At 40.1% G+C, this 247,193-nt stretch overlaps 1 protein-coding gene and 1 non-coding gene across 3 annotated transcripts; both read right to left on the reverse strand.

Moving 5' to 3' along the window:
* Positions 1 to 4,147: 4,147 nt before the first annotated feature.
* Positions 4,148 to 132,106, reverse strand: EPC2 (enhancer of polycomb homolog 2). Of its 2 annotated transcripts, XM_019972999.2 has the most exons (14): positions 131,669 to 132,105; positions 78,377 to 78,536; positions 45,522 to 45,667; positions 37,948 to 38,154; positions 31,064 to 31,212; positions 30,273 to 30,405; positions 27,980 to 28,171; positions 24,682 to 24,771; positions 20,992 to 21,137; positions 20,539 to 20,882; positions 9,856 to 9,992; positions 8,301 to 8,460; positions 7,042 to 7,375; positions 4,148 to 6,043 (listed from the first exon to the last, which is right to left on the reverse strand). In XM_019972999.2, the coding sequence occupies exons 1-14, from the start codon at positions 131,819 to 131,821 to the stop codon at positions 5,971 to 5,973; spliced, it is 2,424 nt and encodes an 807-aa protein (XP_019828558.1). In that variant the 5' UTR covers positions 131,822 to 132,105; the 3' UTR covers positions 4,148 to 5,970. The 2 variants fall into 2 exon arrangements, with proteins under 2 accessions (XP_019828558.1, XP_019828569.1); XM_019973010.2 differs by lacking the exon at positions 27,980 to 28,171 and having other exon boundaries at positions 131,669 to 132,106.
* On the reverse strand, positions 125,638 to 125,744 carry LOC139179310 (U6 spliceosomal RNA). The gene has a single exon (XR_011563663.1). It is a non-coding gene; the product is annotated as a U6 spliceosomal RNA (small nuclear RNA).
* Positions 132,107 to 247,193: the final 115,087 nt, after the last annotated feature.

A 247,193-nucleotide genomic window follows, 5' to 3' on the forward strand; every position in this document is an offset into this window, starting at 1 on the left:
CAATTCAACCAATGACAGATGTGCACATACACACTTAGGGTGGCCCTGTAATTCCTATCCCCCAGTACTTAACTTATGCCTTTGTCCAATCCCCAATCACTGAGTATGGGCAAGGCATGTGACTTAATTCTAAGATATAGAGTATGGGATTTTATGGATGGGACTAAGGTCTTTAATCAGCTGACTAAGCTAATCAAAGCAGACCAGACAGCAAGAATTTGATTATAGACCAGTCTTTCACGAAAGCCTAGGTCTTCCCTGAAGCAAGACTTGGCATGCAGCAGAAGCTCTCTTCCATAGCTAGCTTTGAAGAAGCAAATCATTAGAACGCTATAGCCACAGGCAAGTGAATTCTGTCTACAACCTGAGGGACCTGACAAAGTAGATCCTCCCCTATTTAAGCCTCCAGAGAACACAAGAGCAGCTGCCACCTTGATTTCAGCTTTGTGGACTCCCACCCCACAATGTAACGTGTGTGATGTTCATATTACTTATCATTCAGCAGTAGACAATACAGACATCTCATGTGAAAAGCTGAAACCTTGTATCTTGGCTATTCCTAATGTGGGCTTACTTGTGAGACTCGGGAGCTGTGTGTGCCCATGAACACCAGCGGCCCTGGGACTGAGCAGAGGAAGAGCACAGTGTTCTTCTATATGCGAATGGTTAAAGGTCTTCAACAATGGCAAATGTCATTGGTTTAGAACGTGCTGTTCATCAGATCAACAGAGCTGCAGATACACTGCAGGTGAAATAATTTTTTCGTGATTGGAGTCAAGTTCTCTTGTTCTAGCAGTGGAAGGTAAGTTCAGAATTCTAGGCTCTCCTGAGGATAACAGGTGTCCACTCCACAGCAGAGTCAGTGTTCAGAGATATTTTATCATCTCGACCTGCAATGTTACTGTACTCAGTCAGCCAGGGAAGAAGCAGTTTTGCTCAAATATATGGTATCACCAGAGAAGTTTCATGAGAATAAAAACACATCTTTAATTACACACAGAACTCTTAATCTTGATACAAGATCCCATTTTGAGGCAGCCCATGCCTAGAATCCTGTGTCAAGTAAATTACTGCTAAAGATGTATGTGGCTCAGTGTTACCTTCCTCTTCCCTGTTAAAATGTCAAGCTTTGCAGTATTAGCTTCCTTAGTGGCTCAGTTGGTAAAGAATCCACCTGTAATGCAGGACACACAGGTTTGATCTCCAGGTTGGAAAGATCCCCTGCAGAAGGAAATGGCAACCCAACTCCAGTATTCTCTCCTGGGAAATCTCCTGGACAGAGGAGCTTGGTGGTCAAGAGTTTATGGGGTCACAAAGAGCTGGACACAACTTAGCAACTAAACCACCCACCACCACAGCATAAATAAGAAACAATTCCCCTTTCAGATTAACAGGAGACATGGTAGGAAGGCACATAGGGTCTGATCTGGTATTGACCCTTCTGAATGGTGCTGGTAAGCCTAAGGACACTGACAATGGAATGGAAAGCAAGGGAGCCATCCAGGGAGGGAAGAGGGGTGAGGGAAATTTGATTCCTATGGCATCAGAGCTGGCAGATTTCAGAGGTCATCTAATTCCACCCATGTGTCCTATGATAACAAGTTCAGAGACATGAAGATAAAGATGATAAAATCACAAGCCAATTAATGGTAGAGAAACGATTAAAGCCCAGCTCAACAAATTCTGATATTCTACTGCACTGTGTAGTCTGTCCTGTTTTCCTGAGTTTGCCTCCTCCAAAAATAAAATTCTTGTGCCCTTCTGAGACTTGTACTCAAAGAAGTTGATTAGAATTCTTAGTTCTGCACAAGCTAGGTTGCATTATATGATGTAATCCAACTGTCAATATTTTACAGTCATTGATGACAATAAGGACTTAAACTACTAACGGCATGCTGGGCCTTAGCTCCCACATCCTTGGTGAGAAGCCAATGACATGCTGGCCACATGCACACTTGCACCAAGCTTGTCAGTGTGGTCTCCTTTATAGAGTTTTAGGAAATTGCTCATCTTACAGATGGGGAAAGCAAGGTTCAGAAAAGGCTACTCTCAGCCAAGTCCTGGCCCAGACCCAGCTTCCAAAGCCTTGTGCTGGTTGAGAGCTTTCGCACTTACCGGCTAAGTCTGGCAGACAGAGGAGTATAAACCGAAAGGCTGGGTTTGCGCGATCGATGGCTAGAAGCCACAGGTGGATCTAATGGACTCAGTCTGGGAAGCAAAACACAAACATTAATTGCCAGGTGCTGTAAGAATGGAGGAGGTTGTTTTCTAGATGAAATTTAAAACTCTGCTATACAGATACTGCCAATAAGTGGACTAACAAGTCCAGTAAGTAGTCCTCTGAAGGGTACATCCTTCTTAAAGATAGGAGGCCAATGTTAAAAGTGTGGTGACTATACCGAAGTCTAATTCCTGGCTTAGTAACTTATCAGCTGTGTGACATAAGGCAAGTTAACTTCTCTAAATGTCATTTTCCTGATCTGTAAAATGGGTAAAATAATAATAGTACTTCACACAACTGTTAGGACTAAATGAAAGTCACTGAGAGAGAACTGTCATGCTCCATAATGTTTGCTGTTATTATGTTGTGGTTAATGACGAAAAACATCTGTTTAACAGAATAAAATATTCAGAATTATTACCCTTAACCTTTTGAAATGTATGTTTGCCAAGTTGATTAAGGGGCAACTCAGTCAAAGGTAATGGCACCCCACTCCCAGTACTCTTGCCTGGAAAAATCCCATGGACAGAGGAGCCTGGTAGGCTGCAGTCCATGGGGTCACTAAGAGTCGGACACGACTGGGCGACTTCACTTTCACGCACTGGAGAAGGAAATGGCAACCCACTCCAGTGTTCTTGCCTGGAGAATCCCAGGGACGGTGGAGCCTGATGGGCTGCCGTCTATGGGGTCGCACAGAGTTGGACACGACTGAAGCGACTTAGCAGCAGCAGCAGCAGTCAAAGGTGCATTACCAGCCAATAAAATTTGTTCTAAATATAGCATCATTCAACTCAAATACAGTAGTACATACAAGGGAGACATTTCTGAAATACTATTTCTCCTTATTACTCTTCCCCCTTTCCCCCAAGAAAACAATCCTGCAATTAAAAACAAAAACAAAAAAAACTACTAAGCACAGTTACAATTACTCTAGTCAACATTAAAAAAAAAAACAGAATGGTGTGTGTACTATACGTATTTTAAAGATGTGCCTTCTAGATATCTTAATTTTTCCCTTGGGCTTTTGCAAAAGAAATATATGCAACATATCTTCAAATATACTTAGAGCTATATCATAATAATTTATCTAATTAATCATAATGATGATTTTGAATTACCAGGGAAGGAAGGGTACTCTAGGAAAGCAGAAAAAGGCAGTTTGTAACTATTTTTACCTATACTTAATTACAAGATATCCCAGCACATGAGTTACCCACTTTGTTTAAAAAATCACCCAACAACCAACCGACCTATTACCCATCCCATCAGAAAACATATTCCAAGGACTTTATAAGCTTACTGAACTATTAGTTTAATCACAAAAACCAAGAAATGGTGGAACTGCCCAGTGGAGGGCCTGTGTAAAAATAAACTATTCTTGGGACTTCCCTGGTGGTTCAATGATTGAGAATCTGCCTTCCAATGCAGGGCACATAGGTCTGATCCCTTGTTGGGGAACTAAGATCCCGCATACCATGGGGCTAAGTCTGCATGCTGCAACGAAGACCTAGCGCAGTCAAAAAAATAAAAATAAACAAACTAAGCTTCAACTTGATAATGTAAAAACAAGTATCTGTCACTTAAGTTTTGAAAAGCATTGGAAAAATGTATGTGTAAGTAACGGAAATGATACCTGTGAAACAGCTACAACCCCATGAAAATAAGGCCTATTTTTCTATTTTACTTAAAAAACAAAACTTATCAGCTTTTGATGAATTCTGAATCCGCCACATCTCCAGAAACTGTACACAGTTTTTTGTTTTATATTATTTATAACATGTGTATCACAAGGCAACTTCGTTTCATGCTTTACTTTTGTGAAATGGAAATAAAACTTTTTTCTGAAATCAGCACTAAAGTTGTTTTGAGTTAATAGCAAGGAGATACATCCAACTAAAAGCAGAATGAATACAGTCAAACTACATATCAAATCAAAATTATTTTCTTTATATCATCAGCAATGAGTAACTCCAGAGGTAGTATGGCAGAAATGAGCATGGATCCTATCAGGTCACAACCAACGAAGAAATTAAATTTATTTTTTCCTATGGTTTTGACTATAAATTGCTTTACATATTTAGGACCTGAATAAAAACCACTCTCAGCAGAAATCTTGGCCATTAATTCAACTGACATATCAATTTACAACCTTTAGGACTGCAGATATAAAAAATGTAAAGTATAAAATTATGTAGTTTGAAATGGTTTTAATCATATTCATTAAAAATATTTCCCAGTACTTACTTGACAAAACCCCCTTGCAATATAATCTAAACTTTTATTTATAAAATGAGGCTCACTTATGAGATTTCATTGAATGTTACACTGCAAATTACTTACATTCTGTAAAATATTTTAAGAACTTTTCCCTATCAAAGGTAGTTTATATTGGATTATCTGAAACCCAATAGTGCCCACAGATGAGCTTCTTATAGTTCTTTTCATTAATGCTTGGAAAGCACTGTGAAAATGAAAAGTGCTATTAAGTGCTATCATCTCCCTTAAATTTTCACTTACACTGAGTGCACATTGTGAAATAAACACATATGCAGCATGTCCATGTTTGATATGTATTTTTATTTCCCTGCAGTTTTCACTTATCAAGAACAAGTAACAGGGAAAGTTGTCTGAACTAGTGCATAAACAAACATTCTGAAACACCACTACACGTATCTAATATACAAGAACCGTATAAAAAAAGTCACTAAAACACTACACTATGAAGGTGTCCAACGCTTACAGTCAGACTTTTTCCAACCCGTTACTTGCCTTGTAGCCACAGGAAATCTCTCCAAAATTGAAAAGACAATCTTGCCACAACCCTCCCCCCCTCCCAACACCTGGGATGGCTCGATATCTAGACTTCCAATAATTATTGCAATGATATAATGCAATACATACCTGGTAAAATATCCTTTATGTGGTGTGTTACAGTTTTAAAGCCAGTTAAAATATGCAGTCTTCGGATAAAATGTAATCCTTGAAAATTTTTCATACCTGCACAGTTTAAATGTACTAGATGCATAATTTTTCCTAGTCCTTTTTTTCTGTGTAATCATTTTTTATAAACTGGTATTATAAATAGAAATATACATTCAAAATATATGGAAAAGTGAGTCACTACATTAAATTTGCATGTATCGATCCATCCCTTTCCCCTGCACAGTAATAGAAAATACTATTTTGCCTTGAACTTCATATTTGACAGTGAAATGCCACTAAAGTATTTACCAAAAAGTCCATCTAGTCAAATTGTGAAACAAAATGAACCAAGTGAAAACTTTACAGTTCCTTTAGAAAAAAATTACAAGAATTTCATTTCCTAGCTATGAATCTTTAACTTTTTAGACACAAAGTTGGATTTATTTTTACAAGATACAAAATGTAAACATGGCAAAATAAATAGTTAAAACAAGTGATGCAGGATCCCATTTCATGCTCATGATCCCATTAAAGAATTATTTTTTAAAATCCATTCAGTTGCAAATTCAAGTGCAAAAGCATGATGATGAATATCTACTATTCAAGTAACAGAAATAATATTGATGATACAAATAAACTATTTTACAAGGTAGTGATTTTCCCAATTTTACAAAATATACATCATATATCGATTTAACATCCGATATACTATAGTCCATTTAGGTCCATTGTTATGCTCTGTGATCCACAGAGTTTCGCCTTTTGCATTCAGCTGGAATATGAATGACTGCACACCATCAGCACAGGTCAAAGCCACATGTTTTAGGTTATGTCACTTCCATAGCTACTGTTGTCTCTGCTATTCCATTTAAACCCAATCTTTCTGGTTCATGGTTCTCTCTATAATAAGGCAAAGAGTAAAATAAACATTAATACTCTCTAGAATATGATGTTTCTCATTTAGTAGTTACAGATGCGTTTTATATAATTACAACTAAACATACTGCACAAGAACATCTCCCATTTTTACAATTTCCATACAGAAATGAGGAAAAGTTTTCTTTAGTTAAGAAATCCTATGAACTTGATTATAATTATTTACTTAGGAAAAATAGCAACTTAACAGTATTTCAGTAGCAGTCAATGATAAATTACTTATGAAACATATAGCACAGGACAATTCAAGCTTTTTACAATAGACAAAGCATATGATGCTCATAAGTAATAATAATGAGGAACACAATATTACTTAAATTACTTTCCACTACAGTTTAATTTTACAGGTTTATGATCATGTAGTTATTAATCTATGCAGATCAATTTTTTTGATTCACTGTTTGCATGTATTAGTGTCATAGAAAGAAAAAAGCAATCTGAAATACATTATCATAGATTTAGTTAATTCCAGGATATTCTCAGTTCTAAAATATACACAGAATAATTTACTTTCCCTTTGGGTATAATGTTAAAAAAATACAAATTTGATTTGAAAACTAAAGCTCTGAAAACTAACAATAACTCTAGCCTGCCAGACTGCCTAAAGTACAAAGAAGAAATCTAAGAATAACTGAAGCTGATGTATTTTTTCAGTTTGATGGTTCCCAAGTTGATGTGGACTATCCTTCCCCTTTTTTTTAAATAGCAGTTCTGATTGGCATTTAAACATTCTACTAGGGACCTTAAACAAATGATCTAAGTCACACAGCTTTAGACTAAGCAGATATTCAATATCTGTTAAAAAGCAAGTCAATCAGTTGACAAGACATCTATGGCTTGAGCAGTAAAATAAAAAAAAGGAAAAGTCTTTTCCTCCCACAGGATCTGAGCCAGCAGAAAGAGACAGAATGACATCTGAAATACACACACACACACACACGCACACACGCACACACACACACCTGGCTATGCTGCTGATGGCACTGCTAGGAGTAACCTTTGGCACTCTGTCCATACTGGCAGCAACTGTGGCAAGTTTTAAGGCTGTTGGCGATGGTGCTGAAGTCCGTGTATTGATATGCACATTGACTGGAGAAACAACACTGACGTTATTGAGGTGCACTGCATTTGTCAGGCAGGAATTGTTCATGGGAAGTGTTTGAGGACTGCTTGTGCACAATGCTGGGATTAAGTGGTTTGTAGTGGTGTGGCCAACTGTCCTTACAAGTTGTACAGCTGAAATCCCTGGGCTGGATGATAAAGCCATATTGGTGGAGTATAATGTTTTAGAGGTTCCTGAAGGAGAAGAAGAAAAAAATTGTTCAACTCATGAGACATTAATTAAACTCTAAAAAATTAGGAGTTTAAAAATAAAAAGAAATGCAAACATTTGTAATCTAATTAAATCTCTGAAGAGAGTTTCTAATCGATAACTACAACATATTCATCTTTACAATCCCAAAGATACCCTCTTCCTACTAGCCTGCATAAAACGGTTTTGCAAAGTATTCTGCTGCCTTCATATATGGACACTGTGTAACAGGACAGAGAGGTCTTCTGGAGACTGAGGGCAGGTGGAGATGAAAACTGGACTTCCATTAGAATTTATACAAGGAAGAACACCAGTAAGGAAGGGGAATCACAATCACAGGTATATGGAACAGCAAGTGGAAAACCCTAGGGTCTGAGCAGAAGTTAAAGGCTGATAGGAAGAACAAATCTTTGAGGACTCAGGGTAGTATGAAGTGGAAATAGTGTCACAGCAATACTGTATTTCACAAGGAGGAGTCACAGAAAGCAGGCCTGTGAGTGTGTAAGACTGGGAAGGTAAATCCAATTTCCAACTTACTGACAGATCATCAGGACTATTAACATAATTCTCCTTTTTATAAATGCACGATTGATTCAACAATGATGGTTAGCAATTGGCTTGATGTGACTGCTAAGATGTGAGGCAAATGACAGTATGTAGATAAAACTAGGCAGGGTGGACTGTTACACAGGTAGGTATCAACTAGGCATGGGAGGACCCAGGGAGCAGGCTTGATGTGACTTTTAGAAACATCGAACTATTCCACCACACATAGCCATAGAAATTATGGAGTCCTAACTGATTTCTTGTACAATGTTTCCCCTCTGGATTTAAAAATCAAAAATCATATCTCAAATCACTGAGTTGCAACTCTGAGCTAGTAAGTATCACTTGAAACAACAGGCTTACCTGAAGGCTGGACAACACCGTTTATGTTGCTGTGGCCAGTGTTCTGTTCCTTGGCTACCTCACTGCGACTTGGAACAGGTGCACTGACCACTGCAGATGCAGCAAAATGGGCGCTGGCTGAGTCAAGTGTTTTAGACATACAGTCAGAGGTGCTTGAGCCCTATAAGAGAAACAGAGTTAAACTCTAACTTTTAGATGTGAGTGCACAAACACTTAAAGAAGTGAGAAAACCCAAGAGGCTGTTGCCTTTTTCATTCTGAACAGTTAACAAGTGTTTATGTTAAGAGATCTAGGACTTCACAGACTATTTTCATCTGTGAAATAAGAAAGTTACTTTTTTATTATTTCTTAAACTGGGAAGCAACTATTTGTAAGAAACAGCTAGGGTAATAAACAATCCAAATCTTTAAGCCCTATTCATTTTTCCAAGTGTTAACGCCTTTAAAAATACTTGACAATCTATGATTATGTATTTTTTCCCCTTATATCTCTTCTGATATTTGCTTCACATATCTTTGTTGCTAAAGTGTCTAATGGTTTATGATGTCTATCTTCTTTGTGAATTGTACCTTTCATCATTAAAAATATTCATCTTTGTTTCATTTAAAATAAATAAAATTTTTAAAAATACTTGACAATCTAGATACTGTGGGCAAAATGAAATGACAAAGATGACTGACAGCCATTTTTGTCCCAATGTAAAAATGTATCTTAGCCTAACTTTTCAGTAGGCTGAAATACCTGAGATTCATAAAGGGCAAACAAAGGCAAGTTTAATGGTCATGTTCTTTTTGATTCTGTATAAAACTTGTTCAGGGTTAGTAACAGCTTTTTAGAGGGTTAAACAACAGAAATTTATTCTCATACAGTTCTGGAGGCCAGAAGTCCAAAATGAGTCTCACTGCCTCATCTCAAGGTGCTGGCAGGGCTTCTTTCTTCTAGCAATTACGCTGTTATTAGGTATTTATTTATACAGTCTTGGCTCTACTGTCAATCATTTAATGGTGCCTAAGGAAAACTTGGAAGGAATGATGCTAAAGCTGAAACTCCAGTACTTTGGCCACCGCATGCAAAGAGTTGACTCACTGGAAAAGACTCTGATGCTGGGAGGGATTGGGGGCAGGAGGAGAAGGGGACGACAGAGGATGAGATGGCTGGATGGCATTACCAACTCGATGGACGTGAGTCTGAGTGAACTCTGGGAGTTGGTGATGGACAGGGAGGCCTGGCGTGCTGTGATTCATGGGGTCGCAAAGAGTCGGACACAACTGAGTGAACTGAACTGAACTGAACTGATGAATTCTTAGTGAACTTTCCAAAAATATGTAGCAATTTCTTTCCTAAATTAAAAATACTATATTTGGCTCTAGTGCTCCTCTCATGAAACAAAAACTAGTTACTTAAAATTAGTTAAATTAACTGAAAAAGACACAGGTTTTATCTTCAAAATCAAGAGTAGCAATAACAAGGTTATCTGCTTGACTTGACTAAAATTTTTTTAAAATGACATAATTATGAAAGAACAGACATAACCATGATTCAAAGACAGCTTTACCTGTGCTTTTGGATGTGTCTGTTGCGAGGAATGCTGAGATTGCTGTTTCTGCTGAAGCTGAGCAAGCTGCTGCCTTTGCATTTGAACTAACTGCTGTTGATGAGTCTGAAACTGCTCTTCCGTGATGCCCCCTGACACTGGCAAAGGACATTAATTTTAGAAATATGCATGTTTTAAAGTACTTTTAACAAGTAGAATACAATCTGAAGTTGCTCCACAATTAAGATGAAAAGTAATTTCAAATCACAGTATATATTATACATCACCAGCAAAGAACAGGGTAAAAATGATACACCCTTCAGCCAAAGCAGCTTATACCTTCTAATATTACATGCTTAAGAAGTTACCATTTGTAGTTTTTACTGTATAACACAGCTCTAATTTGAGGATTCCTCCATTTATTCAGACTTAAACCACATGTTAAGCCAATAGATGCCTAAAGTACTACCAACAAAAACATGGGCTAGAAATGAGATATGTTAGAAAATTAAAGATACAGTGCATCCTCAGATGTAATCAATTATGCTGTTACCAACTGTGTTAAGTTACTAAATGCCAAATAAAAATAAGACATTTAAAACTTTTATTTAAAAAATTACTTTAAAAAAAGTTATCAAGTTATAATAAGAAACACTTTTCTCGAAAGCAATGTAAACAAACTTTCACTCACTGATATTTAAGTACATCACTGATAAACTTATTTAGAGGACACAAAGCTATCTCCATAGAAGTCAGTATATTATTAGAGCCACAAAACATTAAATCATATCAGAATGCAGGTACTACCAGAGCCATTTTACTCTATTTTTCTTTATTGTTTTCTTTCCTTTCTCCCAGCTATTTCACTCCATCAGCAAGTATTTACTATCTACAATGAAAAGTGCTGAACAGAGAAAAAAAAAAAATTTAAAAGAAGGTCCCTGCTATAAAGTCTTATAATGTAGTTGGGAAGAAAAGATACATATAAAGAATTCTCAACTAATTTAAGTCAACCTTTAAATGTAAATTAGCTAACTTAATCAATATGACCTAAAGGAGTTTAGATACGACCTTCAACTAATGTTACTTAACTAGAAATCCCCACCAAAGTTTTCCATTTAGCATAATCACAAATGAGAAATTATATATATGATAGTAAATTAGACATAACAAGTTGTGCAAAGTACAGCTTATTTTCTATGAAGGAATTAAGCCCCAGAGATGGACAAAACTTTAGATAGGCCTTCATTTCTGTTACACAACGTTATCATTAAAATTAGGATTGGACTGTTATGGAGAAACAGTTCTTAGACAGACAGCAATTTTATTTTTCGAAGATGGGCCTATGATAGTGCTCATTCTAAAATTTCACTATTACCTGTATTTTTGAAGAACATATTAGTTATCTTACTGAATTACCAACAAAATCAAATGTCTTTCTTTGCACATGTTGAATTCATTGCAAGTATTCTATTTTTAAATAAAAAATAATAACAAATTCTAAGTTTAAAATCTTCAAAATCAAATGAAAATGTGAAGTGTTCATTAATTTCCAGCTGTATGAGAACCTTGGGAGAGATTAAAAATAGTTTATTACATACAAAGGCAGGAAGGAAAACCTTAAGCCCAAATACATCTATTTAAGTCTTCTGTATATAAACCAGTGTACCAATTCAGAAGTAGACTTGTAATCTGGTGTTAGTATAATCTACTCTCAAATGCAGCATGATGTTTGTCCAGAGCTTAGGTTTATGTTGTGATGAAAAGGTGAGAAATCCATAGCACTGAATTTTAAGTGAGGAATAAAACCAAACAGGATACACTTTTAGCAGCTATTTAAAAATTCAGACAGAAATGAGGATAATGAGAATTTTTTCATTTTTCAAAATCTTTTAAGTCAGAAAATCATAAAATCTTACTTCAGAAAAAAAATATATATAAATTACTTGAAAGAACAAATTGTATTCTTTTAGCAAAAAAATTAGTTTTGGTTAGTAGTTATTAACTAACAAAATGTTGCCAATTAGAGGTATTCTAGTTGTTCTTATGAAAAGATGATCATTTATGTAGATATCAAAAAGGGATGCTAATAAAATTTCCTGGTCTGGGGAGGGACATGTCTACTTACTGCCCTGACTTGTTGAAACCATTAATTTGTTCAAGAACTCCATCCTTTTCACCATAGAAAATGTATAAAATCTCAACCAAGACATCATTGAAATGACTCAAATTAATGGTCAAGTGTTGTCCAACTTCTTAAAAACTCATGCTGGCTTTGATACAAAAATTCTCATTCCTGATTCTGCTACTGGTTGAAAACCACTGGTGGTAAAACTTAATTCAAAAATATGGATATGCTTAAAATAGTAAATTCATTTTTTTCTTCTTCCCCTTTGCCTCAAACTCAGCATGTTAGATTCATTCTTAACATCTAGTTTGTTGTTGCTTTTAAACACTATAAGGTGTTTTGTGCTTGAAAATTGCTTATGTTTCTCATTTGGAATTTTCTAGAGCATTAAACATTCTTCAGACAAAAATAGCAATCATGACACAGAATTGGAACACATACAGAACACCCTCCCTAATTGACCTCTTTCATTTTGTTAAGATGAGTAAAAGTGGTCAGAAATGTAGTATGGTTTTAATGGCACAGTCATAGTACTGATCAAAAGGAAAGCACCTTCTCCACTAATTATTTTTCCTTTCATAAGTTACAGAAATACTTCCATAAGAAATTTATTTCTTACACTGACTTTAAGTTATCAAGAGGTAAGCATTAAAATACACCAGGAAAATGTCACACTTATAGTGTGAAGATACCTCTTTAGGAACGAGACATAGGATGGGGGCCCAGCTTTGGAAGGGTTCAGATCAGATCAGATCAGTAGTGTCCGACTCTTTGTGGGCCCATGAATCGCAGCACGCCAGGCCTCCCTGTCCATCACCAACTCCTGGAGTTCACTGAGACTCACGTCCATCGAGTCAGTGATGCATTGTAGTGACATAAAGAAGTGGGAATGTATGAAAAAAGAAACCATATCTGTTTCTCTTGCTTAGGGTCAAGTTCTTTCTACTAGTTGCTCTCAAAAGTTGCTAGCTTAAAAGTAAATTTCATGCTGGTCATAAATCTACCCTATCCAACACGTCCAAGTCCTGTCAGTTTAAAAGTAACTGACAATCTGCAAATTGACACAGTTACTATGCAGAACACAGAGATATCTTAAAAAACTAGGAGTAAAACCACCATATGACCCAGCAATCCCATTACAAGGCATATATCCTGAGGAAAGACACATGTAACCCAATGTTCATTGCAGCTCTATTTATAATAGCTAGAACATGGAAGCAACTTAGATGTCCATCAACAGATGAATGGATAAAAAAGCTGTGGTACATATATACAATGGAATATTATTCAGCCATAAAATGAGTCAGTCCTAATGAGGTGGATGAACCTAGAGCCTATTATACAGAGTGAAGTAAGTCAGAAAGAGAAAAACAATTATCGTATACTAACACACATATATGGAATCTACAAAGACGGTACTGATGAACCTATTTTCAGAGTAGCAGTGGAGAACACAGACACTGAGAACAGCCTCATGGACACAGCTGGCAGGGGAAGGAGAGGATGGGAGGTATGCAGAGAGTAACACGGAAACATATATTACCATATGTAAAACAGACAGCCAATGGGAATTTGTTGTATGACTCAGGGAACTCAAACCAGGGCTCAGTAACAACCTAGAAGGGTGAGATGGGGAGGCAGGTGGGAAGGAACATGGGTAAACCTATGACTGATTCATGCTGATGTTTGGCAGAAACCAATTCAATACTGTAAAGCAATTAGCCTTCAATTAAAAATAAATAATTTTTTAAAAAAAGTAACTACAATCTGATTGTTTTATGAAGGCAAAAGGCAGGAAATGTTCCTTTCCCTAAGTAAGAGGTTTTGCAAATCTCCCTGGGTAACACATTCTAATAGGTACACATATTATAGAATTTCCCCTTTTACACACGCAAATTGTCATTCTGTACATTAGTAACACACTTGCATTTCTAAATATTTTGAGCATATAACTGACAGTCTGTTTTTCACTAAAGCCTCTAACCTTTCTGGCTGTCTTTCTACCTGCCTTATCAGTCAGCTTCTATGCCTCAGATGGATCCATGTAGCTTTTCATAGAATATCTGTCACCACCCTTAGAATGTTGATTCTGTTCTCAAAAATCGCAGGCATTCCTCCTTTTGTTCTTTACCTTTCAGTCATGTGGTTCCTACAAGGTGCTCTGCTAGCCTGATCCCTTATCACCTTTCCCTCTCATAATCTGACAGCGATCCAACACAAACATACTCTAGGTACCTCCACTAGATTTTACACTGGTATATTGATAAAGCTTTACATCACTGTTTCTTAAACTTGGGCCCAGAGAAAACATTCTTGAGTATGTGTGAAATCTTTAAAAGTATCTGTCAACTTTTTCGGAGAACGCAATGGCAACCCACTCCAGTACTCTTGCCTAGAAACTCCCATGGATGGAGGAGCCTAGGCTACAGTCCATGGAATCACGGAGAGCCAGACACGACTGAGCGACTTCACTTTCACCCATTGGAGAAGGAAATGGCAACCCACTCCAGTGTTCTTGCCTGGAGAATCCCAAGGACAGAGGAGCCTGGTAGGCTGCCGTCTACGGGGTTGCACAGAGTCGGACATGACTGACGCAACTTAGCAGCAGCAGCAGTCAACTTTTTACTGTTGTTTCATTGATAAACTAATAAAAAGAAACACCGAATAGAAACACAATCTGGATTTTCTAGATGACCACCCTACAACCGAGTATAAACACATGATTTTTGTGCTTGTATCTGCTACCTTTGAAAAAATAATCTTCTAACTTTTAATTCAGTGTTTTTCTAAAAGTAGGCTAAAGTGATTCTTGGGAGGCCACGAATATTTTAAAATACTAGCCTAGACCAAGTTTTTGCAGCTTAATGAAGAACATCTAATGTGATAGTAAAAATCATCTAAAAGTCAAAATGATTATTTGGCACGTCATCATCTACCAGGTAGGTCTATTATAAAAGTTTTAATATATAACTTGTTGAAACAATGCTGATTATATGCAATGTCTGTTTGTTTTAAAAGCTGGATCTGGGGTTACATGGAGGAGGAGATCGTATTTTAATCCTTCTAGATAATAGCAAGCAACCAGGTAAGGTTCACAAAAAACCACTGGACCTACTCTGAGGACAAATCTTCCGATCCACAAAAGCCGACAGTATAATCCAGGACTATTCACATCCTCTAATGTAACTAATGAGTAAACTGCAAAACTGTGGGGATACTAACCGGGGTGAAGATGAGAGGTGAGACAGGAAGTGAGAGGGTAAAAGGGGTGGGGAATGAGGAACAAATGAAATTTGACGATAAAACAGAATAAAGATCCATTTAAACTTCTGAAACCCAAGCTAAATAGTTATAATTGAAATTTCAGTATGATTTCCTTTAGCAGTCAAACTAAAATCTTTTAAACTCCTGAAGTCTAAATCTATTTCTCACCTTTGGAAGTGACTCTAACTTAAAAAATAAGTCCTTGTGAGTACCTCAGCTGGTGTTAAAACATAGTTTTCCTTTTTAAAAAACTTTCATGCTTGCAAACATTTTATACCATTTTCAGAAAGAATGGGAAAAGACACTGCAACCATGCATTAGTCTAACCCAAGATTAAACATAAATTGCCCTTCGAGTCTGAACAAGCAATGCTACTTTTAGATGTGAAATATATTTTCTTAAGGTTGGGATTTAAGAATAGTATCTCAAAAGAACAAATACTGCAGTTTCAAATGACTGAAAACTTTATCATCTATTTATTTAAATAATATAATATTTGCTTGTTATAAGCTCCCTGAAGGTAAGGATTATTGTCTTCTAAAATTCTGCAACTTCCAAACACTTAACATAATGCTTTGCATATGTTAGATCTTAAATAATTATGTATTAAAAATAATTTTCCTTGGTTATGCACTTCCTTTATTTAGCACATCTGTCTTTCCTTTCTCTGTCCTACTTCTATTCTTTGAGAATAGGTTTTCAATTAAGACAACATACTTTTATTTAATAATTAACTAAATGAAGTCCTCAGTTTTAGTTCTTACTAGTACCTAGGACACACAATTCTATTTGTTTCCCTTTAAGTCCATTTAGTATGGTACCGAAAATAATAATTAGATTACATTCAGGACACAGCAACTATGACTTGAAAAACATTAATTGGGTTATTAACAACATAAAAGTAAGAAAATTTTCTGTCAGTGGCTCTCATGTTCAAGGTTGTTGTTTAAGAACTAAGGAACTTGTGACACAAGGGTCATGGGTATCAGGTTTCTATTTCTGATCAAACCCTTTATTTGCTGTGAATTTCCCAGCTGTGAAACAGATGATACTCTCTGCCAAGTAAAAACATGGTTCTGAATCAGTCCTGTTACTCTTAAAGACACGTATGTTCTCCTGACCAAGTCCACTAACAATTAAGCAGAAAGCACAAGTGTTACAGACACATAGATTAAAAGAAACCAAATGTACGAGGATTCAATTCTTTTGCATATGTCCATCAAATATAATGGAGAAGGAAATGGCAACCCACTCCAGTATTCTTGCCTGGAGAATCCCATGGACAGAGGAGCCTGGTGGGCTACTGTTCATGGAGTCACAAAGAGTCAGACACGACTGAGTGACTAAGCACATCAAATATAAAAATGTAACTTTTAAGAAATTCCTTAAATTCTCTTTAGGTAAAAAAGGAATTTCTATCCATATTTACTGAAGTGTAACTGAATCCACTTTAAATGATCTATCCAGAACTGAGAAACTATGTAATGAACATAACTGCTAAGGGGCGTACTTAAAACTGCCATGGGCAAATTCCCTGGTGGTCCAATAGCTAGGATTCTACACTTTTACTGCTGTGGGCCCAGGTCTGATTTCTGATTGAGAAACTAAGATCCCGCAGGCCCTGTAGGGTGGCCCAAACAAACAAATAACTGCTACAGCTTTTCAGTTGTTTACAAAACTGCTGTTAAAAACACGTCTCATTATGAATTTATATACCATGCCTAATATTTTGAAACAAAAGAAATTTGTTAAAAACAAACCACCCTGTGACTTCAATGACTACAGAGGGTTATAGTTAGCAGAGAGAAAACATGAACAAAATCCTTTAATAACAAATAATGGAATGGTACTAAATTGAGACACAGTACCATTACATAACAAACATAAACATAAGAAGGAAAAATGGCATAGACCAAAACCACTATTTTTTTCTGATGACAGGGGAAAGGTAAAAATAGAAAAAATCTTATTATCTATCACATATATGTGATTTAAATTCCCTGAGAAGTGTATGCAAGCCTAAAATAATATTTCAAATGCTTATTTTATGCTGATACATGGTAGTGTCATAAAATTCTAGAGCTGACTGTATGGACTTGTTATATTCTGAATCCATACATGCCAAGTACTGATGATACAATAAAGAGAAACATATATATTTTCTGGAAGAGTCAAGTCAAATAGTTCTGAAGTGTTTCAAGAAAGTACAGTAGAAAGCTGCAAATATTTGGCCATATTCAAGTTGAGAAGGAACATTTAAAACCAATCCTTTGTTATGACATTCATTGGTAGAGAAAAAATTCAATCTATGGTCAAATCTACTTATAAATGCTTATGGTTGATATGTTTTTAAACTCTCTTTTTGGCAAAATTATTGTAATTTTTGGTACAGGAATTTCAGTTAAATAATTTGAATAATGTCTTAGAGTTGGCTGAAAAAGGATGTGACCTAATATTTGACAGTTCAGTTCAGTCGCTCAGTCGTGTCTGACCCTTTGTGACCCCATGACTGCAGCATGCCAGGCCTCCATGTCCATCACCAAAATCTGGAGTTTATCCAAAAGCATTCCCATTAAGTCTGTGATGCCATCCAATCATCTCATCCTCTGTCATCCCCTTCTCCTCCCACCTTCAATCTTTCCCAGCATCAGGGTCTTTTCAGATGAGTCAGTTCTTTGCATCAGGTGGCCAAAGTACTGGAGTTTCAGCTTCAACATTAGTCCTTCCAATGAACACCCAGGACTGATCTCCTTTAGGATGGACTGGTTGGATCTCCTTCAGTCCAAGGGACTCTCAAGAGTCTTCTCCAACACCACAGTTCAAAAGCATCAATTCTTCGGTGCTCAGCTTTCTTTATAGTCCAACTCGCACATCCATACATGACTACTGGAAAAACCATAGCCTTGACTAGACAGACCTTCATTGGCAAAGTAATGTCTCTGCTTTTTAATATGTTGTCTAGGTTGGTCCTAACTTTCCTTCCAAGAAGTAAGCATCTTTTAATTTCATGGCTGCAGTCACCATCTGCAGTGATTTTGGAGCCCCCCAAAATAAAGCCTCTTACTTTTTCCACTGTTTCCCCTTCTATTTGCCATGAAGTGATGGGACCAGATGCCATGATCTTAGTTTTCTGAATGTTGAACTGTAAGCCAACTTTTTCACTCTCCTCTTTCACTTTCATCAAGAGGCTCTTTAGTTCTTCTTCGCTTCCTTCCATAAGGGTGGTGTCATCTGCATATCTGAGTTTATTGATATTTCTCCCAGCAATCTTGATTCCAGCTGTGCTTCTTCCAGCCCAGCGTTTCTCATGATGTACTCTGCATATAAGTTGAATAAGCAGGGTGACAATATACAGCCTGGACGTACTCCTTTTCCTATTTGGAACCAGTCTGTTGTTCCATGTCCAATTCTAACTGTTGCTTCCTGACCTGCATAAAGATTTCTCAAGAGGCAGGTCAGGTGGTCTGGTATGCCCATCTCTTTCAGAATTTTCCAGTTTACTGTGATCCACACAGTCAAAGGCTTTGGCTTAGTCAATAAAGCAGAAATAGATGTTTTTCTGGAACTCTCTTGCCTTTCCGATGATGTTCATGAATGGGCTCCAGCGGATGTTGACAATTTGATCTCTGGTTCCTCTGTCTTTTCTAAAACCAGCTTGAACATCTGAAGTTCACTGTTCACATATTGCTGAAGCCTGGCTTGGAGAATTTTGAGCATTACTTTATTAGCGTGTGAGATGAGTGCAATTGTGAGGTAGTTTGAGCATTCTTTGGCATTGCCTTTCTTTGGGATGGAATGAAAACTGACCTTCTCCAGTCCTGTGGCCACTGCTGAGTTTTTCAAATTTGCTGGCATATTGAGTGAAGCACTTTCACAGCATCATCTTTCAGGATTTGAAAGAGCTCAACTGGAATTCCATCACCTCCACTAGCTTTGTTCTTAGTGATACTTCCTAAAGGCCCACTTGACTTCACATTCCAGGATGTCTGGCTCCTACTATTTTTACACTTCTAAGAATCCTGCTGTCTAAAGTCATATTAGGTATTAATCCATTTCAGCTTCAAAAGGTCATTAAACTTCACACTCATGAACTTTATGTATAATCAGATACCATTTTCCTTACCTAAATTCGTTTGGAAGAAAATTAACCAACTAAGTTGGAGAAATGATATGCCAACTTCCAATCATTCAAACAAATCCAATTTTCCATAACAACCTTTAAATAGACAAACATCTAAGTAAAGTTTGAAAATAAACAGCTCAGTAATTAAAAAGGACTAAACACTACATAGACAAAATTTCAACCTAAAATGATTTAAAATCACTTTGAAGAAGCATAACATATCAATTTTATATACAAAAATACACTGTCCAGGAAATAATTTAGAAATAAATACATTTTACAGAAAGAAAGGATATCAACAGTTTAAGTCAAGCCACATCTAGCTCTGCCTTTGTATACCATGCATTTTTTTTGCAATTTATACATTATAAAGACACTCACAAATTATACACTTATATATATGTGATAAAGAGAAGACTATCCACAGAAGAAAACAAATCAAAATTACATCTTAGAGTCTCTAGATGTTACACATTATTTACAATGCTGAGGTATATTAATTTTAGTACAATGCCTCTTAAAATGAAAAATACTTCTTGATCTCAATTAGAGAGGTATATTATCAGACCAAAACTACATTTTTCAGAAAGAAAGCTTTAATGGAATTTCTGAGGGGCAAATGCTTAAATTTAAGCAAAGTTAATATAATAAGTGAAAGTGAAAGGAAAAGAGGCTTCTCTGGTGGCTTAGATGGTAAAGAATCTGCTTACAATGCAAGAGACCTGGGTTTGATCCCTGGGTCAGGAAGATCCCCCGGAGAAAGAAATGGTAACCCACTCCAGTATTCTTGCCTGGAGAATTCCATGGACAGAGGAGCCTGTCAGGTTAGTGTGTTAAGCTTTCTATAACAAAAACACTTTTGTGCTATGATGATCTGATAGTAGCTAATAATCACTCTGCCCAGAGAGAATTCTCTACACATTCTCCCTGCACACTCATTGTACCAGGTACGCACAGTCAAAGTGAGTGGTTTTACAGGTATTGGTTTGGAACTTTTGGTTAAAATGCAAACCACAATAATAGTTTAGTTTCCTACATTGGGGGAAAAAAAAACATAGGTTAAGCTAAAATTCCTTTCCTCAGTAGGATCATGAAAATAAACCGTCAAAATTCATCCTGAAAGGCTATTTAGTGGATAATGAAAAATTAAGAAGAGAAGAGGATATACTTTTAACAAGTAGCAACTTACCTGATATGCCATTCTTGCTGGTGTTCAATAAAGCTACAGATGCTGCAGAAACTCTTCTATTGTTCACAGTCTGCCCTGGTTTTCTTGAGGTACATTCTTCACTATCACTGTCCTGTAAATTTAGTAGCCTTGGCTGGAAACACTGTAGTCGACATGATCTGATATTGCTTAATATTTCAGAAAGGGAGAGTCTATTTTCACAATGTTTATTGGAAGCATTGGTCCGAGAGAAATTAGAAGAAAAGTCTATATTTTGGGAAGCGCTTGAAAAACCATTCAGCATTTCAGGGTCTATCTGTTTCAGGACTGGGTCATGTTCTGTGGCTATCCGGTCCATTATGACCCTGAAAAGCAATATAAAGCCAAATATTACCTACAAGAAGTTAATAACATTTTCTTGATACCATCCCTTCCATCTTGTAAACAAATACCATGTCAAAACGAACAGTTTACCTTCCACCTCTGCCAATTCGCCTTCTTGCAAATCCTATACATCGTCTTGGGACTGTGAGTGTTGTAAGACAATGCCTGTATCTTAACTTATCCAAATCTGCCAATTCTGAATTTCCAAATGAACGGTTAGTTTGGTCCAAACGAGGCTGCACAAAATGGAAAGAAAAACTGAAACTCATAGAATAATTCTGAAATGAAGAAAAGTTAAATCATGATAAAGTAACTACAGTATTAGAACAATTAAAATTTAGATATAAAAATTTAAAATCGGGATTTAAATGTTAACCAGGTAAAATTCTATAAAACTGATATAGAAGTTCACTCATCAAAATAACTTAAATTTTTATGACTATCAATATATTTAAGATATATTTTAAAAGAAATATATCTTTAAAGAACAATGTGGCTTTTAACATTTATGTAGAAGAGTTGCTGTTCAGTTGCTCAGTAGTGTCCAACTCTCAGCGACTCTAGAGATAATGAATTTAGTAATTTATAAACTTGCTACTGAGATATATTACAGAGACTTCAATAGGATTTTCAAAAATTGCACTTCAAGAAAGCAAGCATGACCTTATTCTAGGTACCTGAGTATGTTCTAGTGTCACCCAGTTTGTAGTCAATGAAAACCTGAATAGAATTTGTATCCCACAGTTGTGTGAAAACTGTATAAATTTCAATTATGTTGAATTGGTGCATGGTGCTTTTCAGGTCTACTATATGCTTCTACTTTTCTGTAAATTCATTCTATTAATTTTTAAGAGTTTGATATTGAAATTCAACTAAAAATCTTAATTTATCTACTTAAATAATTGTAATATATGGTGGAACTATATGCAACTTTGTTCTGTATTTTCCACGTCTTCTGTAAATGTGTTATCATACTTTCATAATTTGAAAAATAGAGGAAAAAAAAGCAAGCAAGCACAGATGAAATTCATACTTCCTCTATTTTTAACGACATACTGTGCGTTTCTTAGCCTTCCCATTTCCTCAGTTCAGTTCAGTTCAGTCCTCAGTTGTGTCTGACTCTTTGCAACTCCATGGACTGCAGCACGCCAGGCTTCCCTGTCCATCACCAACTCCCAGGGCCTGCTCAAACTCATGTCCATCAAGTCAGTGATGCCATCCAACCAGCTTGTCCTCTGACCTTCCCTTCTTCCACCTTCAATCTTGCCCAGCATCAGGGTCTTTTCCAATGAGTCAATTCTTCACATCAGGTGGCTAAAATATTGCAATTTCAGCCTCAGCATCAGTCCTTCCAGTGAATATTCAAGACTGATTTCCTTTAGCATGTACTGGTTGGATCTCCTTGCAGTGCAAGGGAATCTCAAGAGTTTTCTCCAACACCACAGTTCAAAAGCATCACTTCTTCAGCACTCAGCTTTCTTTATAGTCCAACTCTCACATCCATACATGACTACTAGAAAAACCATAGCTTTGACTAGATGGACCTTTGCTGGCAAAGTAGTAACCAGGAGCTGACCGTGGCTCAGATCATGAACTCCTTATTGCAAAATTCAGACTTAAATTGAAGAAAGTAGGGAAAACCACTAGACCATTCATGTATGATATAAATCAAATCCCTTACAATCATACAGTGGAAGTGAAAATAGATTCAAAGGATTAGATCTGATAGACAGAGTGCCTGAAGAACTACAGACAGAGGTTTGTGACACTGTACAGGAGGCAGTGATCAAGACCATCCCTAAGAAAAAGAAATGCAGACAGGCAAAATGGTTGTGTGAGGAGGCCTTACAAATAGCTGAGAAAAAAAGAAAGCTAAAGGCAAAGGAGAAAAGGAAAGACATACCCATCTGAATGCAGAGCTCCAAGAATAGTAAGGAGAGATAAGAAAGACTTCCTCAGTGATCAATGAAAAGAAATAGAGGAAAACAATAAAACAGAAAAGACTAGAGATCTCTTCAAGAAAGTTAGAGATACCAAGGGAACATTTCATGCAAAGATGAGCACAATAAAGGACAGAAATGGTATGGACCTGACAGAAGCAGAAGATATTAAGAAGAGGTGGCAAGAATACACAGAAGAACTATACAAAAAAGATCTTCATGACTCAGATAACCACCATGGTGTGATCCCTCACCTAGAGCCAGACATCCTGGAATGCAAAGTCAAGTGGGCCTTAGGAAGCATCACTACAAACAAAGCTAGTGGAGGTGATGAAATTCCAGCTGAGCTATTTCAAATCCTAAAAGATGATGCTGTGAAAGTGCTGCACTCAATATGCCAGCAAATTTGGAAAATTCAGCAGTGACCACAGGACTGGAAAAGGTGAGTTTTCATTCCAATCCTTAAAAAAAGGCAATGCCAAAGAATGTTCAAACTCCAGCACAATTGCACTTATTTCACATACTAGCAAAGTAATGCTCAAAATTCTCCAAGCCAGGCTTCAACAGTACATGAATCGTGAACATCCAGATGATCAACCTGGATTTAGAAAAGGCAGAGGAACCAGAGAAAAAATTGCCAACATCCATTGGGTCATCAAAAAAAGCAAGTAAGTTCCAGAAAAACATCTACTTTTGCTTTATTGACTAAGCCAAAACCTTTGACTGTGTGGAACACAACAAACTGTGGAAAATTCTTAAAAGAGATGGGAATACCAGGCTATCTGACCTTCCTCCTGAGAAATCTGTATGCAGGTCAAGAAACAACAGTTAAAACAGGACATGGAACAACAAACTGGTTCCACATTGGGAAAGCAGTATGTCAAGGCTGTATATTATCACTGCTTATTTAACCTATATGCAGAGTACATCGTGAGAAACTCTGGGCTGGATGAAGAACAAGCTGGAATTAAGACTGCTGGGAGAAATATCAATAACCTCAGATATGCAGATGACACCACTCTTATGGAGGAAAGTGGAAGAAGAACTAAAGAGTCTCTGGATGAAAGTGAAAGAGGAGAGTGAAGAAGTTGGCTTAAAACTCAACTTTCAGAAAACTAAGATCATGGCATCCGGTCCCATCACTTCATGGTAAATAGAAGGGGAAACAATGGAAAAAGTGAGAGGCTTTATTTTGGGGGGCTCCAAAATCACTGCAGATGGTGACTGCAGCCATGAAATTAAAAGACGCTTGCTCCTTGGAACAAAAGTTATGACCAACTTAGATAGCATATTACAAAGCAGAGACATTACTTTGCCAACAAAGGTCCATCTAGTCAAAGCTATAGGTTTTCCAGTAGTCACGTATAGATGTGAGAGTTGGACTATAAAGAAAGCTGAGCACCAAAGCATTGATACTTTTGAACTGTGGTGTGGAGAAGATTCTTGAGAGTCCCTTGGACTGCAGGGAGATCCAACCAGTCCATGCTAACGGAAATCAGTCCTTAATATTCACTGGAAGGTCTGATGATGAAGCTGAAACTCCAATACTTGGCCACCTGATGTGAAGGAGTGACTCATCTGAAAAGACCCTGATGCTGGGAAAGACTGAAGGCGGGAGGAGAAGGGGACAACAGAGAATGAGATGGTTCGATGGCATCAGTGACTCAATGGACAGGAGTTTGAGTAATCTCCGGGAACTGGTGATGGACTGTGTGCTGCAGTCCATGGGAGTCGCAAGGAATTGGACATGACTTAGCAACTGAATTGAACTGAAGTCATCTTGACATGAGTTATCTGTTAATTCCAGTTCCCAAAACACCACAAAAAATATAGTTCTTACAGCATAATACTGGCATCCTGCCCGCCTCCTGAAAGCACAGGGACCATCAGGATCATTTTCTTCTTCGGGTTCTGATGCTGGGGACGGTACCTAGGAAAGAAGCATGAAGTGTTCCATTTAGGAGTTACCAAAAGTCAACAGTCTTTGTAATGGTCTAAAATCAGAATCTGATCACAAACAGTGAATCACTCCACATTACATACAGTAGGTAGTGAATTCCCCAAAATATTTAAAGATTAGCACAAGTTTTGTACGGTTAATAATCATTTTTAATGGGTAAGTTCTTGCAGTTTACATGGTATTGCTTAACTGTTTCTGAACACGTAAATGCTTTAAGCTTGAAAATAATTCGTATGGTTTTTACATACCCCATTTATACATTTTATAAATATTGTATGTGGCCATAAATACTTTGTAATAATAATTATGCTTCATCTATAGGTAGGTATGCTTTTATACAATAACTTCATTTCTCTATAATAAAGCCTTAAACTAGGAAGATAAAAAAAGCTTATGAATAACCTCCCATCCCCCAAAGCTGAAAAGTTCATACACTGCACTGAAAGGGGAGTCCCTTATTTCCCTACTTGTTTTTAAAATCATTTTTAAAATTTAACAGATCAGAAGCTGAAAATCAAAAGAGGAAAGAGGACTTGCTAAAAGGTAAGCAGACTGGTTTAGAAGTACTAATCTCACCATTGGACAGCTAAAGAATAAAGACTTTCAAAAAGTTGTCACATATTAAAAGCACAAGACCAAGTGAGACTAGGACAAATCCCCCTCCATAATCTGAGCGGATCTCTAAGGCAGCACTGGTACATTATAGCAAACATTATGTTATCGAAAACAGATTAAGTGAAATACAAATATACTCTGATTTGGCAGGAAATAATATGGTTTAGATAAATTTCTACCCATAATGGTTAAAATAAAAAAAAAAAAAAAAAAGTTTTGGTACTTAAGTTTCAGTTGTCTCGCAATTTCACTTTGGAGTACATCTCTTTTTCTGACAACGCTGGCTCAACCACATTTACTTGCAAACTTTTGAACCTCACAAATCCCTCTCTTCCTATTTTGAGAGGAAAAATGCTTTCTCCACATTATTTCAAAACTGTGGTAATTACCACTGAGCAGGATCATCCAGGGGAGAAAGGCATTTGTTTGAGGTTCCAATATACCTCCACCAACCCTATGGGGGAGACACAGAAACAGTAAGCTGGGGCTGATTCTTCTTCCTAGGGAACCAAACTCAAACCTGAAACTTGAAAGGAAATCCCAAATGTGAATTTTACACTTTGGTTCCTTTATAAAGCAACTACCTCTTCTACAATGTACACAGAAAGTGTCACAAACAAAGTCTCAGAAATTTTTTGCATCCCTTCCTCCGGATTACCCAAGGAGGGGTTTCCAGGATTTAGTCTGAGATTTAAGAAGACAGGGCTGATGTTAGGAGAATCAGAAGCATGACTAAGAGACTGGTTTGTACTCTGCTCTTTTGCAAATCAGTTGGAGAAGTCTGGTTCTTTAAGTTCTTTAAGGCTCCTTATTCCTTTATTCTTGTTTATTGGACACAGAAGAAGCATATGATTATTTTAATTATCTTTTAAACAATAAAATCCTGACTTTGTAAGAGCCACATTCTAAATAGCTGCCTCACTGAATAATGTTCAACTATAGGTCCATGCTTACTTACTGTTTAGCAACCAGGGATACCATTATAAAAATTAATGTTGTCAAGGACCCAGTACAAGGATTCAGAGGAACCTAGTAGTTTCAAAATGTAATTTCATGTGGGAAGGGGACTATATGAATAAATGTAAGAATTTAGAACAGAGATGAAGATTCCTTAATAGATGAGGAATATATCTAGTATGCTGAGTGCATCTATCAGACTGGATAGACTGATTCTAGCAATATAGAAAAAGTTTCTACTAAACACAGTATCCCTTAGCATCATTCTTAAAAGGCTGGGAATGTATAGCAGAACTTTATTGGCTTTTATATATGTATTTATCTAACCATTTCACTCCTCACTTAAATTTACTGCTAGCAATTCCTTCTAATATGCTGTTTTCTCTGTCTTGGACCCTTCCCTACATTTTCTATCTGGAAAAGACCTACTATTTGTGCCCTCATTCCTTCAAAATGTCATCTAATTCATGTCCCATGACTATTCAAAGCCCTGCCTGAGTCTAACAACATAATCCTCTGTCAATTTTACTTATTTTTTAAATATTTTTTTAACTGCCCTCCCATCCAGACTGCCACATAACCTTGAGCAAGACCATCTGACAACTTTTAATAAATGACTTCATTTAAGTGCTTTTAAAGAGCATACTAAACACATTTTGTGCATTATTACAATGTGTGTGAATGCTGAAATATTATCTGGGCTAGAAAAACTAAATCATCTACAAAAAAGTGAAACTAATATAATCTAGCCAAAGAAGACAAATTTTATATAAACTCTAGATTTTAAATAGTTACTACAACAAGGAGTTTTATAAACTGTCTTGCTTCCAAATTTATCTGTCATGTTGATTTAAAAAAAATTTTTTTAAGCAAGTCAGTCAAAATGTTGAAATACAATAACACATTATAGTACTTTCTTTAGGTTTCCTATACTGTATGAAAAAGAAAAAAGGAGGCCACTGCTACACCAGGTGCTAAACAATGTATTTTTTAAAATCAATCCTTTAGAACATAAAATAAAAGTTTTGTTTTAAAAGACAGCACATACGAAACAAAAATTGAGATTTTTAAACTGTTAAAATTTGCTATAAAACTGCTATAATATAACCAAAGAATTATTTTCACAAGTTAAAATTTGAACCAATTCTAAATCTTCTTTGGAGTCAAATAGTTATTGTTAAATAAATTAGCACAATTTTCATTAAAAGTTGTAAAATACAATGCTGATGGAATATGGAAATTATTATTGGTGAATGTTTATAATTATGTGTTAAATGTCTTAAAATATTTATAATCTTTAGCTCAGGATTTCCGTTTCTAATCATCTATTTCAAATATGGAAGGATGAGGTAGAGATGCTCATTTTTATAAAAGGGAGAGCTTAAAACCACCTAAATGCTACACAAAAGAAATAAAATATATTCAACTGATAGAAAATAACAAAGCAAAAACCATTTCAGTAACTACATAAATAATGTGGAAAACGTTTATGTTATAACATTAAGTGAAGAAAGCAAGAATCAAAACTCTAATATATTATGTTTTAAAATAGAGCAATATAAAAGACTAGAAGAAAATGTCTGTAAAATAGTTTTAAAACAAGCACCTGTGGAAATTCATCTTCCTCTGAGCTGTGAAAGTCATATTGCTTAAGGTCACTCTTATTGATCACAGGCAAGGTCTCAGGAGTGGGCTGTTGAGATGTTAGCACAGCCTCTGCTTTAGGCTTCTTTGGGTACTTCTTCTTTTGACGAACCACATCAGAAGCCTCTTCTTTCAAAGACAAATGATGCGGGTGCTGTTTACATGATGATTTTTCCCCCAAAAGGAAGAAATGAAAATCATTTTAGAAATCATAAAAAACTATACTGCTCTTTGAAAAAACATACATTTTTACCCAGGAGGTGACTTTATTTTCTGGTTTTAATATGCAGAAACTATTATGTGATGATAAGCTAAAAAGTGCTTTGTGTTCACAGATTACAGTGAAAAATAACTGACATTTAAATTTACTTTTTTATATTGTTATCAATACTTTAAACTAAGATATTAGTGATTTTTAAAAATTATTCTTTATTATGCAATCCAGTATTTAAAACATATTTAAATTCTATTTTAATTTTATTTAAGTCTACTGATTAATGATGAAAATTAACTATTTTTATTTTTTAAATGACTTGAATTAGATTATAAATTCATTAATTCATTTCTATGTTTATTTCTAATTTTTAAAAATACCTACATGTAGAATAACTTTTCTGAGACAGAAGAGCTTATTAATTAGGGGAAAAACCTTCACTTTTTAGAATTAATTACCACCTTATCTGAACAATAATCAAACTGTCTTCAAGTACCCCAGAGTTCTTTGGTGGCACGCAAGAGGCTGTCTGGCAGAGACTTAACTGATGGGTGGAGTCTAGAACCCAGCAATCCTCAACAGAGCAGCTGTTTCTGTTTTAATATACTAGCATTCCTTTTAATAAATAAGAATCTACTTTAAAAAGTTTGAAAATGACTGTTCTAAGCATCAAATTACAAGCGCTAACAAAGTGTAAAAGTATTTAGGAAGTTTTACATTTTTTCAAGTAGCTCAGATTTTCATTAAAACTACTTTAGGGTCAAAAATGTTATACATGATGAAAACATTGCTGAAACACTGAGTTATTGAGCTATAAATGCTTTCATACAATGGGCATGGCTATGACATCAAAAAGAAATCCCCAACTTCTCAGAAATTACTTATATTTTAAAGTAGGATGTGTGACAAAGGAAACATAGTTAACTATGTGAAATGCAATCATATTTCTAAAATTAGTATTTAAATAGTGTGGGTGTTTAATCTTAGAGGTGATCTAAGATTAAGAATCAATATATAACAATGGCTGATTCTGCACTAATTTGGGGTTGAGATTTTCATATTCTATGCCTATCAGTAATATTCCTAGGAAAAGCATTGATTTAGAACTAGATTTAAAAAAATAATGTACAAAATGACATTTATTGTCTAGTTTATTGCAAAGTAAGTGTGATTTAAAGGGTAGGTGGGCTAGATGCCTGTGATTAATAAGAAAGAACTTTGGTGTTTGAATTGACACAGTTGAATAATGGAGGAGTCTCCCTACTCCATTCTTCCTTGACCTTTAAGAAAGAACCCATGAAAAATGAGGATTGTGCACATTTTTAAAAGATGAATTTTCCACAAACATCCTAAGCCATTTTAAAAATCCTGCTACATAGTAGAGCTCTACTGTCTAAAAACTCAGCCAATAACCTGTTTCTTTGTAAAAATCTAAGCTCTTCAAAGGTTTTATTAATTTTTGCATTTCTCAACTGAATGCGTTTATACACCAAGTGAATAATGAATAAATATAACTCTTCAGTCTAAGAAACTAATTACTAGTCTCTACAGAGTTCTAGAAGTTATAGGACTTTTTCAAGTCAAGATAAACAGCAACTGATAAATGCTGGTTATGGCAATAGTGAGGACAGTAACTTTGAATAGTCTCAATGAAGAAAGGTTTAATTTTGATGCCTGCCATCACAATGCAGGATTTGCTAAGGCAGTGATAATAACTAAGCTGTAATTACCATTATTCTGTAGGGATACAAGATAGCACAGTTGAAAACACATGGTTTTTGGTGTTAGACCTAGACTCAAAATCTTAAACCTGCCACTTAATAACTATATGATCTAAAAGTCACACAGAGGTAAAAATCTACCTCAAAGGGATGTTGTAAGATTAATCAACATGCATATAAAAAATCCTAGCAAAGTGCAAAAAGTAGGAACTCAAACATGTTAGTAATCTTCCTTCTTAACCAAACTATTATAAGACAATTTCAGAAACCAAATGTCCAGTCAATATTATCATACATGCTTCTCCCCAGAAGATACTCACTTTAGTTTTACATTCTTGGACTTTGTGATGATTTCCATTATGAAGAGTTGCTGGAGTGGTATATAATTCTTTTTCTGATCTATTGATCTTCACTTCATTAAGGATTTCACCACCATAGTCTCCTAAATGATATCTTGAAAAGGAAATAATATATAAGAAAATGTTACAGTTCAAAAATAAAAAAGAAATAAAAAACCAATGATACATCATTTACTTGGAACACAACTAATCAGACAGAGCCAACAATTAATCGGATTATTCTTAAGAGAGAAAACGCATGGGAATAAAGAAGCTCATATTTGGGATTTAGTAAAAAACAAAACTCTCCTAATCTCTAAGATACACAGAAGATGGACTCTTCCTACATTTCATATTTTCAGGAAAAGGATTATTACATTGGTGAATACATTTTCAAAATGCACCGAAACAAGTATTTCCTAACTAATCAAAAAAAAAATCAATTAAACATTTATTTCTCTCAAATTGTGTTTAATAGAAACTTTAATACGATCTCCAAGTTCTTTTCTAAATACACTTAAATAATTCTGCAACAACAAGAAATTAAGTGTAACAGAGGATCTATACTATTCACAAAAATATCTCCCAAATTTGCAACCCAAACTGGCAACTTAATGGTTTAAAAACAAAAAGCAAAAACTAGCAATCACAATTTTCAAAAAATGTAGATATTGTTAGATAATCAATTTCAATAGTTATAAAGCTGAAATTTGGTTACATTTTGCCTTTCATTTGACTGAAGCATTACTGGTATGTAAGAATAGCAATGTTACCTTTTTTCCACAACTTCTAAGGTTAAGTGCAATAATTCTCGTTTTGTTTTCTCTCTTCTCTTAATCATTTCCAAAATTGTTATGGCTCTACTAAATTCTCGTCTCAGTTTCAACATCTTTTCATAAGAGGCTTCATCATTCTTTCGATTCTATTTAAAATAATAAGTTTAAAAGAATAAATCCAACTGTCCAGATTTCCAGCCTCATTCATCAAAATCTTATCAGACCTAAATTCATTCTATAAAAGCAAAATGTTAAACACACACACACACACACATCTAAACAGCAATTACATTAAGACAAGCTATTTAACTAAAAACAAAAAAAAAGCAAATATCTCAATAAATATTCAGAAAAAAAAGTTGCCAGCTGTTGAAAAGATGGAATGACACAGATGGGATAATTCCAACATAAAATTTTTAAAGTCTGCCTGAAACAAAAACTACTATATCAAAAAATGTGATCTTTTCTTATTGTTATAAGGTCTTTTTCAATGACAGAGAGAAACAGTTCTGTCAAATCAAGGTTATCTAAAAATAGCCAAACTGAGTTGCTATCCTTTCAGCCTTCTAATCATGGCTGGACAGTTCAATACACTACAGTGTAAAGATTCACAATGACAAGCAAAGCTTCACTTTAAAAACTCAGATATAGTATGGGGAGGGAGGAGGGAGGAGGGTTCAGGATGGGGAACACGTGTATGCCTGTGGCGGATTCATTTCGATATATGGCAGAACCAATACAATATTGTAAAGTTTAAAAAAAAAAAAAAAACTCAGATATAAAACAGATTACAGAATATAAAGGATCTCAAGGAATGGAATTACCATGCTGAATATAGTATAACCTCATTGCAGAGTAGAAAAAGAGATCTACTAGTAAAGGTCTGAATTTCATTATAAATTCTTACTTTGAAGTGTCAAAAGTAACTTGAACTAACTCATAGGTAAAAGTTCTAACTAATAACTAGAGAAGGCTCAGTTATAATTACCCGCATCATCTGCATCTAAAAGTTACTGTTAATAAAAATATTTTGTTCAATCAAATAGCCACAGAATTCTTACTTTCTATTAGGTGTGGAACTATCTGTTTAAAAATAGACCACTGCCACTTCTCATTCTATATGTTCAGACTGTATTTAAGCAAGCTTTCCATACTTGACTTAATAAAGCAATGTGACATTAGAAATCTGAACCCAAAGAAAGCCAAGTTTCGTATTGGAGGATTATAAAAGATAAAATAAAACTTGAAGAAGATACAAAGTTTTACTGTTTTCTTTTGCGTAGTTTCTTGCATTTAAAAATTAATCATTACCTATAAAACATTACTTAAACTAAATCTCATTAAGGCAGTGCATACTGAATATTAAAAAATACTATGTTATTAATAATAAATCCTCTTTAATCTTATCCAAAGGAAATACATCACTTTCCCCCTTCAGTAATATATGTGACAAAAGACAAAAATCTAAAGCACAGTTTTAAGCAAAATATTTTGTAACCAGGCAGCAGCTGCACCTTATGATTGAAAAAAAATGAACATAACCAAGAGCAAATATTAAAGTACAAAATACTTGAATACTTTAGTATTGATCTCTGTAAAAAGTATTACACATGTCTTCTATCCTCAAAAGGCTTAAAGTCTAAGAATGAAAGAAATGTAAGTCCCAAAGATAAATAACAGCAGCTGAAGAAAAAGTGCACCAGCACCTTTTCCAGCTGTCCTCCTCCTCACTCCATGTTCCACTTGGACTCTGCACTTCTGCCCCTTCCTACTCATTCATCTCCTGCTCTCTCGAGGCCCAAATAAGTAGCTTCCCTAAGTTTTCTTTACCCCACTCCTGCCCTTTCTTCTACTTTTACCTTTTACTGTGAAATAATTTGATTTACAAAAAAGCTACAAAAATAGTATAAAAAATTCCCATATTATCTTCATCCACATTCCCCAAAGGTTAATATGTTGTATTTGCTTTATGTATCTCTATGATGTATATACACATTGTTACAGACTGAACATTTGCATCTCCTGAAAATTCGTATGTTGAAATCCTAACCATCCAATGTGATTTTTATTTGGAGGTGAGGGCTTTGTGAGTCCTCATGAATGGATCAGTGCCCTTATAAAAGAGACCCCAGAGAACTCTCTTGCCCCTTCTGCCATGTGAGGACACAGCAAAAGGACCATCCGTGAAACAAGAAGCGGGCCCTCAATAGACACCGAGTCTGATAATACCTGGATCTTGGACTTCCCAACTTCCAGAACTGAGAAATAAATATTCATTGTTTAAGCCACCCAGTCTATGTATTTTTGTTACAATAGCACAAATGGACTATGACACACATACATGTATGTATATAAACACATACATACATAACTTATTAGCAACAGTATTTTTAAATATTTTTCAAGTTGAAGATATAATGCCTTCATCCCCTAAACACTTTAATGTATATTTTCTAAGAATAATGACAGTCTCTTATACAATCTCAGTAACATTATCAAAATCAGGAAATTAACTGATATAAAAACTATTATCTAATTTATAGACTCTCCTCATATTTCACCAATTGACCCACTAATGTCCTTCACAACTAGAAATACAACAGTTAGTATATAGATTTCCTATATTTATATAATGTTGCTATAAAGGTCATTGGTGGGAAATAATAATTTTTATTATTAAAATTTATTATTAATAAAAAATTCTTTCCCAGTCTAGGATCTGATTCAGGATTAAAATTGAATTTAGCTGTCATGTCTCTTTGGCTGTTGTGCAGTTGCTCAGTTGTGTCCGACTGCGACTCCATGGACTGTAGCACACCAGGTTCCCCTGTCCTTCACTATCTCATAGAGTTTGCTCAAACTCATGTCCATTGAGTCAGTGATGCCATCTAACTATCTCATCTCTGTCACCTCCTTCTTATCCTGCCTTCAATCTCTCCCAGCGTTAGGGTCTTTTCTAATGAGTTGGCTCTTCAAAACAGATGGCCAAAGTACTGGAGCTTCAGTTTCATCATCAGTCCTTTCAATGAATATTCAGGGTTGAATTCCTTTAGGATTGACTGGTTTGACCTCCTTGCTAGCCAAGAGTCTCTCAAGAGTCTTCTCCAACACCACAGTTAAAAAGCATCAATTCTTTGGCGCTCAGCTTTCTTTATGGTCCATGTCTCTTTAATCTTCTATAAGTTGGAATACTTACTCTGACTTTCTATCGTGATCATGACCTTGACAGTTTTGAAGTGTAGAAGCCATTTATTTTTTGTAGAATGTTCGTTAATTTGGGTTTCTTTGATGTTTTTCCACATTTAAATTGGGGTTGTGAACTTTTGGTATGACCATTACAGAAGTGAAACTGTGTCCCTTGCTCATCATGCCAGGAGCTAAATGATACCTATTTGTCGGATTACTGCTGATGTTAACTTTGATCACTCGATTAAGATGGTGCTTGCCAGGTTTCTCTAGTCAAATTACTATTTTTCTTTTCTTTTTTTAATTAAAAAGTACACTATGGGACTTTATATAATCAAATTTCCCCCATCAGTTTATCATCCGTTACTTCTAACTTTTGCCAGAGACAATGGTAGTTGCCAAATGAACACCATCATTTCACTGACATTTGTAAGTTGGAAATCTATGGTAAAGAAAAGCATTCTCTTTTATCTATCATCCATCCATACATTTATATCAGTATGGATGCATGGGTTACTTTATGAGTTATAATCCATTACTCTCCTTATTGTGACACACAAACTTCCCCAGATGTGATCAGCAGAGTCACTCTAATTTAAGCTGGCTCCTGAGGCTTTCTGACACAGCTCCAACATTCTTTCATCACATTTTTATATTCTGGCAAAGCAGAATGTTCCAAATTTACCTGTATGCTTTCCTAGTACCAGACCTGAAATCAACCATTTTTTTTTTAAGGAGCCCTGGTTTCCTTAAAACAGTATTTTTACATGCTACTCTAGTTGCTTCTATATGGGAAATCCTGGAGGAGTCTGGTGGGCTCCAGTCCATGGATCACAAAGAGTCAGACACAACTTAGCGACTAAACAACAACAAAATACCAGCTACATAGCTTCTTCCCTTTCAGATAACTTCTTCGTGAATTTTTGGAGTCTTATGTAATCTGGGCCTCGTTCACTATTCATCTCTGTCAAAACCAGATCTTGAGGTTTCCTCACGGTTTTAGAACAGTTACATTTCTGTCTCTTGGCTTGAAGACCATTTCTAACATTGTCTTCACAAGAAGGCTAAATGGTGGTGGGCCAGCAGCGGGGGAGGAGGAACTGTGGTTTATAACCTGACCAACTCAGGCAGTCATGATTTTAGCTTTATGTAAGGTACTAGGTTGATGGAGAAGGAAATGGCAAACCACTCCAGTACCCTTGCCTGGAAAACCCCATGGACAGAGGAGCCTCGTGGACTATAGTCCACTAATTGCTTCTAGACGCTCTAAGTGAACAGAGCTAGGAAATAAGCCTATAATACATTTATGTACATCAACAAGCACAGATTTATATCTATTTCTAGCTGCAGCAATATTAAAATCTGTAAGTTCATAGTGACATCTTTTCTGTGCTTTTAAGATTGTCTACTTCCTATATTCAAATTTACTCATTCCCTTTACCCTTCTCCACAACCAACTCTGTTTAGAGCAAATTCCTGTCTTCCTATTCCAGTTAAATATTACAGTTTTGATCAACTGCCAAATCTCTAGGGAAGCAGTTCTCAAACTGCTATAATTTATAGTTAACTATAGATCTTTGTAAACCAAGGCTAATTCACAAGTGATTGTTATGTGCAGCCAGACTGAGAAGCACCACCCTGGAAGTTTGTTCTCCTGCCTATCTTGCTTCACCTGGGCCACACAGGAGGACAGAACGAAGGCACACATGTTAACAGTTTTACCTGTGGGTTAAACACAGAAATGTATACGCTGATTCAAGCCTTCCCAGTCAGTGCATTCAGACACGCCGGCACCTTAACACCATCTCACTTAAGAATGTCCTAAAGCACTTAAGCACTCACAAACTAAACATTAGTTTAATGTTTAAAATTAAGTTCTAGACTTCTAAGCAAATATTTCAGAAGTCCTTTACTCTAGCCTTTGCAGCAGCTATTTATATAGCTACCCCCTCTGGAATGTTTTTAAAAAAGTTTGTGGGAATAGGAAAGGAAGCAGAGAACCTCTGTGAACTAGTATTCATTTTTTGCATATCCCAGTGCCCAACCACCTCTTGAACACCTAGGGTACTCATTCTCGACTGCTTTCCCAATTTTCTCATTTTAAAACTCAAGACATTTCCAAGAAACAATAGTATATGTGAAGGGGAATAGTCTCTGGTCCCACAACTAAAGACAGAGAAATAAAAAGACCATTGAAAAAGAAAATGTACCATGCTAGAGATGAATAAGAAAATAACAGATAAGAGGAAGGGTAGGAATCACAGCGTCAGGAAAATGCTGGCCTAGTTATTATACAATGGAGAAATGCCTAAACACAGGAACTTGTTTCTAGCAATTCGCAAAATGTGCTGGTTAGAAAACAGTGATTTAACTTATGTAAGAATAAAACACATTTAAGTATTAGGAATATTGTTTTTTTATGTCAATAATACTGCTATTTTAAGTATTCATGCTTATCCATTAAAAGAAACCCAACAGTACTTTTCCTTCAAAATATATTGCTGTTTTGCAATACATCTGAACCAATTATATTTCTCTTAAAAATTGGAAATTCAGATTTTTCAATAATTCAGATAAACCTCTCCTTCCTCATATCTAAATTTATAAAACCTTACTGTATTTACAAATTTATCTCATATAGTCTTTTCTAAACAAGGCATTAATCTTCATGAAATATCTAATATCTCCGTAGCCAAAAACCAAAACACCAAATTGAAAACTCAGTCTGGGTTAGGGAAGGTCATCTACATTTGGGAAATCCAAGAAATAGTTATAAAAACTAGTTGTTAAGCAGAAGAGTTTCCCCTAAAATATACTTTCCCTGGCAGCTGTTATGCTTCACAGCTGTTATATTAACAGCTGACAAGGACAAGCACTCCATGTTTGGAGAAACAGGAATCCAGAGAAAACGCTGGACCTCCAATTACAATTCCTTCCGTTTTTTACGTCTGCATGTTCCTAATATTCTACAACGTTACAGAATGTGTTACTGCGTCTGGTGTTTATTATTATGAGAAGTGGAAGACAGTGACTACCCCCTCTAAAATAACGTTTTCTTCTTTACCGTATCATTTCACAGCATGAGACCCAGTTTCTCTTAGAATTCTGGCTCATCTTGCTTGTGAAAGCTAGGTGAGGACAAGTTTGTCAATTTGAAATCTGACACAACTGACAGTTCAGAAAAGGGGAAAAAGATTTTGCCGTCTTACTGTCTTACTTGTGACTGTTAGCAGAACAGGCTTGAAAATGAACCTTTACCAACTTCCCATGACCCCACAGGAGTTAGAGGGAGTAAAGTCCTTTTTTACATTCATGATTTAGAATATGGTTTCAAAGGAACTCTTAAGCTTCCAAATAGAAGATACGTATAGAATGTACAGCTTACTGAAGAACTCAAAACTCCTGTTTCCTCATAACATGAATTTCCTCATATCACTTCAACTGCAAGCCTAAAATGATGTAATCAATAGATTTATAAAGCTCATCGGTATTAAATAAACATTAAACAAACATTGCAAACAACTGGAGGATAGAGGTTACTGAAGAGCAGGCTTTCTAATATAAAGTTCAACAATGTCATTAGCGTCACTTTATGTCCAAATTACTCAAAATTACTCAAGCTATAGGCAGAAAAAAAAAGTATTGGTCTTAAATACTATCTAGGTACATTCAGTTAAACCTAATTTGCATATTACCTTTCGAGTTTGCATTTTTTCTGTTCTCCTCCGAAAGGCAACATAAGGGTCATTGTTGGTAGAGCCATCTCTTTTCTCTTGTTTTATCTGAGGAATGAGGGATGGTCCCCTGCAGTTTTTACGTTTTCTCACCCAGTAGTCATATACAGCTTTAATAAGGTAATCATCTTCGTTTAGCAGCAGTTTTGCTTCTTGAAGTGTTACAAGCTAAATAAAAAATAAAAACTGTCATTAATTACAATCCTTGGGGAAAACATTTAAAGATTAAACTTTGTCTACAGGAAAAAAATGTGGTCAGTCTAACAGTTATGATCAGGTATCATGATGGCAAAAAGCACAATTCAATTCAATCTAACAAAGAATTTATTAGTAAGATTTACCAAAATTAGAAATTTGCCCTAAGAGGTAGTGAGTTCCACCACTTAAAATATTTAAGAAGCCTGAATTAATGAGAAGTCTACAGTAAGTCTTGAACTAGAGATATCCAGAGTCCTTCGAAATTCTGATACTCTGTGATTCCACACACTGGAGGACCTACTAGTCTTCGTCTACTAGCATCATTAAGCGTTTCTGTTTTTCAACAGAAAATAGAATTTACAGGTGGTTTCTTTTTACCTCCCTCCAAAATAAATGAATACTTTCTAATATATTGCTAACTGAATACACACATGACTTCTCTGAAATTGAAAAGGACAAACTAAGCATGTTTCCAGAATTTTCAACACTATACAATCTTGAATTTTTTGTACCAGTCACATACAAAACAATTTCTCTACAAAGCTGATTAAATACTAGAGAATCCTTATTCTCAATATTCATCTTTCTGATGACAATGTCATGTCTGGGACAGTGGCATCTCAGAGATCTCTCTCTCCTTTATCAATGCAGCCAACATATGTTGACATTATCTCAAAAGTAAAGTTTGTAAAAATTTGCTTGGTCACATCTGTTTCCCTGCTCTTTGCGAAGATCACAGAGGCTAACAAGATGGATTAGGGGTTACAAAGATCCATTTGTAGTGAAGCTTAGAAAAATATTATGGAGTTTTAGGGCTGTGAATGCCTACTGTAGTGGTACCCCAATCTTTTTACTTTTATTACTTTAGAGATGAAGATTCATTTTCAAAACAAACTGAAATATCTCCTAAAACTTGGAAATGGGGGGGAAATATCACTGAAATTTTAAGATCAGCATACTAATCAATTTGGTGGTTGTATTAATTCATTTGAAGAAAGTATGACTTACAAAACGTATTTTTAATATGATCTGATTTCTCATATTGGTATTACTTGATGCAATAAATGTAACAATCATTTGGACAATGATCATTTGGACTTTTAGTCCTATGATGGTGACTACTAGAGCTAATTAGTTGGTTTCTTATTATAATTTGGCTGCCAAGATGGTGTGACTACAGGAAGAGACTACACTGACAATATCAACTCAAGTATTCCAGTCCGTGTGACAGTTACTTTTAGTGCAATACAATTATAAATGGCCATTGTTTGGTTTATTCAGTCTCAGTGGAGTCAGCTTAAGTGCATCTGAGAGACTGAGTAACATGGTCTCTAAAGAGGACAGCCAGAGCCTGAAACATGAGACCAAACCAAAAGAACGAATATTTTCCAAACATCAGCCTGAAGTGAACAGTCTCCCACTGTTGAAGTTCTGTGGAATGATGATGCATACTTTCAAAGTCTATAAGGACGGTGGAAGAATAAGAACAGAGCTTTCTGGATCTAACAAAATTCCACCACATGCTTGGGGCTTCGTAGCATAACTGGTAGCTCTGGGGACCAAGGGGAACAGTGCTGTGACATTGCATGTGCTTCAACTCTGGTCATTCTGCTTCTGATAAAATTTTATAACCTTCACTGATTAAATCAAGAACTTAATCTAATCCTGGAGTGGGGAGGAACATAATCTCTTTCCATCAACCCGAAGAATCATGGTGAATTGCCGATACAGTGTTATCAAAATAACACTGCTTCCTATCTTTCTGCAAGAGATGTCAGGAGATTAAAACAATGCCTCAGATTTTCTTCTCTTGGTGCTTCTTGCTCCTGCTAGAAATGTCCTGCCTGGTGGTTAAGCGCCCTCTTTATAGCTGAGGTAACAAGAACCCAATACACAGTTTAAACATCCTGACATTACTTTTCTGGGTTAACTGTATTTTCTCAGTCAACTGCTGTTTTCATATTGTTATATCGACTGAGCGACTGAACTCGACTGATGACCAACTTTTATTTTATTGGATAATTTTGGTTTTACTCATTCTGTAAAAATTAGCTTTAGTTATTCTAGGGCAACCAGTATCAGTGCCTCTCTACTATCATGGTGACAACATTAAATTTAACTGGCAAGATCTATATACAGATAAAATAGCCACAAATTAAACCACATGATTGAAAATCCACAAAAACAGAATCCCACTACTTTTATATCCTAAGATAAAAGTTCTGCCATTTAGCACTTCACCCACTAGAAAGCAGTGGAAACTACTATTTAATTGGCAAAGGGATCTGTGATAAATTTATGATTTCCAAGACAGCTCTGACTTACTTGACTTACTTATTTTGAGGGTAAGGGATGGGAGATAAAAATTATTCTTCTTTTAGACTGAATACTCATTGGAAGGACTGATGCTGAAGCTCCAATACTCTGGCCACCTGATGCGAAGAGCCGACTCATTGGAAAAGAGCCTGATGCTGGGAAAGATTGAGGGCAGGAGGAGAAGGGGGCGACAGAGGATGAGATGGTTGGATGGCATCGTCAACTCAATGGACATAAGTGAGCAAACTCAGGGAGAGAGTGAAGGACAGGGAAGCCTGGCGTGCTGCAGTCCATGAGGTTGCAAAGAGTCAGACACAACCGAGTGACTGAAAAACAACAGACTGCAACTAGCTCCATGAGAACAAAGATCATTTACTTTGCTTACATACAAAACTCAGCCTTCCCTGGTAGCTCAATGGTAAAGAGTCCGCCTACAATAAAGGAGATGCAGGGGACACAGGTTCGAACCCTGGGTAGGGAAGATCCCCTGGAGGAGGAAATGGCAACCCAATCCATTATTCTTGCCTGGAAAATTCCAGGACAGAGGAACCTGGCAGGCTACAGTCCATGGGGTGGCAAACAGTCAGACATGACTGAGCATGCACACATATACAAAATTCATGGTTTAGAAATTTCAATAAATGCATAAATTTAATATTTAATACACAAATGAATAAAACACATGTAAAAATTAATGCTTTTACATATAAAATAGCCAGTTAAGCAGTAAGTCCAACATTACTATATCAACTACCCAACAGTCCAATAACAAGTCTCAGTCCATCATTTGTGCTATCGGTTGTGGGTAAGATAACAAAGTAAACTTTAAGACAAATCCAGTACCTAAAGAAACTGACAATATGGGAATTAAGGTAAGAGACACAAATTAATAAGAGAACAACGTAAGAACTTCAGAACTGAGTATTAGTGCATGCCAGGCTTCCCTTGCCTTCACTCTCATCCCTGAGTTTGCTCAAATTCATATCCATTGAGTCGGTGATGCCATCCAACCATTTCATCCTCGGTCATTCACTTCTCCTCCTGCCTTAAATCTTTCCCAGGAATCAGGGTCTTTTCCAGTGAGTCAGCTTTTCACATCAGGTGGCCAAAGTATTGGAGCGTCAGCTTCAACATCAGTCCTTCCAATGAATATTCAGGGTTGATTTCCTTTAGGACTGACTGGTTTAATCTCCTTGCTGTCCAAGGGACCCTCAAGAATCCTTTTCAACAACATAGTTTGAAAGCATCAGTTCTTTAGCACTCAGCCTTCTTTGTGGTCCAACTCTCACATCTGTACATGACTACTGGAAAAATCATAGCTTTGACTATATGGACCTTTGTCGGCAAAGTGATGTCTCTGCTTTTTAATATGCTGTCTAGGCTGTTCATAGCTTTTCTTCCAAGGAGCAAGCGTCTTTTAATTTCATGGCTGCAGTCACCATCTGCAGTGATTTTGGAGCCCAAGAAAATAAAGTCTGTCACTGTTTCATTGCTTTCCCATCTATTTGCCATGAAATGATGGGATGGGATGCCATGATCTTAGTTTCTTGAATGTTGAGTTTCAAGCCTGCTTTTCCACTCTCTTCTTTCACCCTCATCAACAGGCTCTTTAGTTTCTCTTCACTTTCTGCCATTAGAGTGGTATCATCTGCATAGCTGAGGTTGTTGTTACTTCTCCCAGCAATCTTGACTCTAGATTGTGCTTCATTCAGTCTGGCATTCCACATGATGTACTCTGCATAGAAGTTAAATAAGCAAGATGACGATATACAGCCTTGATGCACTCCCTTCCAAATTTTGAACCAGTCTGTTGTTCCATGTCCAGTTCTCACTATTGCTTCTTGACCTGCATACAGGTTTCTCAAGAGGCAGGTAAGGTGATCTGGTATTTCCGTCTCTTTAAGAATTTTCCACATTTTGTTGTGATCCAAACAGTCAAAGGCTTTAGCCTAGTCACTGAAGCAGAAGTAGATATTTTTCTGGAATTCCCTTGCTTTTTCTATGATCCAATGGACGTTGACAACTTACTACTGGTTCCTCTGTCTTTTCTAAATCTGTACATCTAGAAATTCTCAGTTCACATACTGTTGAAGCCTAGTTTGAAGGATTAGGAGCATTACCTTGTTAGCATGTGGAATGAGTGTAATTTGAAAATGTAACTGTGATTTAAAAAAAAGCCAAAAAACAGAAGGTGGTAGTTTATTGAGAAAGACAGGCTCAAGTGAAAGGGCTCTTTTGGAAATAGGGCCCCTTGGCACATTTTTGGGCAAAAAGAAAAAGACTGAAGAAATGAGAGAAGAAATCATTGAAGATTGAGTATTCAAGGAACACATAGGTGCACAACAAAGAGTCAGAAATTTAGCAACTAAAGATAAGGGGTTTTAAAAACCCACAAGATCCTAAATTTTGGGAGTCACTGAAGAGAGAATGAATATAGTATAAGATCATCTGAAGTTAAGAGATTAAGTTTTAGAAAGATTAAACTTAAGGGTCTGTGGGTCTAGATGGAGAATCCATAAGGCAGCACAAGATGAGAAAAAAGAATATCCTGGGGCTTAAGAAAGAGGTCAAGGCTAAAGGCATACGTATTTTATAATACACACAAAACTCCGCAATGAGGTGATTAACCCCCAAATAATCAGGATATGAATACCAAGAACAAAATTTTATGAAACCTTAATGTTCACAGCAGTTGAATGAAAAGGGAGCCAGTAAAATAAAGTTAGAAGAAATGGTCATAAAAAATCATTAAGGAAACCAAAAGGAAATGATCTATATTTGAAAGACCAAAGGTGATGACAGTTTTAAGAAATGAGAGCTCAAATAAGACAAAAGGATGGGGGCTGAAAATAATCACGGATGCTGGCAACAGTAGTTTTCAATAACTTCATTGCAACAGTATCCACAGAATAGTGGCAGCAGAAGCTTTTGCCTCAGTCCATCTTTTATGTCTTTCTCTACCAATCTAATACCAGTTTAACCATAAACTTGATTCCTTGCCCTGGACTCTGGTATTATACTGCCTTGCAAAATAAGCAAATAAAGAAACCCATGAATTCCCAGATCAGACACTTGGAATAAGGTCTGGCTTTTGCTTGGTTCTATTTAATCTCTGGTTCTATTAATAAGACCAACTTTTTATTCCTATGGCAAAACCTTCACCTTCATCTTCTTTGCAGAAAGTAGATACTATTATGCTCTGAGAACCTAGTCAATTGTTTTATGGCCTGGAAATTTGCATGTGAGCAAAGAGAATTGAAATAGGATGATGCTGATTATCGTTGTTGGTCAGTCGCTCAGGCATGTCCGACTCTTTGCAACCCCATGAACTGCAGCACGCCAGGCTTCCTTGTTCTTTACCATCTTCTGGAGTTTGTTCAAACTCATGTCCATTGAGTTGGTGATACTGATTATAGTGGATAGTTAATTGCATTGTTGACATGTTTTTTGTTTATCCTGTACTCACTTAGATGGTAAGTTCACAAAGGAAAAGCCTCTATCACTTGTCTTATTCACTTGAACATTAAATAAATATTACTAACTGAATGAAAGAAAGCAAACTACAGAAAAAACAGCTGCAAGCTTCTGATGACATAATTTCAGCCACCATGAGAATTTCTGAGCAATCATGGAAAACAGTAGAAATAACACAAGTCTGATCAAGCCTAGGATTGCTAGGAAAATTTACACATAAAGAAGAAAAACTGAAACTATATCTGATGCCAGTGATCAAAATCCTAGGAAAACTGTGAGGACTAATTATAATGACTTTCACCTTGATGATTAAAACAAATTTCCAATAAGAAAAGACAACCTCTCAAAAATACAAGTAGAATTATTTTTCATAGAGGAGATCTTTTACTATACAAAACCTATTAATAATTCAGTCAAAATAATCCATCTTTTCTTTTTCTTTTTTTTTAAATTTTTATACAATTAAGTTGAATTTTATAAAATTCAGTTTTAATGCATTTTTTGGGTTAGTATACTTCATATTACTTTCCATCAAAATGAGTTGTGGGGAGACTGATAGGCTAAATATGCAGTGAAGTCATTCTACAATGGATAAGTGTGGGAAATGTTCTGAAGAGCTGGTAATACCTCAGGGATTTAAAGGACTAACTTGGAAGTCGGGAGAAAATAATGAATTTGTATAGTTAAACAAGTGAAAAGTTTTAACAGTCTAGTGTAAAAAGCTTATTTATATTAGTAACTTCTTACTGCATTAATAAAAATTAGCATATTAATATACCACATAGGCACAGCAACTATTACTTTTATTTTTAAAATTTAACTGTAATATCAATACATGCTCATTATAATAAATTTGGAAAACAAAGAAAAAGAACATAAAAATCACCAATAATTCCAGTACCTAAATATAACCATTGCTGGCATTTTGTTGCACATTCTTATTTTCTATGCACATGTAGAAATGCTTTAAACAAACCTTAGAGTTTTCCACTTTAGCAATTCTCTGTTCTGTTTTTACAGTCCTTGTATCATGTATAGAATGTTCCACTAAAGAAAATTCCTTTTTTTGTAAATAATTCTTTCACTTAAAATTTTCTATGTTATATAAATAAGCAAAACTAAAATAATCTTAAATGGTAAAAGCACCTTAATACAAATCTGAGCAACTTTATTGATATGAGATGACTACCAATGCAACTCAACTGAGCAAATTTAGTTACTGAAGTGTCAAAAAGACAGTTCTATGAAAAGGATCAAGAAGATATTATAACAATGTAACTAGTATTATTTTTATATCCAAACAAGAAAAAAGTCAGAACTGTACTTTTCATACTCTTATTCAAAGACAGTATGCTTAAGTATTTCTTGAACTGTCAAGGAATATTGTAAATAGAAATTAAAGGATCTTAGGAAAAGAAATTCAAGAGACAGTAAAATAATATAAATGACAGTAAAATGTAATATACTTAGGTCTAAATAAAATGCAAAATAAAACTGCTAATTAGATGAAATGTTAAGACAAGAGACATTTTTACAAGGTACAGTACCTGATTCGAACTGGCTTTTTCAAGTCTGTCAATCATAATTTCAAATTGCAAAGGCTTAATTTCCATCTTTCTGTTAAGTCTATTTAATAAGGTCTCATCTTCTGAGTCCATATCATAATCTGGTTGTTCATTGTCTAGATTAAAGGCTAGAAAAGAAAAAAAAAATCTTCAAACTCAGGAGAAATCATGGAGTTATATAGTGTTTATATTTGACCACAGAATACTCCCAAAGTATATAAAGCACTGACCAGAGTTCATAAGCAGACATAAAAAAATTGGTTTTAGAGATTTAGCTGAAAATAAATTTTAATTCATATATGATTTAAAGTTTAACAGAACACTAAAATAGCAACTAGAATTTTTTATTTTAAAAACAAAGGGTCACAAATATATATTAAAACATAAAACTAACAAATATATTAAAAAAGATAATACTTATTCTCATGGTAGTTTGGCAGCATAATCAGAAGTTATGGAACAAAATTAACAATCCAGAAATAAATTCAAGTACAAAATATATGATGAGAATGGCATTTCAAATTATTGGAAATAAAACAGACTTAAAAAAAAAAAAGAGGCACTCACGTGACAGACTAATTTTCTTTAAAAAAAATTTTTTTAACATGTGCAACATTATAGATGGATCTGAGGCACTATGCTAAATGAAATAAGTATAAGAAAGACAAATAATGTATGATTTCACTTTTATGTGGAACCTAAAAAAACCCCAAACTCATAGAAAGAGATCAGACTTGTGGTTACCAGAGGCAGAGGGTGGGATGAGGAGGAAACAGAAGGTAGAGGAGCATGAAAGATAAGGAAAAATTGCTAGGAAATTAAAATTTTCAAAATTTCACTTTGGGGGTACAGTTTCTTCTCTTGGCTGTTAGGCTTTATCACCCATTAACAAAGAGAACAACCAATATGGCAGGTTATTAAGAGTTATTGCTTGAAATATTCTTAGTGATGTGTGCAATAAATTTGCTATTTCAAATGAAATCATCTTTAAGGATTGTCTAGCTCTGAGAAGCTGAATTCTAAATTTGGCCAGAAATTCATTTCTGGGCCCCTGAAGTCAACTGCTTCTTTTTATGAACTGACAACAATCAGGATGAGGTACTCACTAACATTTAGAACAGACCCCCACAATTTTGAATGGACCCCATGAACAGTATGATAAGGCAAAAAGATATGACATTGCAGATGAGAGCGCAGGTCTGTAGGTGTCCAATATGCTACTGGGGAAGAGGGAAGAAACAGCTCCATAAAGAATGAAGAAGCTTCCAGTATCGTGCATTGAACCTGGACTGGCGACTCGTTTCATACATGATATTATACATGTTACAATGGTACAGAGAGGGAGGAGGGAGGAGGGTTCAGGATGGGGAACACATGTATACCTGTGGCGGATTCATGTTGATATATGGCAAAACCAATATAATATTGTAAAGTTAAAAAATTAAATTAAATTAAAATGTCAAAAAAAAAAAAAAGCAAAAACAACGCCCAGTTGTGGATGTGTCTAGTGGTGAAAGTAAAGTCTGATGCTCTAAGGAACAATACTGCATAGGAACCTGGAATGTTAGGTCAATGAATCAAGGTAAACTGGACGTGGTTAAGCAGGAGAGGGAAAGAGTAAACACTGACGTTTTAGAAATCAGTGAAGTAAAGTGAGCTGGAATGGGTGAATTTAATTCAAATGACTATTATACCTACTACTGTGGGCAAGAATCCCTTAGAAGAAACGGAGTAGCCCTCACAGTCAACAAAAGAGTCCAAAATGCGGTACTTGGGCACAATCTCAGAAACGACAGAATGATCTCCTTTGATTCCAGCAAACCATTCAACATCACAGTAATCCAAGTCTATGCTCCCAACTACTAATGCCAAAGAAACAAAAGTAGAACATTTCTAGAACTAACACCAAAGACATTCTTTTCATCACAGAGGATTGGAATGCAAAAGTAGGAAGTCAAGAGATACCTGCAGTAACAGGCAAGTTTGGCCTTGGCGTACAAAATGAAGTACGGCAAAGGCTAACAGAGTTTTGCGAAGAGATGCACTGGTCATAGCAAACACCCTCTTCGAACCACAAAAGAGATGACTCTACACATGGACATCACTAGATGGTCAATACAGAAATCTGCTCTAATTCAGGCTCTTAATGAAGATAAAGTATAGAATAGGCAAGAACTTTATTAACAGTATAAATTTTGAACAGCCTTTGAGGTTTGAAAAATCTCTAGCACATCCTATATCCCTCCTCATAATGAAGTCTCAAAACCACATTTTCCCAAGCCAGTGAAATATTTTTGTATCTTTTATAAATCCACTCCATTAACTTAAGGTATGTAGACCATGAAATTATGACAACTGGTTGGACTGTTATCTTTAGATATGAAAGACTAGTTATATTATGTACATGGAATTAATAAAATTGCCTTAATAGTGTTTTTCCACTGATTTCTCTGCCTAACTTGAGATAGTTAGAAAAATAGGTATTTAGAATGAAACCAGGAGTCATCAAAGTAACTGTTAGCCAAATCTCAATCATCTGTGACTGCTTTCCCACTACAAGATCAGAATTTAAAGACTTCCCTGGTGGTCCAGTAAATTCTGACTCTGTGCTTCCAATACAAGGGGCACAGGTTCAATCCCTGGTTGGCAAACTATGATCCTGCCACAGGGTGCATCCAGAAAGAAACAAGAGCAGAATTTAGAATGTGTGACAGATCAGATGGCCTGAAAAGCCAGAAATGTGTATTATCTGTCCCTGTACACAAAGTTTACCAACGTTTGGGGTAAACTCTACATATGTTGGCACTGACCGACTAAAAAACTTTCCTGATTATTCAGGACACATGGTCAGACCCACTCCTTATCCAGAACTGAGAAACTAAAGTTCTTTCTGGCTCCATGCCATCTTTTCTCTCAAATTTTCAAAGCCATGGAATGTGAGAATCAGACGAAATATGTCGTTCAATCTACCTCATTTCAGAGATGAAAATTTATTCCTAGAGAAGTTCTCAGGTCACGTCTCTCAGTGGCAGAAGCCGTCCTCAACTTCTTGAACCTACACTCAATCCTGACCTCAGGAGTCCCGAAACATGAATGTTCTGTATGGTGAGGGAGTCATATTAGAAAGTGAGCTTTTTAGGGACTTCCCTGGTGGTCGGTCCAGTAGTTAAGAATCCACCTTCCAATGCAGGGGATGTGGGTTCAATCCCTGGCCAGGAAACTAAGATCCCACATGCCCCAGAACGGCTAACCCAGCACCACAACTACTGAAGCCCAAGAGCTCTGCAGCCTGTGCTCCACAAGAAGCCCGCACACTGCAACTAGAGAAAGCGCCCACACTACAGTGAAGACCCTGTGCACTGCAGTGAAGACACAGCACAGCTAAGATAAAAAAAGAACTTTTTTTTTTTTAAAGAAAGCTTTTTCAAAAGGTCTAAATTGTTGGGAATCTCCTCCTTGAATTGAACTGGCAACCACCTCCAGTTGAACTTTCTATTCTTTTAATTTATTCCAACTCTAATGCAAGTCAGAATGAAGAACGTGATAAAATGAAACATAAGCAGTGTACAGAATGAGACTCAGCAGGTAAGGAATCCCACCTGCAATGCAGGAGACCCGAGTTTGATCCCTGGGTAGGGAATATTCCCTGGAGGAGGAATTGGCAATCCACTCCAGTATTCTTGCCTGGAAAATCCCATGAACAGAGAGGAGCCTGGTGGGCTATAGTCCATGGGGGGTCACAAAGAGTCAGAAACGAGTCAGTTAGCACCTAAACAGACATCAGATTCATTATATTCTCTGCAGCCAAGATGGAGAAGCTCTATACAGTCAGCAAAAACGACCTGGAGCTGACTGTGGCCCAGATGATCAGCTCCTTACTACAAAATTCAGACTTAAGTTGCAGAAAGTAGAGAAAACCAATAGATCATTCAGATGTGACCTAAATCAAATCCTCTATGATTACACAGTAGAGGTGGCAAACAGATCCAAGGGATTAGATATGGTAGACAGAGTGAATGAAGAACTATGGATGGAGGTTTGTAACACTGCATAGGAGGCAGTGACCAAAATCATCCCAAACAAACAGAAATGCGAGAAGGTAAAATGGTTGTCAGAGGAAGCTTACAAATAGCCGAGAGAAGAAGAGACGTGAAAGGCACAGGAGAAAGGGAAAGATATCCAACTGAATGCAAAATTCCAGAGAACAGCAAGTAGAGATAAGAAAGCCTTAAGTAAACAATGCAAATAAATAGAGAAAAACAACGGAATGGGAAAGACTAGACTCTCAAAGAAAATTAGAGATACCAAGGGAACATTTCACGCAAAGACAGGCACAATGAAGGAAAGAAAGGGCAAGGACTTAACAAAAGCAGAAGAGATTAAGAAGTGGTGGCAAGAATACACGGAAGAACTACACAAAAAAGGTCTTCATGACCAGGATAACCACGATGGTATGGTAACTCACCTACAGCCAAACATCCTGGAGTATGAGGTCAAGTGGGCCTTAGGAAGCATCACTACAAGCAAAGCTAGTGGAAGTGATGGAATTCCAGCTGAGCTATTTCAAATCCTAAAAGATGATGCTGTGAAAGTGTGACACTCAATATGCCAGAAAATTTGGAAAACTCAGCAGTTGCCCCAGGACTCGAAAAGGTCAGTTTTCATTCCAATCCCAAAGAAAGGCAACGCCAAAGAATGTTCCAACTACCACACAATTGCACTCATCTCACATGCTAGTAAAGTAATGCTCAAAATTCTCCAAGCCAGGCTTCAACAGTATGAGAACTGTGAACTTCCAGATGTTCAAGCTGGATTTAGAAAAGGCAGAGGAACCAGAGATCAAATTGCCAACATCTGTTGGATCACCGAAAAAGCAAGGGAATTCCAGAAAAATATCTACTTCTGCTTCATTGACTAGGCTAAAAGCCTTTGACTGTGTGGATCACAACAAACTGGAAAATTCCTAAAGAGATGGGAATACCAGACCACCTTACTTACCTCCTGAGAAATCTGTATGTAGATCAACAGTGAGAACTGGACATGGAACAACTAACTGATTCAAAATGGAGAAAGGAGCATATCAAGGCTGGATACTGTCACTCTGCTTATTTAATGTCTATGCAGAGCACATCATGTGAAATGCCCAGGCTGGATGAAGCACAAGCTGGAATCAAAATTGCCAGAAGAAACATCAACAACCTCAGATATGCTGATGATATCACTCTAAAAGCAGAAAGCAAAGCGGAACTAGAGAGCCTCTTCATGAGGGTGAAAAAGCTGGCTTAAAACTCAACACTCAAGAAAACTAAGATCATGAAATCTGGTCCCATCATTTAATGGCAAATAGATGGGGAAAATGTACAAAGAGCGGCAGATTTTATTTTCTTGGGCTCCTAAATCACTGTGGACAATGACTGCTTGCTCCTTGGAAGAAAAGCTATAACAAAACTAGACAGGGTATGAAATAGCAGAGACAGCACTTTGCTGACAAAGGCCCATGTAGTCAAAGCTGTGTGTGTTAGTCGCTCAGTTGTGTCTGACTCTTTGCAACACCATGGACTGTAGCCCACCAGGCTCCTCTGTCCACGGAATTCTCCAGGCAAGAATACTGGAGTGGGTTGCTACTTCCTTCTCCAGGGGATCTTCCCGACCCACAGATTGAACCCTGGTCTCCTGCATTGCAAGTGGATGCTTTACAGTCTTCTGCATTCCAAGTGGATGCTTTACCGTCTGAGCTACTAGGGAAGCCCATAGTCAAAGCCGATTACTGGTTTTTCCAGTAGTCATGGAGAGTTGGACCATAAAGACAGCTGAGTGCCAAAAACTTGATGCTTTCAAACTATGGTGCTGGAGAAGACTCGAGAGTCCCCTGGACAGCAAGATCTTTTTACCAGTCAATCCTAAAGGAAAACAACACTGAATATTCATTGGAAGGACTGATGCTGAAGCTGAAGCACCAATACTTGGGTCACTTGATGTGAAGAGCTGACTCACTGGAAAAGACCCTGATGCTGGGAAAGACTGAGGACAGGAGAAGGGTCAGCAGAGGATGAGATGGTTGGATGGCATCACTGACTCAACAGACATGAGTTTGAGCAAACTCTGAAAGATATCTGAAAGATAGTGGAGGACAGAGGAACCTGGAGTGCTGCAGTCCATGGGGGTCACAAAAAGTTGGACACAACTGAGCGACTGAACAACAACCATAGTTTCACTTTCATTAACACTATGAAAACTATACACATCTCTGCTATAACATGATATGAGTTTCTAAAAAAAAAAATCCTCTATATGTACAACTGTACATCAACAATAACAGGCTTATGTAAAGTCCATATAACTTATCAGAATCCAAAGAAACCATAAACATTTTAACAGATGGTCATGTAAGTGACTTAGAATAGCTGGCTACTACCTCAGTTCAGTTCAGTTCAGTTCAGTCGCTCAGTCATGTCCGACTCTTTGCGACCCCATGAATTGCAGCATGCCAGGCCTCCCTGTCCGTCACCAACTCCCGGAATTCACCCAAACTCATGTCCATTGAGTCAGTGATGCCATCCAGCCGTCTCATCCTCTGTTGTCCCCTTCTCCTCCTGCCCCCAATCTCTCCCAGCATCAGAGTCTTTTCCAATGAGTCAACTCTTCGCATCAGGTGGCCAAAGTATTTGAGTTTCAGCTTTAGCATCACTCCTTCCAAAGAACACCCGGGACTGATTTCCTTTAGAATGGACTGGTTGGATCTCCTTGCAGTCCAAGGGACTCTCAAGAGTCTTCTCCAACACCACAGTTCAAAAGCATCAGTGCTTCAGCACTCAGCTCTCTTCACAGTCTAACTCTCACATCCATACATGACCACTGGAAAAACCATAGCCTTGACTGGATGGACCTTTGTTGGCAAAGTAATATCTCTGCTTTTTAATACGCTATCTAGGCTGGTTATAGCTTTTCTTCCAAGGAGCAAGTGTCTTTTAATTTCATGGCTGCAATCATCATCTGCCATGATTTTGGAGCCCAAGAAAATAAAGTCTGTCACTGTTTCCATTGTTTCCCCATCTACTGGCCATGAAGTGATGGGATTAGATGCATGACCGTCATTTTTAAATGTTGAGTTTTAAGCCAACTTTTTCACTTTCCTATTTCATTTTCAACCAGAGGCTCTTTAGTTCCTCTTCACTTTCTGCCATAAAGGTTGTGTCATCTGCATATCTGAGGTTATTGATATTTCTCCCAATAATCTTGACTCCAGCTTGTGCTTCATCCAGCCTGACATTTCACATGAAGTATTCTGAATAGAAGTTAAATAAGCAGGGTGACAATACACTGCCTTGACATACTCCTTTCCCAATTTGGAGCCAGTCCATTGTTCCATATCTGGTTCTAACTGTTGTTTCTTGACCTGCATAGAGATTTCTCAGAAGGCAGGTAAGGTGGTCTGGTGTTCCCATCTCTTGAAGAATTTTCCAGTTTGTTGTGATCCACACAGTCAAAGGCTTTGGCATAGTCAATAAAGCAGATGTTTTTCTGGAATTCTCTTGCTTTTTCTACGATCCTGGTAGCTTATGGACTTCCCTGGTGGCTCAGTTGGTAAAGCGCCTGTCTACAATGAAGGAGACCTGGGTTCGATCCCTGGGTCAGGAAGATTCCCTGGAGAAGGAAATGGCAACCCACTCTAGTACTCTTGCCTAGAAAATCCCATGGATGGAGGAGCCTGGTGTCCATGGGGTCACAAAGAGTTGGACACGACTGAGCAACCTGACTTTTTCACTTTCATTTTCTATGATCCAATGGATGTTGGCAATTTTTTCTCTTGTTCCTCTGCCTTTTCTAAATCCAGCTTGAATATCTGGAAGTTCTTGGTTCTCGTAATGTTGAAGCCTAGCTTGTAGAATTTTGAGAATTACTTTGCTAGTGTGTGAGATGAGTGCAATTGAGTGGTAGTTTGAATATTCTTTGGCATTGCTCTTCTTTGGGAGTGGAATGAAAACTGACCTTTTCGAGTCCTGTGGCAACTGCTGAGTTTTCCAAATTTTCTGGCATATTGAGTGCTGCACTTTCACAGCATCATCTTTTAGGATTTGAAATAGCTCAGCTGGAATTCCACCACTTTCACTAGCTTTGTTTGTAGTGATGCTTCCTAAGGCCCACTTGACTTCTAATTGGAGGATGTCTGGCTCTAGATGAGTGTGATCACACCATTGTGGTCATGTGGGTCATTAAGATCTTTTTTTGTATAATTCCCAGTTTTATATTATATAATTATAGAATTTTCACTTAAAGGGCTTTTTTTGGGGGATGGGCATGGCAAGATAAAGTACTTTCATTTTTTAATGTGGTAAAATACATGTAAGGGAGAATTTTTTATTTTCTTAACCAGTTTTAAGCATATAGCTTAGTGATATTAAGTACACTCACAATGCTATGCAACCATCACCATCATCCATCTCTAGAAGCACCGGAAGGGTTTCATAATTTCCTACTACTATTTCTTGCTCAAGCTGCCAAAAACATGAAGCAACTTAGAAAGGCAGAAAGCGAAGAGAAACTCAAGAGCCTCTTGAAAGTAAAAAAGGAGATGAAAGAGCCAGCTTAAAACCCCAAATTCAAAAAACTAAGATCATAGGATCCAGTCCCACTACTTTAAGGCAAACAGATGGGGTAAAAATGGAAAAAGTGACAATACTTGATTTTGGGGGGGCTCCAAAATTACTGCGGATGGTGACTACAGTCATGAAGTTAAAAGAGCTTCCTCCTTGGAAAAAAAGCTATGACAAACCTAGACAAAATATGAAAAAGCAGAGATCACTACGCTGACAAAGGTCCATATAGTCAAAGCTATGGTTTTTCCAGTAATCATGTATGGGTATTAGAGCTGGACCACAAAGAAGGCTGAGAGTTGAAGAACTGATGCTTTCGAATTATGGTGCTAGAGAAGACTCTTGAGCGTTCCTTGGACAGCAAGGAGATCAAATCGGTCAATCCTAAACGAAATCAGTCCTGAATATTCTTTGGAAGGACTGATGCTGCAGTTGAAACTCCAATACTTTGGTCACCTGATGTGAAGAGTTAACTCACTGGAAAAGATCCTGATGCTGGGAAAGATCGAGGGGAGGAGGAAAAGCAGGGGACAGAGGATGAAACAGTTGGATGGCATCACCAACTCAATGGATAGGAGTTTGAGTAAACTCTGGGAAATAGTGAAGGACAGGGAAGTGTGGCGTGCAGCAGCCCATAGGGTAGCAAAGAGTCCAACATGACTGAGCAACCAACCAAGTACTGTGTAGAAATAATACCTATTTCCTACACATACCAGAGAAATAGTTTACAGAGTGAATCAACAGATGTTTGTAAAACATATAAAATCCTGGTTTAGCATGAATTCAACTTATTAAGTGTTTATTTAATGGGTCAGGTAGAAAGCTAGGTATAATAACCAGAGATAAACAGAGGAATCTCTGTCCACAGTTCCTCATTTTGAGTATGAAAATATTACACTTGTAAACACTCCTGTATACAAAAAGAACTTCCTGTCTCTCAAGGTTTTCCTCCCAAACACACATATCTGGTGGTCAATGCTTAAACATTGTTTCTGTGGGTATGTTTTTTAAAAAGTCATTATTTTATTTCTCCTGCAGTATGTCCCAAGTCTCACCCACATCTGGTTAGTTCCAAAATTATTCAACCTCAAAACTGGTCCAGCAACACAGCTGCCTGAAGATGAGCCTGGGAACTGTCAGAGACCTGCTGAGGTGTTGTAGGGCATGGGCCATGTCCAGAGATGGAAATGTGGAAAGCAGTCCCTTCCAGTACCACTCAGCTCCATTTTTGCCAAGCACCTTGCTCAGACAGGACTCAGAACATTGTTTGCCTTAACAAAGTATTATGCTCCATCTTTGAATTACATGACCATTGCCCTGCTGCTGCTGCTAAGTCGCTTCAGTTGTGTCTGACTCTGTGCGACCCCATAGACGGCAGCCCACCAGGCTCCCCCGTCCCTGGGATTCTCCAGGCAAGAACACTGGAGTGGGTTGCCATTCCCTTCTCCAATGCATGAAAGGGAAAAGTGAAAGTGAAGTCACTCAGTCGTGTCCGATTCTTAGCGACCCCATGGACTGCAGCCTACCAGGCTCCTCCGTCCATGGGATTTTCCAGGCAAGAGTACTGGAGTGGGTTGCCATTGACCATTGCCCAGTGAATGTCTTTTCTGTCCTCTGATTTAGAAGAGGGGTATGGCTGTATGTCCTGCTTCTTTTGGATACTTATAGTAAAGAGGCTAACTTGTGTACATATTTCTGAATTTTAGTTCTTTGGAAGGGATTTACACCACTGATGGATAGCATGTGCTTATTTCCATTTCAAATGAGTAAACCCTTTTAAAACAAGCTTGGCCGTATCCCTCATGTTCTTCTTTTCCTACCAGAAATAATAATTACCGGGTTATATGGCTCTAGGAAATAAAGAGAAAAAAGGCCATACTGCTATTAAAAAAAAACAGTGACCAGAGAATACACTACCAATATTCACAAATACATCATATACTGAGAAATCTGAAAACGAATTGTGAAGGAGATGGAAACATCTCATATATTATCTGCTAACAGGCTCAATGACGCAGTCTGGACTAAAAGATTAGGACTGTACCCTACCATATTTGGGCATGCTTATTCAGAAAACATCATTAATATGAAGATTCCCTGAAGAAGCACTATACACTGGTCAACTAGGTACATATCCTCACTTTCAACAACTTGGAGAACACCCTACAGATATGAAGACTAGAAGGCTCTGCGTTTCTTCTTTCCACAGAGCACAGAGTACTGGGGATCTTGTAAAACAATGGGTAAACTAGGGTCATCTGTCTGGTCTACAGTACATCTGATAATAAGCTCGTATGCACCAAATCGTAATGAGAAACTGCACTGTGCTTATCAATAAGCACCAACATTTGGTAAACTCCCAAGTCTCACTCCACACAGTCCCTGAGCCCCAAGGGCAAAAGCTGACTCCTAAGAAGAAAATTTACAAAAGCAGTCAAAAAATTTACAAGAAAGGAATAGGGATACTCAGATTGTTTCCTGAGTCCCCCTCTCCCAATTTTAAAAATCTATGGCAACTTGTCAAGAGGAAAACTAGAATAAACAAACATATGCTCGGAGATCTAGATGCCAATTAGCTTTATGACTCAAGTCATATAGTAGTTACTCTTTGCTGGTAAAAATCTTAAAAAGTAATAGTTTCTAAGGGGAGACGTAGACCAGAACCCAGATGTTTAATCACATAATTACATAACTAAATGGTTACCCAAGCAATATTTCATAAAGTAAATATTTCAGCGTCATAAAATCTGGGTAATTTTCATTTTTACAGGTTTTTTTTTTTTTTAGTACATTTTGACCACCAGGGTTATATTTAAAAGCAAGACCAAAAAAATTTACAAATAACAAAAGCTACATGATATCTAGATCTAATACATCAGAAAAATGAGGTTAAAAATGGTGGTGAGTTGAGCACAGGTTTCAGGATCTCAACTCATAGAGTTCAGTGATTCTTCCACTATAACTATAATAAAAAGCTCCTTCATGGTCAAAAGGAGATAAATTAAAAGACTGTTTTCTGTTCAGCCATGGACTTAAATGCTTAAAATAATACATTACAAGCATTTAATAGCAAACAATAAAAAGATTTATTTACAAATAAATGCAAGTTGACTACCATGCATGTCAAACAAGTTATTGTGGGCCCAGTGCACCAGGCACTCAAGGATTTGTTAAAAACAAACATTAAAAATTAAAATAAAAACAAACTCTTATAAGACTTCCCCATTTAAAGTTATTTTACATTATGAAAAATTTCAACAGTTACTTATGAATTATTGATACTTTTTTAATGTTAAAAGAAGCAATATTATACAAAGCTCCTATTTTCATCCATGTTTCAAATTTTCTGAATGCTTATTTCTGGACTATTTGTCAATATCCAATCCCTCTGATGCAAGCAATAAAGTAAGACAGAAGGACCAGTACACCTTATTTTGTAAAGGTTCGTCTTTTAACAGTAACACTTGTAAGAGTGTCATTCACTTAAAAATTCTGATCTACCTCTTCCTCCAGCTCTGCATTTCCTTTCCTATACAATTTCCAAAATTATGTTTTTTAATCCACTGAATCCAGTAACAACAAACACTGACTGTACAACATGTGTAACAGGCTCCCTTCTAAATTAAGATAGATAACAATACCATAAAACACAGGATAAGTGATGAAAGGTAATTCCAGACTGAGAGAGTAGCAGGAAAAAAGCGAATATGCTTAACTACAAAATATATTGATTATCAATGATGAGTTTGGCTAGTAGGCTAGACGATTACAAAGCACTTTCAAACAGTAGGACAAAAATTCAAAACCATATGACCACTGAAGTTGTAAGCATATATATAAAATGAACATATGAAGGGAAAAACATAGGCACAACACTCTTCAACATAAATTGCAGGAATATCTTTTTTGATCCGTCTCCCAGAATAATGAAAATAACAAAAATAAACAAATGGGATCTACTTAAACTCAAAAGCTTTTACACAGCAAAGGAAACAAACAAAATGAGAAGCTGACCTACAGACTGGTAGAAAATATTTTATGGATGTCCTTAAAAAAACAAAAATAGAGCTACCATATGACCCTGCAATCCCCACTCCTGGGCATATACTCAAAAAGAAAACATGATCTGAAAGAATACATGCACCTCAAAGTTCACTGCAGAACTGTTTATAACAGCAAAGATGGAAGCAAGCAAAATGTCCATCAACAGAGGGATGGGTAAAGAAGATGTAGTGCGTATATACAACTGAATATTACTCAGGCATTAAAAAGAACGAAATAATGCAATTTGCAGCAACATGAATGGACCTAGAGATTGTCATAGTGAGTGAAACAAAGCAGACACAGAATGAGAAACATTGTATGACATCCCTTATATGTGGAATCTAAAAAGCAATGATACAAATGCACTTATTTACAAAGCTGAAACAGACTCACAGACTTAAGAAACTTCTGGTTGCCAGGGGAGAAGGATGCAGGGAAGGGATAGTTAGGAGTTTGGGATGGATATGTACACACTGCTATATTTAAAATGGGTAACCACAAAGACATGCTACATAGCATGTAGAACTCTGTTCAATGTTATGTTGAAGCCTGGGTGGGAGGGGAGTTTGGAGAATGGATTCATGTATATGTATGGCTAAGTCCCTTTGCTATCCACCCAAAACTATCACAAAATTGTTAATTGGCTATACTCCAATATAAAACAAAAATATTAAAAAGTATATATATATTTTTAACGTAGAGTTGATCAGTTTCACAAACCTAGCATCAGCAGTACTACTGCATATCTAAATGCCAGTGAAATGGAAGCCAGTGTATACTAACATAGGCTCTGACCAGGTAGATCTATGAACTAAGAAGTAGTTGGAATAAATCATCTTCCTAAGATCACACATACCTAACTCTAAGAAGCCCAGGAATCTGACAAAGGCTCACAAGCCTCTCTTTTACTTTATTATTATCAAAGACTTTAAAACAGTGCTTCTCAAACTTAAGCACTCACCAGAATCATTTGATTGAATCAAAGATTGCCGAGCTTGCATGACTGAATCAAACAATTTCGGACACAGCAGATCTGAAGTGGGGTCTGTGAACACGTTCCGAAGTGATGCTGAACGACATTCTGCAAACCTCTAGATTATAAAACTTTACTTATGCCTAATGTGAAATACGATGAACTTTTATTTCATCATAACTTTTATGAAATTCATGTATTGTTAAAATCCTCAGGCTTCAAATTACTTTCAAAGTAAGTTAATGACAAACTAGTACATTTCAAAGTTCAGAGGCAACCCAAGCACCAACCCAGTCCTTTGCTTGGAGCTCTCCAAGGTTCTGATAACTTGCAAACCTAGCAGTTCTAAATGTTGTACCAATAGATCATACAAATGTTAATTAAGTCAGAATTCTTGACTTTGCTTCTCTGAGATTTTCTACTGTTATAAGACTTGACCAGAGACCTCATTTACACTTTCTTCCCAATGTACAAAAAAATAAAATGAAGTGCAAAAGCATCCAAGGCTACTTTCTACAAGATAACATAGTGATCCAAATCCATCCACCAGCTGATTTATTCTAATAAGTGTTCTAGGTTTGTATCATACTTAAGATTATTTGGAGAAGGCAATGGCAACCCACTCCATGGAAAATCCCATGGATGGAGGAACCTGGTGGGCTGTAGTCCATGGGGTTGCGAAGAGTCAGACACGACTGAGCGACTTCATTTTCACTTTTCACTTTCATGCAATGGAGAAGGAAATGGCAACCCACTCCAGAGTTCTTGCCTGGAGAATCCCAGGGATGGGGAAGCCTGGTGGGCTGCCATCTATGGGGTCGCATAGAGTTGGACACGACTGAAGCAACTTAGCAGTAGCAGCAAGATTATTCATTCCTGTAGTCTTTTTGCTAATAGCCAACAAATTACATTCCTCTCCCACTCTGAAGAATTCACATTTCATATAAACGACAAGTATTACTGGTGAAAACTGGTAGCAATGAGCTACTTTCATGAAACTACAGACCATGAAAATGAGTAAGGGGGTACTTTGAAACTTTCAGGTAGAGATTTTCATCATTCGAGAGGGAAAAGAGCCTAATGATGTTAGAGAAGACCTAAGGGATGTGATCAGAGAAGGCAATGGCACCCCACTCCAGTACTCTTGCCTGGAAAATCCCATGGACGGAGGATCCTGGTGGGCTGCAGTCCATGGGGTAGCTAAGAGTCGGACACGACTGAGCGACTTCACTTTCACTTTTCACTTTCATGCACTGGAGGAGGAAATGGCAACCCATTCCAGTGTTCTTGCCTGGAGAATCCCAGGGACGGGGGAGCCTGGTGGGCTGCTGTCCGCGGGGTGGCAGAGTCAGACACGACTCAAGTGGCTTAGCAGCAGCAGCAGCAGCACGGCATGTGATAGTTGATTTTTTAAAAAAAGTCAGGTGTATCAAGATAATGATCCTTTTATTCTCTCAAATTATGCTTTTTCTTAGTCTTCCCTTATCTCTTCCTTCAGATTCTTCCTCCCTTGTTTTCTAATAACTCAAGAGACAACTGGATAAGCAACAGTTCAGGACATGAGAATGCTAATGAATCCTAAACATATGAAAAGAACCTCAACCTCATTTATAAGAAATCTAAATTAAAACTACACTGAGAAATCAGAATAAAGTCTGTGTGTTAGGTAATACTAGATGAGAGGTATATAGGAACACTTTGCCACAACCTTCCTGTAAAAACTAAAATTTTTCCAAAATCAGAAGTTTATTAAAAAAAAAATACTACATTGAGGTGTATTATCTAGTACCTACTGAACTGCTAAAATCAGAAAATTCAAAAGCAGTCTTTTGACAAGGATATGGGGAAATAAGCTCTTTCATACCTTGCTAGAAGACATCCAAAATAGTATTAACCCTTACAGAGGGCAATTTGACAACTTCTGTGAAGAAAAGATATAATTATACTTTTATGAAATTCTTTATATTCATCATCATTCACTAAGTCAATAACTGTAATAACAGAAGACTAGAAACAATCCAAGTTTCCTTCCATAAGAAACTGGATAATTAACTGGCACATCTCAAACACAAAGGACTATTTATGCAGCAGCAAAAAGGAGTGGGGACACACTCTCCATGCTAATATAGGATAATTCCCAGACCACACTCCTATACACACATACACACAACATATGCTATAGAGTACATACAGTGTGCTAAATTTTGTGAAAGAAGGGGTATAAAAATATAATTTCCTATGTATGTGAATCTGTATCACAAACTCCTAAAAATTAGATAGGCTAATAAAAGTGATTACTAATAAAGGGAAGGTGACTCAGAGTAGAGAGTAGATAGGGATGAGGTTGTTTTTGTATATCTTTTATTTTGGAAACTTCTAAATGCATTATCTATTTAAAAATAAAAATCATGTTACTCCATGACTCTAAAAATAATGTTGTGTTCTAAGAAAATATTCTGGGTCAGTGAACCCTATGTACTCATATTCTCCCCAAGATTCTTCAATTCAAACCTCTTATTTTTCTTATTCACTTTCAGTCAATCTTTCAACCAGTACAGTACATCAGCAAAAAACCTCACTCAAGACCTTTGGGTTCATACAGTATCTTGGCTTAATCAGTACAAACTAATCCTAAAATTAAATGTAATAAATGAGTAAGAACACACATTCTATTAATATCTAATAGTGTAAAATAATAAACAAGTCACAGAAAAAGAACATATGTCTCTAGCCCACTAAATGGATAGGAACTTGAGAAATTAAACAGCAGTATTCTTATAAACAGACTTGTTTTAATGTTAGCAAAATATTAACTGGACTAGGAAATAAACTCAATATACAGAAGATATTAGAAGGATTTAAAATAGAAATCTTAATAGACCTGAAGAAAAATCCAAATATATAAAACACGAGTTAGAAAGAAAGACATAATTTCCTTTACAAAAAGAGATTCTTTAAAGAAAATGTCACCAAATATTCTTTTCAAAAATCATCCCTATGGTAGATATAAAATACCATATTTTAAAATATAGATTTTAGATTTCAAAACATACCATAATAACGCAATAATCAAAACAATATGGTATTGACATAAAGACCAATGGAACAAGGAGCCAAGAAATAAACTGTCATGTAACATATGACCAGATGATCAAAAAGGGTGCCAAGACGGAATGGAGAAAGGATAGTCTCTTCAACAAACAGTGTTGGGAAAACTAGAAATCCACATGCAAAAGATGAAGATGGATCCTTATCTTACATCATATACAAATATCAACTTGAAACGCCTAGAAGAAACAGAGGGAGAAAACTTTGTCACAATGGATTTGTCTATGATTTCTTGAATATGATACCAAAAGCACAGGCTCCAAAAGCAAAAAGAGACAAATGTGACTGCATCAAACTTAAAAAGTTCTGCATAGCAAAGAAAACAAGCAAAGGAAGAGTGAAAACATGGAGAAAATATTTGCAAACCACATGTCTGATAAGGGGTTAACAACCAGAATATATAAACAACTCCAATAACTTAAACAAAAAACTACAATCAGACTTTAAAAATGGGCAAAGGATCTGAACAAACAATTCATCAAAAAAGATATACAAACAGCCAACAAGCATACTAAAAGATGCTCAATATCACTAAACATTAGGGAAATATACATCAAGACTATAAGGAGAGGTCATCTTACCCTCACTAGGATGGCCACTATTAAAATATAACAAAACACAAAAGAATTACACTTGGTGTGACAATGGAGAAATTGGAACCCTTGTGCACTGTTGATATGATAGTAAAACAGGTGTTCCCACTGTAAAAAAAAAAAAAAATGTTCCTCAAAAATTACAAGTAGAACTACCATGTGATCCAGCAATCATCAGTTCAGTTCAGTCGCTCAGTCATGTCCCAGTCTTTGCTACCCCATAAACTGCACCATGTCAGGCCTCCCTGTGCATCACCAACTCCCGGAGTTTACCCAAACTCATGTCCATTGAGTTGGTGATGCCATCCAACCATCTCATCCTCTGTCACCCACTTCTCCTCCTGCCCCCAATCCCTCCCAGCATCAAGGTTTTTCAAATGAGTCAGCTCTTTGCATGAGGTGGCCAAAGTATTGGAGTTTCAGCTTCAACATCAGTCCTTCCAATGAACACCCAGGACTGATCTGCTTTAGAATGGACTGGTTGGATCTCCTTGCAGTCCAAGGGACTCTCAAGAGTCTTCTCCAACACCACAGTTCAAAAGCATCAATTCTTCAGCGCTCAGCCTTCTTCACAGTCCAACTCTCACATCCATACATGACCACAGGAAAAACCATAGCCTTGACTAGACGAACCTTTGTTGGCAAAGTAATGCCTCTGCTTTTTAATATGCTGTCTAGGTTGGTCATAACTTTTCTTCCAAGGAGTAAGGGTCTTTTAATTTCATGGCTGCAATCACCATCTGCAGTGATTCTGGAGCCCCCCAAAATGAAGTCAGCCACTGTTTCCACTGTTTCCCCATGTACTTGCCATGAAATGATGGGACTGGATGCCATGATCTTTGTTTTCTGAATGTTGAGCTTTAAGCCAACTTTTCCACTCTTCTCTTTCACTTTCACCAAGAGGCTCTTTAGTTCTTCACTTTCTGCCATAAGAGTGGTGTCATCTGCATATCTGAGGTTATTGATATTTCTCCCGGCAATCTTGATTCTAGCTTGTGCTTCTCCCAGTTCAGCACTTCTCATGATGTACTCTGCATATAAGTTAAATAAGCAGGGTGACAATATACAGCCTTGACATACTCCTTTTCCTATTTGGAACCAGTCTGTTGTACCATGTCCAGTTCTAATGTTACTTCCTGACTTGCATATAGGTTTCTAAATAGGCAGGTCAGGTGGTCTGGTATTCCCATCTCTTTCAGAATTTTCCCCAGTTTACTGTGATCCACACAGTGAAAGGCTTTGGCATAGTCAATAAAGCAGAAATAGATGTTTTTCTGGAACTCTCTTGCTTTTTCAATGATCCAGCAGATGTTGGCGATTTGATCTCTGGTTCTTCTGCCTTTTCTAAAACCAGCTTGAAGATCTGGAAGTTCATGGCTGACCTATTGCTGAAGCCTGGCTTGGAGAATTTTGAGCAGTACTTTAATAGTGTGTGAGATGAGTGCAATTGTGCGGTAGTTTGAGCATTCTTTGGCATTGCCTTTCTTTGGGATTGGAATGACAACTGTCCTTTTCCAGTCCTGTGGTCATTGCTCAGTTTTCCAAATTTGCTGACATACTGAGTGCAGCACTTTCAGAGCATCATCTTTTAGATTTTGAAATAGCTCAACTGGAACTCTGTCACCTCCACTAGCTTTGTTCGTAGTGATGCTTCCTAAGGCCCACTTGACTTCACATTCCAGGATGTCTGGCTCTAGATGAGTGATCACACCATTGTGATTATCTGGGTCATGACGATCTTTTTTGTACAGTTCTTCTGTGTATTCTTGCCACCTCTTCTTATATCTTCTGCTTCTGTTAGGTCCATACTATTTCTCTCTTTTATTGAGCCCATCTTTTCATGAAATGTTCCCTTGGTATCTCTAATTTTCTTGAAGAGATCTCTAGTCTTTCCCATTCTGTTGTTTTCCTCTAGTTCTTTGCATTGATCTCTGAGGAAGGCTTTCTTATCTCTCTTTGCTATTCTTTGGAACTCTGCATTCAGATGGGTATATTTTTCCTTTTCTTCTTTGCTTTTTGCTTCTCTTCTTTTCACAGCTATTCGTAAGGCCTCCTCAGACAGCCATTTTGCTTTTTGCATTTCTGTTTCTTCGGGATGGTCTTGATCCCTGTCTCTTGTACAAGTCACGAACCTCCGTCCATAGTTCATGAGGCACCCTGTCTATGAGATCTAGTCCCTTAAATCTATTTATCACTTCCAGCAATCATAATTCTGTGCAAATATTCAAAAGAACTAAAAATAGGATCTAGAAGGGATATGTGAACACCCATGTTCTCTGCAATGTTATTTACAACAGTCAAGATACAGAAACAACCTAAATGTCCATCAACAGATGGATGGATAAACTAAATGCGATGCATACATACAATGCAATATTATTCAGCCTTTAAAAAGAAGGAAGTCTTGTCATATGGTACAACATGGATGAACCTTGTGAACATTATCCTAAGTGAAATAAGCCAGTCACAAAAAGACAAATACTACAGGATTCCACTTAAAGTAGACAAATTCACAGATAAAACGAGTAGAATGGTGACTGTCAGGTACTAGAGGTAGGGTGTAACAGAGAACTGTTTAGAATTTCAGTCATACAAAAAAAAAAGTCAGTAACAGACAGTTGGAAAATCCCCAAATACTTATGGATTAAACATTACTCTGCAGCCATGAAATTAAAAGACGCTTACTCCTTGAAAGGAAAGTTATGACCAACCTAGATAGCATATTCTAAAGCAGAGACATTACTTTGCCAACAAAGGTCCATCTAGTCAAGGCTATGGTTTTTCCAGTGGTCATGTATGGATGTGAGTTGGACTGTGAAGAAGGCTGAGCGCCGAAGAATTGATGCTTTTGAACTGTGGTGTTGGAGAAGACTCTTGAGAGTCCCTTGGACTGCAAGGAGATCTAACCAGTCCATTCTGAAGGAGATCAGCCCTGGGATTTCTTTGGAAGGAATGATGCTAAAGCTGAAACTCCAGTACTTTGGCCACCTCATGAGAAGAGTTGACTCACTGGAAAAGACTCTGATGCTGGGAGGGATTGGGGGCAGGAGGAGAAGGGGACAACAGAGGGTGAGATGGCTGAATGGCATCACTGACTCGATGGACATGAGTCTCAGTGAACTCCGGGAGTTGGTGATGGACAGGGAGGCCTGGCGTGCTGCGACTCATGGGGTCGCAAAGAGTTGGACACGACTGAGTGACTCAAATGAACTGAACTGAACTGAAACATTACTCTTAAAAATATGGTCAAAGATGAGGTATCAAGAAAAATTTTAAAATATTTTCAACTAAATGAAAATGTAACACCAAAATTTGTGGGACGTAAAAACAGTGATAGAGGAAAATTTGCAACACTGAAATATAACAAGAAAGATAGAAAATCAAGTCTTCTACCTGTGAGAGCTGGAAAGAAAGGAGCAAATTAAATCCAAAGTAAGCAGAAGATGTGGAATGAGAAATAGAGTAAAATCAATTAAAGTGAACACAATAATAGAGGAAAATCAATAAAACCGAGAGCTTTTTTTTTTTTAAAGATCAATAAAATCAATAAGCTTCTAGCCAAACTAAGAAAAAAGGAGAGCAAACATAATTACTAATGTCAGAAATTTAAAAACAAGGAACATCACTACTGAATCCACGGATATTAAAAAGATAGTCAAAGAACACTGAACAATTCTATGCCGACAAATCTGATAATCTTTATGAAATGGACTAGTTCCTTAGAGACACAATCTGCCTAAACTCACATAAGAAAAAAATATACACTATGAATAGGCCTGTATATATTAAAGAAACTGAATCAACAATTAATAATCTTCCAAAACTGAAAGCATCAAGCACAGGTGGGTTCACTAGTGAATTTTATTTAACATTTAAGTTAGAAATAGTATCAATTTGCTACAACATTTTTCAGAGGATAGAAGCCAAAGGAATTCTTCCTAATTCCTTCTATGAGGCTAGCATTACCCTAACACCAAACTCAGATAAAGAAATTACAAAACTACAAACCAGTAGCACTCATGAATGTAGAAGCAAAAATCCTCAATAAAGTTGAATCTAATGAACTGAATCTAACAATGTATGAAAAGAAATATACTCCAAGACCAAGTGGGATTTATCATAGGTATGAAAAGTTGGAAAAGATCAATGAATGTAATCTACCACATCAACAAAGAAAAAATAAAACTGTTTCAACAGATGCAGAAAAACCATTTAACAAAATCCAACACCCATTCATGATAAAAACTGACAGCAAACTAGGAATATAGGAAAATTTCCTCAACTTGATAAAGAACATCTACAAAAACCTTACAGCAAGCTTCATACTTAGTGGTATGAAACTAAGAGCTTTCCTACCAAGATCAGAAACAATGCAAGGATGATGTTCCCTCTCACCACTGCTTTTCAACACTGTACTGGAAACCCCAGCTAATACTTAAGACGAAAAAAATAACTTTGCCCCCAGATGACAAGGTTGTCTACAGGTGTTAATACAATCTATGAAGTGATGTGATGTCGCTCAGTCGTGTCCAGCTCTTTGCGATCCCATGGACTGTATTTGAAAGTCTATGAAAGAAGTGACCAAAAACTCCTGGAACTGAGTGATTATAGCATGGTTGCAGAACACACAATTAATATACAAAATCAATCACTTTCCTATATACTACAATGAGAAAGTGAAATTTGAAACTAAAAACACAAAACCATTATATTAGTACCCCCCAAAAATGATACATTAAGATACAAATCTAATAAAATAAATAAAGTTCTACATGTGGAGAACAAAACAACTCTGGTGAAACATTATCAAAGAATTAAATAAATGTAAAGAGAGTCATGGTTACTGGAAGGAAGACTCAATTTGGTTAACCTATCAGTTTTTCCCAACTTGATCTAAAGGTTCAATGAAATCTCAATCAAAATTACAGCAAGCCATTCTGTGTATCAGTCAGTACTGACAAAGTGATTCTTAAGTTTATATGAAGCAAATAAATTCAAAATAGTCAACATAATATTGAAGAATAAAGTCAGAGGACTGATTTCAAGATATACTGTGAAGCTACAGTAATACAGACAGTGTGCTACTGACCAAAAAATAGACAAAAAGATGAGTGAAAGAGACTAGAGGGCCCAGAAATAGATCCGTATAAATCCAGTCGATCAACCTTTAACAAAAGAAGCAAAGACAATTGAAAGGAAAAAGAATAATCTTTCCAACAAACAGTGCTGAGACAATTGGACATCCATATTAAAAATGATGAATCTAGGCACAGGTCTTACACCTTTCAAAAAACTTAACTCAAAATGAATCACAGACCTAAATGTAAAAACACTGACCTATAAAACTACTAGAAAGTAACATAGGAGAAAACCTACATGATATCATATTTGGTGATGAGATTTTAGAAATATCACCAAAAGCAAAATCCATGAAAGAAAAATAATTAAGCTGGACCTCCTGCTCTAGGAAAGATATATTAAAGGAATGAAAAGACAAGTCACAGACTGGGAGAAAATATTTTCAAAACTCAGATCTGATAAAGTACTCAAAAATATATACAGAACACTTAAAATTCAACAATAAGAAAACAAAGAATCCAACTTTAAAATGGGTAAAGATACAGACACTTAACCCAGGAAGATACACAAAATGCAATTAATCATATGAAAAGGTACTCAACATCCTAGGTTATTAGAGAATGAGATACCACTACATCTTATTAGAATGGCTAAAATTCTAAAACTGACCACACCAAAAGCTGACGAGGATACAGAGCAACAGGAACGCTCCTTCACTGCTAGTAAAAATGAAAAATGAGAAATGAAATAGCCACTTTGAAAGCAGTCAGTGTGGCAGCTTCTTACAAAGCTAACACTGCCTTACTGTATAATTCAACAGCTGTGCTCCCAGGTGTTTACCCAAAAGAGCCGAAAACTCAACGTCCACACAAAAAATGAAGACAGAGATTTTTCATAATTTTTTAAAATTGGAAGCAACCAACATGTCCTTCAATAGGTAAATGAATAAACAAACACTGAATTATCCATATGCTGCCGCTGCTAAGTCGCTTCCGTAGTGTCTGACTCTGTGCAGCCTCATAGACGGCAGTCCACCAGGCTCCCCCGTCCCTGGGATTCTCCAGGCAAGAACACTGGAGTGGGTTGCCATTTCCTTCTCCAATGCATGAAAGTGAAAAGTGAAAGTGAAGTCGCTCAGTCATGTCCGACTCTTCGCGACCCCATGGATTGCAGCCCACCAGGCTCCTCCGTCCATGGGATTTTCCAGGCAAGAGTACTGGACTGGGGTGCAATTGCCTTCTCTGGAATTATCCATATAATGGAATAATTAATAATTATTTTTAATTCAATAATTAAAAAGAGAACTACCAAGTCAAAGAAAAAAAACAGAGAACCTGAAATACATAATGGTAAGTGAAAGAAACCAGTCTGAAAAGCCCATGTCATGTGTAATTTCACTTAAATTACAATTTGGAAAGCAAAACTATAGAAAGAGCAGAAAGATGAGTGATTGCCAGGGATCTGGAGGAACGAATAGGTGAAAATACAGGGAGTTTTTATGGTAATTCAACTATTCTGTAGGATAATGTAATGATGAATCTATGATATGGATTTTTAAAAATTCATTAAAACTATACAAAACAAACAGCAAACAGTAACACAAACTACAGACTTTAGTTAATAAGGTACTGACTACGTTACTGTAACAAATGTACCATACTAATGCAAGGTAGTAATAGGGGAAATTGTGTGTGTGTGTGTGTGTGGGGGGGGGGGGGTGGAATTGCTGTATTATCTGCTCAATTTTCTGTAAATCTAAAAATTTAAAAAGATTATCAATCCAATAAAAAATGTGTAAAGGACCTGAATAGACATTTGTCCAACAAAGATACATGAATAGCTAACAGATACTCAGCCTCACTAATTATTAGGGAAATGCAAATCAAAACCACACAATATCATCTCATGCCTGTCAGAATGACTAGCATCAGAAAGACAAGAGACAACAAATGCTGGTGAGTATGTGGAGCCCTTGTGCACTGTGGGTGGGAATGCAAATTAATTCAACCACTTTGTGAAACAGTACGGAGTTTTCTCAAAAAAAGTAAAAATAGAACTACAATATGATTTAGCAACCCCACTTCTTGAAATATGGCCAAAGGAAATGAAAAAACTACGTTAAGAGATATATGATGCAACCCCCCGCTGACCTGCCCCCACCACCATGTTCACAGCAGCATTACTTACAATAGCCAAGACACAGAAACAACCTAAGTGCCTAACAGTAAGTGAACGAAGGAAGCTGTGGTACATGTATATAATGGAATACTATTCAGCCATTAAAAAACAAGAAGTCTTGCCCATTTACGGGCATTATGGATGGACTTTGAGGGCATTATGCTAAGTGAACTGAGTCAGACAGACAAAGGCAAATACTTTATGATCTCACAAGTGGATATAAAAAAAATTTCTACCCCCTACCATCCCAAACTCACAGAACGAGAGATTATATTGTGGTTACTGGAAATGGGGGATTGGGAGAGGGAGAAGGGGATGAAGGTAGTCAAAAGGTACAAATTCCCAGTTTTAAGTACTGGGGATGTAAGGTACAACATGATGACCATATAACACAGCTAATATGTTACATATGAAAGTTGTTAAGAGAGTAAGTCCTAAGTTCACATTACAGGAAAAAATATTTTTATTCCTTTTTCTGTATATGAAGTGATAAATGTTAACTAAATTCATTCTAGTAATCATTTCAAATCTGATGCTAGGAAAGACTGAAGGAAGGAGAAGGGGACAACAGAGGATGAGATGGTTGGATGGCATCACCGACTCTATGGACATGAGCTTGGGCAAACTCCAGGAGATGGTGAAGGACAGGGAAACCTGGCATGCTGCAGTCCACAGGGTCTCAAAGAGTCAAACGTAACTTAGCAACTGAACAACAACAAATCATTTCAAAACATGCATAGGGAAAATCATTAAGCTGCACACTTTTAACTTATACAGTGCTGTATGTCAGTTATATCTCAACAAAGCTGGGGAAAAAAAGCATGTATTCTGGAATCTGTCTGCCTGGTTCAAATTTTGGGTCCCCTACTTACAAGGTCTTTGAAGCCTGCTCTTAAAACATTCTTTATGGCTAAGTAGTATTTCATTGTGTATGTATATACCACATCTTTATTCATTCACCTGTTCATGCACACTTAGGTTGCTTTCATATCTTGGCAGTTGTAATACTGCTACAAACAATAGGGTACATGTATCTTTCCAAATTAGTGTTGCTTTTCTCAGATATACACCCAGAAGTGGAACTGTTGAAATAGTTCTATTTTTAGTTTTGTGAGAAACCTCCATATGGTTCTCCACAATGGCTGCACCAAGGTACATCCCCACTAACAATGTGCAAAGATTCCTTTTTCTCAATATCCTCAGCAATGTTTTTTTTTTTAAATTTTAAATGACAAGCATTCTGACATGTGCAAGGTGATGTCCCATTGTGGTTTTGATTCGCATTTCCCTGATGATTAGTTGAGCATCTTTTCACATGCCTGTTGGGTCATCTGCACGTCCTCCTTGGAAAAATGTCTATTCAGTCCTACCCATTTTTAAATCAGGTTGTTTTTTTGATGTTGAGTTACACGAGCTGTTTATATATGTTGGATATTAATTCCTTATCAGTCTTATCATTTGCAAACATTTTCTCCCATTCAGTAGGTTGTCTTTTCATTTTGACAATGGTTTCCTTTGCTGTGTAAAAGCTTTTACATTCAATTAGGTCCCATTTGTTTTTGTTTCTTTTAGGAGATACATCCAAGAAAATATGGTTGCAATTCATGTCAAAGAGTGTTCTATGTTTTCCTCTAGGAGTTTTATACTATCCAGTCTTACATTTAATCCATTCTTAGTTTTGTTTATGGTGTTAGAGAATGTTACAATTTCTTTCTTTTACAAGTAGCTGTCCAATTTTCCAAGCACCACTTACTGAAGAGACTGTTTTTTCTCCATTCGTTCCTTCTTTGTTGCAAATTAATTGACCATAAGCAAGTGGGTTTATTTCTGGGCTCTCTATCTTGCTCGCCATTGATCTACAGCTGTTTTGGGCCAGTATCACACTGTTTTGATTACTCTAGCTTTGCAGTATAGTCTGAAGCCAGGGAGCATGATTCCTATAATCTTCTGAAGACTGATTTGGCTATTTGGGGTTTTTTGTATTTCCACACAAATTTTAAAAGTATTTGTTCTAGTTCTGTGAAAAATGTCTCTGGTATTTTTCATAAGCAGACATAAGAAAAGGCACACAAGCCCAAGGCACATGCTCCTTATCCTCTAGACTTCTCTTTCACCTCTCTATCCCAGACTGTCAAATGATTATACTGCTTTCCCAAATATCTGTCATTACTCATTATTTAATATTTTCTAAGTTTTAGGGCTCTTCACCCTTTCCTGGGTTCGTACTCACCCAGATACTATTCTACCATTTCAGAACTAGTGCCCATACTCACATCTTTATCCAAAGATAAGAGGCTCAGCACAAGTATAGGCTTCCTCAGAGAAGATAGGAAGATCCTTAAAGACAGCTAGTCTGAATGTAGGTTGCCCTCATGGCCTGACCTTGCTCACTGCCCCCAGTATCTTTCTAACCACGTCAACCTGGAATCTAGCTTCACCTGGAACGTTTTTTCCACAAATCGGATATAATCCACTTCTGTACTTCCGGCATGGCTTTTCTGGTATTTAATTGTGTGATATCATTTCTGTTCAACCTGATTTCTTAACAGATATCCAGTTTTAAAAAAAGGAATTTTTAAATAAGAAATGATATTCCTAGAATGTATCTTTTTCACCAAAAAGTTTTATTGTAAAAACCAAACAATGTTCTTCATTTGGGATATTTTTCAACTCTTTCCAATCAAAACATATTTGTCCTATGAAGGCAAACAGTCAGTTATCATCATTTTTGTTTAATGAGGAGAACAGCAATAAACATTTCAAGGATAATGAGATTGACACTGGATGTTAGATCAGCATCTGTCTCACTCTTGCTGAAAACGTAGTAGAATAAACAATCCACGTGATACTAAACAAGTGTAATTTTTCTTCTTTTTTAAGTCAAGACTTGACAATGATCGGCTTCACTGAACTGAGGAGTCAGTTTCAAGAGTACGAACGTGTACAGTAGTGTACACACACAGACAGGTACCTTCCCAGGACTTCAGATGTGGGCTGCAGACATAGAGAGCAGAATTCAATTTCCTTTGAGTGGGTTCATCTCCCTGCCTGACAGATAACAAAGGGTGCTATCTCACCAATCCTTTCTCCTGGACTCTTTCAGCTAACAGGTGACGTTCTTTCTACTTACCTGTGTTTGTGGGAGCAATGCACTGAGAAGGCTAAGTAAACCTTCATTTGAAAACATGCAAAGGAGTCCTGATTCAAAGAAACATTGAATTGAGTTCAAAACAGGACATATTCAGAATACTTATGAAACAGTATCTCAAGTTCCTTCATATTCTAAAATTCTGAGATACTGTAAAATATTACATTAAATGAAAGGGATAATGGGAAGTCAAAATAAAGAATTTACTGCAATGTAAACAAAGTCATTTCCTTAAGACGAAAAATTTGGATTTTGAATTTAATAAGCTTTTAAACTCCATAACGAATGAAAGAATTTTAACATTGGGAACTGGACATGGAACAACAGATTGGTTCCAAATAGGAAAAGGAGTACGTCAAGTCTGTATATTGTCACCCTGCTTATTTAACTTATATGCAGAGTACGTCATGAGAAACGCTGGACTGAAAGAAGCACAAGCTGGAATCAAGATTGCCAGGAGAAATATCAATAACCTCAGATATGCAGATGACACCACCCTTATGGCAGAAAGTGAAGAGGAACTCAAAAGCCTCTTGATGAAAGTGAAAGAGAGTGAAAACTTTGGCTTAAAGCTCAACATTCAGAAAACGAAGATCATGGCATTTGGTCCCATCACTTCATGGGAAATAGATGGGGAAACAGTGGAAAGTGTCAGACTTTATTTTTTGGGGCTCCAAAATCACTGCAGATGGTGACTGCAGCCATGAAATTAGAAGACGCTTATTCTTTGGAAGAAAAGTTATGACCAACCTAGATAGCATACTGAAAAGCAGAGACATTACTTTGCTAACAAAGGTCCATCTAGTCAAGGCTATGGTTTTTCCTGTGGTCATGTATGCAGGTGAGAGTTGGACTGTGAAGAAAGCTGAGTGCTGAAGAATTGATGCTTTTGAACGGTGGTGTTGGAGAAGACTCTTGAGAGTCCCTTGGACTGCAAGGAGATCCAACCAGTCCATTTTGAAGGAGATCAGCCCTGGGATTTCTTTGGAAGGAATGATGCTAAAGCTGAAACTCCCATACTTTGGCCACCTCATGCGAAGAGTTGACTCATTGGAAAAGACTCTGATGCTGGGAGGGATTGGGGGCAGGAGGAGAAGGGGACAAGAGAGGATGAGATGGCTGGATGGCATCACTGACTCGATGGACACGAGTTTGAGTGAACTCTGGGAGTTGGTGACGGACAGTGAGGCCTGGCGTGCTGCAATTCATGCAGTCGCAAAGAATTGGACACGACTGAGCGACTGAACTGAACTGAAGGTACCCAAAGTAAATCCATTATAACAGTAAGTAAAATGGAGGTAGCATTTTCTACGTATGTCACACAACTGACCAATATGTAGAATTAGCTGAAATGAGGAACAGTTTGAGTATCTTGGGTCATCAAAGACTATATGCCACCAAAATGCTTTAAACCTGGGCAAAATACCACAACGTGTTGTGATTAAGTTCTCCAGAACACTAATACAGGTTACTAAGTAGAACTATTACCAAAAGGAACAGGAAAGAATATCAGGTTTATCTCACATCCACACCACACTGGAGTCATTCCACTCCTAACTCCTAGGCAAACACTTTTTGTTTTAAAATGACATAATGACATTGTTGGTGAGTAACTGAGCTCAATTCTTGACTTGGATTCACATAGCAGGTCTTCTCAATTTTACTGTACATGTCAATAATTGTATTCTTATATTATTAATTCTGTATACAATTTTGACTCCTACAAGATCAATGTCTCAAAAATGTCAAGATGTGTATGCTTTTATCTTCACCATTCATTCATGATTTATTTGGCAAAATATTTAACTTCATACCTAGTCATATGCTAGGTACTACAGTAGGCAGTAAAATTAAGAAGAAAAAAAAAAGTCCCTTCTCTCAATGAGCCTTATAACCTGTGAAGCAACAGAGGGCAAACAATTGCAACTACAGGTGGTTGATGCCACAGTGAGGGTGTACACACGACAAGAGGGCTTGAGGTAAACACTGTTAGGAACTCTGCTTAAAGGGGTTAGGAAAAGGCTCTTAAAGGTGGCCCTGGAGATGAGCCTTGGAGAATAAACTGTACTTTAACAATGGGAAAAGAGAAGTAAAGGGCTATGTAAAGGCCTGGATGAGAAAATAAGGGATGAATCATAGAGCTAAAAGGATCTATTATTGTAGCTGAAAGTGTGAAGAGTTAGAGGAATTGGTGTGGGGGGAGGTTGGGTGTGCAGTATATTGAGATTGTAGTGTGGGACTGTATGGTGAATGAGATGCAGCATCTGTTCCCAAAGAACTTACAGTTTAGAGGAGGAACAGACTGTCAACAGTTCATTTCAATGACAGGCTGATGTCACGGTGGAAGAACACATAGCAGACTGTGACGAGACAGGCACAAAGGAGAGCCTTAAACATCACACAGATGAGTTAAAATTTTATCCTATAGGCAACAGTAAGTCTTGGAAACATTCTAAATGGGTACCAATCACAAAAGTGGCAATGTGGATGACGGATTGGAAGGTACAAAGACTAAAGCAGAGCCACCAAGGAAGCCCAACAGTAGGCAAAAAGGCACGCAAATAACGGAATATACATTTGATGGAAAATTATATATACATTGAAAATGACAACAGAAGACTACATAAAAACCTGAGGAAACTAAAATATAAATAGAAAAGGCAGAAAAAAACTGTGCAGCACAATTTAGTATACAATAGTATATATAAAATATATATGCTAAGACTCAATGAGAAAAAAGGAAGTAGCTAAAATAATCTTCTATTATTTTTATTCCATTTATTACAGCAATAGAATAAAATGAAATGGAGAAAAAACAACACAAGATTAATATTTATTGTATCTATTGGGTCTGACCCAGATGGGTTACATCCAATTTCTGGTTCTTGGTTGCCAAGAATGGGTTTTACAAATGGTCCTACTGTCCAGCTATACTGTTATTAAAATACACAAAAAGGAAGAGTGGGAAAAAATAAAAATAAAAAAAAAAGGAAGAGTGGGGATATGTTGGCTTAAAAAATGCCTAAAATTTCTATTATGAACAGCTATCTCATTCCTGATACAAAGACAAGGAAAATTCAACAAGCTAAGGGATTTCAAAGTCAAAGACACAGAGAAAACAAATCACACAAATAATTTTTGCAACTGTGTTTCTCTTGAATGCTTAGGGGAACAGTCTCTGGAAAATGGTTCTGACACCTAAAGGCTTTTAAGCCATTTAAAAACAACTCAACCAGTCAACAAACATGCCATTTTATTGAGCATTTATAAGCCATGCACTTGACTCTAAAGATACAAAGGGAAAATAAAACATAGTCCCTGCCCTCAAGGGGCTCACAATCTAAAAGGAGAGACAGAATGGTTACAAATAATCACAATAAAGCATGGTGAGTCCTCTGACAGAGGCAAGCTACTGAGATAAAGCAAAGGAGAGGTAGAATGAGATATCAGGGTTAAGCAGCAAAAGGGAGTTCGAAGATCTTAAGCTATAGAAAAGGAAAGAAGACTTGAACAGCACATGCAAGGAAATGTGAAGTGTGAAACAAGGCAAATGTGGATAATTTTATTCCCTACAGGATAAAGTGGGAGGGAAAGAGCAACTGGAAATGAGGTTAAAGGGGGAAGCAGGTAACAAATCACAAATGGCCTTGCATTCAAATCAGAGACTTTGGCTATTATTGCATTCTATTAAATCTATAATGCCAGCAATTACAAGATGCACCATTACTTTATGAACTGCAAGAAAGAAAAAGAAAAAGCTTTATATTTAAATTTATATAATATCCCTACATAAAGCTTTATATCAAAGGGCAAGAACTTCAGCATAAGATAAATACAACAGCCATGCAGAAAGGAACAACATGAAACTATATTTCTCAAATTGCCCTTAGGTGGAAGGAGGGGGGAAGAAAATCTCTTCCTGAGAACTGAATTCCAAGCAGGTCCACAGCCTACTTGTGTGGTCTAAAAACAAACAAGTAAAACTAAAGCTACCAGTGTGGTCCAAAAGCAAACAAATAAAACAAAACAAGCAAAGACTTTAAGGTGGTCTCAGGTTGGTCCCCAGATGCCTGGCAAAAACAAGTAGAAATTCTCTTTAGACAAACCATACTTTAATTGAGAAGTAAAGCAATTTAAGATGCAATCTCATTTCAAATATGACAAATGTATATCTTGAGAACTAATGAAAAATACTAGATTTTACAGTCAGTATTAAATCTGGAGATGTTTTGAATTACCCTGACAACTTTTTAAAAATAACTATTACCAGGCTGCAAATCAAGAGACTCTCATACAGGTACACGTGAAGCAGAGCCCTCAACACTATTTTAACAAACGACTCAAAGTTTATTTCCCAAATACAACCAGACAAGAAACTAAGACACTAGCATCTGTCTGCAAAATTAGCTGAACACTGCTACTATAAAATAAAGAACACAGTACAATTTTAAGTCCAGGTCATAATCTGATCAGACAGACACTTCAGGAAGACCATTCTGGTGCCAGTGGACTTTGTGGAGAAGATTAGAAGAGGGTATGGATAACAGAACAGTTAGGAGATTAGTGAAACAGTTTTAAGATCAGAGATGGTGATCATTTAAAAAATAACAATGGGGAGAAAAATAAGAGGATCAAAGGAGGAAGAATTAGAATTCCATAAAAATTACAAGAAGGTAGAGGTGTAGGATCTAATTCTAAAAAAATTTCAGATTTGCCCCTAATCAGCATTATAGCCACTAGGCCTTGAAAAACATACCTTATTTGGGTACGGTAATCCATTATACTTTATAGCTGTATAGTAAGTGTATAAAAACAGTATAATATGCAAAAAAATATATAAAAAGGTAATATATTATATGTTCCAGCTGTATAAGTTTAAGTTCTGCAGAAAATCCTATACAACATAACCATCAACCGTTCCAAATGTAACTCACAATCAAAATGATCTTGAAGTTCAGATGTAAGCACAGAAGAATTTTATTCTTTCATGTTTTACATTTCTATAAATCAGTGGGTATGAATTTTAAAATTCAAATTTCTTTGTGTAAAAAGAGAGAAAGGATTTTTCACTGTTTGATACATTTAAATTACAAACAGAAAAAATGAATTAACAAACTTACGCTGAATGTGAATGAACTGTTTTGGCTGTTTAAACTCTCCTTTGTACAAGCGATTGTAATAGTTGACGTTGCTCTCTGCCTCAGGAACTGGAATGACCATGCTCTCTTTTTTTTCTCTAAACACTTGCTGTGCCGAAATAGCTCGCTGTAAGTGATGTTCCTGGAAAATGTAAAGCAGGCAATGTAAGTTGTTTCAATAATGTCAATTCAATACAAAATTATATTTAAAATTTATTTTATTTAATAATTGCAAAGTACTTTAAGAATCAATTAAAAAACAGTAGTTCCTACACTACAGACCTTCAGAAAACATTGCCATTATTCTCCCTTAATACTTGTATACATACTGATATCACTTTAAATGACTACAATTTTAATAAGCAGAATTAAGTATTCATAAAGCAGAATTTAACATCTCAATTACAAGAAAACTGATCCCTTGTTTGTTAAATTAATTGAGGTGCTTATCACCAATACCAGATAACACAAATAAAAGCAAATAACAGAAAAAGAATTTATATCAGATTCTAAGTATCTTCTGCGTTTATACACCTCAAACTTCAAAAGTACAAAATTCTCAATAACTCAAAGACAAGAGAAAATTATAATCAACAGACTATATTAGTATCATAGCAAGAAGCATTTTTTAACAAAGATGAAAAAATAGTTCTTATAATATACATCCAGATTCTAGTAACTTCTCATTACCTCACCACTTAACAGATACTTTCTCTCTGACCCACTATGAATAATTTCCAACAAAGCACCTTTACTGTTTGGAATGTAAACTAGGCCATGCAGGATCCCCTTCATATTCAAAGGTTAAAATCACTCAATGACTTACAAGACTTCTCATACTTCTCTCCTCCCAAACTTTATTCTAGCCGCACTGCCTCCTCTCTTTAAGGTTCCTAAATATTTAAATGGATTGCTTCAGAAATTCCTTAAATCTCATCTGGCTACCCTGCATTGCATAAATTAAGATTTATATATCAGAAGCCATCATTTCAACATTTTTCAGAGCACCTGGTAGACACCAGATACTATTCCTGTCACTGAGAATTATGAGTGAATGAGACAGAGACAGACTTCGCCATTAAAGAACCTAGCTAGTGGAAGATAGATTATCTAAGTATGCAATCATGTCTGAGCTTGACAACCATGTCTCTTCACAATTGGTCAAAACACTCATTCTGGGAAAACAGATAAAGATGTCCAGTTCAGTTCAGTTCAGTTGCTCAGTCATGTCCGACTCTTTGTGACCCCATGAATTGCAGCACGCCAGGCCTCTCTGTCCATCACCAACTCCCGGAGTCCACTCAAACTCACGTCCATTGAGTTGGTGATGCCATCTAGCCATCTCATCCTCTGTTGTCCCCTTCTCCGCCTGCCCCCAATCCCTCCCAGCATCAGTCTTTTCCAATGAGTCAACTCTTCACATGAGGTGGTCAAAGTACTGGAGTTTCAGCTTTAGCATCATTCCTTCCAAAGAACACCCAGGACTGACCTCCTTCACGATGGACTGGTTGGATCTCCTTGCAGTCCAAGGGACTCTCAAGAGTCTTCTCCAACACCACAGTTCAAAAGCATCAATTCTTCGGCACTCAGCATTCTTCACAGTCCAACTCTCACATGCATACATGACCAATGGAAAAACCATAGCCTTGACTAGATGGACCTTTGTTGGCAAAGTAATGTCTCTACTTTTGAATATGCTATCTAGGTTGGTCATAACTTTCCTTCCAAGGAGTAAGCGTCTTTTAATTTCATGGCTGCAATCACCATCTGTAGTGATTTTGGAGCCCCAAAAAATAAAGTCTGACACTGCTTCCACTGTTTCCCCATCTATTTCCCATGAAGTGATGGGACCAGATGCCATAATCTTCATTTTCTGAATGTTGAGCTTTAAACCAACGTTTTCACTCTCCTCTTTCACTTTCATCAAGAGGCTTTTGAGTTCCTCTTCACTTTCTGCCATAAGGGTGGTGTCATCTGCATATCTGAGGTTATTGATATTTCTCCCAGCAATCCTGATTCCAGCTTGTGCTTCTTCCAGCCCAGCGTTTCTCATGATGTACTCTGCAGAGAAGTTAAATAAACAGGGTGACAATATACAGACTTGACGTACTCCTTTTCCTATTTGGAACCAGTCTGTTGTTCCATGTCTAGTTCTAACTGTTGCTTTCTGACCTGCATACAGATTTCTCAAGAGGCAGGTCAGGTGGTCTGGTGTTCCCATCTCTTGAACAATTTTCCAGTTTCTTGTGATCCACACAGTTAAAGGCTTTGGCATAGTCAATAATGCAGAAATACATGCTTTTCTGGAACTCTCTTGGTTTTTCGGTGATCCAGCGGATGTTGGCAATTTGATCTCTGGTTCCTCTGCCTTTTCTAAAACCAGCTTGAACATCTGGAAGTTGACGGTTCACATATTGCTGAAGATGTCCAAAGGCAGTAAAATATAAACTAAGAGTTTTAGGATCAATAGCAATTTAGCAAGGCAAAAGAGGAAAAGAAGAAACAATCCAGGCACAGGGAACAGACTATCCAAAATGGACTAGAGCCCAGAGACATTCAGAAAAAGGCAACCAGCTGAACCAAGGGACAGGACAGCTTCTTCACCTTCAGAAAATGTTTTTTTTCATAGGACAGAATCCCAAGCTGAAGCACTAAGTATACTTTTCATACAAATATTACTATCAATTTAGTTATTTGGAGTAAATACTTTTGAGTTGACTAAGAACTTTTGAGGGGATCAAACACACAAACAACATCAAGAAACTAGAAAGCCAGGCCTTGAATGAGGCCAGCAATTTATAGCATTAATTAAGCCTGTATTTTCCTATTGAAGGTGAAAGTTGCTCAGTTGTGTCCAACTGTTTGTGACCCCATAAACTGTAGCCCACCAGGCTCCTCTTGGCTGGGATTCTCCAGGCAAGAAGACTGGAATGGGTAGCCCTTCCCTTCTCCAGAGGATCTTTCCAACCCAGGGATCAAACCTGGGTCTCTCACACTGCAGCAGATTCTTCACCGTCTGAGCCACCTGGGAAGCTCTATTTTCTATTACCTTGATGATATTTCACCTCTCCTGGTTAAAAAAAGTGATACAGTATGCAATGTCACCCTGCACTGATGTAATATTTTATAGTTCTCAAAGTACACCCACAATCACATGCCTATTAGCTCCTTACAATCTTGGGACACAAGGGTAGATATTATTTTCCATTTTTATAAATGGCATTCAAGAAACAAGTGACTTACTCTTAGCAAATAGTAATGATATATAAGAGAGAGAAATTTCAGGATTCTGATTCCAATGTTTCTTGACTATTCCACCCTTACTAGAAAAGTCTAATAAAGATTACAAAACAGGTTCTTATAATGCTAATAAATCTACAGACACAGGTAACAAAAACAGTATGCACTTTTTTTTTTTTTGAAGAGATTCTTTTGATGTATATTTGACTTTGTCCTAAATACATTTTTAGGTATAATCTAATTTTTGAAATACATCTTTAATAGATTAAGATTTAACATTAATTTTACAAATGAAAAATTTAAAAACAGATCATGGATGACTCCCTTCTTAATGCAGCAGACAGATGACAGATGCAGCCAGAAATTTAAGGAGCTAGACCATGACATACTCCCCCATTTACAGACTAAATTTAGTTCTATAAATAAATTTTCAGCTACCATTTCCTTCCCCAGATTATCAGTCTATCTGTAAAAAAAAAAAAAAAAAAAAAAATCAGAAAAAACAATGACAAGGCTTCTTGAGGACTGTGTTTCATATAATAGTTATAATCAGTGGCAAACACACACAAAAGCCTGAAAGTAGGTATCAGAGTTTTGATTTGTCATTGTATTGGCGGGGAAGAGGTTGACAGGAATAATGCTGTTCTTGTTACATGCTGCATTATACATGGGTGATGGTACCTAATTTTTAATAACAACTAAAAACCAAGTACTACTTAATTTCCTTTATGAAAGCATGCCTTTGACCTACCAACTCCACAAATGGAATTCTTCAAAAGGCAACCAACAAATGGGCAACACTGACTAAATGAAAATGCTCACCATGGCACTGTTTCTAACACCAAAAAAAAAAGTCTAAATAGCAATAAATACATAATTAGTATATAAATTGTTATATTATATCCATAAACTAGAACTCTTAGATAATAGTAGAAAACAACATAACACAGACCTCTAGTGACCTTAAAAAAAGCCTGGAAGAATACAGAATAGAACATTCCACAAAATGCTATTCCTTCTGTGTGCCTTTTGCGGTTTCAGAATTTTCTATACATTAATTTTCTATAAATCTATATTACTTTTGTAAACTAAAAAAAAAAAAAAAAGATATAAAAAGGTTTAACATCTTAAATGAAGGAACTCTCCACCAAAAACACAAAATCACTTCTCATGGTACTTTGACATTCTGAAATATCCTTTTACACCTATCTATTACATACCTAAACATTTTTTGGGTTTTCCTAGAAAAATTTTGTTGTTGTTGAGTCACTAAGTCATTTCCTACTCTTTGAGATCCCATGAATTACAACACACCAGACTCCTCTGTCTCCTACACTGTCTCCCAGGGTTTGCTCAAATTCAGGTCCATTGAGTCAGTGATCCTATCTAACATCTCATCCACTGCTGGCCCCTTCTCCTTTTGCCTTCAATCTTTCCCAGCATCAGGGTCTTTTCCCAATAAGTCAGCTCTTCATATCAGGTGGCCAAAGTATTGAAGCTTCAGCATCAGTCCTTCCAATGAATATTCAGGGCTGATTTCTTTTAGGATCAACTGGTTGGATCTTCTTGCAGTTCAAGGAACTCAAGAGTCTTCTCCAGCACAATATGAAAGCATCAATTATTAAGAAAAGTATAAAGCATATAATTTCTCTACACTTTATACTCTTCTTAGTAACACATGAGATTATATGGTAAGCCATTAAACACAAACTAAAAGATGCTATATAATTAATGATTTCTAGTCATGTGCAAGTACCAAGCACAATTCCACAAGGTACAAGGTAGAAATATTTTTCTTCTGGAGATGAGTAAACTAAGACTCTGTGATTTCTATGACAGAAATTAGCAGGACTGAAATTTGAATCATTGTATGTCTCTTTTCCATCTTGTCAAGCTCATACCCCAATATGCAGGCTAGGTTTCAGAATCCATCAAATTAGACTGCATACAAAGTTAAACATTCATTGATATTTTAAAAATTTGCATCCAAAATTTCCAACTAAATATAGCTGATTGAGTAACTACAATTATCTACTCTACCTCACTGTAATTATAAACTTACTAGTAAAGGACTAAAAAACTTAAGTCACAATGACAAACTGAATTACAGATGAACCACCAGCACAAAACAGAGTGTAGCAAGATTCCTGGAGATCAAAATCAAAAGAGCAAGTTTCAAATACTTACAGAGAAGAAAAAAAAAATTTAAACTGAGCCCATTTCACTTGTCCTGCAGAAAACAAAATTATGGGGAGCTAGAAAGAGCCAGAATGAGACCAGCTATTCTTTGCCTACTCCTCAAAAGCAGATCATTCCACACAGCCTACACTGACAGAAGAGGGCACTACTAAACTAAGAATGTTGTGAACTACCCCAAATACACAAAAAACTAACATGGGAGAAGGACGCAAAAGACTCAGGAAAAAAACGGAAAGAGTTGATTGAACGCAAAAAGAAAGAAAAAGACAATTACCTCAGAAATGAAAACTAAAATTATGAGAAGCCTAGTGTAAAATATACTCAAAGACTTAAGTGTGCTTTATATAGGATGTCAAATAACCAAGTGAATAGGAATAAAGTGAAGAAAGAAGTAAAATGAGTAAGAAAGATGACAGAATATAAAAATAGGCAAAGAAGAAACGACATTCATATAAGTGGAGTCCTTGAAGAAAAAACAAAACAAAAAAGAGAAAATGCAATAGAACTAGTAGTTAAGATAAAATATATGAATCTATTTATCAAAAAAAGCCCAAGAGGGAGCAAGATGGAACACAAAAACTAGCATCACCAGACAGGATCTGATACTGCTTCAGGCAATCAGGAGAAAACACTCAGCTCACAGCTCTTCCTTGGGAAGGAAACAGAAGAGTAGAACGTGGGTCTAAAATTTCAGCTTTTGGGGGAGTTGCCCCAGGGACTATCTTCCTTCTCACTTAACTCAGAAGGCTAACTGAGCCAACATTCTTTGGATGCCTAGGTGCTGTGGAGAACAAAAAAGAACTTAAGAGGCTTGTTTCAACATCAGAAAACTCGCAGTAACACTGACAAACACCAGAGGGAGCAAAACATTACAACAAGCTCCTAATAGAAAATCCAGGGAACCCCTCTAACTAGGAAATTATGTGAAGGTGCCCAGGGAAGATGCATCTCCAGAAAAGGTTTGAGGGCTTCCAGACTCCCTACCTGGGTTGATTGCTAAAGCTCTTACCCTGTATGAAGCCAGTTCATAAAGACTAGGAGTTACAGTTCAAACACACAAATTATAACAATAGAAAAAAACAAGGCGGTGTATGAAAACACGAGGCAGGGGGCAACTGGACAATCAAAAAAAAATAAATCTCCAGAAACTGATCCTAAAGAAATAAGAGATTGGTGAATTATCTGACAATAAAAGTTTAAAATAATCATATTAATAAAGTTCAATGCACTAAAAGAACACAGACGAACTAAATCAGGAAAAACAATGTATGAACATATCAAGAAAGAGATGGAAAACATTAAAAACACACACACACACACAGAAAACATTAAAAAAAAAAAAAAACCCAAATGGAAAATCTGGACCTGAAGGTTACAATAAATGAATTGGGGGGGGGGGGGGGGGAATCAACCTAGTAACAGCAGACTTGATTAAGCAGAAGAATTAATGGACTCAAAGGGAAAGAAATGAATGAATAAAACCTAAGAAACTGATGACACCACCAACATATCAAGACACACATATGGAAGCCCTAAAAGGAGGAAAAAGGAGCAGGAAGTTTATAGGAAGAAACAAATGGTCCCAAACTTACCAAATCCAAAACGAAGGACATCCAAATTCAAAACGGTCAAAAGAAGACAACTAGGATGAACTAAAAAAAAGCCTACACTAAGACATATAACCAAAGGGTCAAAAGTTAAAGACAGACAGAGTCCAAAAGGCAGCAAGAGAAAAAGCAAATCATCAGGTACAAGGGAGCATCCACAAGATGATCAGCAGTTACTCATCAAAAACATTACAGGCCTTGGACTTCCCTAGTGGTAGAGCGGTTAAGAATCTGCCTGCCAATGCAGAGACACAGGTTCCATCCCTGGCCTGGGAAGACTCCCCGTGCTGCGGGGCAGCTAAGTCCCTGGCCACAACTACTGAGCCCACACACACCGCAACTACTGAAGCCCGAATGCGCTTGAGCCTGTGAAGAACTACTGAGACTACTCACCACAACTGCTGAAGCCCGGTGCTCTCTAATAAGAGAAGCCACCGTAAAAAGCAGTCTGCACACTGCAACTAGATTGTAGCCCCACTCACCACAACCAGGGAAAGCCTGAGCACAGCAACAAAGATTCAGCGCACCCAAAACTAACGAATTTTTTAAAATTTAGAAGGAGAAACATTACAATCCAGAAAGTAGTGGATGATATATTCAAAGCACTGAAACAAACAAAAAACCTGCTGACCACAATACTATATCTGGAAAAACTGCCCTTCAAAACTCAAAGAAATAAAGACCTAACAAGATAAACAAAGGCTGAAAGAGTTAATCACCAGTGAATCTGTCTTTTATAAGAATTGCTAGAGAGAGTCATTCAAGTTGAAGCAAAAACACTAATTAGACAGTACATAGAACCACTGAAAAACAGAAAATTCTCCAGTAAAGGTAAATATATAGACAAATACAGAATCTTGTAATACTGTAATGGTGATGCATAAGTCACTTTTAATTCTGGTATAGAATTTAAAAGATAAAAAACACAAAAATAATTAAATATAAAACTATGTCAATGGACACACCATATCAAGTACCTTTTACAACCACCATCTTTTCCAATTAAACTAGAAATCAACAGCAAAAGAAAACTTGGAAAATTTTAATATGCAGAAACCAAACAACATATTTTTTGACAATCAATGGGTCAAAGGAAAAAATGACAAAGGAATTTAGAAAATAGACAAATGAAAATACAATATAACAAAAACTTAGGGATGCAGCAAAAGCAGTATTAAGAAAGAAGGTTATAGCAATAAATTCCTGCTGCTGCTGCTAAGTTGCTTCAGTCGTGTCCGACTCTGTGTGACCCCATAGCTGGCAGCCCACCAGGCTCCCCTGTCCCTGGGATTCTCCAGGCAAGAATACTGGAGTGGGTTGCCATTTCCTTCTCCAATGCATGAAAGTGGAAAGTGAAAGTGAAGTCGCTCAGTCCTGTTTGACTCTTAGCGACCCCATGGACTGCAGCCTACCAGGCTCCTCTGCCCGTGGGATTTTCCAGGCAAGAGTACTGGAGTGGGGTGCCATTGCCTTCTCCGAATAAATTCCTACCTACATTAAAAAAGAATAGATCTGGAGTCAACCTAACTTTACACCGCAAGGAACTAGGAACAGAACAAACAAAACCCAAAGTTAGCTTAAGGAAAGAAATAATAAATTAGATTGGAGTAGAAATAAATGAAAATGAGAACAGAGAAATTTTTTAAAAAACACCAACAAAACTAAAAGTTCTTTGAAGAGATCAACAAAATTGACAAACCCTTACTTAGCTACATGATGGAGGAGCAAATGACAACCCACTCTGGTACTCTTGCCTGGAAAATCCCATGGATGGAAAAGCCAGGTAGGCTACAGTTCATGGGGTCGCAAAGAGTCGGATAGGACTAAGCAACTTCATTTTTACTTTAGCTACATGAACTAAGAAAAAATCAAATACCAAAAATCAGAAACTCAGAGAAGATACATTAAAACTGATGCCCCTGAGGGAGGGGAGAGGGTGATCAAGAGACTACTATTAACAACTATATAACAAATTAACTAATCTAGAAGGAACATAAATTTCTAAAAATATACAATCTACAAAAGCTAAATCATGAAAAAATTAAACACATGAACTACAGAAATGATACTGAATCTACTGAATCATTAAACAAACAACTCTAAACAAAGAAAAGCTCATCACCAGATGGCTTCACTACTAGAGAATTCTACTAACATTTAAAGACTTCAATCCTTCTCAAAATCTAAAAATAACTGAAGAGAGGAGAAAACTTTCAAACTCATGAGTCCAGTATTAGCCTGAAACCAAAATCAGACAGATACTACTTGGGGGGTGGGGATGTGCAAATGGGTAAAGGTAGTCAATAGGTACAAAATTCCAGTTATAAGTTTAACAAGTCCTGAGAGTGTAATGTACAGCATAGTGACTACAGTTAATAACACAGTACTACATATATGAAAGCTGCTGGGACAGTACATCTTAAAGTCCTCTTCACAAGGGAAAAATAAATTAGTAACTATGTGAGGTGACAAATGTTAACTAAACCTACTGTGGTAATCATTTCACAACATACACATACATCAAGTCATTATGCTGTACACTTTAATACAATGTCATGTGTCAATCTTATCTCAATAAAACCAGAAGGGGGAAGGCAGAGGAACCCTACAAGTAAAACAAAACAAAACAAAACAAAAAAACAAAAAACCCTACACACCAATATCGCTGATGAATAACAATGCAGAAGTCCTCAACGAAACACTAGTAAACCAAATTCAACAACAGATGAAGATGATTATACATCATGATCAAGTGGGATTTATTTCTGGAATGCAAGAATGCTCAATGTATGAAAATTAGTCAATGTAATACACATAAGAGAATGAAGGACAAAAATCACATGATTATTTCAACTAACACACTGAAAAAAATCCAAACTCTTTCATGATACTAACACTCAAGAAACTAGGAACAGAAAGAAATCCTCGCAAGCCCACAGCTAACAATATACTCAATGGTGAAAAACTGAAAGCTGTTCCTTTAAATCAGGAAGAAAACAAGCAGGCCTGCTTTTGCCAGTTCTATTCAACACAGTACTGGAAGTCTTAGGAAGAGCAATTATCAAGAAAAAGAAATACCAAATTGGAAAGGAAGAAGTAAAAATATCTTTGCTCACAGATATGATCTTTTATGTGCTGTTCAGTCACTAAGTTGTGTCCAATTCTTTGCGAATCCGTGGACTGCAGCAGGTCAGGCTTCCCTGTCCTTCACCATCTCTCAGAGCTTGCTCAAACTCATGTCACTGAGTCAGCGATGCCATCTAACCATCTCATCCTCTGTTGCCTTCTTCTCCTTCTGCCCTCAGTCTTTCCCAGCATAACGGTCTTTTCCAATTAGCTGGCTCTTAACATCAGGTGGCCAGAGAACCGGAGCTTCAGCTTCAACATCAATCCATCCAATGAACATTCAGGATTGATTTCCTTTAGTATTGACTGGTTTGATCTCCTCGCAGTGTTATTTACAATAACCAAGTGGTAGAAGCAACCCAAGTGTTTACTGACAGATGAATGCATAAACAAAATGTGGTATATACATATGATGGAATATTAGTCAGTCTTAAAAAGGAGGACAATTCTGACACATGCTACAACATGCGTGAATCTTGAGGATATTATAAGTGGAATAAGCTAGTTACAAAAGCACAAACACTACACTGCTTATATGAGGTCTAAATAAAGTAGTCCAATTCTTAGAAAGAGTGGTTGTTGTCAGGGGCTGGGAGAGGAGAAAAAGGAAGCTGTTGTTCAATGGGTATAGTTTCAATTTTCCAAGAAAAGTGCTAGATATGTTACATAACACTATGCATGCAGCTAACACTACTCTACACCTAAATATGAGTAAGATATTACACTTTAAAACACTCACCAAATACCTGGCCAAAGTAATACAAAACAACAGACTCTGGCATATATTTGAATAAAACTATTTCAAAAATAATGAAAAAATCTTCAAAGCAAACAATAATAGTTAACAATAACATATAACTTAAACGGCCAAAAGAATCAGATGAATATCAGATTTTAAAATTAACATATAAAGCAAAGAATCAATAAGGCAGCATTTCCAGAAACCTCAATGAACATAAAGTATGAATCACAAATTTTATATCCAGCTAAGTTATCTTTCAAGTATCAAAGCTATACAAAGTACTCAGGGACTTTAATAGGGGACTTTTGAGAAATCTACTAGAATAGCACTGTTCAGAATATAATGGGAACTACATATGTGAGCCACACGTTTAAATCTTCCAGTAGTCACAGTAAAAAAGAGCACAAACAGGATGAAATTAATTTTAATATTTTATTTAAGTCAATATAAATCACCAAAAATTATCACTTCAACATGGAATCAATATAAAAAGGTATAGTGATATTTTACATTTTTTTCTTTCATACCAAGCCTATAAAACCTGTATGTAACACATGTGTTTTATATGTATAGAACATCTCAGTTCAGCATATTTCAAATGCTCAACAGCCACAAATGACTAGTATAGGCCATCTTCATCTTGGGTTCCATCTAACCAAGATATCAATGGAAAACTTCAGCAAAATTACACACACACACACACACACACACACACACACACACGCACTTTATTCATGTATCTCAAAGATGGGAAAAGGGCTAGAGGATTAATGTACAAACATTTGCACACTAAAGTGGAAATATGCAACTAAAAATGGGAGAAGGAAAAAAAGATTGGAGCAAAATTTTAACAACTAGCCAATATAACATAGGAGAAGGCAATGGCACCCCATTCCAGGTCTCTTGCCTGGAAAATCCCATTGACGGAGGAGCTTGGTGGGCTTCAGTCCATGGGGTCGCGAAGAGTCGGACACGACTGAGCAACTTCACTTTTACTTTTCACTTCCACGCACTGGAGAAGGAAATGGCAACCCACTCCAGTGTTCTTGCCTGGAGAATCCCAGGGACAGCAGAGCCTGGTGGGCTGCCGTCTATGGGGTCGCACAGAGTTGGACACGACTGAAGTGACTTAGCAGCAGCAATATAACATAATACAAAGAATTAAATGTTATGCAAGAGTTGGGATCAAACATATTCAGCCATATCAATAAATATGAATGGACTTATAACATTTATGAAAACAAAAAGATTTTCAATTTGTCTCATAACTCTAAACTCAATTATATGCTTATACAAGAAATATCCTACCCATCATCACCCCAAAAGGTGGTCAGAAAGAATAAAAGGAATGGATATAAAGTTTATAGGTGATAGAAGACAGTAAGAAAGACAAACCCATCCTAGTATCAGACAAGTAGAATTCAAGCCAAAGGGTATTAAGCATGACCCCAAATCCACAATTCATAACAAAGATTTTGATTCCTTTACACATGTATGAATATCGATATATCAATAATAATTTATGATCAAATAATCATTTTATGAAGCAAAAGCTACAAATAGGGAAGGACTGATAAAGATACACTAATAACTTTAAAAGACCACTCAGCACAAGGCAAATCAAGTGGTCAAAAAGCAAGCAAGGACCTAAGTAACCAAATAAGGTAAATCTTATTTGTCAAACTTTACACCCAATGCCCCTTAATATTAAGTCTTCATGGAAATTTCACAAAATTCATCATATATTAGCTAAGAATTACAAAGAACAGATTATTATGGATGGAGTAGAAGGGATAAGAAGAGAGAGACATTTCTCTGAGGATATAGTCTTTAACAGTTGTGAATTTTAGAACCCTGTTAATGTTTCACATACTCTAAAACTAAAATTAATGATGATGCAAAGAGAATCCAAATTAGAACTCAAAAAGAAACAACAAACAAACCTCATTTATTAGAAATGAATATTCATGTCTACAATAAAGGGGACTGGGAAAGAATGGAATTTAAGTTCCTTTCAAAAATAATGATTTAAAGCTCACTGGTAAAATTTAGACCATATATACTTCAAAGGATTGTTGTAATGATTACGTAAGTTAGTAAAGTGTTCAGAATACTCCACAGCACACTGTCAAGGCTAAAAGTTTCTGATTTTTATTACAATATACCTCTAGGGTGCAACACTCAAAATAGTGAAATTCTAAGAACAAAATTTTAAAAAATCGAAATTTTGACAATTCAAAACCTTTTCTCAACACCCAAGAAAAAGATGTCCTCAATCTGATAAAGGGCAGGCAGTACAGTGGAAAACCTAGAGATAGTGTCATACTTAATGGTCAAAGACTGAATTCTTTTCCTCTAACATCAAAAACAAGCCCCCAAAAGTCTGTTTTCCCTGAGTTTCTAGTCAGTGCAGTGAGGAAAGAAAAACAAATGGCATGTATATTGGGAGAAAAAAAAAAAAAGTAAAACTTTGTACATGATATGGGAGAGACAGAATCCAACGTACCTCAAGAGAGCTATGTTTTAACTAAAAAACGAATCGTGGACTTCAAGTCAATATTTGTAACTCAATTGTATTTCTATTATCCTAGCAACTGAAAATGAAAATAAAAAGCTATTACCGTTTAAAAGAGCATTTAACCACTAAATATTTAGGGACAGTAAATATGCCTATGCAAAACTTGCTTGTCAACATAAACAGAAACTTGCACTATGTTCATGAATTGGAAGGTTCAATACTGTTCAAAAAATTTACTAGTGTAAATTTCCCTCAAAACTGATTCACAGAGATATAATAATAGTCAACAAAAATCCCAATCAAAATCCCAACAGGCTTTTTTAACAGAAATGGACAAGCTGGTTCTAAAATTCATATGGAAAGGCAAAAGAAATGCAAAAATAATCTTGAAAAAAACCTGAAGATCTGATTACAAGCTACATTACAAAATATACAGCTAAATTATTCAAAATCGCATGTTATCAGCATAAGAATGAGCATATAAAGCAATGGAAAAGAAAGAAGTCTAAACACAGACCCCCCCACACTCATACACGTAATGAATTTTTAGACAAAGATGAACAATTAATGGGGGACCTGAATGGGGATAAGGAAAGTCTTGTTAACAAATTGTCTGGATGTCAGTTTGGGAAAAAATAACCCATACTGCTATCTCAACTTATGCACAAAAATTTATTCAAAGATAGGTCACAGACCGAAACACAAAGTCTAACTTGTAAAATACCTACGAGAACATATAAGAAAACCTTAGTAACCTTGGGTTTGGCAAAGATTTCTTAGGACATAAAACAGAACAAATTATATATGAAAGAACTGATAAACTGGACTTCCTCAAAATTAAAAAACTGTGCTATTCAAAATACATTCTTAAGAAAATGAAAAGACAAGCCAGACTGGAGGAAAAATTATTCACAGTAAGTATGTGAGAGGCCTTGTATGCAGAAGATATAAAGAACTCTTGTAACTCAATAATAAGAAAAAACTCTATTGTTTTGTGAGAGTTTGTTGTGAGGCATATGTGATCTTAGTTTCCCAACCAGGGAGAACCCATGGCCCCTGCATTAGGAGCACGGAGTCTTAACCACTCGACACCCAAGGAAGTCCTGAAAACAGCCCTATTTTTAAAGAAACTGAGCCGATAATTTAAAGAGATATTTCAAAAATAAGATGCAGGAATGACCAATAAGCACTTGAAAAGATGTTCAACATCCGTGTACCAGGAAAATGCAAAATAAAATCACAGTTTTGACTACGTACGCACAGAATGACTAAAATTAAGAAACTGGTAATAATATCAACTGCTGGTGGGAGCGTCAGATGATATCACCACGTTGTAATCTGTTGGGGAGTTTCTTATAAAAATACACTTAGCATGAGATCCAGCAATCTTACTTCTAAGTGTACACATGAAAAGTGAGATGCATGCCCACAATGAGAGAGTCAACTCCTAGGCAGGTTAATAAGAAGTCTGGGGTCCCCAAGAAGGAAAAAAGGGTCTGGGGCTCTTGAAGAGGAGATAGGGGTCTGGAATTCTCAAGGAGGAGCAAAGGACAAACAACTTTTTTTTTCCTCTACATTCCTTAGTCTTAGTAACAAAACGTTTTTTTCTTTAAGCCTGGAACTGATGATTACACAACAAACAACTCATTTTAAACTCAGTATTAAGGATTATGTGTGTGGCTTCCCTTGTAGCTCAGTTGGTAAAGAATCTGCCTGCAATGGGTCGGGAAGATCCCCTGGAGAAGGAAATGGCAACACACTCCAGAATTCTTGCCTGGAGAATCCCATGGACAGAGGAGCCTGGCAGGCTACAGTCCATGGGGTCGCAAGAGTTGGACACGACTTAGAGACTAAACCACCACCAAGGATTATATAACAATAATGTATGTATCCTGCTTGACTGCAAATGGTGACTGCAGCCATGAAATTAAAAGATGCTTGCTCCTTGGAAGAAAACTTATGATCAACCTAGACAGCATAATAAAAAGCAGAGACATTACTTTGCCAACAAAGGTCCGTCTAGCCAAAGCTATGGTTTTTCCAGTAGTCATGTGTGGATGTGAGAGTTGGACTATAAAAAAAGCTGAGCACCGAGGGATTGATGCTTTTGAACCGTGGTGTTGGAGAAGACTCTTGAGAGTCCCTTGGACTGCAAGGAGATCCAACCAGTCCATCCTAAAGGAAATCAGTCCTGAATATTCATTGGGAGGACTGATGCTGAAGCTGAAACTCCAACACTTTGGTCACCTGATGCAAAGAACTGACTCATTTCAAATGACCTGGATGCTGGGAAAGACTGGAAGGCGGGAGGAGAAGGGGACGACAGAGGATGAGATGGTTGGATGGCATCACTGACTCAATGGACAAGAGTTTGAGCAAGCTCCAGAGGTTGGTGACGGACAGGGAAGCCTGGCATGCTGGAGTCCACCAGGTCGCAAAGAGTCAGACATGACTGAGAAACTGAACTGAACTGATCCTGCTTGAGGACAGTTTCTCCTTCCTGAAAACCTTCTGGCTAATCCTGTTATCTTAAAATATAAATTACGGGAGTGGGTCTAGTAATATCTTTACAACCTTGAGACAGTCTTTCAGTTTATTGTAATAACTAAAAAAGTATATAGCTCCCTTGCTTAGAGAAGTGAGGGGGGCACTCTCCGTCCCCCTTCTGATGTCTGTGTCAGAAGCTTTCTCTGTCCCTTTTCTTACTTTAATAAAACTCTGCTACACAAAAGCTCTTGAGTGATCAAGCCAGGTCCCTGGTCCCAAGGCTAAATCATCTTCTTCAGAGATGATGAATCCAACATCGTTTGCTGTAAGCAATCATCTTGGGGGCTCGTCCAGGATCTTCAGGACAAGGTAAGAACATTTAGAGCTCCAGTCTCTGCTTTCTCAGTACAAACATTTTCCGCTTTACTTTACTAACTCTATGGTGTGCTTGTGTGAATGAATGACATGCCTTGCAAGAAGCAAGTCATGAGCCCTGCTCTATGGTCTTGCAGTGCCTTGTAATGACTGAAGGCAGCCCCCAAAAGAGGAGCCTTGTTGGGGGTTTATACCGACCTGCCAATGCCAAGAGACACCCAAGGTCCCTGCTAGCGGAGCGACCAGAGATGGGCAGAGCATGTGGACCGGACTTTCCTTTCTCAGTCACCTTTTCCTGGTTCCTTTGACCATTTCGTAATTGCATGTGGAATTAGAACTACTAACCTAATCTGTCAGATCATAGACTTTAAATTTAGGGAATTGTGATCCATGCTGTTACTATTTACTTTTACTTAGACCTCAAGCATGGAAGTGCCTAGCCTTGCTAGGAGCTGGAAGTTACAAGAGCACGTCTGGGAGACAGGCAGCGTTCTAGCTCCAGGAACGTCTCTCAGGCTAGAGGTCACTCTCTTGGCTGCCTGCCTCAGGGGCCACCAACCTGAAAGTGAATCTTTGTCATGGCTGTGCCTCCGATCTATGTGGACAGAAGCACTGTGTTTTTTGAGGACACAGATAGGGAACTGCAGGATCTGGTCAGATTGGAAGTGCAATGGGCTTCTTCACTTGGTAGTGCTGTTAATGGATCAGAAGAGGCTCTCTGGCAGCTTTTGTCTCAACTCCTTAGATATTCTTTTTGTGGAATCTTTGGAAATAAACTGGAGGATTGGTCCTAGTAGCTTGAGGACAAAAATCACTTTTTCCTCGCTGGCCAACCCTTTTGCTATCAATATATATTGGCGTGGTGACACTCAGAAGGGACATCTTGGTTGTCGTTTATCCCGTTATGATTCACCATTTCTACTGTGGTCAGGACTGTACTCAGGAATGTGCACAGGCACATGTAAGATGGATGCTTCCCCTAGTAGTCCTGGCTTGGGAAACATTCTGGGAAAACTACTCTGCTCCACCCCAGGTGGCATCAGAGGAAAAGGGCAAATCAAAGATGGGTCTTGGTGGTATGGAACTAAGTCAATTTGAGATGCCATCAGGTCTACCCCCAGCTTATCGCCACCCCGCCTTGGTGGTAGAACCAGGAGGGACAAGTTTGGTGCCTATGTCAGTAAGGGACAGACCAAGTCCGACCAGGGAAGGAAGGTGGAAAGTCTGTCTATACCCCCATCTAGAGCAGGGAGGAATGCCTCCGGTGCAAAGAAGCCACAGCTGTGGATCCTGCTTTTTTCTCTTACAGATAGGAGCTAACCAGTTCAGAACCACTCCTTTAAAATGTATTTTTAAAAAACTGGGACAAGTTTGATCACCAGAATTTAAAAAGACATGCCTGATCGTCTTCTGTGATACTGAATGGCCACAGTATCCTTTGGAACATGGGGAACACTGATTGGTTGAAGGGTCTCAATTATAATACTGTTTTACAATTAGACCAGTTCTGCAGAAAACAAGAAAAATGGGTAGAAGTACCATATATATTGCTCTTTATCTCTCTGCAAGACATGCCAGACTTATGTCCTAAGGGTACAGATCTGGATGTGTAACCTTCAGCTCCCTCCTGTCCTCTACTTTCCCCCTGTATGTAGGGCTCCCAACTGATCAGGCTGAGGATCAGGGCACCTTCCAGAAGGGGTTACCTCAGTCTCGGTAGAATTTCAAACAGTCCCAATTGTGGTCAAGACTATTTAGAGGATCCAAAAGGTACATAGAAGCCTTTATGGGACTAACTTTACTGTATCTATGATCCAACGGATATTGGCAATTTGATCTCTGGTTCCTCTGCCTTTTTCTCAATCCAGCTTGAACTGTATGAAACATACTGTATGGTTTCTTTTATATGAAGTTTGAAAACAGGAGAAATGAATCTATAGCGGTTGAAATCAGATCAGCAGCTGCCTGAAAATATGATGGAAGTTATGACTGCAAGTAGGTTAAATGGAACTTCCATGGGGAATAAAAATGTTCTATTCCTGTTTGGAGTGGTGGTTATACAGGTATCTTAATGCTTTATTCCCTGATAGTTAGGGGATTCTGCACTTCCACTGGGGGAGGGATACTGATCCCTCATGGGGGAACCAAAATCCCACATGGCCTGTGCTGTGGGCTTCCATGGTGGCTCAGACAGTAAAAAAATTCACCTGCAATGCTAGAGATCCAGGTTTGATCTCTGAGCCAGGAAGATCCCCTGAAGGAGGGAATGGCTACCCACTCCAGTATTCTTGCCTGGAGAATCACAAGGACTGAGGAGCCTGGTGGGCTACAACCCATGGGGTCCCAAAGAATTGGACACAACTGGGTGACTAATACTTTGACTTTCACTTGGCATGCACTGAAGCCAAATAAATAAATGAATGCTTTACACTGTATGCAAGTTATACTTCAATTAAAGTTGATTTTAAAAATCTAGAAAAAAATAACTTCTGATGTAAACAAAGAATTAATGTATACAAAACCTGCTGGTAAAGCAATTATTCACAATGATGCTAAAACTGTGACGAATAAAACAGACACTTTCAAGAATGAGTGCTAGTGAATGTGTTGAAGTGCAAGTTGGTATGTTCTGGAGAACAGTTTGGTAATATGTTTCTAAGCCTTCAAAAACTTTCTAACAATTAATCTATTATTTACACAATAATTATAGTAAGTAAAACTGGAAACAACCGTATTATCTCCAGTACTGTTATAATTACAATATATCCATGATAATCTTCAGTTCAGTCGCTCAGTCATGTCCGACTCTTTGCGACCCCATGAACCGCAGCACGCCAGGCCTCCCTGTCCATCACCAACTCCCAGAGTTCACTCAAACTCACGTCCATCAAGTCAGTGATGCCATCCAGCCATCTCATCCTCTGTCGTCCCCTTCTCCTCCTGCCCCCAATCCCTCCCAGCATCAGAGTCTTTTCCAATGAGTCAACTCTTCGCATCAGGTGGCCAAAGTACAGGAGTTTCGGCTTTAGCATCATTCCTTCCAAAGAACACCCAGGACTGATCTCCTTCAGAATGGACTGGTTGGATCTCCTTGCAGTCCAAGGGACTCTCAAGAGTCTTCTCCAACACCACAGTTCAAAAGCATCAATTCTTCGGCGCTCAGCCTTCTTCACAGTCCAACTCTCACATCCATACATGACCACAGAAAAAACCATAGCCTTGACTAGATGAACCTTTGTTGGCAAAGTAATGTCTCTGCTTTTGAATATGCTATCTAGGTTGGTCATAACTTTCCTTCCAAGGAGTAAGCGTCTTTTAATTCGTGGCTGCAGTCACCATCTTATAATCTTACATACTGCCAATTAAAACTTCTTGAAAAATAGTTTAATGACATGTGAAAATACAAATTATGTAGAAATGGCACACAACAAAATCATATATTGAAGATAATCCCAAGTATAGTGAGGTAAATAGAATGACAGGTAAAAGCATGCATAAACAGAGAATTGAAAAGTAAAAATCAAAGCTGGAAAAAAATGTGCCAAAGTATTGGTAGTGAGACTATGAAAGTGAAAGTGAAGTCGCCCAGTTGTGTCCGACTCTTTGCGACCCCATAGACTGTAGCCTACCAGGTCCTCTGTCCATGGGATTTTCCAGGCAAGAGTGCTGGAGTGGATTGCCATTTCCTTCTCCAGGGGATCTTCTCAACCCAGGGCTCAAACCAGGGTCTCCTGCGTTGTAGACAGACGCTTTACCGTCTGAGCCACAGTTGGTCTCTATTTTCTTCTCTACATTTTCTACAATTTACTCAAAGAATATGTACTACAAAAAAGCAATCAGTGCTGATCCTTAAAACCACTTAAACTGACTCCTTCCATGATAAAGAAAGGATGAGATGGAAGAAGACAGAGAAAAAAAGTCTATATAAATCCTTATCCTATTATAATTAAACCTCCTTCTCTTCTAGTACTTTCTAAATCTGATTCTCCATCCTGGCAACAAATTAAAATCACCTGCTATGGGAGATAAAAGCGGCAGCAGAAACCAGTTAAAAGGTTTCAGCCGCTAACTTAACTCCAACAAAGATGAAACATGTACAGTGGGTATTATTCAGCTATAACGATGAATAAAGTACTGATGTATGCCATAACATGGATGAACCTTTAAAACTGTATACTATGTAAAAGAAGTCAGATACAAAAAGCCATATATGATTCCATTTATAGGAAATGTTCAGAAATAGACAAATCCATAAAGAAAGTATCAGTTCACTTTAGTTGCTCAGTCATGTCCAACTCTTTGTGACTCCATGGACTGCAGCATGTCAGGCTTCCCTGTCCATCACAAACTCCCAGAGCTTGTTCAAACTCATGCCATTGAGTTGGTAATGTCATTCAACCACCTCATTCTCTGTCGTCCACTTCTCCTTCCACCTTCAATCTTGCCCACCATCAGGTCTTTTCCAATGAGTCAGTCCTTCGCATCAGGTGGCCAAAGTATTGGAGTTTCAGTTTCAACATCAGTCCTTCCAATGAACATTCAGGACTGATTTCCTTTAGGATTGAATGGTTGGATCTCCTTGGAGTCCAAGGGACTCCCAAGAGTCTTCTCCAACACCACAGTTTAAAAGCATCAATTCTTTGGCACTCAGCTTTCTTTATAGTCCAACTCTTACATCCATACATGACTATTGGAAAAACCACAGCTTTGACTAGACGGACCTTTGTTGGAAAAGTAATGTCTCTGCTTTTTATTATGCCATCTAGGTTGGTCAAGCTTTTCTTCCAAGGAGCAAGCATCTTTTAATATGCTGTCTAGGTTGGTCATAGCTTTTCTTCCAAGGAGCAAGCGTCTTTTAATTTCATGGCTGTAGTCACCATCTACAGTGATTTGGGAGCCCAAGAAAATAAAGTCTGACACTGTTTCCATTGTTTCCCCATCTATTTGCCATGAAGTGATAGACTGGATGCTATGATCTTAATTTTTTGAATGTTGAGTGTTAAGCCAACTTTTTCACTCTCCTTGTTCACTTTCATCAAGAGAGGCTCTTTAGTTCCTCTTCACTTCCTGCCATAAGGGTGGTGTCATCTGCATATATGAGGTTATTGATACTCCTCCTGGCAATCTTGATTCTACCTTGTGCTTCATCCAGCCCCACATTTTGCATGATGTACTCTGCATCTAAGTTAAGTAAGCAGGGTAACAATATACAGCCTTGACGTACTCCTTTCCCGATTTGGAACCAGTTACACAGTTAACTGGTTATTCAAATTTACAAATTTGTAAGAAGATATTTTGCTTTACCACATGCAAAAAAGGTGAAAAAAAGACATTTTTAGATGTACAAAATTTGAAAGTATTCATCACCAACAGACCTTCCCTACAAGATATGTTAATAGAAGTCTTTCAGGAAAAAGAAAAATGAATCAGATGAAAGTCTAAATTTAAGGGATATTAATAAAAAGCAAGAATAATGATAACCACAAGGGAAAATATACATCTTTTTCTAATGACTTAAAAGTATTTGAAAATAATTGGTTCTTTAAATACAAATAATAGCACATGGGCTGGACAAGGAGAAACAGAAGTACACTACTGTAAGGTTCTTACACTGTACATTAAGTAGTATATCAATCTGAAGGTGGCTGCTATTGTTCAGTGGCTCAGCTGTGTCCTACTTTTTGTGACCCCATGGACTGTAGCATGCCAGGCTTCCCCGTCCTTCACTATCTCCTTGAGTTTGCTCATGTGCATTGAGTCAATGATGCCATCCCACCATCTCATTCTCTGGAGCCCTCTTCTCCTCCTGCCCTTCCCAGCATCAGGGTCTTTTCCAATTAGTCAGCTCTTTGTATCAGGTGGCCAAAGTATGGAGTTCTTACACTGTATGTACATTAAGTGGTATAGCAGTCTGAAAGTAGACTGGAATAAAGATGTATACCCCCAAATCAGACTTCTCAACTTTGGCACTACTGACATTCTGGGAAAGGTATTTCTTTGTTGTGGGAATTCTCCCTTGTGCTTTGTAGGATATTTACCAGCATCCCTGACCCAGAAGATGTCAGTAGCACCTCCTTGTTGTGAAAAATAAAAAATGTTTCTAGGAATTATCTAGTGTCCTCTGGGAAATAAGTCAGACCTCACTGAGAACTAAGTCCCTAAAGTAACAAAGACCTATAGATAATAAGCCAAGAATAGAAATAAAATGGAATTATAAAAAGTAATCCAAAAGAAGGCAAAGTAAGTAAAAAGAACAAAGAACAGACGAAACACACAGAAAACATTAAGATGAGAGAGCAAAACCTAATGGTATCAAAAATCACATTAAATCTCAGTAAACTAGGAAGTGAGAACTTCCTGAACTTGATAGAGTATCTACAAAAAAATCTACATCTAAGAAACTTGAAGCTTTCCCACTAAGGTCAGCTATAAGGCAAGGATGTCCCCTCTCACTACTTTGTTTCACCATCACACTGGAAGTTCTAGTGAATGCAACAAGACTCCTCCTAAAAAAGGAAATAAAAGATATACACACTGGGGAAAACAACATAAAACTGTCTTTGTTCACAGAACAAGTTGCTTTCCTATATACTACCCAATGAACAAGTGAAATGAAAACCACAAAATCACTTATATGAATAACAACCTAAATGAAACAGTTAGGTGTAAATCTAACAAAATGCATATTCTATCTCTGAGGGAAAACCACAAAATTCCAATGTACAGTATCAAATGAAATGAAATGAAAGTCACTGAGTTGTGTGTCCAACTCTTGCGACCCCACGGACTGCAGTCCACCAGACTCCTCTGTTCATGGGATTCTCCAGGCAAGGATGTACAATATCAAAGAACTAAATAAATGGATAGTCCATGTTCATTCATCAGGAGACAATATTGTCAAGATGTCAATTCTTCCCAGCTTGATCTATAATAGGTTCAACGTAATTCTAATCAAAATCAGCAAGTTAATTTTGTGGGTATTGACAAACTGATTCTTAATTTTATATGGAGTTAAAAAATTAGCTGACACAATACTGAAGGAGATGAACAAAAATTAGAGGGCTGACACTACGTGACTTCAAGACTATAATCAAGACAAGAGTGGTACTGGAGAAAGATAAATAGATCAATGGAAGAAGACAGCCCAAAAATAGACCCACATAATTATAGTCAACAGATCTTTGACAGAAAAGGAAAGGCAATAAAATGGAGTCAAGACAGTTTTCACTAAATGGTACTTGAACAACTGGACATCTACATGCAAAATAATATAGACACATCCTTAAGAAAACTTAACACAAAATGGGTAACAGACCTAAATGTAAAATGCAAAACTCTAAAACCCCTATTAAGATAACACAGGAGAAAACCTATATTACTTTGAGTATGGCAATTCTGTTTTAAATACCAAAGACACCACCCATGAAGCAGTCATCTTCCCTCAGTATACAACAGGGATTGCTTCCAGGAGCCCTTGCATATATCAATATCCACAGATTTTCAAGCCCCACAGTCATCCTTCTGAAAACGATTTCAACAATATGACATTCTGGAACATGCAAAACAATGGAGACTGTGAAAAGATCAGTGGTTGAAGGGGGATGGAGAAGAGCAATAGACAGGTGGAGTACATAGTGAAAATACTCTTATGATACCATAATGATGGATACATGTAAAAGAACGTTCAGACTATTGTACATCTGTACTCATTTCACATGCTAGCAAGGTAATGTTCAAAATCCTTCAAGTTAGGCTTCAAAATACAGGAACCAAGAACTTCCAGATGTACAAGTTGGATTTAGAAACTGCAGAGGAATCAAACTGCCAACATCCACTGGATCATAGAAAAAGCAAGAGAATTCCAGAAAAACATCTACTTCTGCTTCACTGACTATGCTAAAGCCTTTGACTGTGGATCACAACAAACTGTGGAAAATTCTGAAAGAGATGGGAATACCAGACCACCTTACCTGCCTCCTGAGAAACCAGTATGCAGGTCAGGAAGTGAAAAGGCTGGCTTAAAACTCAACATTCAAAAAACCAAGATCATGGCATCTGGTCCCATCACTTTGTGGCAAACAGATGGAGGGAAAAATGGAAAGAGTGGCAGATTTTATTTTCTTGGGCTCCAAAATCACTGCAGACAGTGATTGAAATTAAAAGCCATGAAATTAAAAGATACTTGCTCCTTGGAAGAAAAGCTATGACAAACCCAGATACCATATTTAAAAGCAGAGATGTCACCTTGCCAACAAAGGTCCATATAATCACAGTTGTGGTTTGCCCAGTAGTCATGTATGGATATGAGAGCTGGACCATAAAGAAATCTGAATGCCAATGAATTGATGCTTTCAAATTATGGTGCTGGAGAAGACTCTGGAGAGTCCCTTGGACTGCAAAGAGATCAAACCAGTCAATCCTAAAGGAAATCAACCATGAATATTCATTGGAAGGACTGATGCTGAAATTGAAGCTCCAATACTTTGGCCACCTGATGTGAAAAGCTGACTCAATGGAAAAGATCCTGATGCTGGGAAGGACTGAGGGCAAGAGGAGAAGGGGATGACAGAAGAGATGGTTGGATGGCATCATCAACTCAAGGGACATGAGTTTGAGCAAACTTGAAGTACTGCAGTCCAAGGGGTCGCAAAGAGTCGGACACAGTTGAGCAACTGAATAACATTACAACCCTACTCATCTATGTACCTAATAACAGAGCTTCAAGATGCATGAAACTAAAACTAAAACAACTTCAAGAAAAGATTAATCCACAATTAGAGATTTTAATACCATACATTCAATAATAAATAACAGTAGATAGAAAGTCACCAAAGATACAGGAGACTTCCCTGACATTTTACAGAATACTCCATCCAAAGGCAGTTTTATCTTTTCACAATTACAGGGAACATTTACCAAGATAGGATATATTCTAAACTACATTACAAAAAAATTACAAAAATTCAAATCACACAAACTATGCTCTAACAATGAAATTAAGTTAGAAACTGGTAACAGAATGATCTCTGTGAAACCACTCAGTATTTGGAAACTAAGCAACACTGTTCTAACTAACTCAGGGAACAAAGAAGAAATCACATGGGAAATTAGAAAGCACCTTAAATAAATAAAAAATAAAATAAAACAGGTTGTGAGATGCTGCTGAAGTAGCACTCTGAAAGAAATTTATAGCTTCTAAACATTAAGAAGTGTCTCCTATCAATGATACTAGCTTCCAGCTTCAGTTCAGTTCAGTCGCTCAGTCGTGTCGGACTCTTTGCAACCCCATGAATTGCAGCACGCCAGGCCTCCCTGTCCATTACCAACTCCCAGAGTTCACTCAAACTCACGTCCATCGACTCTAAGGTTCCACCTTAAGAACCTAGAAAAAGAACAAATTAAGGCCAAAGTAAACTGAAGAACGGAAATAAAGTGGAAATCAATGAAAAAAAAAAGAGAAAAACTTAAAAAGCTGATTCTTCAACAAAATCACTTCTATATATAATAGAAGTGATTTTGATATACTTGATATACTTCTAGCCACATCAACGAAGGAAAAAGTGAGAAAACACAAATTACCAAAGTCACAAACTAGAGGGGAGATATCACTCTAGAGAATATTATTAACAAATTCATGCCAATAAACTAGTCAATCAGATAAAAAGGACAAATTGCTTAGAAGAAACAAACTACCGAAACTCATTCAGGAAGAAATACACAACCTGAATAGTCTTATAGCTATTAAAGAAATTGCATTGTAGTTAGAAACCTTCAAACATAGAAAGCCCCAGGGACAGGTGGCTTCACTGGTAAATTCTACCAAATATGTGAAGAGGAAATAATATCAAGCCTACAAAAAGATTTCTAAGATACTCAAGTGAAAGGAGTATTCATTTTAAGAAGCCAGCGTCACTCTGATACCAAAATCAGAAAAAGACATTATAAGAAAACTACAAGTATTCCTTGTGAAAATATATGTAGTCATTCTAAGCAAAAATTGGCAAACTGAATCCAATAGTTTATTAAAAGAACAATATACGACCAAATGGGGTTTATCCCAGGGATGTGTAGCACTGGTTTACACTGAAAAAATCAATGTAATCACCATAATAAAAAAAAAAAGTAAGAAAAGCTATATGAACATCTTTGTACATAGGAAAACCATTACAAAATTCAACATCCACTCCAAAAATTCTCAGAAAATTGAAAATAAAATAATTTCTTCTAATGGATCAAAGGCATCTACTGAAAAACCCCATTATTATTTAACTGAAATATGAATACTTCTTCCCTAAAAGTATGAAGACAGAGATCTCTGCTCTCAACACCTCTATTCAATATCATACTCGAGGTTTGACCAGTGTAACCACCAGACAGGAGGGAAGGACAGAGGCAGGCAGGCAGGCAGAAAGATGGAGTGAGCAAGTACCCAGACTAGGAAAAGAAGTAAAACTGCCTTTATTCCCAGATGCATCTGATCTTCTAAGTAGGAAATCCAAGGGAATTTATGAACAAACCTTCTAAAATTAGTGAGTTTTGCAATACTGCAGGATACAAAAATCAATTGTATTTCTATCTACTAGTTACAATGAGACAATGAAAATAAAACACAGATTAAGACAAAGACCCCATTTCAAACACTGAAATATAACAACATGCTAATAATTAATATGAATATATACTAAAAAGTCCTGCCAAACATCTAACTCAGAGCTGTTTGAATCAGTTGCTTTGCAACCCTGAGGTCTTACAATTAGGAAGTTTTGACTGATGAAATCTTTATCTAGGTGAGACCAATGCCAAACTTTTCAACTCTATCAAAATAGTTTTAATTACGTGGTCCATAATCCTGGTATCAATACACCAGAATCTTCTCTTTATTCACTTAGCACATCAAACCTTTCTATCTTTAATTTCATGTGTTATTTTTTAAGAATCCACGACCTATTTAATTTTGTAATCAACCTTATATTTCATTCTTTTACTTATAGCTGGCACTCAAACAGAGTTTTAAACTCTATCCAGTTCCTAAACTCTATCCAGTTCCTCCTAAGAAAGCCCAGATAATCAGCGTTTTAGGAAGAAGGCCACAGCTGCGGCTCTCAAACTTCAGTGTGCTGCAGAATCACCTGCTGGTTTTGTGTTAAAACAGACTGCTGAGCAAAAAACTACCAGATTTTTCTGATTCAGTAGGTCTGGGATAGAACCAGACAACTTACATTTCTAACAAGTTCTAATGTGATACTAAATCCATGGAAACCACCAGTCTATAGCAGTGCTTGGCACTGGCACCCCACTACAATACTCTTGCCTGGAAAATCCCATGGACGGAGGAGCCTGGTAGACTGCAGTCCATGGGGTTGCTAAGAGTCGGCACAACTGAGTGACTTCACTTTCACGCATTGGAGAAGGGAATGGCAACCCACTCCAGTGTTCTTGCCTGGAGAATCCCAGGGATGGGGGAGCCTGGTGGGCTGCTGTCTCTGGGGTCGCACAGAGTCGGACATGACTAAAGCGAGTTAGCAGCAGCAGCAGCAGGAGAAAGGAAATTTAGAATAAGCATTTATTTACAAAGTTCCAAAGCAATTTGACAGTAATTTTGTTAGTTAAAACTAATAATTAAAAAAAAAAGTCCTTGTTTTTTCCACATTTTTCTTTTATGTAACTTTTCTAATAACTCATTTTTCTTATACTTGAGAAAAGTATTAGCAAACAATGAATTTAAAACAATTTTTAAAACCCACATAACTGGCCTTTCATCACAGAAAACTTGAAAAACATAGGCCTAAAACATGCTAGCCATACACTCCTCTAGTATTCTAAATACTGCCTTTGTAAGTAAACTTGCAGGTACACTTCATTATCTTTGCCCCCCAAAGAAATACATCAGCTTTTGCTAAAAATCAATAAAAGTCACATTATTAGGGTTTCTGGGGGGTTCCCCCCCACTGTAAAACAGTATTTAAAGGCATTTATCAGCTAAACAGATAACAGCCTATTTGCAACAAATCCCTTTTAGAATTTAGTAACAGGGAAAAGATTTTTCTCTTCAGAAAAACAGCTGTGTTAAGTTTTAAATGAATAAGAATCAAATCACCCACTGCTTCTCTTTCTCCCATAACTGTTTGTAGGGATGTCAAGAAATGGGGATAAGGGGGGCTTTGATGGCCTGAATAACTGATATCTTAAACAGAAATGAAAGTGATAGCAATCTTACAGTGTAGAAACATCACAAGCATTATAATTCTACAATGTCTGACACATCATCTTTTGGAAAACTATAAGTTATATATCACTCACTTGTTCCACTTGACAAAGTAAATGTTTACTCTCTTGTTATCTAATTGTTGGGTTCTGAAACCTTGTTTTCTTTCTTTTTTGGCTGCATTGCATAGCACATAGGATCTTAGTTCCCTGACCAGGGACGGAACAGGCATGGAGTCTTAACCAATGAACCACCAGGGAAATCCAGAAATCTTGTTTCCAATTTGAGAATTTTCTAATGTCATTAAGACCATGACTTTCAACATCAACACTAACTTAGGAAGGTGACACATCAATGTGGCTTGGTCTTAAATATTCACACAATGATGAGAGAATGAGTAGTAACACAAAAAATTTGAAACAGCAAGCAAAATAAATGATGGATATCTGGCTTTAAAAAGCACACCTGATATTCAGTTATCTATTAACAGTCAACAGCTGATAATATTTTGCATTCCTTGAACACTGAGTAACCAATACAGAAAATTTAAAGATAACTATATATGAAAATACCCCAAAATTATATCACTGGTTATGAAAACAAGAATATTAGGGGGGTTAAATGCTAACAAATGGACCCATTTACCAGAAAAATTACACAAAAAGAAAATGAGTATCTCTCATCCACAAGAAATTGTGCCAAACCCAAGAGCTCTATGCTAGAAAAATGCTTGGAAAGCAATTCCTCCTGAAACTACCAAATCTGAAATTGCCAACAGGCACAACACTTCATTGCCTTAAGTATTAATAAGTCACCAGGAAGCAATCATGTGAAGGTAGCAGAACATGTCACATTTATCAATATTATGTGTCAAGACTTTTATAAACCTTCTATCTCCCAGCCACATTTGAGAATTTCATATAGGTGTCAAAGCCCTCAAGAGGTTATAGCAAAAAAAAAAAAAAAAAAAAGGGCGGGGGGGGGGGGGAGTTGGAGGGGGGGATGGAGTGCTTGAGAACTACTGCTCTAAACCAGAGTTCTCAAGTTCTAAATGTGCATCTGAATTACCTAAGGATCTACTCAAAATGCATATTTTGATTCAACAGGCTGTAGGATGAAACATGAAACATTAACAAGCTCTGAGATAAACATAACACCAAATCCACAGACCAAACTTTGAGTAACAAGGTCCCAAACTAAGTAGACATCTCATAAAAGGTACCTGTGTGGTATATAACCACTCTGGCAAAGATTTTTTTAAGTTATACTTTTTAAATTTACTGACTATAAAGCCATTTCACCCCTAGATATTAATTACCCAAAACGAAAGCAGATGTATACACACAAATGCTCATAGCAGCCTTATTTGTCAAGGCCAAAATTCAATCAACAGGTGAATGGATAAACCCATGGTATGTACATAAACTGAAACATTATTCCACAATAAAAAGGAATGAATAATTATACACGCTAAAATATGAACCTCAATACAACTATGCTGAATAAAAGAAGCCAGACCAAAAGAGAAAATACACTGTATGATCTCATTTATGTGAAAGTCTACAAAACACAACCACTAATCTATACTGATAGAAAACTATCAGTATTTGGGGAGAGAGGCTTATAAAGGGGTATGAGGAAACAACTACTGGAGGTGATAAATATGTTCGTTATCTTGACAGTAGTAATAGTTTCACAGAGTAAAACTATACATGTTAAGTATGTGCAGTTATGTGTCAATTATACCTCAACAGACCTATTTTTTAAAGACATCTGCCAAATACAAAATTATGGCTAAAATAATATCACTACATGTAACATCGACAAATTTTAATTTTTTGAAAATTACATGTAATACTGTAATACTCCAACTTAAAACAAAAAATATATATCTGCTCTTTGTCCCCATTCCTGGCAGAGTTCCTAAAACTCTTGGAACTTCCTTAGTGATGAGATTGATAAAAGTGTCTCAATATTCTTAACGAATCCCTCTCAACCATGTCTGGTTAATGTTAACTGACACGTGGAAAGCACCTAAGGATGGGAGCTGGTTGCCAGGAGGACCGGGATCACATGATTAGAGGACTGGAACTTTCAGTCCACCCCCACCACCTCTGGGAAGGGGAGAGCAGTTGCAGAATGCTGATCATCAATGGCCAATGATCTAATCAACTGTATCTATGTAACTGAAGCCTCCATTTAAAAAAATCCAAAAGGCCAGTGTTCAGAGAGCTTCCAGGCTGGCACACATGTGGAGGTGCTGGGAGAGTGGCACTCTCAGGGAACACAGGGATGCCATGCCCCTTTCCCAACACCCTGCCCTGTGCATCTCCTATCTGGCTTCTGGTGTCAGAATTGAGTTGAATTTTAACACATTCCACTGGTGTCAGACAATTACTTGGTATAGGGGGAAAAACCCACACTTCTCAATAAATGTTAGTATCACATATACACAACCATATGCCTATACTAAGAGTAAGAAACCTTGCCCTTTGGGAAGTGGGAGGTGGAAGGTGACTCAGAGGGCTCTTTAGGATCTTCTCAGTTCCAAATAACCACTGAAAATATGTACTAGAGAGTAGCTAAGAAATTCAGTGGTGATCCAGTGAGAGAATACAACCTACAAAAAGAAATCTTCGTCTGTACAATACACCTTCAATTTTGCTAACTGCATTAATAAATCTGGTCTTGCAGAACACAAAATTACAGTAGACACGGTTTGTGCGTCTCTCTCCCACCAAAGTCACTCAGCAGCCATCGTCTCCTAAGATGTGCGCTACCACCCACCAAGTTGGTCAATGGCCCCACCTTACTCCAACCACAGTAAACTGGATCAGGCTAGATCTCTGACTGGGAACTAGGCCAATATTTTATCTCCTTTAAAGTCAGAAATGAGAATGAATTACTACTCTTGACCAGAGATGGCTGCTTAAGTAGAAATAAATTTAGAAGCTATGGGATGGCCACCTTTGACCAGAAGGAGGCCAAATCTCTCTAATCCCCTTTACAGAAAAAAATAAATAAATAAAAACATTTTAAAAGAATAATATCCTATTACTAAATAATCGATAATTTTTAGATCTAAAGGGAAAATCACATTTTTTTCCTATTGGAAAATCCATGAAAAATCATTTGAAAATATTCAATCCTCATGACAGAAATGCTGGAGATTTTTATATATTTTTATGTATTAGGTATAATTTATATTCTATTATAAATACCTATTTTGTTTTCTACATCTGTAAGTCAATCCTGAATAATGTACATCTGATTTAATGAAAAAACACTGGAGACATTCACATTTGTTTTGTCAGAAACAAAATAAAGACGCCCATCATTTCCACAACTACTTAACATGGAAATGAAGGTTATTTTGGCATACAATTAGAGGTATACTATTTGGAAAAGCAGAGGTAAAACGATCTCTATAAGCAAGTGATGTGGTATCTATAGCTCAACAACCCAACACAATCTATTAAAAAACAAGCTGCTGCTGTTTAGTTGCTAATTTGTGTCTCACTCTTTTGCAACAAGTATCAACAATTAAATAACTTAATAAAGTCACAGGATAGAATATTAACATATAGAAGCCAATAACTCTTCAAAATAAAAATAACAAATTACAAGGTTTAATACAAAAGGAGATGACATTTACAAAAGCAATCAGAGAGATAAGATTCCTAGAAATAAGCTTAACCAAAATGCATAAAACCAATACAAGAAAAATGTTCCTGAATGATACAGTCAAATAGACTTCAACAAGTGAAACAAACCATGTTCGGGGATAAGAAGTCAATATCACAAAGATGTCAATTCTGTATAAGCTAATTTTAAAATGTATGGTGAAATTCCAATAAAAACATTTTTTTCCTGGAGCCAGAGAAAATAATTATAAATTCACATGGAAAAATAAATAAGCAACAATGGTAAGAAAAACTCTGAAAAAAAAGAGAGCAATAAGAATGGGAGAAGTAAACCAAAACTGAAAAAGACACATGCACCCCAATGTTCACTCTACCCCAATATTTACAATAGCTAGGACTAGGAAGCAGCCTAGATGTCCGTCAGCAAATAAATGGGTAAGTAAGTTGTGGTACACGGACACAATTACTCAGCTATAAAAAGGAATGCATTTGAGTCAGTTCTAATGAGGTGGATGAACCTAGAGCCTATTATACAGAGTGAATAAGTCAGAAAGAGAAAGACAAATACTGTATACTAATGCATGTATATGGAATCTAGAAAGATGGTACCGACAATCCCATGTACAGGGCAGCAAAGGAGACACAGACATAAAGAACAGACTTTTGGACTCAGTGGGAGAAGGAGAGGATGGGGTGATTTGAGAGAAAAGCACTGAAACACACACATTATCACATGTAAAACAGATAACCAGTTTAATGCACGCAGAGGGCACCATGGCCGGTGCTCTGTGACAGTCGAGAGGGGTGGGGGGATGGAGGTGGGAGGGGACACTGTACACTTACAGCTGAGTCATACTGATGTGTAGCAAAACCAAGACGATACTATAACTATCCTCCAATTAAAATAAATAATTTTTTTAAATGAGAAGTGACTAGCCCTATCAGATTATTTTTTAAATGTTAAAAATATAAAGATAAAATGCCTAAGAAAATTCAAATATGAGGAAAGTCAGAACTCAATCTAAGGAGAAAACATAATTTCTTAAAAGAAAAAAATGGTGTTTGGACAATTAGATATACCTTTTTTGATGGAAAAAAATGGATCTACAGAATGAGTACCATACTGTACTATATTAATGTCCTAACTGTAAAACAAGAACAACTTAGGCAACTCTTAACTATGCCATTGTTTCTAAACACAATTCCACTGCAACAGAGGCCAACAATACATTGTACTTTAGTGCTTAAAACACAGACCCTTCCTTAAATTCAATATTTATATTCTTCAATAACATGTTTCCATCTAAAAACTGTAAGAATCAATGAAGAAAATTCTGCATTTCACAACAGTATAAACTCAGTATCGGGCTTTTAAAATACCTCCTTAAACATCTCAGAATATTTAGAACTCTGTGATTCATATAAAATTAAGATTACCAATGGAAAAAAAAAACCTATTATCTACTAAAAACAGATTCTTAATCTTTTCTAAGTCATTTAATCCATTAATAATATAATGATTGGACAGAAAGAGGAGACATACATATAAAACTGTGGTTAAAAAAAATCAGTAAGTTCATGGACCCCATTAAGTCTATCTAGGTCCCAGATATATTAGTTAAGAAACCCTGATATAAAATTGAGACTTGACTGAAATCTCTCAATTCACAATGCATCGAAATTGTTTTTACTGTCACAAATCTGCTGAAAGCACACCATTAGAAATCACTTTTCCAGCGCACTGGCCTCATCACTATCTTTGTCTCTAGTCGACTGTCACTGCCACCACCACCCACATGCTGCCCTCCACAATCCATCTGACAACAATGATCTTTCACAAACATAAGCCTGATGATGTATCTCCAAAAGCCGAATGCCCTATCACCAAGATTAAACACTATGTCCTCTAAAATAAGACAGAGAGAAAAACAGTATGTGTGTGTACATGGAGAGAGTTTAACATAACTTACAACATCACTACATAAATAGTAAATAATATATAACCCCTGTTGCTAAATTACAGCAGTGTTTTTCAAACTGGGTTGAACCCCCAGTAATGAAATCAATATAACAAAACAGAAATGAAAAGGAGAAGAAATATATATGCATAGCCAATTCTCATTATTCACAAATTCCATGTCTGCAAATTCACCTACTTGTTAAAATTTATCTGTGACCCTAAAACCAACACTTCGAGTACTTCCCACTGATCCATAAGTTTCCAACTGAGGTCAAACAAGGCAATGTTCTGATTTCCTGTTTCAGATCTCATACTGTAAACAAGTGTCCTTTTAATGTTATATTTAGTGTCATACTTTTCACATTTTTGTGGTTTTTTTTAATCATATCATTGTTTATGCCCCTCCCCCAAAGTATAGTGAAATGCTGTCTAATGTTTCTGAGCAAAAGAAGGCTATGATGTGCCTTACAGAGAAAGTATACGTGTTAGACAAGTTTCACTCAGGCATGAGCTACAGTACTGCTGGCTGAATTCAATGTCAATGAAGCAACAACAGGTAAAAGTATCTTTAACAGAAACATATATAACAAGGTTATGGATTAATTGCTTTATGGTAGAGAGCGAAGAAGAACTAAAGAGCCTCTTGACAATGAAAGAGTGAAAAAGTTGGCTTAAAACTCAACATTCAGAAAACTAAGATCATGGCATCCAGTCCCACCACTTCATGGCAAATAGATGGGGAAACAATGGAAACAGTGACTGACTTTATTTTGGGGGGCTCCAAAATCACTGCAGATGATTGCAGCCATGAAATTAAGATGCTTGCTCCTTGGAAGAAAAATTAGACCAACCCAGACAGCATAATGAAAGAGCAGAGACATTACTTCGCCAACAAAGGTCCGTCTAGTCAAAGCTATGGTTTTTCCAGTTGTCACGTATGGATGTGAGAGTCGGGACTATAAAGAAAGCTGAGTGCCAAACAATTGATGCTTTTGAACTGTAGTACTGGAAAAGATACTCTTGAGAGTCCCTTGCTAGGAGATCCAACCAGTTCAACCTAAAGGAAATCAGTCCTGAATACTCATTGGAAGGACTGACGCTGAAGCTAAAATTCCAATACTTTGACTACCTGATGGGAAGAGCTGACTCATTTGAAAAGACCCTGATGCTGGGAAAGACTGGAGGTGAGAGAAGGGGATGACAGAGGATGAGATGGTTGGACGGCATCACCAACTCAATGGACATGAGTTTGAGTAAATTCCGGGAGTTGGGATGGACAGGGAAGCCTGGCATGTTGCAGTCTATGGGGTTGCGTAGAGTTGGACATGGCTGAGCAACTGAACTGAACTGAAATACTATGACCAGGGGCCCAAGTGAGCCTAATCCTGTGTTTCCTCTAAGAGCAATGGTTCGGTATTCACTACTAATTGTTCATGGCAACTTAATAGAACTACTGCAAAAAAAATGGAACCTAACTGCATATTAGTATGTATGTGTGTGTCAAGCTGCACTTTATTTTGGGTACAAACACATTGAGTTACAGCCTAAAAAGTTTGAAAGCCAATGAACAAGAACACAGGAGAAGAAACCGTGAAAGGAGTGGTACAATGGCACGGCAGACAGGCAGAGATCATGGGCACAAGTACTAACCCTTTTTTCCTATCTAGAATCAGAATCAGCCATGAATTGTGATTTGATTGGTAAACTCAGGGGAAAGCCTAGACATGTATTTTACAAAAGCATCCCAGATAATGGGACATGTGGCCAAGATGAGAGCCACTATTCTCCCTTCTAAACTGACGGTTCTCCCTGGACAAGCAGTATTAGGATCACCTAGGAATTGTTAATAATGTAAATTCCCTGAGCCCCATGGCACACTGACTGAATCCTATTACTCTGGGAATGGAGCCCAGTTGATTAGTGGCCCAGGTGATTCTGAAGCATGCCAAAGTTTGAGAATCACTGACCTAAATCTTTTTTTTTCTTTTGAGGTATTCTGAAAGCCCTGATGATGCTAAAGGATAACTGCTGCTGCTGCTGCTAAGTCGCTTCAGTCACGTCCGACTCTGTGTGACACCAGAGACGGCCTCCCACCAGGTTCCCCTGTCCCTGGGATTCTCCAGGCAAGAACACTGGAGTAGGTTGCCATTTCCTTCTCCGATGCATGAAAGTGAAAAGTGAAAGCAAAGTCGCTCAGTTGTGTCTGACTCCTAGAGACCCCATGGACTGCAGCCTACCAGGTTCCTCTGTCCACGGATTCTCCAGGCAAGAGTACTGGAGTGGGGTACCACTGCCTTCTCCATCACATATACTACTCCAATTCAAAGGATGTCCCCTTGTGACACAAATTTCTACAGTATCATTTTTATCTTCCACATAGCACACTAACCCTCATATGAAGTTATCTGTGTACTCTTTTCTGTGGGACAACAAGCTGAAGACAGGTAATAAACATATCTCATCCCTTTCTGTATGTCAAGTACAATGCAAACGTTTATTCTCTCAGCAAATATTTAGTGAGCAACAACCATATGCCATTCACTGTACCAGATGATCGACACAAAGGTAGCACAGACACTGTTCCTGTGTTCTTAGAGCTATTTTACTGAATGAATAAACATTACAGACATCTACAGTCCAAGTCTGACAGAAGACAGAGTGTATGGAAGGCCCATCTTACCAAAGCGCTATCTGAAATAAGACAGCTTTGTTAAAAGGGATACCGTACTGATGCTCTTCTGACCCAGGATGCTATTTAAAACTAAAAATAATTGTTACAGAAAATACACACTGACAAGTCACTTAATCAACAGTCAATCTGACTTTAATACATTTTACATATAGGAAAATAAAAGTCCTACTATGAACAATGCAATGCTTACTAACAAAGCAAATTCCCACATGGGATATGAAGTTAAGGTTTGATAACCAAACTTCAACAGAAAACTACAATATGCCAATTCTCAATTCTTCCAAGATTTTAAAGGGAAGAAACTTAAAATCAAAATTACCTGACTTTATGACTCTAGATTAAGAAATTAACACTAAAGTCACGTATTACTCACTTACAAAATGAATACAAGAGAAAAACTTGTCCACTTTACCAAGTAAAAAGCATTTGTTTATTTCTAAGTGTACACACATGATGCTACAAATAAGCTGCCTCAATGGAGTGTCTGGCGGAGAAGACAACCCACTCCAATGGCATCCCACTCCAGTACTCTTGCCTGGAAAATCCCATGGATGAGGGAGCCTGGAAGGCTGTAGTCCATGGGCTCGCGAAGAGTAGGACACGACTGAGCAACTTCACTTTCACTTTTCACTTTCATGCACTGGAGAAGGAAATAGCAACCCACTCCAGTGTTCTTGCCTGGAGAATCCCAGGGACAGGGGAGCCTGGTGGGCTGCCATCTGTGGGGTCGCACAGAATCGGACACAACTGAAGCGACTTAGCAGCAACAGCAGCAGCAGCAGCATGGAGTGTCTGGAGTTGCAGGAAAGGACATTTAATTTTTATGCATATTATATTTGGCTATTAGGTTTTTACTTTAAATCATGTGGGCCAATTACTTTTCAACTTAAAAAAGCTAGATGATGTCTTAAACATGAAAAAAACTCCGTTTATAGGAGCATTCCCTTTACAATAATGGGGATAAAATCTGTAGCCTGACTGTGTATTTGGGACAAGTATGATAGAGGAATGCAACTGCCATTCAGGCTACAGAAACTCCCGAGGGGTTCTGAACCTCAGGTCATTGATCCCCAAAACATCTAAAGAAAGAATTGAGGGGGTCCATGAACTTGGGTGAGAAAATAAATCATTTCTCTAATTCATTAACTAACAAATTTAACATTTTCTTCAATTATTAACAATAGGTAACAGATCACAGTAGTACTGGTAATACCTGTGACTTAGCAAAACCCAACAGACATGATAAATATTTTCATTGTCATATTACAGAGGTTACATTTACTAAAATACTTAGGATTATTTAAGATAATCCTAAGATAATCAGACTCAACTCTAGATCCCTATTATGTTAATAAGGAATGCAAATTAAAACTTTTTAATATTTTGATAACTTATTTCAATATAACTAGTTTATGCATTTAGAACATTATTCTGAAGAGTTTCAACAGACTGCCAAAGGAGTTCAAGTCACCAAATAAAAAAAGGAGCAGCCTTGATATAATGGTTCTCAATTCAATTGCAACAGTTCTCACTGAAAAAATTTGAGGGAGGGAACTATCCCAGTTTGGAATGCTACCAGAAATCAGTGGGCAGGAGATTGATGAAACAACTATCCTGGCGTGCATGGACAGTTCATATAACCAACTACGAACTGAAGATCAAAAATGTCACAGTTTATAGCAACATCTCAAAGATCAAATAAGTGGCAAGATTACCCTCTTCAGTTCAGTTGCTCAGTCATGTCCGACTTTTTGCGACCCCATGAATCGCAGCACACCAGGCCTCCCTGTCCATCACCAACTCCCGGAGTTCACCCCAACTCACGTCCATTGAGTCGGTGATGCCATCCAGCCATCTCATCCTCTCTCATCCCCTTCTCCTCCTGCCCCCAATCCCTCCCAGCATCAGAGTCTTTTCCAACGAGTCAACTCTTCGCATGAGGTGGCCAAAGTATTGGAGTTTCAGCTTTAGCATCAGTCCTTCCAAAGAATACCCAGGACTGATCTGCTTTAGAATGGACTGGTTGGATCTCCTTGCAGTCCAAGGGACTCTCGAGTCTTCTCCAACAGCACAGTTCAAAAGCATCAGTGCTTCAGAGCTCAGCTTTCTTCATAGTCCAACTCTCACATCCATACATGGCCACAGGAAAAACCATAGCCTTGACTAGAAGGACCTTTGTTGGCAAAGTAATGTCTCTGCTTTTGAATACGCTATCTAGGCTGGTCATAGCTTTCCTTCCAAGGAGCAAGCGTCTTTTAATTTCATGGCTGCAATCATCATCTGCAGTGATTTTGGAGCCCCAAAAAATAAAGTCTGACACTGTTTCCACTGTTTCCCCATCTATTTCCCATGAAGTGATGGGACCAAATGCCATATCTTCGTTTTCTGAGCGTTGAGCTTTAAGTCAACTTTTTCACTCTCCTCTTTCACTTTCATCAAGAGGCTTTTTAGTTCCTCTTCACTTTCTGCCATAAGGGTGGTGTCATCTGCATATCTGAGGTTATTGATATTTCTCCCAGCAATCTTGATTCCAGCTTGTGCTTCTTCCAGCCCAGCGTTTCTCATGATGTACTCTGCATAGAAGTTAAATAAACAGGGTGACAATACACAGCCTTGACATACTCCTTTTCCTATTTGGAACCAGTCTGTTGTTCCATGTCCAGTTCTAACTGTTGCTTCCTGACCTGCATACAGGTTTCTCAACAAGCAGGTCAGGTGGTCTGGTATTCCCATCTCTTGAACAATTTTCCACAGTTTATTGTGATCCACACAGTCAAAGGCTTTGGCACAGTCAATAAAGCAGAAATAGATGTTTTTCTGGAACTCTCTTGCTTTTTCCATGATCCAGCGGATGTTGGTAATTTGGTCTCTGGTTTCTCTGCCTTTTCTAAAACCAGCTTGAACATCTGGAAGTTCACAGTTCACATACTGCTGAAGCCTGGCTTGGAAATTTTTGAGCATTATTTTACTAGCATGTGAGATGAGTGCAGTTGTGCGGTAGTTTAAGCATTTTTTGGCATTGCCTTTCTTTGGGATTGGAATGAAAACTGACATTTTCCAGGCCTGTGGCCACTGCTGAGTTTTCCAAATTTGCTGGCATATTGAGTGCAGCACTTTCACAGCATCATCTTTCAGGATTTGAAAGAGCTCAACTGGAATTCCATCACCTCCACTAGCTTTGTTCGTGGTGATGCTTTCTAAGGCCCACTTGACTTCACATTCCGGGATGTTTGGCTCTAGGTGAGTGATCACACCATCGTGATTATCTGGGTTGTGGTAATCTTTTCTGTATAGTTCTTCTGTGTATTCTTGCCACCTCTTCTTAATATCTTTTGCTTCTGTTAAGTCCATACCATTTCTGTCCTTTATCGAGCCCATCTTTGCATGAAATGTTCCCTTGGTATCTCTAATTTTCTTGAAGAGATCTCTAGCCTTTCCCATACTGTTGTTTTCCTCGATTTCTTTGCATTGATCACTGAGGAAGGCTTTCTTATCTCTTCTTGCTGTTCTTTAGAACTCTGCATTCAGATGCTTATATCTTTCCTTTTCTCCTTTGCTTTTCACTTCTCTTCTTTTCACAGCTATTTGTAAGGCCTCCCCAGACAGCCATTTTGCTTTTTTGCATTTCTTTTCCATGGGGATGGTCTTGATCCCTGCCTCTGGTACAATGTCACAAACCTCCGTCCATAGTTCATCAGGCACTCGATCTATCAGATCTAGGCCCTTAAATCTATTTCTCACTTCCACTGTATAATCATAAGGGATTTGATTTAGGTCATACCTGAATGGTCTAGTGGTTTTCCCTACTTTCTTCCATTTAAGTCTGAATTTGGCAATAAGGAGTTCATGATCTGAGCCACAGTCAGTTCCCGGTCTTGTTTTTGCTGACCCTCTTCATTACCCTGCTTTCCAAAGTTTCAAAACAGGTGTTCACACCAGGGTTCACTGGTCTATTGTAACGTCTTTCTTCATTCATTTCTCCAGTGTACACCACCCACTGAACAATTTTCATCGCTAAACTCTCTTTTCCTCTATGACTAATATGTCTAAAATAAAAATCACTTCTAAAAACAAATACAGTATTTCACTATCAACTATTTACGATTCAATTATTACTGAGAATTAATTGAAGATTTAGTTTTCTTGGCTGCTAATCTTTAGTCTTTCATTTTTTAATTGGATTACTAATGCTCTGCCAGGAAACAAAGATAGAAGGAGCAAAATATATGTATCAACTTGCTAATGTTTCAAAGCTATAAAAATTTATTTAAATGGCAGGAGAAGAAAAGTGAAACTATGCCACACAGTAATTGCATGGAGATACTCTGAATATTTTACACTTCTATATTCCTTCACACTTACTATGTTGTATAACTGGAAATTGTTATTAATAATTAAAAATACAGTCACCTGTATGAGACACTGACTTTAAGTTTTTCCAAAAAGTTCATCTTTTAAATTACCTTTTGAGATACTTCTCATTAACATATGAAGAAAAGTGGCTTAAAGAGATAATTTATCTTGCCTAGAGGAAAGTGACAGAAGCCAAAACTGAAACCTATATCACTATTTCAAAGTTCCAATAACTTTATCAAATTAGCTGTACAATTTAGGGCTGGCTGCTTGCTGACTCCCCAGCTTACAACCTTATATCCTTCTGCCAACAACAACAAAAGAGGAGGTAAGAAAGCCAGAAGCCAAGATATGGATGTGAGTTAAGACAGTGAGCTTGGCTGACTCTTGGACTCTGCGTTCCTCAGACTGCACAGTAAAACTGACCAGAAAACAGAAACATAAAGTAATCCTAAAGGAAATCAACCCTGAATATTCACTGGAAGGACTGATGCTGAAGCTTCAATACTTTGGCCACCTGATTGGAAGAGCCAACTCACTAGAAAAGACCCTGATGCTAAGGAATGACCGAGGGCAGGAGAAGAAGGGACAGCAGAGGATGAGATGGTTGGATGGCACCAATGACTCAACGGACTTGAGTCTGAGCAAACTCCTGGAGATAGTGAAGGACACGGAAGCCTGGTGTGTTGCAGTCCATGAGGTTGCAAAGAGTCAGACCTGACTGAGCGACTGAACAACAACAAAACAAATATAAGGAAATGGTACTAGGGAGAATTTGGAAGTGACTGACCTCTTTCTCCAATATTAATCACACAAAGAACAGTACTGAATAATAAAGTAGTCTGAACTTCTGTTCCATTTTTGCCTGTAGACAATAATTAAGAGTCGGTTTTAAGATAATCAAATAAGTATACTGGACCTTCTGTTATCCAGTCTGTACCCTCTGCACTGGCCTGCTCCATGGCTCATTTCTACCTACCATCCTCTGCTCCTCAGGCTGTCTCCTATGCTTCCATTACCATTTCTCTACTTCAGCTCTACTTAAAATGAAATAAGATGCCAGCTGTTTATTCAGTAATACAATCAAACTCAATCCCAGAGGTCAAGATCACAGTCAATGTCTGTATTACAAACTTTCTATCACTTAAGTGTCTGAGAAGGCACTCAGCCTGTGCTGAATAAAACAAAGAAATGATAACATCCTTAGAGGATCTGGTCTACTTGAGAAAATAAATGTCCATTCTCTCACATGTACTCACTCTGTTTATACATACATCCATATCCATACATACAGACCAAGTGAAAAACATGGTACTGAGAAGTTAAAATAAACTTGTGTTATGTGGACGGAGGAGACTGGTGGGCTACAGTCCATGGGGTCACGAAGAGTCAGACACGACTGAGCAACTTCACTTTCACTTTTCACTTTCATGCATTGGGCAAGGAAATGGCAACCCACTCCAGTGTTCTTGCCTGGAGAATCCTAGGGATGGGGGAGCCTGGTGGGCTGCCATCTATGGGGTCGCACAGAGTCGGACACGACTGAAGCGACTTAGAAGCAGCAGCATGAAGCAAAAAGTATACTCATATTCAGAACATTTACAGCAATGAGTAAGAGAAGTAAATAGAGTGAAAGAAAATCTCATGAAAGCAAGGAAACACATCATACCGCAAACAGAGTAGATTGCTCTCTTGATCTCTAGGAAAAAAAACAGTACAAGACAGTGGATATGTAACCGATCCTCCTTAAAAAAAGAAAAAAAGAAAGAAATCTAAACCAAATCGACAGCATAGCATTAACGTTAAAGAATTAAATCTTACCCGTTAATATCTTCCTAATATTCAATCTCTCATCTGTTAGTTCTTTTCATATGATTTACCTTCTGTATGATATGCCCAGTAGGTAGATGTGTGAATTCACAGATGCAAGAAATTTTTATAGCTAAAGGAACTTTAAAGATCACTCAGTTCAATTCTATTTCACAAATGAGGAAACTAAGGGCTTAGGAAGGTTAAATAATTTATTCAAAGTCATAGAAAATTTCATCCCTTACTACACTGAAAATTAGTAATTGTAAAGGATTTGCTTTCTTTAAAAGGATTTTGGAGACTTCTTTTATAGTCCTTCATTCAACTTTCATTTAAAAAAGTGTAATGCAAAACATTTCCATCTCATTAAAACACCTTTGAAGTTTGCAAAAACACAACCAAGTATACACATTCATATATCCATCAGTAGCACATCTCTCAGGGCAGCTTCCTAGCTAAGCTTCATCCTCAGGGGGCGAGCCCCTGACTGCACTTGTATACTAACTTCCCCTGTTCCTTGACTTAGAGGACACCCGACTCATTTGAGAAGACCCTGATGCTGGGAAAGACTGAAGATGGAGGAGAAGGGGACGACAGAGAATGAGATGGTTGGATGGCATCACTGACTCAACGGACATGGGTTTGAGTAAACTCCGGGAGTTGGTGATGGACAGGGAGGCCTGGCGTCTGCAGTCCATGGGGTTGCAAAGAGTCGGACATGACTGAGCAACTGAACTGAACTGATCCAAGCTAAATCAATAATAATCCTCTATCTCAGGAATCTGGAGCATTTTGCTTTTGTTTGTTCCTTTTGCCTAACACTGTGAAACTTTACTACAATGTGGTTAAACACAATACTCGAGCACATTCAAGTCATCTTCTGACAGATGAACTGAGCATTTATTTCAACAATTTCTTTAGTGTAACTTTATAAAATTCTTGCCTTCAAAAGTGACACTAATCTTGATATTTGTTAAAAACTCTGACATAAGATAACCACATCTCAACAGAGAGAGATTTAGGAGATTATCCTAATGCCTATCCTCAGAACCCCTAATCAGAGAATTGTTCACTGTCTTCATCCCTTATTCCTGGTATTTCCCCCAAAGTCTATCCTCTGGATTACAGCTGTGCAAGGAACCTGGAGTTGAAAAGCTAAAAGAAATATAATACAGATGATAATAATAGATAATATTTATTGAACATTTGCTGCATGTCTCAAACTATCCCAAGCACACTACAATTCATCTTCCCAACAACTCCATGAAATTTTATAGATGAAATTATTCTGCCTGAGGACTCAAACCCATAGTCCGGCTCCAGAATACATGCACTTAACCACTACCCTTCGGTGGCGGTTGTGTAGTTGCTAAATCGTGTCCAAATCTTGCGAACCCATGGCTATAGTCCACCAGGTTCCCCTTTCCACGGGATTTCCCAGGCAAGAATACTGGAGTGGGTTGACATTTCCATCTCCAGAGGATGTTCCTGACCCAGGGATCAAACCCAGATCTGCACTGTAGGCAATCTCCTGTAACAGACACATATTCTTTTGAACCACCAGGGAAGCCCACACTACTTCTCAAAAATTTGATAATTACTAGAATTGAGTTATATTAATGTCACCCAGGATTCCCTGACAGCTCAGTTGATAAAGAATACGCCTCCAATGCAGGAGACCCGGGTTCAATTCCTAGGTTGGGAAGACCCGCTGGAGAAGGGAAAGGCTACCCACTCCAGTATTCTTGCCTGGAGAATTCCACGGACTATATAGTCCATGGGGGTTGCAAAGAGTTGGACACAACTAAGCGACGTCCACTTTCACTTTCTTTCACTTTCAATGTCACTTGCTGCTGAAGGGCACACAGCTGCCCTGGTTCCTGGTGGGCCAAGCGTTGACTGTTCAACCCTTCCGTGTTGTCTATGAAACAACCCCAGGAACCTTAAAGAAATAAAATTTGGCTTCCATTACTTGAAATCAACCTAATGGTCCTACCTGTCAAATATTTTTAGGCCTCTTTTCAAAAAAAGGAATGTGTTTACGAAAGGCATTCTCCACCAAGTTTCTTTCATAACATCATTCCCTGAGACAAAATGACTCCTCCATGCCCATGGGCTAATAAACGATAGAGAAGAACAGATGTAATGAACCTTAGATATGATCTAGTTTTCAACCCACTCATTTTACAGATGGAGCAATGGTAAAGATAAAAACCCTGGAGTCAATCACCCAAAGGGCACAAGTTTTAATACTGGCTCTCTCGTGTTCTGGTATAGGTGGGGGAAGCTGCTTAATTTATGAAGCTTCAGTCTCTTGTGGAAAAGAGATAATGGCACCGACACATCCTACCATTATAATGAGCTCTAAATAACCAACTGTTTAATAAAATGCCTGGCACATACTCAACACACTTGCTAACGTACACTCAATAAATGGTAGCTGTGATGATAGTGATGATTGATGTGAGGCTCAGAGAAGGTGGGCACGTTTTCCCAAATGATATGGCCACTTAATAACAGAACCAAAACTAGAGAAAGACTTCATACTCACATAATACTTTATTCTACATCTTCCTACAAACTCTTGGACTTAGCATTTAAAACTATCTAAAATCTGCTATAACTCTACGGTTTCAAAAATCTAATCTCCATCCCAACTATTTTTCATTCATTCACCAAATATATACATAGCACTGTCCATGTTCTAAACACTTTCTAGATAAAGGAGGGAACAAAGGAACGGAAAGAAAAGAAGTGAAAGCCATCCATATGTCCAAATGAAGGAGAAAGAGCTAAGAGAATAATGCACTCAGAAAAAAAACATACTGCTACCCTCCTGAAGCTTCTATCAGCAAGGGAAAAAGTATAAACAAGCATAGATTAAAAAAATATATATATATGGAAGAACCTTCCTTTAGTCTACTTAACCACAGAACTTGCTTTAGATATTCCTGTACTCAAGTATTTGCTTCAACTTACACTATACAACCAAACCTGACAGCCCAAATTGCTAAATTTCTCTCCAAGAAGCATTTTCTCTATATTCCAGCATTGGTTTACTCTTAATTCCTATTAACTATACTAACATTTCACTTTTTTTTTAACTCTTTTAAATGTCTCTTAGGGTGACTTTATGACTCATTCAAATTCCCTAAGGCAAGATCTGTATTGTATGTTTCTTTAAATCCTAACACTTTAGCACACAACAGTCCATACACTTCGAATATTCAGACCTGTTTAGTTATCCAATATCTTATTTAGATAAAACCTGGCACTTACACTATATCTGGCCAATATTTGCTTTTGCTGAAAAAATAAACATGTAATATTTTTACAATATCATCTACAAAATTGTATTTTATATTCGTGAACTCCCCTATTATGAAACATGAAATACATCAGTACCAAAAATGGTAGAAAAATGAATATACTCTGATCCTATCAATCAAAATATCACTTAAAATATTAAGATGACAAAAATTAGGCAACTAACATGTGGGTAGAAATGGCAATTCAAACCAGTCATGGTCTTGTTAAAAAAAATATAAGTGGATCACGTGCTTCATGTAGATTTTGGCTCACTCTGATGTGAGGAAGTATTTTACACAAAGCTACATACACCAATGAGAGGCATAATTAACACAATATAAACGCCAATACTGCAGCTACACTATGTGCAAAAAATTCTGTACTTAAAAGAATCCTTTGACTTAAGAGGAAATAAAAAGATTTCAGTTCAGTTCGGTCCCTCAGTCATGTCTGACTCTTTGCGACCCCATGAACCACAGCACGCCAGGCCTTCCTGTCCATCACCAACTCCCAGAGTTCACTCAAACTCATGTCCATCAAGTCAGTGATGCCATCCAACCATCTTATCCTGTCATCCTCTTCTCCTCCATAATCAGGGTCTTTTCCAATGAATCAGTTCTTCGCATCAAGGGGGTCAAAGTATTGGAGCTTCAGCATCAGTCCTTCCAGTGAGTATTCAGGACTAATTTCCTTTAGGATGAACTGGTTGGATCTCCTTGCAGTCCAAGGGACTCTCAAGAGTCTTCTCCAGCATGACAGTTCAAAAGCATCAATGCTTCAGCGCTCAGCTTTCTTTACAGTCCAACTCTCACATCCATACATGACTATTGGAAAGACCATAGCCTTGACTAAACGGACCTTTGTTGGCAAAGTAATGTCTCTGCTTTTTTTTTTTTTTTTTTTAATTTTATTTTATTTTTAAACTTTACATAATTGTATTAGTTTTGCCAAATATCAAAATGAATCTGACACAGGTAAAAAATATGGAACGCTTCACGAATTTGCGTGTCATCCTTGCGCAGGGGCCATGCTAATCTTCTCTGTATCGTTCCAATTTTAGTATATGTGCTGCCGAAGCGAGCACTGTCTCTGCTTTTTAATATGCTGTCTAGGTTGGTCGTAACTTTCCTTCCAAGGAGTAAGTGTCTTTTAATTTCATGGCTGCAATCACCATCTTCAGTGATTTTGGAGCCCCCAAAAATAAAGTCAGCACTGTTTCCACTGTTTCCCCATCTATTTCCCATGAAGTGATGGGACCAGATGCCATGATCTTAGTTTTCTGAATGTTGAGTTTTAAGCCAACTTTTTCACTCTCCACTTTCATTTTCATCAAGAGGCTCTCTAGTTCTTCTTCGCTTTCTGCCATAAGTGTAGTGTCATCTGCATATCTGAGGTTATTGATATTTCTCCCAGCAAACTTGATTCCAGCTTGTGTTTCTTCCAGCCTGGCATTTCTCATGATGTACTCTGCATAGAAATTAAATAAGCAGGGTGACAATATACAGTCTTGATATACTCCTTTCCCGATATGGAACCAGTCTGTTGTTCCATGTCCAGTTCTAACTGTTGCTTCTTGACCTACATATAGATTTCTCAAGAGGCAGGTCAGGTGGTCTGGTATTCCCATCTCTTGAACAATTTTCCAGTTTGTTGTAATCCACACAGTCAAAGGCTTTGGCATAGTCAATAAAGCAGAAATAGATGTTTTTCTGGAACTCTCTTGCTTTTTCGATGATCCATTGGATGTCGGCAATTTGATCTGTGGTTCCTCTGCCTTTTCTAACTCCAGCTTGAACATCTGGAAGTTCACGGTTCACGTACTGTTAAAGCTTGGCTTGGAGAATTTTGACCATTACTTTGCTAGCATGTGAGATGAGTACAATTGTGCGGTAGTTTGAGCATTTTTTGGCACTGCTTTTGTTTGGGATTAGAATAAAAACTGACTTTTTCCAGTCCTGTGGCCACTGCTGAGTTTTCCAAATTTGCTGGTATACTGAGTGCAGCACTCTCATAGCATTATCTTTCAGGATTTGAAATAGCTCAACTGGAATTCCATCACCTCTACTAGCTTTGTTCTCAGTGATGCTTCCTGAGGCCCACTTGACTTCTCATTCCAGGATGTCTAGCTCTAGGTGAGTGATTACGCCATTGTGATTATCTGGATCATGGAGATCTTTTTTGTACAGTTCTTCTGTGTATTCTTGCCACCTCTTCTTAATATCTTCTGCTTCTGTTAGGTCCATACCATCTCTGTCCTTTATTGAGCCCATCTTTGCATGAAATGTTACCTTGGTATCTCTAATTTTCTTGAAGAGATCTCTAGTCTTTTCCATTCTATTGTTTTCCTCTGTTTCTTTGCACTGATCCTGGAGGAAGGCTTTCTTATCTCTCCTTGTTATTCCTTGGAACTCTGAATTCAAATGGGTATATCTTTCCTTTTCTCCTTTGCCTTTCGCTTCTCTTCTTTTCACAGCTATTTGTAAGGCCTCCTCAGACAACCATTTTGCCTTTTTGCATTTCTTTTTCTTGGGGATGGTCTTGATCCCTGTCTCCTGTACAATGTCACGATCCTCCATCCATAGTTCTTCAGGCACTCTATCAGATCTATCCCTTGAATGATACACAGTTTCAAAGTAAGAAACCAAAAGGAGTATTTGGAAGAATAACAAATTCCGCTAATGAATTATACACACCCAGAGCTCCTGTTCAGCTCTTGCTATAGAAACAGAAGCTCATCCAACACTCAACAAGCATACATTTATCAAGTATATATTACATACTAAGGCGAAGTTTCGGGCAACTGGAGTATATTAATGAACAAAATATGCAAAGATCCTTGGCCTTACAAAGGTTGCAACTGCTTAGGAGAAAATCTAAATAATAGAATAGTTTGTGACAACTTTCTTACATGCTTAAGATACCACAAACACACAAACATAATGGTGCCAATACAGGGAGAAAAAAGTTAACAGATTTCTAAGAAAAAAAAAGTGGGGGGTGGGGTGGGGGTGGGGAATGGGAAAGGCCTACAGCAAAAGTTAAGTGATGAAAAACTGTGTTTCTTAATAATATTCCAATAAAATCAGTATCACCTTTTAAAGTTCCCTGTAATTACAAAAAGCAAAAATTATTCACAGAAACTGTAATGAACTTAATAACAGTTCAGAAGATAATTCAGGGTTCTATAAGAAGTCAATATGAAGCACCGTGGTTATGAGAATGGGCTTTTGTAACATTAAATAGTTTGAATTCTAGTCTTGCCAGTTATCAGCAGTGAGACCTTCAGGGCTGTTACAAGGATTAAATGAAAACCAAAAACTAGAAATAACTCAAATATACAGCAATAGATAAATGAATGAATATATTACACCATATCAATTCACTGAAATACTACTCCATATTCAGTAAGTGAGCTAATACACACAACAGGAATGAAGCTTTAATGCATCACACTGAGCAGAAGAAGCCAAACACAAGAAAACATATGACTGCATTTACATGAAATTCTCAAAAAGGCAAAACTAACCAGCAGTGAAAGAAAGCTCAGAACTACTAAAGGGACAGACTTCCACAGGAGCAAAAGGGTACTTTTAGGATAATTGATATATTCCTATATCTTGATTGTGATGATGCTTCCATGGGTGCACACACTTGTTGAAATTCAATTGAACCCTATGCCTTAAATGGGTATGTTTTACTTTATACAGATTATATCTCAAAAAGGTGATTTTAAAGAGGATTAAATGAACCAACATATATAAAGTTCTCAGCATAGTAACTGTGGCTTAAGTATTCAAAAAATGGCAGCTATTGTTAAAATCAACTATCACTGTACAACACTCCTGGAAAGGTAGCAGAATATGAATCACCTAATCTTTCCAGTTGTTTAGATTCCAGGTAAACCTAAATTTACAGTATCTGACCTAGGCAAATGCCATGAGAAACACTACAGAAACTGAATTATAAAAGGACACCAACTGGGAGACCTTAGGCAAAAACAATGAGAATAAAAAAAGGGAAGAAAGCAAGTATGCCTCTATGTCCAAAGGAGCCGAGCTAAAAGAATGAATACAGTCAGCTATGACCGAATGCTCCAGGACCGAAGAACACCTAGACCACCTCACCTAGGTATTATTAAATGTAACTCAAAACTGAGTTAATAACTACACAAAGTTTAATGACATTCAAACAGCTAAATAGAGACAGTCCTTAACTTTAAGGCTGGGGGGTGTTAGGGTGTGGGGATAGCAGATCCATGAAGTTTATAAAGTGAAGTCAAAGGATACTACCAACCAAGCAGAAGAGGTCATACTACAGATGATGTAGAAATGCCAAGAAACAATTATAAATCCGAAAGCTGAGGTTTTCCTTGGGTTTTTAAAAAGAAGTTATGTGATTAAAAAGAACATACTTCTTAAAGGAACTAGTTAGAGTATTTTGATAACAGAAGTTGAAACACAAGTGAAACATTCACGAAATTGTTATTTTATTGTTGCTTGTATGGGCTTCCCAGGTGGCGCAGTAGCAAAGAATCCACCTGCTAATGCAGGAGACTCAGGAGATGCAGGTTCCATCACTGGGTTGAGAAGATCCCCTTGAGGAGGAAATGTCAACCCACTCCCATATTTCTGCCTGGGGAATTTATGGACAGAGGAGCCTGGGGGGCTACAGTCCATGGAGTCACAAAGAGTCAGATATAAGCACACATACTGACCATGATACATATGTACATACATACACACACACACACACATACACATTTAATGAACAAATAATTATGCTTAATAACATAAGTCCTATAAATAAGACCAGAAGAACTGAATTGGCTATTATTCATGAAAATACAAGTCTTCTGACCTATATTTTAATTTAAAAAAGAAAAAGAATGAGACAAGGTTGCCAACTGGTTATGGCAATGGATTGCTAAAGAAGAAAAAGAAAAAACATCCCAACTGGACATTCTGGGAAGCAAAAGACCCTAGACTTAAAATCTTAACTGTTAGGATTTGCTCAGTTTTTATTTTTAGAACTTTTCACTTGTAACGTTAAAGAAGCAAAAAGGACAGGACAGAGTCAGAAGTCCTGAGTTTCAACTCTAGTTCTATCAGAAACTGGATTTCTTCTTCCCTAAAATCGGGCAGTTGAAGCAGATTACTGAAAATAATAAATATTAGCACCCATGCTCTAGATTGAAAATCACAAGCTTTATAGACAAGTTTAATAGTACAGGATCTTAAGGAGGTTTAGCATTTATTTTTAAGGCAGGAACTAAACTGCAAGTTTTCTTGTTAAATCAAGATAATACCAAGACCTATGCGACTAAGGGCCTAAAGCAATAATTAAGTATGTTGCTGATCACTATCTGCAAAAAGTAATATATCATCCAAGGGCTAACCATTCTAGAACAAGTTTCTTAACTCAAGTTCTTCCCAAACCAAAATAATAAGGTCCAAGTAAAAACATACAATACGGATACTCTAAGACTCATTAGCCACCAATTCTTTTCAGGAGATGACATTAATAGAAATGTAACTTAAAGTTCAATTAAATTAATTCTCATATATATTATAACTCCCTTAATTTTCTTTCCTATGGAAAATTGAGCTAAGCTAGAAACAAATTTTACGTAAAAACAGAAAGAATTTTCACATAAGACTTAGCTCTAAACCTTCAATATACATCTTGGGTTTTCATCTTATTTTTTTTTTTAAGTTGAATGTTCATCTGATATTGAGGACATACTCATTTTCTACAGAAAGCCCAGGCTTTCAAATAATCAAACACCGAGAAATGTGATTAAATCACAGCAGAAAGTAGTAACAGCAAGGTAATATAATGAGGTCACAACTCGAGCAGCCAATCAAAAGCATAAAAGCATTTCCTGCAATATTAATAGTCAAAAGAGAAAACCAATCACAGAAACCTTGGGCCTTCTTTTGACAGTCACAGAAGCAAGAGAACCAATCCACACACACTCGGAGTTGACAATAAGGCGGGACCACAGGTTCATTGAAGAAATTCTTGAGGGTGCAGTTACTATGAACTTCGCACTCAAGTAACACCACTCCAAGAGTCACCAACACTGTCAAGCCAGGTGAAATTCAACCGTATCCAAAATGTAGACCATCGGGGGGAAAGCATTTTTGCCCTAAACTGCTATTATTAAAAAAAAAAAAATGCAGCTGTCACCTTGGATGCAGTAGGTCCTCAACTTCTAAAAGACGCCCCCGCCCCGTCCGCCAAGCCACGACAATTGTCGGGGACGCGACCCGAGGACAGCACATCCCCGGTCCCTTTCTAACACAGCGCATGGAGCGGGCGCTGTCCCCCCTAGGCAGGCAGAAACGACTAGCTCCGGCCACAGAGTTAGCCGGTCAGCGGCTTTCTAACGCTACATCCTGCTACTAGTCGCGGCCCCCGCCCTCTCCCGCCGCAGTGCTGCACCATCACCTCCATCCCTCTGCACGAACGAGGGCCGAAAAACGAGATTACCTTGCTAGGAGGAAGATGATGTTTGTTTTCAAAGCGCTTTACTTTCCGTAACTCATTTCAAAGAGAACCCAATACGAAACTAAAGCTAAAAGTGTGTGTGTCTGGGGGGGGGGGGAGGGGGGGCAATGTTCCCTAGCCAAAGGGTCCCTTGCCTAATAATTAATCCCACACCCGGGTGCGGGGGGGGGGGGGGAGGTAAACAGAGGCCGTACGCCAAGTGCGGCCAGAACATCCCCTGCGCCATTCCCGGCCGCCGCTTACGGCAAGGCCCCCTTACGGCAGCGTAAGCGGCGCTGCGAGCTAATCACAACACTGGGACGCAACAACATGGCGGCCGCGGGCGGGCGCTGCGCCGGCCGAAAGGGTTTACGCTACTCCGCCGGCGTAGGGTCCCATGCGCTGGAGCGGCAGCGGCGCCCTCCAGCGAGCGTAAAGCGCTCTGTGAATGGCGAGGCCCGACTGACAAAGGGGAGGGGGGAGGAGAGAAGGGGGGGTAATAAACACTCGAGTCCCTACCGATTCCTCCTCCTTCTCCATCCCGGTGGGCATCTGGGGCACGGCCCGGTTGATGGAGACGCAGTCGTTGAGATCAGGCATGTCCTTGCCGCGGTAGATAGGCAGCGGTTTGGCGGCGTCCAGCGCCCGCGCTCGGAAGGAGAGTTTACTCATTGTCTCCCCGCCTCACAGGAACAGCCCGGGCGGCGGCGGCGGGGCGGGCGGGGAGGGGGGGAGGACTCCCGCCGCCTCCTCCACCTCCTTCCTCAGTGCAGCGCGGCCGGCCCGCTCCTCCTCCTCCTCCTCACTGCCCCCGGCCACAGCATGGGCGCCCACCCCGCCCGAAAACAGCCCCCCGCCGCCCGCGGCCGCTTCCACACACTAGATCCGCCGCTCGCCCGCCCGATCCGCTCCCTGCGCCATGGCCAACATGGCGGACATTACCACAGCGGCGGCGAGCGATCCCGGCAGCCCGCGCGAGAGCGCGCCCCCGCCGCGGGGACGCGCCTCGCCCTCTCCCTCCCTCCCTCCTTCCTCTCCCTTCCCCTCCCTCGCCTGCCCACCCACTCTCTCCGCTGCGCGGCCGGCCCGCGGGAGCGTGCTCAGGCTCCGGCCGCTCCGGAGAAAGGGGGTGGCGGCGACGGCCGCCCTCTGCTCGGCAGCCCGCGCTCTCGCCGTGTGGCAGGTGCCAGGTGCGCAAGTTAACCCGCGCCCCCTGAGCGTGCGCCTCTGCCTCCGCGGCCCCGACACCCCGCTCGCTGGGTACCCCGAGGAAGGCGCCGCGCAGAACAGCCGCACTGAGCAGCGGGATTATGCTGAAGCGGGAAGGGAAGATGTCAACAGGAGCCACAACTGCCCCACCGCGCCTGTACTTAGGAAGAGCTTATCTCTAAGGCGCCTCGAGCGCCGGCTCATTCGCATTCTCCGATTCGTACAGCCCTGAGAAGTGTGAAAGGTTCATTTCTTCTCCCCACTCCGAGGGGCACAGACCTGCCGGGTCTCGCCCACCCGGAAAACTCACACGGCCCCAGTCCTGTTCCCTGCATCCTCTCTTCGGTACCTGACCGAAAGAGCTCTCCAAGGTAAGGCATCCTCGCTTTCGCAGGGAGGATGCTAACGCCTGCAGTGAGGGTTAACGTTTGAGACTGCCAGATGCAACAAGTGCACTTGAACCTGTCTCCCAAACTTCAGAGAATTATGTAGTGACGATAGATATTTCTAATTTCAAAACTAGAGTTCTTAAAAATTAACCTTATAAAATTTAACCAAGGCAGCACACATTTCCCAAGTGACAGGTCTGTGCAAAATATTGGTGCTGTGGAAGGCGCAAAGAAGTTTGAGATATAAAGTTCTTCGTGCAACTTTGACATTGATGGGATGGCAGAAAGGTTGGAAAGATGAATAACAATAAGAGATGTAAATAATTGAAGAGCAGGGCAACCAGAAAGCAAAATGAAGAATGGCAGTAAAAAAGAAAAGAAAAATTGATCACTTGAAGAAAACTATATAGGTGATGACACACGGCAGTAGACATGATTAATTACCAAATGAGTCGCACAAACCCTGATTGCCAGGAGAGTTCAGAGAAAGGAGACTTTTTAAGCCTGAACAGTTAGAGAAAGTTCTAAAGAGGAGAGAAAATCCAGCTGGCTCAAATAAGCACCAGCTATTGTTGACATCAGTCTCATTTAACTGAGTTCCTTGGTTAGACTTTAAGCATTACAGTTTTCCTACAAAATTCCTAGGAAGAGTGTAACATTTTGCCATTTTTTAATAATTGATAAATATCTTTCCTAACTCAGAGAAAGTAGATAGTTTGCAGACATCTAGAAGAGAAAAAATGGAGAAGGCAATGGCACCCCACTCCAGTACTCTTGCCTGGAAAATCCCATGGATGGAGGAGGAGCCTGGTAGGCTGCAGTCCATGGGCGCGAAGAGTAGGACACGACTGAGCGATTTCACTTTCACTTTTCACTTTCACGCATTGGAGAAGGAAATGGCAACCCACTCCAGTGTTCTTGCCTGGAGAATCCCAGGGACAGAGGAGCCTGGTGGGCTGCCCTCTTTGGGGTCGCACAGAGTCGGACACGACTGAAGTGACTTAGCAGCAGCAGCAGAAGAGAAAAAAAAACTTACTCCTAGTCATTTGTATGTGACATCAAAGCTCCATCTCTTCCTCCACTTTCTCTCAGATCATCTACTTACTCTCCTCTCTTTTTCCTGCCTGAACTCCTCCCTTTTCTCTCCACCTCCCCCTGGGAAGGCAAAATGGTGGATACAGATTGCCTGGCATAGTCTAATCCCTTCACCCAGCAAGAATTCAGGCATGCTCAGTGGGGTTTGAGGTTTTCCATCCACTTTGTTGCTGAAAACAGTGGAGGTTCAGTGACTCACTTCTTGTAAGTGATACCTTCCTCATCTTATGGGCATGTCCTGATCCAAGTGTTACCCTCTGGAACAGGTCAGTTCTCTGCAAGGAAGAACAAGATGTTACTGGGAGGAGGTCAGCATTGGAGTCAAGCCTGAGAAGGGTGAGGGGAAGCAATGGTTGAAGATATTAGTCACCCAGTCTTTTATCTGGCACATCTAACTTTCTTCTATACCCTATATTTATTGCTACTCTCAAAAAAGGAAATACTGAGTATCTATTGTATACCAGCCACTCTTCAGTTCAGTTCAGTCACTCAGTCATGTCCGACTCTTTGTGACCCCCTGAATTGCAGCACGCCAGGCCTCCCTATCCATCACCAACTCCCGGAGTTCACTCAAACTCATATCCATCAAGTCGGTGATGCCATCCAGCCATCTCATTCTCTGGCATCCCCTTCTCTTGCCCCCCATCCCTCAGATCATGAACTCCTTATTGCCAAATTCAGACTTAAATTGAAGAAAGTAGGGAAAACAACTAGACCAGCCACTCTAGGGGTACTTTATTACCTCAAATAATTGCACTTTAATTGAATCCCAGTTAATTTTCAATATAGCTCTCTGAAGAACCATTACAGTTTTACTAATAAGGAAACTGAGCCTCAAAAAGTTTGGCAAATTTCAACACTAATAACTTGCAGAAGTGGGTTCAAATCCAGGTCTAGCCTGACTTCAAAACTCCTGTTTTCTTAGCAGTGCCACCCTGTTATCCCAGCTCTTTGATACTGACTGTTCAAACATTCTAAAGTCGCTGATCCAAATTACTGAGACTTTCCAACCAGTGGCTAATAGAGTGCATATCCTGGAGCCTAAGGATGCCACAACCTCAAGGAGGGTAGGAACAATATCTGCTTTGTTACTCACACATCCTCAGTTCTGTGCCTCATACATAGCCAGCACCTACCATATATATTTGTTGACCAGTACTTATATGCAGAGTACATCATGAGAAACGCTGGGCTGGAGGAAGCACAAGCTGGAATCAAGATTGCCGGGAGAAATATCAATAACCTCAGATATGTAGATGACACCACCCTTATGGCAGAAAGTGAAGAAGAACTAAAAAGCCTCTTGATGAAAGTTAAAGAGGAGAGTGAAAAAGTTGGCTTAGAACTCAACATTCAGAAAACGAAGATCATGGCATCTGGTCCCATCACTTCATGGGAAATAGATGGGGAAACAGTGGAAACAGTGTCAGACTTTATTTTTGGGGGCTCCAAAATCACTGCAGATGATGATTGCAGCCATGAAATTAAAAGACGCTCACTCCTTGGAAGGAAAGTTATGACCACCTAGGCAGCATATTCAAAAGCAGAGACGTTACTTTGCCAAAAAAGGTCCATCTAGTCAAGGCTATGATTTTTCCAGTGGTCATATATGGATGTGAGAGTTGGACTGTAAAGAAAGCTGAGCTCTGAAGCATTGATGCTTTTGAACTGTGGTGCTGAGAAGACTCTTGAGAGTCCCTTGGACTGCAAGGAGATCCAACCAGTCCATCCTAAAGGAGATCAGTCCTGGGTGTTCATTGGAAGGACTGATGTTGAAGCTGAAACTCCAATACTTTGGCCACCTGATGTGAAGAGCTGACTCATTTGAAAAGACTCTGATGCTAGGAAAGATTGAAGGCAGGAGGAGAAGGGGACGACAGAGGATGAGATGGTTGGATAGCATCACTGACTCGATGGACATGGGTTTGGGTAGACTCTGGAAGTTGGTGATGGACGGGGAGCCCTGGCATGCTGCGGTTCATGGGGTCACAAAGAGTCGGACACAACTGAGCCACTGAACTGAACTGAATTTCCTGAAGAAATTCAGTGACACAGGCCATTCCACTCTAGCTTGGAGTTCACATATCTTATTAGCCTGTCACCTGATTTAGCCCCAGGTGGCACTAGTGGTAAAGAACCCACCTGCCAGTACAGGAGACTTAAAAGACCGGGTTTAATCTTCCTGGGTTGAGAAGATCCTCTGGAAGAAGGCATGGCAACCCACTCCAATATTCTTGCCTGAAGAATCCCTTGGACTGAGAAGCTTGGTGGGCTACAGTCCCTAGGGTCACACAGAGTCAGACACGACTGAAGTGACTTGGCATGCACGCACACCAGTATCTGCTCTTATGGCCTAACTGGCTCTTCAGCTTCCACCCTTTGGGCCTAGGAATTTTAGAACCAATTAAAGAAATTTGAAGAAACTCTTTTGAAATCTGAAATTCTATTGCAGGAATGGGTTTTTGCTGTAGTACCTGTTTTGTTCTTTTTCTTTTACCATGTAGCAGATTTCCCCTCCTAATCTCCATTTTCTTCTTGCCCCACCATAGGTAATGATTACAGATCTGGGAATAAAACAGTTTGAGGTGAATAACACAATAGACTTTTCAAGTGAGATGCAGCCTGTGTTTTCTTGGCTTCAAATTCAGTTCCCAAACCAGAATGGCTCTGTTTCACATTTGGAAAGTAGCTTTTATTTGTATATTATTTGTATATTATTTTTCATAAAGTTTATTTCAAATCTATTTGTTGAATACCCATACACTTGTTAAACAGAAAATATTTTTCAACTTTTGAAGTACAGCCTGTTATAAAATGTCTTTCTCAAAACCTGTTTCAAATGATTGTGCAGCCTAATAGTCTATTTTAATTTCCATGCACAATGAACTGAATATAGTAATTCTAAAATCAGTCCATTTGAAATATGCACTGGACCAATTTCAAAAGACATGCATTTGGTCAAGCAAATGTAATATATAAACACCCAAGAATTAGTTATAGTTTTAAAGCCGTATCAAAATAAAACTACTTCTAAATGTAGTCAACTCAATAAAGGTCAAGTAACTGTAAGAATCGCGATTATATTCCAGTTTCCACTTCCCCATACTATGATCAGGGCAGGCAGCTTCGAAGTAATGAACAAATTACTTTTTGAAAGAAATCTTAAAACTAGCAAACACAGTTGCTATTCAACTACTCCAGAGTTTTGTAAATGTCATGTTCTTTCTAATTGGCCCCTTATTTCAGCAAACCCAATTGAAAGTTAATTGGATTGGTATGTGAACTGCATCCCCTCCCCTCCCCCTTATATTGCCAGGAATGAGCCCAGTACCCATAAAGCTTCCTTGTTTTCCATATGTAATCTGAATGTGGGGTTTGCATTCATCACAGTCAACTGGAATCAGCCCCCTGGTTCCAGAGCCCTTGACTGCTGCAACTCTGAATGTTGGAGATATAGAGACAGAGATTGCATTCGGAGGTGATACCCCCAAACATCTACTTCCACCTTTATATTCCCACAGTGGGAAATCCAGACACTAAATAAAAATATGCAGCTACGGTTCTGTCTCTTAGCAGCAACGTTCCTCTCAGACCTGGTTGGAATCACAGGGTGCCACCTTGTGTATAAGCTGACGATTTACTTCCCAAGTTCCACAAAGGATCCAGATAGACTCAAAAATAATCAGCCCATAGCTCTGTATTTTAGTAACCAAAGAAAAAATGAGACAGATGTAATGAAACAGATTTGGAAACACATAGCTCCACAGGGTCCACGACACTCAGTTTTCAATCACACTAACAGCCTGTCTCATTTGTTGCCCCACCCTGACCAGAAAACACACCCAGTGCCCCACACATGGAATAGATTGACGCTGCTCACTCAAACTTCTGGACAGACACCAGAAATAAGTAAATCTCCTGTGACAAAGCTAATGAATCTGACGAGGACAATTACTTGTGTCCAAACAGCAAGTAAGCGGTATAGATTTAACTTTAGGACTCTGGGTTCCTGAGAGCCACAAGGTTCCACAGAGGTGATGATTATGGTCTTACTTATTTTGATTAAGTGCTAAGTTTGAAACAGAGAAACAGTTGTTAGAGCAACGCCACAGGAGGTAAGATAGGATCCTTTCCAACCTAGCTACCTTGCCCTTGGGAAATTCCACACTTTAAACTCAGCACAGCTGCCATTCAGTCAAAGCCTCTGTTAGATCCATGGAACTGGCTGGACCTTTCATGTTAGGAGGTGGGGAGTTGGAATGAAGAATCTGGGGCTCTGGAGCTTCAGGTTCACATCTCCTGTTGGTTTAGGTCTCCTGTAACATCTCTTCTTTTCAGTTGTCTTCCCTCGCATCCTCCACCGGCGCATCCTTTTCTCCTCGAGCATCTCTGAAAGGAATTTGGAAGGTGGCTTCTCTCTCCTTGTAAGGGCAGTCCAGTTTCACTGATGTGCTGGCATATGTCAGCAAGTGAGGCATTGAGCTCTCTGGGGTCCAAAGTGTTAAACGAGAGGAGTCCATTGTTAGGAACCTTGGGTTGCTATTCTAAATGTGGCTTCCTTTACCTATTTTTTCTCTCTCCCACCACCAAAAGACTGATGTTTATAAACACAGATTTGTGAATGGAATATGCAGTTAGAATCCTGAATTAAAGAAAATGAGTGAATTGATTTAGTAACAGCCACACACTTCCCAGCTGGTTCTAGTGGTAAAGAGCCCACCTGCCAGTGCAGGAGACATAAAAGATGTGGGTTCAATCCCTGAGTCAGGAAGATCCCCTGGAAGAGGGCAAGGCAACCCACTCCAGTATTCTTGCCTGGAGAATCCCATGGATAGAGGAGCCTGGCAGGCTTCAGTCTATAGGGTTGCACAGAATTGGACACAACTGAAGTGACTTAGCATGCATGCACATGTTATTGACCTTATATTTTTGCTCCTAAGATCAAAGTGACTTATTTCCTAAGAAAAGTTCCTGGTATCAACATATTGAGAATCCCCTAAACTCCAGAGTGACTTCTTAGGAGGCAGAAAGGGAAACAGATTAGAAAGCAGCTCTGCTTGCCTTTCATCAGTTATTAATGGTGACTTTGGCAGAAAGAAAACAGAAAATATTGAAATAAAATAATTACCTAGATAGTTACTGACTCACCTACACCCCCTTACCTTGTTTTAGACAGAGTTTCAAATGAGTTTTGAGAGTAGCTAAAAATATGCTAAGATAACATTTGGGCTGTAAGTTTCCTAGTCATGTGAAAATAGAGAACCTTGGCAACTTCCAGGTCATAATGTCCATTAGATAAAATGATTACTCAGAAGATTTATAATTCTTCCTGGCCTGAGTTAAAATATCCAAGAGGTCACAAATAGTGCAACTAGGTGGTATGAAAGACACCTCAACAGCATCTTTACAACTGACACAAAAGGGGTATCCACCAGGCTGTTTCTTTTAGTAACTTTCCATATAAGCCAATGGCTTCATTTGCAATTCAGCATAAGCAATCCTGCAAGGGTTAGAGTGTATCTGCATGTCTGAGGCCATGAGCCACACCCCATGCAGATCTCAGAGGATGAAGGAACTCCTTGGCATCCAAGCAATTCTCCTTGAATAGTGTTTTTCTCTCAACTGTGTCCTGATATACTCTGTGACTGAGAGCTCAAAACTGTGGCTCTATTGCAATTGCCTGAAGCGTGGCTCTTCTGAGTGCCCAGTTAAGGGCACCGTTAAATGACTGTTGTGGAGGATAGAGTTAACATTCTTTTTTGGAAAGAAAAGAGTTTAACAAGGACCAGTGTACAAATCAGCATCTGTCCCCACTGCTCTTGCAGTGAGCTAAGGGTTGTTGTTCAGTTGCTAAGTTGTGTCCGACTCTTTGCCACCCCATGGACTGTAGCCCACCAGGCTCCTCTATCCATGGGATTTCCCAGGCGAGAATACTGGAGTGGGTTGCCAAGCTCTCCTCAGGGGATCTTCCTGACCCAGGAATCAAACCGCGTCTCTGTGTCTCCTGCATTGGGAGGTGGATTCTTTTACCGCTGTGCCACCTGGGAGACGCATTCACTGGATGGGCCTAGAGGTAATTCTGCCTTTGCATAACAAGACATGCGTGCTCTCTCAGGTTAGATGGTGTGGGGAGGTAGGGTGGAAGAAGGGTGTTGCTGCATCCTGCATCCACATAAAGGTTGTCCTCTAGTTGGTGGCAACAACTGTTTGGCAGCTTTGTTCTCTAGCTTTGTGTATAGATGCTTTTGTACCAAGTTGCACATCTTCCACACTCATCTACTCTGCAGTCCTTCGCAGCAGCGGGCATTCCCCTTAGGGCTGGCACACAAGCCATGCCTACAGATGACCTGGGCATTTTAGGATAACTTAACAGGACATTTTAGGATAACTTAAAGGGACTGTGGAAATGGACATCATTATTTTTTAAATTGGAGGAAAATTGCTTTACAGGGTTGTGTTGGTTTCTGCCATAGAACAACTTGAATCAGTCATAAGTATATATCCCCTTCCCTCTTAATCCTCCCGCCCCTCCCCTGGACAGCAGTTTGAAGGCCAATTTCCTCCACCTGGTGGATGCCCTCCACTAATTTGTGGGCAGTGATAGCTTGGTTTACTTTGCCAACAAATGTCTGTATAGTCAAAACTATGGTTTTTTCCAGTAGTCATGCATAGATGTGAGAGCTGGACCATACAGAAGGCTGAGTGCTGAAGAATTGATGCTTTCAAATTGTATTGTTGGAGAAGACTCTTGAGAGTCTCTTGGACTGAAAGAAGATCAATCCTAAAGGACATCAACCCTGAATATTCATTGGAAGGACTGACGCTAAAGCCATCAGGTGGCCAAAGTATTGGAGCTTTCTAATGAGAGCCAACTCATTAGAAAAGACCCTGATGCTGGGAAAGACTGAAGGCAAGAGGAGAAGGGAACGACAGAGGATAGATGGTTGGATGGCATCAGTGACTCAATGGACATGAGTTTAAGCAAGCTCCAGGAGATGGTGAAAGACAGGGATGCCCGGCGTGTTACAGTCCATCGGGTCACAAAGAGTTGGACATGACTGAGTGACTAAACAACAACAGCAGCAACATAACTTGGTCCTAGAGCTTGGCTTGAAGACTCTAATGACCTTCTTGATCCTTTCTCTTACTACTTCTCTATTTCTTGGGGGTGAAATGGCCTGTATGGTATGTTGCATCACATGTACGCAATATTACCAGCTGTTTAAAACATGCTGAGTGGTTAACCAAAGAAAACAACACTTGAAATCTATTTTAGGCATAGATAATCCTGGACTATTCTCTGGAAATATTCCCTCTAGTGAGGAAATGAGATTTCAGGGAAAGGGGTGGTGGTAGAGAGAAATCCTTACTTCCTAGTTCATCAGCCACTCTGTATTGGTTAAATCATAATAATAATTCTAGATAGATGGATTAAAAAACAACAAATGCGACCTAATTAAAGTTAAAAGCTTTTGCACAATGAAGGAAACTATAAGCAAGCTGAAAAGACAGCCTTCAGAATGGGAGAAAATAATAGCAAATGAAGCAACTGACAAAGAATTAATCTCAAAAATATACAAGCAGCTCATACAGCTCGATACCAGAAAAATAAATGACCCAATCAAAAAATGGGCCAGATAACTAAATAGACATTTCTCCAAAAAAGATATACTGACAAACACATGAAAAGATGCTCAACATCACCCATTATCAGAGAAATGAAAATCAAAACCACAATGAGGTACCATCTCATACCAGTCAGAATGGCTGCTATCAAAAAGTCTACAAACAATAAATGCTGGAGAGGGTGCAGAGAAAAGGGAACCCTCTTAAACTGTTGGTGGGAATGCAAACTAGTACAGCCACTATGGGGAACAGTGTGGAGATTGCTTAAAAACCTGGAAATAGAACTGCCATATGACCCAGCAATCCCACTGCTGGGCATACACACTGAGGAAACCAGAACTGAAAGAGACACGTGTACCCCCAATGTTCATCGCAGCACTGTTTATAATAGCCAGGACATGGAGGCAACCTAGATGTCCATCAGCAGATGAATGGATAAGAAAGCTGTGGTACATATATACAATGGAATATTACTCAGCTATTAAAAAGAATGCATTTGAATCAGTTCTAATGATGTGGATGACACTGGAGCCTATTATACAGAGTGAAGTAAGTCAGAAAGAAAAACACCAATACAGTAGTCAGTTCAATTCAGTTGCTCAGTTGTGTCTGAACGCATATATATGGAATTTAGAAATATGGTAATGATGACTCTATAAGCGAGACAGCAAGAGAGACACAGATATTAAGTACAGACTTTTAGACTCTGTGGGAGAAGGCAAGGGTGGGATGATTAGAGAGAATAGCATTGAAACATGTATATTACCATGTGTGAAATAGATCGCCAGTCCAGGTTCAGTGCACTGGGACGACTCTGAGGGATGGGATGGGGAGGCAGGTGGGAGGGAGGTTCAGGATGGGGGACACATGTACACCCATGCCTGATTCATGTCAATGTATGGCAAAAACCACTACAATATTGTAAAGTAATTCATTTCAGTTCAGTTCAGTCGGTCAGTCATGTTTGACTTTCTGCGACCCCATGGACTGCAGCACGCCAGGCCTCCCTGTCCATCACCGACTCTCAGAGTTTACTCAAACTCATGTCCACTGAGTCAATGATGCCATCCAACCATCCCATTCTCTGTCATCCCCTTCTCCTCCTGCCCTTAATCTTTCCCAGCATCAGGATCTTTTCTAATGAGTCAGTTCTTTGCATCAGGTGGCCAAAGTAATTAGCCTCTAATTAAATAAATTAAAAAAAAAAAAGCAAAAAGAAAACTTATAAAAAAATTAAAGTCAGATGAGGGAGCACTGGGGCGTGGGAGACAGAGCAAGCTTGGTTCCATGTATTGTACAGTTCTTGTTATATTGCTTAAGCTCTGGGAGTTTCTTTGTGAAATGGATCTACTGTGCCCATCTCATAGACTCCTCATGAGAACTAAATGAGATAATACCAGACAAACTGGCTAACACAGTGCCAATTTGCTAACACAGTGGCAAACAATAGAGGCCCATTCAACACTAAAACTACTATTTCTAGGGGCTTCCCTGATGGTCCAGTGGCTAAGACTCCACATGCCCAACACAGAGGGCCTGGGTTCAATCCCTGGTCAGGGAGGTAGATCCCAGATGCTGCAAGCAAAGATCCCACATGCTGAAACTAATACCCGGTACAGCCAAATAAATAATTTTTTCTAAGCAGACTACTGTTTCTTTTCTCTGCCCTCTGCCTTTTTATTTCCATGACTTGCATGCATGCTCAGTTGCATCTGACTCTTTGAGACACCATGGACTTTAGCCAGTCAGGCTTCTCTGTCCATGGGATTCTCCAGGCAAGAATACTGGAGTGGGTTGCCATTCCTTCTCCTGGGGATCTTCCCGACCCAGGGATTGGATTTGAGTCTCCTGGAATGCAGGTTCTTTACCACTGAGTCACCCAGGAAGCCCATGGCTTGAGGTGATTTAAATTAGATACAATTAAAACTGTAGTGCTTATAAGATGAGACCCTACATTTCTACTCTGGCTTATGGTTTACTTTAAACTCTTTAAAACTAAACTAGTGCTCACTTCAGCAGCACATATACTAAAACTAAACAACAGAACCTTCCTCCCACCCCCACCCCCCCATCTCATCTCATTTCTTGGCCCTGCGTGGGGTCCCAGGCATGTGGAACTATTATTAAAATCATCATGGCCACAGGGTCCTGCCAAAGAGAACTTTGAAGTGAAAAGATACTGTCTTTCTTAAGGATAGACATATTTATGCCTCAATACTTAAGCAAACCCTCTGAAAAGTTTGATTTATTTTTCATTTTCTGAAAGTTCTCATCAATAACTATGTATCATTTGACCTTAAGACCCAGATTTGAGAGGAAGAGTCTGCCTTTCCTTCCTTCTTTCCTCTTTCCCTCCTTCCCTCCATCTCTCCTTTGCTTCCATTCACTTCTTATTTTAGGAAAATTCTAAAGCTTATTTTAAAAGTTCAGGTATCTATCTAAATAGCAACAAGGTTACTTCCTGTTCAAAATCAGGCATAAATGGGCTCCTTATGCATGCAAAATCTCGTATCATAATCTGTGCACTCATTTGTTGTTGTTTTTTTTTTTAATTTTATTTTTTAACTTTACAATATTGTATTGGTTTTGCCATATATCAAAATGAATCTGCCACAGGTATACATATGTTCCTCATCCCAAACCCTCCTCCCTCCTCCTTCCCCATACCATCCCTCTGGGTCGTCCCAGTGCACCAGCCCCAAGCATCTGGTATCATATGCACTCATTTGTGTCTGAGTTTATGTTCATCTGTATTACAATGCTACCACCTTCACAAGTGAGGTTATAAATGATATCAGCAGAAGTTCTAACACACCGGGAGGCCTTCCAAAATAATTTACAAATGATGTTTGAATATAGTTTATCTGCTGATTTTCAACAAATCTGTTAGAACATATCCACCCTGAAGTATACCCTGGCTGGGTTTGTAAAGATCCAGACATTCTTCACAGTCAAACCTCGTGACTAAAATGAGCAAGCCATTGGAATAGTATGTTTTTGTTTTTGTTCTGGTCACAGAGGGAGGAGGTAATGATGCTGATTTGCTTGTAAGATTTATAAACTATCTCTGAAGGCCTTTTTGCAAAAGAAGAGTTCCATAAGCTCAGTCATGTCCAACTCTTTGTGACCCCATGGACTACAGCCTGCTAGGCTCCTCTGCCCATGGAATTTTCCAGGCAAGAATACTAGAGTGGGTTGCCATTTCCTACTCCAGAGGATCTTCCTAATCCAGAGATCAAACCTGCATCTCCAGCATTGGCAGGCGGATTCTATACCACTGAGCCACCTTGGAAGCTGGGGGTGTGGGGCAGGGAGTGAGGGGGTGGGTGGTATATATATACTGTTTACTAACTGTGCTTATGAAGCCAGTGCCATCACTTACTGACCTTTTTTCTCTTGATGATCCATTGATATAACTTAATTAAGAGGAAAATATTGGAACATAAGACATCTTTCCTTTGGAACATACTTACCTTTCCCGACTTCTAAGAGATGAGAAAATTCTTCAGACAAGCGTTTAGCCAAAAAGAACAATAAACATCCTTCTCGGCACTGTGTTCTCTGACAAGATATTTCTTCTTCATTATTTTTACAAATTTATTAATAGCTCTGAAGGCATTCTGTTTGAATAAGATGGAGAATATTCATGCTGCATTTTATTTGTTAATTTTAATATAGCCTGCAGACTGTACAGAATTCATCACTTTTACAGTCACCTTATCCTAATTAGAAATAATGTACCATTATCTGAAACAGTAAGAGGAGGAATAGCCCCCAAAATATTTAGAATTGAGAATGTCAACTTTGTTTCCATCTGCAAATGGAAGATTTGTTTCCCACCTGGGAAGTTGATGCTTGCTCTCAACAGTACAGCTAACAGCCCAGAGCAGGCACAAATATTGACTTCTCCTCTGCCCTGTTGCCTGATCTATAGCAATAAATTCCCAGGGTGGCCGAGCAATTACACACAACGTGATCACTATCACAGCAGGCCCAGCTAGATACGGATACACAACATGATCACTTACCCAGTAGGCACCGTTCAATATGATTAGACAACATGATCATGACACAGCAGGTCCTTTCAATATGGATTCCTAACATGGCCATGACTAATAGACCAGGCAACTTGCATGCTTCTGAACTGCAACCCCCACGCCTGCAGGAATAGCTTGATGGGTACATGTCATAAAATACCCAGCTCCACAAGTGCACTCAGGTGTAGACACCCTGTCCAGGGTCGTTTAGCACAGCAGGTTCTACCATACAGCAATTTGACCACTGACACAGTGGAAACAGATTTTACCCTGCAGACGACATGTGATGGGACTTTCCAATGGGACTGCGAACATGGCAGGCAGTATTCTGACTTTAGCCAAGTACAAATAAGCAAAAGCCTCATGATGAACAGAAGACCTGTAATTTAGAAAACATTGCAACAAACGGCCCCAAAGGAAAAGACAAGGAGCACACTGCTTTAGGTGGAGTGTGGGTTTTCCTGCACCCACACCTCCAGTGCTTCTGGCAGAAGAGGGTGACTCTGACACTATCCTGCTACTCTCTTTAGAGCACATCCTTTTGATGGAAGGTGCTGTGTCTCTGAGCTGCTTTGATGTATGTGAAAATACACCAACTTCTTTGTGTAAAGTAAGGTTATCAGCAATTGTGTAGAATAAAAAAAGAAAAGCTTTCTAAGCAAATAAGTGGAATACTTTTTGCCAGCTTTAAAGAAGCAAATGGATTTGCAAATTTGAAATCAAATTAACAAAAAGAAGAATAATTATTTTATCAAAAAGCTTTTCATTTACTTTTAAATGATGTTATTCCCATAGATCCCAATTTGGCTGATCTGGAATATGGCCCAGAAATTACATTTAAGAAATACACCAGGTGATTCTGCATCAGTGTATTTTATACAGCTTCATCCCATCAGTTCTCTTTTCTTTTCTCTAATTTTCATCTTCCTCTTGCTTTCCCTCTGTCTCCTCTCCCATTCTTTCATCCCTTTTTCCCTGGGCTCTAGCTTCCTCCTGTAATGTTTTCATTTTCTTATCTAGATGGTGCAGATGGTAGAGAGTCTGCCTGCAACACGGGAGACCCGGATTCAATCCCTGGGTTGGGAAGATCCCCTGGAAGAGGAAATGGCAACCCAACCCAGGCAAGTATTCTTGCCTGGAGAATTCCATGGTCAGAGGAGCCTGGCAGGCTATAGTCCATGGGGTGGCAGAGTCGGACATGACTGGGTGACTAACACTTTCATGGGCAGGAATGGGGAGATTGCATGGAGGGTCATAAGGAAAAGAGAAGAAAGAAAATCCTGTCAATTTCATAAGCCCCAAACCATGTTCCAAAACAATGTGAGGTCTTACCATATTCCCTGTGCCCTTTTAATTGTAGCACAAAGATCATGCCACCTAATTTTCTACAGTCATGGTTTCTAGAGGGAGGTCACAAGGAATGAAGAGAAGACAGGCAGAGATCTCGGCCTGACTGAGCCTGCAATTGTCCAGGGTTGTTTCTAGTCACTTAAAAATGCTGCATTTAAAATGCGTACAGCAAACCCAGGATTGGAACAACTATTGTCTTTGTAAATAATGAGGATCCAGGGTTTGTGGTTGTCCTTTTCGTTTGTTTGCTATACCGGTTCTCCATCCGTTTGCTGTTTGTCTGGTTTTGTTTGCTTCTTCCCTGGACTGTTTCATTGAATACAGTGAACTAATATAGTTCGAAGAACTCTCATTTAGCAATCAGGAGGCACGTATCCTCATCTGACCCTGGCATTAACTACCCTGTGAACTTGGAGAAGTCATGCAATGTCTCTAGACGCATTGTCCTTACTGGAAAGTGAGGAGGTTATCTACAGAGCTCATTTTAGTTCTAAAATTATATAGAATAAAAAATAGTCGTATTCCTCGTATTCCTCTTCTATAATGCTTCAAGATAAATAAGGCTAGGTACAGATTATAACAGAGTTTTTAGCATCCAGAATAGGTGATTTTCTTTTTGTCCTTAAAAAATTAAAACTAGCAGTATCTTGTCTAGAGTCAGAATTAAATAGCTGCCACATTTCCTACTGTATTTGTTAGCTCATGTGCTATGCCCAATCACTTCAGTCCAACTCTTTGCAACCTATGGACTGTAGACCTCCAGGCTCCTCTGTCCATGGGATTCTCCAGGCAAGAATACTGGAATGGGTTGCCATGCCCTCCTCCAGAGGATCTTCCCAACCCAGGAGTCAAACCCATATCTCTGGCATGCTCCTGCATTGCAGGCAGCTTCTTTACCCACTGAGCCACCATTGTTAGCTCATAATCAAAGGTAAAAATTTAAACTTAAAAAGAGGTTAATGTTTTAAGTTACACTACTGGTTTCTTAAACTTCTGATCATTAAGGATATATTTATAATAACTATCATTTAAAGAAACTACAGGAAAGCTTTTTAAAAATTAAACAGTTTGAGTGGACTAAAACATTGACTATATTATCACAACCCATATTGAGGACCCCCCTGAGTAACATTGGGGAAAAAACATTAAACAATTTTTTTTCTGAACACTTATAAACAAGGTGAGAATAGGATACAGAATTAAGGCACATGAGTTCTTAGGAAAGAAATCTTTCTTCTTGCACACAGAGTATTAGCCTTTATGGTGATGTTCCACAGAAGTAGGGAAGAAGAGGGGAGAACTGCAGGGAAGGTAGAAGGGAAAGGACAGAACTAATACTTATGGACGCCAAAGAATTGATGCTTTTGAACTGTGGTGTTGGAGAAGACTCTTGAGAGTCCCTTGGACTGCAAGGAGATCCAACCAGTCCATTCTGAAGGAGATCAGCCCTGGGATTTCTTTGGAAGGAATGATGCTAAAGCTGAAACTCCAGTACTTTGGCCACCTCATGAGAAGAGTTGACTCATTGGAAAAGACTCTGATGCTGGGAGGGATTGGGGGCAGGAGGAAAAGGGGACGACAGAGGATGAGATGGCTGGATGGCATCTACCAACTCAATGGACATGAGTCTGAGTGAACTCCGGGAGTTGGTGATGGACAGGGAGGCCTGGCGTGCTGCGATTCATGGGGTCGAAAAGAGTCGGACACGACTGAGCGACTGAACTGAACTGAATACTTACGGAGCAAGGTCATGTACCAGGCACTGTGTCACTTAGCAGGCACTGAATGAGGCACTTTTAAGTCATTTAGTACCCGACCATTGACTATCTTGTGTGCCTAATCTGAGAGCTGAGCATGACGTGGCAAAGAAGAAATACATGGCCTTTGCCTACATTTAATTCTATAACCATCTTTAAAAGTCCATATTATTGACCCATATTCTTTGTACTTCTCACCTTGCATTTTATTGCAATTCATAAAGTTTACAATGATTCCTCCCACATACTCCCACCAGCCCCAGGACAGAAACATACCTTTCCTTTTCTATCCTATACCTAGTGTTGGTCATGAATTAAGTGCTATTGAGTAGAGAACTATACAGGATCTATAAACCAAGTAATGCCTCCTTTTACTCAGTTAACAAAATTAATAAGAAATAATAGCATCCAACTTTTGCCATCTTCCCAGAGAAGTCAGTCAAGAAAATCAATGGTATTGTAAAGGAATTACCCTCCAATTAAAAAAAAAAAAATTAAAAAAAAAAGAAAATTAACAAAACCCTGAAATTTCCTTGGATTTCATACAGTTCCACATTTTTGTTTTGATTTTTAATTTTGAAAAATTAAACTTAACTTTATTTGTACAGTTTACAATTAAATGAAACTGTACAGTTCAGTATTGCTAAGTATACTCATATTGTTGTGCAACCAGTCTCCAGAACTTTTCGTCTTACAAAACTGAAACTCTATACACATTAAATAACAACTCCCATTTCCCCTCCCCTCAGCCTTTGGCAGCCAACATTCTGCCCTCCGTTTCTATGAATTTTACTACTCTAGGTACCTCACATTAGTGGAGTCATACAGCATTTGTCTCTTTATCACTGACTTATTTCCCCTAGCACAATGTACTCAAGGTTCATCTATATTGTAGCATGTGTCAGAATCTCCTTTTTTTAAATGTAAGGCTGACTGCTGCTGCTGCTGCTAAGTCGCTTCAGTCGTGTCCGACTCTGTGTGACCCCATAGACGGCAGCCCACCAGGCTCCCCCGTCCCTGGGATTCTCCAGGCAAGAACACTGGAGTGGGTTGCCATTTCCTTCTCCAAAGCATGAAAGGGAAAAGTGAAAGTCAAGTGGCTCAGTCATGTCCGACTCTTCGAGACCCCATGGTGTGCAGCCTACCAGGCTCCTCCGTCCATGGGATTTTCCAGGCAAGAGTACTGGAGTGGGGTGCCATTGCCTTTCCAATATATATTTTTATACCACATTATGTTTATCCATTCACCCATCAATAAACACTTGGGTATTGTGAACAATGCTGCTGTGAACAAGGGCATACAAATATCTCTTTGAGACCCTACTTTCGATTCCTTTGAGTACATACTCAGAAGTGGAATTGCTAAATCATATGATAATTCGATTTTTAACTTTTTTGTGGAATCTCTGTACTGTTTTCCATAGGGGCTGCACCATTTTACATTTCTACCAGCAGTGCACAAGGGTTTCAATTTCCCTCTATCCTTGCTAACATTTTTTGTTTTGTTTTTTTCCTTAGAGGTTGCCATCCTGATTGGTGTGAGATGATACCTCATGTGGTTTTGATTTACATTTTCTTAATGATTAGTGATATTCAGCATCTTTCATATGCTTCTTAGCCATTTGTGTATCTTCTTTGGAGAAATGTCTATTCAAGTTCTTTGTCCATTTTTTAATCATATTATTTGATTAAAAATAAGTAACTTGATTGTATGGCATTTTGTAGTTTATATAGCGTTTTCATATACTTTACTGTATTTTATATTCATAGTAACCCTGTGGGATTGGCAGGTAGGTATTTTGCCATCTGCAATAACAAAAACTGAGAATGAGAGAAACAGAACTTTGACCAAATAGCCATTAATAGACAGGATCAAGTGTTGGAGAGTTGAAGTCTATATTGTCTTTGTTTGAACATTAAAAATGATGTGGTATATGTAACCAATGGAAAGAGCACAGAATGAATTTCAGGACCATCCATTAAAAATCACAGACAAGATGGGAATTCCCTGGTGGTCCAGTTAGGGTTCTATGCTTTCACTGCCATGGGCCTGGGCTCACTCCCTGGCTGGGGAACTGAGGTCCAGCAAGCTGCCCAGTGAAGGTGTGGCGGGCTGCAGTGGGAAGAATCATAGACAAGAAAACCTAGCTGTGAATTTGAGATATATTTCCTGTGTCTTGTGGACATAATCCCATTTTCCATGCTCTACTGCACTATATACATTTTCCAGATATCAGATTCAGGAAGCCATTGTCAGTGGGAAACTTTCTTTTCCAAACTATGAGCTAAACCCCCTCAGTGGCCTTCCTCTTGCATGCTGAGGAAGGTGAGACTGCTGCTGCTAAGTCACTTCAGTCGTGTCCAACTCTGTGTGACCCCATAGACGCACAGCCCACCAGGCTCCCATCCCTGGGATTCTCCAGGCAAGAATACTTGAGTGGGTTGCCATTTCCTTCTCCAGTGCATGAAAGTGAAAAGTGAAAGTGAAAAGTAAAATTGAAGTCGCTCAGTCATGTCCGACTCTTCGAGACCCCATGGACTGTAGCCTACCAGGCTCCTCCATCCATGGGATTTCCCAGGCAAGAGTACTGGAGTGGGTTGCCATTGCCTTCTCCAGTGCATGAAAGTGAAAAGTGAAAGCGAAGCCCACACAAAAATGCAATGGGGAGAGAAGCTATGCAGAGATTACTTCTGGCTGATGGGTTTGAGAATATGTCAGAGAAAGCTTTAGGGGAAAATACTATCTGATCCTTGAAAAATATGTAGAAATGGGGCAAGAAGTCCATTCTTGGCAGAAAGAAATGTGTGAGCCAAGACATGAAGGAGGAAAGGAGAGGACAAATTCCAGGATCAGGAACCTGAAGGATGAAGCATGGTGAATGGAAAGATCTAAAAAACAGTCCACAAAGCTTCCAGTTCTGGTCCTGCCTATTAATGACTATTTGTTCAAAGTACTCAGTTTCTCTCATTCTCAGCTTTTATTGTTGCAGATGGCAAAATATCTACCTGCCAACCCACAAGGGTTATTGGGAATATAAAATATCTTTGTGTGTGTAAATGTTATATAAAGCACAAAAACCTATACAAGCATAAGGAATTTTTATTGGTAAGCGGGGGCCCAATGATGGAAGGCCTTGAACATCTGGCTAAGGGGTTTGCACAAGTCATTTGTATCACACTCAGAGGTCCTTCACTGAGGCTTCCCATTGTTACCCAAGGAAAGTCCAGTTAACTCTTCTACACGATGTGAAGTAATCTGGTACGCCAGTCATAAATACATTGGACTGGAATGGATTATATACCTGTAACTCACTGTGTTAATTAATTTTCTACAGTTTCAATATTTTAAGCACAACCTTCCAGGTTTCCCTGTTTTCCTCTTCTGTAGATTGACAGTTTTGTCCTCTGGCCTGGACATTGGGGCCATCATTTCAAATCTCTCGTTTTCACAACTCCCCTTCTCAAGCCCACATTAGGCCATTCCTCCCAGCTTCACTGATTCCTGAAGAACCAGACTCAGTCCTGGTCTGAGGTCCAGAACAGGTGGCTCACCTCACGCTGAAGATGGTTCCTGCTTCATATAGATGACAACAATGTAATTTAGGCCGTGTATAAGGAGTACGTCAAGGCTGTATATTGTCACCCTGCTTATTTAACTTCTATGCAGAGTACATCATGAAAAACGCTGGGCTGGAAGAAGCACAAGCTGGAATCAAGATTGCCGGGAGACATATCAATAACCTCAGATATGCAGATGATACCACCCTTATGGCAGAAAGTGAAGAGGAACTGAAAAGCCTCTTGATGAAAGTGAAAGAGGAGAGTGAAAAAGTTGGCTTAAAGCTCAACAATCAGAAAACGAAGATCACGGCATCCAGTCCCATCACTTCATGGGAAATAGATGGGGAAACAGTGGAAACAGTGTCAGACTTTATTTTTCTGGGCTCCAAAATCACTGCAGTTGGTGACTGCTGCCATAAAATTAAAAGACGCTTACTCCTTGGAAGAAAAGTTATGACCAACCTAGATAGCATATTCAAAAGCAGAGACATTACTTTGCCAACAAAGGTCTGTCTAGTCAAGGCTATGGTTTTTCCAGTGGTCATGTATGGATGTGAGAGTTGGACTGTGAAGAAAGCTGAGCGCCAAAGAATTGATGCTTTTGAAGTGTGGTGTTGGAGAAGACTCTTGAGAGTCCCTTGGACTGCAAGGAGATCCAACCAGTCCATTCTGAAGGAGATCAGCCCTGGGATTTCTTTGGAGGGAATGATGCTAAAGCTGAAACTCCAGTACTTTGACCACCTCATGCTAAGAGTTGACTCATTGGAAAAGACTCTGATGCTTGGAGGGATTGGGGGCAGGAGGAGAAGGGGACGACAGAGGATGAGATGGCTGGATGGCATCACTGACTCGATGGACATGAGTCTGAGTGAACTCCGGGAGTTGGTGATGGACAGGGAGGCCTGGCGTGCTGCGATTCATGGGGTCGCAAAGAGTCAGACACGACTGAGCGACTGAACTGAACTGAACTGAACTGATACTCATAGGTGCCGATGTCTCAAAGAATCTGTAATGGAAGTTAAATTGTCATTGTTTTGAAATTCCTGCTGGTTTTTATTTTATATTTAACTTTTCAATTAGCATTAACAATGGATTATTTGCAAAATTAAAACCATTCAAAATAAAGGTAAAGTGAATTCTCTTTCCTGCTGACCACCCGTTAATCGCGCCCATATACAGCATCATTTCTCTGTGATCAGATATTTTTGCCTGGACTCCTACTGGTCTCCTAACTCCAGTGGTCTCCTAACTCCAGTGGTCTCCTAACTAGATGCTCTTGCCCAGTCTCGCTTTCTTCCTGACCAGTCTCCATGATAATGCCAGAGCGGTCATTCTGAACCTGCACATCTGTTTGTGCCTTTCCCTTGCTTCCCCAGCACAGCACACAGCCCTCCATGACTTCCCCTCTGCCAATTCTCCTCACCCTTCTCTACCCACCCCCCAGTGACATGCCCTTTCAGCCACGCCCCATACCTACTACACTCCAAGCCTGACATGCTTTCTCACAGTTGGCTTTTTACGTGCTGTCCCTCAGTTTCCACTCTGTATCGTCGTAGTCCACCTTCAAATCTCATAACCATCAGTCCCTGCTCGATGAAGACACCCTGATGGAAATGCCTTCCCACCCCCACGCCAGGCATCATGGATTCAGGCTTTCTCAGACGTAAGGCAAAATTCACAATATTGGGGCACTATTCGTATTTCATTATCACTCTTTCTTTGTATACACGTTGCTGCACTAGTTCCTGAGATTTTTATTTTCCAAGCCTGGGTATCTACGACAGTTGAGCTCTGATAAATAGTTGTTAAGTGAATGAATAATGTGCCTACAAGCCTTGACTTTAGAAAGCACTCTACAAATCTTAGGTCCCTTTCACCCTTTTTCCTATCCCCTATTCTGTTTAGTCTCTGATAACCTTAATTTTCATTTCAGCTCAACCGAGATCATCATATGGGGACCCCAACCACACAGGTCCACTTTGAAGGAATCATGTCGTCAGTCCTGATAGAGAGGCCATTTTCTATTTTCAAGCAGTCTAGAGCAAAAGAAAAATTCTCACATTCATTCCCTCTATTTCACGGTCTTGCCTGAATCAAGCTTTCAGTTACACTTTGGAGACAAATGGTTTTGTCATATTCATTTCCACCCGAGCCTTGTAAAACGGAATTTTACCCTCAGAGTAATGACAGAAAAGAAAAATAAAGGTGATGCACCAACCAAATTAAAGTGGACTTGAGTTCAGCATTGCAGGCCTTCTCCGTGCCAGGCTGGGTGTGAGCTAGGTCTCGACACAGTCTTCCCTCGGGCTGGAAGAGTTTGTTGAGTTCAGGTTTCTCAACATTCGTGCAATGGATATTTTGGACCAGATAACTCCTCACTGTGGGGCTTTCCAGTGCACCTTAGGATGTTAAGCAGCATCCCTTGCCTCTCTCACTCAGTGCCAGCAACATCCCCACCGCAACCGAGACAACAAAAAATGTCTGACAATATTGCCAAACGTCGCTGGGAGGCAAAATCACCCCTGCTTGAAAGTCACTGATGTAACTGATTCCTGCTCACCCTTTGTATTTTAGCTAATGTGTCACCACCTCTCAGAAGCCTTCCTTGACCCTTCAGCATGGAGCAAATGTCCTATGACATGTTCTTACAACACTGTACATGGTTACTTCAGAATACATATTGAGGATGGCAACTATATATTTATTAGCATGCCCATTTGCTTATTATTTTTCTCCTAGTCTATAATATCCATGGAAGTAGAAACTGGGTCTCTTTCCTCTCACTATGGCATGCCTTAGCACAGTATCTAGTTCATATTAAGTTCCCCCCCTAAACAAATGCTGTGTAAAAGGGAGGATAGCAATGCGAAGATGTAATCTCTGCCTTCAATAGCAAAATTCGGAAAAATTCAGAGGAAGCATAGGTATGAGCCACTGGCTAGAAACATCTAAGAAGCAATGTAATTCAAGGGCGATGGAACTTGTAAAATACTCTTTCCATATACTTGAAAGATAGTGGAAAGCAGCTAAGAAATTAATGTGGCAGGAAAGTCTCTGATGATGGGATATGAAGGGATGGGTACATACAAATGTAGAGTGATCTACAAGAAGTGTGCCATGAAGGCTATGGTTTATTCAGAAAGAGCCGAGGCTCATGTAATGGCCTACAGGGAAAACTTTACAATGCTGTGTTTAGATGGCAGAACTGTACCATGTGAAAAACAGCAGCTCTGTAGCTCTTAAGGGAACTCAGGACAGAAAGAAGCCAGAAGGGCATGGAATCTTCCACTCCCCGTTTCTGATACATTATGTGTCTATGGCTAACTTCAAAACAAAGTAAACATTTTAAAATGTCCTTTACTAAATGAATAACAGATCATTTTCCTTTATCACGATGTAAGCAAAATAGAAACCAAACTATTTTCTCTAATCCATCTGCCATCAGTGTCTTTTCCAAATAAGGGCTCTTAAGTTTAAAAAAAAATTTTTTTTTTTAGCTGCACTTCACAGCATGTGGGATCTTAGCTCCCAGACCAGGGATCAAACCCTCACTCTCTGAAGTCAAAGTTCAGAGTCTTAACCACTGGACCACCAGGGAAGTCCCAGATCAGATCACATCAGTCGTTCAGTCGTGTCCGACTCTTTGCGATCCCATAAATCACAGCACGCCAGGCTTCCCTATCCATCACCAACTCCCGGAGTTCACTCAGACTCACGTCCATCGAGTCAGTGATGCCATCCAGCCATCTCATCCTCTGTCGTCCCCTTCTCCTCCTGCCCCCAATCCCTCCCAGCATCAGAGTCTTTTCCAATGAGTCAACTCTTCGCATGAGGTGGCCAAAGTACTGGAGTTTCAGCTTTAGCATCATTCCTTCCAAAGAAATCCCAGGGCTGACCTCCTTCAGAATGGACTGGTTGGATCTCCTTGCAGTCCAAGGGACTCTCAAGAGTCTTCTCCAACAACACAGTTCAAAAGCATCAATTTTTCGGCGCTCAGCTTTCTTCACAGTCCAACTCTCACATCCATACATGACCACTGGAAGAACCATAGCCTTGACTAGACAGACCTTTGTTGGCAAAGTAATGTCTCTGCTTTTGAATATGCTATCTAGGTTGGTCATAACTTTCCTTCCAAGGAGTAAGCATCTTTTAATTTCATGGCTGCAATCACCATCTGTAGTGATTTTGGAGCCCAGAAAAATAAAGTCTGACACTGTTTCCACTGTTTCCCCATCTATTTCCCATGAAGTGGTGGGACCAGATGCCATGATCTTCGTTTTCTGAATGTTGAGCTTTAAGCCAACTTTTTCATTCTCCACTTTCACTTTCATCAAGAGGCTTTTTAGTTCCTCTTCACTTTCTGCCATAAGGGTGGTGTCATCTGCATATCTGAGGTTATTGATATTTCTCCCGGCAATCTTGATTCCAGCTTGTGCTTCTTCCAGTCCAGCGTTTCTCATGATGTACTCTGCATATAAGTTAAATAAGCAGGGTGACAATATACAGCCTTGACGAACTCCTTTTCCTATTTGGAACCAGTGTGTTGTTCCATGTCCAGTTCTAACTGTTGCTTCCTGACCTGCATACAAATTTCTCAAGAGGCAGGTCAGGTGGTCTGGTATTCCCATCTCTTTCAGAATTTTCCACAGTTTATTGTGATCCACAGGGCTCTTAAATGTTCTCATTTTTCTTACTCGGAAGTTTTCAATTTGATTTGTGTGATGTTCATTTATGAGACGGGTGAGAGTCAGGGTCTTGGCAGGAAAAAGATGGACACAACAAAGGGCTTGTTGACAGGCCGTGTGGAGAAGCCACAAGGGTGATGCTACATCTAGGGCCTAAGAGTGAGCACTCCCATCACCTCTAGGCCTGAAGGGGCAAAGGAGAGAAGTAACGGGAGCTCAGAGAGGGAGTTCCATAGAGAGAGGGCCACCTGCAACGAGCTGGGGCCTGGGAAGAGGGTGCCAGGCACTGAGCACAGAAAGTGAATCAACGCCCAGCTATGCTCTCCTTCCTACCCTCATCTCCCTCTCAGCTGCTGTTTCTCCTTAGTGGTAGCAATGAAGCAGCAAGGTCACCCGCTGATTCAGTTCAGAAAGGTGTACCTCCAGGGCCCAGGACAGGAAGCAGAAGGGTACAAAGAGGACGTGGAGGGGCAGCTAAAGGGTGGATGATAATGTTATTTCAGACTTCATACCAACATTTTGTAAAATGGCGTGGCATACTGCAGTCCATGGGTTCGCAAAGAGTCAGACACAACTTGTGACTGAACAACAACTGATTTTGCAATATCACTTTCTTTAACTGGAAAATAGGGTATATTTTCAAGTGTGTATATACTCTGGGCTTCCCTCATGGCTCAGACAGTGAAGAATCCGCCTGCAGTGCTGGAGACCCGGGTTCAATCTCTGGGTTGGGAAGACCTCCTGGAGAAGGAAATGACAACGCACTCCAGTATTCTTGTTGGGAAATCCCATGGACAGAGGAGCCTGGCAGGCTACAGTTCATAGGGTCGCAAAATAAACTCTGGGACTAGACACAACATAGAGAAATTCTGCATGGCTATCTCAGAGGCTTGATCATTTCCATAGTCATTGCAGAGACTCAGACTAAGAACAAGGCTCACACCAGCTTCCAAGCCCCCTGCTACACTCTTGAATATGACATGGCTACATAACAGAGACATACAACTTAACCTGCTTTTGCTTCTTTCCTTTAAGGGTGTGATAGGATAACACAGTAAAGCCTTCTTCACTTTCCCCACAAAGGAAGTAGGAGCAGCAGATGTTAGAATAGTTATCATGGCCCTTTGAGAAAGTTTAGAGGGAGGCAGAGAAAGAGAGAGAAGCAGCTGTTGGGATGAGAGGGATCTTGGGGTGTGCTCCATCGCTAAGTCGTGTCCAGCTCTTTGCAACCCCACAGACTGTAGCCCACCAGGCTCCTCTATCTATGAATTTTCCAGGCAGGAATATTGGAGTAGGGTGCCATTTCCTTCTCCAGACCTTGGGGCAATATGTAGCTAAAAAGGAATGTTAGGACGCTTGCTTGTGTGTCATGCAACATTACATCTCTCCCCTTGGAATTTTCTGAGAGACTTACAGAAAGATTTCAAGTACTCCCCAGTGTTTTTATTTAAATATGAAGCTGCTCAGATAGAGAGCCCAAGTCATTCCAGCCTTCTTTAGGCTACAGAAGCAAAGAACAGATGGCCATCTGGACAAGGGCCTTAGAGCCAGAAGGAGAATCTGAAGAGCATGGGAACTCAGAGATGCCAGCCTCCACGTGATGCCTGGGTGAACTCTCCCCTACTGTCCCCACATCTTCCAGGAAGAGAGAGCACCAAGGGCAATATAGAGAAAGTACAACTGAGCTCAGCACACTAATAGGTGCAAACATGAACAACGAGTTGGTGGCCGCCCTTACCGGGCAGGCCCCATCTTGGGATAACAAAGCCAACTGGGGTTGATTCTAGTTGCTGAGACCAAGCCTGGGCTTCTGCCTGTCCCATCCCTTGTGTTCTGACCTGGGCTTGTCGCCCATGCTCCCATCTGTCCTGCTCATTACTTGGCACTCTTTCCTGTTCACAGCCTCAGCCTCCACCTGTTTGTGCCTTAGATAAACCCGTTCTGCAAACTCTAGCTCTAGCATGCATTTGGATTTCAAGTTTTAAAAAAATATTTATTTGGCTGTTCCAGGTCTTAGTTTCAGCATGCAGGCTCTTAGCTGCAGCATTCAGGCTTGTAGTTGCGGCATGCAGGATCTACTTCTCTGACTAGGGATCAAACCCAGGCCCCCTGCATTGGAAGTGTAATCGTAATCACTGGACCACTAGCAAAGTCCCTGAATTCCAAGTTTTGATAGCTGGTTTTCCCAGCAATGTATCCTCATGATACTCCAGCCTGGACAACTACTCGATTCCTGCAAGCCAATATATTATTAGGGCTTCCTGGGTAGCTCAGCTGGCAAAGAATCCACCTGCAGCACAGGAGTCCTTGGTTTGACTCCTGGGTAAGGAAGTTCCCCTGGAGAAAGGATAGGCTACCCACTCCAATATTCTTGGGTTTCCCTGGTGGCTCACATGGTAAGGAATCTGCCTGCAATACTGGAGGAGGGCATGGCAACCCAATCCAGTATTCTTGCCTGGAGAATCTCTTGGACAGAGGAGCCTGGAGGGCTATAGTCCATGGATTTTCAAAGAGTAGGACATGACTGACTGACTAAATACAATATTATTTCACTAATATTTATTGATTTTTTTCCTATAAGCCTAGAACTTTGCATGAATTCTCTCTTGACAGCCACCGAAAATATCGTTAAGCAAGAGAAATCTGCCTTTCCCATTGTATGGATGAAAATACTGTATTATAGAAAGGTTGAGTAACTTGCCTATGGTCAGACAGCCTGCTGGTGGTAAGGCTTGATTATTATTCCATTGGCATGGAATCCAGGCAATCAGACATCTAAGCTTATGTTTTCACCCACACTTTTCAGAACATTTTAACCCTCCAAAACGGGGATGACCCAAGACCTTGCCTTCCTTCCTGTCTGGAGCACCCTCCCTCATTCTGTACATAGTAAGCACCTTCCTCAGTCTCAGTGTACATGTTTCCTCCTCAGAGAGGCCTCCCTGTTCACCTGTCTAAAGATAATCTCCCCTGCTTGTATTCTCTCATGCATCCCGTGCTTTTCCTTTCTTACATTTATACCAACAAACATTCTTCATGTGCTTACTCATCTAATGTCTTATCTTGCTCTGCAAGGAACAGGGACTGTTTTACTCTGCACCATGTCCCCCACATTCAGCTCAGCAACTGACCCATAGTGGTCAATATATTTTTCGAATAAAGGGACAAATGAATAGACTTCTTTGGGGCATTCTCTTCACTCCAGAACCTTTCAAAATTCCATCCCATACCTAAATTGTTGAGTCTGTGGCAAATGGTTTTTGCTGTTTGCTTACTGCTAAGAAAGCAAATATTCATCCTTTGAAGATAGATTTTATTTTTAGAGGGAGATAAAAGCCTTTTGAGATTGAATTTGCAATGAGCGAATTTGTCACAACTAGGTAACCTAACTTGAGTTCCAAAGTGCCTTGTGATTATAAAACAGTAAGACTGTGTGTGTATGTCCTGTGGATACTGCAGAAAAATTCTAATGGTTGTCCAACCACAGTGGTTCTCACCAGTGTACAGTCTATAGGGAACAACTCGATTGGTCACATACATTCTAGCACATCTGTTCAAGATTAGCTTTATTGCTTTCTAATTAGATTTCCGATGTGTCTAGTTTAGTCCAGTGGCCTCAAACATTTTGTACTTAGGACCCTTTTGTATTCTTAAAAAGTACTGAAGAGCCTCAAAGAGCTTGTGTAATAAAGATTATATCTATCAATATTCACCATACTAAAAATTTAAAAGCATCTATGTATTAGATCACTTAAAAATTACATTTTTTGATAAGTTTTTCTGGAAAAAAATCCAGTGTCACTCACATATGTGGTTGGAAAAGGAAAAGTAGTTTAACAGCCTTTTCACATAATCATGGATATTCTTTGATACTATACCCAAACTTAACAATTGGCAGTTTCTTAAAGATTAGTTCAGTGTGAAATAAGAAACCACATCAATGAAATTTTTGTACTTTGTTACATTAAAATCCATTCCTCTGTCCTGCCTGATTTGGATTGACCCATGCATGATTCTGTAATATCACCATATTTGGTCACTTAAAAATATTGGTTCACTGATACTGGTCCTTCCAAGTACGTGAATTTTATCATCCAATATCAAAAAATAACACTCATTAATATCATCACTAATATATTAGAAAAATCTGGAAGTACTGGGAAGTTGTCAAGTTCATGGTGGTGGCTATGAGTTTTCCAAAATTGGTAATCTTAGTAATTTTTTAAAGCTTGAATTTTATCATTGGCAACAAATATCGTCAGTTATTCTTCTTAATAGTGATCAGATCAGTCGCTCAGTCGTGTCTGACTCTTTGCAACCCCATGAATCGCAGCACGCCAGGCCTCCCTGTCCATCACCAACTCCTGGAGTTCACTCAGACTCACGTCCATGGAGTCAGTGATGCCGTCCAGCCATCTCATCCTCTGTTGTCCCCTTCTCCTCCTGCCCCCAATCCCTCCCAGCATTAGAGTCTTTTCCAATGAGTCAACTCTTCGAATGAGGTGGCCAAAGTACTGGAGTTTCAGCTTTAGCATCATTCCTTCCAAAGAAATCCCAGGGCTGATCTCCTTCAGAATGGACTGGTTGGATCTCCTTGCAGTCCAAGGGACTCTCAAGAGTCTTCTCCAATACCACAGTTCAAAAGCATCAAGTCTTTGGCGCTCAGCCTTCTTCACAGTCCAACTCTCACATCCATACATGACCACTGGAAAAACCATAGCCTTGACTAGATGAACCTTTGCTGGCAAAGTAATATCTCTGCTTTTGAATATGCCATCTAGGTTGGTCATAACATTCCTTCCAAGGAGTAAGTGTCTTTTAATTTCATGGCTGCAGTCACCATCTGCAGTGATTTTGGAGCCCAGAAAAATAAAGTCTGACACTGTTTCCACTGTTTCCCCATCTATTTCCCATGAAGTGATGGGACCAGATGCCATGATCTTCGTTTTCTGAATGTTGAGCTTTAAGCCAACTTTTTCACTCTCCACCTTCACCTTCATCAAGAGCTTTTTAAGTTCCTCTTCACTCTCTGCCATGAGGGTGGTGTCATCTGCATATCTGAGGTTATTGATATTTCTCCCGGCAATCTTGATTCCAGCTTGTGTTTCTTCCAGTCCAGCATTTCTCATGATGTACTCTGCATATAAGTTAAATAAACAGGGTGACAATATACAGCCTTGACAAACTCCTTTTCCTATTTGGAACCAGTGTGTTGTTCCATGTCCAGTTCTAACTGTTGCTTCCTGACCTGCATACAGATTTCTCAAGAGGCAGATCAGGTGGTCTGGTATTCTCATCTCTTGAACAATTTTCCACAGTTTATTGTGATCCACACAGTCAAAGGCTTTGGCATAGTCAATAAAGCAGAAGTAGATGGTTTTCTGGAACTCTCTTGCTTTTTCCATGATCCAGCGGATGTTGGCAATTTGATCTCTGGTTCCTCTGCCTTTTCTAAAACCAGCTTGAACAGCAGGAAGTTCACGGTTCACGTATTGCTGAAGCCTGGCTTGGAGAATTTTGAGCATTACTTTAATAGCGTGTGAGATGAGTGCAATTACATGGTAGTTTGAGCATTCTTTGGCATTGCCTTTGTTTGGGATTGGAATGAAAGCTGACCTTTTCCAGTCCTGTGGCCACTGCTGAGTTTTCCAAATTTGCTGGCATATTGAGTGCAGCACTTTCACAGCATCATCTTTCAGGATTTGGAATAGCTCAACTGGATTTTCAAGAAAATGTCTACAAAATAACCATGGGGAAAAAAAGGGTAGTTGAGCTCAAAGTTGAAACACATAGTTGCTTTTCTTTGAGCTATATTGGGTATAGAAGTGCTTTATTCTTTCCATTATGTTGTGCTAAGTCACTTCAGTCCTGTCTCTTTGTGACCCTATGGATTGTAGCCCACCAGGCTCCTCTGTCCATGGGGATTCTCTAGGCAAGAATATTGGAGTGGGATGCCATGCCCTCCTCCAGGGGATCTTCCCGACCCAGGGATGAACCCACGTCTCTTCTGTCTCCTGCATTGCAGGCGGGTTCTTTGCCACTAGCACCATCTGGGAAGTCCATTATGTCAGACAGAATGTTAGAGAGACTCAGGATTAAATGAAATTAATATTTTTCACTGCTTCACCAAGGAAATTCTTAACTGAAACTGGCTTGTCTTTTTCTTTTTCACTGTGACATTGTGGTGGTGAAGAACACAATGACTACTGCCTGGTATCTTGATTTGTGCAAAAGCATCAGCAGTTTGACCACCATTGCTTTCACACTATCAGTGCAAATGTCAACACGGCAGCAAAGGCAAATAACATCTTAGTATTATAATGAAAATAGTTCTGACCTTTCTAATCCCCTGAAAAGCTCTTGTGGACTTCCAGGAGTCTACAGACCACTCTTTGAGAAAAGCTTGTCCATCTCTCTGCTATGAAACTTTCTAAGAGCCCTCAGCAAAGGTGTGCCATTACCTTCCAGCATATAATGACCAGACAGTACACTGCTAAAACAGTGTCAACCTGAAACTGGAAGATGGCTCAAAAACCATGAGAGAAAACAGAATGTGTGACAAGAGAGACTCAGCTACAGAGGGTAAACGATTTTTGTTACAATATGTTTGGACATGAACACATCATAGCGGCACTGATTCTAAAACCTGCTTTACTTTGTCCACATCATGCTTCAGAAACTAGCAGCAGTGGCCACTATCTCCCGCCGGATTCTTCTAATTCCTATTTCTCAGAGTACAAACTCCAAAAATATGGGTTCACTTTTGAGGGGAAAGGCAACACGAATTCAGGGAAGAGACACCTTCACCTGTAACCGGAATTTGCCTTTTAGCACAAGTTTGGTTGCTTCCTACCAGTCGGACTTGAGTTCTTACTTCTGGCTAATTTCACTTCATCTTCTGTCTCTTTCCAGGATGATTTCCTGATAGTGTTTAGTAACTAATTAGTAAATTCCTGATGACATCTGAGAGAGGACAACTTTGTAAGATAATTATTTATTTGGGGGAAGCAGGTTTTATTTGTCTCACATTTTTTTCCTTTTTTTAAATTGGAGTATAATTGCTTTCTGAAATTATATAAATACTGCAGTGGTTTCTTTAAAGCATGTGGCAGCCGTAGAGGTAAGCTCTGAGTGGAGCAAATGCACTTTGTTCACAGTCAAGGAGTAGCAAGCAGGGGGAACCCAGCTCTTAAGGCCCTCTGTGTAATGTTGAACAACTCGGGTTGCTGCATTTGCCCGGCTGGCCCCAGGGAAGAGATCTCTGAGAGGGAGCAATCCAGGTAGGATCTGGATAAGGTAGAAAAGAGAGGAGGCTACATTTGTCCCATCAGTGTGGTCTGTCATCAGGGAAAAAAAACCTTTCCATCTTCTTAGCATCTTCCCTGGCTCTGAACAGTGCAGGAGTTCTTCTGGGGAGAGTTCATGCCACTCCTGGGATGGAGCCTTGCACCAAAGCTTCAGTCTAGCACCAGGTCAGTGAACCAGAAACAGTGAGAGAGGTTGCTGGCCAGCAGCCTCACCCCGAGACTGGATGTGGGGCACCAGGTAGATTCGGACGTGGGATCTCCCAGAAGTGGATCAGCAGCTCCTTCCCATCTCTGCACGCAGAGTGGATGACACGGACTCTGCTGGAGCCCCTGACTGATGAAGTGCAACCAAGAGAATTTTTCCCAAACTGCTGTGTCAATAGACAGGAGGGCAAGATTATGAAATATGAACCAGGAGAAGGGGAACGGGGGTCAGAATGTTTTTCTTCTTGTGAAGAGAGGATCACTGACAGGAGAAAACTCAGCCTGAGCTAAGGCAGCCCATGGCAACAAAAACAAGAAAGTGAAAATGAAAGTCACTCAGTTGTGTCCAACTCTTTGAGACCCCCTTGGAATTCTCCAGGCCAGAATACTGGAGTGGGTAGCCGTTCCCTTCTCCAGGGGGTCCTCCCAACCCAGGGATTGAATCCTGGTCTCCCGTACTGCAGGTGGATTTCTTACTGTCTGGGCCACCAGGGAAGCCCAAGAATACTCGAGTGGGTAGCCTATCCCTTCCCCAAAGGATCTTCCTGACCCAGGAATTGAACCGGGGTCTCCTGCATTGCAAGCGGATTCTTCACCAACTGAGCTATCACAAAAACAAGGGTACTGTCCATTTTCAGAAGTACAACACCGTCATGCGGCATTTCCACACACCATGTGACCACTGCTACACCTGCCTATAACCAGATGAGGTGGGCAAAGGGGAAAAGTGAGCGTCACAACTCACAGAGTGCTGGGGAGTATTTCTGTAATAAAGAAATACGCATGTTGTAAGACATACATTCGACCACAGGCTTGCTCCTCCATGTAAAGCTAAAAGTAGGAATGAATGCCAATGTGAGTAGTTTTAGAAACATTTCTTTTTGATGTCACAAAAAGTAAGAAGGACCTAACCTTTCTCTCAGATGTAGAGCATTCACAATGAGAACAGAAGGTATTCTGTTTTGGATGTTTCTGATGAGATCGTTACATTTCTCTTTTTTCTTTTCTTCAAAACAAGAATAAAGGCACCCAATGACTTTCAGTATGCCTTAGTCTTTATTACTCCAAGGACATTAAGAGTTGACAGTGCACACAATTCTAGTAATAAGGGTTTGTTTGGTACCTGGCTAAAATCGCCAGTATTTGGAGCTTTCTCAGCTTGAAGCTCCTGTAGGCATCCTGTTGGTACCTATTGTTAGAAGAATTGGGAAAAGACTCAAATGCTTTGAGCCCGGGCTTCCCTTCTGTGAAATGTAACAACGATATCTACTTTACAAGTGCTAGAGTAAATAAAGGAGACACAGCACAGATAAATGTGCAAAGCACAACTGCCTGGCACAACAGTGCTAAGTACATTCATTCAGTGGTGGGCTAGAGTTGACTCATATGAGCTCATAAGAACTCACTGTTATATTTTCTGGAACTTGGTGAGCCAGCGGCTAAACCACTGGTAGCCTGAAACCAACCATGGCAGGACTATTCACACAATGGAAACCAGCAAATTGTAAATCAGGGTTCCTTCCCACCTGCTTGCTAAAGATTTACAAACACACTACTACTGCTGTTAATAATTTTTTTTTCTTTTCTCCTATTCAGTATTGTTCTAAAGAATAGGATGAACTAAATATTTGCTGCATATAATTGTCTTGAAAATGTGATGAATTTTCTTTCACTGGGGTCAGAGCCTCTGTTGGTTTAAAGCACCAATGAAGAAATTTTGGGATTCCAGGCATCAGCAAGCTTAGTGGTTAGAGCAGACACTGTTTCTGCCTTCCCAACAACCATCTTCCCGCCTTCCCTTTCTTCCCTCATCACAGAACTAGATTCCTTGATTTCAGGGAAGGCGGGCTCTGATCCTAATTTATAGCCCCAGAGATGGATAACGATTGCTCTGGTCAGTCAGGGCAGTGTGATTTTCCCACACCAGTGATTGGTCTAGAACCACTCACATAACTGAGTTCTGGCTTCCCTTCTCAGATAAAAGATGCAGACCCTTGTTCCATACTACCCAAAGCAATCTACAGAATTAATGTGATCTCTAGCAAATTACTCATGAAATTTTTCACAGAACTAGAACAAATAATCCTAAAGTTTATATGGAGCCATAAAAATACCTGGAATTGCCAAAGCAATTCTGAGGAAAAGGAAGAAAACTGGAGGCACAATCCTTCCAGACCTCAGATGATACTACAAAGTAACAGTAACCAAAGCAGCATGGTATTGGCATAAAAACAGACATAGGGATCACTGGAACAGAATAGAGAGCCCTGAAATAAACTCATAAATCCATAGTCAATTAATCTTCAACAAAGGAGGCAACAACATGCAACGGAGGAAAGACAGTTTCTTTAGCCAGAGGTATTAGGAAAGCTGGACAACCAGCATATAAATCAATGAAGTGAGAACACTCCCTAATATCATGCACAAAAAATAAATTCAAAACAGCTTAAAGACTCAAATGTAAGACATGACACCATAAAACTCCTAGAAGAGACAAGGCATAACATCCTTTGACATAAATTATATTAATGTTTTCATAGTCAGTCTCCCAAGACAATAGAAATATAAGCAGTAATAAACAAATGGGACCAAACCAAACTTATAAGCTTTTGCACAGCAAAGGAAACTATTGACAAGATGAAAATATTTGCAGACAATGTGACTGACAAAGGTTTAATCTCTAAAATATACAAATAGCTCAGACAACTCAATAACAAAAAAAACAAACAACTCAATCAAAAAAATGGGCAGAACACCTATATAGACATTTCTCCAGAGAAGATGTACAGATGGCCAACAGGCACATGAAAGGATGCTCAACTTAACTAATTATTAAAGAAATGCAAATCAAAACTACAATGAGGTATCTATCACCTCATACAGATCAGAATGGACATCATTAAAAAGTCTACAAATAACAAATGCTAGATAGGGTGTAGAGAAAACAGAACCCCCTACACTGTTGTTGGAAATGTAACACTGGTGCAGCCACTTTGGAAAACAGTTTCGAGCTTTCTTAAAAAATCTAAAAATAGAGTTACCATATGATCCATACTCCTGGGCATGTATCTGGAAAAAACTCTGATCTGAAAAGATACATGCACCCCAATATTCATAGCAGCACTATTTATAATGGTCAAGACATGGAAGCAATCTAAATGTTCATTGATAGATGAATGGATAAAGAAGATGTGGTATATATATACAATGGAATACTACTCAGCCATAATAAAAAGAATGAAATAATGCCATTTGCAGCAGCATAGGACCTACAGATCATCATACCAAGTGAAGTCAGGAAGAGAAAGATAAATATCATATGATTTCACTTAGATGTGGAATCTAAAATACGATACAGAAGAACTTATTAATATTTACAAAACAGAAACAGATTCAGACATAGAAAACAATCTTATGGTTACCAAAGGGGAAGGCTTTGGGAAGGGGTATTTAGGATTTGGGGATTAGCAGATACAAACGAGTATATACGAAATAGATACACAAGGTCTTACTGTATAGCACAGGGAACTATATTCAATATTCTATAATAAACCATGATTGAAAGAAGGGGAAAAAGAACACACATGCTGGTACTCTGCTGTACACCACAAACTAATACAAATTCTAAATCAACAATACTTCAAAAACAAATAAATAAAGCAGACTCTTTTAGAAGAAAGCTCTTGAGTCTTCTTCTGCCCATTCACTTTTGCATGGAGATGAGATGCCATGTGACTGTGAGACAACAGGCAGGAGGCAGAAAAGCCAACTCCGAAGAGATCTGAGTGGAGGAGTGAAGAATGTCTATTTTTGTGGCAACACTACTGAGCAATGAAAATGGCTCTCACCAATAAAAATGGTTTAAACCCCAACCTATATTTTTTATTACTTACATTATTCTATCATTTATAGCCCAAAGACTCCCTATCTAATACGGGAGGGCAGTGTATTGCAAGTGCGGCTGTCTTTTCAGTTTCCTAGATTACATTTTGCAGTTAACACCTCCTTATAAAGCCCATCCTGGCTCTACTGTCAAAGAGCCCCAGGCTCAGAGTGAGAGGAGACCATATTATGGTGAGGAGAAGCTGGTATGGAATGGGAGGGGAGATGTTAGTGGGTCTGTGGACTTCCCTCTGGACCTATATGGGTTTATTCAGCTTTAATAATTGAATCAATCAAAGACAGACATCACTTTGAAGTTCTTAAAGGGACTTACAGGGTATCCTTCTAGGGTACAATGTCATTAGGATCTTCTCACTATTATTTTATCCAGACTTATTTTCAATGCATACAAGGAAAGATATCTGGGAAATTCATTCACAGCTGGCAAATAAATGGAAGGGCTGTTTTCTTAAGTATAATTGCTGTACAATATTATGTAAGTTTAGTACAGTTCAGTTCAGTTGTTCAGTCATGTCCGACTCTTTGCGACCCCATGACTTGCACCACGCCAGGCCTCCCTGTCCATCACCAACTCCTGGAGTTCACTCAAACTCACGTGCATTGAGTCAGTGATGCCATCCAGCCATCTCATCCTCTGTCATGCCCTTCTCCTCCTGCCCTCAATCCCTCGCAGCATCAGTCTTTTCCAATGAGTCAACTCTTCGCATGAGGTGGCCAAAGTATTGGAGCTTCAGCCTCAGCATCATTCCTTCCAATGAACACCCAGGACTGATCTCCTTTAGAATGGACTGGTTGGATCTCCTTGCAATTCAAGGGACTCTCAAGAGTCTTCTCCAACACCACAGTTTAGAAGCATCAATTCTTCGGTGCTCAGCTTTCTTTATAGTCCAACTCTCAAATCCATAACATGACCACTGGAAAAACCATAGCCTTGACTAGACAGACCTTTGTTGGCAAAGTAACGTCTCTGCTTTTTAATATGCTATCTAGGCTGGTCATAACTTTTCTTCCAAGGAGTAAGCGTCTTTTAATTTCATGGCTGCAGTCACCATCTGCAGTGATTTTGGAGCCCCCCAAAATAAAGACTGACACAGTTTCCTGTTTCCCCATCTATTTGCCATGAAGTGATGGGACCGGATGCCATGATCATCGTTTTCTGAATGTGGAGCTTTAAGCCAACTTTTTCACTCTCTACTTTCACTTTCATCAAAAGGTTTTTTAGTTTCTCTTCACTTTCTGTCATAAGGGTAGTGTCATCTGCATATCTGAGGTTATTGATATTTCTCCCAGCAATCTTGATTCCAGCTTGTGCTTCTTCCAGCCCAGTGTTTCTCATGATGTACTCTGCATAGAAGTTAAATAAGCAGGGTGACAATATACAGCCTTGACGTACTCCTTTTCCTATTTGGAACCAGTCTGTTGTTTCACGTCCAGTTCTAACTGTTGCTTCCTGACCTGAATATAGGTTTCTCAAGAGGCACGTCAGGTGGTCTGGTATTCCCATCTCTTTCAGAATTTTCCACAGTTTATTGTGATCCACACAGTCAAAGGCTTTGGCTTAGTCAATAAAGCAGAAGTAGATGTTTTTCTGGAACTCTCTTGCTTTTTTGATGATCCAGTGGATGTTGGCTACTTGATCTCTGGTTCCTCTGCCTTTTCTAAAACCAGCTTGAACATCTGGATGTTCATGGTTCATGTATTGCTGAAGCCTGGCTTGGAGAACTTTGAGCATTACTATACTAGCGTGTGAGATGAGTGCAATTGTGCAGTAGTTTGAGCATTCTTTGGCATTGCCTTTCTTTGGGATTGGAATGAAAACTGACCTTTTCCAGTCCTGTGGCCACTGCTGAGTTTTCCAAATTTGCTGGCATATTGAGTGCAGCACTTTCACAGCATCATCTTTCAGGATTTGAAATAGCTCAACTGGAATTCCATCACCTCCACTAGCTTTGTTCATAGTGATGCTTTCTAAGGCCCACTTGACTTCACATTCCAGGATGTCTGGCTCTAGGTGAGTGATCACACCATCATGATTATCTGGGTCGTGAAGATCTTTTTCGTACAGTTCTTCTGTGTATTCTTGCCACCTCTTCTTAATATCTTCTGCTTCTGTTAGGTCCATACCATTTCTGTCCTTTATCGAGCCCATCTTTGCATGAAATGTTCCCTTGGTATCTCTAATTTTCTTGAAGAGATCTCTAGTCTTTCCCATTCTGTTGTTTTCCTCTATTTCTTTGCATTGATCGCTGAGGAAGGCTTTCTTATCTCTTCTTGCTATTCTTTGGAACTCTGCATTCAAATGGAAATATCTTTCCTTTTCTCCTTTGCTTTTCACTTCTCTTCTTTTCACAGCTATTTGTAAGGCCTCTTCAGACAGCCATTTTGCCTTTTTGCATTTCTTTTCCATGGGGATGGTCTTGATCCCTGTCTCCTGTATAGTATCACGAACCTCCATCCATAGTTCATCAGGCAGTCTGTCTATCACATCTAGTCCCTTAAATCTATTTCTCACTTCCCCTGTATAATCATAAGGGATTTGATTTAGGTCATGCCTGAATGGTCTAGTGATTTTCCCTACTTTCTTCAATTTAAGTCTGAATTTGGCAATAAGGAGTTCATGATCTGAGTCACAGTCAGCTCCTGGTCTTGTTTTTGTTGACTGTATAGAGCTTCTCCATCTTTAGCTGCAAAGAATATAATCAATCTGATTTCAGTGTTGACCATCTGGTGATGTCCACGTGTAGAGTCTTCTCTTGTGTTGTTGGAAGAGGGTGTTTGCAATGACCAGTGCATTTTCTTGGCAAAACTCTTATTAGCCTTTGCCCTGCTTCTTTCTGCACTCCAAGGCCAAATTTTCCTGTTACTCCAGGTGTTTCTTGACTTCCTACTTTCGCATTCCAGTCCCCTATAATGAGAAGGACATCTTTTTTGGGTGTTAGTTCTAAAAGGTCTTGTAGGTGTTCATAGAACCATTCAACTTCAGCTTCTTCAGTGTTACTGGTTGGGGCATAGGCTTGGATTACTGTGATACTGAATGGTTTGCCTTGGAAATGAACAGAGATCATTCTATCATTTCTGAGATTACATCCAAGTACTGCATTTCAGACTCTTTTGTTGACTTATAATGGCTACTGCATGTCTTCTAAGGGAATCCTGCCCGCAGTAGTAGATATAATGGTCATCTGAGTTAAATTCACCCATTTCAGTCCATTTTAGTTCACTGATTCCTAGAATGTTGACATTCACTCTTGCCATCTCCTGTTTGACCACTTACAATTTGCCTTGATTCATGGACCTAACATTCCAGGGTACTATGCAATATTGCTCTTTACAGCATCTAACCTTGCTTCTATCACCAGTCACATCCACAACTGGGTATTGTTGCTTTGGCTCCATCTGTACAATGTAATGATTTAAAATTGTGGTTATACTCTATAGTTATTATAAAATACTGGTTACATTCTCCCATGTTGTACAGTATATCCTTGTAGCTTATTTTATACCTGATAGTTTGTACCTCTGACTCCTCTACCCCTCTATCGCCCCTCCCCTCATCCCTCTCCCCAGTGGTAACTATTGTGGAATCAAAACTACCACAAACCAGTGTCTCTAACAAAGAAGGAGACTGACAGATACAGTAAATGAAAGAGGCTTTCAGGGGATGCTGGAGGAGGTGGTAGGCTGTTCTAGAGGCTATACCTATTAACCTTTCAAACAAAATTTGAGATGAATGTGTCATCACAAATCTGAGAAAATAAGAACCTGAAGGGGAGGAGGCTTTTCCAGCAGAGAAAATAGTGAGCTCGCACATGATACCCTGGTCAGGTGTTGGAATCTGCTTAGAACCCCCTAAATGATGGAAATCTTGCAGCCAAGTCAGTGGACTCCCGCCATCAACGGAGCAGGGAAGAGGGCACTTCAATGAAGAAGTAGGCAACATAGATACTGTTTCTGGAGGCAGCTTGGAGGCAAAATCAGAGAACACTCTGCCAGAGAGGAATGGTTTCCCTCCATGCTCCACAGCAGGGGTTTTTCCAGATTGCTGTAGGAGCTCTGGGCTCAGGAGACCGGATGTGTGATTCAGGAGGGTACAAAAACAGTCCTATATGCTTCATCTCCTACAGCCACAGTTCCCAACTCATCTCTCTCTCTGCAGAGTCTATGACCATGTCTGATGGCAGCTTCTTCCTACACGTCACAGGCTATAAGCTTCATAGAGCTCAGCTGGCAGGCGAGTGCAGGACGGGGACAGTGCCAATAGTGAGAAGCCGCATCGAGGGCCTTCAGAGCTGGGAAATGACAGAGCATGCTAGGAAGTCTATGAATGGCCTCTGAGGCTGTTTAGAGCTTATCAAGTCCTCCTTTCTCCTTTTGCTGAAAACTCCCATGGCAGTGAAAGGAAGCTCTGTCTCATTTATTTCAAAGGGGGATTTGTAAAAAAAATATATTCAACATTATCCAAGTAGCTCTTTACTGGCTCATTTTCAGAGCTAAATATCTCAATTGTTGCAAAACATTTCTTTTTCATATGAGTCAAAGCAACTGGGGATGGGGCCGGACATCAGATGCATTTTCCATTTATACATTCTGTTTCTCTCTCTTTAGGAGGTAGCCAATGCTTAAGCCTTTTCAGAAACTATTTTTAGGGCACAACTGCTCACTGATAAGAGTTCATCAGAATAAAATCAACTTCAGGAAGCAGGGGTGTTCCTGCAAAGCGCTCTTATTATTTGAGATCAATGAACTCCAAATCCCCTAAAACTGTTGCAGACCCACAGAAGAAGTCTGTCCCTGTGTAGAAAAGTAAGCAAGGATGTGCCGGGGCACTCAAGGGTCATGGCCTTTATTTGGGGGGTGAGTGGAAATTCCGACCACCTCACTTCTTTCACATCCAGGAAGCAGGCAAAAAAAGCTGTGTGTGTGTGAGCTATAATTGTGCTACAATGACGTCATTCAAAGTAAAAACTATAAATAGTTTCAGTGACAGAGATACACTCAGGTTACCTTTAAAAATAAGTGTTGGGAGCTGTGTTTCTACTTCTGCTATTATTGCTACCAATTAAAAAATGGGAACCATCCCCTCAAAGCCAAATACCCTGCCATAGGCAGATCAGGAATTGGTGTAGCCTGGGGTGAAAGTGGAGGAGGAATTTGTCCAGCTTCATTCACACAGGTGGCTGCCACTTGTGCCTCCTCAGTTCCTCTGCCCACCTCTGCCTCCATTTCACTATTTCTGCTTTCTCATAGTTTTTGCTTCCTCATCTTATTGCTTCTGTTCCCCTTAGCCTCACTGGCCACGTGTGAGTCTAACTGTATCTCCCAGTTTCTTTCAAGACACGCAGTCAGCCGCTGAGCTTGCTTCTCCCTGCCTCACTCACCACGTGTTTCCTCATTCCAGACTCTGAGAGAGGATTTAATGGCTCAGTTCATCTCTTCCTATATGGCTGGCGACCCTGAGAATCGATTGCTTCTAGATACATCCAGTTGTAAACTATGAATGGAATCGTGTGGTTCAAAATGTGGCAGTCCTGGGCTTCCCTGGTGACTCAGTGGTAAAGAGACACGAGTTTGATCCCTGATCTGGTTAGATCCCACTGCCACGGAGCAACTAAGCCTGTGTGCCATAACTACTGAGTCTGTTCTCTGGAGCCCGAAAACTGGAATTACTAAAGCCTGCATGCAACCCACCCCAAGTACTCTTGCCTGGCAAATCCCATGGACAGAGGAACCTGGTAGGCTGCAGTCCATGGGGTTGCTAGGAGTCGGACACGACTGAGCGACTTCACTTTCACATTTCACTTTCATGCATTGGAGAAGGAAATGGCAACCCACTCCAGTGTTCTTGCCTGGAGAATCCCAGGGATGGGGGAGCCTGGCGGGCTGCCGTCTATGGGGTCACACAGAGTCGGACACGACTGAAGTGACTTAGCAGCAGCAGCATGCCCTAGAGCCTGTGCTCCACAGCTGAGTTCAGGCTATTGGCATCAAGTCACTAAATGTAGCGTTGGGAGGAGAGGCTCTTCCAGGAGGTGTGAACAGGCTCCAGCCCACCACTTCCACTGGCTCTTCACACAGTCTGCTCTGCTCAGAACCACCTTCCCCAAGTTCTTCCACTTCTCCCCACACACTTCCAGGCTAATTGCTACAAAGCTTCAAATAGTGGCAAGCTGCAGCCACCTTGCCTGGGGGCAATGCCCCTCCTACCTGCTTCTACGTTCCCAGTGTTTCCCCCTAATACAGATGCTTGTGAGTGTCTCCATTAGACCCTGAACTCAAGGCATCCCCCAGACTGTGCACAATATCCAGCACATAGTGAGCACTCCAAAATACTTATTGCAGGCACGCATGAAGATTCTCTGTCTAATGAAATCTCTTCATGGGGGCAGCTGTTGACCTGCTATGAGGGCACACAGAATATATTTACTGAAGATGTAAACAGTGCAGCTTGGAAAAGACTCCAAGAGTTGGGTTGGTCACTGGCTCATTCTCACTTCATTAAGATGCTTGTGCCCAAGAGATCAGTAATTGCATTTCTTGGTCCCTAGTCCTGCATTTGCCTTCCTGTCCCTGAAACCCCAGGGAGGCATTCATTAGTGAATGAGCACCTCTCGCAAGGATGGAAGATGTCTGTGTGCAAGCTGAGTGCTTCACTTGTTTTGGTTTGTGAGAAATGCTCGCCAGAGGGACAATAAAGCCATCAGGCTAGGGTGTGTGTGGCACAGCAGAGGATTCTGGGGTGATGGTGGGAGGGATATGGGGACAAGGAGCAGTCAGGAAGAAAATTTGAAGGGTATTGATTCATTCTCAACATGTTTTCTGAGCTTGGAGGGAATGAACATTTTGTATTCAAGGGACTTTGAAGGTTGATTTAATATTGCACCCTTTTCCTGGAAAATCAGAGATATAGATCCTTCTGACTCTCAGCAACAAAAAAAAAAATAGACCAGCACCTCAAAGAAGAGTCAGTGTCTATTTGTACAGGAGATAGGAAATGAAGCAGGTAAGCCCCCTGGGTACCCCGTGGAAGAGACTCGTATGCCCATGTCCCTGACCTCCCTGCACCTCCACCCCAAGGGATGCTTAGGGTTGGATTCGTAAATGGGCACACATCCACGGGCACACTGCCTGCAGACAGGAAGTGGACCACCAACAGCTGCTGCCTTGGGAGTGTGCCTTTATCATCCGGTGGACTCTATTGAAAGGGAAGGGAATCATCATGCCTTGAGCCTTGTAATATCCATAATATCATTGTTATTGGTAGAAATTTTTCCCCTTTATTCTCTGCTTCACTGACTCCTCCTATTTCTTTCAACAGTTTCTAAAACATTTTCACATAAGAGAAAACATTTCCAGAACTCCACCACATACATATCAGCCCTGAAGTTAGGTGGGGGTAGAAAAACAGAGAACTTTACAGACAAAAGAAGTGGTTCTTTACCTGGGACCATGATCCCCAAGGGAGTCCATGGATGGCCTTCATGAGTAAAATTTCAACTGTTTGGGGGAAGTGTCCATCACTTTCACAGGTGTGTCAGAATGGTTCCTTCCTGAAGCCCTCAACAGTGTTAAGAGCTGGCCTGATGATGTCATAGAATAAGGCTGAACTCAAGGTATTAGGAAAGCACATGGCCTCAAAACAAGCCTATGTGGGGATCAGAGCTCAGAGGTGATGCGCTAAAGAAGAGAGAAGTGGGCTTGGGCCTCAGACAGGTGAGCTTTAAGTCCTGGCTCTGCCCCTGAGCCCCTGGGGGACCCTGGGCAAGTTGTGTGACATTCCTGATCCCAGGTCCTCACTTGCTGCGAGATCTAAGTGGACAGAGTCCTGTGTGCTTGAAAAGCTGGGCGACGTGGCACAAGTTATTTTTAAACAGTTGGCTATATTTTCCAGTGCTAGGCTTAGTATATTCTTCCATCTCTAGACATTTTCAGGTGAAGAAATTCTAACTTTAAAGCAATGAGTCCAATTGTTCATCTGGAAAAGCACAAGAAGTACGCAGACTTTTGTGAATGTTCTATGGTGTACTGAAATTAAGAAAAAAAAATTTACCTGAAAAGGTATCTGGGGGTTAAAGAAAAATAGCAAGGAGCATATTGTTCAAAAATGCAGTAGTACACTGTTTAAAAATAAGTTTATTCTATGTGCCCAGACTTTTTCAGACATCCTCTATATTCAGGTTGTTGAGACACCATTTTATTTATTTTTCCCTGTAGTTGAAGCAGAGGTTTGCAAACCCCAAAGACACCAATTAGCAGCACAGCGAGAGGCCCCCTTGTCCTGGGGCTCCGCTCTGTCAGCTGCTCATCCCACACTGGCGTGTGTAGCTGGTCACACACCCTGTCCTCTGCATCTGCCTCTGTCCCTCTCAAGTCCAGGAGCATAGGGGTGTCTAGCGGCCCTCCTGCGTGCTCTCACCCTTGACAGACTACCACCCTGGGTCTGTCCTGAGGGGAAAAGATAGCTGATCAGAGAAGACTTCAGTTGCATCTATTCACATGATCATGGTTTTCTAAAAAAAAAATGATGGTTATGATGGGAATGTAAATTGATACAGCCATGATGGAGATGGTATGGAGATTCCTTTAAAAAACTAGGAGAAAAACTACCATATGATCCAGCAATCCCACTACTGGGCATGTACTCTGAGAAAACCATAATACAAAAAAACAACAACCAAAACCAAAAAAGAAACATGTACCCTACTGCTCAATGCAGCATGATTTACAATAACCAGGATTGTGGGAGCAACCTCGATGCCCATTGACAGATGAATGGATAAAGCTGTGGTACATATATACAATGGAATATTACTCAGCCATAGATAGGAACAAATTTGAGTCAGTTTGAGTAAAGTGAATGAGCCTAGAACCTGTTACACAGAGTGAAGTAAGTCAGAAAGAGAAAAACAAATACTGCATGTTAACACATACACATGGAATCTAGGAGCTTCCCCATGGCTCAGTGGGTAAGGAATCTACCTGCAATGCAGGAGACAACAGTTTGATCCCTGGGTCGGGAAGATCACCTGGAGGAGGGAATGGCAACCCACGCCAGTATTCTTGCCTGGAGAGTCCCATGGACAGAGGAGCCTGCTGGGCTACAGTTCATGGGGGTGCAAAGAATCAGACATGACTGAAGGGACTGAGCACGCATAAATGAGTGGAATCTAGAAAATGGTGCTGATGAAACTATTTTCAGGCAGCAGTGGAGACAGAGAACAGACTTGTGAACACAGTGCAGGGGAGGAGAAGACGGGATGAGCTGAGAGAGCACTGAAACATGCACGTTACCGCATGCAAAGCAGATAACCAGCAGGAAGTTGCTGTATCACACAGGGAGCTCAACCTGGTGTTCTGTGACGATCTGCACGGGTAGGATGGTGTGGGGGTGGGGCAGTGGTTGGAGGCAGGGTCTAGAGAGCGGGGACATATGTATACTTATGGCTAATTCATGTTCTTGTATGACAGAAACTAACACAATATTGTATAGCAATTATCCTCTGACTAGAAATATTTTTTTAAAGTAATGGGGAAAATGATGATTAAAGAAGAAGCCTGGAGGGGTCTTTGTCAGCCCTTCTTCAGGTGGGTGCTCCTGCTGAGTGCCTCTGGAGGCCCCTCCCCTTTCCTTCTCTTAGCTCTTCGCACCTGGATTGCAACTGCTGGCTGGATGCTCTGTCTTCCTCCCTGGCTCACGTCCAGTTCTCACCAGCACCAAAAGTATCTTTAAAAGTATTATTTCTTAAAGAAACTAAAAGCTTCCTGAAAATGTTAGTATTTGAGATTACTGAGTTACACTTGGAGAAAAAGTTACTCAAATAAGAAATGTCTCCTTAGTAAAGCCAAACATCGGAGCTACAACTTCCCAACTTGTTTTCTCCTGTGAAACCGTGATATTAAGGTAAGAAGACACACAGGAAGCAAACAAGCTCGTCAGTGTGCTAACAGATTTTTACTAATGAAGGGAGTACCCAGGTGCCCTCTCAAAGCCCTAGATCTGCTTCAGAGACGTTTCCTCTGTGAGTGTTAGTCACTCATTCCTACCCTTTGTATCCCATTGACTGTAGCCCACCAGGCTCCTCTGTCCATGGGGATTCTCCAGGCAAGAGTGGGTTGCCATTCCCTCCTCCAGGGGATCTTCTCGACCCAGGAATTGAACCCAGGTCTCCCACATTGCAGGCAGACTCTTTACCATCTGAACCACCAGGGAAGCCTCTGTAAGGAGCATACCAAAGACAACATTGGGTCTGGAAATGTAAGGCAAATGGTTCCCAGCCATAGCAGGGAAAAGGATCTCCTAGATGGTTCTTGGAAAATGTAGTTTCCCAAAATATAGTCCTGGAGATGCTGATTCCAGAGGTCTGAAGTAGGGCTTGGAATCTGTATTTAACAAATGCTGCCTCTGATTCAGTTGATCAGTTAGGTTGGGGACTGACTTCTGAGGAATCTGTAACTGACTAGTCTTGAAACCATTCTCCATGACTCATGTCTCTAAAGCCAGGGATGAGTATGTGTAAGAATCGCCCACAGAGCTCATTAAAAATGCAGATTTCACATCCAGTAGAAAGTGGCTAAAATGACAAAGAGAGACAGCAGCAAATACAGGTATAGCAGGGGAGCAGCTGGAACTCTTATTACATTGCTAATGGGAGTGTAAAACTGTACAGTCTTTTTGAAAAGCTGTTTGCCAATTTCCTATAAGGTTAAACACATACCTACTCTGTGATCAAGCAATTCCACTCTTAGGAATTTACTCAAGAGAAGTGAAAGCATATGTTCACATAAAGACTTGTGTACTAGTTGGAGAAAAGACAGTCTCTTCAGTAAGTGGTACTGGGAGAGTAGACAGCTATATGCAAAAGAATGAAATTAGAACATTCCCTAACACCACACACAAAAATGAACTTAAAATGGATTAAAGACCTAAATATAAGGTCAGATATTATAAAACTCTTTGAGGAAAACATAGGCAGAACACTCTCTGACATAAACTGCAGCAAGATCTTTTTGACCCATTGCCTAGAGTAATGAAAATAAAAACAAAAATAAACAAATGGGATCTAATTAAAAGCTTTTGCAAAAAAAAAAAAAAAAGCAATAACCCATAAATAAAATGAAAAGACAACCCACAGAATGGGAGAAAATATTTGTGAACAAAGCAACCCACAAGGAATTACTCTCCAAAATATATCAATACAAACAGCTCATGTAGCTCAATAACAAAAAACCAAACAACTCAATCAAATAATGAGTGGAAGATCTAACAGATATTTGTCCAAAGAAGACATACAGATGGCCAAAAGGGCATATATCTTTTCATACAGATGAAAAGATGCTCAACATCACTGATTATTAGAGAAATGGAAATCAAACGACCTCACACTGGTCAGAATGCCCATTATCAAAAAATCTACAAACAATTAACGCTGGAGAGGGTGTGGCGAAAAGGTTACCTTCTACGTTGTTGGTTGGATTGTAAACTGGTACACCCATTATGGGGAACAATATGGAGGTTCCTTTGAAAAACTAAAAATAGATCTACCATATGATCCAGCAATCCCACTCCTGGCCACATACTCAGGGAAAACGATAATTCAAAAATATACACACACCCTAGTGTTCATTGCAGCATTATTTACAATAGCCAGTACATGGAAGCAATTCAAATATACATCAACAGAGGAATGGAAAAGGAGATGTGATACATATATACAATGGAATATCACTCAGCCATTAAAAAAGAATGAAATAATGTCATTTGCAGTGATAAGAATTTACTAGAGAGTGTCATACTGAGTGAAGTAAGACAGAGAAGAACAAATAATGTATGATATCACATGTAGAATCTAAAAAATGGTAAAAATGAACTAGTTTACAAAACAGAGTTACAGATATAGAAAAAAAATTATGGTTATGGGGAAAAAAAGGGGAAGAGATAAATTGGAAGACTGAGATTGACATATACACACCTCTATATATAAAATAGATAATCAACATGGACCTACTGTAAACCCAGGGAACTCTATTCAAAACTCTGTGATGACCTACTTGGGAAAAGAACCTAAAAAGAGTGGCTACATGGATATGTATAACTGATTCACTTTGCTGTATAGCAGAAAGTAACACAACATTATAAATCAACTATATTTCAGTAAAAAAAATTTTTAAAAAAAGACTTGTGTACTAGTATTCATAATAACTAAAAAATAGAAACAATTTCTGGTAGCTACACTCTAACATGACTCTGGATAATCCACAGCCTTGTATACGCCCCTCTCCTAGAGCCTGGGTGAAATCTGTGACTTGTTCTATCCAATACAGCAAAGATGATAGAGTGTCATTCCTACAATTGTATTTTAAAAGATTCTGTTTAAGTACACTGAAAGGGGAGCTCTCCCGCTGGCCTTAGTGGAGCATATAGCCCTACTGTAAACTGTCTATGGAAGCGCCACGTGGCAGGGAACTTCAGAGGGCAGCCTCCAACTGATGGCCAGTAAGAAGCCAAGATTCTGAGTTCCACAACTGCAAGGATCTGATTTCTGAACTTGGAAGAGGTCCCTGAGCTCTAGACAGGAATGCAGACTGGCTAACACTGTGGATCCAGTTTTGTGAGACTGAGCACAGGACCCAGCTAAGCCATGTCTAGACTCCTGATGCATGGAAATTGTGAGATAATAATTGTGTGTTTTTTAAACTGCTACATTTGTGGTAATTTATTACATTGCCTGGGGCTTCCCTGGTGGCTCAGTGGTAAACAGCCTGCCTGCCAGAGCAGGAGATGTGGATTTGATCTCTGGGTCAAGAAGATCCCCTGGAGAAGGAAATGGCAACCCACTCCAGCATTCTTATCTGGGAAATCCCATGGACGGAGGAGTGTGGCAGGTTACAGCCCATGGAGTCCCAAAAGAGTTGGATATGACTTAGAGACTGAACAACAGTAATTTATGCCTAGAAAAGGAATACACAACTCAAATGTCTATCAACAGGTGAATGTATAAACAAATTGCAGATTATTCTTGAAATGGAATATTACTTAGCAATAAAAAGGAACTACCAATACATGTAACAACATGGATGAATATCAAAACATGTTGAAAAGAAGCCTGACTCAAAATGGTATATGTGGTGTGACAGAAATGAGAACAGTGGTTGCTTCTCGAGAGTGGGGTTGATTGACTGTAAGGGGCCTAAGGAAACTTTCTGGAATAATAGAAGTCCTGGAGGGCATGGTGGTTACATAGGGTAGACATATTTTTCAAATCCCATTGAATGATAGACTTTATATATATTTAATTGTATATGAAATTACACTTCAATTTTGGAAAAACACAAGTACCTTCCAGATTCTGACTCAGTGGGTCTAACCTGAGCAGTAGGATGTAGCGTTCTCTACTAACAAACATCATCAGACAATTCTAATGTAGAAGTCCTTGGACCACGTTTTAAAAACCACCTCCAAGTAGTGGCTTATTTAAGGAGGAAGGATGGAGGAATCAGAAACATATGCTTTCTTCTAACTCAATCTAGCTTTCTCCCAGGAGATTTGTATTCTAATTAGAACAACAATGTCTTCATCTGTTATTTAGCCAGTCAACAGGCAACTTCATTTCAGTTCAATTAATTAATGTCCAAGTACTTGTTATTTATCTTATTCAAAGAAATCATAAGACAGCCATTCTTCCAAAGAAGTTAAACTTTTGATTGAGGGAAAATGTCCATATATGCATAAAACTGGTAACTTCAAATCCAATACAAAGGAAACAAGACAATCACCCACTCTCCTCAGTTATCAAACCTAGTTTCTTGGTCACTTTCCAAAGTATTCCCAGTGGCCCCACTTCTCTCATGGCATTCTCTTTAAAGTCACCTTTTTATGAGATAGTTAATCATTTTAATGATCTTTCAGATGTTGTTCCCCTTCCTAGGTTTCCTCCATTTGTTCAATCTTAAGGTGTTTTTTTTTCCCCCTCTCATTTTATCCATATTTTTTTCTGGCTGGCCATGAATCATGCTGCTAGGAGATTTCAGGAGCTTTCACCTGAGGATAATGACAATAAGGAGCCCCATTTGCCTTCCCTGATGTCTTCACAAAGCTCCTGGTATTGCCTCCTGTTGTAAGAACCAAGGAAGGAAATTTATTTCAAGCAGAGGCCTGGCTGGACAGATGAAATACAACATCTTAACCCCAGATGCTGCTGTTCTTCACTGAGTTTATGTCACCTGGAGAAATCCTAAGCGTTGGATTTCAATCCTAATTAAATATCACAATCTATAATATTCATGCAGATTCATACTTTTGAAAGCTTTCTGACAATTTTCTACTTCATTGGCCTCGATTCCAGGTCATTCTAAATGATGTTTTTCTATTATGGACAATAAAATGGTTAATGATCCAGAAAAATAATGTTTATCTTCAGTAACGCAGACAGTAATGTTCTCCTTTATAACAGAAGAGTAAGATACTCCAAATTGGCAAAGGCTTTTCAAACATATTGTTGTTATAGTAAATTCACATTTATCTAGAATGCAAATCCAGGGAACTAAACAAAACAATACATTAGAGAAAAGTAACTAGGGTGGAGAATGCCCAGGGAATCCGGACCAAAGACGGGAAGGAAGAGTCAAACAGGCTGTATTCTAAGAAAGGATGTGCTGTCTACACAGCTCCCAGAAGTAAAATTAGGTCTGATGGTGGACAGAATGGAATGACAGATTTTAGTGCAATAAATATTCAAAGGTAAGCTTCTTGGGAAAGTATTCATTTTCCATGGCTGCCACAAGAAATCATCATAAATGTAGCAGTTTAAAACACTGCTAGTTTATTACCTCACAGTTCTATAGGTTTGGGGGTCATGTGTTACAGAGCAGTGGAGAATGAATACACATAGCTTTATCCCTAATTCCTCTTTTTTGCTCACATCCCATGTCTAATCCATCAGAAAATCTTGTTGGCTCAAGTCACACCCAGAATCTATCTGACCGTCTCAACCCTCGTCCCTGCCACCACCCTGGCCCATCGTCTCACTGCTTCCATGCCCTATTCTTAAACTCATCCTGTTCTTAAAGGAGCACCCACCATCTTTGTAAGACGTTAGGTAGGTCATGTCACTCTGCTGCTCAATACCCTGCAGTCTTTTTCTCATTCATTTATGCATGCGTGCTAAGTCTCTTCAGTCGTGCCTGACTCTTTGCAACCCTATGGACTGTGCCCACCAGGCTTCTCTGTCCATGGGATTCTCCAGGCAAGAGTGTTAGAGTGGGTTGCCATACCCTCCTACAGGGGATCGTCCCAACCCAGGGATCAAACCTCGTCTCATATGTCTCCTGCATTGGCAGGTGGGTTCTTTACCACTAGCACCACCTAGGAAGCCCATTTCACTTATACAAAAGCCAAAGTCTTACAAGGACTCTATATGATGTTCCCTCCCCTCCCCCATCCTCTCAGACCTCATCAGCTATTAATCTACACCCCCCGTCTCCCCTCCCCAATCTTCTCTACTACTCCACTCTCACCAACTCACCTCTTGGTCTCTATTTAAATTTGCAAGCCCATCCACCCTCCACACCCCTGCCTACATCCTTGACACTTATAATCCCCTGACTATTGTTTGGGGCCAGGCCCCTTGCTGCCTAGCCAGGTTCAGTTCAGTTGATCAGTTGTCCAACTCTTTGGGACTGCAGCAAACCAGGCCTCCCTGTCCATCACTAACTCCTGGAACCTACTCAAACTCAGTCCATTTTGTCGGTGATGCCATCCAACCATCTCATCCTCTGTTGTCCCCTTCTCCTCCCACCTTCAATCTTTCCCAGCATCAGGGTCTTTTCCAGTGAGTCAGTTCTTCCCATCATGTGGCCAAAGTATTGGAGTTTCAGCCTCAGCATCAGTTCTTCCAATGAACATTCAGGACTGATTTCCTTTGGGATTGAATGGTTGGATCTTCTTGCAGTCCAAGTGACTCTCAAGAGTCTTCTCCACACCATAGTTCAAAAGCATCAATTCTTTGGTGCTCAGCTTTCTTTATAGTCCAACTCTCACATTCATACATGACTATGTATGGAAAAACCATAGCTTTGACTAGACGGACCTTTGCTGGTAAAGTAATGACTCTGCTTTTTAATATGCTGTCTAGGATGGTCATAGCTTTTCTTCCAAAAAGTGTCTTTTAATCTTATGGCTGCAGTCACCATCTGCAGTGATTTTATAGCCTCCCAAATAAAGTCTGTCACTGTTTCCACTGTTTCCCCATCTATTTGCCAAGAAGTGATGGGACCGGATGCCATGATCTTAGTGTTCTGAATGTTGAGTTTTAAGCCAACTTTTTCACTCTTCTCTTTTACTTTCATCAAGAGGCTCTTTAGTTCTTCTCTTTCTGCCATAAGGGTGATGTCATTTGCAAATCTAAGGTTACTGATATTTCTCCTGGCAATCTTGATTCCAGCTTGTGCTTCATCCAGCCCGGCATTTTGCATGATGTACTCTGCATATAAGTTAAATAAGCAGGGTGACAATATACAGCTTTGATGTACTCCTTTCCCAATTTGGAACCAGTCTGTTGTTCCATGTCCAGTTCTAACTGTTGTTTCTTGACCTGCATACAGATTTCTCAGGAGGCAGGTCAGGTGGTCAGGTATTCCTATCTCTTTAAGAATTTTCCATAGTTTGTTGTGATCCACACAGTCAAAAGCTTTGGCATAGTCAATAAAGCAGCAGTAGATATTTTTCTGGAACTCCCTTGCTTTTTTGATGATCCAGCAGATGTTGGCAATTTGATCTCTGGTTCCTCTGCCTTTTCTAACTCCAGCTTGAACATCTGGAATTTCACGGTTTACATACTGTTGAAGCCTGGCTTGGAGAATTTTGAGCATTCCTTTGCTAGTGTGTGATATGAGTGTAGTTGTGCGGTAGTTTGAGCATTCTTTGGCATTGCCTTTCTTTGGGACTGGAATGAAAACTGATCTTTTTGAAGGAGTGGGTTGCCATTTCCTTCTCCAGGGGGTCTTCCCAACCCAGGGGTAGAACCCGGGTCTTCCACACTGCAGGCAGATGGTTTACCGTCTGAGCCACAAGGGAAGCCCTCTTATCTTCATTACTTCCACCATAGTCTGGCCTCATGTCAAGCAACAAGGAGAGAACACAGCCCTGCCCATCAACAGAAAATTGGATTAAAGATTTAATGGGCATGGCCCCACCCATCAGAACAAGACCCGGTTTCCCCCTCAGTCAGTCTCTCCCATCAGGAAGCTTCCATTAGCCTCTTATCCTTATCCATCAGAAGGCAGACAGGATGAAAACTACAGTCACAGTAAACTAACCAAAATGATCACAAGGACCACAGCCTTGTCTAGCTCAATGAAACTATGAACCATGCCTTGTAGGGCCACCCAAGACAGAAGGGTCATGGTGGACAGTTCTGACAAAACATGGCCCACTGGAGAAAGGAATGGCAAACCACTTCAGTATTCTTGCCTTGAGAACCCCATGAAAGGTACAAAAAGGCAAAATGGTATGACACTGAAAGATGAACTCCCCAGGTCGGTAGGTGCCCAATATGCTACTGGAGATCAGTAGAGAAATAACTCCAGAAAGAATAAAGAGACGGAGCCAAAGCAAAAACAACATCCAATTGTGGATGTGATGGGTGATGGAAGTATAATCCGATGCTGTAAAGAGCAATATTGCATAGGAATCTGGAATGTTAGGTCCATGAATCAAGGCAAATTGGAAGTGGTCAAACAGGAGATGTTAAGAGTGAACATTGACATTTTAGGAATCAGTGAACTAAAATGGATTGGAATGGGTGAATTTAACTCAGATGATCATTATATCTACTACTGTGAGCAAAAATCCCTATGATGGAGTAGCCATCATAGTCAACAAAAGAGTCCAAAATGCAATACTTGGGCATAGTCTCAAAAATGACAGAATGATCTCTGTTCATTTCCAAGGCAAACCATTCAATATCACAGTAATCCAAGTCTATGCCCCAACCAGCAATGCTGAAGAAGCTGAAGTTGAACGGTTCTATGAACACCTACAAGACCTTCTAGAACTAACACCCAAATAAGATGTTCATTATAGGGGACTGGAATGCAAAAGTAGAAAGTCAAGAGCTACCTGGAGTAGCAGGCAAATTTGGCCTTGGAGTACAAAATGAAAAAGGTCAAAAGCTAACAGAGTTTTTCCAAGGGAACGCAGAGGTCATAGCAAACACCCTCTCCCAACAATACAAGGGAAGACTCTACACATGGACATCACCAGATGGCCAACACCTAAATCAGACTGATTATATTCTTTGCAGTGGAAGATGGAGAAGCTCTATACAGTCAGCACAGACAATACTGGGAGCGGACTGTGGCTCAGATCATGAACTCCTTATTGCCAAATTCAGACTTAAATCGAAGAAAGTAGGGAAAACCATTAGACCATTCAGGTATGATCTAAATCAAATCCCCTACAATTATACAGTGGAAGTGAGAAATTGATTCAAGGGATTAGATCTGATAGAGTGACTGAAGAACTACGGATGGAGGTTCGTGACATTGTACAGGAGGCAGTGATCAAGACCATCCCCAAGAAAAAGAAATTGAAAAAGGCACAATGGTTGTCTGAGAAGGCCTTACAAATAACTGAGAAAAGAAGAGAAGTTAAAGGCAAAGGAGAAAAGGAAAGATATCCGTTTGAATGCAGAGTTCCAAAGAATAGCAAGGAGAGATAAGAAAGACTTCCTCAGTGATCAATGCAAAGAAATAGAGGAAAACAACAGAATGGGGAAGACTAGAGATCTCTTCAAGAAAATTAGAGCTACCATGGGAATATTTCATGTCAAGATGAACACAATAAAGGACAGAAATGGTATGGACCTAACAGAATCAGAAGATATTAAGAAGAGGTGACAAGAATACACAGAACAACTATACGAAAAAGATCTTCATGACCCAGATAACCATGATGATGTGCTCACTCACCTAGAGTCAGACATCCTGGAATGCGAAGTCAAGTCGGCCTTAGGAAGCATCACTACGAAGAGAGCTAGTGAAGGTGATGGAAATCCAGTTGAGCTGTTTCAGATCCTAAAAGATGATGCTGCCTAACTCAGGAGTCCTATAATGAGCAGCCTTACCCCAGAGTTCCCCTGTGGGGTGGCAGAGTTGCTATCAGATCTGCGAATTGGTCTCTAGGCTTTCCTTGCGCAATCTTGCCTCCTTTTCCTTTTATCTCTTAATGGCATTACACCCAATAATCTTTTGCACTCCAGTTCCATCTTTGTGTCTGCTTCCCAGAGACCAAAACTTACACATGTACTGTAGAAGCACTTTACCGATATTAACTCACTTAAACGCTTGGCTTTTTCCCTCCACTTCTAGCTTCTACTCATGGAGCTTTCAAAATTTCTTAGGATCTAAATCCCCAGCATCATGGGAATTAACTAAGCTTCCTAAATCCTTATTTTTAATCAGTAAAACTCTCCTGTTCTTAACCTTAAACCATGGCAAAATTACCTCGTTTTTCTTATCCTGTAAAGAAAATAAACCTTTGTTAGATCATTTAGCCCCCGTAATGATCTGTCTTCTCACTGCCACACGTACTAGATGAGCTGTCTCCTTTTTCCTCTATATACATCTGGGCATGAACTGGCCATCTGATATCCCACTGCTCTCCTGGGACTCCTGCTGAATCTGCCTCTCAATGACTCCCTGCTTGCCTCTGTTGGTTAGTGGTCTGTGTTTTCTACTTTCTCATCCTCCTCACTCGTCTATTTCTTCTGGATTTCTTTCTCGTCTTCTCCCTTCAGCCCTGGTCTGGACACTTCTGAACGCACAGCACTTGGCCCACCTCTCTGTTTTCTCTGTGTAGTTTCTTCTGGAGAACTCACTTATCCTCACAGCTTCACTCGTCACTTGCAGATTTCTCATGATGTTGATCTCGAACACTTCAGTGCTTTATTACCACTTCAGAAGATATTCTACAGAGGAAATACTGACAGGGAAACCAGAAGCCATAAACACAGACACTGGTAAATTTGATGACTAAAAATTTAAAACACCTGCATAGCTAAAAATCCAACAAAGGAACGTAAAAATAACCAACAAACAAAACCTACCAGAAGCAAAGTTAACAGATGAATTGTAAGTTGAGAAAAATATTTATAATCTGTATGGAAAGTGACTGATTTTATTATACTGATGACCCTTACAAATTTATAAAAATGCTCCCGAGCAACCCAATAAGGAAAAAATGGGGAAAAGGTAAGACTAGAAAACTTATAGAGTTAAAAAAGGCAAGTGGGTGTTGGGACAACTGGATATTGACATTCAAAAGAATAAATTTGGACACCTACTTCATAGCATATACAAACGTTAACTCAAAATAGATCAATGTTCTCAGTTTAAGAGCTAAAACTAGAAAACTCATAGAAAAAAAAACAAATGTAAATCTTTGTGACCTTGGATTTGGCAAAATTTTCTTAGATATGATGGCAAAAGCAGAGCAACCAAAGAAAAAAATAAGTAGGACTTTTAAAAAATTAAAAAAAATTTTATGTATCAAAGAACACTATCAAGAAAGTGAAGAGGTAAGTCACAGAATGGGAAAAAAAAAATATATGCAAGTCATGTAATGAGGAATTGGTAGTGCCAACAGTATGTGGAGAATACTTAGAAGTCAACAATTAAACAATTTTAAAATGAACAAATAAATAAATAAACCAGTTTTCAAGTGGGCAAAGCACTTGAATGATATTTCTTTAAAGAAGATATTCAAATGGCCAATAAGCACATCAGAAATTGTTCAACCTCAGTAGTCACTGCTGCTGCTGCTGCTAAGTCGCTTCAGTTGTGTCCGATTCTGTGCGACCCCACAGATGGCAGCCCACCAGGCTCCCCCGTCCCTGGGATTCTCCAGGCAAGAACACTGGAGTGGGTTGCCATTTCCTTCTCCAATGCACGAAAGTGAAAAGTGAAAGTGAAGTCGCTCAGTCGTGTCCGACTCTTAGCGACCCCGTGGACTGCAGCCTACCAGGCCCCTCCATCCATGGGATTTGCCAGGCAAGAGTACTGGAGTGGGGTGCCATTGCCTTCTCCGTCAGTAGTCACTAGGGACATGCAAATCAAAACCATGATGAGATACCTCTTTCCACATACTAGGATGGCTATAATCTGGGGAATTATAGGATAATAACAAATATTGGTAAAGATGTATAGAACTGGAACCCTCATGTACTGCTGATTGGAACACAAGTGGTACAGTCACATGGAAAACAACTTAACAGTGCCCCCAAAATTTAAACATAGAATTGCTATATGACCCAGCGATTCTATCATAGGTACATACTCAAGAAAATTAAAAATATATGTTCTTACAAACATGTGTACACAAATGTATATAGCAACATTATTCATAACAGGCAAAAAGTGGGAATAACCCAATGGTTATCAATTTATGAGTGTATAAACAAAATGTTGATACAGAGTAAAGTAAGTCAGAAAGAGAAAAAGAAGTGTCATGCATTAACGCATATGTATGGAATCTAGAAAGATGGTACTGATGAACCTATTAGTAGAGCAGCAGTGGAGACACAGACATTGAGAACAGACTTGTGGCCATGGTCGGGGGGAAGGAGAGAGTGAGACGAACAGAAAGTAGCATGGAAACATACACATTCAGATCAGATCAGATCAGTCGCTCAGTCGTGTCTGACTCTTTTTGACCCCATGAATCGCAGCACGCCAGGCCTCCCTGTCCATCACCAACTCCCAGAGTTCACTGAGACTCACATCCATCGAGTCAGTGATGCCATCCAGCCATCTCATCCTCTGTTGTCCCCTTCTCCTCCTGCCCCCAATCCCTCCCAGCATCAGGGTCTTTTCCAATGAATCAACTCTTCGAATGAGGTGGCCAAAGTACTGGAGTTTCAGCTTCAGCATCATTCCTTCCAAAGAAATCCCAGGGCTGATCTCCTTCAGAATGGACTGGTTGGATCTCCTTGCAGTCCAAGGGACTCTCAATAGTCTCCTCCAACACCACAGTTCAAAAGCATCAATTCTTTGGCGCTCAGCCTTCTTCACAGTCCAACTCTCATATCCATACATGACCACAGGAAAAACCATAGCCTTGACTAGACGAACCTCTGTTGGCAAAGTAATGTCTCTGCTTTTGAATATGCTGTCTAGGTTGGTCATAACTTTCCTTCCAAGGAGTAAGTGTCTTTTAATTTCATGGCTGCAGTCACCATCTGCAGTGATTTTGGAGCCCAGAAAAATAAAGTCGTGAAATAGATAGTGGGAATTTGCTGTATGACTCCGGGAGCTCAAATCGGTGCTCTGTGACAACGTAGAGGGGTGGGATGGGGTGGGGAATGCATACCTATGACTGAGTCATGTTGAAGTATGCCAGAAATCAATACAATACTGTAAAGCAATTATCCTTCAATTAAATAAATCTTTAAAAAAAAAACCAAAATGTGATACATCCATACTATGGAATATTATTCAGCCATAAAAAATAAAGTACTGATACCTGCTACAATATGGATAAACCTTGAAAACATTATGCTAACTCCACAAAAGTCCATATATTACTGTATGTGATTTCATTGATAGGAAATATCCAGAATGTCTTGGAACTAGACACAAGTGTTGGTTGCACAAGTTTGAGAATATAATAAACACCACTGACATATGTACTTGAAAATGTACACATTTTCATAACATGAAATATTATGAAATGTTTCATAACATGAATTTATGTTATGTGAATTATATCCCCCCAAATGGAAAAACAGCATATGTACTTGAAAATGTACATATTTTCATAACATGAAATATTATTATTATGAAAAAATAAACATGAATTTATGTTATGTGAATTATATCCCCCCCAAATGGAAAAACAGCAAGTGGCTAATAAGCATGGAAATAGATGATCAAACTCACTAGCAATCTTGAATATTCAAATTAAAACAACAATCAGGATTCATTTTCCCCATCACTAGATTGTGAAAATTTACAATCTGTAACACACACAACATTTCATGGTTGTAGAGAAATCTTTGTATCCTGTTGGAGGGAGAATAATCTGGCATATTGTGTTTATACTCTTTTGAGTAAATAATCTCAATCCCAAGAATGTACTCTATGCTTACATTAGTACTTATAAGTAATGTTTAAAGTTGTTAGCTGTAGGATTGTTATTAAGAGTTAAAAACTGAAAACCATTTAATTGTATAAGCATACAATGCATGGAATGTTAAGCTACTGCTAAAAAAAATAAGGTAGGCTTATATGGAAAGAGTGCCCCAAATATAATTTTTTAAAGTTATCATATATACATATATATGGTATGTACATATAGGTGTGTGTTATATATTTATATATATATATCAACTATAACTTTTTAAAATGTTACATTATGTATACACTTATATACATTATATATAGGGGTTTCCCTGGTGGCTCAGAGGGTAACGAGTCTGCCTGCAATGAGGGAGACCCAGGTTCAATCCCTGGGTCGGGAAGATCCCCTGGAGAAGAAAATGGCAACCCACTCCAGTATTCTTGCCTAGAAAGTCCCTGTGGACAGAGAAGCCTGGTGGGCTACAGCTCACTAGGTCATGAAGAGTCGGACACGACTGAGAGAGTTCACTTCCACCTTATATATAAACATATATATATATATATATGAATATATGTATGCTGCTTCTGCTGCTGCTGCTGCTGCTGCTGCTAAGTCGCTTCAGTCGTGTCCGACTCTGTGCGACCCCACAGACGGCAGCCCATTAGGCTCCTCTGTCCCTGGGATTCTCCAGGCAAGAACACTGGAGTGGGTTGCCATTTCCTTCTCCAGTGCAAGAAAGCAAAAAGTGAAAGTGAGGTCGCTCAGTAGTGTCCGACTCTTAGCGACCCCATGGACTGCAGCCTACCAGGCTCCTCTGTCCATGGATTTTCCAGGCAAGAGTACTGGAGTGGGGTGCCATTGCCTTCTCTGATATATGGATGAATGCATGCTAATTTGCAGTATAAAGACCAGAGGAGCATACACTGAATAATGGAAGATGAGATTTGGGGGAAGTCTTACTTTCTATCTATCATTATTGTTTAAAGTTTTAAAAATAAGCATGTTTAAATCTTCTATAACCAGAAAAGCGAATTACTATTTATAAAAATAACTATCTTAAAACTCAAAACATAATATGGATACATTATGGCATATTTTAAGATATTTTAAAGAGACCATTTTAGATAAGAAAATAAAATTTATTAGAATCTAGGATATCCAACCAGTCCATCCTAAAGGAGATCAGTCCTGGGTGTTTATTGGAGGGACTGATGCTGAAGCTGAAACTCCAATACTTTGGTCACCTCATGCGAAGAGTTGATTCATTGGAAAACTCTGATGCTGGGAGGGATTGGGGGCAGGAGGAGAAGGGGACGACAGAGGATGAGATGGCTGGATGGCATCACTGACTCGATGGACGTGAGTCTGAGTGAACTCCGGGAGTTGGTGAGGGACAGGGAGGCCTGGTGTGCTGCGATTCATGGGGTCGCAAAGAGTTGGACACGACTGAGCGACTGAACTGGACTGAAGGATATCCTGGAATCCTTTTTTTGAGGTATTTCTTCACATGTGTTCATCAGTTAATGTTTTCTTTCTCCCTCTCTCACACAGTTACTAAGAGTCTTCATCTTTTTCTACATGAAACATAAAAGAGCTGGGACTTTGGAAGTAAAAGGCTTCTGTTTTTGGACCATAATCCTGCTACACAGGATGTTTGCGCCTGTGAGCAATGATTAATTACTTAGCATCACTCTGATCATCAATAACTTCCCAGCTAACAAAGAACTCAGCGCATCTCACCTCACTGAACTGAGGGGCCTAATGCTATTCTAGGTTTCTTAAGAGCAGGTTCCTGTCTCATTAACCACTGTGTCCCTGAGAGCTGCCTCGGGCAGTGTGCACAATAGGTGTTTTCAATAGTTGTTTTCTAAACTGAACTGAAGATGTGGAGAAAAAGAGGCAGAAGGATCCCAGTGATCCACATGTATTAGGGGGAATATAGGGGGCAAAGAGGAGAACGTTAAAATAGGACTCACCCTGAAATCGTTTAGTAGGATTTCAAATATATTCCCCATTTTCCATCCCATCTTTAAAAAGGCAAGACAGGAAATCCAGAGTGAAGCAGACAATTGTTAACAACAAAGGCAGATTTCTCCTGGGCCCCGTTTTCCAGAAGCCAGTTATGTCCACTGAACTATAGGGTGAAGACTATGAAGCAAGCCTCCATCAGATAAAAGCACCAGACATTTCATTGTTTGCCTCCAATCATAGTGAATAGGTTTGTTGGTTTTTGTTATTGTTGTTGCTTTCTGTTTTTGTTTTTTTTTTTTTTTTAAAGCTAACCGTAGTCTGGTTTCTCTTCAATATTTAGCTGATTTATTCCAGGACGTTACTATGTGAAATTGTCACACTTTTCAAATACTTCAGCTGGTGGTGAGCATGGCTATAATGCAAATGGTCCAGGGTCTCCTTTGAAACTGCCAAACTTGAGGTTTCAGGTTGAGGCTTGCAGTTGCTTTAAATTCTCTTTTGCTCTGAATTCTGCTCAGTTCAAATAAAATTCATGCTTCCTACATCAAGAAAGACAGGGAGCCATCTGAAATTTCCTGAAACACCTGGTACCAGGCAGGTTGAGGCAGGTAAACCTGTCATGCTGTCCTTGACAGGTTTGTGATAGCATCTTTTTTTTTTTTTTTTTGTCTTTATGTTATTTACTGACAAATTCCAAGTAATGTCAGGGCTGATGAATGCAAAACAGCTACTGTGACAGCGCTGTCACCACCCCCCAGAGCACAGACTTCGATTGATCTAGAACAGAGTTTTGCAAACTGGAGGTGGTGTGACCCATTGATGGGCTGGAAAAACAAGTCAGTGGATTGTGACAGTGTTTAAAAATAAAACCAAGTAGGATTAAAAAAAAATTAGAGTTTATAGGTTCACAGAAAAAGTAAAACAAATACTGTATATTAACCCATAAATGTGGAATCTAGAAAAGTGGTTCAGATAACCCTATGTGTAAAGCTGAAATAGAGACACAGATGTAAAGAACACAAATGTATGGATACCAAGCGGAGACAGAGGGGAGTGGGGTGAATTGGGAGACTGGGACTGACATGCATACACTGCTGCTGCTGCTAAGTCGCTTCAGTCGTGTCCGACTCTGTGCGACCCCATAGACGGCAGCCCACAGGCTCCCCATCCCTGGGATTCTCCAGGCAAGAACACTGGAGTGGGTTGCCATTTCCTTCTCCAATGCATGAAAGTGAAAAGTGAAAGTGAAGTCGCTCAGTCGTCTGACTCCTAGCCACCCCATGGACTGCAGCCCAGGCTCCTCCGTCCATGGGATTTTCCAGGCAAGAGTACTGGAGTGGGGTGCCATTGCCTTCTCCGACTCAGTGCTCTATGGTGACCTAAATGGTAAGGAGATCCAAAAGAGAGGGGATATAAGTATATGTATAGCTGATTGACTTTGTCGTACAGCAGAAACTGACACAACACTGTGAAGCAACTACACTCCAATAAAAATTTTTAAAAAAGAAAATGTAAGAACTATTTTATGAAACAAGTTTTAGTTACATATATATATGTATATAGGTGTTTATGTATGTTGTAGGTTATAATACTATATTAAGTGATTTTCTTACAGTACTGGTCAAATTGAAAACCATTGATCTAGGGCAGAAGTTGGCAAATTGGTTCAAAGACCAATTTGTTGCCTATTGTCTGTATGGACTACAAGCTAAGAATGGCTTTGCGTGCAAAGTTGCTAAATTGTGTCCGACTCTTTGCAACCCCATGGATTGTAGCCCACCAAGCTCCTCTGTCCCTGGGATTCTCCAGGCAAGAATACTGGAATACACTGCCATGCCCTCCTCCAGGGGATCTTCCCGACCCAGGAACTGAACCTACGTCTCTTACGTCTCCTGCACTGGCAGGCAGGTTCTTTACCACTAGTGCCACCTGGGAAGCCCAAGAATGGCTTTAACAGAAGTATATATCATGATATGTGAAAATCACATGAAATTCAAATTTCCACATTTCCTATTGTTCATAAAGTATTACTGGAATGAAGCCACGTGCATTTGTTGATATGTTGTCTGTGGCTGCTTTTCCAAGTGTTGAGTAGCAGTTGCAACAGACACTTTGTGGCCCAATAAGCCTAAAATAGTTACTATCATTACAGGAAAAGGTTACCAACCCATGATCTAGAAGATTCTTTCTTGATGTATTTTTTTGAAGTCTGTAATCTGTTCAATCTGGTTTGTCAAAGAAATAGGGCAGCAATCTGATAGAACTGGAGTATGATATTGGGGGAGTGTTGTGGAGGCTGCTGCTGCTCCCCATACCACCCGGGTCCCCATCCTGCTCTGGGTGACCCTCCTCTGGCATCTGTGCTTCCCAAATGCCCACATCTGCAGCTTTCTGCAGAGGCCTGCCCCTGGGTTGCTGGAGCAGCTTTGCCTGCCATGAGGGACTTAGCAGTGCCCCGGAATTTCAGGTCTGGCAGGCAGGCCCTTGGCCAGGAGGCAGGGGTATGAAACACTAACCTCCTTGCCTCAGGTCAAGAGGATGAAAGGGTGCCCTCCACTTCAGAGGTGCTCTGTGGGGTCAGGCTACATTCCCCTCCTCCGGGCTGGCCCGAATCACACACTTGCTTGACTTCTCTCCCCATTCCGCCCACCTGCCCCATTCCCTCTGAGAGCACTTTCTTAACTCTTGGGGACACACAAATCTCAGTTTCAGCACAGTTCCTCTAGGGGACTCAGTCTCTGAGAGAGGGAGCAGGTGGGGACGGGGGCAGAGAAGTTCTTAAAAGACAACTTTTTAAAACAGAACTCTGGCCTTACTGGGTGCCACCAACCTGTCCCACTGAATGCAGACTCTGCATGCCGCTGTGGGTGGTTTTCAGAAAGGGGAAAGGTGGTTTTTCTCAGCGAGGATGAATTTGCAATGTGTTATAATTTTAAAGAGTTCTGGGCTGTCAAGAGAATTGGATGCTAACTCCAGATGATCCACTGGACAAGCAGAAAATCTCTATAAGACTCCTTTTCCTACATTTAATAAAGAATTACACCAGTGAGTTTTTAAGGTTTCCTCTAACCTTCTGAGTCTCCTTGTGAAGTGGGTGGTTGAAACCATCTTCTAGAGGCTGACCAATCCTGGTTGGGTCACCAAGCCCACCAACTTTGCTAGGCTCCAAAGTCCAGACTCTACCCACACAGCAGAAGCGTTAGACCTGTCATCTCAGGTGGCCACCCAGCATGCAGCAGAGTCCTTCCAGGGGACTCTGTGCTGCCCCTATGCAAATCCAGACCTTGGCAGCCAGTCAGGGGCACTCTGAGAATTTGCTTTACTAATGTGGAGCCACTACCTGTGGTTTTAGGGTTTAAATCTTTAAAACCCCTCAATCACAGCCTGCACTCTGCTGTACTGGGCTTCTGACTTGGCACCAAATTCTTGGTCTGCTCTTCTTTTCTGTTGTGATCACTCTCCATCACTGGCTGTCAGTTTGAAAGAGCATGTCCAGTAGAAACACAGTGGGAGGGAAAACCTGAAAAAGGAGATGGGGAGCGTAGGGTGGAGTGGTGAGAAGGTAAGTAACTATAAGATGGCACCACTTTTACTTTTATCTCACTCATTATAAAAATTTTCAACACAGAAGGATATAAAGTGTTTCTTCAGCTAGGTTTAAGGACCCCTCTAGAGGTTACAGACCTATTGTCTGGAGCCTGTGGGTTCTTTATACAAAATTATTTGTAACTGTAGGTCTCCCTTGGTGGCTCAGTGATGAATAATCTGCCTGCCAATGCAGAAGACATGAGTTCGATCCCTGAGTTGGGAAGATCCCTTGGAGAAGGAAATGGCAACTCTCCAGTGTTCTTACCTGGAGAATCCCATGGACAGAATGTAGCCTGGCTGGCTACATTCTATGCGGTCATAAAAGAATAAGACAAGACTTAGCTACTAAACAACAACCACAACAATTTGTAATTGTATCTGTTCATTTGCATAGCTTTCTTGATACTTAAATATGAAAAATACCATTATCCAGGTTCTAGAAAATGACTGCATTCAACTTAAAGCTAGACCTCAGTTTTATCAGGGCTTCCCTGGTAGCTCAGTTGGTAAAGAATCTGCCTGCAATGCAGGAGACCCTGGTTCAATTCCTGGGTCAGGAAGATCCCCTGGAGAAGGGATGGGCTACCCACTCCAGTGTTCTTGGGCTTCCCTTGTGGCTCAGCTGGTAAAGACTCTGCCTGTAGTGCGTGAGACCTGGGTTTGATCCCTGGATTGGGAAGATCCCCTGGAGAAGGGAAAGGCTATCCACTCCAGTATTCTGTCCTGGAGAATTCCATGGACTGTATAGTCCATGGGGTTGCAAAGCGTCAGACATGACTGAGCGACTTTCACTTCACTTCACTTCAGTTTTATCACCTTGGTTTTCAATTGTGTTTATAACTTCAGGAGTGAAGTGACAAAGTGACAGCATATTTTTTTTTTTTCCCACAATGAAACCAGTTTTACTGTTTACATTTAAGGTTGTATCAGTAATCATGATCATTGAAAAATATTCCAATTACACATGAAAGGACAAGGAAAAGTAAGACTCACTAAAAATCCTACTTCTCGTGCCATAAACATGACTGACTTTTTCTGGTTTTTAACAGTTCGTAAGTTGGAAAGCAGGTCTAACTGCCGTAAGGTTGTCAGGTCCCAACGTCAAAATGGTATCTGTCAACCTTAAGTTGAATTATTTTTTAATTTGCACTAGAGTGGCATTTTCGTATATAAAGACAAGTTTAAAAAGATATTTAATAAGTTGAGAATTCACGTTGACATCCTGAAAATTAGCATAATTAAAATAAGTAATATACTACTTGAATTAATGAGGAATGAGACAAGGCCGGAAGCAGACTTAATATGTGGATGGTGAACTGGGGCTATCTGAAAGCCACAAGACAGTGTACCGGTTGTGGTTTGAACATTTCATTTGCAGACAAAATAGAAACCATAATAAGAAAACTTGAATTATGGTGATTTTTTAAATGATATGAATGACTCATTAACATTTTCTTTCTAAGCTTTGACTGTGAACACTGTGTTGAAACTGCATTTCTTTTCAATATCTGCAAAAAATAGAGCAGGTTCAGATATTTCCCTGTTCCCCACAATACTTGATGCTTTAAAAACATTGCAATAGTAACCTTACTTAAATTTTTTTTTTAATTTAAAAAATTTATTTATTTATTTATTTTAATTAGAGGTTAATTTACTTTTAAGGGACTAAAACCAGTTAGAGTTATCATGTCATATTATTAAAAATCGATCCATAGATTTAGTTAAATGTGGTCTGACAATCTTGAATTTCAAACACAGACATGAAGTTTTTCATATTTCATAGCATAATAGCAATATAAAGAGCATTACTGGATTTTCCTGGTGGTCCAGGAGTTAAAAATCTGCCTACCAATGCAGGGGACACAGGTTAGATTCCTGGCTGGGGAAGATTCCACATGCCTCAGGGCAACGAAGTCCTTGCCACAACTGCTAAGCCTGCATTCTAGAGCCTGCAAGCCACAACTACTGAACTCGCAGACCACAACTACTGAACCCGCAGGCCACAGCTACTGAACCCGCATGCCTAAAACTGTGCTCGGCAACAAGAGAAGCCACTGCAGTGAGAAGTCCACGCACAGCAACTAGAGAAAGCCTGTGCACAGCAAGACTCAGCATAGCCATAATAAATAAACAGAGTATTACCACAGTCAGGTGCAAAATGACTGAATATAGACTTGTAATTGAGATTACACCTCTCTCTAATCATAGTTTCACCAGAGCTCTCATTTCAGCAAAACATGATCATCTATCAGTTTGAGTTTTTATTACATAATTTTTTAGCACATAATTTATAAATTATCTTTGGATTTATATACATATTTTTAATTAGAGGATAAACACATTACAATATGGATTTGTATTTTTACTAATGCTCTAACTCTCTGGGATCCCCTAGTTGCTGCTAAGTGTATAAAGAGTACACTGATCTCTAATACTTGTATCTACCTAAGTAAAATATAGGATTAAAAATTTTAAGTTAATAGGTAATATCCAAAGAACTATTTTCCTTTAGAGGATCCATACATTACTTGAATTTGAGAAATTCCAGTATAAGGCTAAAAAATGTTGCTTATTCCTGTTGCAGACTGTATGTATATGTGTATACATGTATGTATGTGTGTGTGTGTGTGTGTGTGTGTGTATATATATATATATATAAATCTATGAGATCATCCCATACATGCTACTTTGTAACTTGAATTTTTACTTAATAATATGGCACAGAAGTTATTCTTTTCAATGACTATAAAGCATTTTATTACATGATTGGTTAGCCAGTCCCTCATGAAAATATTTTTGCTGTTTCCAGATTTCACACTCTTTTGAGGAACATTGCAATAAGTATCATTCTTCATTTTGTAAACATGTGTAGAGTACTTTTATAGATGTGGAATTGCTGAGTCAAGGAGAATGTACATTTAAATTTTTGATAGATATTGCCCAATTACTTTCCAAAAATGTGGTATCAATTTTCTACCCCACTCATAGAGTATAAAAAACTTGCCACATTCTCACTTTTAAATCTTGGAAACTGGACAGTTGAGAAATTAAGAATTGTATATAAACTAAGTTGATAGTATCATATGTTTCAGATGTGTACAGATGCTGCTGTGCTTATTAAAATATAAAGTCATTTCAAAATTTTATTGAATTTCTATTGCATATCTATTGTTAATGCATTTTCTCAACCAACAGCTACTTAAATCACTATCATACAGAAGTTTCATGATTTTCTTTCAAAAAAGAGTGCTCATGGTAGAATATCTGGAAGACTGTAACTATTTTGGTTCTCTTGTCTACATGAGAAAACTACCCAATGTAATATAGGAAAATGGAAGAACAGGGCTTGGGATGGGGCAGCCCTGCCAGCTACCCATTCCCTTTGTATGGACATAAATACTACAACAATAATACAACAGAATGGGAAAGACTAGGGATCTCTTCAAGAAAATTAGAGATACCAAGGGAACATTTCATGCAAAGATGGGCTCGATAAAAGACAGAAATGGTATGGACCTAACAGAAGCAGAAGATATTAAGAAGAGGTGGCAGGAATACAAAGAAGAACTGTACAAAAAAGATCTTCATGACCAAGATAATCACGATGGTGTGATCACTCACCTAGAGCCATATATTTCCTGGAATGTGAACTCAAGTGGGCCTTAGGAAGCATCACTATGAACAAAGCTAGTAGAGGTGATGGAATTCCAGTTGAGCTATTTTAAATCCTAAAAGATGATTCTGTGAAAGTGCTACACTCCATATGCCAGCAAATTTGGAAAACTCAGCAGTGAACACAGGACTGGAAAAGGTCAGTTTTCATTCCAATCCCAAAGAAAGGCAATGCCAATGAATGCTCAACTACCACACAGTTGCACTCATCTTACACTCTAGCAAAGTAAAGTTCAAAATTCTCCAAGCCAGGCTTCAACAATATGTGAACCATGAACTTCCAGATGTTCAAGCTAGTTTTAGAAAAGGCAGAGGAACCAGAGATCAAATTGCCAACATCCGCTGGATCATCGAAAAAGCAAAAGAGTTCCAGAAAAACATCTATTTCTGCTTTATTGACTGTGCCAAAGTCTTTGACTGTGTGGATCACAATAAACTGTGGAAAATTCTGAAAGAAATGGGAATACCAGCCCACCTGACCTACCTCTTGAGAAACCTGTATGCAGGTCAGGAAGCAACAGTTCAAACTAGACATGGAACAACAGACTGGTTCCAAATAGGAAAAGGAGTACGTCAAGGCTGCATATTGTCACCCTGCTTATTTAACTTCTATTCAGAGTACATCATGAGAAACGCTGGGTTGGAAGAAGCACAAGCTGGAATCAAGATTGCCGGGAGACATATCAATAATCTCAGATATCCAGATGACACCACCCTTATGACAGAAAGTGAAGAGGAACTAAAAAGTCTCTTGATGAAAGTGAAAGTGGAGAGTGAAAAAGTTGGCTTAAAGCTCAACATTCAGAAAACTAAGATCATGGCATCCGGTCCCATCACTTCATGGGAAATAGATGGGGAAACAGTGTAAACAGTGTCAGACTTTATTTTTGGGGGCTCCAAAATCACTGCAGATGGTGACTGCAGCCATGAAATTAAAAGACGCTTACTCCTTGGAAGGAAAGTTATGACCAACCTAGATAGCATATTGAAAAGCAGAGACATTACTTTGTCAACAAAGGTCTGTCTAGTCAAGGCTATGGTTTTTCCTGCGGTCATGTATGGATGTGAGAGTTGGACTGTGAAGAAAGCTCAGTGCCGAAGAATGGATGCTTTTGAACTGTGGTGTTGGAGAAGACTCTTGAGAGTCCCTTGGACTGTAAGGAGATCCAACCAGTCCATTCTGAAGGAGATCAGCCGTGGGATTTCTTTGGAAGGAATGATGCTGAAGCTGAAACTCCAGTACTTTGGCCACCTCATGCGAAGAGTTGACTCATTGGAAAAGACTCTGATGTTGGGAGGGATTGGGGGCAGGAGGAGAAGGGGACGACAGAGGATGAGCTGGCTGGATGGCATCACTGACTCGATGGACGTGAGTCTGAGTGAACTCTGGGAGTTGGTGATAGACAGGGAGGCCTGGCGTGCTGTGATTCATGGGGTCGCAAAGAGTCAGACATGACTGAGAGACTGAACTGAACTGAACTGAGTGGCCCCTGGATTCAAAGAGGTCCCTAGAAAATATTGGGTTCCTCACTGAGAGGAGTTTTTACTTAACTAAGGAATAAGAGTATCCTTTATCTTTTCTGTTTCCAAGTTCCAGAGTCTTAATTTCCACTGCTGTGGAATCAGTATAAGTAGACGTTAAAAAAAAAAAAAAAGCTCAGCCATGTAGAGGCAACATAAAAGGCATATTCAGTGGTACAACTGCATTTGAAGTTCCTTGCAGGAAGATTATGTGACCCCTCTGTTTCTGCATCCCCCAGGGCCGGACAGAACACCTGCCACACCAATGAGTGAATGAATGCTATGAGCCCTCATAAACCTGCACAGAAAGCAGAAACATGCTTTCTAATGCTTTTTTCCTTCTCACTCTTAATTGGATTTCAGCCTTTAGAGAAATCTTTTTAGAAATTACTGTTGAGAGGGCAGCATAGCCCTGGTTTAGTTGAAACTTTTCCAAAGAGAAAGTTTACAACCCTGCTAGTGTGGTGAATACTGGGTCAACCACAGTTACCAGTTCTACTTGTTACTTTAATCCAGAGGAGAAAGGTTTGATTACAAATAGTAAATCTGTTACTAAGTAAATACCAAACACCACATTTCTGATGACCTGTAAAACTCCACAACATATGGGACTTCCCTCCTGGTCCAGTGGTTAAGAATCAGCCTTGCAATGTAGGGGACATGGGTTTGAGCCCTGGTTGGGGAACTGGATCCCACATGCCCCAACTAGGAGTTCAGACACCTCACTGAAGACTGAAGATCCTGAGCGTGGCAACACACAGTCAAATGAATATTTTAAAATAAAATAAAAAGCAAATCTAACAATAACCAGTAAGAGAAGCCTCTCTGCCCTCTCGTTTTTCACTTCCTTCAAAAAAATTTAAAAACTGAGATAATTCACATACCACAAAATTCACTCTTTTGAGTATACAGTTCAATAGTTTTTAGTATATTCACCCTCCAGCACCATCTAATTTCAAAACTTTCTCATCATTCCCTAAAGGAGTCCCCTATCCTCCTTTACCCCACTTCAGGATCCTGACACTCACTCATCTACCTTATTTCCTTATACTTACCTATAGTTAATAGTGCCTCTAGGCTTGGGGAGGTGGTGTCCATTAGTATCACAGATCTTGAGAGAGTTCTGTTTCCCAAGATGCTTTTCTTTTTCTGCCACCATCAGTAAATACTATTGACCAAGCACAGAAACCACAGAGAATTCTCTTTAGGGCAATTCCTCTTTGTCATACCAAAAAAAAAAAAAAAAAGTGTGTGTGTTGAAGGCGGTAGGTGTCTGGGGAAAGATTAACTGATGAGCACATGGATGATTGCCTTTGCTGAAGTACAGTATTGATTGTCATGGATGGCTGAAGATCACATTCTCCTGAAGACACAAAGTAGTGGGGCAATATCTTTCAGAATTAACAAAGGCATCTGCCATCACAGAGTCAAGGCTGGGTCTTAAATTCATTAACATAATACAAAACTCTTGCTGACAATTTGTATCTGGCATTTGTCTGAAAATGGAGCAAGGTGGTTCAGGAAGGAGCTACAGAGGAAGATGTAAGAAAGAAAAACAGCACAGCATCCAGGAGTTGGTTTGGCACTCTCAGCTAAGCCTTCTTCTCCTGTTAAACATAAACAGTTTTATAGAACAGGAACATAGGGCAAGGTCATTCTACGACCACGATGGATCAAAACAAAGACCAGACCACTCTGTTCTTATGTCTGAACAGGCACTAATAAGAATGTTTCCAAACCATAAAAATGACCAAATATCCTCTTGTCCTGGCTAATAGGGGTGAGTGCTGCTTGCTTATCAACCTCAGCATTGGGTTTTCTTCACTTCCTCACCTTCTAGATAAGAGGTATTAAGATGTCAAATCATAGAATCCCTTTGATTTCTGACAGAAGCCAATCCAGAGCCAGGCCTACTTCCCTGACCCTCCTCAGAATCACATAGTAATAGTAGTTAGTTGCTCAGTTGTGTCCAACTCTTTGTGATCCCAGAGACTGTAGCCCGCCTGGATCCTCTGTCCATGGGATTCTCCAGACAGGAATACTGGAGTGGATTGCCATTCCCTTCTCCAGGGCATCTTCCCAACTCAGGGATCAAATCTGGGTCTACTGCATTGCAGGCAGATTCTTCACCATTTGAGTCACAGGGAAGTCCTTCAGAATCACATGACACAAACCCAAATCACATGATAGGTCCTTTCTCTCACCTCTTGCTGAGATGTTCGTTTTCCCTCATTGAAACGAGTAATGCATCCAACTTGTTCATCTACAGATTTGTTTCTTCTGTTGGTCTTCGGCTGAGAAACACTGATGGGGGAAGCAGTCCATCTTCTATAAGGGTTACTTCAGGGGACCACACAGTGGCTCTTGCCTGAATCCATTTCACATATCCATCTGCCATAGGTAAGACCTGACATTCCACCATGAGAATGTGATTCCTTCGGGTCATCACTTAGTGATTATTTAGGCAGAAATGCTCTCAGAGAAGAAAATGACCTTTAAAACATTCTCAATCATAGATGTTTGAGTAAGCCACTTTCATATTTCATTTATTCATTAAATTTTCTTACATTTTAGCCCTTTGAAATTAGGATACGGCCTATGATCCATAGCATCTTAAATTCTTTGAAATATGGTAATACATCTGAGCTCAAGTTTCATCAATTGTGATGAATTAATACTATTTCCCAAAACTCAATCATGTGCATACAACTCTCACAATTTTTGTTATATGCATATGCTACAGTGAGGGCTTCCCGGGTGGCTCAATGGTAAAGAATCTGCCTGTCAATGCAGCAGATGCGGGTTCAATCCCTGGGTTGGGAAGATCCCTTGGAGAAGGAAATGGCAACCCACTCCAATATTCTTGCTTGGGAAATCCCAGGGACAGAGGATCCTGGCAGGCTACAGTCCATGGGGTTCCAAAGAGTCAGACAGAACTTAGTTACTAAACAACTAACAATATGCTACAGAAATGATATTCATATTATATTTGTCTTTACAGTACCTCACTTTTTTAAAAATTTATTTTATTTTTTACCAATACAATATTGTATTGGTTTTGCCATATATCAAAATGAATCTGCCACAGGTATACATGTGTTCCCCATCCTGAACCCTCCTCCCTCCTCCCTCACCATACCATCCCTCTGGGTCATCCCAGTGCACCAGCCCCAAGCATCCAGTATCGTGCATCGAACCTGGGCTGGCAACTCATTTCATATATGATATTATACATGTTTCAATGCCATTCTCCCAAATCATCCCACCCTAGTACCTCACTTTTAAGATTTAAGTAAATGTAGGGCTTTCCTGTGGCTCAGTGGCAAAGAATCTGCCTGCCAATACAAGCAACGCAGGTTTGATCCCTGGTCCTAGAAGATCCCACATGCAGCGTAGCAACTAAACCCATGCATCACAATTATTGAGCCTGGGCTCTAGAGCCCAGGAGTCACAACTACTGAGCCTGTGATCTAGAGCCCATGAGCTGCAATTACTGAAGCCCGACACCCTAGAGCCTGCATTCCACAACAAGAAAAGCCACTGTAATGAGAAGCCCGAGCACCACAATGAGGAGTAGCCTCTGCTCAACACAGCGAGAGAAAGCCTGCATACAGCAACAAAGATCCAGGACACAGCAAGAAATAATAAATAAGTAAAATAATAAGATTTAAGTAAGTGTAGTGAAAGTGGTTCAGTCGTGGACTGAACTTCATGGACTATATAGTCCATCGGAGAAGGCGATGGCACCCCACTCCAGTACTCTTGCCTGGAAAACCCCATGGACGGAGGAGCCTGGTAGGCTGCAGTCCACGGGGTCGCTAGAGTCGGACACGACTGAGCGACTTCACTTTCACTTTTCATTTTCATGCATTGGAGAAGGAAATGGCAACCCACTCCGGTGTTCTTGCCTGGAGAATCCCAGGGATGGGGAGCCTGGTGGTCTGCCGTCTATGGGATCGCAGAGTTGGACACAACTGAAGCGACTTAGCAGCAGCAGCAGCAGCACACAGTCCATGGAATTCTCCAGGCCAGAATACTGGAGTGGGTAGCCTTTTCCTTCTCCAGGGGATCTTCCCAACCCAGGGATTGAACCCAGGTCTCTCGCATTGCAGGCAGATTCTTTACCAGCTGAGCCACTATGGAAGCCCAAGAACACTGTAGTGGGTAGCCTGTCCCTTCTCCAGGGGATCTTCCTGACCCAGAAATCAAACTGGGATTTGCTTTCTTCTAGTAATAACATCCATGCATTCCTGGGCAAGACATGCTAGTTATAGCTTTCCCTAAAACTTATTAAAATATATACACAACTATTTAAAAAATTGTAAAATGTTGCTCATATTCCACAAAAAATCATCCCCCTGGTTTGCCAGTGGTAGCTGTGCAATCCTTGGACAACGCTGAACTAGCTGATCTCAGGTGTCTTGCTGGATCCTATGTTTGGCATTTTCTATGGGTCTAAGAGGGGCACAGTCTGCCCCCAAAGTTTTCAATCTGAGAGTCAAGACAGACATGAATAGAAAAAAAGTATATAATCATAAATATTTTTAAACAGAAAAATAGATCCAATTAACGATTTATATAGCTTTTATGTACATATACTTGTGTTGGAGTCACCTGACCGTAAAGATTAGCTTTATGTTGATAAAAAGCACCAGATCTCTTGATACTTGAAAACACACATAAGTGATTTCAGATATAATCTTTGTCTTAAATATTGTCCCAAATATTGCAGATTTTATTTGGGAAATACGTGGACAGACTTGCTTTGATCAGTCTGGGAAAGCTTCTTAGGAGAGCAAAGATTTTAGAAATTACTCAAACTCTTTCCTTTTATTATGACCAGCCAGAGGTCCCCTAAGCCTTGCAATTCAAAGTTATTACTATATTTGGTGGCCGTCGACAAGACTGGGGAGCTTGTTAGAAATGCAGGTTCCCAGGTCCTCACTGCAGCCCTGCTGAACTGAACATGCATTTGTCCTGGTTCCAGGTGATTCAAACACATGTTAAGTATGAGAAGTACTGCTTTAACCACTGGAGCCTACCTTAGTCATTGCTTATCTAAAAATGGTCCTTCCCTACTGTATAGCACAGGGAATTCTGCTCAATATTATAAGGCAGCCTGGATGGGAAGGGAGTTTAGGGAAGAATGGATACATGTATATGTACGGCTAAGTCCCTTCACTGTTCACTTGAAACTATCACATTATTAATCAGCTATTCCCAAGACAAAAATCAAAAAGTTAAAAAAAAAAAAAAAAGGATATGTGTAGGTACGGTGTGCCATTTTATTTTAGGACTAGAAAGGAACTGTACTTAATTATAAATAACTAAATAAAAGTGGTCCTTGAAGGATACATATACCAGGGCAGGTAGCAAGGAGACCAGAGGTCCCTGATCAGTTAAATACATTAGATTCATCTGTTCCCCCTCCACTGTCTTTGAGGGTTGCCACATTAAACAGAAGACTTAGGAAGCAAAGATGTATTTTATTTAGGGGGAAAATAATCAATTTAAAGTAAAGTCAATACCCCAAGCCATAATTTGTGGTCCAACAGCTGACTGAATCTAAGAATCAGAGTAAAATAATACCCATTTTCTTTCTTCTTTTGACCATCTCACTCCTGCACCCACTGGCCTAGAAACACATTTGTCCTCCATTGTAAAACTGCAAGCCTTCACCTGAACATGCTATGATAAAGATTCATATAAATGAAAATATTTATTGGTAAATTTATTCACATGAAAAAGAGTCATCTTTTATGTGGAGAAGGCATGGGCAATTCTATAACAAAACATTTTTCCTGGAAAGCATTACCCCAGAGGTCTCCTTTACTGATCCAAGGGCCCTTGTCCCTTCCCTTATGCATTCAGTCAGTCAGTATTCAATATGTATTTAATGAATGAATGAAGGAAATCATTTCCCCTCATGGACAATATCCTAGAAAGCTTCCTTATCTTCTCAGCCCCTCTTGAAACTCTGGATTCTTTCCAAAATCTGTTTGGTATAACGTTTTCTACCATACTATCAACAGAATAAAATCAAAAGCATTTTTAAAAATGTCCAGTGACTAAGTAGAAATTGGTTCTTAAAAAGACCAAATGAAATAAGCCAACTAGAAAACAAACACACAGCCAGTGGCTGCACATAACCATGGATATTCTGTCTTTTGAAGTGAGCTATACTTCAATCTTTAGGTATAAGAGAAAAAATGTTTTATTTTTGCATATTCCTTATTCCATTCTGAATTCAAAATATACAGACTCCAATACTGCTACCATTTTGTGTGTGTGTGCTTTATTTTATCAATACATTAAAAATTTTTCCAACTAGCCTCTCAACATTAGCTGTGGGGAGTAATGAGATGTTGCTATCAGAATATCATAATTATACATAATAATGGACTTTGATATATCCATGTGAATAAGAGTAATGAGTCATTTATTTGAGTTTAAAAGTTCCTCAGTAAGAACATTTTGATGAGCACATTTCAAATCCTAAATATTAATGTGATTTAGCTCTCTCCAGGTATTTCTAGCAAGGAGGAAGAGTGGGAAGGAATGGCAAATTACTCTGCTCCTATTTGGTACCCAGAGAGCATCCTGGGAGCTTGGTGACAAATAAAGATGGACAAAATACTAGAATAAAAGATATCACAGGTGACCTACCATGTACCAGGTATGCTTCGGACTCTTGTTTCAGGCACAAATTCTAACATAATGGTTCTCAGTAATAGTTGTACAGTAGAGTCACCTGGAGACATTCAAAATATATACTAATGCCTGGATCTCATTCAAAGAAATTCTGATTCAATTGGTGAAGTGGGGTTGAGGACATCAGAGTTTTGTTTTTTTTTTAACTCCCTAGGTGATCTGCCCATGGGCCGAAGTTAAGAATCACTGCTTTTAAACATGTGCATTATAGTATTATTTTAATATCATTCATATATAAGAGTGGTAAATTTATTGAGATTTCAGTGTACATAACAGAACATCTTCCTTAATGATTCTTGAGAACATGGGCCAGGTTTTTCATTTTCAGTACCTATTACAGTGTATACTTGATAAACATGTGTTGAAGATCTTAGTGATGATGATTGGGAAGCTTCTTGAAGTCATATTCATACTGCCTGGCCCATCTCAGTCACATATATGTTTATTAAATGAAAAAAAATGCTTAAATTAATGAGTGATGATGGGGTGTTTAAGTGTTAGTTGCTCAGTCATGCCCAACTCTTTGCGACCCCATGGACTGCAGCCCACCAGGCTCCTCTCTCCGTGAGATTTTCCAGGCAAGGATACTGGAGTGGGTTGCCATTTCCTTCTCCAGGGATGATGGGGTGACATATTGCCATATCACTTCCTTAGAAAAAGGAGACAGAAACTCTGCTAGTTCCACTGTTCCTAGCTCTGTGGAACTTTACTGCTGCTGCTGCTGCTGCTGCTAAGTCGCTTCAGTTGTGTCCGACTCTGTGTAACCCCATTGACGGCAGCCCACCAGGCTCCCCCATCCCTGGGATTCTCCAGGCAAGAACACTGGAGTGGGGTGCCATTTCCTTCTACAATGCGTGAAAGTGAAAAGTGAAAGTGAAGTCGCTCAGTCGTGCCTGACTCTTAGGGACCCCATGGACTGCAGCCCACCAGGCTCCTCCACCCATGGGATTTTCCAGGCAAGACTACTGGAGTGGGGTGCCATTGCCTTCTCCGTGGAACTTTACTACCCAGCAGGAAATGACTAGCATGAGTTCTTTGCCATAGTTGAGCCACAGAGCCCTGAGCCCATCCCTGGGCCAGCTGTAGAGGTCCTTGGACCCTCCCCTCCTTCATCTGAGGCTCCTCCTTGCTAGGGTCACGTTGTGATCAAGAAGGGAGAGCAGGCAGGGAGTGCCTTCAATGGGGGTGGAGTGGGGTGGGATGAGACACAACATTGGCACCATAAGAGAAAGAAGAATTCCAAGAACATTGGCAGCCAATGACTGAATTCTGCTGTGATAATCCTTTATTTACTTACTTGGAGTCAAACTTTTGCCCTTTTACAAATTCTTCCCTTTTTGATATGGCTGACTATGGTGGAACTGAATTCTCAGGCATTGAATGAGTCATGAGATCCAGGGATATTATGCATGTTTACATGTGTCTACAAGCTGTATTCAAATGTTACCTTCTATGAAAGAGTTCCTTTGAACAATTTGTGATGCTAGAATCTAGGTAGCATATCTTGTTGTCTTGGTTCATACTATACAAAATGTATCACATTATGTTCTTATCATAGGAGCATCCTCTACATTATAACATTACAGAAAGGTGGAAGTTGAGAGTCAAATTGTTTCCATGAAGCCTATAACAAAAGACATGTTTTGATATTGTCAGCCTCTTTGGTAGATGTTAGTCTCTTCCCCAAATAGCAGTATAATAGAGCACTGTCCACTACTGGACATTAATCTATGTATCCAGTGGCTCTTATGCAGGATATTCTAGGAGGAGGTCACATGCTGCACCCGTTGCAATGCAGTTAGGAGCTCCCAAGTGTCTCACTTCGGAAGATGTTAACTCTAATAGAAGCACCCACTGTTTCTCTGACAGATGCACAAGGAACAACCCTGGAATACACACAAAGGCAGCAGCAAGTCTCTTAATGCTAGGAGCTCTGACTACACGCAGATCTAGTCCACAATACCATTTGGAAACAAGGACATTGCCAGGAGGGTTCACTTCTTTGTGATGGCAGGAGAAGGATCTATGAACAAATTAAGCAGCTTTTTTCCGGCTCTTGCCTCCTCTCTAGGTCTATCTCTCATTAATGCTCTTATTCAAACCTTCACTTGGTGTTCTTGATTACATTTTTTAAAACACCTCATTTCTAGAATAAGGAGATAAGATATAAATCCACATATGTATTATACAACATATAAAGATACACAGACCCAAAGATCTCATTCTTTCACTGTTATTATAGTTCATCCCACTTCACCTGCAAACTGCCTATTTATCAACTTCTGCCATATTTCTTTACACTTTCCTCTTGTAATTTTGCAATAGCCTCTTATCGTTCTAGCATCTTCAAAACTTTCAAACATACTTTTATCAAACCAGCTCTTTCCCTCCCACCCACCCCCCACTGATGAATAAAATTAGATGAAGTGTCAGTCATTGTCTTTATTTTCCTGACTCAAATCATTCCTGGGATAAATGAAAATAGTTCCTTTTGACTCTGATAAATAAAAAGCCTATTTCTACAACCTAGGTGATCTATTTTATTGAAAAGAAAAATGTCATTGGTACTAACTTTACTTTGTAAGTTTAGTTATCTGATCGTGGGCTCCCCAGGTGGTGCAGTGGTAAAGAATGTGCCTGCAATGCAGGAGACATAGGTTCAATCCCTGGGTCAGAAAGATCCCCTGAAAAGGAAGTGGCAGCTCACTCCAGTATTCTTGCCTGGGAAAACCCATGGACAGAGGAGCCTGGTGGGCTACAGTCCTTAGGGTTGCAGAGTCAGACACAGTGAACTGAGTGACTGAACATGCGCGCACATCTGATCATGTTTAGAAAGTAACAACATGAAGCCAGGTATCTAATTTTTCATTCTGAAGTCAGGGGGTTGACTCTTGAGGCTCAGTGGATCACTGTCAGCTCAGTTGGCCTGTCCTTATGCTAGCTGTCCTTGCATTTTCACACAACTTGGGGAGGCCAAATCCCAGGTACTAGGCAATAATGTGGTTAAAGTGGTATTTTATGAAGATTGGTATGTCAGCTGTGACAAGAATAGATTCCACCAGGGGAGAAACAGAGCCAAGAAACCTGTTGCCTAATGTTACCACAACAGATGGGAGGTGTCAACTGGAAAAAAAAAAAAAAAAGAACTTGCATAACCTAAAAGTTAAAAATTTTTCTTTTTTTAATTTTGGTTGTGCTGGGTCTTCATTGCAGTGCATGAGCTTAGTTGCCCCAAGGCATAGGGATCTTAGTTTCCCAACTAGTGACTGAACCTGCGTCCCCTGCATTGGAAGACGGATTCTTTCTCTTTTTTTACTTATTTTAATTGGAGGCTAATCACTTTACAATTGTGATTGTTTTACAATTGTTTACAATTGTGGTGTTTTTTGCAGTCACAGGTATACTTGTGTCCCCCCATCCTGACCTCCCCCCCACCCCACCCCTCTGGGTTGCCCCAGAGCACCAGCTTTGAGTGCCCTGCTTCATGCATCGAATTGCATTGATTATCTGTTTTACATATGGTAATATACACATTTAAATGCTATTCTCTCAAATCCTCCCACCGAGGCGGATTCTTAAGCACTGGACCACCAGGGAAGTCCCCAAAGTTAAAAGTTATGTTTTATTTGGCAGATAAAACTGAGGACTTAAGCCCAGGAGGCAGCCTCTCAGATCACTCTGAGAGACTGCTCCATGAGGCAAGGGAAGAACTAGGTTATATAGGAGTTTTTGCAATGAAGACCAGGTAGTCAGAACATTGAAAGGTTACTGTTAATTAAAGAAAATCAGACATCTCAAGTTAATAAGTTTAGCACTTTTCTGTGTATGTAAGATGCAAAGGACTGGGCTCACTGAAATCATTTGTGTGCTAAGTGCCTCAGCTACCTGAAGCCAGCATCTTGTGCTTCTCATCCTGAATCTCCTCAGGGTTAACTTGTAATGCGATGGCTTGACGCAACGCCCTTTGTTTGCTGATATGGCAGACAAAAATTTTTCACTGTGAAAGTTGCTCAGTCATGTCCGACTCTTTGTGACCCCATGGACTGTACAATCCATAGAATTCTCCAGGCCAGAATACTGGGGTGGGTAGCTGCAGAGGTAATAAGGACCCAAACTCTGGTGAGAGCCATGGGATTATAGAAAGGAGTGTGAGGTGGCAAGAGTACATGAAAAGTCAAGGCAATCGAGGAGGAGCAGAAGTCGGGCACTGGGTATGTTGTCATGTGGCCTTGTCTCTTGGGAGATACACAGGGTAAGGCCTAAAATGAAGGCCTGAAATTGTGTGCTACCTTGACAACTGGTTTTGGGCTTCCCTGCTGGCTCAGCTGGTAAAGAATCTGCCTGCAATGCAGGAGACCTGGTTTCGATCCCTGGGTTGGGAAGATACCCTGGAGAAGGGAACAGTTGCCCACTCCAGTATTCTGGCCTTGAGAATTCCATGGACTATTCCATGGGATCACAAAGAGTCGGACATGACTGTAATCTTGCTCATTACATTATAAGTAATATTGACAACTGGTAAAATCCAAAGAGCCTCAAATTGTTTAACAGCAAGTCCCTATCCCTACTTGGCTCCCACAGATGAGATCCTCTAGCCAAACAGCCCTCCTCATCAAAGGGACCAGGCACTGTTCCTGCTTATCCCTAGAGGTGGATTCCAGTTTCCCAACCAGCCCACAGAATCTTTCAAACAAGCCAATCATATCTTTCCATGGAAAGCAGGGATCACTCCCACCCTCCTTTTTTTTTTTTAATTTATTTTTAATTGGAAGATAATTGCTTTACAATGTGGTGTTGGTTTCTGCCACACAACATCGTGAAGCAGCTCTAAGTATACCAATACTGCCTCCCTCTTGAGCTTCCCTCACAATGCCCCCCATCCCCCCTGCTACATCATCACAGAGCACCAGGCTGAGCTCCTTGCACCCCCACCCTCTTGATACTAAAAACCTGCCTCCCACAGCCCCTGGTTGTTCACCCTGTTCCAAGTGCAACGCTCCTGTGACTTCACATGCATGAGTGTCTTCCTTCCCTGGGCTGTGAGCGTTTGGAGCGTAAGTGGCTGAGGACATGTGAATGCTTATGACCAGTCCTGGGGCGTCCTTTGTTCAGCCGTTCCCTAGCCCTAGGGCAGGAATCTCTCCCTCACCAGTGAGGTGAATCACCTCTTGGTGACTCAAAGAGGATGCAGCACAGTGAAGGTGAGGCCGAGTTCAGTTCCACACATAGAGACAGAAAATTTCAAAGCTGGATAAACCTGTCTTACTCTCCAAATAAGGAAACAGATTTAGAGGCCAGGGTTCTCGACTGTCTGTGCCTTTTCCACATCTCAGTGAGGATCTGAAAGGCATGGGTAGGGGATCTATATAAAGGTAAACATCATTGAATAATTGCATGAAAAAGTATAGAGGTTCTGAAGGGTGTTCTCTTCCTCCAGAGTAGATTTACTTTTGCTTCTGGAAAACAGTTAGAATAGGGCTATTTGCCTTAATCCAGACTTGGATTGCCCTGATCTGAGTTGGAATTCAATCTTGCTGTTGACAGAGCTGTTTCTGGTTCTTTGTTACATCTTGGTGCAGCCCTTCAGCGATCACAGCTGTGAGCCCAAGGCCCCTTCTCCTTGGGGAACCCCCAGTTCCAGCTTTCATTTTCTCAACCATGTGAGACTTTGCTCAGCTTCTCTGTCTCTTGGTCTTCCCTTTCCTTTTTCCTCAGAGCCCTAGAAGCACTTGTTTGGGGTTCCCACCACACCCCCCACCCCCCGCCCCCAGCTTTACTGAGATACAATCAATTAGCAATCACTTTCTGATTGTATCCTCAGCCTCTCAGCTCCACTTCTCCTGTGAATCAGCAACTTCCTGGAGAGGAGAAATAGCCCCAACCTTTGTCTCACCCGGATGCATTTCCTTTCTCTCTAGGACCCTGCCCCTAATTTCTGCTGCTGTGTATCTCTCTCTCCCTCTTTTAAAATGGACTTCATTTTTAATTTTTATTTTTTGGCTGTGCCTCAGGACATGTGGAATCTTAGTTCCCCAATCAGGGATCTAACCCTGGCCCCCTGCCTTAGAACTTAAACAGGAGGAAAGAGGGCAGAGCACAACCTCTGATAGAATGACCTAGCCCTAGGACACAACAGAAACTGATTAGAATCAAATGGGTCCATGATGGCAGACAAGTCAACTTCAACTAGACCTTGATCCTTAGTATATGCTCGTTGTAACACATCAGCAAGCTGAATGACACACCCGGAGGCACTGTGACAGTTCCAAGGCTAACCATTCAAAGACCAAAAAGTGAGCCGAGGCCCATTCCTGGAAACCTCTGCCCTCTTCCTCAAAATGGTTGGAATAATCCTCCCACTCATTAGTCTATGAAATTACCCAGCCCATAAAAAAAGCTAACCACACCACATTCTGAGGCCATACTCACCCTCTGCAACAACCCACATACTCTGTGGAGTGTGTTTCTCTCTGAATAAATCTATTTCTTACTTATCAACGTAGTCTCTCACTGAATTCTTTCTGTGATGAAATATCAAGAACCTGAGTTTGATTAGGTCCTGAAACCTGGTCTGTGATCTTAGTTGGAAGACCATGGGTTTTGGCTGGGTTCGAGTCCCAGCACATGAGTTCATATCCCAATCTGAGGAAAATGATCTCAGACACATGGTGCCTTAACCACTGGACCACCAGGAAAGTCCCACTATGGTAATTCTCTGATGGCTTCAAACAGATCGCTCTTGGAAACTCCAGCTCTTCTAGTTGTGTTCAGTGCAAAGTTGTGTTAGTTGCTCAGTCGCGTCTGACTCTTTGTGACCCCATGGACTGCAGCCTGCCAGGCTTCTCTGTCCATGGAATTCTCCAGCCAAGAATACTGGCATGGGTTGCCATTCCCTCCTCCAGAAGATCTTCCCGACCCAGGGATCAAACCCAGGTCTCCTGAATTGCAGGCAGATTCTTTGCCATCTGAACCACCAGGGAATCCACTCAATGGAAGTTGACTGTTTTAGCTAGAGTGAAAATCCAGTTAACAAAGCATTCACTGAATGTCTAGTATTTGCTTAGCATTGTGGAGCTTCAGTGCACAAAAGAGAAACAACAGACTTGTTCTCTGCCCTTCATTCATGTGGAGAGACACACGTGCAGTGACTGAGTGGTACAATAAGAGCACACTATTAGGAGAGAAGGGAGGCACTGGAGTGAGCTATAGTAATTCAAGGAACTCCCCTTGGTTCCTCAGCTCCTACACCAGAACAGCACCGAAGTCTCTGTTGATTAGTAAACGTGTGTGCAAAAACCTGCTTTTAGAAAGAGACTGAGTCTGGATTGGGGAGCATGTGGCCAGAGTGTGCCTGGTCTCAACTTTGCTTTAGCCAATCCGTTGCCTCATAGTATGTGGTGCCCTGTGGGCAAGTTCCATGCAGAGAGATGCTTCAGCATTAAGTAGCTGCTTTCCTTTTCTCTTTGAGTGTTTCTCATTTTCCTTTCCTACCTTTGAATCAAAACTAAATTGAAATCCTTCTATTGAAATGGGCAGGAGAATTTGCCTACAAATGACCTGTCATCGTCATTCTGCATCATCTCACTTAATATTCACCCTTGAGGCAGGAATTATTTTCCCATCTGGCAAGTTTAAAAGGTAAACATTGAGGTTCAAAAAGGTTAAATCACTGCATTGGTAAGAGGTAAATGTTTACCTTCTCCACCACACCCAGGTTATGCCCTTTGCCAAAAGTCTTCTCAAACAAAAGGTGCTTTTCTTTTTGTCTTTTCTTAGTCTCTCAATTCCCCCTAGTAATCACCTTTCTAGAAAGTCTAATGCCCAGATATATTGGGAGATGATTTTCAATAAGCTTTCCTGGTCTCTGTGTGAACTCAGCTTACAAGTTTCCCTGAGGCAAAAGTACCTTTTATTTTGGTTGATGTCAGAGAATCAGAAGAACACAAATGTTGTAAATGGTTTAGTTGAGAACAAACTGCTGGTTTTTCCATTGGGAAAACAAACAAACAAACAAACAAAAAAAACAGAACCACCTACACCACCACTTAAGTTTGCAGCTTTATTCCCTTAGGCCTGAGAGACAGTTAAGGGGTATATTCTGTCCTGTAACAAGGAGGTATAGAAACATCATGGGCAGGTTGGGAAAATGAACCAAAACTTCAAGCAGAATTCTCTAGATGGTTACGTGAACTCTTCCATTGACTATCTGTTTCATTCAACTCCTTTCACCCCCTCACCTCCATGTGGGGTTTTTGGCTCATCCCACTGACCTCTTCACTCACAGATAAGCCTGTTGCTCATCTCCGGGATGAGAGGGACAAAGGGTTCACGGCAGGAAGGCTCAGCGCATCTGCTGTTTGAGAAAGACACCTCGATAGGCTGCTTCCTTGGCTTTCTGCAAAGCAGCAGGTAGTGACCAGCCACAGTAACTTCTGAGGAGGGTCAGAGGAAAATGTCAGATGTGGTTACAGCTTGGGAGAAGGGGTGGAGCGTGGGGAGGGATGAGGAGAGATAAGAACAAGCACCTGCAGAGTAGGGAGAGTTTTTTTTCTCCCATAGGAAGAGTGGGCAGGCCCTTTGAAACCTAGCCACTGTTTTCACTGTTCAGTAATGACTGTCTCCTTTGAAATGATACCAAGTGAATCCACTGTCGTGTGGGCAAAAGGCTGAATGAAACCTAGAGTTTCTGCCCACTGTCTAGTCAAGTCTGCTGCTGAGGAAGCCAGACAGAGGCCAGTTAAGCCACACACAGCTCAGAAGAAGTAATCCCCCGTTAATTCAACCCTGTTAAGGCTTAAATTGTGTCCCCACAAAATTTGAAGTCCTAACCACTCCCAATACCTCACAAAGTAACCTTATTTAGTGACAGGGTTTTTACAGAGGTAATCAAGTTAAAAGGAGCTCATTAAAGTGGGCTCTAATCTGATGTGACTGATGTCCTTATAAAAAGGGGAGATTTGGAGACAGATACACAGGGAGGATGCCATGTGAGGATGAAGGCGGAGATTGGGGTGATGCTTCTACAAACCAAGGAACACCAAAGATTGCCAATGAAAGGTCAGAAACTGGGAAAAGGCATGAGACAGATTCTTCTTCACAGCCATTAGAAGGAACTGATCTTGCTGACACCTTGATCTCCAACTTCTAGCCTCCAGATTTGTGAAACAATAAATTTCTGTTGTTTAAGCCACCTAATGTGTGGTATTTTGTTACAGCAACTCCAGCAAACTATCCCATCTGGTGTCCTTCTCAAATACATTTCCGTGGATGACTGCAATCATTTGCTATCAATAAAGCAGCTGAGAAACTGAAGAAATGTGAAAGGAAAAAGTGCTGAACTAAGATCCAGAGCAGTGGGTCCTGGAGTCAGGCGTCAAGGTCCAGTTCCGACTCTGCCCTCTGCCAGCTGTGTGGCCCTGGGGAAATGACTTAACCTCTCTGTGACAGGATTTCTCGTTTATAAAGGTGGGGGAAGCAAAAGTTCCTCTCCCACAGGCTTATTGTGAGGATTGGATGAGTTAACACGTATGAAGCTCTAAGCACGGTCCCAGGCACATATTCAGTGCTCAGTACACGTTAGCTAGTAGACAATTTTAGAACATTTGCTTTTACCTCTTATGATGGAAATTTTTTCATCTTTCCAGGTAGATATAAAAGTAGAGGAAAAACAAGACCCAGGAGAGGGGGAAGGAAGAAGAGAGGAAAAAAGATGGGGCTGGAAGAGTGAAAAAAAAGAGAAGCAGCAGGAGGCTTCAGGTCCCTGGGGTGGGTGGGGGGTGCCTCTCACATGCCTCTTGGACAGAAAGGAGGGCTTCTCCGCTGGCGACAGAGTGCATTATAGATTGCAAAGAAGGTACATCACCCAGGGTCTCATGGGAGCCCGAGCGAGAACATTTACAGGATTTCTGAGGAGCTGAGAGGCCACAACTGTGAATACACACCCCATAGTCTCACCAACAGAGAAGGCAATGGCACCCCACTCCCATGGTCGGAGGAGCCAGGTAGGCTGCAGTCCATGGGGTCGCTAAGAGTCGGACACGACTGAGTGACTTCACTTTCACGCATTGGAGAAGGAAATGGCAACCCACTCCAGTGTTCTTGCCTGGAGAATCCCAGGGACGGGGGAGCCTGGTGGGCTGCCGTCTATGGGGTTGCACAGAGTTGGACACGACTGAAGCGACTTAGCAGCAGCAGCAGCAGTCTCACCAAGTTGAACCAGGAAAAAAACGCAGTGTCAGCAGTGCGGGAGTCATGATTGGGCTCCTACGGGCCTCAGACCACACACTCAGCATTTGTTATGTGTGTTATATGTGTTTTTTTAATGCAGAATTTTCTATTGGTTAAATTTTCTGATGTAAATATGAAACAAGAATGTTAATCCTCTACTTCATATATTCAGGAATGGAAGGGGAAAAAGCAGGGAGTTCCATATCATTTGAGTATATTTCATGTCATTGAGTACCTGGCAAGTGTATGAGTGTATGTTACAAAATGCCTTGATGTGGGTTCCACCAAGGGATGAAGCCGAATCTCCAGGCAGACAAGTAGGAAGGAGACAGACACACAAAACAAGAGGAAGAAGGAATCTAAAGTCTAAATATGGTTTGTGCAGAACACACCAGTGGTAGATGGCAAGGAGAGGAAGATGAGGCTGAGAGCTGGGGCTAGGCTAGGACTTTGTGTATAATGTCTGGGCACTTGAACCTGATCTTTCTAAGCTGTGATTAATCACTGAATGGTGTTGAGTAGGGGAGTCAGGTTAGAAACACAGTGGAGTAGGGTTTCAAAGGGACTACTACTGGGCATGGGGAAAAAAACTAGATCCTCAGCAATAGTTCGAGTAGGTCGGATGAAGGCTTGAGTTAAAGCAAGGCTCTAGAAGGGACTGGCAACCTACTCCAGTATTCTTGCCTGGAGAATTCCATGGACAGAGGAGCCTGGTGGGCTACAGTCCATTGGGTCACAAAGAACTGGACACAACTGAGTGACTAACACACTCTGGGGGTGGCAATTCACCTTTTGGAATTGAAATTAGTAGAAGTTGGAGAGCTTACCAATAAGAGAAGGGATGGCTCCCTGGTTCTGGTTTGTGTGGTAGAGAGGATGACGGCAATTCTAGAGACAGTGTGTGTAAAGGTGGGGGAAGATAACTTCCTTTTTGGGTGTTGAATGGAGAGGAGGGGCTGGGTGAGTAGGGGAATGTGTGCGTGTCTATATAAACAGAAGTAGACTTAGTGAAAGATGCTTTTTAAAGCTGAATAGAGAAGACATTTAGCTTATCTGCTGTTTCATATTGTCTTTGCCACTTCTCTTCTTTAGAGAAAGAATATTTAAAGATACACCAAATGTTGATGAACCTAGAGTCTGTCATGCAGAATGAAGTCAGAAAGAGCAAAACAAACACATATTAACACATATATATGGAATCTAGAAAAATGGTACTGAAGAACTTACTTGCAGGGCAGGAATAGACACAGATGAAGAGAACAGACTTGGGGGCACAGCTGGGGAAGGAGAGGGTGGGACAAATTGGGACAGTAGAATTGACATATATACACTAACATGTGTAAAATAGCTAGCGAGTGGGAAGCTGCTGTATAGCACGGGGAGCTTAGCTCAGGACCCTGTTGTTACCTAGAGGAGTGGGATGGGTGTGGGAGGGAGGCTCAAGACAGAGGGGATATATGTATACCTATAGCTGATTCAAGTTGTACAGCAGAAATACAACATTACAAAGCAATTATCAGTTCAGTTCAGTTCAATCACTCAGCATTGTCTGACTCTCTGCGACCCCATGGACTGCAGCACGCCAGGCCTCCCTGTCCATCACCAACTCCCGGAGTTGACTCAAACCCATGTCCATCGAGTCGGTGATGCCATCCAACCATCTCATCCTGTGTCCCTTCTCCTCCCACCTTCAATCTTTCCCAGCATCAGGGTCTCTTCAAATGAGTCAGCTCTTCGAATCAGGTGGCCGAAGTATTGGAGTTTCAGCTTCAGCATCAGTCCTTCCAATGAATATTCAGGACTGATCTCCTTTAGGATGGACTGGTTGGATCTCCTTGCAGTCCAAGGGACTCTCAAGAGTCTTCTCCGACACCACAGTTCAAAAGCATCAATTCTTTGGTGCTCAAAAAAGAAAAAAAAAAAAAAAGGCATGCCAAAGGCAGAACCAACAGCTGAATTTACTAGGTGTTTTTTTGTGACTTCTTCAGGTGGTTCACTACTTTACCTGTATTACCTCATTTGACCCCTAAAAGGGGATTTATGAAATGAATATCATCATTCCTAGTTTACAGATGAACAAAGTAAGATACAAAGAGATTAAGAAATGTTCTAAAAGTCTCACAGTTAATAAACGGTACAGATGAAATCACTCCATAAGAATAAAGAAAATCTCAGGGAAGAAGTAAGAATTTTTCATTGCTCGTGTTTGGTGGGGAAGGGGATAGGCTGATGAAATGTTGGAGTAAATAAATACACTTAGAGTCTTACACTTATTTTATAATATGTTCATGCTTTCAAAACTTGTTCACGTTCCTTATCTCGGATTTCTCACTAAATATCTACATGAGGACACCAGGTCCTATACATACAGCTCTATCAATAAACAGACATTTGTCAGTCATCCCCAGGAAGCAGGTCACTGCTCACAGTGTTTGCTGAAGCTTCCCTCCTGGTCCTGCTGGCAAGGAGTTTACAGCTGCTACAGAGTTGCCACAGGGGTCTCCTAACAACATAAGGCAGGCGGGCAAAGTGCCAAATGGAGGCTACAAACCCGCTAGTTTTCAAATTGTATCCTAGTGCCTCCAGGGCCATGGGTCTCAAAGTTTGGAATGATTTTGCCCTTTGGCAAAATCTTGCCATTTGGCACTGTCAGGAGGCGTTTCATTGAGTCTCACAACTTTGGGTGAGGCGGGGCAGGGTGGGGGGGTTAGTGGTGCAGCACATGGGGAGGTGGTGCTGACACCTAGTGGGTAGAAGACAGATGCATAGATAGATCGAGTTAATCCCTCGGTCGTGTTTGACCCTTTGTGACCCCATGGATTGTAGCCCACCAGGCTCCTCTGTCCATGTGATTCTCCAGGCAAGAATTCCCCTGGAGAACATTCCCTTCTCCAGGAGATCTTCCCGACTCAGGGACTGAACCCAGGCTTCCGGCGTTGTAGGCAAGTTGCTTACCATCCGGGCCACCAGGGCAGAGGGTAGGGAGGCTGACAATCATCCTACATGGTACAGGACAGCGTCCCCTCCCCCGCTCCCCCAACAACAAAGGCTTATCCACCCCAAAACAGCAATAGGGCCAAGGTTGAGAAACCTGCTCCAGGCTTCTCCAATTTCCTTGAATTTCAGTTTTAAAATTACACTTTAAAATAGTAATAAAACAACAGATTTGCTGAAAATTATTACAGACTAAATTTTCACACATTGTACTCAGCAAAGGATTAACTTGTGCTGCCAAATTAAATGCTTTCGTGGAGAACTTGGACTAAATCTTCCTAGCGTAGTGATTGTAAAGGAGAACGATTTCTCAACAAGATTACACACTATGAAGAATATCCTAAAATTTCCAGATAAGTCATTATTTAAAATTGTTTAAAAATCATCTCTAACTATTTGCATGTATCAAAGTTTTCTCGACAAAATACAGAAACAAATTTGGAGGCCAAAAGTGACAGAGACTACACACTGTCATCCACATCACTTAGTTTTGTATTTTTGTATTTATCAAACAGCCTAAATGATTGACTTTAAAAGTAAAGGTTGTTAAGTTTGAACTAATATGTTTGACTTAAAGAAATAGTGGTCTCATTTGGAAGAAAAAAAAAAAAGGCCTATGCAACTAAAAAGATATTGAAAACCACTGTTAGAGGGTATAGGATCCATGGCTTGGCCCTTAAAATGTGTCATTCAGACCAGCATCAGCATTATCCTACTGCTTCTACAAATGCAGACTCTCAGGCCTCACCCCAGACCTTCTGGATCAGGATCTGCATTTCAACAAGAGCTCCTGTACCTCAGAGCTTGAGAAGCGTTTGATCTTCAGGATTTCACAGAAACGGAATCAAGTAGGGCTCATGATAGAAAGAGTAAGGCCTAAAAGCAAAGTGGAGTTTCAGCAAGGGATGATTCGAAGTAACTAGACTAGGAGTTAGTGGCGGGGCACTCCAGGTGGGGGGAAGGAACAGACCATCCTGGCCCCACAGAGGGTTCTGGTAGCAGAACACTTAGGAACAGTCTGACGAATCTGGGGCTGAGAAGAACTTGGGGCTGAGAAGAACTTGAGGCTGAGGAAGGCCAGGCCCCAGCCGGCTCCCCCACCCCAACGCTGCTTCGGGTGCCCTTACCTTGTTGACAGCAGCCTCTGCTGGATTCTAGGCCAGGATTCCCAAGCATGTCGCCACCATGAATCAATTAAACCTTCAATAGCCCCGAGATGTTGGGGCTCATTATCTCCATTTTCTAGATGGGGAGCCAACCACTTCCGGAAGCTGTAATTATGGAAGATCAGAGGGCACCCAAGGCAGGAAGTCTGGTCTATAACTGCACATTCTTGGCCCTTCCAGCTTTTCCCACCTAAAGGGCTCAGAGGCTGCTGCTGCAGCCCTTCCAGAGCTCAGGGCTGCTCAGAGCTGGCGAGGAGGAAGGGGGTGGGTGGTGTCTCCTCTCAGGCCGGGCTCTGGGGAGAACATTACTCAAAGCATGGCTGGGAAGGACTGGGTTTGCTGGAAAGATCCTGGGACACGATGGTGTTGGGGAGTAGAGAGGGGCTAGAGAGGGAATCAGAGAAGGCAACGGCACCCCACTCCAGTACTCTTGCCTGGAAAATCCCATGGACAGAGGAGCCTGGTAGGCTGCAGTCCATGGGGTCGCTAAGAGTCGGAAACGACTGAACGATTTCACTTTCACTTTTCACTTTCATGCATTGGAGGAGGAAATGGCAACCCACTCCAGTGTTCTTGCCTGAAGAATCCCAGGGACGGCGGGGCCTGGTGGGCTGCCGTCTATGGGGTCGCACAGAGTCGGACACGACTGAAGCGACTTAGTAGCAGCAGCAGCAGCAGCAGCAGCAGAGAGGGAATCAGAGGGCAGGCCTGCCTGCCTGAGGAGGGAGGCCTCTGTGGGTGTTCCCAAGAGGAAATGGAAGTATCAGTTCAGTTCAGTCACTCAGTTGTGTCCGACTCTTTGCGACCCCATGAATCACAGCACGCCAGGCCTCCCTGTCCATCACCAACTCCCAGAGTTCACCCAGACTCACGTCCATCAAGTCAGTGATGCCATCCAGCCATCTCATCCTCTGTTGTCCCCTTCTCCTCCTGCCCCCAATCCCTCCCAGCATCAGGGTCTTTTCCAATGAGTCAACTCCCCGCATGCAGTGGCCAAAGTACTGGAGTTTCAGCTTCAGCATCATTCCCTCCAAAGAAATCCCAGGGCTGATCTCCTTCAGAATGGACTGGTTGGATCTCCTTGCAGTCCAAGGGACTCTCAAGAGTCTTCTCCAGCACCACAGTTCAAAAGCATCAATTCTTCGGCGCTCAGCTTTCTTCACAGTCCAACTTTCACATCCATACATGACCACTGGAAAAACCATAGCTTTGACTAGACAGACCTTTGTTGGCAAAGTAATGTCTCTGCTTTTCAATATGCTATCTAGGTTGGTCATAACTTTTCTTCCAAGGAGTAAGTGTCTTTTAATTTCATGGCTGCAGTCACCATCTGCAGTGATTTTGGAGCCCCCCAAAATAAAGTCTGACACTGTTTCCACTGTTTCCCCATCTATTTCCCATGAAGTGATATGGCTCTCCAATCCAGCATCAGGGTAACTTCAGCAGAGGCAAGAATCACCTAGTCTTCTTAAGAATACAGATAGGTTGAACTGAATGTGTTGAACTTATGTGTCAGCTGAATTCTTCACTTTTTGTTGTTTGTTCAATAGCTAAGTCTTGTCCAACTCTTTGTGACCCCATGGACTGCAGCATGCCAGGCCTCCTTGTCCTTCATCATCTCCCAGAGTTTGCTGAAACTCATGTCCATTGAGTTGGTGATTGTCATCCAACCATCTCATCCTCTGTCACCCTCTTCTCCTCCTGCCCTCAATTTTCCCTAGCATCAGGGTTTTTTTCCAATGAGTCAGCTCTTTGCATCAGGTGGCCAAAGTATTGGAGCTTCAGCATCAGTTCTTCCAATGAATATTCAGGGTTGATTTCCTTTAGGATTGACTGCTTTAATCTCCTTGCAGTCCAAGGGATTCTCAAGAATTTTCTCCAGCACCACTGTTCAAATGCATCAATTCTTCAGTGCTCAGCCTTCCTTCTGGTCCAACTTTCATATCCGTACATGACTACTGGAAAAAACTGTAGCTTTGACTATATGGACCTTTGTCAGCAAAGTGATGTCTCTGCTTTTTAATACGCTATCTAGGTTTGCTATAGCTTTTCTTCCAAGGAGCAAGTGTCTGTTAATCATGTGTCAGCTGAATTCTTTATAGGCTCCCCTATAAGCCTTGGGAAACAGAAGGTGCAATTTGGCTGGTGGCCTGAAGTGTTGATTCTGCCCGAGACCCCCTGACCAGCCCTGATTTTGCCAGGAGTCTATCTCAGCCTTCTCTTGACCTCTTGAGCAACCCAGTGAGGTTTCTAAGCTAAGGCAACAGCCTGGACTCTAGCAGAAGGACCAGGGACCAATGAATAAGGGAAAACCATTCCATCTCTGTAGAGCCCCCTCAGCTATTCATCCTGAAGATGAAGCAGCTGGGATGCCCCTTGGCCCATCCTCCATGGCTCAGGATATATGTTGACATCCAGCTGGGGCCCCTTAGTTCTGCCTTGAGGCTGATTCATCAACTCCCAAAGACTGGGTTTGAGGCCCCGCATCCCCTTGATGCTGCCCTTTGATTCCAGGTTAATGACTCCCAGCTGTACAGGGTCCTGAGTTTGTTCAAACCTTCTGGTAAGAAAAGCCCATGAAACCTGAGCTCTTTACTGGATGGCTGTGGACACCTCTGGGGATAGCACACAGGTGGCTGGATCTGGTGGAGGCTGCACCTTGGCTGGGGGATATCTGTAAAGGGAGAGGGACAGATGCCAAGGCTGCTTGTGGGGGCACCTGAGATGTTTCATTTACCTCCTGGCCTATCAGGCCTCAGGCATGAGATCTCTCCCTAAATTCAAGGAATGGTCTTTGGGATAGGCCTCAGCCTAAAAAGTCTAGGATTTCACAGAGAGCAGAGGGACATGGGTTTCTTGCCTTGCCCCCAAATTCCTGAAACTGACTCTTTTGGGACATTGAGAAACTATCAGCTGCAAAAACCCACAAACTGGGTAATGTAAAGCTGAGAATATTTTGCTAAGGAAGCTTTCTGCAAGGCACAGCTAACAGAAAAGTTGGCAAGGGTGGGGAGAGGTATGAATATAATACGGGAGGCCCTAAGTTCATTGTTACGCACCTGGTTAAGGGGTTCCACCGGAGGGGTGCACCTCAGACAGGAGGTCGTGTGGGTACATGAGAATCTCTGGAGAAACAGTTCTGGGGAAGGTGGCAGCAGGAGACAGAATGGAAGACAATGAGGCTCAAAGCTGAGTGGTCAGCCCAGCGCCAGCTCAGGTGACAAGGAGAGCAAGGCCATATCATGGAATACTACATAGCCACTGAACATACTACATAGCTACATACTACTGAACCACACTGCTTCTTTAAGACTATTTAAGTAGATGGGAAATTTTCATGATGTATCTGTAAGTGGGAAAAAGCTTGTATTACAAACAGCACATACAGATTCCCTTTTTTTATACTCTGGAAGTGTGGTAACTGGAAGTCACCATGTCACCAATGTGTCCACAATGGTTAGCTCTGTGTAGAAGCATTGTGGTGGTTTAGTCATTAAGTCATGTCTGACTCTTGCGACCCCATGGACTGTAGCCTGCCAGACTCTTCTATCCATGGGATTCTCCAGGTAAGAATGCTGGAGTGGGTTGCCATTTCCTTCTCCAGGGGATCTTCCCAACCCAGGGATCAAACCCACTTCTCCTGCATTGCAGGGAGATTCTTTACCAACTGAGCTACAAGGGAAGCCCCACAAAGGAGCACTGTGGGCAATGTCTATTGTCTTAATGTCTTCCTTAAGTTACAAATTTTCTGTAACCAACATGTCTTGCTTTTGTAAACAGGACAGTAACTGCTTACTTAAATGTAGCACATGTTTCCTTTAAACTGTGGGGCGTGTCAGAGAGTCAGTGGGCTGTTGTCCAGGGAGTTGGGAACTTGGTGGGCATGGCTAGTTGCCTCAGAGCAATTATTCCCCCTTCATCTTTCCTAGAGAAGCCTCAGCACTGTCTGCATCATGCTCCATCCGTATCTTCCCTTCCCAGACCCGCTTTTCTCTGCCTCACTCTGGACCCTGAGAGGCTGATCTTTGTGGAAAACATCAAAAGTTCTGGTTGGGTTTGGCTAGTGTGGGACTCCAGTAGGAGATCAAAGGGAGATAGGAGTGTGAGGCTGTGGCATTGACTCCTCTGTCTTCTTCCCACTGGGCTGGCCTTGTCTGTCTCTCTGGGGGCCTGTGGCTCCCTCAGAAGGCCCACTCCACACAGCTCTGTCTCTGTGTTCCCTGCCCTCCTGCTGCAGGCCTTAGGTGATGCAGTGGGCAGAATGGCAGCCACCAAATGACATCTACATCCTCTTTCCCAGATCGAAAATGTTAACTTATTTGGGAAAAGGGTCTGCAGATGTAGTCAAGTTAAGGATCTTGAGAGGCGGAGATAACTCTGGATGATCCAAGTGGACCCTAAATCCAATGACGTCCTCACAAGAGAGAGGCAGAGGAGGGTCTGACAGACAGAAGAGAGGAGGCAATGCAACCAGAGGCAGAAGTGGAGCCATGCGGCCTCAAGCCGAGGACTGCGCAGCCAGCAGTCTGGAAGAGACGAAGCCCGAACTCCCCAAGAACATCCGGAGGGAGCCCCCAACTTCTAGCCCCCAGAACCATGAGAGAAAACATTTCTGTCGTTTTAAGCCACCTGTTTGTAGTCAATTGTTACAGTAACTTCCAGAAATTAAAAATAGGCGGTAATTGTGTCCCCACTGTTACCAGCCCTGGGGCCATGGTGTTTTTGTGGTCTTTCCATGCCTTCCCCACACCTTTGTAAAGAGTCCCACTCTTTAACTCAGCTCAGCTTACCCGGTTTTCACGAGCCACCCGTTTCCTGCCTGAAGCCAATCTCACACGGTGTCTGCCCTTCCAGAGGTGGAGCCTGACTTGTCTACGCAGTCTCCTAACTCTGGCCAAGTCAGAGGGAAATCAGCAGACTTCTGAGACTGTTCATTGCTCCAGTGTGGGAGCCACAAGGAGAGATGGTCCTTCCATCCATCCCTCTTCTTCCTCTAGACTTGGGCATGTCTGGGCAGGATGCCTGCAACTGCAGCATTGGTCTCGACACCAGTTTGAATCAACTAGTGAGCCAACGAATCAATCTATCAGCCCTGAAGGTGGGCCTGCTCCTCTTGTCACATAATACATTTCTATATGGCTTATTTCAAGTTGTAGTTCTGTTATTAGTGGCTGGAAGCATACTAATTGATAGAAAATTAGACTGGTTAAATCAGCTTTAAATATCCCAGCACCTTTAAAAAAAAAAAAAACTTGAAAAATCTTCATAAAAAATGTTCATGACACATTCAATGTACTCACACTTGGTTGGCAAATGGTAGAAAAGCAAAATGTGTAAAGATTTATAGTCAACCACTATATAAATTGGGGAATATTGCTGAAATAACAGCAATAAAGTCTCTTAAAAACAATTCTGTGAACATAACTGGACACTCAGAGCAAATAACTATTAAACCTACAACATGCTACGCACTTATAAGAAGCCCTAGTGGCTCAGATGGTAAAGAATCCACCTGCCAATGCTGGAGACATAGGTTTGATCTCAGGGTTGGTAAGATCCCCTGGAGAAGGAAACAGTAACCCACTTTAGTATTCTTGCCTGGAGAATCCCTCAGACAGAGGAGCCTGGCAAGCTATAGTCCATGGAGTCACAAAGTGTCAGACACAACTGAGCGTGCACGCATGCTTGTAAAGTATTACTCGGGACTGTAGCAAGTGTTCTGCAGGGTCCCACTTTGAAGAGAATTGGCTGAAGGATTGTGGTGGTGTGGTGGTGCTGGGCCACCAACCCAGATTCACAGAACAAGACAGATAGAGATAGAGCTGTTTCTTCATCAGCCAACCACCCCACCTCTCAGTTCCAGGACCTGGAAGTAGACATCCTTCAGTAAGGATAGATGGGTTCCTCAAGTCAAAACCCACTCCCACCAGCCTGGAATTCAATAGACAACCATCCCTCTGGGTCAAGTAGGACCATCCCATAAATCCTTTTTAAAATACTACTACCCTTGGGAGAGATATTCAAATTAACTCACCACAGAGGATGATTCTTTCAGTGTTTCCACAGAGTTCTGAGGGGATGGGACACAGAAGATGAAGAAGGGGAGATGAAGGGACTGTTTTGGGCAATGTTGGAACAGGTGGGTCATTCAGATTGCAAGTCCCTGGGAGGCAGAAAGCTGAGGGAGAGGCCTGGTGACAAATCCCTTACTTGTGCCTCTCTCCTTGGTCCTATTTCTCATCTCTGCTCAGCCTTCCTCTTTTAAGAAAAATTTAAATGAAAGCCAGCCTCCTCCAATGAACCTTCCCAAGGGTCTCTCCATGGGACATAGGTCCTACGAGACACTCTTAGAAGAAGCTCTGTACTGAAAGCCCTTGGTGAGTCACAAGTAGGTTAGCACACTGATGCCTCTGAGAAGTCCCGGAGCTGGAAAATTCTAATTTGTTTGCATAACCCAGCATTTTCCCAACTTTTTTTTTTTTTAATGAAAAAACTCTTTGTTGCATGATCATATCTTAGGATTCAATTCTGAGAAACGATTATCTGATGCTTGTGGTCTTCAATTGCAGTGTTCGCTATCTGAGTTTTCAGATAACACAGCCCTAGACTTCCTTCTTTTGCCCTTTTCCCTGGCTAATGGCACCCCAGAGCACATGAACAGGAAAGAGAAGAGGCCAAATGCATATTGAACCCTCTCCTGGTTCTTGTTGGCTTTCCTAGCAAATGATTTAGTTGGGAACAGATTTAAACGATTCCTCACTTTATAGTTAACAGATTAGCCACAGATTGCAATTATCTATACTCTCATTTCTTTATTATTTTGGAAAAACTGGACTTGTTCTCAGCCAAACTTGGCTCCTTTAAAAGTAGTAGCCTCCATAGTAAGCATCTTTTAATTATTCTGTAATCTTTGGAAAGCGCCCAAACATCTCTCCTCCCCAAGGAGAGCTGGTTCAGGAAAACTACCATTGTTTCTGGCCAGAGAATAGTTCAAACACAATCAGTACAGATGTGACTGGACGTCCAGGATGTTGCCTGGAAGCTGCAAGTCTTAGTTGCTCAGTTGTGTTCAACTCTCTGTAACCCCGTGGACTGTAGCTCGCCAGGCTCCTCTGACTGTGGGGATTCTCCAGGCAAGAATACTGGAGTGGGTTCCCATTCCCTTCTCCAGGCGATCTTCTCAACTCAGGGATCGAACCTGGTCCTCCTGCATTGCAGGTGGATTCTTTACTGTCTGAGCCACCAGGGCAGCCCAGAAGCTACCAAACTACCAAGTATTTGAGTCCAAGTGAGCCCTCTGAACCAGACACCTTGTCAGAAATGCAGAAACTGGGGTCCCACCCAGATGAATCTCTGAACAGATCCCCAGGGGACGTGTACCTCTTGTTCCTCAAAATGAAAGAAATACCAGGATTCATCCCATCTTTTTTTCATCTATTCAACAAGCAATTATTGAGCACCTCACTATTCAACAGCTCTGTATTGAGGACACAGTGGTAAAAAAAAAAAAAAAAAAAAAAGCTGAGAAGTTCCCAGTTCTTATGCACTTTACATCCTACTGTGGGAGACAGACATAAACAGTTTAAAAAACAAAAGGTTTCAGGAAGTGTTAAGTGCTGGAAGAAATAAGATCACTGTGGATTAGAAGAGACTGAGGGTGAGATACAGCAGTCAGGAAGGGTCTCTGAATAGGGGGAGAGTGAGGGAGGGGGAGAAAGAGAGAGAGAACACAAGACAGGTTGGAGCAGGCACATTCCAGGCAGATGGCACAGCTAGAGCAAAGGCCCTGAGCAGAGTATGAGCCTGGGAACAGAAAGGAAAAAAGCCGGTGTGGCTACAAGAGTTTCAGAGTCAGCCACTCTGGAGCAGCACCCCAAAACTGCATTTCTAACAAGGTCCAGGTGATGCTGATGCTTCTGGTCCAGAGACCATACTAGGACCACCACTGACGTTGAGCCTTGCAAGGCCTTGTCAGGAGTTTAGTTATACTCTGCTTGGTGAAATGTCATTGGAGGATTCCAAGCAAGTAAGAGACAAGATCAGACTTCATTTTCCTCTATCGCCACCAGAAGAGCAGACCTTTCCAGTATCCATTGCCACCTGGAGTTGCATCTCTTTCCCGGTTTGTTCATCAAATGATTTGTCCCAATTTCCCACCCTTCCTTTCCATTTCCTCACAAACATTTCCACTGTGTCTTCCAGACACCCCTGACCCCCAACACCCTGAGTTCAGCCTGTAACGACCTTCCCCGCTTCTCCTTGCCTTAGTGAGAGCCTGGCTGGTCCTGAGCACACTATTTCGACAGATCTCTTAAGGCCAGGAAGGAATGTTGGTGCCTGCTTGTTCTCCACTGTTGCTCCCAGAGTGTAACTCCTATCCCCTCTCACAAAGCCCCTGCCCATTAGAGGATCCTGCTGTCTGATTCTGAGACCACATGTTCTCGTTCACTGGGGGCTCCACCTCCTGTTCTCCATCTCTGCACAGCTCCTGTCAACAGAGATGTTAACCATACAGATGTCCCATCTAGCATCTTGGCTTCTCATTCTCCTTGACCTTCTCATTTCTAATGACCTTTTATTCCTCTATCTCATCTCAGGGTCATAGTCTGAACCTTGTTGCCACCAGACATTGTCCGGCTTCTGCAAGCTCAAATGCCCACCATCTTGCACAGCCTCCTCTCCTTCGATGCACTCATTCAAGTGTCCATTGCAGCAACTCAGCTCTGTCAAGATCACCCTTCTACTGACTCCAGCACTTTTTACGATCCATCAGCTGCCACCTGTGTTCACTCTTCCTGTCCAGCTTAGGGTTCATGGTCCATCAGTGTGTACACTCCCTTCAAAAAACTCTCCTCCTCACATCCCCTCATCTTTTATTATAGCATGCTATAAAACACCATCCTTTTCTCCATAGCTGCACTCAAGTAATTTACTGTTACTATGGAAAAGCCATGTCAGAAGACTCTTTTCTCTTTAAGTTCATGATCACAGACCTCAAAGGGGTACTCAAAACAGCTCAACAATACTACTGTGTTTTTCTGGTAAACCAGCATTCATGTGTGCTGAAGCAACTTTTCTATACCCTTTTTTATCTTTAAAACTCCTGTAGTCCTTCCTGCTTCTTGCTCTCAGCTGATAAACTCTGCTCATATTTCACTGAGAAAAGAGAAACTCTCAGATGTGAATTACCTCGCTTTTCCACCTTTAATTTACACTTCTACCGTCGTTGGCCTTGTTTCCTTCCCTCTGGTCAATGTGTCCACTGCCTATCAAAGGGCAGTCAGTGCCTGAGTGACCTCTCCTCATTCATTCAATCTCCCTCTCTGTTGGATCAGGCCTACTGGCATGCACCCATGCGTTAGTATCTCCCATCTGTTTCTTCTGTAATTTATATCTATACTTCTAAATAATACGTCTATTTTTAGCTTCTTCAATTTTAGATATTTTCAGTTGCTTTCCTTCATCCTCCTCACGTGCATTTCCCCCTTCTATCCTCCCAATGTAGTAATATCACTATTTGGGGCTAAGTCAACGTTCATTGTTTGTATTACTGTGACTTAAGTACTCACGGCTGAACCATGTAGGATGTTATTCTTTGATGGGGCAAATCTGTTTCCTTGGGGTTACTAATTAATTCATTTTTCATTGCTTAGTTTTAAAAGTAACTTCTACTAAGTCTTTACTAAACCTTTCAAATTGTAAAATACCTCTCATGAGTTATGGGGAACGAATTAGGAAGGCTTCATCACTCTTGAGTCTGGTGCTTTGGCTTTTGTGGCTGAAGTGTGACTTATCTGGGAGTGTTGACGTGCATCCTTGAATGTGCTGTCTCCAGTATGGTGGTCATAAACTAGCTGGACTTTGCACCTCAGAGCTCCAACAGTAAGTGTTCCAGCAAACAAGGTGGAAGCTGTAGAAACTTTTAGGACCTTTTAGATGGAAAGTAACACAATGTCACCATATTTTAATGGCTGAAGTAGTCATATGCCTATGTAGACAAGAGATGTGACTGGTGATAGAAGCAAGGTCCGATGCTATAAAGAGCAATATTGCATAGGAACCTGGAACGTTAGGTCCATGAATCAGGGTAAATTGGAAGTGGTCAAACAGGAGATGACAAGAGTGAATGTTGACATTCTAGGACTCAACAAACTAAAATGGACTGGAATGGGTGAATGTAACTCAGATGACCATTACGTCTACTACTGTGGGCAGGAATCCCTTAGAAGACATGGAGTAGCCATCACAGTCAACAAGAGAGTCCAAAATGCAGTACTTGGATGCAATCTCAAAAACGACAGAATGATCTCTGTTTGCTTCCAAGGCAAACCATTCAATATCACAGTAATCCAAGTCTATGCCCCAACCAGTAATGCTGAAGAAGCTGAAGTTGAACGGTTCTATGAAGACCTACAAGACCTTCTAGAACTAACATCCAAAAAAGATGTTCTTTTCATTATAGGGGACTGGAATGCAAAAGTAGGAAGTCAAGAAACACCTGGAGTAACAGGCAAATTTGGCCTTGGAGTACAGAATGAAGCAGGGCAAAGACTAATACAGTTTTGCCAAGAAAATGCACTGGTCATAGCAAACACCCTCTTCCAACAACACAAGAGAAGACTCTACACATGGACATCACTGAAATCAGATTGATTATATTCTTTGCAGCTAAAGATGGAGAAGCTCTATACAGTCAGCAAAAACAAGACTGGGAGCTAACTGTGGCTCAGATCATGAACTCCTTATTGCTAAATTCAGACTTAAATTGAAGAAAGTGGGGAAAACCACTAGACAATTCAGGTATGACCTAAATCAAATCCCTTATGATTACATAGCAGAAGTGAGAAATAGATTTAAGGGACTAGATGTGATAGACAGAGTGCCTGAGGAACTATGGACGGAGGTTCATGACATTGTACAGGAGACAGGGATCAAGACCATCTCCAAGAAAAAGAAATGCAAAAAAGCAAAATGGCTGTCTGAAGAGGCCTTACAAATAGCTGTGAAATGAAGAGAAGCGAAAAGCAAAGGAGAAAAGGAAAGATATTTCCATTTGAATGCAGAGTTCCAAAGAACAGCAAGAAATAAGAAAGCCTCCCTCAGTGATCAGTGCAAAGAAATAGAGGAAAACAATAGAAAGAGAAAGACTAGAGAGATCTCTTCAAGAAAATTAGAGATACCAAGGGAACATTTCATGCAAAGATAGGCTCAATAAAGGACAGAAATGCTATGGACCTAACAGAAGCAGAAGATATTAAGAAGAGGTGGCAAGAATACACAGAAGAACTATACAAAAAAGATCTTCACAACCCAAATAATCACGATGGTGTAATCACTCACCTAGAGCCAGACATCCTGGAATGTGAAGTCAAATGGGCCTTAAGAAGCATCACTACGTACAAAGTTAGTGGAGGTGATGGAATTCCATTTGAGCTATTTCAAATCCTGAAAGATGATGCTGTGAAAGTGCTGCACTCATTATGCCCCCAAATTTGGAAAACTCAGCAGTGGCCACAGGATTGGAAAAGGTCAGTTTTCATTCCAATCCCAAAGAAAGGCAATGCCAAAGAATGCCAAGAATGCCAAACTACCACACAACTGCACTCATCTCACACGCTAGCAAAATAATGCTCAAAATTCTCCAAGCCCGGCTTCAACAGTATGTGAACCATGAACTTCCAGATGCCCAATCTGGTTTTAGAAAAGGCAGAGAAACCAGAGATCAAATTGCCAACATCCACTGGATTATGGAAAAAGCAAGGGAGTTCCAGAAAAAATCTACTTCTGCTTTATTGACTATGCCAAAGCTTTTGACTGTGTGGATCACAGCAAACTCTGGAAAATTATTCAAGAGATGGTAATACCAGATCACCTGACCTGCCTGCTGAGAATTCTGTATGCAGGTCAGGAAGAAGAGTTAGAACTGGACATAGAACAACAGACTGGTTCTAAATAGGAAAAGGAGGACGTCAAGGTTGTATATTGTCACCCTGCTTATTTAACTTCTATGCAGAGTACATCATGAGAAATGCTGGGCTGGAGGAACCACAAGCTGGAATCAAGATTGCCAGTAGAAATATCAATAACCTCAGATATGCAGATGACACCACCCTTATGGCACAAAGTGAAGAGGAACTAAAAAGCCTCTTGACGAAAGTGAAAGTGGAGAGTGAAAAAGTTGGCTTAAAGCTCAACATTCAGAAAACTAAGATCATGGCATCTGGTCGCATCACTTCATGGCAAATAGATGGGGAAACAGTATCAGACTTTATTTTTGGGGGCTCCAAAATCACTGCAGATGGTGATTGCAGCCATGAAATTAAAAGACACTTACTACTTGGAAGCAAAGTTATGACCAACCTAGACACCATATTAAAAAGCAGAGACATTACTTTGCCAGCAAAGGTCCATCTAGTCAAGGCTATGGTTTTTCTAGTAGTTGTGTACGGATGTGAGAGTTGGACTGTAAAGAAAGCTGAGCACTGAAGAATTGATGCTTTTGAACTGTGGTGTTGGACAAGACTTGAGAGCCCCTTGGACTGCAAGAAGATCCAACCTGTCCATCCTAAAAGAGATCAGTTCTGGGTGTTCATTGGAAGGACTTATGCTGAAGCTGAAACTCCAATACTTTGGCCACCTGGTGTGAAGAGCTGAGTCATTTGAAAAGAACCTGATCCTGGGGATTGAGGGCAGGCTGAGAAGGGGACAACAGAGGATGAGATGGTTGGATGGCATCACCGACTCAATGGACATGAGTTTGGTTAGACTCTGGAAGTTGGTGATGGACAGGGAGTCCTGGTGTGCTGCAGTCCATGTGGTCGCGAAGAGTCAGACATGACTGACTGACTAAACTGAACTGAACTGATGCAGACTCAAGGGGAGGGAGCATACACCTCATTTCTCAATGGGAGGAATGTCAAAGAATGTGGCTGTTTTTCAGCTGCCACAGAGACACATGCACTTATGCATGCATTTGAGTAGAATATCTCTGGAGGGAATCACAAGAAACTGGTAAGGGGAGAAACTGGATGACTGAGGATGGAAGTCGGAAAAAGAGTCATTTTGCCCTCTAAGCCATTTTCTGTCTTTTATAATTTTGCATCATGTGCTTGAATTACCTTTTCCAAAAATTAAGTATTTTTGATCATGTCACAGCTTTTTCTGGAGCTACATCCTCCCCTCGAGGTCACACCAGTTTCTAGGACACTCTAGACCACTGCTGTCCAGTAGAATTTTCTGTGATGATAGAAATATCTTTGCACTGTCCAATATAGTAGCCATTAATCACATGCAGCTATTACAACTAAAATTAAACTAAATTTTAGTTTCTTAATCGTAGCAGCCACATTTCAAGTCCTAAATACAACATGTGACTGGTGGCTACATCTTGGTCAGCACAGCTCTAGAATGTGGGAGGTGCTGACACGAATGGAACGAGGGTAGGGAGCATGACATTCTTTGGGTCAATGGTCTCCAAACATTTTTAGACATGTATTTCTGAAAAAAACTCTAAAGAAGTCTATACCCACTTGCAGAAATTAAAGTTAACGTCTAAATGCTTCATCCTTAGTTTGAAAGTTTATTTTTGTTAAGAGTTATAAAAGATTAAACATTTCATAAGATGAGAACAAACTATAATTAGAATAAATATTTCATGAGATGGTTTGATAAGATAGGTTTAATTACTGAATAATGCAGACTGAATCTGAAAGAAATCGTGTAAAAAATTTAGCACCACTAACCTATCCTGCTTTAGTTGTTCTAAATTTAGAGCATCTCAATGTGGGCCATGCTTAACAGAAATACGTACAAGACAGGGAAGGACAGAAAGCCCTAAGGGGCAAAGATGCCTTGATGAATCATTAAAGAAGCTCCCCAGAAACGAATACATCAATCTCCCCTTTTTTTCTGTCTTGAGGAGGTTTTTTAGACCCCAGCGCAAAGCTCCACGTGAAATTGCAATGGGTGAGGGGAACACAGGAAATTTCATGAAATGGTGTTAGAAATCTGTACTTGGAAGTTAACACTCTGGAAGTGGATTCTCTTTAGATCATTCATCAACATTTACCCCCTTGAAAGTCTATAGACCCTCAGGTGTACTTGAACCTGGATTTGAAGACAGTGGCCACAGGAAGATGGAGGCTGGGTATCACACACCCAGGTGACTGCTGCTGCTGCTGCTGCTGCTGCGGAAGTCTCCACTGAAGCCTGCCAAGAAGTAAAGATGAGGACACTTCCTCGGTGCCCCTCCAACCGAGACCCAGTGGCTTTGTCTGTGTCCCTACCGCAGACCTCTGTCCCACTCTCAAAGGCTTGCTTGTCACTAAGGCAGAACTATGCCCAGGGTTTCTTCCACAGAAGCTTGCTTCTCTCATCTGGAATTTTTAAGTCTGTTCCATGTGGGAAGGAGCAAACGTAGAGCAGCCTTCTTTCAGGACTTGGGAAGAACCCAAGGACAAGACTTAGTTCCTTCCTACTAGTAGGTTCATCTCCAACACGTTCCTCCTCACCGGTACCTCCTTCTCTCCTCCCCATCGAATTAATTCAGATGGAATGGAGATGGACTTGGAGCAGCACAGTTCACTAGGAGAGGGGGAACGGGGCTCAGAGGAGCCGACTCATTGCAGCACAGTTGAGAGTAGGCTGAGTCAGGGCTGGTTACAGGGTCGGTCATGGCGCGGTCAGAGCTGACCTGGGGAGCACTCGTGCGATGAAAATTAAATGTGCTCAAAACTTCTCCTTTAAGTCTCTGAAATTTGGCCTCTGAATACAGCTCACAGGGTGGTATTTTTGTGCCACACTGGAGACCATCTCTCAAAACACCCAGTGGGGGGACTTTTCCCTGGCGGTCCAGTGTTTAAGACTCTACACTTCCAGTGCAAGGGGTATGGATTTGATCCCTGGTCTGGGAACTAAGATCCCACATGCTGAGTGGCAGGGGAAAAAAAATCCAGTGGGAAAACCACATTTTTTCTTCTGGCTAAGTAAGGACAAATTGGTATCTCTTTGGTCAAACACTAGAGGAGTGGTTGGCTTACATGTAAGCATTATATTCTATATAAAATATATTTCTTTAAACCTGAGAATCATACTTAGTATGTGGGTGCTCACGTGGGGCAAGCAGGAGCTGGGATCTCTGAGGGCAGACCAGAACCCCACTTCTCATGCCTTCCTCATGTCAGCGCAGGACTTGCGGGCAAAAGCACTGAAAGCACTTAAATGGCCATTGAAAAATCCCCCTATCTCTCTTTCTTGGCCCTGCAACTTAGAGCTGAATTTTCTAAGTCTGCATCTATGTATCAAATGTCTCTACCACATTCCCTTGCTCCTCCACTGTTTCCGGTCATTGCAGGAAGGGAGCGGATATTTGTGGGTGGTTGTTCCAGGCCAGGCCCTGCATTGAGCAATCTGTGCAGCTCTGTCAGACAGGGGTTAGAACAGGGGCCCTGCAACCTCACCCCACAATCCATTTAAAAACTCTACCACTGTCTACTTGCAGAGCCGTAAGAGATATGGGTGACAAGAAAGGTATACACATTTGGCCAATTTTCTCACACACAAGGTCCCTGAGACTGCCAGGAAGTGGCAAAGTGGCAGCAATTAAACACCTCATGATCAAATGGGGGTCTAGATGGAGCCTGTGCTGGGGAAAGGCAAAAGGAACCCAGAGACACACAGCAGCTGAACAAACCGAGTTGAAAGTGAAGATGGATGAGCTAAGTCTGGAAAAGGAAGGCCCTTCATTGGCCAAGAGGAATGCCAGCTTGATGATCTTCAGTGGAAGAAGCTTAAGCCAGTAAGGCATTTTCCCCTCCTTTTCTTGCCTTGGGATGGCATCTAAAACATCAATTAATAACTTTTCCAGTACATTATCAATTTGCTTATAGTTTTCACTTTAGAGAAAAGCAAGTGCCTACTATGAAGATGGTTGGTTTAACAACTTTAAAGACTTGTATCCATTTATTCTATCCTGTCCACCTTGGTGACACGTGCTCATCTCTTCTTGGAAATTGAGTCCGTATGAACACTGTCCTAAGATCATTTCCACGCTGCTGATTTTATTCTCCCATCACATCACCTTCATTAAACTTACACTGTTCAGGGGCTTCCCTGGTGGCTCAGTGGTAAAGAATCCATTTGCCAAAGCAAGGTTTGATCCCTGGTCCAGAAAGATCCCACATGCCACGGAGCAACTAAGCCTGTGAGCCACAAGTACTGAGCCTGTGCTCTAGAGTCTGGAAACACAAGTACTGAGCCCTCATGCCACAACTACTGAAGTCTGTACGCCCTAGAGCCTGGGCTCAGCAACAAGAGAAGCCACAAGAGAAGTTACGACAACGAGAAGCCAGTGCAACACAACTGCAGAGTAGCCTCTGACCATGGCAACTCTTGAGAGTCTCTTGGACTGCAAGCTGATCAAACCAGTCAATCCTAAAGAAAATCAACCCTGAATATTCATTGGAAGAACTGATGCTGCAGTTGAAGCTGAAGCTTCAATACTCTGGCTACCTGATGTGAAGAGCCAACTCACTGGAAAAGACCCTAATGCTGGGAAGGATTGATGGCAGGAGGAGAAGAGAGTGGCAGAGGATGAGATAGTTAGATATCGTCACTGACGCAATGGACATGAACTGGAGCAAACTCTGGGAGACAGTGAAGGACAGGGAAGCCTGGCATGCTGCAGTCCGTGGGGGTCACAAAGAGTCGGATACAACTTAGTGACTGAAAAACAACAATCACTGCGAGAAAAGCACTCACAGCAATGAAGACCTAGCACAGCCAATAAATAAATATATGTACAAAATGATATATAAAAGAAACAACTTACCCTCTCCATTTCTCAAAAGGCCAAGGGGGTAGGTGTGCTGAGGTGAGCTTCAGAGGGGTCTCCCTTGGACTACTGCCTAAATAGCTCATCTCACCCTACACAGGTCAGAGAAAGAACAAGGACACACCAGCCTGAGAACAAGAGGTCAACGGTGGGTGACGTCAGCTGCTCAAGGACTCCTGGGTGGCCTCTGTCACTCTGGGTGGGATTACACTGATAGTCAAATGGTGCTGACACCCTCAAGCAGCAGGGATCTATTAAGATCACTGCCTTTGTTGTATCTCTTGCTTGAATTCCTCAGACAAGCGAAAAGCAACCTTTCCATTTCCACGCACCTGACCACAGTATTCACTGTTCCTAGCCCTGCCACCTCCCCCGACTCCACCCCACCCTGCCTCCTGCAGAGGAATTGTAGCCCTTCCATGAGGTCGGGTTGGAAATGTCCTGGCTCAGTTTTTGTTTATTCAGCAGAGGTTTATTGTATGCCTACTTTGTGCCAGTGAACAAATCAGATCCCTGCCCTCACGGAGCTTACCATCCAGCAGGGGGAAGGCAGGCAACAAACCACGCACCTAATCCATAGTAGCCTCATGCGGGATGCTGGGCGGTTATTCACTTCGAGGGGAAAAAGCAGCTGGAGTAGGTGGGAAACACAGTAAGGCAGTGAGGGTCAACCAACCACTTCAAATATTCTGGGTTACAGAATTTAAACTTCTAGAGAGCTCTGCCACTTATGGAAACATCAGCTTTATTTGCCCAAAGGAAGTTTCAGGTAAGTACTGGAAGCCTGGTGAAGTTCAGGGTTGGTGGCAGAAGAGGCTCTAGAAGCAAGTCCCTGGGATCTTCCTGATGGCATTTGTGTTCATTTCCTACGGCGACCACAACAATGCCACAAACTGGATGCCTTAGAACAACAAATGTTTATTGTCCAACAGTTCTGGGGGCTGAAAGTTCAAAATCACGTAGTCAGCAGACATGCTGTAGGAGAACCACCCACACTTGCCTCTGCCTAACTTCAGGTGATTGCTGGCAATCTTGCTATTACTTGGCTTACACCTGTATGACTCCAGCATCTGCCTTTGTTGTCACACAGCATTCTCCCTGTGATTTCACATGGTTGTCATCTTATAAGGACACTAGTCAAATTGGATTGGGTCCTTATAAGTAGGGGCTCGTCCTTCTTCATTACAACCTCATCTTAACTAATTAGTTCTGCAATGACCCTATTTCCAAATATCTTCCATTTTGAGGTACCGTGGATTAGGACTTCAACATATTCCTCAGGGAGAGACAATTCAACCCTTAACAGTATCAGATTTAGAAGAAGTGAGGTGAAGGCCAAAGATAAATGTATGCTCAGTCTAGTTCAGCAGGAGAGAGAGCCAAGGATGCCATAAAACTCTCTTGAAGTGGAACTATTTCCAGAAAGCAAACATTAATGGGCACATGGGTATGGGAGAAAATAAGTTTTGCAGTGGAAAGTAAAAGGAAGATGAAGTAGGGCAAAAATAAGGATTGAGTTGGTGGAGAGGGAAAGCAGGTATCTGAGCCCAGGATGATACACAGGCAGTGAGAGGCGCTGGAAAGGAGGGCAGGAAGCCCGTTCTGAAGGGCAGGAAACCACAGACTCAATGTAGGAAATCTCCTCTCTGTGATTAATTATTTTTGAGTTCATTAAGCAACTTCCTGTGTGAGGCTAGAAGGGCAGTGGGTATTCTGACTGCCCTTCAGAAGAAGCAGAGGAAGCAGACACTCTTGCTTCATCTTGGTTTAAAAGGTGAAAGAGCCCATGGGAGAAGCCCAGGGCTGTGGCATTTTGAGACTGGTCTTCCTGAGCTGTGGACCTAAGACCAGGCTGACAGACACCTCAGCTGTGGTGCTGGCAGAACTGCCTGGAGGAGCAGAGCTCTTCCACATGGGGGAGCACACACAGCCCAGGCCGCCCAGTTCCTACAGACAGGAACTCACAGCAGCTTGACTCCACAACAGCACCCTGTTAATCTCTGCTCTGAGAGCTTCAACCAGAATTCCAGCCCAGAATGAAACAGCGGCGGGGGAGGTGGAGCCCATTTCTCCATCTGGGGTTCTAGGGAAAAATGTATCACCTCCTTCCAGACGCAGTGCTGTAATCAGCACAGATCACTGTGAAACACTGACCTATTTTTCAGGGTCATCCCTCAGCAGATTTGGAAAAGAGGTGACAGTTTCTCTACAACCTCTAGTCACCCAGCATCTTACACTAATACTCTTGACTTCTAGACAGAAGTGAGTTCTGGACCGCTCACGTCCACTGCAGGGTCCATCAAAGTGTCCCTATCCTGGAGTTCCTTTTGCTTCTTAATAGCTGGCAAGACAGAACATCATAAAAGAGCTAAGGTGTTAATAGATGATTATTCTCAGCTGACTGAGTCAGAGATTTCAGTTGTCCAGATCTGGAAGTGACTCTAGGCACTTAAGCAGAAAAGTCACTTACTGAAAGGCAAGGCAGCATCCCGAGTAAGCAGAAGGCACAAACCAGGGTGCAGTGGGAAATGAGGCCAGGCAAAGGTGAACCTCGGGAACCATCTTCTTGGTTGCTGCCCCTGTGACTCTGGGTGCTTGGCACTGTTTCCTTGGACTCGATGTGGCCATGGCACCTGTGGATACTTTCCAGTTGGCCTGGACCATTTCTCCAAGATGGATGGTCCCAGCTACAGCATTTGGTTGGAGCACCAGGTTCCAGGTCTCTCTCCAGCTGTCAGGATTTGGGAAAAAAGATTATCCATAAATTTTGTTTCTATAGTAGAACATGGAGCCTGTTTCACTATTTTAGGATTCCTCTCATTTTAGAATTCCTCCTAAATAAGAAGTGTTCAATGTGGGCAGCCCAAAAGAACAACTGTCTTCTAGAATAATATGCATGTATATTCATAAGAGGGGCTTCCCAGTGGCTCTGTGGTAAAGAATCCACCTGCCAATGCAGGAGACATGGGTTCGATCCCTGGGTCAGGAAGGTCCCTGGAAAAGGAAATGGCAACCCACTCCAGTATTCTTGCCTGGGAAATCCCATGAACAGAGAAACCTAGAGGGCTGCAGTCCATGGGATTGCAAAAGAGTTAGACACGACTTAGAACTAAACAAGCCATGTTCATAAGGGTCCCCAAGACAACTCTAATCCAAAAGCTGCCTCTCCTGGGGTCTTTAGGCACCATGGCAGGTGGAGGGGGAGACCAGTCTGACGTCATAGGCAAAAGCCCTAGAATCAGTGCTCAGTTTTTCTGATTATAGACTCGAGGATTATTGACTGCAGGGGTCTCATTAAGTACCTTGCACATAGCTGATGTCAACAGTTATTTGCTAAGTGGATGAATGAATTGTGGGTCTTCTACTATGTAATCACCTGCTTCAAACACATCATGAAAAGAGGTGGCATAGAATTATCAATCAATCAATCAAGTCTTAGGGCTCTGGGATCAGTTGAATTTCTTCAGATCTCAGTGTCTTGATCTTCTTAGATAAAAGGTGGGATGATGCTGATCTCTAAGAACTTACCTTTGAACAAATGGAAAAAAATGTTGGTCATATATGGGACAATTGGAAATTTGAACACTTGATAATTTGATGATTCTAAGGACTTACTAACATTTAAGTGAGATCATGATGATGTGGTTTGGTTTTAAAAAGTACTTTTGTCTTTTTTTTTTTTCTTTTTTTTTTTTTTATAGCCCACATATGCCCTTGTCCTTTAAAAAATAGTTTCTCAATGCCTATGCCTAATTAAATGGGCCTTGGCAATTGGGTTTCTGTCTTTCAAGTAAGTGTGTCAGAACATCCACTTCATGAGTAGGAAAAATTTTATGCAGTTTGAGTCAGAACCATAACAATACCAATAAAATGTATTTTATGAAGTTGGTGAGAGGGTTGTAATCTGGATGCTGTTTTACAGGGTGCAGAACTGATCCACGTTGTAAATGCCAGTTGACCTCCCCCTCGACCGCTCCTTTGGTGACAGATGTGGAGCCACCTCCCTTTAAGAGTCCCCCCTCAAAGCTCCTGACACAGGGATGGACTTTGTTGGCCCTGGCATACTTTTGTCTTTTAAAGATGCAAACTAAAACAATTTTGGATGAAGTTATATGATGTTCAGGATTTGCTTCATAATGAATTGGAGCAGGAAAACAGGAAGGAAAATAGATGAAAGGACCCTGAGTTGATCCTTGTTAAGGCTTGGCAATGCACACATGGAAATTTGCTACACTGCTCTGTCTACTTTTTATGTTTGAAAATTTCCATAATGAATGAGTTTTTAAAACTCACAACTCTTTCCCTGCAGCCCCTGTACTGCTCATTCCAGTCAGAGCTTGTGGTGGACCCTGGCAGTTGCTTACCAACCTCTCTTGCTCTCTGGCTCTTTCCTAAATCACCAATTCAGGACTTTTCTGGATAAGAATTCCAGGACTTCCCAGTGGTTAAGAATCTGTCCTTCAATGCAGGTGACACAGGCTCAATCCCTGGTTCAGGAAGATCCACATGCCATGGAACAACTAAGCCCGTGTGCCACAGTTACTGAAGCCTGCACGCTTAAAGCCTATGCTCCACAAGAGAAGTCATTGCAATAAGAAGCCCACGCATTGCAACGAAGAGGAGCCCTTGCTCATGGCAACTAGAGAAAGCCCATGCGCAGCATTGAAGACCCAGTACAGCCTAAATAAATAAAATTATATAATTAGAAAAGAACAACCAATTCCATCCAGGTGTGCCCTTTTACACACACAGCACCTGTGAACAAGGCAAAGTGACTGCATTCCTACCTCCAGCCCTATTTGTCTCAAATCTCTGGAGAGGTTTGCTGGGATTTCTGAAAAGGTTCCTCCCTCTTCTCCTGGGGAGCTGCTGGAAGCAGCACTTCTCTCCTGACAGAAGCTAAGAGGCAGCCTAAATGCCGTTAGCAGCCATGCTGCATCCTAGAGGAAAGTCAGCCCTGGATGAAGCCAAGACATTCAACAGCAGAGCAGAGACATGGACCTGAGTCCATGATACAAGCGCTGAGCTTCTGGATCAAACTTGAAGTCCATCTCTGTTTGGGCTCCCAATCATGTGATATAATAGCTTTCCTTGTTGTTTGAGCAAATTTGACCTTTTTCAGCCAAGCATGTATATAACCAAGAGTAACCTAACAGATATAGTGCTCAGTGAACACTCGCCCTGACTATCACGAAATGAGGTCTCCGCTAGAGGGAGGGAGCTCCAACCCCCAGTGACCACCACTGTTTGTGGTGCGGAAAGCAGACAGTGTAAGAAAAAAGAAAAGGGCAGCGGGTGGAGAGGTGTAGCAGAAGGAAATGGCATTGGAACAACCTGCACTGTTTTGAGCCCAGAGAGAGAATTCTCTCTAATGTCAGACCATCCTGCTTTGATGCCACTAACCGGAAGCTCCAGACACAAGATTCTTGCCATCAGCAGGAATGTCGTGCCCAGACCTTGTTGCTGTGAATTGTCTTCGGCATACAATGGCGTCTATTCCTTGGCAGAACATTCACTGCAGAAATTATGCTGATCCATTTTTATAATTGGCTTCCCTGGTGGCTCGTATGGTAAAGCATCTGCTTGCAATGCAGGAGACATAGGTTCAATCCCTGGGTCAGGAAGATCATCTGGAGAAGGAAATGGTGACCCACTCCAGTGTTCTTGCCTGGAGAATTCCATGGACAGAGATGCCTGGCAGGCTACAGTCCATGGGGGTCGTAAAGAGTTGGACATAAATTAGCGACGAAACAACAACAATTTTTATAATAAAGGGATGCTCAGAAAGGCCATTCTCAGAAACAGGTGGCCAGGGCGGGTCTGCAGCCTTTGGGAGGCTCTGGCTTTCTCCACACATTAGAGATGAAACTGTTGGTCTTCTTCCCCGTCCATATGTGTCCCACACTTCTCATCCTTCTTAAGTGGACTTAAAATTCAAGATGGCACCCTTGAATAGCATCTCTGCTTTTATGGGAGCTGGTGTGGAACACTTCAGGAAGCAATGAGTACTTACCTGTGGAAAACGGCAGAGTACGGGTCATCCTGGCTTCTCCCCTTGCCCATGCCTCCCTTGGCATGCAGCCAAGACCCAACTTTTTACCCAGTCACTCCTCAGCCTTTTGTTGAATCATTCTCCCCATTCTAGCTTCTCTGCCTCTGGCCCTTTGCAAATCATCACCCTCTATCATCCAGATGATTTCAATAGCCCAATAGTCTCTTTGAATCAATTTCCACTGTTTCCAACTCCATTCTTCCCAAACAGCCAGAGAGATCCTTTGAAAATGCAAATCTGGCAATTCCTTGGTGGTCCATTGGTTAGTGCTTTCACTGCTGCGGGTGCAGGTTCAATCACTGGTCAGGGGACTAAGATCTCAAGCAACAAAATGCAAATTTGCCAGTGCGTTTTCTTACCCAGAACCTGTGGATTGCTTCCCACTGCCAACTACGTTCTTGCTGCCTTTGCCGACCTCCCTGCACACCTCCCTGTTCCCTCTGCTCTAGAATTCTGGACAGCTTGAATTCCTTAAACACACCCCCTTTCTCACCTCAGGGCTTTCCATGTAAGCTGATTCCTCAGTTTGGAGCTGTCTGCTCTCCACCCCTCCCTTCATTTGTTCAAAGCTGACTTTTTGAGGGCTTAGCTGCCGCTTTCTTGGGGAGAAGCTTTCTTACTCTCCCTCACCCCCAGCCGAGCTCTGTCCCCTTTACCTGTGCCGGCGATATCACTTTCTTCTCCTTCATAATAAGCACTTTTGCTTCCTATCTTTCTTGCCTTTTAAATTTAAGCTTAGGGATGGTAGAGATTTTGCCCATGTCGTTCCACACTCCATCCCAAGCAGTTATCACAGAGTCTGGCCTACAGTCAACAATTAGTCAGTGAATATTGGTTGGCTGCCTGTCAGGTGTAGCCATGGCTGAGGCCTCTGAAAGTGTGGCCCCAATGACCCTGGTGACCCTACTTGGTCTCTTAAGCATTCCTGAATCTTCACGTCTACCACGTTCCTGGACGGAGCATGGAAACACACAGAGGAAGATGAGTCAAGAGTCCAATTCAGAACCTGGAAGCAAGGCTGTTGCCTTTAGGAGAGAAAATGACTTATTAGAACTCAGGAAATTCCCCTCATAAGCAG

The sequence above is a fragment of the Bos indicus genome, chromosome 2, assembly GCF_029378745.1.
Source record: "Bos indicus isolate NIAB-ARS_2022 breed Sahiwal x Tharparkar chromosome 2, NIAB-ARS_B.indTharparkar_mat_pri_1.0, whole genome shotgun sequence".
NCBI classification, from domain to species: Eukaryota; Metazoa; Chordata; class Mammalia; order Artiodactyla; family Bovidae; genus Bos; species Bos indicus.

Bases quoted from the DNA above. Each gene is read 5' to 3' on its own strand.
- EPC2 (XM_019972999.2), bottom strand. From the start codon at position 131,821: ATGAGTAAACTCTCCTTCCGAGCGCGGGCGCTGGACGCCGCCAAACCG. The intron at 78,537-131,668 runs GTAGGGACTCGA...TACATTTTCCAG, and splicing joins TGGAGAAGGAGGAGGAATCG to GAACATCACTTACAGCGAGC. The intron at 20,883-20,991 runs GTAAACTGTTCG...ATTGCTTTTCAG, and splicing joins CGAATTGGCAGAGGTGGAAG to GGTCATAATGGACCGGATAG.